The 257,661-nt window shown below is 44.4% G+C and overlaps 8 protein-coding genes, 2 non-coding genes and 2 pseudogenes across 47 annotated transcripts in view; 6 read left to right on the plus strand and 6 right to left on the minus strand.

The window, feature by feature from the left end:
- The first annotated feature begins 4,584 nt into the window (after positions 1-4,584).
- On the plus strand, positions 4,585-25,759 carry KHDC4 (KH domain containing 4, pre-mRNA splicing factor). 3 transcript variants are annotated; one of them, XR_655443.3, is made up of 14 exons: positions 4,585-4,692; positions 5,177-5,393; positions 9,427-9,555; positions 9,892-9,971; positions 12,037-12,089; positions 12,355-12,518; positions 13,350-13,561; positions 15,509-15,569; positions 16,996-17,053; positions 17,286-17,539; positions 21,399-21,572; positions 22,361-22,445; positions 23,109-23,200; positions 24,476-24,563. XR_655443.3 is itself a non-coding variant. In XM_002810049.3 (14 exons), the coding sequence occupies exons 1-14, from the start codon at positions 4,655-4,657 to the stop codon at positions 24,673-24,675; spliced, it is 1,845 nt and encodes a 614-aa protein (XP_002810095.3). In that variant the 5' UTR covers positions 4,585-4,654; the 3' UTR covers positions 24,676-25,759. The 3 variants fall into 3 exon arrangements, 2 of the variants coding, with proteins under 2 accessions (XP_002810095.3, XP_063583514.1); XM_002810049.3 differs by having other exon boundaries at positions 22,333-22,445; positions 24,476-25,759; XM_063727444.1 differs by having other exon boundaries at positions 23,109-25,759.
- Positions 13,105-13,233, plus strand: LOC112131396 (small Cajal body-specific RNA 4). Its single transcript, XR_002913478.1, has one exon. It is a non-coding gene; the product is annotated as a small Cajal body-specific RNA 4 (non-coding RNA).
- Positions 18,874-19,010, plus strand: LOC112131384 (small nucleolar RNA SNORA42/SNORA80 family). The gene has a single exon (XR_002913466.1). It is a non-coding gene; the product is annotated as a small nucleolar RNA SNORA42/SNORA80 family (small nucleolar RNA).
- Positions 25,760-27,387: 1,628 nt separating the features above from the next.
- Positions 27,388-40,171, plus strand: RIT1 (Ras like without CAAX 1). 4 transcript variants are annotated; one of them, XM_009243176.4, is made up of 6 exons: positions 27,388-27,547; positions 27,994-28,142; positions 28,292-28,348; positions 33,652-33,725; positions 33,954-34,145; positions 37,378-40,171. In XM_009243176.4, the coding sequence occupies exons 2-6, from the start codon at positions 28,037-28,039 to the stop codon at positions 37,606-37,608; spliced, it is 660 nt and encodes a 219-aa protein (XP_009241451.1). In that variant the 5' UTR covers positions 27,388-27,547; positions 27,994-28,036; the 3' UTR covers positions 37,609-40,171. The 4 variants fall into 4 exon arrangements, with proteins under 4 accessions (XP_009241451.1, XP_003775600.2, XP_009241456.1 ...); XM_003775552.5 differs by having other exon boundaries at positions 27,436-27,920; XM_009243181.4 differs by having other exon boundaries at positions 27,500-27,584.
- A 3,837-nt stretch (positions 40,172-44,008) lies between these two features.
- Positions 44,009-44,114, minus strand: LOC112130887 (U4 spliceosomal RNA; annotated as a pseudogene).
- Positions 44,115-53,231: 9,117 nt separating this feature from the next.
- On the minus strand, positions 53,232-77,178 carry SYT11 (synaptotagmin 11). Of its 2 annotated transcripts, none has more exons than XM_024241403.2 (4): positions 76,848-77,173; positions 67,915-68,741; positions 57,781-57,904; positions 53,232-57,207 (listed from the first exon to the last, which is right to left on the minus strand). In XM_024241403.2, exons 1-4 carry the CDS (start codon positions 76,879-76,881, stop codon positions 56,897-56,899), a joined length of 1,296 nt encoding a protein of 431 aa, XP_024097171.1. In that variant the 5' UTR covers positions 76,882-77,173; the 3' UTR covers positions 53,232-56,896.
- A 103-nt stretch (positions 77,179-77,281) lies between these two features.
- On the plus strand, positions 77,282-188,519 carry GON4L (gon-4 like). Of its 19 annotated transcripts, XM_063717170.1 has the most exons (33): positions 83,087-83,327; positions 102,394-102,516; positions 103,840-103,958; positions 109,064-109,166; positions 109,715-109,906; positions 114,391-114,581; positions 115,319-115,393; positions 116,244-116,294; positions 120,644-120,694; positions 121,004-121,099; positions 122,468-122,587; positions 123,112-123,282; positions 131,468-131,660; positions 143,116-143,217; positions 152,748-152,788; positions 154,274-154,377; positions 160,527-160,725; positions 161,868-161,954; positions 163,174-163,345; positions 165,152-165,296; positions 167,158-167,308; positions 170,789-170,905; positions 171,616-173,325; positions 174,729-174,984; positions 175,921-176,105; positions 177,647-177,844; positions 180,221-180,364; positions 180,931-181,074; positions 181,177-181,296; positions 183,753-183,866; positions 184,830-185,040; positions 185,657-186,284; positions 187,510-188,519. In XM_063717170.1, exons 5-33 carry the CDS (start codon positions 109,726-109,728, stop codon positions 187,859-187,861), a joined length of 6,309 nt encoding a protein of 2,102 aa, XP_063573240.1. In that variant the 5' UTR covers positions 83,087-83,327; positions 102,394-102,516; positions 103,840-103,958; positions 109,064-109,166; positions 109,715-109,725; the 3' UTR covers positions 187,862-188,519. The 19 variants fall into 19 exon arrangements, with proteins under 19 accessions (XP_054407521.1, XP_054407535.1, XP_009241465.1 ...); XM_009243190.3 differs by lacking the exons at positions 102,394-102,516; positions 103,840-103,958; positions 109,064-109,166 and adding exons at positions 79,362-79,490; positions 186,375-186,477 and having other exon boundaries at positions 82,797-83,327; XM_063717163.1 differs by lacking the exons at positions 102,394-102,516; positions 103,840-103,958; positions 109,064-109,166 and adding exons at positions 79,379-79,478; positions 186,375-186,477 and having other exon boundaries at positions 82,797-83,327.
- On the minus strand, positions 90,835-92,091 carry LOC103891207 (26S proteasome non-ATPase regulatory subunit 7-like; annotated as a pseudogene).
- LOC112132718 (protein misato homolog 1) lies at positions 186,659-192,094 on the minus strand. Of its 3 annotated transcripts, XM_063717184.1 has the most exons (12): positions 191,899-192,094; positions 191,554-191,623; positions 191,371-191,446; positions 191,059-191,113; positions 190,835-190,973; positions 190,346-190,679; positions 190,113-190,265; positions 189,707-189,838; positions 189,449-189,633; positions 188,807-188,911; positions 188,607-188,716; positions 186,659-188,314 (listed from the first exon to the last, which is right to left on the minus strand). In XM_063717184.1, exons 5-12 carry the CDS (start codon positions 190,858-190,860, stop codon positions 188,100-188,102), a joined length of 1,260 nt encoding a protein of 419 aa, XP_063573254.1. In that variant the 5' UTR covers positions 190,861-190,973; positions 191,059-191,113; positions 191,371-191,446; positions 191,554-191,623; positions 191,899-192,094; the 3' UTR covers positions 186,659-188,099. The 3 variants fall into 3 exon arrangements, with proteins under 3 accessions (XP_063573254.1, XP_024100866.2, XP_063573252.1); XM_024245098.2 differs by lacking the exons at positions 191,059-191,113; positions 191,371-191,446; positions 191,554-191,623; positions 191,899-192,094 and having other exon boundaries at positions 190,346-190,480; positions 190,562-190,679; positions 190,810-190,962; XM_063717182.1 differs by lacking the exons at positions 191,059-191,113; positions 191,371-191,446; positions 191,554-191,623; positions 191,899-192,094 and having other exon boundaries at positions 190,810-190,962.
- Positions 186,659-192,417, minus strand: MSTO2P (misato homolog 2). Its single transcript, NM_001131071.1, is given in 14 exon segments — positions 186,659-188,314; positions 188,607-188,716; positions 188,807-188,911; positions 189,449-189,633; positions 189,707-189,838; positions 190,113-190,265; positions 190,439-190,480; positions 190,562-190,679; positions 190,835-190,973; positions 191,059-191,113; positions 191,371-191,446; positions 191,554-191,623; positions 192,102-192,237; positions 192,330-192,417. Coding segments are annotated over 2 exon segments (216 nt in total). The 5' UTR covers positions 192,413-192,417; the 3' UTR covers positions 186,659-188,314; positions 188,607-188,716; positions 188,807-188,911; positions 189,449-189,633; positions 189,707-189,838; positions 190,113-190,265; positions 190,439-190,480; positions 190,562-190,679; positions 190,835-190,973; positions 191,059-191,113; positions 191,371-191,446; positions 191,554-191,623; positions 192,102-192,104.
- Positions 192,418-199,705: 7,288 nt separating this feature from the next.
- On the minus strand, positions 199,706-240,948 carry DAP3 (death associated protein 3). Of its 12 annotated transcripts, none has more exons than XM_054546798.2 (14): positions 240,823-240,948; positions 229,341-229,458; positions 228,171-228,222; positions 221,184-221,306; positions 216,719-216,820; positions 212,816-212,924; positions 212,286-212,378; positions 210,579-210,709; positions 209,187-209,267; positions 208,943-209,101; positions 206,802-206,861; positions 206,185-206,274; positions 201,175-201,292; positions 199,706-200,078 (listed from the first exon to the last, which is right to left on the minus strand). In XM_054546798.2, exons 3-14 carry the CDS (start codon positions 228,213-228,215, stop codon positions 199,993-199,995), a joined length of 1,197 nt encoding a protein of 398 aa, XP_054402773.1. In that variant the 5' UTR covers positions 228,216-228,222; positions 229,341-229,458; positions 240,823-240,948; the 3' UTR covers positions 199,706-199,992.
- Positions 240,949-249,495: 8,547 nt separating this feature from the next.
- The window catches only part of YY1AP1 (YY1 associated protein 1), a gene marked incomplete at its 5' end in the record, with an annotated part of 18,697 nt that continues 10,531 nt past the window's right edge, over positions 249,496-257,661 (plus strand). The window contains 4 exon segments of the mRNA NM_001133623.1: positions 249,496-249,536; positions 250,430-250,527; positions 253,175-253,373; positions 254,835-254,921. Coding sequence (NP_001127095.1) covers positions 249,516-249,536; positions 250,430-250,527; positions 253,175-253,373; positions 254,835-254,921 — 405 coding nt within the window.

Here is a 257,661-nt window from a genome sequence, read left to right on the forward strand (position 1 = left end):
AACAAAAAATTAGCCAGGCATGGTGGTGCATGCCTGTGGTTCCAGCTACTTGGGAGGCTGATGTGGGAGGATCACCTGAGACTCGGAGGTCAAAGCTGGAGTGAGCTGTGATCATGTCACTGCACTCCAGCCTGGGTGACAGAGTGAGACCCTGTCTCAAAAAAAAAAAAAAAAAAAAAAAACCCACAAAAGTCAAATCAAAGAACACTGGGTAATCTCATGGCAATCCAAGCACATGGCACAAAGTATAGCCAGGCCTCATAGGGGCTAGAAAGGGGGCTAGAAATGGGGCTATATACTCTAATTCTTTTTGAGTAGCTGCTCCATTTTATTCTTTTTGAATAGCTGCTCCATTAGTCTTTTTGATAGATTTCCCCTTGTAAGAAAGTGGAAAAATATTTCTAAAACTATTTTTAGAGGTGATATCAGAATCCCTCACAGGAAATCTCCTTGTTTGGAAAAATTATTCAATAAATGCTTGAGGTAGTACCCCTGCGGTGATGTGGTGAATACTGGAGACATTGAGAAAGCCCACCCTTCATCTTTTCTCTTTTTCCCATCACAACTCCTACTGCTGTGGGAAAGAATATTAGGCCAAAAGAGCATGACCCAGTTTGGCATTTTCCAAGGTTGGCTGATCTAGATGAGTCTGAGGGAGATACTCTGGAGACAGGTATGGGAATGCAGCACCACCATCTGGAGAAAAGGGGACAGAACCTTAGCTAGAAAGTGCCACTGAAACACAGGGGGAGTAGCAAGGAGAGGAGACTGACAGAGAGGTTATGGGGCCTAGCTCTATGGATTTCATGTGCTCTCCAAGGTGTCACTGCCTTACAGTTGGTAGTAAATGACCTAATAATACCTAAATGACCACTAAGAAAGAATAATTGATTCATATGTCAATTTTTTGACCATGAACCCAACAGAAAGGAAAAATGACCTCAGCCTAACGTATCTCACTTTAGAGAGACTTTTTCAATTAACAGTAGAACAAAGTGCTATTGAATTGAGTTTAGAAAATCAGATTCGGTTGTATCAATAGAGAAATGTTTTATTATTTTATGTTTCTTTGCTCTGTCACCAAGGCTGGAGTGCAGTGTTGTGATCATGTCTCACTGTAGCCTCAACCTTCTCGATTCAAGTGATTCTCCTACCTCAGCCTCCTGAGTAGCTGAGACTACAGATGTGCCACCACACTGGCTAATTTTTATTTTTTGTGGAGATGGGGTCTCACTCTGTTGCCCTGGCTTCAAGTGATCCACTAGCCTTGGAATCCCAAAGTGCTGGGATTATAGGCATGAGTCACCTCACTTGGCCATCAAAAAGGAAATGTTATTGGTGAAATTAAGACTTTTATAAGTATTATAAGGCTGGGCACGGGGCTCACACCTGGAATCCCAACACTTTGGGAGGCCGAGGCAGGAGGATCACTTGAGGTCAGAAGTTCAAGACCACCCTGGTCAACATGGTGAAACTCCGTCTCTACTAACAATACAGAAATTAGCCGGGCATGGTGGCAGGCACCTGTAATCCCAGCTACTCAGGAAGCTGAGGCAGGAGAATCACTTGAACCTGGGAGGTGAAGGTTGCAGAGAGCTGAGATAGCACCATTGTACTCAAGCCTGGGCAACAAGAGTGAAACTCCATCTCAAAAAAAAAAAAAAAATTATTATAAATAAATGAACTAAACATTTAACTTAAGAAAATAAGGGGGGCCGGGCGCAGTGGCTCATGCCTGTATTCCCAGCACTTTGGGAGGCTGAGGCAGGCGGATCACGAAGTCAGGAGATCGAGACCATCCTGGCTAACACAGTGAAACCCCGTCTCTACTAAAAATACAAAAAATTAGCCAGGCGTGGTGGTGGGCACCTGTAGTCCCAGCTACTTGGGAGGCTGAGGCAGGAGAATGGCATGAACCCAGGAGGCGGAGCTTGCAGTGTGCCGAGATCGCGCCACTGCACTCCAGCCTGGGCGACAGAGTGAGACTCAGTCTCAAAAAAAAAAAAAAAAGTAAGGGGGGAAAACAATATAAATCTTCCCAAAAGGAAGTCTGGGCGTGGTGGCTCATGCCTGTAATCCCAGAACTTTGGGAGGCCAAGGCCTACAAATCATCTGAAGTCAGGAGTTCGAGACCAGCCTGGCCAACATGGTGAAACCCCGTCTCTACTAAAAATACAAATAATTAGTTGGGTGTGGTGGCACGTGCCTGTAATCCCAGCTACTCAGGAGGCTGAGGCAGGAGAATCACTTGAACCCGGGAGGTGGAGGTTGCAGTGAGACAAGATCATGCCACTGCACTCCAGCCTGGGCAACAAGAGTGAAACTTGGTCTCAAAAAAAAAAATTAATATGGAATTGATGAATAAAACTAAAAGCTAGGTTCTTTAAAAAGGCAAAAAAAAAAAAAAAAGATACGACACTGGCAAGACTAAGGAAAGTAAAAAGAAAAAAGATTTTAAAAAAATTGAAAATATCAAGGGTTGGGGATGATGTGGAGTAATAGGAACCCTGGTACATTGCTGGTGGGCATGTAAAATAGTGTAGCCAGTTGGTTTGGCAGGTCCACAAAAGTTAAACAAGATGTCCATATGACCTAGCAATTCTGCTTCTACATGTAAACCCTGAAGAACTAAAAACAGATACTTAAATACTTGTGAATGTTCACAGCAGCACTACTTACAATAGCCAAGAGGTGGAAACAACTCAAATGTTAATCAATGGATGAATGGATAAATTGTGGTCTATACATCCAATGGAAAAAAAATTCAGTGATAAAAAAGAATGAAGTTTATTCAGTGATTAAAAAATGAAGTTCTGATATATGCTACAACATGAATAAACTTTGAAAACACTGTAAGTGAAAGAAGCCAGATACAAAAGGTCACACATTGTATAATTCCATTTATATAAAATGTGTAAAATAGGTAAATCCAGAGAAACAGTAGATTAGTGGTAGCCCATGTCTTGCGGGGCGAGAGAAATGTGAAGTGCCTGTTAACAGGTGAGGGGTTTCTTTTCGGGGTGATGAAAATAATCTGGAATTAGATAATGATTGTGGCACAATCTTGTGGACACACTAAAAAACACTGAATTGTGCACTTAAATTTACTCTTTTTAAAAAGGGTAAATTTATGGCATAGGAGTTACATCACAAATTTTTTTAAATGACAAATATAATAATATAATTTCAATCAGAATCCCAACAGCATTGTGTTTTAGGGAGAAGAGGAAAAGGGGCACTTTGGGGAGGCCGAGGTGGTACGATCGGTTGAGCCCAGGAGTTTTAGACCAGCCTAGGCAAAATAGTAAGACACCCCCCACCCCCGCACCCCCTGCCACCCCGGTCTCTTAAAAAAAAAAAAAAAAAAAAAAAAGCCAGGTGTGGTGTCCTGTGCTTGTAGTCCCAGCTACTTCAGAGGCTGAGGTGGGAGGATCAGGAGACTCACTGAAGCCCCAAGACATCCTAAAGGTTAGAAACCTTTAGCCTCGGCAGGGCGCGGTGGCTCACGCCTGTAATCTTACCACTTTGGGAGGCCGAGGCGGGTGGATCACCTGAGGTCAGGAGTTTGAGACCAGGCTGGCCAACATGGCCAAACTCTGTCTCTACTAAAAATACAAAACAACAACAAAAAATTAGCTGGGCGTGGTGGCGGGCGTGGTGGCGGGCACCTGTAATCCCAGCTACTTGGGAGGCTAAGGCAGGAGAATCGCTTGAACCCGGGAGGCGGAGAGTGCAGTTAGCCGAGATCGCGTCATTGCACTCCAGCCTGGGTGACCGAGCGAAACTCTCAAAAACAAACGAACAGACAAACAAACAAAAACCTTTAGCCTACAGAATCAACTCAAACTCCTCAGCATAGCATTCAAGGCCTTTCATCTTCTGGCCTCCCACTCCAGCCAGCTCAACCGTTAAGTACACAGATCCCAGAACAGGGTGCGCCATAACCTACGCTTGATCGCCTCTCCAGCACTCAACCGGCTTTTTTGCATCCCATTCTTAAACGCTCCAGCAAGATGAGCAGCTTATCTTCTTCGACCTTTGCTTAATATACAACTCTATCATACATATTTGCCTGCGTACCTGCCTTGCCACATTGAGAGTACTAGAATGGCAGGGCCTGCGGCTTATTCATCTTTTTATTTTTATATTCCCTGCTTGGTGCACAGAAATGAAGCAAACAGAAATTCTCCAAATTATCTTTGCAACGAATCCTTTTCCTTTTCCTAAGTAACAGAAACGTGAAACGGGCAAAAGCCGCGGGAAGGCTGTCTCCCCAGACAGAAACTAGGACTCAACACAAACGTAGCGGAATTTGAGGAGAAACCTGTTTAATCTCCTGACTCATGCATATTGCCTTCTAGTCTAACAACATGCCCACGATAAAGATGGATTCGGCTAGCCCCGATTCCGCATTTATAGTAGGCATAGCAGCCATCTTTCTTAAGGGTAAGGCGCAACCCGGAAGATCACACCCTACCTGCTTCAGAAACGCTAGATGCCTTTAAATCATCGAGAGTCCAATCGAAATCGACATTTTCACCGGAACCGCTCGGCCTCACGACCGGAAAAGGCTGTGCGTAAGAGCGTTGGGGGCGGAAGTGACGAGGAGGTGGTAGTCGGGTAGTTGGCGGGTGGTTGAGTAGAACCGGTCGCCATGTCCGCGGGGAGCGCGACACATCCTGGAGCTGGCGGGTACGGCTTCAGGGGCGAGGGCATCGGAGCGAGCACTGGGGCGCAGGAGAGGCGGAGGGACCCTGAGAAGCTGCGTATAGGGTGGAGGGGCCCTTAAGTGGGAAGTAAAGGGCTGGACGTTTGGGGAGAAGGATCTTGAGCAGGCCTGGGGCCCTTAAAGGGCCGGCGGGGATCCGAAGGAGGAGGCAAACGGGGACTTTTGGAAGGGCGAGCCAAGGGGAAGGCGTAAACGAGAGCGTGTAGGATAGCGTGGAATCTTTCGATATAGGTGACAGTAGAAACGAAAGGTTTTGGGGGAAGGGTTGAAAATGGGGGTTTGTTAAATATAGCAATAATTAAGTAGAGGGGAGTTTTAGATTTGGAAGGTGATTCGGAGGTGTAAATGGAATATAATAGAGGGAAAATGGGGTGCTAAGGCGTAGTAAGGAAAGAATAACATATATGAAAGCTTTGGGGCCTAATGTTTTCCTTTTCCTCCACGTAGGCGCCGCAGCAAATGGGACCAACCAGCTCCAGCCCCACTTCTCTTCCTCCCGCCAGCGGCCCCAGGTGGGGAGGTCACCAGCAGTGGGGGAAGTCCTGGGGGCACCACAGCTGCTCCTTCAGGAGCCTTGGATGCTGCTGCTGCTGTGGCTGCCAAGATCAATGCCATGCTCATGGCAAAAGGGAAGCTGAAACCAACTCAGAGTGCTTCTGAGAAGGTATTTGAAGTTGAAGAGTCTCCACTAATTGTGAATTTAATAGTTGTTTTGCCGGGCGCGGTGGCTTACGCCTGTAATCCCAGCACTTTGGAAGGCCGAGGCGGGTGGATCACGAGGTCAGGAGTTTGAGACCAGCCTGACCAACATGGTGAAACCCTGTCTCTACTGAAAATACAAAAATTAGTCGGGCATGGTGGTGCGCGCCTGTAATCAGCTACTCAGGAGGCTGAGGCAGGAGATCTGCTTGAACCCGGGAGGTGGAGGTTGCAGTGAGCCGAGATTGTGCCACTGCCCTCTAGCCTGGGCGACCCAATGAGACTCCATCTCAAAAAAAAAAAAAAAGTTGTTATCCTGTAATCACATAATAATTTGTGTTAGTAAAGGATAAATGGATGTAGTAGTTGAGAGATCATTTAGTTTTGGAATGTTCCAGAAGACATTTTGTTACAAATACATATTTACGAGGCATTTTTGATTGGGCTGATTACATTTATGGACCAAATACCTTGTCTTGTCCTTGTTCACTTAGGTGAACTTAAGCTCTATTTCCATAGTCATTTAAAGCAACATAACATGTTTTTAATATATGTGCTTTTTCCCTGAAGTCAAAAGAGTTCAGGTAATTCAAGTGAGCCCCATAGTGTCATCTCTAATTAGAACCTGTAGGGTTTATTTATTTATTTATTTTGACAGAGTCTCACTCTGTCACTCAGCCTGAAGTGCAGTAGTGGGGTGATCTCGGCTCACTACAACCTCTGTCTCCTGGGTTCAAGTGATTCTGCTGCCTCAGCCTCCCGAGTAGCTGGGATTACAGGTGCATGCCACAATGCCCGGCTAATTTTTTTTTGTATTTTTAGTAGACAGGGTTTCACCATGTTGACCAGGCTCATCTCTGCCTCCCAAAGTGCTGGGATTACAGGTATGAGCCACCATGCGCAGCCTATTGTTTGCAAAGATTGTGTGAGTCAGTCATCCATTTCTAAGGTTTATGAGGAAAAATTAAAAGCATCTTGACAAAGATGTAATGCTCCTTGTATATTAAGATTCTTAATACTGATTGAATCGTTTAAGCTCTTTTTTTTTCTTAAAATAATAATCTTTAGGTAGTTGATCTCAGCAGGATACATAAACACTGGATTTAGAATCATAAAACCTGAAAACCCAGAATCCACAGTTACTGGTTACATGGCTTTGGCATAATGAAACTCAGCTTTCTCGTTGGTAATATATACCTGCATTGTGTAGTGCAGTAGTCACTAGTCTCATGTGGCAATTTAAATTAAAATTAAGGGGCTGGGTGTGGTAGCTCACACCTGTAGTCCCAGCTCCTCTGTAATTCTTCTTGGATTCTTGGAAGGCTGAGGTGGAAAGATCACCTGAGCCTAGGAGCTTGAGGCTGCATTGAGCTGTCATTTTGCCATTGCACTCCAGCCTGAGCAACAGAGTGAGACCTTGTCTAAATAATAAAAATAATTAAATACTCTCAGGCTCCATAACTGTGAGCAATAAATTCCTGTTGTTTAAGCAAAAAGCAAAGCAAAACCAAAATACAATTTAAAATTTAGACCTTTAGTCACATTAGCCACCTGTCAAGTGCTCAAGAGACACATGTGGCTAATGGCTACCATATTGGACTGATAGACTAGAACCCCTGTCACCAAAAGTTCTCTTAGACAACATTGATAAGTACTGTTAGAGGCGGCCATAAGGATTCATTGAGATGATAATGTAAATGAATACTATAAGGGGTTAAATAAAGGTAAGGTGATATTGTTAAGTTTGTATTTAGTTTTGCCTCCACATTTTAAAAATGTATTTAATGCACAAAGTAAACGACAGTATCTTACCTTGAGCAGATTTTCTAGACATAGGTTGGGGAGATAGGCCCCTGTAGTCCCAGCTACTCAGGAGGTTAAGGCGGGTGGGTGGATCACTTGAGGCCAGGAGTTCAAGACCAGCCTGGGCAACATGGTGAAACCCTGTCTCTACAGAAAATACAAAAACAATTAGCTAGGTGTGGTGCATGCCTGTGGTTCCAGGGTCTGGCTTGGTTGCCCAGGCAGTGACTGTGCAGTGGCACAGTCTCTTCCTCCCAGGCTCAGCCTCCCAAGTAGCTGCGACTACAGACGCATGCCACCATGCCCGGCTAATTTTTTTTATTTTTTGAAGAGATGGGTTTGCCAGGTTGCCCACCCTGCTTCAGCCTCCCAAAGTGCTGGCATTACAGGCATGAGCCTGTTTGGTTCGTTTGTTCATTCGTTCTTTTTTTTTTTTTTTTTTTTGTGATAGAGTCTTGCTTTGTTGCCCAGGCTGGAGTTCAGTGGCGCAATCACTGCTTACTGCTGCCTCAGCCTCCTGAGTAGCTGGGACTACAGTCTCATGCCACCATGCCCAGCTAATGTTTTGTATTTTTTGTAGAGATGTGGTTTTGCCATGTTACCCAGACTGGTCTGAAACTCTTGGGCTCAAGCGATCCACCCTTCTCAGCCTCCTAAAGTGCTGGGATTACAGATGTGAGCCACCGGTCCCAGCCTTTTTTTGTAATTTATTTATTTATTTTTGAGACAGAGTTTTGCTCTTGTTTTCCCAGGCTGGAGTGTGATGGCGTGATCTCGGCTCATTGCACCCTCTGCCTCTCAGCTTCAAGCGATTCTCCTGCCTGAGCCTCCGGAGTAGCTGGGATTACAGGCATGAACCACCACACCTGGCTAATTTTGTGTTTACTAGAGATGGGGTTTCACCGTGTTGACCGGGCTGGTCACGAACTCCTTGTAGTTTAAATTGAAAGAAACCGGATCAGGTTTTACCATCTTACTGGCTTTTCATTCTTCTTTGTTCTTCTGTAATAGAGTGAGGAATGATTAGTTAGATACAATTTAAGGGTTTTTGAGAGCTTTACAAGGATGGAATTAGTTGGATTTTATGTTAGGATTATAGGAGTGGCACAAAGACAACTTCCTATTGTATGCATGAGGTATATGTGTTGTATGCATTGCTCCTCTACCTTCTATTATGTTTTACTCCATGTACAGCCAACTAACTGAGCTATAGAGTATCATAACTTGGCCCTTTAATTCTCTTTTTGAAGGTTGTAGCTTCTAGTCCCTAGAGCTTCTGTAATTAGGTGGTCATAAAAATGCACATAGGGCCAAGGTCACAGAGAAATCTTGATTGTGGCCTTCAAGCAGATTGACTTTATTATTGACTTTATTTAGTGTCATTTTAGTGAGGTTTTTGTTTGCTTGTTAATTCGTTTATGAAGAATGACCAACTGTGTTTACAGGCAAATGAAGGGAAGGGTAGGGAGGTGTAGGACTTGGGAAAGGATAGTTGTACATTGGATGACTAAAAGGCTTTATCTCAGCTGGGCACAGTGGCTCATGCCTGTAATCCCAGCACTTTAGGAGGCCGAGGTGGGTGGATCACCTGAGGTCAGGAGTTTGAGACCAGCCTGGCCAACACGGTGAAACCCCATCTCTACTAAAAATCCGAAAATTAGCTGGGCTTGGTGGCTCATGCCTGTAATCCCAGCTACTCAGGAGGCTGAGGCAGGAGAATCATTTGAAATTGGGAGGCGGAGATTGTGGTGAGCTGGGATTGCGCCACTGCATTCCAGCCTGGGTGACAGAGTGAGACTTCATCTGAAAAAAAAAATTAAAAAAAAATAGACCAGGCACAGTGGCTCACACCTGTAATACCAGCACTTTGGCAGCTAAGGCGGGCGGATCACGAGGTCGGGCTTTTGAGACCAGCCTGACCAATATGGCAAAACCCCATCTCTACTATAAGTACAAAAATTAGCCGGGCATGGTGGTGCGCACCTGTAATCCCAGCTACTCAGGAGGCTGAGGCAGGAGAATTGCTTGAACCCAGGAGGCGGAGGTTGCAGTGAGCTGAGATCACACCACTGCACTCCATCCTGGGCGACAGACTCCATCTCAAAAAAACGAAAAAATAAAAAGTAAATAAATAAAAAAACAGAAGACTTCATCTCATCATAAAAACTTTTTAATCTAATTTGTCTTTTTTCTAGCTTCAGGCTCCTGGCAAAGGCCTAACTAACAATAAAAGCAAGGATGACCTGGTGGTAGCTGAAGTAGAAATTAATGATGTGCCTCTCACATGTAGGAATTTGCTGACTCGAGGACAGACTCAAGACGAGGTGAGGAGGCATTGAGACTCTTTGGGGAAGGTGGTGAGTGGATTAAGATAAAGAAGACCTCTAAATAGACAGGCGTCAGGTATTTATTAGTGGGTTTGGGTCATAGTCTCTAAAGTCAGGATTGGGTTTAATTTAACTTCAGAGGAAGATAATGAAATGGATATAAATGAATTCTCTGGGTTGGTTTGAGTAAGAAACCATGGAATCAAAATTTCAGATACAGGAGAGAATTTATTCCTTCTTTACTTTGTTGAATGAATGAATGGGAAGAAAATCTGTCTGCCATTGAAATCAACCAATTGCCACTTTTTTTTAATTGAACATTTCCTTTTTTAGATCAGCCGACTTAGTGGGGCTGCAGTATCAACTCGAGGGAGGTTCATGACAACTGAGGAAAAAGCCAAAGTGGGACCAGGGTGTGTATTCTCTTATTTTGTTTATGGAAGGGTTGGGTGTATGACTCACATTAGCCTCATGTTTTTCATCCTTAGGTAATACGTGTACACAATATTTGATTCGAGGTTTGAGGGGTATGTGTGTGCACACTCTATAGCAGAATTCTGGATATCAAACAGATACAAGATGTTGGGAGTTGTTTTTGGACTTTTATTTCACATTTAATGTTTTTATTGGAGGAAACAAATTATAGGAAAGTGTAAAAGAAGATACCACTAACATTTAATGTATATACTTTTTTTCTTCTTTCTGTCACATATGATCTGCAGAAATAATGTATATACTTCTTTTTTTTTTTGAGATGGAGTCTTGCTCTGTTGCCCAGGCTGTAGTGCAGTGGCATGATCTCGGCTCGCTTTAAACTCTGCCTCCCGGGTTCATGCCATTCTCCTACCTCAGCCTCCCAAATTGCTGAGACTACAGGCGCCTGCCACCACACCCGGCTAATTTTTTGTATTTTTAGTAGAGATGGGGCTTCACTGTGTTAGCCAGGATGGTCTTGATCTCCTGACCTTGTGATCCGCCCGCCTCGGCCTCCCAAAGTGCTGGGATTACAGGCGTGAGCCACCACGCCCGGCCATGTATATACTTCTTAACTTTTTTCTGTGGAAATAGTTCCCCTCACAAATCGGCTCATTTTTTTTTTTTGTCTTTATGATGGTTATAGGTTGTGATTATTCAGGTAAAGACTTAATCTGTTTCATTTCATTCCTTCCATCATTCAGTGTTTGAGTTTCTCTTCACTGTCAGTTGATAGGTACTTAGGAAATGCAACATTTTTAACATTAGCTTAAACTACACAAAATAAGGTGGCAAAATTTAATTCCTACCCCAAGCCAAGAATTTATTTATTTATTTATTATTTATTTATTAGAGATGGAGTTTTTGCTCTTGTTGCCCAGGCTGGAGTGCAATGGCGCCATCTCGGCTCACTGCAACCTCTGCCTCCTGGGTTCAAGCAATTCTCTGGCCTCACCCTCCTGAGTAGCTGTGATTACAAGCATGCGCCACCACACCTGGCTAAATTTTGTATTTTTAGTAGAGATGGGGTTTCACGATGTTGGACAGGCTGGTCTTGAACTCCTGACCTCGGGTGGTCCCCCTGCCTTGGCCTCCCAAAGTGCTGGGATTACAGGCATGAGCCACCGTGCCCAGCCCCAAGAATGTATTTAAACTTTCTGTATGTATTGGTTGCTGTTTTGAACTTTGTCTTTAAAAAGTTATTTTTACCTGCTATTTTTTATTAACTGTGTATAGTTATTGATCACTTTATTATAATTTAAGTCCTCTTCACATTTAGAATCTAAATTATCAGTTGATGTGGGCCTTAAGAGGTTTCTCTATATGCATGATCAATCTTTCCCCCTTAATTTTTTGTGTGTGTGTGGGTTTTTTTTTTTTTTTTTTTTTTTTTGAGACAGAGTCTCGTTCTGTTGCCCCGGCTGGAGTGCAATGGCATGATCTTGGGTCATTGCAACCTCCACCTCCTGGGTTCAAGTGATTCTTGTGCCTCAGCCTCCTGAGTAGCTGAGACTACAGGCGTGCCACCATGCCCGGCTAATTTTTGTAATTTCAGTAGAGATGGGGTTTTGCCATGTTGGCCAGGCTGGTCTCAAACTCTTGGCCTCATGTGATCTGCCCACCTCAGCCTCCCAAAGTGCTGGGATTACAGACATGAGCCACAGCACCCAGCTTGCCCCATTGATTTGGATAGACGAGACCACATTTGTTTATAACCTATTAGACAACCAGCAAAAAGGAATTCTGTTCTTAAATATTGGGTTATCTCAATAGACTGGAAAATAATGGTAGTAAATCCATAAGAACAGATTCCAGTTGACTTTTAAGATCAAGAAGTTTATTTTTTCCCCAGCTGTTAAAGCATGTTCTGAGACATTAGCTAGCAAAAACCCTTCTAATGTATATAGTCTCTTTTGGTTATTTGGAAGCTTGAAACATTACAAATTGACTCCAAAAAATGGTTTTGACCACACTGAGATCATCCTTTTTTGTTTCTCTTTATAGGGATCGTCCATTATATCTTCATGTTCAGGGCCAGACACGGGAATTAGTGGACAGTAAGTAATGTTTTTGGCTTACGTAGCACTTTCTGTGAAGAGCAAAGTACAGGGCTCTGTATAGCAAGTTGGCAAAGTGTCCCTGATGGCTGTTCTAACCCTTGTTCATGAACTATACACGAATTTGTATGGGAGTTTAGAGGGATTGAGAGCCGCATATTTGGGTAACGTATAAAGCAGATTTACGTGTGAGTAATTGAAAACTGGCCTGCCTGGGCACTAGTCAGTTCATTCCATTCAGTTTTGCTGTCTGTGTTTTTCCAAGGAGCTGTAAACCGGATCAAAGAAATTATCACCAATGGAGTGGTAAAAGCTGCCACAGGAACAAGTCCAACTTTTAATGGTGCAACAGTAACTGTCTATCACCAGCCAGCACCCATCGCTCAGTTGTCTCCAGCTGTTAGCCAGAAGCCTCCCTTCCAGTCAGGGGTATGTTTTGGGGAGGGATCATTAATAGCGTTATCATTTCTATAAAAATGATACGTGCTGGCCAGGCACAGTGGCTCATTCCTGTAATCCCAGCACTTTGGGAGGCCGAGGTGGGTGGATCATTTGAGGTCAGGAATTTGAGACCAGCCTGACCAACATGGTGAAACCCCGTCACAAACATTACCCGGGCATGGTGGCAGGCGCCTGTAACCCCAGCTACGTGGGAGGCTGAGGCAGGAGAATTGCTTGAACCCGGGAGGTGGAGGTTGCAGTGTGCTGAGACCATGCTACTGCACTCCAGCCTGGGCCACAGAGCAAGACTCCATCTCAAAAAAAAAAAAAAAAAAGTGCCAAGTAATACATATAAAGAAAAAAAAATCGTGAAATTCCAAATTCCATTCCCAAAAGTTACCTGCCATAGGTATTCTGTTAGTGTGTTATCCAGCTCTCCATGGTATAATGAACACCTGATCACACATCTCTTCATATTGATATATTCTAGAAAGGAGATTGATAGAGCAGAAGGTATACATGTTGTACATATTGAAGTTAGTGGTTTTAATTTGTATTTGTAAACTTGATGACAACTGGAGGACTAAGAAGGCTGAGTCTGATGAAGCAAGACTTTGCTGATACATTCCTCCTAGAAAAAAGGGTTGGAGAGAGCAGCCTTCACTGAAGAGTATCACAGGGCTGACTGTACTACCCAACACTCTACCCCAGTTTTACAGGAGACTGTCTTTGCTATAATTTCTTATTGACTTATTTCAAAGATTGAGGATTTAATTATATATTCTCTGTTTAATCTGAAGTATTCTGTTCTTCCTACAGATGCATTATGTTCAAGATAAATTATTTGTGGGTCTAGAACATGCTGTACCCACTTTTAATGTCAAGGAGAAGGTGGAAGGTCCAGGCTGCTCCTATTTGCAGCACATTCAGATTGAAACAGGTGCCAAAGTCTTCCTACGGGGCAAAGGTTCAGGCTGCATTGAGCCAGCATCTGGCCGAGAAGCTTTTGAACCTATGTATATTTACATCAGGTATGGATGGATAGGGCAGGGGACATGTGAATTCTTGTCAACTTGTTGGTACAGTCAGGAGTGATTCAGAAGGAGCAAGAGAAAACTGGGTGTAATTAATAGTAACAAGGGATTTAGGTAAATGCTAGGAGTAATTACTTTATAATTAGTTAAAGAAATTGTAGAATTGGGGCACGGTGGCTCATGCCTGTAATCCCAACACTTCTGGAGGCCAAGGCGTAGGACCACTTGAGCCCAGGAGTTTGAGGCCAGCCTGGGCAACATAGCGAAACCCCATCTCTACAAAAAATTTTAAAAAATTGGGCAGGCACGGTGGCTCACACCTGTAATCCCAGCACTTTGGGAGGCCGAGGCGGGTGGATCACGAGGTCAGGAGATGGAGACCATCCTGGCTAACAAGGCGAAACCCCGTCTCTACTAAAAATAAAACAAAAAAAATCAGCCGGGTGTGGTGGCAGGCGCCTGTAATCCCAGCTACTCAGGAGGCTGAGGCAGGAGAATGGCGTGAACCCGGGGGGTGGAGCTTGCAGTGAGCCGAGATTGTGCCACTGCACTCCAGCCTGGACGACAGAGCGAGACTCCATCTCAAAAAAAAAAAAAAAATTAGCCAGGTGTGATGGTGTACACCTGTAATCCCGGCTGCTCAGTAGGCTGAGGCAGGATGGCTTGAGCCCAGGAGATTAAGGCTGCAGGTAGCTGTGTTTGCACCACTGCACTCCAGACTGGGTGACTGAGTGAGACCCTGTCTTAAAAAAAAAGCCAGGCGTGGTGGCTCACACCTGTAATCCCAGCACTTTGGGAGGCCATAGCAGGCGGATCACTTGAGGTCAGGAGTTCAAGACTACCCTGGCCAACATGGTGAAACCCTGTCTCTAAAAGTACAAAAATTAGCCAGGTGTGGTGGCAAGCATCTATAATCCCAGCTACTCAGCAGGCTGAGGTAGGAGAATTGCTTGAACCCCGGAGGCAGAGGTTGCAGTGAGCTGAGACTGCGCCATTGCACTCCAGCCTGGGCAACAGAGCAAGACTCCATCTCAAAAAAAAAAAAAAAAAAAAGAGAAATTATTGAATTAGGAGACGGAATTGTCTCTTTAGTATTCAAGTCCTTTGGTTTTGTACAAGTCTGTACAAAAGTGAATCTTTGCCTGTAATCCCAGCACTTTCAGGGCTGAGGCGGGCGGATCACAAGGTCAGGAGATTGAGACCATCCCGGCTAATATGGTGAAATTCCGTCTCTACTAAAAATAAAACAAAAAAAATTAGCCAGGCATGGTGGCGGGCACCTGTAGTGCCAGCAACTCGGGGGCTGAGGCAGGAGAATGGCATGAACCCGGGAGGCGGAGCTTGCAGTGAGCTGAGATGGCGCCACTGCACTCCAGCCTGGGCGACAGAGCAAGACTCTGTCGCCTCCTGCCTCAGCGTCCCAAGTAGCTGGGACTATAGGCACCCGCCAACATGCCTGGCTAATTTTTTGTATTTTTAGTAGAGACGGGGTTTCACCGTGTTAGCCAGGCTGGTCTCGATCTCCTGACCTCGTGATCTGCCTGTTTTGGCCTCCTAAAGTGCTGGGATTACAGGCGTGAACCACCACGTCCGGCCAAAAAAAAGCAAATCTTAAAGTGAGCTGTGATAAGTCTGAAATAATTTTCATTTAAACCTATGTCAATATTAATACATTTTATAGTAATTTTATGAACTTTAAACATTTTTATATCAAGAAGTACCATTACTCAGAGAAAGACTAATAAAATATTTGTGGTAATGATAGTAGTTGTATCTTGAAAGACTTACGTTTTGTGTTTCTGTTTTGTGATTTTCAGAGGCCTAGATTTGAGCTACAGTGAATGTATTAATGTAGATTTGTAAAATAGCATGAAAAATGAAAGCAGAATTCTGCATCTTTTATTTATTTTTCTCTCCTTTGAATTCCTGGTTATTTCTTTGCAGTCACCCCAAACCAGAAGGCCTGGCTGCCGCCAAGAAGCTTTGTGAGAATCTTTTGCAAACAGTGAGTTGTATTTGTCTGATACTCATTCAGAAGAGCAATTGCCATTTTGGAGTATGTCTTAGCCATTTCTTTCACCTGTTTAGTTTCCTAGTACTGCTATAACAAGTTATGGCAGTTGGGTGGCTTAAAATAACACAAATTTATTCTATCACAGTCCAGGAAGCAGAGTCCGAAATCAAGGTGCTGGAAGAATTGGTTCCTTCTGGAGTCTTTGAGAGAGAAATCATCCCATGCCTCTCCTCTCTCCTAGCACCTGGTCATTGTGTTGGTTTTCTTTGGCTTGTATTAGCATAACTCCAGTCTGAAGTAAGGGTAGAGCTATAATAATTTAAAACCAGTTAGACATGTTTGGGGGATGATTGCTCATTTGATTATGCATTCTTTTTATTCTATAAACAACCAAAAGTTAAACGTTAGGACTGTCTTTATAGCACTTAGAGGAAATCAGGTTTTGAACTGAATATGTTCAACTTTGTGTTCTCTGGTGCCTTATTGTATAGCTCATGGTTGGTTTTTTTGTTTGTTTGTTTTTTTACTTTTGTACGTATCACCTGATTTACCAACCCTTGTACTGGATAATTTTCTTGACTGTTTCCCATCTTTGTTGGTACTTGAGGTTATGGACTTAATAATATATAGGAAGGAAGTATGAGGAAAATACTAAACCCTCACTAAATGTGAGCTCCTTGAGGAAAAGTCACCCAGTAAATGTGAATGAATGAGGTCTCACCAGTTATACTAACAACTTGGAAATTTCCTAGTTACTTAATTTCTGTGGCTTTCTAAATGATTTTATACCCCAGAATTGAGTATGGTTTAGGGGATTTAGGATTATTTGTGCTCCTAATTCCCAAAATTGCCTTAATAATTTATAGATCTGCCTTATTAAAATGTTGAGGTGGGTTGGACGTGGTGGCTCATGCCTGTAATCCCAGCACTTTGAGAGGCCAAGGCGGGCGGATAACGAGGTCAGGAGTTCGAGACCAGCCTGGCCAACATAGTGAAACCCCCATCTCTACCAAAAATACAAAAACTAGCTGGGTGCGGTGGCACGCGCCTGTAGTCCCAGCTACTTGGGAGGCTGAAGCAGGAGAATCGCTTAAACCTTGAAGGTGGAGGTTGCAGTGAGCTGAGACAACGCCATTGCATTGTAGCCTGGGTGACAGAGTGAGACTGTCTCAAAAAAAAAAAAAAAAGGTTGCAGTGATATGAGATCGCGCCACTGCACTCCAGCCTGGGTGACAGAGCGAGACTCTGTCTCAAAAAAAAAAAAAAAAATGTAGGTTAAACAAGTTTAAATTTGATTGGAACATTGGTAGATATATTTTAATTCCTAATGGCTTTGGTCCTAGAATTATGTAATCAGACCCTTGTAAATGCACAGCTTCGGCTGTCCCATGTTAATTTGTTTCCCCCTCTCTTTCAGGTTCATGCTGAATACTCTAGATTTGTGAATCAGATTAATACTGCTGTACCTTTACCAGGTGTGTACATCTTGAAGTGTTTAAAAAATATTTTGCTAGTGATAGTTATGTGTAACTATGATACTTGAGGCTAGACTGTGCCAGGGCACTATTAATGTTCCCTTTAATTTAGGGTAATTTGGAAAGCCATTCATGCCTCAGTATTTTTCTTCCCTAGATATTAAGTTTAATATTCAGCTAAATTGTCTCATTCTGCTGCAGCTGATTAAACACTTTTTTTCTTCCCCCTCAGGCTATACACAACCCTCTGCTATAAGTAGTGTCCCTCCTCAACCACCATATTATCCATCCAATGGCTATCAGTCTGGTTACCCTGTTGTTCCCCCTCCTCAGCAGCCAGTTCAACCTCCCTACGGAGTACCAAGCATAGTGCCACCAGCTGTTTCATTAACACCTGGAGTCTTGCCGGCATTACCTACTGGAGTCCCACCTGTGCCAACACAATACCCGATAACACAAGTGCAGCCTCCAGCTAGCACTGGACAGGTAGGATGTCAGGATATGCAACAACATATTACTGAATTTAGGAAAAACTGGGGAAAGAGGGGAAGTAGTGGCATTCCAGAAATAAATCATGTGATGTGGAATGTCTTTTTCCTACTGTCTTCTGTGTTCCTACCAACAACCTACCTGAATATTTTGGATTAGTGTGTATGTGTGTATGTCATCCTAAAGTTTATATTTTCACAAGTCTTGCACACCAAATAGCTGTTTAAAGTGGGGATGGTGGGCACACTTGCTATAAAGGGTCAGATGGCAAATATTTTAGGCTTTAAGGGCCATACATTCTCTGTCACAACTATCACACTTGGTGGTTGTAGTGCAGAAGCAGCCCATGGATAATACCTCAATGAATAAGCATAGCTGTTGTACTCCAGTAGAACTTTATTTACAAAACAGGTGGCAGGCCACAGTCATAGTTTGCCATACTCTTGGCCATTGTTTGCCTAACCTTACCTTTGCAGTGTTAACAAAGTCTTCAAGGAGAATGGGGCTACCTTCACCACACCTTTCAGTGATTGGAACTGAGTTAGCATTTCAAATCTTAGAAGGAAACATAATCTCAGCATTTGGAGAGGCCGAGGCAGGAGGATTGCTTTAGCGCAGTTTGAGACCAGCCTAGGCAACATAGTGAGACTCCATCTCTACAAAAAAATTAGCTGGACATGGTGGCACATACCTGTATTTCAGCTACTTAAGAGGCTGAGATGGAAGGGTCCCTTGAGCCTAGGAGGTCATGGATGCAGTGAACCAAGATGGTGCCAGTGCACTCCAGCCTCAGTGACAGAGTGAGACTGTGTCTCAAAAAAAATTAAAAAAAGCAACAGTATGTAAGAGATATATAAACTTTTCAAACGTAAGGATTATAAATGCTGGTGTGTTTCTTTTATAACTTAAGAAATGTATACTTAAAAAAATTTTTTTTTTTGAGACGGAGTCTTGCTCTGTTGCCCAGGCTGGAGTGCAGTGGCGCATCTCGGCTCACTGCAAGCTCCGCCTCCCAGGTTCACGCCATTCTCCTGCCTCAGCCTCCCAAGTAGCTGGGACTACAGGCACCCACCACCACGCCTGGCTAATTCTTTTGTATTTTTAGTAGAGATGGGGTTTCACCTTGTTAGCCAGGATGGTCTTGATCTCCTGACCTCATGATCCAACTGCCTCTGCCTCCCCAAGTCCTGGGATTACGGGTGTGAGCCATCACGCCTGGCCACAATTTCTTAAATCATGAAAGTAGAATTTTAGGAAAAGAGTAGATGTCCGGATAATAATCTGGATGGATTATATAGTGGTCTTGGAGGCAGGGGAGAGACTTAATGAGAGCATGGTAATGGATTTATGGTGGGTCCTTCTCTGTGGGCCTCTCATAGTGTACCCATGCCAGAGTAAATGGCAGCCTCGAACCATTGCCCAGCCCCCTTACCTGTGGGCTGTGAGCACTGAAGGGGGTTGCACAGTGTATAACAAAAAAGCTATGAACTAAATTTTATTCGTGGTCCCTAGTCAAATTTATTTTATTTTATTTATTTTATTTTTACTTATTTTTTTTATTATTATTTTTTGAGATGGAATCTCGTTCTGTCGCCCAGGCTAGAGTGCAGTGGCGCCATCTTGGCTCACCGCAAGCTCCGCCTCCCAGGTTCATGCGATTCTCCTGCCTCAGCCTCCCGAGTAGCTGGGACGACAAGCGCCTGCCACCACGCCTGGCTAATTGTTTTGTATTTTTGGTGGAGATGGGGTTTCACCTTGTTAGCTAGGATGGTTTCGATCTCCTGACCTTGTGATCCGCCCACCTCAGACTCCCAAAGTGCTGGGATTATAGGCGTGAGCCACCATGCCTGGCCTTATTTATTTTATTTTGAGACAGAATCTCACTCTGACACCCAGGCAGGAGTGCAGTGGTGTGATCTTGGCTCACTGCAACCTCCACCTCCTGGGTTCAAGTGATCGTCCTGCCTCAGCCTCCCGAGTAGCTAGGATTACAGGCACATGCCACCACGCCCAGCTAATTTTTGTTATTTTTAGTAGAGATGGGGTTTCACCGTTTTGGCCAGGCTGGTCATGAACTCCTGACCTCAGGTGATCCGTGGCCTCGGACTTCCAAAATGCTAGGATTACGGTGCAAGGATTACAGGCATAAGCCACCGTGCCTGGCCAAAATTATTTTAATTTTTATATTTAGACAGCTCTGTAGGTCTCTACTTTTGAGGGTCAGTCCTTTGTAATTGGGAAGCAATACAGCAGAGTGGTTAAAAGCAGGGAGTTAAGGCGGCCGCAGTGGCTCATGTACCTGTAATCCCAGCACTTTGGGAGGTTGGGGCGGGTGGATCACTTGAGGTCAGGAGTTCAAGACCAGCCTGGTCAACATGGTGAAACCCTGTCTCTGCTAAAAATACAAAAATTAGCTGGGCGCGGTGGCGGGCACCTGTAATCCCATCTACTTGGGAGGCTGAGGCAGGAGAATTGCTTGAACCCAGGAGTCAGAGGTTGCAGTGAGCCGAGATCGCATCACTGCACTCCAGCCTGGGTGACAAGCAAAACTCAAAAAAAAAAACCAAACAAACTGGGAGTTAGAATTAGATTGACAGGGTTGATCTTGTTTTCCCATTTTTGAGCTGTGTGATATTGGGATGTAACTTGACCTGTCTAGGGTTTGGTTTTCCTTAGATGTAAAATGGGTACAGTGATAAAAATCTCAGAGGTTTGCAAGGATTAAGTAAGATGATCCAATCTGTCAATAAATGTTAGCTGTGTTATTAATAGTCAGCCACCTTACAACGTTTTAGTCAGTGATAGACTGCACATAGGATGCTTACCCTATAAAATTATAGTAGCATATTTTTACTGTACCTTTTCTACATTTAGATACACAAATACCATTGTGTTACAGCATTCCGTACAGTAATATGCTATACAGGATTGTAGCCTAGAAGAAGTAGGCCATATCATATAGCCTAGGTGTGTAGTAGGCTAATTTCATCTAAGTTTGTATAAGTACACATTTGTTCAATGACAAAATCGCCTTGCAGTGCGTTTCTCAAAACATATTCCCACTCGGCGTAGTGGCTCACACCTTTAATCCCGGCACTTTGGGAAGCTGAGACAGACGATCACAAGTACAAAAAAAATTAGTTGTGCATGGTGGCACGTGCCTATAGTCCCTCAGCAGGCTGAGGCAAGAGAATCGCTTGAACCTGGTAGGCAGAGGTTGTAGTGAGCCGAGTTGGCACCACTGCACTCCAGCCTGGGAGACAGAGCAAGACTGAGACTGTCTCAAAAACAAAACAAAACACGTATTACCATTGCTAAGCAACGCATGGCTGTTTAGAGTTTTCTCTTCAGACCTGCCTATTCTTCTGTAATACATACTGTCTTCTGATACCCCTTATTCCTTTTTGGAACAACATCTTCAAACATTAGACTTAATCTTGACATAGTAACTTAGTAATAACTAAGGGAGTGAAAGATGAAATTGCTTCTTCCACAAGCATTAGCAGCATTTATAAATAACAGAAAGCTTATTACAGAAAGCTAATCATGTTGACTGTCAGTGGTTGGAGTTCTGTTTGTTAATGGTCATGTTTGCTCCTAGTAGCCCAAATGCATAACAGAGTTTTCTTAAAAGTTCAAAGCACTGTATATAGGTTGTCAATTTCATGTTTCCCTAGGATGAAGGTGAGAAGGCTAGGTGATACTGTTACCAAATTATACATGAAGGAAACTAAGGACCTGAAGATGCAAAATTCATATGATACTTATTGATCCTTAAAGTATATTGTAATCATTGTTTACTTATTCCTTGGGCATTCTCACACTTTTTTTCTTCCTTGGTTTGTTTTGGTCCCAGAGTCCGATGGGTGGTCCTTTTATTCCTGCTGCTCCTGTCAAAACTGCCTTGCCTGCTGGCCCCCAGCCCCAGCCCCAGCCCCAGCCCCCACTCCCAAGTCAGCCCCAGGCACAGAAGAGACGATTCACAGAGGAGCTACCAGATGAACGGGAATCTGGACTGCTTGGATACCAGGTTAAATAAAATACCCTGTTTTCCTATCTTCATCTTATTCTTCTACTGTATTCTCCCCTTAAAAAAGATAAATTCACATCATTCTCCCAGTACTAGGATTTCTGCTTTCTGGAATTCATTTTGGTTAGGTTTTTTATCCTATTCAACAGACTCTTGAAAGCCTCTGAGAGTTCTTACTTTCTTATACATTTCACTCAAAGCTCTTGATCTGCCAGTATGTGGTTTGTATTTAAAACCTTGGCTTTCAATGGTGCTCTCTCTTTTACCCTCCACCTAAAAAAGAGAGTGATATCTCCCTTCAGTCTCCCCACCCCTCAAGACTGCTAGAAAAGGAGTGATTCTGTACATGTAATTGTAAAGTTAGCCACTAAAGTTAAAAAGATTCTTAATTTGTAGTTTTGGTGCAATTTTATCAGAAGTACCTTTCCATTTTGCCAGAATCCTTGAATCATTCTTTAAAACCAAAGCATTTTTTTATAATTTCTAGCTAGGTTTATAGAAACTAGTGGAGCTATGGGCAGTCAGTTAAAAACAGGCCATAGATAGCATAATGAATTATAACACCCCTGTCCAAGTCCTATAGAGAAAAAAAAATCCCTACTTTTGACTACAGTTACACAGCAAATCCCAAAGAGCTTTGTAGTAGTTTAACTTACTACAACTTATCAGAAAGATGAGGCACTTGACAGTTACATTAAGGAGCTAAAGTCAATACGGCAGTTGTAGATTTGCTAATGCCACTGTATTTTTCTGCTCATAGCATGGACCCATTCATATGACTAATTTAGGTACAGGCTTCTCCAGTCAGAATGAGATTGAAGGTGCAGGATCGAAGCCAGCAAGTTCCTCAGGCAAAGAGAGAGAGAGGGACAGGTAAGTTGGAATAATTAGGCAAATGTGTTCAGATGTTATTTGTTTGCACCATTAGTGAGAGTAATGATCATTGCTATGAGCTTAAGTATTCTGAAACTGAAATGAAATCTTTGAATCAAATATGCTTCTGTTTGTTGTAATTGATGCAATGAAGTAAAATATAATGATAGGACTTTTACAGACTTAGAAGCAGTTATACTCGGCTTTGAATAATTTATTACTTGTTCAGACATCTTTCTTGACTTCCATTGTCTGCATCTTAGCCATTTTCCTAAGGGTAGACAGTAACAGAAATGTTATATAATTCAGCTATTTTTGCTACTTTAGAGTCATTAGAATATCATGGATGGAAGTACATGAATGTGGGAGTTCAGCCTGCCACACAGTGCTTGAATTTTCTTTTCTTATGTTAGTATATTAACCTTCATAAGAAAGGAGCTGATATCTTTCTATAACAGTTCATTCGATTTTTGTCATAGCAGTTGCTGTGTAGACAGGCCTTATACTTTTATAAAGGGGCTGGGGGAAGGTGGAAGGGGTTGAAATTAATGGTTAAAATGAATTTGAAGGATTGTCTGCAGACGTAATTGCACTTCTAATCCACTGGATAAGTTAAGAAAATATAAATTGTCTGAAAGAAAGTTTCATTTTGTTTTTCAATAGGCAGTTGATGCCTCCACCAGCCTTTCCAGTGACTGGAATAAAAACAGAGTCCGATGAAAGGAATGGGTCTGGGACCTTAACAGGGAGCCATGGTGAGTGTGGTGTAGCTGGGGGAACAGGGGAGTGACTAACTAAGGCTGGTCTAAAACTATTAGTTTTCTCAGCCGGGCGCGGTGGCTCACGCCTGTAATCCCAGCACTTTGGGAGGCCAAGATGGGCGGATAACCTGAGGTCAGGAGTTTGAGACCAGCGTGGCTAACACGGTGAAACCTCGTCTCTACTAAAAATAGAAAAATTAAGCTGGGCATGGTGGTGCATGCCTGTAATTCCAGCGACTTGGAAGGCTGAGGCAGGAGAATCGCTTGAACTTGGGAGGTGGAGGTTGCAGTGAGCCGAGATCACACCACTGCATTCCAGCCTGGGCAATAGAGTGAGACTCTGTCTCAAAGAAAGAAAGAAAATAGTTTCTAAAAAATTGTATACAGACAACCTTTTATTTCCAACAAACGTGTGTCGAGAGAGAGAAAATAGTTTAAAAAAATTGTATACAGACAACCTTTCCTTTCCAACCAACGTGTGTGGAGAGAAAATAGTTTTAAAAAAAATTGTATACAGACAGCCTTTCATTTCCAACCAACGTGTGTCGAGACAGAGAAAATAGTTTTAAAAAAATTGTATATAGACAACCTTTTGTTTCCAACCAACGTATACCTAGAAAAGAGTTAATCGACTTATTTTATACATAGCACCAGTGAATACTAATGAGTGGTAGGTCATTTCAAAATCCTGTTGCCTATGTTGTGTGAATACCAGGAGGTCATCTGATACGGACTTAATAAAGGTTGATTTTGCTTTATATTGGGAGCTGAGCCACACCTCCCCTTATAGCTCTATTTGGTCAGTTTGTGGCTGTTAGGAAAATGTTGCTTTTTAGCATTCCAGAACTCTAAATCCTGTAGAGGTACATGGGATATTTTGTTCTTTGCCTGTACTCATAAAAATGAACAGAAGAAAATACGTTTTTTTCTTTTCTTAACTTCTTTTCTTTTAACTCTTTAAAAGGTGAAATATCAGCCCTCAAGAGACTCACTTGCTAACTTTCCTTTTTTTCTTTTTTTTCTTTTTTTTGTGTTTCTTTTTTCTTTCTCTGTTTTCTTACATGGTTCTGGTGGATTCACATTTGCTGATGCTGGTGCTGTTTTTCGTGTGATCTTCAACGTTTTTGGGTGACCATTGACCCTGTGACCTCAAAATGGTGTCCAACTAACCACTTAAAATTAACATCTTTTTTTTTAATTAACGAATTTATGGTATTTTTTTTTTTCCCTTGGTGGGGATGGGGTTGGGGTTGTTTTTCTCTATTCTAGATTATCCAGCCAAGAAGATGAAAACTACAGAGAAGGGATTTGGCTTGGTGGCTTATGCTGCAGATTCATCTGATGAAGAGGAGGAACATGGAGGTCATAAAAATGCAAGTAGTTTTCCACAGGGCTGGAGTTTGGGATACCAATATCCTTCATCACAACCACGAGCTAAACAACAGATGCCATTCTGGATGGCTCCCTAGGAAACAGTGGAACAGAGTTTTGACCCTCAGTGACTCTTCTTAGCAATAATGCATGCATTTGATTTAACAAGACTCTGGGGCCTGTGCTGGGAACCATCTTGGACCTTTGCAGAAGTTAGAGATTCAGTACCCCCCTTTCTTAAAGGGGTTCCTTAATAACAACAACAAAAATCCTTATTTCTGCGGTGGCATAGAATCTGTTAAAATTTAATTAGAATCACAAATTTATCTCAGAGGCTTTTTAACAGTTGGTGAAATGTGCTTGTCCAACAAAGCATCCTAACAGGGTTGTTCCCATACACATTTGACCTGGTCAGCCTTTTCCAAATGAATAGCCCCAATTCTGACATAAAGGAAGTTTTATTTGTATTTTACTACTGTTTGGTCAATTTTGATATATAACTGGTTACAAACAGGGCCTTACTATTTATTAGTGGGGAAATGATTTTAAGACCGTCCTTTTCAGTATTTAATTCTGATAGATCTGCATCCCTGTTTCGTTTTGGATTATTTCTGTTTTGGAAAATGCTGTCTCATTTAAAACTGTTGGATATAGCTGGATCCTGGATAGGAAAATGAAGTTATTTTTTCATTGTGTTTTTTAACTGGGGTGATCCAAAGCTGGCACCTTCAGGCACATTGGTCTCATAGCCATTACTGTTTTTATTGCCCTTCTAAGATCCTGTCTTCAGCTGGGTCAGAGAAAACTTCTTGACTAAAACTGGTCAGAACTCATCACAGAAATGAAATACAGTGGTCTCTCTCTCCCAGAACTGGTTGCAGCTAAAATAGAGAGATCTGACTGCTGGCTATAGGATTTTGGACTTAATGACTGAAATTGCAACTTGTCCTTTTTCTTGGCATTACAGGTTTTGCCAAAAGAACTTTTTTTGTATCAAATATTGATGTGTGAAAGTGAAGGAGCTAGTCTGCTGAACCAGGAATAGTTTGAGATATTGAACTGTCATTTTTGCACATTTGAATACTTTGCAGGCTGGCTTTGTATAAACTTATCCTCTGGTTTCCTATATGTTGTAAATATTTAGACCATAATTTCATTATAAATAAATCTATAAATACTCTGCTTGTGGTTTCTCTGTTTTCTTCCACAACCCATCCATACACTAAAATTCATAAACTTTTTTATTCATAGCACAATACAACTATAACATTACCAGAAAAATACATATACAGACCCCAAGGTTTGCATATAGTTCCAAGAGTTATGTAACTGCAAAATGTACCCTTAAAGTTCAAATGAAAATGTTAAGAATTATTATGCTGGATATTTTCCATTTTCATATTTTAACCCTCCTTTATTTAACAGGGTATTAAAAGGACTTTATGAATGAAGCAGGTTTTAAAGGAAATATGTTATTCTTGGAAAGCCATTTTTTTTTTTTTGAGATGGAGTCTCTCTCTGTCACCCAGGCTGGAGTGGAATGGTGCAGTCTTGGCTCACTGCAACCTCTTGGGTTCAAGTGATTCTCCAGCCTCAGCCTCCTGAGTAGCTGGGATTACAGGCACCTACCATCATGCCCAGCTAATTTTTGTATTTTTAGTAGAGACAGGGTTTCACCATTTTGGCCAGGCTGGTCTTGAACTCCTGATCCTCAAGTGATCCGCCCACTTCAGCCTCCCAAAGTGCTGGGATTACAGGCGTGAGCCAGCACGCCTGGCCAGAAAGACTTTTTTTTTTTATTTTGAGACGGAGTTTTGCTCTGTTGCCAGGCTGGAGTGCAGTGGCACTGTCTCAGCCAACTAACTGCAACCTCCACCTCCCGGGTTCAAGTGATTCTCCTGCCTCAGCCTCCCGAGTAGCTGGGAATTACAGGCGCATGCCACCACACCCAGCTAATTCTTTTGTATTTTTAGTAGAGACGGTTTTACATGTTGGCCAGGATGGTCTCTTATTTCTTGACCTCATGACTCACCCACCTCGGCCTCCCAAAGTGCTGGGATTACAGGCGTGAGCCACCGTGCCCGCCCAGCCCAGAAAGACATTTGAAAAGAACAGTGGTAGGCAGAGCTGCATGAAAACAATTTTCCAGTGTCAGTTTCTTCTAGCACCTGTGCTACCTAAATAGAGGGGAATATGGTTATAGTGGCTTCGCTTCAGTTCTGTATTTAACTCAAGGCCGCTGTTAACTCAAAGTTCTCTTTCCTGCCAGAGTGTGGTACATTTATTTAAAACAAGTTTTTGTGTGCCTTATACGTGTTCAAAATACATACAGAACTCTGATTAGGGAGTGTTGTGAACATCTGGTTTCTGAGAATGAATCTAGGTTTCAAAGCCAAAGTCATTGTGGCCGCTCCTTTAGGAAAGTCATCTTTCTCCTATGAAGCAGTCATCCCCGGTATACTTGACTGAAATCCTGTGTTTTAGGAGGATTTGGGGGGTGCCCCTGTCCTCCCTTCCTCTCATTACATTGGGTCAAATTAGTTTCGGGTTTTTTTTTTTTTTTTTTTCACCACAAGCAGCAAACAACCCTCGGTAAGTTGTTAATTTAAGTGTCCCTGCATGTCTCTTACCACGTACTCCCTTCCCTTTTGTATAAATAATTTACTTTCTACTCGTGATTAAATACCCTTGTCTGTGAGTGCATACACCCTACGTTGGGTAGGTGACCAGAGGGCCTTCAGCGGTGAGTCCCGGAACTGGGTTTTAGGGACCTGGGAGGGGAGGGAAGAGGGCGGGGTAGGCTGTGGGCGTCACTGAGTGGCCCCGCCCCTCCTTCCGCGACTTGGGCGCCGGTGGCGCCATCTTACCCGGGTGCGGGAGGGGTCACAGGTCAGTGCCGGAGCCTCCGCGAGTGAAGGAAGACGAAGTGCGTGACCTGACCGGCTGTGGTGTTCCAGTCCCCACTGACCAGTAGGAGCAGCAGGGCGTCGGCTTGTGAGGCAGAGGGGTGGGGAGTGGCGACGGAGGAGCAGCTGGGGGTGGGGAGGGGGTTCGGAGGAGAATGGGGAGGGGGCGGAACCTCGGGTACCGCAGACGTGAGAGGACTCCTGCGGCCTAAGGGACCGCATCCCTTTCTTCCCAAAACTTTCTCCTTGTCCCTACTGTGCCGGGACCTAAATTTATTTGTATCTTTTTATTTTTCTCTTTGGAAAAAGTAAAACCTGTGATGTGTCATGTGACTGAACTGTTTAGGAGGGAGGGTGAAGATGTGGGGGGTTTCTTAGGGCCACCAGAAAGGGTGCAGTGGTGAGCAAGAGGGACAGGCCAGAGTATGTATGGAAAGGTAAGGCACTGGCTTGAGGGCTGTCGCCATGGTGTCTCCATCCTGGATTAAGCATTTCCTCCTCCTTTTCTAGGTGGCTTTTCCTCGGGGCAGCCCAGGAAGGCCCCAAGAGGACAATGGATTCTGGAACTCGCCCAGTTGGTAGCTGCTGTAGCAGCCCCGCTGGGCTCTCACGGGAGTACAAACTAGTGATGCTGGGTGCTGGTGGTGTAGGGAAGAGTGGTAGGTAACATTTTCCATTTGACAGGAAGCATGGATGAAAAGTACTTAAATGACCAGATGGGATACTTGCTATCTTGCAATGTTAATACTTAAAATTCTCTCTGTGGGTCACCTTTGTGAGGATTTGACTTTTATTTCTTCTTTTGAAGCCATGACCATGCAGTTCATCAGCCACCGATTCCCAGAAGATCATGATCCCACCATTGGTAAGCCAGATCATCACTTATATTTCCAAATATACCCCATAAAAATATCTTAATGACTATCAGTGGTTTCTAACTATTTATATTCTGAGCTTTTTTTGGAGTCTAATTCAGATTTATTTAGAAACAAGGGTATCAGCAATTGGTAAGCAACTGAATATTTCTTTTTTTTCAGACTTTATGTCATAAGCCATATTTAGTCTTAGTCTCTTACTGAACATTAATGGGACAACTCTCTTTGTTGTATTTTTTTATGGTTGTATACAGGCCACTTAACGAAGCCTTTTCTTGCTGTCACTTCTCTAAGGGTATGACTTGAGACTCGCTCAGTAACTGTGAGTCAGCTGGTTTGAACTTCCACAAAAGGAAGCAGAAAAACGAGTAGAGCCAGGCTGCTGAACTCTTACAACCCAGACATGCCAAGCCTGGACATCTTGCACTTCGAGCTCTTCATTTACTTCCTTATATCTTCAGTTCATTACATAGTAATGTCTTCTCTCATGTCTTTCTTTTTTTTTTTTTTTTGACATGGAGTCCCACACTGTCTCCCAGGCTGGAGTGCAATGGCGCGATCTCCGGTCACTGCAACCTCCGCCTCCCGGGTTCAAGCAATTCTCCTGCCTTAGCCTCCTGAGTAGCTGGGATTACAGGTGTCTGCCACCACACCCAGCTAATTTTTGTATTTTTAGTAGAGATGGGATTTCACTATGTTGGCCAGGCTGATCTCAAACTCCTGACCTCAAGTAATCCATCCACCTCGGCCTCCCAAAGTACTGGGATTACAGGTGTGAGCCACCGCGCCCAGCCCTCCGATGTCTTTTATGGTCCTTAACTCTTGTTGCAGAACGCTAGTAGAGTAAAAAAGTCATTTTGTTTGCTTTGACTTTTTTTTTTTTAATTGCTAGTCTCTACAAAGACTAAGAACATTACTGTTATTCCTAAACCATAAGGAAGCAGGTTTGATTCTAAGGGTTTATATCCTAATATGAAAGGAAAATGGATGTGGGAATGGGAGAGGGCACAGAAAGTCAGCTGTACTGTTATTTTCTTTTTCTTTTTTTTTTTTTGGAGACGGTGTCTCACCCTGTTGCCCAGGCTGGAGTGCAGTGGCACGATCTCGGCTCACTACAAGCTCTACCTCCCAGGTTCATGCTGTTCTCCTGTCTTAGCCTCCCGAGTATCTGGGACTACAGGCGCCCGCCACCATGCCCTGCTAATTTTTTTTTGTATTTTTAGTAGAGATGGGATTTCACCGTGTTAGCCAGGATGGTCTCAATCTCCTGACCTCGTGATCCCCCCACCTCGGACTCCCAAAGTGCTGGGATTACAGGCGTGAGCCACTGCACCCGGCCTTGTTATTTTCAGTATGTGACACTCTTTGCTATGATCCTAGTTCTCTAGGAAGGATTTCCATTGGGTCAGGCCTCTGCTGCTCTGTTTCCCACAAAGCCAATAATGTTTCGTGGTGGCCCAGCTTTGGTATGGTCATTTCATACAGCAGATGATTCCAGGGATGGGAAAAATAGAAAAAGTCTTGACTTTTTCATGTACTATATCAAATTTAGAACATTGTTCAGAGATTCAGGCCGGGCGCGGTGGCTCATGCCTATAATCCCAGCACTTTGGGAGGTCGAGGTGGGTGGATCACCTGAGGTCAGGAGTTCGAGACCAGCCTGGCCAACATGGTGAAACCCCATCTCTACTAAAAATACCAAAACTAGCCGGGCGTGGTGGCGGGTGCCTGTAATCCCAGCTACTGCGGAGGCTGAGGCAGGAGAATTGCCTGAACCTGGGAGGCGGAGGTTGCAGTCAGCGGAGATAGCGCCATCACACTCCAGCCTGGGGGATAAGAGCGAGACTTTGTCTCAAAAAAATAAAAAAACATTGTTCAGAGATTCAAATTATGGCGGGAGTTCTAGGAATAAAATGAATTTAGGGCTTACGCATATTTACTTGAGAAGTCCAGAAGCATCTTTTCCTTTCTTTTTTTTTTTTTTTTTGAGATGAAGTCTGGCTCTGTCACCCAGGCTGCAGTGCAGTGGCGCGGTCTTGGCTCACTGCAAGCTCTGCCTCCCGGGTTCACGCCATTCTTCTGCCTCAGCCTCCTGAGTAGCTGGGACTACAGGCGCCCGCCACCACGCCCGGCTAATTTTTTGTAGCTTTAGCAGAGATGGGGTTTCACTGTGTTAGCCAGGATGGTCTCGATCTCCTGACCTCGTGATCCGCCTGCCTCAGCCTCCCAAAGTGCTGGAATTACAGGCGTGACCCACTGCGCCCGGCCGCATCTTTTCCTTTCTTTAAAGTAAAACTCAAATACTCGTCTCCTGTAAGAGTTATCTGTTTTAATCGATTTTCCTCCAGTTAACTACTCTCCTGGCAATATTAACTGATTCAACAGCAAATACTTATGTCTCCTGAGTTTCTATTATGTGCCAAGCACTGCTTACCCTCAGGGTACAGTGGTGATCAAAAAGATGAGGTTTCTGTTCTTGAGTTTATAATTTAGTGCATTTGATTTCCAGCTCTGGCTGTAAACTCAGAAAAACTTCACATTGTAACTGGTAGAGATACAAAAGCATACAAGGCCGGGCACGGAGGCTTACGCCTGTAATCCTAAGCCTGTAATCCTGTAATTGAAGCACTTTAGGAGGCCTAGGCACCTGAGGTCAGGAGTTCAAGACTAGCCTGGCCAACATGGTAAAACCCCGTCTCTACTGAAAATACAAAAATTAGCTGGGCGTGTTACTGCTGCATGCCTGTAATCCCAGCTACCCAGGAAGCTGAGGTGGGAGAATTCCTTGAACCCAGGAGGCAGAGGTTGCAGTGAGCCGAGATTGCACCACTGCACTCTGGCCTGAGCAACAGAGTGAGACTTTGCCTCAAAAAAAAAAAAAAAAAAAAAAAAAGCATATGAATGTGTGCATGTGTATATATAAATTATATACACAAGTGCATGTGTATGTGTAGCTAAAATATTATGAAACTTTACCTCACTGCATCTGGTGCACTCTGATATTTTCTTTTTTTTTTGAGACAGGGTCTCACTCTGTTGCCCAGGCTGGAGTGCGGTGTTGTGATCTTGGCTCACTGCAGCCTGGACCCCCTGGGTTCAAGTGATCCTCCCACCTCACCCTACCAAATACCTGGGACTGCAGGCATAGGCCACTAAGCCCAGCTAATATTTTTGGTTTTTTAGTAGAGATGAGGTCTTGCTCTGTTGCCCAGGCTGGTCTCAAACTCCTGAGCTCAAGTGATCCTCCCTCCTGGACCTCCCAAAGCACTGAGATTACAGGCGTGAGAGCCACCGTACCTCACCCACTCTGGTATTTTCTTTTTTTTTTTTTTTTTGAGATGGAGAATTTTGCTCCTGTTGCCCAGGCTAGAGTCCAGTGGCACAATCTTGGCTCACTGCAACCTCCGCCTCCCAGTTCAAGCGATTCTCCTGCCTCAGCCTCCCAAGTAGCTGGGATTACAGGCGCCTGTGACCACATCCAGATAATTTTTGTGTTTTTAGTAGAGATGGGGTTTCACCACATTGGCCAGGCTGGTCTTGAACTCCTGACCTCAGGTGATCCACCCACCTCAGCCTCCCAAAGTGCTGGGATTACAGGCGTGAACCACTGCGCCCGGCCTGGTATTTTCTATTTTTATTTACGTTTCTGCTTGTTTATTTTAATGCTGGTCCCGGCCCATTAAGTACATTTCACAACTCACTAATCCTAATGAATAATTGAGAAGCATTGATTTAATGAGCTCTTCATCTTTGAGGAAGAGTCAGAAGCAGGAATTCAAGAAAAAATGTTAAAAGGAAATACATTGAGATGTAAGCAGCAGTTGTTAAGTGAATGAAATATTGAGTGGTTTTTTTTCTCTTTTTAATTTTCTATATTTTCCAAGATTACTATAGTAATATGCATAAAGAAATTTGCTTTCAGAAAAGAGAAATTACGAAACTGTGGATTATTTAGAAAATAGTCAATTAGACCGGGTGCGGTGGCTCACGCCTGTAATCCCAACACTTTGGGAGGCTGAGGCAGGTGGATCATTTGAGGTCAGGCGTTCAAGACCAGCCTGGCCAACATGGTGAAACCCTGTCTATACTAAAACTACAGAAATTAGCCGGGCAGTAGTGGCATGTGCCTGTAATCCCAGCTACTCAGGAGGCTGAGGCAGGAGAATCCCTTGAGCCTGGGAGGCAGAAGTTGTGGTGAGCCGAGATCATGCCACTGCACTCCAGTCTGGGTGATAGAGTGAGACCCTGTCTCAAAAAAAAAAAAAAAAAAAGGGAATTATATATTTTTTTCCTTTTTTGTAGTAATGAGGAGGAAGTATAACACATGGTTAATAATGCTTTTCAGTTCAGCAGTCTTGGGTTTTAATCCTCATTCTGTCACTAATTAACTAATTTAGAGAAGACATTAATATTTTCAAGTTGAATTCTTTAGCTGTAAAATGGAGGTAATAATGCCTACTTCATTGAATTATTGTGATTATTGAAGAATTAATATATATAAGCTACTTAGTATAATATTTGGTAGATAATAACTATTTAATAAATGGTAAAGTTACTTTTCAGGCCTAATTTCTGTTTTTTTCCCCTAAGAGATGGGGTCTCCGCTGGGTGCAGTGGCCCACACCTGTAATACCAGCACTTTGGGAGGCCAAGACAGGAGGATTGTTTCAACCCAGGAGTTCGAGACTAGCCTGGACAATATTGCAAAACCCTATGTCTACCAAAAATACAAAAAATTAGCCAGACATGATGGTAGCACGCCTGTAGTTCCAGCTACTTGGGAGGCCGAGGTGGGAGAATCACTGGAGCCTGGGAAGTCAAGGCTACAGTGAACCGAGATTGCACCACTGCACTCCAGCCTGGGTGACAGTGAGACCCTGTCTCAAGAAAAAAAAAAGATGAGCTCTTGCTGTGTTGCCCAGGCTGGTCTTGAACTCCTGGGCTCAAACAATACTCCTGTCTCAGTCTCCCAAGTATCTGGGATTATAGGCAGTCACCACTGTACCCAGCTGGCCTAATTTTTTTAAGAAAGACATCTTCTCAGAATCCTTTTTTAGCTTAGAATTGTAGGCGAAATCTTCAGCTATGAATAAACTACATCATCACCTATGTGGAAAAAAAAACTTCAGCTGAAGACTCAGTTTATGTATCTCAGTGGATTTAGCATGCTTCCTGAGAAAATGCGGGCATTTAACGAATTTGGATACAATGTACTACTCTGTAAGATGAGTTTTAAATAGGCATTTCTTCCTGCATTTATGACTTTATAGTACACCTTTCTTCCCTCCTGTAGAAGATGCTTATAAGATCAGGATCCGTATTGATGATGAGCCTGCCAATCTGGACATTTTGGATACAGCTGGACAGGTATTAAATCCCAGAATGTTATGAGTAAAGGCTTTTTTACTCTAGCAAAGGGGAGGGGAAGTCCTACGCAGAGAAGATCACTAGTTTATCTCTCTTAATTTTTCATGCACTCTGACTCAGGATAGCAGGTAATTGACATGCATTTTCTTTAATCTGAAAGAAATAGCTAATTGTGTGTGTAGTTGCGCTAGATTGCGTCAATACATAATGACCCTTGTTTCCCTCTAGGCAGAGTTTACAGCCATGCGGGACCAGTATATGAGGGCAGGAGAAGGGTTTATCATCTGTTACTCTATCACGGATCGTCGAAGTTTCCATGAAGTTCGTGAGTTTAAACAGCTTATTTATCGAGTCCGACGTACAGATGATACACCTGTGGTTCTTGTGGGAAACAAGTCAGATCTCAAACAGCTAAGACAGGTGAGGATAGAGAAGAAAATACTGTCTATAATCTTGTACAATTAGTCATTTTTGTTTCTTGGCTTACAGATTCTTGGCTTGGCTTACAGATTTTTTTGCCTTAAAATAGAAAATCAGGCTGGGTGAGGTGGCTCACACCAGCACTTTGTGGGGCCAAGGTGGGCAGGTTACTTAAGGTCAGGAGTTTGAGACCAGCCTGAGCAACATGGTGAAACCCCATCTCTACAAAAAATACAAAAAAACATAGCTGGGCATAGTGGTGCATGCACATGTGGTCCCAGCTAGTTGGGAGGCTGAGGTGGGAGGATCCCTTGACCTGGGGAGGTGGAAGTTGCAGTGAGGTTGGGGCTACAGCTCACTGCAGTCTCTACCTCCCCAGCTCAAGCAATCATCCCAGTTCAGCTTTGAGGGTAGCTGGGACCACAGGCGTGTGACACGACTCCCAGCGAATTGTTTTTACTTTTTGTGGAGACAGGATCTCACTATGTTGCCCAGGCTGATCTTGAACACCTGGACTCAGGTGATCCTCCTGCCTTGGCCTCCCAAAGTGTTGGGATTACAAGTGTGAGCCACCTCACCTGGCTGGAAGTAGTTTGATATTAGTCAAATTCATAATGCTTCTCTGTTAATCTCCATTGGAAAAAATTTTTAGGGATTTATATATAACATGTTCATTGCAAGGCCATTTATGGTAGCAGAAAATGAGAAACAGTCTAACTGTCCAAAAGTAGAAATTATGGCATATCCATAATTAGATGTATCAATTATGGGCTCCTAATAGTTTTCAATATTTTAGTGTAAGCATATATCTCTTTCCCTTCCTTTGTGTTTCTTTTTTTTTTTTGAGACGGAGTCTCACTCTGTTGCCTAGGCTGGAGTGCAGTGGCACAATCTCGGCTCACTGCAACCTCCTCCTCCTGGGTTCAAGCGAGTCTCCTGCCTTAGCCTCCTGAGTAGCTGGGATTACAGGTGCGTGCCACCACGCCCGGCTAATTTTTTGTTTTGAGACAGAGTCTCGCTGTGTCACCCAGGCTGGAGTGCAGTGGCACGATCTCTGCTCACTGCAAGCTCCACCTCCCGGGTTCATGCCATTCTCCTGCCTCAGCCTCCCGAGTAGCTGGGACTACAGGCGCCCGCCACCATACCTGGCTAATTTTTTGTATTTTTAGTGAGATGGGGTTTCACTGTGTTAGCCAGGATGGTCTTGATCTCGTGACCTCGTGATCCGCCTGCCTCGGCCTCCCAAAGTGCTGGGATTACAGGCATGAGCCACTACGCCTGGCCTAATTTTTGTATTTTTAAGTAGAGATGGGGTTTCACCGTGTTGGTCAGGCTGGTCTCAAACTCCTGACCTCATGATCTGCCCACCTTGGCCTTCCAAAGTGCTGGAATTACAGGTGTAAGCCACCACGCCCAGCTTTCTTTTTTTTTTAATTTTTATTTTAATTTTGTTTTGAGACAGAGTCTCACCGTTGCCCAGGCTGGAGTGCAGTGGCGCAATCTAGGCTCACTGCAACCTCTCTGACTCCTGAGTTCAAGCGATTCTCCTGCCTCAGCTTCCTGAGTAGCTAGGATTACATGTGCCTGCCACCACATCCAGCTACTTTTTGTATTTTAGTAGAGATGGGGTTTCACCATGTTGGCCAGGCTGGTCTTGAAGTCCTGACATCAGGTGATCCACCCACCTTGGCCTCCCAAAGTGCTGGGATTATAGATGTGAGCCACTGCACCCAGCGTTTTTTTGTTTTGTTTTGTTTTTTAGACAGAGTTTCACTCTTATCACCCAGGCTGGAGTGCAGTGGCATGATGTTGGCTCACTGCAACCTCTGCCTCAGCCTCCCAAGTAGCTGGGACTACAGGCGCCTGCCACCATGCCCGGCTAATTTTTTTTTATTTTTAGTAGAGATGGAGTTTCACCGTGTTAGCCAGGATGGTCTCGATCGCCTGACCTCATGATCCCGCCCACCTCTGCCTCCAAAGTGCTGGGATTACAGGCGTGAGCCACCGCACCCAACTTTTTTTTTTCTTGAGACAGGGTCTTGCTCTGTCACTGAGGCTGGAGTGCAGTGGCGCAAACATGGCTTACTGCAGCCTTGACCTCCTGGGCTCAAGCGATCCTCTTACCTCAGCCTCCTGAGTAGCTGGGACCACAGGTGTATACCACCACATCCAACTAATTTTTTTTTTTTTTTTTTTTGAGACGGAGTCTGGCTCTGTTGCCCAGGCTGGAGTGCGACACCTGGAGTGCAGTGCCGCGATCTCGGCTCACTGTAACCTCCACCTCCCAGGTTTAAGCAATTCTCCTGCCTCAGCCTCACGAGTAACTGGGATTACAGGTGCCCAACACCATGCCCAGCTAGTTTTTTTTAGTGGAGGCACGGTTTTGCCATGTTGACCAGGCTGGTCTCGAACCCCAGACCTCAAGTGATCCACCTGCCTCGGCCTCCCAAAGTGTTGGGATTACAGGCGTGAGCCACCGCTCCCGGCCCCAGCTAAATTTTTTAAAATTTTGTAAAAATAGGGTCTCACCATATTGCCCAGGTTGGTCTCAAGTTCCTGGGCTCAAGCAGTCCTCCCACCTCAGCCTCCCAAAGTTCTGGAATTACAGGTGTGAGCCACCAAGCCCAGCCTATTTATCTTTCTTAAAATAAAAAGTATGGGGAAAATTAAGATTGTGTATTTGATATCTAAAACTATTCCCTGTTCCAAAAAGTATCTTAAAAATAGACTAGAGACCGGGCACGGTGGCCCACGCCTGTAATCCCAGTACTTTGGGAGGCCGAGGTGGGCAGATCACCTGAGGTCAGGAGTTCACAACCAACCTGACCAACATGGAGAAACCCCGTCTCTACTAAAAATACAAAATTAGCCAGGTGTGGTGGTGCATGCCTGTAATCTCAGCTACTCAGGAGGCTGAGGCAGGAGAATCACTTGAACCCGGGAGGCCGAGGTTGCGGTGAGCCATGATCACGCCATTGCACTCCAATCTGGGCAACAAGAACGAAACTGTCTCAAAAAAAAAAAAAAGTTGACTAGAAATAGAATCATCATTTGAAGGCAGAAGAAACCTTAGAAGTAATCTAGCCTCCTAAAATTACAAAAATTAGTGCTATATGCTTGAACACCTCCAGAGTTGAGAAGCTTTCTTTGTGTTAAGGTGGTGGTGCATTCAGGTTTTTGGACAATTTAATTGTTTTTCACCATTACTTTTTCTCACATTTTGCCTTTAAAGGTCACCAAGGAAGAAGGATTGGCCTTGGCCCGAGAATTCAGCTGTCCCTTTTTTGAGACATCTGCTGCATACCGCTACTATATTGATGACGTTTTCCATGCCCTTGTCCGGGAGATACGTAGGAAAGAAAAGGAGGCAGTACTGGCCATGGAGAAAAAATCTAAGCCCAAAAACAGTGTATGGAAGAGGCTAAAATCACCATTCCGGAAGAAGAAAGATTCAGTAACTTGAAGAGAAGATGTGAAGTGTTTATCTGTGAACTGCAGTGCTGTATCAAAGCAGTCCAGTAACCTGCAGTACTGAGTATGGTGCTTGCTCTTTCTCCTAACTGATAAGAGGGACATGCCTACTAGGAGTTTTTAATGATGTGGTATTTAAAGTATTGTCTCTTAGTTAAGTATGATTTATTAACCCAGTGGAGCACTGTCTGCTTTTAAATTGTCACATTAGAATTTGATCTACCAATGTTTTGGGTTCTGTTGCGCTATTAATTAATTAATGTAAATTTGTTTATACCCAGGAGAATATGTATACCATGTGTGTTCGACTAAGTTCACAAGGGAAGTTTTTGGCTCTGCACTCCACATTATCCTTCAATTTCAATTTCCTGGGACTATCCCAGAGAAAGACCTCAGTCTCTTCTATTCACACTATGCTTCCTAGAGACTGAACAAAAATCACGTAGGGAAATTGGGGCTAATGAGATCAGTGCCAAATTTCAGCAGATACCTGTGGGGCTGACACCTGTTGCAGACTGTGGAGTGGTGAGATTTGGGAAAGTTGGACTATATGTTTGCAGGGACTTAAAAAGGTAGGTTCAGAACAGTATTCTCAGTACAAGCTTCGCTTTTCTAAGAAGTACACATTTGGCCCAAATTCACCGGGATAAGTGAGAACAGCCAGAAGCACATAAAATGTGATGAAGGTTTCTCCTGGGAACCTTATTTTACGCTTCATTTCAGGGTTTTATTTTTTTTACCTTCAAAGGTAGACATTTTGGGAATCATAACTGTATTACTAAACGTGTTTAATCAAAATTCATAGTTGGATCAGCCATTGCCTTGTAAAGGTTTATTTTTTCCCCACAGATGCACACACCAACACATTTATATTAATTGCTTCCTCCCACTTTGTGCTCTGTAAAAGAGCTACAGCTGGCAAGATGTTTTTTTTGGCCCTTCATCACTGATTGCATTTTCCATACAGAAGAGACATCAGGGGTGTGGGTAAAATTGTGTGTGTGCCTCCTTGACGTGGACAATCACTAGACTCGGTGCTCTGAGAAAATCTGCTATTTCTGTTTAATGGGTCAGTCTTAAAGCTTTAAAATTCACATAGGTGGAGTTTCTCATCTGAAGATTTCTTTACAAGGACTTTGCTAAGTTCACCTCAGGGTTATCTGAGCCTTGACCAAGTTTATCCTAAGGGAATACCACTTTGCTCCCTGTGCATAGTTTAGGAACTGTAGTCCTAGGAAGAAACAGCTTTAAATATCGGTAGTGAGTTGTCTGTTTTAAGATCAGGACTGTTTTGATATCTGACCTTGTTATATGCGGAGAGTAGATGCAAAAATGCTAAGAGTAATGCATCCTGTATTGAATATTAAATGTCACTGAAGCAATGTTTGTGTCGACTAGAAACGTAAGATGACTTGTGTAGCACCTCTTTATAAGCACACAGCTCATCTTAATATTTTCCATTTTTATTAGAGGAAGTAGGACAGAGTTGTGTTTTTCTTTATAAAACTAATGATAAACTAGATTTTTAAAAAAGTGACTGTTAGAACTTTTTTAGCTCTGAGTAGTGGTCCCTTTTTAAACTCCTGGAAACATTTTTGTTACCAAATAAATCATGTTTTATGGTACTCAGCCATCCAAAAGTGAAAGACCTAGAATTTGATTCTGTGTAGGACAAAAATCTCACAGGAACTATAGCACTTTGGAAAAGCATCAAAGTAGAAAAAAAATACAGTGCAATTCTATTATGAGAATATTTTACATTTAAACTGGTTTAGCACCTTTTAAGTTTAAAGCGCATAGCTTCTTATTACTAGTGACCTAGGGAATTGTTATTAACATTAAGCCATATATATATATATATTTTTTTTTTTTAAATAGAGATGAGGTTTCACTATGTTGCCCAGGCTGATCTCGAACTCCTAGGCTCAAGCAGTCCTCCCAATATGCTGGGATTACAGGCATGAGCCCCCACCTGGTCCAAGCAAGAAATTGACACTATATAATGATTTAAGGTAGTCAGGCAGTAGAAACATTGCCAGAAGGATAGAAAGGAATTTGGATTATATATAAGGAAAATAACAAATTGGTGTTTTTAAGACTATCACTGTCATATATTAGATCCTTGTATTAGTCCATCCATTAATATTAGTTCTATTTGTGGTGCTAGGTAGTTTGACAGGTATGATATGCATAAGTCATAGTTCTATTCTTAGTGTCATAAAGTGTAGCTAATTTATAAGCTCTAAGTAATCAGCTTTATCTAATTTGAGGGCATTAAAATTACTGCCTAGAACTTTGAAAAGAGAAAAATTCAGGGATAAGTTGAAAGGCACTGGAACTGTTCATGCCCATACCAGACCAGTAAATTATAAGATCCAGATGTTAATGTCCAGAATTAGCTGTTTAGAATTCAGAGGGGACATACGTTTTAACTTTGTCATATATTAGCAAGAATTGGTCTACTGTGATGTTTGGGGAGGAGGAGGGGGAAAATTTTTTTAATGCACTTGTATGTGAAGACAGTTTGTATGACATAATACAAAACTTTTAAACAACTTGGGCTTTCCTTTGCTTCCCTATCAGTGGGTAGAGTTTTTGGAATCATTGCAAAAGAGTTGTTTTAAGAAAAACATAACCATGAGATGTGATATTCTTTGGAATCATTGCAAAAGAGTTGTTTTAAGAAAAACATAACCATGAGATGTGATATTCTGCAAAATATGAATTCAAAAAATTTGAGTGCCCACCATGAACAAAACACCCATGTCAAGTGCTAGGGAGCATGCCATGGAATCCCCCTTCATTTGAAGAGATTACCTCTTGGGAGGAGACAGGAAAAACACATATGGAGAATGACAGCACATTTGCTACCTGATCAAGGGTTACTTAAAGTTGTTGTAAGTAAATACACTAAATGAAAAGTGGAAGAATGATAATTTTTTTTTTTTTTTTTTGAGACAGAGTCTCTCTCTGTCGCCCAGGCTGGAGTACAGTGGCGCGATCTTGGCTCCCGGCAAGCTCCGCCTCCTGTGTTCACGCCATTCTCCTGCCTCAGCCTCCCGAGTAGCTGGGACTACAGGCGCCCGCCACCACGCCCAGCTAATTTTTTGTATTTTTTAGTAGAGACAGGGTTTCACCGTGTTAACCAGGATGGTCTCGATCTCCTGACCTTGTGATCCGCCCATCTCAGCCTCCCAAAGTGCTGGGATTACAGGCGTGAACCACCCCGCCCGGCCAAGAATGATAACTTTTTACCTGAAGGTCATTTAATCTCCATTACTGTAAATGGCCACCAGTGTTGGTAGAGAGGACCTAGTTTGGGCGTTAAACAAATGGATTGTTTTGTTTTGAGACAGAGTCTTACTCTATCACCCAGGCTGGAGTGCAGTGGTGTGATCTGGGCTCACTGCAGCCCCTGCCCCCTGGGTTCAAGTGATTCTCCCATCTCAGCCTCCTGAGTAGCTGGGATTACAGGTGCTCACTACTACGACCAGGTAATTTTTGTATTTTTATTAGAGACGGTTTCGCCATGTTGGCCAGGCTGGTCTCAAACTCCTGACCTCAAGTGATCCACCCACCTCAGCCTCCCAAAGTGCTGGGATTATAGGTGTGAGTCACTGTACCTGGCCTGTCTTTGGTTTAAAAAAGTCTCCCTCTGTCTGCTAGGCTGGAGTATGGTGATGTGATCATGGCTCACTGTAACCTTGAACTCCTGGGTTTAAGGTGATCCTCCTGCCTCAGCCTCTTCAGTAGCTGGGACTATGGGCACCTGCCACCATGCTGTGCCAAATTTTTACATATTTTGTAGAGGCGGGTCTCGAACTCCTGGCCTCAAGCGATCCTCCTGCCTCAGCCTTCCAAAGTGCTGGGATTACAGGCTTGAGCCTGGCCCAGAAGTGGATTTTTATGTCTTCATTATTATTTAAGTTTTTTTTTTTTTTGAAACAGAGTCTCACTCTGTCGCCCAGGCTGGAGTGCAGGGATACCATCTCAGCTCAGTGCAGCCTCCGCCTCCTGGGTTCAAGTGATCTTTGTGCCTCAGCCTCCCAAGTAGCTGGGATTACAAGCATGCACTACCACGCCTGGCTAATTTTTTGTATATTTAGTACAGACAGGGTTTCACCATGTTGGCCGAGCTGGTCTCAAACTCCTGGCCTCAAGTGATCCGCCCACCTCGGCCTCCCAAAGTGCTGGGATTGCAGGTGTGAGCACTGCACCCTGCCTGTTTAACATTTTTGAATGGTCAGTAACTGTCAGTGTCCACTAGAAACAGGTACTGGAGGAGTGGCATTCCATTTTTCTTTCCATCTCTTTTTTTTTTTTTTTCCACTTGATTTAAAAAATCATTCCCCTGGTCGGGCACAGTGGCTCACGCCTGTAATCCCAGCACTTTGAGAGGCCAAGACAGGTGGATCACGAGGTCAGGAGTTCAAGACCAGCCTGGCCAAGATGGTGAAACCGTCGCTCTACTAAAAATACAAAAATTAGCCGGACATGGTGGTGGGCGCCTGTAATCCCAGCTACTGGGGAGGCTGAGGCAGAGAATTGGAATTGCTTGAACCCGGGAGGCAGAGGTTGTGGTGAGCCGAGATTGTGCCATTGCACTCCAGCCTGGGCAACAGAGCAAGACTCCATCTCAAAAAAAAAAATTGTTCCCCTCTTTGATTAAATTACTCATACTTAATGGCATTCCATTTTCTAATGTAACCTCTGTTAGAATAAGTAATGGAATTTCAGGTGAAGTATTTATAAGCCTCTTCCATGTATTAAGCACTGTTTTAAAGAGCTGTGAGTGATTCAGAGGAATATAGAATATGGGCTGGCATAGTGGCTCATGCCTGTAATCCTAGCACTTTGGGAGGTGGAGGCGGGCAGTTTGCCTGAGCTTAGGAATTCGAGACCAGGCTGAGAAACATGGTGAGACCCCATCTCTACTGAAATACAAAACAAAAAAAAAATTAGCTGGGCGTGGTGGCCCACACCTGTAATCCCAGCTACTCTGGAGGCTGAGGCACAAGAATCACTTGAACCCAGGAGGCAGAGGTTACAGTGAGCCAGGATCGGGTCACTGCACTCCAGCCTGGGCAACAGTGAGACGATGTATTAAAAAAAAGTGTGTATATATATATATTTATTTATTTATTTATATATAAATATATAAATTATATATATAAATATATAAATTATATATATAAATATATAATATATATAATATATATTATATATAAATATATGATATATAATATATATATAATATATATTATATATAAATATATGATATATATTATATATAAATATATAATATATATTATATATAAATATATAATATATATTATATATAAATATATAATATATATCATATATTTATATATTATAAATTATATATAAATATATAATATATATTATATATAAATATATAATATATATTATATTTTATATAATATATAATATATAAAATATATATTTATATATGTATTAATGAATATATTTATTTATGCGTATATGTATATGTATATTGTATATATATACACACCAAAAAATATATATATATTATCCCTGCTCTGGAGCTTAGATAAAATTTGTATATATAGCCAGGTGCGGTGGCTCACGCCTGTAATCCCAGCACTTTGGGAGGCCGAGGTAGGTGGATCACGAGGTCAGGAGATCGAGACCATCCTGGTTAACACGGTGAAACCCATCTCTATTAAAAATACAAAAAAATTAGCCAGGTGCGGTGGCGGGCACCTGTAGTCCCAGCTACTCGGGAGCCTGAGGCAGGCCAGTGGCGTGAACCTGGGAGGCAGAGCTTGCTGTGAGCCGAGATCATGCCACTGCACTCCAGCCTGGGCAACAGACTGAGACTCCGTCTCAAAAAAATAAAATAAAATAAAATTTGTATATATAAAACAGCTAGAGGTCAGTCTTAAAGTAATAAGTCATATGCTTCAAACTGGAAATGTTATAGGAATTCAAAAAGGAAGGAATTAGTAAATTTAGTAGACTCCTAATAAGTCATTGGTAGTGTTATGCCTTTTCCAAACTCGTACAGAAATGTGAAATCTCGCCAGGCGAGGTGGCTCACGCCTGTAATCCCATCACTTTGGGAGGCTGAGGCAGATGGATCACTTATGGTCAGGAGTTCAAGACCAGCCTGGCCAACATGGCAAAACCCTGTCTCTACTAAAAATACAAAATTAGCCGGGTGGGGTGGCATGCGCCTGTAATCCCAGTTACTTGGGAGGCTGAGGCAGGAGAATCAGTTGAACCCAGGAGGCAGAGGTTGCAGTGAGCCAAGATCGTGCCACGGCACTCCAGCCTGGGCAACAGCAAGACTCCGTCTCAAAAAAAAAAAAAAAAAAATTTTTTTCAATCAACTTGTTTTTTAAGTTCAGTCTCCATAGAGATTTTCAAAAATTGCCAATGCCAGGGTATTGGGAAAAGTTTTCAATTAGCAATAATCATGCCTCATTGGCTATAATCCTGTCACTGTACAAAGCTGTCCAATCAACTTTTAAACATATGCTGGGCACAGGGCTCACGCCTGTAATCCCAGCACTTTGGGAGGCCAAGGTGGACAGATCACAAGGTCAGGAATTCAAGACCAGCCTGACCAACATGGTGAAACCCCGTCTCTACTAAAAATACAAAAAAAATTAGCCAGGCATGGTGGTACGCGCCTGTAATCCCAGCTACTCGGGAGGCTGAGGCAGGAGAATCACTTAAACCCAGGAGGTGGAGGTTGCAGTGAGCCAAGATTGCGCCACAGCACTCCAGCTTGTACGACAGAGCGTACAAACAAACAAACAAACAAAAACCATGAGTTGGCCTTGAGACAAAATTACTGAAATGTTTATCTTTATCTAATAATGTTTGCTTAAAAAAAACTCATGATGAGCAGCTTTTGGTTCAGTGCATACATTCCACAGCACACGTGATCATATCATGAAGTCACTCAGTTTTTTGAACATAAGCTGCTGCAGTGGGGCCATGTGTCATTTCCTGCCCTTCCTGGAGCTGGTTATTGCCAGAGTTTATTGCAGTTTGCTCTGAGCCAGAAGAAAAACTTTAGCTCCAAAACATCTCCCACAAAATGCTTTCCCTAGTTTACTGGCAGTGGAGTGTGCAGGTGAGGGGGCAGAGGCAGAGAAATGTGTGGCTTTTATGAGGATGGGTCCAAGTGCTCAATACACTGCAATCCAACATAAAATCTCTGCTGCCCAGGAAGGCATGCACATCAATCTAGTCAGCCAGAGAAGTAAATTGTGCATTCCCACCCAAAACATTCTGGACACTCTTACTTTCATGTCCTTAGACTCCTGAAGAGAAATACATGGGTCTAGTTGCAACTAACACACACCTACCACCATCATCAAAAAAGACAAATCCAAAACCGATCATTATACCAAACTTCTTTTGAAACTCCAACTCAGAATAAGTAGGAAGAAGAGACAGCCTTTTCATGTTTGCTTTAAGTCTGCTTCCCAGACAATATTTTGTTCCCTGCCTGCCTGCCTTTCTTGGGTACCCGCTGCACGCCGAGCAATGTGTTGGCATTGGGAATTCAACAGTGAATTTAAAAAAAGCTCACAGTTCTTAGAATCTCAGTTCTTTTCAGTGGGCACCTCTAATTCTAACGTGCAAAATCTGACACAGATTTGGATTGAATGGTGGGAGAATGAGAAGGAGTAAGGGACACCTAGCAATTTCAACTGCTTGGTAAACAATAACTAAATGTTAACTTGGAAAAAAGCGTGAGAAGAAGCTGATTTGATGTGAGTGAATGTAAATCATGAAAATGTCCTGTTTCATCCGGGTGTGGTGGCTCATGCCTGTAAACTCAGCACTTTGGAATGCTGAAGTGGTACAGTCACTTGAAGCCAGAAGTTCAAGACTAGCATGGGCAACATAGCAAGACCCCCATCTCTACAAAAATTTAAAAACTAGCTGGGTGTGCTGGCGTGTGCCTGTAGTCCCAGCTACTTGAGAGGCTGAGGTGGAAGGATTGCTTGAGCCCAGAAGGTGGATGCTGCAATGAGCTATGATTGTGCCGCTGCACACCTGCCTGGGTGACAGTGTGAGACCCTGTCTCAATAGATGATTGATAGATAGATAGATAGATAGATTGATAGATAGATAGATAGATAGACAGACAGATAGCTAGATAGGCTGGGCATGGTGGCTTACGCTTATAATCCCAGCACTTTGGGAGGCCGAGGCAAGAGGATTGCTTGAGCACAGGAGTTCCAACCAGCCTGTCTCCACAGAAAAAATTTTTAAGTTAGCCAGGTGTGGTAGCACGTGTGTCGTGGTGGTGCATGCCTGTGGTGCCAGCTACTCAGCTACTTGGGAGGCTGAGATGTGAGGATTAACCAAGCCCAGGAGGCTAAGGCTGCAGTGAGCCATATCACCGCACTCTGGACTGGGCAACAGAGCAAGACCCTGTCTCAAAATGTAAATAAGAATGAAGAAAATGAGTTTTTCTCCTTATGGCCCTGTCAGAGCCTTTCAATTAGATTGAGATTTAATGTACTGTCTGGGCATGGTGGCTCATGCCTGTAATCCCAACACTTTGGGAGGCTGAGGTGGGCGGATCACCTGAGGTCAGGAGTTCGAGACTAGCCTGGCCAACATGGTGAAACCCCGCCTCTACTAAAAATACAAAAATTAGCCGGGTGTGATGATGCGTGCCTGTAATCCCAGCTACTCAGGAGGCTGAGACAGGAGAATTGCTTGAACCTGGGAGGCGGCGGTTGCAGTGAGCTGAGATCAGGCCATTGCATTCTGGCCTGGGTGACAGAGCAGGACTCTGTCTCAAAAAAAAAGAAGTAGTATTTGAGGTGAATTACCAGCTCCCCAGGCTTAGACACAAGACTTGCTCATGAATTCCCATACTTTTATTCAAAATTTTGTTAGCGCATCTAATACTGGGCCTGTTGAGCCTTAGGACTTCCTTTAGGACCTTGTTTCCTGAAGGCCAAACAGAGTTTTGAGCATTTCTTAGAAGTGTCCAGAAGGTGGTATTGACCCTAGTATAGACAGTATTAGGCAATTGGGATGTTCACCAGTTTACCATCTCGTAAAAGTTATACTAGTTAAGAATCGATATTTTCTCAGCTTTCTGAAAAATGATGCCCTATGTCTAAACTTACATTGCTCTTGAAGTATTCAAAAAAAAGCCCAAGCACTAGGCTGTTTGCCTTTTCAGACCACAAGAGGGATGGATGAGAGCAGTACTGGAGGCCCTTACTAGGTGGGCAACTCTTTTTTTTTTTTTTTTTTTTGAAGCGGAGTCTCACTCTGTCACCCAGGCTGGAATGCAATGGTGTGATCTTGGCTCACTGCAACCTCCGCCTCCCGGGTTCAAGCGATTCTCCTGCCTCAGCCTCCTGAGTAGCTGGGATTACAGAGTATTTCACCACGCCCGGCTAATTTTTGTATTTTTAGTAGAGACGGGGTTTCACCATGTTGGTCAGGCTGGTCTCGAACTCCTGACCTCGTGATCCACCTGCTTCGGCCTTCCAGAGTGCTGGGATTACAGGCATGAACCACCATGCCCAGCTGATGGTGGGCAACTCTTTTCTGGGAGTTTGTTATAAGGAGATCACATGAAAAAGCACCTTGGAGTGAGAGGTCTATAGAAAACAAGGTACAGTGGCTGGGCGCGGTGGCTCACGCTTGTAATCCCAGCACTTTGGGAGGCCGAGGTGGGTGGATCACGAGGTCAGGAGTTCGAGACTAGCCTGACCCTGGTGAAACCCCTTCTCTACCAAAAATACAAAATTAGCTGGATGTGGTGGTGCATGCCTGTATTCCCAGCTACTTGGGAGGCTGAGGCAGTAGAATTGCTTAAACCTGGGAGTGAGCTAAGATCACGCCATTGCACTCCCGCCTGGGCAGCAAGAGCAAAACTCTATCTCAAAAAAACAAAAACAAAAACAAAAACAAACAAAAATACAAGGTACAGTAGCTCCCGGTTATCCACAAGGGATACGTTCATAGATCCCCAGAGGATGCCTGAAATCATGGATAGTATCGAACCCTACATATACTTTTTCCTATACACATGTATCTATAATAAAGTTAAATTTATAAATTAGATTCAGTAAGAGATTATCAACAATCTAATAAAATAGAACAATTGTAAAAATACACTGTAATAAAAGTTATATGACTGTGGTCTCTCTCAGAATAGGGTATTTTATTGTGTTGTACTGTGGGTAAGTGAAACTGCAGAAAGCAAAACCCAGGATTAGGGTAGGGTGGACTACTGCAGTGCTCTTGGTTGGCTGCCCGCCCAGCATCTATTCCTCCTTCCAGAAAAACTGACATTTCATTCAAGAATTCACCTTTTTCCCATGCCCAGCTCCAGGACAGTCCTAAGTGATCTAAAGAAAATTCCATCCTCCTTGTCAATGTTTGGTTCAGAAATGACCGTGTTACATTTTGGATCAGGAAAAACAGATGAGAGGATTGCTAGAGGCTTTTCAGAATTTATTCTGGAAATAAGGCTCTCTTATTTTTGTGGGAGAGGTCCTGAGCCATCTCCTCTTTCCACCTGGAGGTGAATGAGGAAGCAAGAAACCTTGGGAATGGTTCATCAGATGAAAGCCACAGGATGAAGCTGACATTGAATGTCAGGGGGGACCCACAGAAAGAATCTGAGTCCTTGACAGTATTAGTGACCTTTTGCAGAAGTCAACTCGGAAGGCTGCCCCACCTTTGGACTTCCAGTTAGGTGAGCTGATGCATTTTCTTAATGTTTAAGCCAACTTGAATTGGGTTTCCTGTTAATTGTAGCCAAAAGTATGCTGAGTGCCAAGATAATCTTACCATCATTGTGATATGATGATGTTGTTATTTTTAAGACAGTCATCTAGCAAAAAGTAATATACAAAATTATATACATACCATGATTGCAATCATAAGATAGTTAAAACAAATTGGAAGATGTGCCAAAATTAGCAATGCTTGCCTCTGAGTGGATTTCCCCCTATTTCTATGACTTGAACTTTATTTTACATATTTTCTACACTGATTCTGAGTGATGTATCAAGAAAAATATGCGCAGGAGATAAGCTCAGAAGACAAAATGGTCCCAGGCATGGTGGCTCATGCCTGTAATCCCAGTATTTTGGGAGGCTGAGGCAGGAGGATAGCTTGAGGCCAGGAGTTCAAGACCATGGTCAATAGAGCAACACCCTGTCTCTATTTATAAAAATAAGTAAATAAATATAAAATATAAAAAAATAAAGAGACAAAGTAATTAAGATTTTGGAATCTTGACTGTTTTTTTCCTTTTCTCTATTTTCCAATTTTCTTTTTCTTTTTTCTTGAGACAAGGTCTTACTCTGTCACCCAGGCTGGAGTGCAGTGGCACTATGATGGCTTACAGAAGCCTTGAAGTTTTGGGCTCAAGGGATGTCCCACCTCAGCCTCCCAAGTAGCCAGGACTTCAGGTACACGCCGCCATGCCTAGCTAAGTTTTTTACTTTTTGTAGAGACAAGGTCTCCCTGTTGCCCAGGCTGGTCTTGAACTCCTGGGCTCAAGCAATCCTCCTGCCCCAGCCTCCCAAGGTGCTGGGATGACAGGTGTGAGCTACCGCATCTGGTTCCAGTTTTCTTTTTTTTTTTTTTTAAACGGAGTCTCGCTCTGTTGCCCAGGCTGGAGTGCAGTGGCACAATCTCAGCTCGCTGCAACCTCCATCTCCCGGGTTCAAATGATTCTCCTGCCTCAGCCTCCCAAGTAGCTGGAACTACAGGTGCGTGCCACCATGCCTGGCTAATTTTTTTGTATTTTTAGTAGAGACAGTGTTTCACCATGTTAGCCACGATAGTCTCAATTTCCTGACCTTGTGATCCGCCTGCTTCGGCCTCCCGAAGTGCTGGGATTACAGGTGTGAGCCACTGTGCCCTGCTCCAGTTTTCTTATAATGTGCTTATATTAGTTTATAATTTGAAAATATTTTGTAGTTCCTTCACTGAAACTTTTAAAAGAGCAGGAATTGATTCTCCTTCCATTGTCTCTTCCTCTCACAGGGAGGATAAATTACACAGAACAGAAAATATGAAAAGTGAATCACTCTAGACTTTAAGGCATGTAGAGAGATCCACAAAGAGCAGTTGCAAGGGTCATATTACCCCCAGTATATTACCCTAGAGTGTTGCATTTTCCAGTGTTCAGTGTTTCTTTTCTTTCTTTCTTTCTTTCTTTTTTTTTTTTTTTGAGACGGAGTTTTGATCTTGTTGCCCAGGCTGGAGTGCAATGGCGCAATCTCAGCTCACCGCAACCTTTGCCTCCCAGGTCCAAGCGATTCTCCTGCCTCAGCCTCCCAAGTAGCTGGGATTACAGGCATGTGCCACCACGCCCGGCTAATTTTGTATTTCTAGTAGAGACGGTTTCTCCATGTTGGTCAGGCTGGTCTCGAACTCCCAACCTCAGGTGATCTGCCCACCTTGGCCTCCCAAAGTCCTGGGATTACAGGAGTGAGCCACCACACCTGGCCTGTGTTTCTTTTCTTTTAGAGCATTTCCTAATTTGTAATCATATATTTATTAGTGTAATTATTTGATTAATATTGTCCTCTGCTACACTCTACAAGAACAGCACTCTTGTTCATCAGTGTATTGTATCTGTAGTGCCTGGCACATAGTAGACACTCAATAAATAAATATTTGTTGACTAATAAATGAATGAGAGGCCATTATCCTAAGCACAGGAACAGAAAACCAAATACTGCATGTTCTTACTAGTAAGAGGGAGCTAAACATTGAGCACTTATGGACACAAAAACGGCAACAATAGAGACGGGACTACCAGAAGGGGGAGGGTTTAAAAACTATCGGCCTACACTTTGGGAGGCCAAGGTGGGTGGATCACCTGAGGTCAGAAGTTCAAGACCAGCCTGGCCAACATGGAGAAACCCCGTCTCTACTAAAAATACAAAAATTAGCCAGGCATGGTGGTGCGGGCCTGTAATCCCAGCTACTTGGGAGGCTGAGGCAGGGAGAATTGCTTGAACCTGGAGGCGGAGGTTGCGGTGAGCTGAGATCATGCCATTGCACTCCAGCCTGGCCAACAAGTGCAAAACTCCAACTCAAAAAAAAAAAAAAAAAAATTAGCAGGGTGTGGTGATGCATGCCTGCAATCCCAACTACTCAGGAGGCTGAGGCACAAGAATTACTTGAACCCAGGAGGCGGAGGTTGCTGTGAGCCAAGATCATGCCACTGCACTCCAGCCTGGGCAACAGAGCAAAACTCTGTCTCCCGGAAAAAAAAAAAAAAAAGACCAGCCTTCCCAAGATAGTGAGGGCCACATCTCTACAAAATAAAATTTAAAAATTAGCCAGGTGGCCGGGCACAGTGGCTCACGCCTGTAATCCCGGCACTTTGGGAGGCCGAGGCAGGCGTGTCACCTGAGGTCAGGAGTTCAAGACCAGCCTGGCCAACATGGTGAGACCCTCATCTCTACTAAAAATACAAAAATTAGCTGGGCGAGGTGGTGCGTGCATGTAATCCCAGCTACTCAGGAGGTTGAGGCACAAGAATTGCTTGAACCTGGGAGGCAGAGTTTGCAGTGAGCCGAGATCGTGCCACTGCACTCCAGCCTGGGTGACAGAGCGAGACTCTGTCTCAAGAAAAAAAAAAAATTAGCCAGGTATGGTGGCATGCACCATAGTCTCAGTTATGTGGGAGGCTGAGGTAGGAGGATCAATTTAACTCAGGAGGTCGAGACTGTAGTGAGCCATGGTTGCGCCACTCTATTCCAGCCTGGGCAATAGAGTGAGACTGTTTTAAAATGAACAAACGAACAACTGGGTACTATGCTAAGTATCTAGGTGACAGGATCATTCGGATCTCAAATCCCAGCATCACTCAATAAAGCCAGATAACAAAAACCTGTACGTGTCGCCCCGCCGAATCTAAAATGAAAGTTGAAAAAAAAATTATGGCCGGGTGTGGTGGCTCACGCCTATAATCCCAACACTTTGGGAGGCTGAGGTGGGTGGATCACGAAGTCAGGAGTTCCAGACCAGCCTGACCAACATGTTGAAACCCTGTCTCTACTAAAAATACAAAAATTAGCCGGGCATGGTGGCGCCCTCCTGTAGTCCCAGCTACTCAGGAGGCTGAGGCAGGAGAATCGCTTGAACCTGGAAGGTGGAGTTTGTGGTGAGCTGAGATCGCGCCACTGCACTCCAGCCTGGGCAACAGAGCAAGACTCTGTCTCAAAAAAAAAAAAAAAGAAAGAAAGAAAGAAAAAAAATTATTCAAGCCAAACATCAAACATTAACTTTTGCCATTTAATGTTTCACTCAGAAATTAAACTTTCATAACCCAGTACAAGCTGCAAAAAGAAAAAGATAATTTGGCTGGGCGCGGTGGCTCACGCCTATAATCCCAGCACTTTGGGAGGCCGAGGTGGGTGGATCACAGGGTCAGGAAATCAAGACCATCCTGGCTAACACAGTGAAACCCCGTCTCTACTAAAAATACAAAAAATTAGCCGGGCGCGGTGGCGGGAGTCTATAGTCCCAGCTACTCAGGAGGCTGAGGCAGGAGAATGGGGTGAACCCAGGAGGCAGAGCTTGCAGTGAGCCAAGATTGCACCACTGCACTCCAGCCTCGGCGACAAAGCCAGACACTGTCTCAAAAAAAAAAAAAAAAGAAAGAAAAAAAGAAAAAGAAAAAGATAATTTATTAAACCTTGGAACTGAGAAGGCTCAGATCTGTCTGAAGACACAGCTTCATCTGAGGTCAAAGATGTCATGGAGTCTGATTTCTCTCTCCCCCTGTTTTAGCTGTACTTCTGTGCAGGCTCCATTCTCAGGCTCTCTCCTCTCTGGGGCACAGTGACTACAGAAGCCTCAGCCCCACATCCTCCCATGTTCAGGTCTAGGGAGAGCCTTCATGGCTCCTGAAAGGCCTTGAGGCCAGGTGCAGTGGCTCACGCCTGTAATCCCAGCATTTTGGGAGGCGAAGGCAGAAGGATAACTTGAGGCCAGGAGTTTCAGGCCAGCCTGGCCAATATGGTGAGACCCCCATCTCTACCAAAAATACAAAAATTAGCCGAACTTGGTGGCACGCACCTGTAGTCCCAGCTGGTTGAGATTGCCAGAACCCAGGAGGCGGAGGTTACAGTGAGCTGAGATTGAGCCACTGCACTCCAGCCTGGACAACAGAGCGAGACTGTCTTAAAAAAAAAAAAAAAAAAAAAGTAAATGAATGAATGAGGGAACAGAATTGGCCTGTCTCAGGATTGCTTTTTGGGATAAATATTTCCAGTTAAAGGGGCAGATTGATTCTCAGCACTAAGAACCATCATCTCTCCCTCTGGTAGTGATGGTCTCAGAAATTACATTTCAAGAGGAAAACAGAAAGACCAGAACTAGGACTACAGCAAGCAGCAAACCAACTCACTTGTCAAATGAGAGTATCTAGGATGGGAGCCTGGAATCTGCATTTTTAAACAAGTGCCCTCAGATGATTCTGAATCAAGTGGTCTGGGGACCACAGTTTGGAAAACATACCCTAGAACATCCTTTTGGAGTCTGGGTGTTAACCTCACTGAGAGTCCTCCAGCTTTCCAGAGAATCAGGCTGACATCACTATGCCTATTTAATGTGAATCAGTCTTTATTTTGCACTTTTGTGGTGCATTAACAAATTCAACATACAAGATAGCATTACATATTGTAGGTTAGCATTACAGCATTATGCAATTTCACACAATTCATGTTAGCTTTTTCAGTTTTTCTTTTTTTTCAAAATTTGACACATTTATTTTATTTTTGAGTTTCATTTTTACAAGAGAAGACACAAGGTAAAGAAAGACAACCACTTTGGAGAGGGATCATGGTGAGGGCAATGTCACCGTCATGGCCATAGTACAAGCCTTCCAAGAAAAGGGACCTGCGTTATTCCCTCTCCTGAGCAAGCTGCCCCTGTCCCACAAACCAGTTCTATCTGTTTTCACATCTAGAGCACTGTCCATAAACATGTCCATCTTGGCTGTGCTCCAGTGAGATGAACTGAAAGAAGGAATAACTCATAAAGGGACCTTTATTATTAAGAAAAATTCTTGTCTTCCCAAAGGAATCAAGATGTCTTCAGAGAAGGAGCAACTGTTGGAAAATCAGAAGTGACCATTCCCTAACCTATTCCTGACAACAAATGCCTTGTGCAAAAGCTAAGATGTGACTCTCTTGTCTTTCTTTCAACTGACTCTTAGGAGAAGGCATTCCTCCTCCACTCTTATCAGTTAGCTCTGGAAAGAACAAATGTGAAAGCCAAAGTCAGCTAAGAAACTTTGAGACGGCAAAGTCAAGGGCACGATGGATCAGGCCTGAGGTAGGAGGGAGGAGCCCTGTACTGTCCGCCTCTTTGCCTTTTTCTGGCAAAGACACTGAGGCAGTTCCTAGGCTACAGAACAACTGGTTCCTCCCCTGCCACCTCAGCACCCACTGCTCAGTAGACCCAAAGAATGCGAGGAATAAAGCTACAAGGAAATGGGGAAGAGAGAGGAGAGTGGGGTGAGGCTGTTTTCCCAGACGTTTGTCAGGAGGAGCTACAGAGGCACACACAGCAGGGCAAAGACCAGACTATCTCCACCTGTTGTTTTGCATTGTTTCTGGGAAGGAAACAAAAGCGGGTTTGCTCAGCGATTTCTGATCTTTAGACATTAAGGCGATGAAGAGGAACCATTTAAATTTTTTCCTAATGGGGCTTCAGAATGCTCCTGTCAGATTTACATTAAACTATCTCAAAATGCATTTTTAGAAAACAAAAATTATTTTCTTCTACTTATGATACAGTATTTACATTTCTTGGGGTATAGGACAGAGACTAGTGGCATGACCCCAACTGATGGTGAAGTTGTGAGTCAGATTATGGGGGGTGGGGGTTGGCAGGGACAAGAACAGAGAGTAGGCTTTGTGACTGCTCAGAATTGCTCTGCATTGTCAAGAACATGGGCTGAAATCAAACAAAAGGTTTAGGGGGAGCAGAATGGTTTTAAATCCACAAAAGCTGAGGGAACACTGAAAGCAAGATCACCCCGCCGTCCATGGAGACTCAGCTTTCCGACTCCCTTCGCCAAAGCAAGGTTAAAAGTGATGTTCTTGTGTGGAAGTGAACACTTCAGTCTCAACTAACCTTTCACGCCCTGGATCAAGCTGTTAAGCAACAGCTTGACTGAGTTCCTTCTCAGGTGGGCAAAAATATCTACTGCCTATCCAAGTTTACCTAGTTTATTTTAATTAATTAATTAATTTTTGAGACAGGATCTCACTCTGTTACCCAGCTCAGAGTGCAGTGGCATGATCATGGCTCACTGCAGCCTCTATCTCTGGGCTCAAATGATCCTCCCACCTCAGCCTCCTGAATAGCTGGGACCACAGGCATTCAGCACCACACCTAGCTAATTTTTTGTATTTTTGATAGAGATGGGGTTTTGTCATGCAGCCCAGGCTGGTCTTGAACTCCTGGGCTCAAGCGATCCTTCTACCTCGGCCTCCCAAAATACTGGGATTACAGGCGTGAGCCACTGCGCCCGGCCCCAAGTTTACCTATCATCCATGGAGTCTGTGCCATCTGCAAAGTCTCAACATTGGAGACACAGCTGCTGTAGGAGTAAAGAGACTTGAATTCTAATCCCAGAAAGATGCTGAATCTCTCTCAACCTCTATTGCCCAGTGGTAGAAGAAGAATTGCATCCTGTAGTTCCTCCATTCCTCCACCATGTGGTAAGACATAAATTCCAAGAACTATGCAGCTTGTTTTGAGGAAAAGAATGCTCTGAAAGAATCCAACTTATCTTCATTCATTCAGTCACACTGTTATTTTTTTTAAGAGCTAAATTTTTATTGAAAAATTTAAGAACTTCTGAGGGCCCCTTTTTTATGAAGCAAAGCTAACCTCATTACAACATCTAAGTTATTTGAGAAGACTCTAAAGCATCTCCACGGTCGGCATTTCTGGAAAAACAAAGGCCAGTATAATTCTTCAAACCTCTGATGACTTCCAACCCATCAACCAAGAAATGGCTGTCACTAAGGTAGATAGCTGCAAAGGGGAATGGCTATCATCACTTGTCTCCTCTCCTTGTCCTTATACCTGAAAACAGCTTTTGGGATCAGCTGGATGTGTTCATTGGTACTATCCTATAGCTGAATTTGAAGTTTCCAAAGCTCCTTTTAGAGAAGTCATCAAGTTTGATAAAGTCCAGGTTCTGATGTATTGGATGCATAAGTCTGATGTATTCTCTGTGCTTCAGTTAGGTCTGTCAGTTAATTATAGACTGCCCTTTACTACTTCATAGCAGAAGATCTGATAGCAAAAATACCCCATTTCTCAATTCCTCTTTCTCCTGCAAACCTTGCCTCATCCACCCCACCTTTGTTTCTTGGCTTACTGCAGACCTCTAGACCTTGAGGTCAAAGAGCAGAGATATAAGAGGCAGTAAAAAGAAACGATGGGAATGATGAAAACATGAGGTTTTATAAGAGCAAAATTTTCTTCTGCAGAGGTGGGGAGTGGGAGAAATTCTCCAGAGAAGCCCAATAAAAAGAAGCCAATTTCAGGTAATCAGCAAATACAATTCAGCACAAAACACAATTTCCATGGATTAAAATCTGCAACTTGATATTGGCAGTTAGGCTAATTTCTTCAGTTTGTATTAGACATGCAAGTATACGGTTACATTGTTATATATAGATTTGTAGGGGTCTTTCCCTCTCTTTTGTCCCCCATTAAAAAAAAACGGAGGCTGGGCATGGTGGCTCGCACCTGTAATCCCAGCACTTTGGGAGGCCGAGGCAGGTGGATCACCTGAGGTCTGGAACTTGAAACCAGCCTGGCCAACATGGTGAAACCCATCTCTACTGAAAATACAAAAAATTAGCCAGGCATGGTGGTGGGCGCCTGTAATCCCAGCTACTTGGGAGGCTGAGGGAGGAGAATCGCTTGAACCTGGAGGGCAGAAGTTGCGGTGAGTTGAGATCTCACCATTGCACTCCAGCCTGGGCAACAAGAGCGAAACTCCGTCTCAAAAAAAAAATAAATAAATAAAAGATTCTAGCGCCTTGCAAAGAAGAAAAAAACCATCATTGCTAAGAACTGATCTGCAGCTGTGGTCATATAGGGTGTTCTTTGTGGAGTTTGTTTTGTAAGAAATTTTCTTCTACAACTAAAATGAGGTTTTGAGTCCACTTCTCTGTCATCTCTTTCCCCTCCACATCCCTCCCCAGCTTGGACCCCGGGGATTAGAGGAGAGAAGAACAGGATTAGTACTCGCTCAGACTGTGCCACTTGGCCACAGGCTTGCGGGGGCTCTCGCAGACCTCTCTCCAGTGTTCAGCACCACTGGCTGTGACACTGTGTGCCCCCAGGATCAGCCTCCCCACCACCTCGTTCTTGGTCATGCGATCGAAGTCGATAACGAGGAACTCGATGCTGATATCAGGCAGGAGGTCAGTGGGGATGTCGTAGATGAAAGATTCGTTGAAGATGGGGTTCAAAGTGCACTTCTTCACATGGGTTTTCTTCTTGGCAATGCGCTTTCTGCCGTAGTAGACGTTCACCTTGACATAAGGATCTGGGGCCCCCAAAGAGATAAGAAAAAGGGAGACAGGCCTATGACACAGTCCTCTCCTATGTAATGGTAATTTCATGTTGGGAAAGGCGGGCTCTGTTGTTTGTATCTTTGATGGCCACCCCATGTGTTCTTTAGTGATTGCACAATAAACACACACTGACTATATGTGAGTCTGCCTGCCTGGATGAGGGGCCAAGGAAACCAAGCAGGAATAGAACAGAACAACTTTCTCAAGTTAGGTCTGAAGAAATCCCGTGATACCAAGAAGTATATTAAAGGGCAGAGAGACAAATGCCTGCAGCCTTTTTGAGAAGTCTCTCTTAGCACCTGGCATGCATATTATTTAGGATACCTTGCCAAATGTAAAGACCCCATTTGTTCAACTGAAGAATCTTCCTAGCCAGGGAAATCTATTGGACGTAGATACTCATCGGGAAGAGAATGTCTACAGAAAGAGGAGCAGATTAAAAGTGAAAGAGGCAAGGATCTTGAAGTGTGGAGGTCTATCTGGGCCATTGGCAAGGAGTCGGGGGTGGTTCAGACAGTAAGAAATAGGTTGAAGTAAATAGCTGCTACCTGAGAGACCGGTGATATCCATCTTCGGCAAGTGTCTGGCTTTGAGGACCACCACTGTCATTCTCTGTGCCACAGGCTGATATGACAGAGACACCTGGAGCTCCCCTCTGCTGATGCACTTCTGTGAGGAAAAAATGGCAGGTGAGAATCCTGGCAGAGGGTGCAGGGCAGAGCACAAAAAGTGTGCAGAGCAGTGGGAAGAGTCTGGGGGAGGACAAGTGCAGGGATGATAAGTTTTTTGGAAAGATGCTCATCCCCTGGAAAGGTGTTATGATTTTATTTAACAAGGAGGGAGAAAGGAAACATTATAACCATAATTCTGATATTAAATAATTTGCATGGAGAGCCCGCATAGCCTTGGATTTATGAGCATGACCTCTGGAGCCAGATTAGCCTGGATTCAAATCCTGACTATTCTTCTTTTTTTTGAGACCGGGTCTCACACTGTTGCCCAGATTGGAATTCAGGGACGTGATCTTGGCTCACTGCAGCCTCCATCTCCTGGACTCTAGCAATCCTCCCACCTCAGCCTCCTGAGTAGCTAGGACTACAGGTGTGTGTCACCACACCTGGCTATTTTTTTTTTTTCTATATACAGAGTCTCACTATGTAGCCCAGGCTGGTCTTGAATTCCTGGTCTCAAGTGATCCTCCCGCCTCAGCCTCCCAAAATGCTGGGATTACAGGCATGAGCCACCATGCCCAGTTGCTATTTCTTATCTGTGACCTTGGACAAGTTACTCAACATCTCTGTCCTTCAGTTTCCTCACCTATAAAATGTGGGTGAAAGGTTGTACCTACCACATAGCATTATCAGAAGGATTAAATAAGTTAAAATTTGTAAACTGCAATGGTGCCCAGCACATAGTGTGCACTATAGAAGTGCATCCTCTCATTTGGTTCTTATCCTTTAAAAAGTTCTGAAGACTGTACGGTGGGAGGTAGGAGAACTGGGTTTGAATCTTAACCTTGCCACTTACATGGCCTTGGGCAAGTCCCTGAACCTGTCCCTGCATTTCACAAGGTGAATATCCACACCTGCTCTGCCCACCCCAATGTGCACTCCAGTGTATCTTCTCCAGCCAAGTCAGCTTCCTCCCCAGCACCCTGATCTTTGTTTCTCCATCTTTAAATGTGATGCTAGGCTCCATTTTGAGCTTGAAAAAAACCTCTAGTCCCCCAATAACTTTTTTTTTTTTTTTTTGAGACAGAGGCTCGCTCTTGTCTCCCAGGCTGGAGTGCAGTGGCGTGATCTTGGCACACTGCAACCTCTGCCTCCCGGGTTCAAGTGATTCTCCTGTCTCAGCCTCCAGAGTAGCTGGGATTACAGGTGCTCGCCACCATGCCGGGCTAATTTTTGTATTCTTAGTAAAGACAGGATTTCACCATGTTGGCCAGGATGGTCTCGATCTCCTGACCTTGTGATCCACCCACCTCGGCCTCCCAAAGTGCTGGGATTACAGGCGTGAGCCACCGTGCCTGGCGCCTCCAAGAACATTTTAAAGAACATTTGCATAGGCACTGCATGCCAAGTTTTGAGGATCCAGAGCTGATGGGACTCAGTTGTTGCTCCCAAGGAGCTTACCACTCAGTAGAAGAGTCAGAGAAGTAAATAAACCTGTACGGGACTTGTCAGAGAAATGAGAAGCCTGTCTAAGTGCTCTGGGCACCTAGACCTGGGAGATTCAGGGGAGGCTTTTTAAATTAATTAATTTATTTTTTATTTATTTTATTATTTTATTTTATTTTTTGAGACGGAGTCTCGCTCTGTCACCCAGGCTGGAGTGTAGTGGCGAGACCTCATCTCACTGCAGCCTCCGCCTCCAGGTTCACGCCATTCTCCTGCCTCATCCCCCCGAGTAGCTGGGACTACAGGCACCTACCACCACGCCCGGCTAGTTTTTTTTGTATTTTTAGTAGAGAGGGGGTTTCACCATGTTAGCCAGGATGGTCTTGATCTCCTGACCTAGTGATCCGCCCATCTCGGCCTCCCAAAGTGCTGAGATTACAGACGTGAGCCACCGCACCTGGCCATGGAGATTCAGGGAAGGCTTTACCAGCTGATGCCTGGACTGAGTTGATGGGGGTACAAAACCATGAAGCAACGGGCAGAGAGATGATCATGTCAGGCAGATTGACAGGAATGGCTGGTACAAGGGAGTTGGGCCTGAAAAGGTAAGCTGTGTTCAGAGAATGGTTGAGAGGTGAATATGCCTGAAGTGGGGGTGGCTGATAGGAGGGGTAGGTCAGGAACCTGGAAAGGTGGGCAAGGCTAGAGTAAAGGGCTGTTGGGACACTACCAAAGAGCAGAGTCAGCAGCACCCATACAAGAGGAGGTTGGTGAGTATAGGAGTGGCAAAGCTGTCATCATTTTGAGTCGGGGTCTCACTCTGTTGCCCAGGCTGAAGGACAGTGGTGAGATCTCGGCTTTCTGCAACCTCCACTTCCTGGGCTCAGGAGATCCTCCCACCTCAGCATCCCAGGTAGCTGGGACTACAGGTGTGCACCAACATGCCAGGCTACATTTTGTATTTTTTGTAAAGACAGGGTCTCACTATGTTGCCCAAGCTGGTCTCGAATTCCTGAGGTCAAGCAATCCGCCCACCTTGGCCTCCCAAACTGCTGGGATTGCAGGTGTAAGCCACCATGCCTGGCCAGTTGTCATCATTTTATTAAAATGATTATTATTTCAGAGAAAGGTGGAAAATGAACTAAAGTTGAGGAAGACCAACATCAGAAAGCTCAGTTAAGAGGCTGCTATAGCCGGCAGCAGTGGCTCATGCCTGTAATCCCAGCACTTTGGGAGGCCGAGGCGGGCGGATCACGAGGTCAGGAGACAGAGACCATCCTGGCTAACACGGTGAAACCTGGTCTCTACTAAAAAAATACAAAAAAATTAGCCGGGCATGGTGGCTGGCGCCTGTAGTCCCAGCTACTGGGGAGGCTGAGGCAGGAGAATGGCGTGAACCTGGGAGGCGGACCTTGCAGTGAGCCGAGATTGCACCACTGCACTCCGGCCTGGGCGACAGAGCGAGACTCTGTCTCAAAAAAAAAAAAAAAAAAAAAAATTAGCTGGGCGCAGTGGCGTGTGCCTATAGAGCCAGCTACTTGGGAGGACTGATTGAGCCCAGGAGATCGAAGCTGTAGTGAGCTGTGGTTGAGCCACTGCACTCCAGCCTTGGTGACAGAGTGAGACCCTGTCAAAAAGAGGCTGCTGTGGCTGGGCGCAGTGGCTCACGACTATATTCCCAGCACTTTGGGAGGTCAAGGCAGGTGGATCATCTGAGGTCAGGAGTTCGAGACCAGCCTGGCCAACATGGTGAAACCTCATCTCTACTAGAAATAGAAAAATTAGGCTGGGCGCAGTGGCTCACACCTGAAATCCCAGCACTTTGGGAGGCCGAGATGGGGGATCACGAGGTCAGGAGATTGAGACCATCCTGGCTAACAAGGTGAAACCCCGTCTCTACTAAAAATACAAAAAAATTAGCCAGGCATGGTGGTGGGTGCCTGTAGTCCCAGCTACTTGGGAGGCTGAGGCAGGAGAATGGTGTGAACCCAGGAGGCAGAGCTTGCAGTGAGCCGAGATCGCAGCCACTGCACTCCAGCTTGGGCAACAGAGCAAGACTCTGTCTCAAAAAAAAAAAAAAAAGAAATAGAAAAATTAGCTGGGTGTGGTGGCGGGTGCCTGTAATCCCAGCTACTCAGGAGGCTGAGGCAGGAGAATCGCTTGAACCAAGGAGGTGGAGATTGAAGTGAGCCTTGATCACGCCACTGCACTCCAGCCTGGGCGACAGAGTGAGATTCCACCTCAAAAAAGCAGACTCCGTTGTTCTGTAGCAACGTGCTACAGAAGAAATGATTGGGACTGGAACTAGGGCTATGGCAGAGGAGATGGACATGGAGGTAAAATATGTCTCAGGAAGAATTGTCAGGGGTTTTTAGGCTTGGGCAGTTAATTGGCTGTGAAGCGTAGGGAAGAGGGAGGAAAGGGTGGACTATTTCTTGTGCTTTTAGCTTTAGAAAGTGGGGATGAGGCTGGGATAAAGAAAACAAAAGCAGGTGAGTTTTGGCCGGGCGCGGTGGCTCACGCCTGTAATCACAGCACTTCGGGAGGCCGAGGCGGACGGATCACGAGGTCAGAAGATCGGGACCATCCTGGCTAACACGGTGAAACCCCGTCTCTACTAAAAATACAAAAAAATTAGCTGGGCATGGTGGCGGGCGCCTGTGGTCCCAGCTACTCGGGTGGCTGAGGCAGGAGAATGGCGTGAACCTGGAAGGCGGAGCTTGCACTGAGCCGAGATCGCGCCACTGCACTCCAGCCTGGGAGATGGAGCGAGCCACCGTGCCCGGCCTTATTTTTATTTTTGAGATAGGGTCTCACTCTCTTGCCCAGGCTGGAGTGCAGTGGTGTGCACTCACTGCAGCCTTGACCTCCAGGGCTCAAGTGATCCTCCCAACTCAGCATCCTGAGTAGCTGGGACTACAGGCATGTGCTACCAGGCTCAGCTAATTTTTGTATTTTTGGTAAAGATGGAGTTTTGCTATGTTGCCTAGGCTGGTCTCAAACTCCTGGGCTCAAGTGATCTGCCCATCTCAGCCTCCCAAAGTGCTGGGAATACAGGTGTGAGCCACCATGCTTGGTCCCTCAGCCAGTGTGTTTTTGTTTGTTTTGTTTGTTTTGTTTGTTTTTCCCCTTGAGACAGGGTCTTGCTCTGTCACCCAGGCTGGAGTGCAGTGGCACGATCTCAGCTCACGGTAACCCCCACCTCCTGGGTTCAAGCGATTCTGGTGTCTCAGCTTCCTGAGTAGCTGGGATTACCGGTGTGAATCACCACGTCTGGGGTTTCCGCCATGTTGGCCAGGCTGGTCTTGACCTCCTGAGTGGAAGCAATCCGCCCACCTCAGCCTCCTTAAGTGCTGGAATTATAGGCGTGAGCCACCATGCCCGGCCCTCAGCCAGTTTTGAATTACAGTCTGGTTGCCCTTGCCAACCAGTATACTTCTGGGCTTTTTCCTTTTGCCAGAAGTCAGAATGTAATCAGTGAATATAAACTCATTTTTACTATTAGCCACATCAAATGAAAAGTAATCCCATATGAGCTATCCGACACAGTAGCCACTAGCTACAGGTGCCTATTTACATTTTAATTTAAATTAAATAAAATTAAAATTATAGTTCCTCAGTTACACTAGCCACATTTCAAGTGCTCAATAGCGACATGTAGCTAGTAGCTACCACACTGCATGGTGTAAATATAGAACATTTCTATCATCATTAGACAGCACTGATCTAGAAAGGACTTTTGCATTGTTTTGGCTACTGCTCCCCTCTGTTTCCATGAATAATAATAAAATGTTAGCTAGGTTTGATATATCCATTTCTGGGGCCATCCTTCAATACTGAGTATCTAAATACTAAATATGCAGTCTTTAAATATGATTCTAACTTTATACACAGAGGAAGGATAGGTGAGGGGAAAAGCAACATTTGATTTTTTTTTTTGAGACAGAGTCTTGCTCTGTCGCCAGGCTGGAGTGCAGTGGTGTGATCTTGGCTCAACCTCTGTCTCCCGGGTTCAAGCAATTTTCCTGCCTCAGCCTCCCGAGTAGCTGGGACTACAGGCACGTGCCACCACACCCAGCTAATTTTTGTATTTTTAGTAGAAACGGGGTTTCACCATGTTGGCCAGGATGGTCTCAATCTTTTGACCTTGTGATCCGCCTGCCTCGGCCTCCCAAAGTGCTGAGATTACAGGCCTGAGACACCACACCTGGCCAACATTTGATTTTAAAAGCACAGTTTTATTTGCAAGAATAACACGAATGACAAGATTATAGCTTAGGTTTCCCGATTACTTATTTAAAATTCTGTATCCTAAATCATCCATTCTAGGAAAATCTTCCTAATCAAAATCCCCATGCCTCTTTCCTAGTTTTTTGGGAAAGTTGACAACTTCTGGTTACCCTTTTCATTTTTTTCTCCCTTAAAATCACTCCTCAGGCAACTGTCCTCCATCAGATCCCTCCTTCACCTTGGGCCATCTCACATGGGCAGCATGCCCATCCCCACTCAGCGCCGCTTTGTGATGCCCAAGTCTGTAGCCACAACACCATCTGAATGCCACTCCATTCTGCATTGAAGGCAGTTTAATGTCATTCCCTCAAGCCCCCTCCCTTTCTCTTTCTACCCAATTCCCATTCCAAGTAGCTATGTCAATGGCTCTTTCAAAAGAAAGAGCCATTGAAGGCTGTGAGCAAGCTCTGTTTCCCAGCCCCTTGGCCTAGTGAGGCAAAGGCCCTGTTGGGGGGCAGGCAAGCAGAAGGACAAGGGGGAGAAAGGATTTTCTCATGCCTGACAGAGCTGCGGGGCTCGGCTCTCCGAGGGCAATCTCCTTGCTCCTTCAGTGGAACAGAGGAACAGGAACAGTGGTCCTAAAGAATACACTCAGAAGAAATAATAGGCAAGGGATAGTCTGTTTTCCTATAATTAGCAGAACCTCTTTCAGAGTGATTTTCTAGCCAAGGAGCCCTTGTATTGGGTGGACCATCATAACCTCAATAAACCCTTCTTGGGGCCAGATGTCCTGAGGGCCACCTCTACCCTAAATCACCACCATGGGAAAACAGAACCTTAACATTCAATCCCATCACCCTTTTCCTCCCTGCAATACACATACATGATCTGTTGCCCAGTCTGGAGTGCGGTTTGTGGTAAGAACTCACTGCAACCTCAAACTCCTGGGCTCAAGCAATCTTCCCGCCTTGGCCTTCCAAAGTGCTAGTATTACAGGGGTGAGCCACTGTGCCTGGCCATATTTTCTTTTCTTTTTTTTTTTATTTAATTTTGAGACAGGGTCTCATTCTGTCATCCAGGCTAGAGTGCAGTAGCTTTTTCCTGGTCTATGTAATCCAGACCAGGAAAAAGCCCTTTAAAGCCAGTGTGGCATGCTCCAGGGCAGCTGTAGCTCACATTCACCAAGGGGAGATCCTACTTTGCTATGGTAGGGAGGATTTGGGATAGACATTTGCAGCCTGCACTTCTAGGGAACCTAGTGGATGAGTGACTAGGGAGATGACAGCCATGGCTCAGATGGAACATAGTCCTGCCTATGGGCGCTGGTTGGGAAAATGGGTTTAGGAAGACTGGGAGGCTGGAAGGCTCTGGGGTGGGGCTGCACAGGCTCTGGGTATCCTATCTCGGGCCTCCTCCAGGGCATGTGTTGCTCAGGATCCTAGCCCTGGCTTATCCCTCCTCAAGGGAGTTAATAAAGTGGAAAGAAATGTGGCTCTTGCCAAGAGCCCCTGGCAGTTTAGCAAGTGCCATTGTCTGTGCTGTGTCCAGTGCCCTTGATTTGAGGCTGTTTTGTTCCCAGCCCAAATCAGTCCCTTTCATTGCCAGTCTCTTCCCAGCTGCAGCTTGGCACAGAGCCATGTTCTACTCCCAGCCTTGGGCTGCAAGTGTATAGCTGTCTGGAGGAGTCCAGCTGGTTGGTGACTTTACCAAGGTTGAAGTCACAGGGAAGGGTGTATTGGAAAGGCTCCTGCTTCAAGGAGAGGTAGACAAGGGAAGGAGTGGAGGATGGGAGCTGCTGTGAAGGGAATACGGAAACAGCAGAATGGGTCGGCAGAGCCCTGAGGAAAAAAGATGGGAGGACAGGGGAGGGGAAAGAAGGGGATGAAACAGGCCACTGCTTCCGTTTCTGTCCACACCTTCTGATTCCAGCCTCAGAGGATGCAAAAACCCCTTCAGGGCTGGACTCTGGGATGTCTCATTGTATCCTGGCATTGAGAACCACAAGATGCTGTGGCAGTGTCTTGTTTATGCTCTGACGTTCACCAAGTTTTCCTATAATTAGCAGAACCACTTTCAGAGTGATTTTCTAGCCAAGGAGCCCTTGTATTAGGTGGACCAACATAACCTCAATAAACCCTTCTTGGGGCCAGATGTCCTGAGGGCCACCTCTACCCTAAATCACAATCACAAATGTGTCTAATATTCTTCAAGATTCTTGGACTTCCCTGGCCCCTGTGACGTGGATCTGAGTGTGCCAGGTGGCAGTAGCGGTTCCTTCAGGCAATGAAAGGCAGAACCGGGCTGGCTGCAGGGGGACAGGTGCCTACTACAGAGCAGAGAAGGCAAGAATACACACACACAGAGTGTGCTCCCTGCTGTCCCCCACCCAGACGTGGCATAGTACCCTTCTTCAGCAGGCAAACCTTGTTCCTGGGTACTCACTGCACACTCTGCACCTGCTAACTTAGGAGCCTCTTTTATCCAATCCTGAGCCTGCTGTCTCCCCACTGAGTCCAGTGAGGGCTTGCAGGTAAAAAAGGTATCGAGAAAGAAGTATGATCTGCCCACAGGCAGAGCTCTTTCTGGGAGATGTGCAGTTGTTTCTAGTGGCCTCGAAATTCTTTCCTAATCTCCTTCACCGATTCCTCCCTTGTCTTCCTTCACTGTGTCAAAACAAAATATAAATATTTACAAACCACATGCATCACCCAGGTATCAAACTTGACTAATAATAGAAATAACAATAATAGTAACGGTCACAATTTATTGAAGGCTCACTATGTCCTAGTAGCTATATAAAATCATCATCCTACTCTATTCCCATAAGAAACTGAGACTTAGCGAAAGTGAAGCAGCTTGCCCAAGGTCATTTAGCTGGTGGAATTTGGATTTAAACTCAGGTCTGACTTCAAAGTCCTTGCTATTTTAACCACTTATGTTATACCCTGAAAAAGACATGAAACTCTAAGTTTAAAATTTCAACAACTTCTTTCATAGCACCTACCATACTTACTATACAGTAATTGCAAAAAATATTTGTCTTTCTCCTTCAATAAAGTGAAACCTCTTCAAGGGCAATCATATGCCAGGCATATTATCTCATTTGATTCTCTGTAAGGAAGACAATATTATCAGCTCCATTTTACAAATGAGAAAATACAGGCTTAGAGGGGTCGAGTAACTCACCTGTGTCACACGGCTGGCAAGTGGTAAGCTGGAGAGTAAAGTCATGCAGTCCAATTCTGGAGCCCAAGTGTGTAACTGCAGCATTTCACTGCCTCCCCAGTTGTGGAAGAAATAAATGAACTAATGGGGTTGGGTGGGGCTACACTTACTGTGCTTCTGAAATTACAACTCAAGAGCCAATGTCGGTCCAGTGGGAAGCGGGAGAGAGAAGGCAGGATGGAGGGCCCTCGTCCCTCTTCTAATACAAAGAGGGAGGACAGGAGAAATGGAGAGAGGGGAAGTGTCTATGGCAAAGGTTTGGGCCTAGAAAGGTGAAGCAATTCATTGAATTGCATTGTAAAATAGTCATAAGAAGACATGTGCATGACGGCTGTGTGCAGTGGCTCATGCCTGTAATCCCAGTACTTTGGGAGTCCGAGGCAGGTGGATCACCTGAGGATAGAAGTTCATGACCAGCCAGGCTAACATGGTGAAACCCCGTTTCTACTAAAAATACAAAAAATTAGCCAGGCGTGGTGATGAATGCTTGTAATCCCAGCTACTCGTGAGGCTGAGGCAGGAGAATCGCTTGCACCCGGGTGGTGGGGGTTGCAATGAGCCGAGATTGCGCCATTGCACTCCAGCCTGGGCAACAAGAGTGAAACTCCGTCTCAAAAAAAAAAAAAAAACAAACAAACATGTACATGGTATCATTTACACCCCTAGGTTAGGGTTGGGAAAGGGAAGCTGAGGGAAAAATTACTGAATTATTGTCATAGCTTCTCAGCTGTGAAAAATAAATTCACTGGAGGAAGATCACATAATTTTGCAGAGGAAATTAGCCCCTATATCCCTGATATAATGAAGGATCTACAAATGGTAGGCCAGCCTGTTCCAAGTAAGCTGGACAGCATCAGGGTGCCAACCACTAAGTGAAATGGTGAAAGCTATCGGACCTTCTCTCCTCAGGAAGTTGCTTCTTAGAGGAGACCTAATCTGCCAGGCCCTCTGTCTTACTCTGACCACTGCTTATCCTTGACAGCCAAGAGCTTCCTCTCTATAGCCCTTCTTTGCCACCCTTCCCACTCCCCTCCCCCTTCCATTTATCCCCTGAGATATTTTCTCCCCCAACCTACCATTGCTCCCCAACACACACTTCCTACTCACCTGGATATTCCTTTTGATGATGTCCCTGGTCAGTTGTACCTTGCCTGTGCTGGGGTCCACCCCTGCCAGTGGCACCATGACCTCGCCAATGACATCATCCCGAGAGAAGCGGTCAAAGCTGAGGACAAGGAAGTGCAGCACCAGGTCCTGCAGCTGGCTGTAGGGGATGCCATAGAAGGTGAAGGTCTCGTCAAACACAGGGTCCAGGGTCTTCCGCAGCACTCTGGTCTTCACCCGATGCCGTTTGTCAGGAAGGATGGTCATTTTGATGTAGGGGTCAGATCCCTGGGTCTGGTCATCCATCACTGGAAGCCCATGGGCCTCCTGGATTGTCACCACCAGGGCTTTTTTCGGGAAGTTATAGTCCACTGAGAAGGTGAGGGATCCTAGCATGACATCCTCCTCTGGAGATGATGGAGAGGTGGTTTTGCTCTCCCCAGGGGTCAGGCTTGTAATAGGGCTCCTTAGTTCTTCCCCGTAGTCCATTTTGATGGGTAATTGGTCTATACAAGATCCAGAGCTAGGCCCCCTGGGATCTTTGTCTCGGCTTAGCAGGCCAGCCTCTGCTGCATCCACCAACAGGTTCCTACGTCCACCTTCCCTCCCAGGACCATCTTTGTCTCTCCGCACTTTGATGATTTTCTTCTTGTTGCTGAGGGTCTCTGGGTATATGCTGATGCCTTTGAGCATGTGAATAAACTTGTATGGTGGGTTCTTGTGCTTCTTCTCTGCCTGCTGATGGCAGCATGACCAGACAAAGACGGTCACCGAGACACACACCACCAGCACAGAGGCCCCGATGAGGCCGGCCACCACCGGTGACACATCTGAAGGCAGAGACCAGAGATGTGTCAGGGCGGGTGGACTTTACCTCCTGTCTAGATCTCCCCTGCTCATTGCCACTGCTGGAGCCAAGCTAATCTGCAGTCTAGCCTCTAGAGCAAAATGTGCTTATCTGGGCTTCAGAGTTTTTCCCTTCTATTAGAGGCACCCTCTCCCAACCTCTCCAACCACTCCACAGCTTTTCCTCCCAGCCTTCTCTAGAAAGCCTTCTCTGAAGCACCCCACTTGACTCTCTGTTCTTTTCTAGACCTTCTCTCAACACTTATAGACTTGGTTTGCTCATATTGATTTGTGCTTCACATAAAGCTGCTCTGTACGTGTTCTAAGATCACCTTTTTACATGAGCACCTGTTCACTTCAACTGTTACACAAGATGTTTGGTGTCAGGAGGATATTCCATAGCATCCAGAACAGGGCCTGCACTGACTGACTCACTGTCAGGGTAGGGTGGAAGGGTGTGGAGCTGAGTTTAGATGGTCCTGGTAGGGTGTTCAGGGTAGTAAAAATGGATGGGTGCCAAAAGGAAGAATTCTGGGTTTATGTACTGTTAAAATATGTTCCAAAACTTTAGCTCCCAGGTATATAAAATACAAGGCTGGGTTGCAGTGGCTCACACCTGTAATCCCGGCACTTTGGGAGGCTGAGGCGGGTGGATCATTTGAGGTCAGGAGTTCAAGACCAGCCTGACCAACATGGTGAAACCCCGTCTCTACTAAAAATATAAAAAATTAGCTGGGCATGGTGGCATGTGCCTGTAATCCCAGCTACTTGGGAGGCTGATGCAGGAGACTCACTTGAACCTGGGAGGCGGAGGTTGCAGTGAGCTGAGATTGTGCCACTGCATTCCAGCCTGGGTGACGGAGCGAGACTTCTCTCAAAAAAAAAAAAAAGTATTCCTCCAGGAGGAATACATCCATTGTAGGCAAAAAAATAGGTGTATGTATACATATATATATATATATATGTATGTGTGTGTGTGTGTATATATATGTATTTATGTATACATATATTGTTCTAAATAGGAAGAAATAGGGACTTTCTCTTTCATTATTATTACCTTAATAAATCCTTCGCTGGAAGAAATAGGGGTTTTCTTCCCTGTTAGTGGAAAATGTCAGATCTCTGCTCAAATGTCACCTTCTTAGGCCTTTCCTGACTCCCCTATTTAAAAGTGCAATCTTCTCCATCCTCACCACCCACTCTTCCTAGCCTTGCTTAATTTTTTTCAACATGCCTTGTCATTCTCTCTCTGATACACACACCCCTACACATGTAAGAAAAAAAATATAAAATACATACACAAATATGTAAGAATAAACACCCAAATGCACATTATTTTACAATTTATTATTTATCTTCACTAGAATATAAATCTCATGAGGACAAAAATTTATGTCTGTTTTGTTCACTGCTGTACCCTCAGCACTTAAAACACATAGCAGGCACTATGTGTTGGATGAACAAATAACTAAAGAGAAATAGGCCGGGTGTGGCGGCTCACGCTTGTTATCCCAGCACTTTGGGAGGCCGAGGCAGGCAGATTACCTGAGGTCAGGAGTTCAAAACCAGCCTGGCCAACATGGTGAAAACCTGTCTCTGCTAAAAAAAAAATACAAAAATTAGCCAGGTGTGATGACACACACCTGTAATCACAGCTACTCAGGAGGCTGAGGCAGGAGAATCACTTGAAGCCAGGAGGCGGAGGTTGTAGTGAGCAGAGATCGCACCACTGCACTCCAGCCTGGGCAAAAGACCGAGACCCCATCTCAAAAAAAAAAAAAAAAAGAAAGAGAGAGAGAGATAGATTTTTTTTTGTTTGTTTCCCTTACCCTAGTCTTATCTTTTCCCACAAAAATTGGACCCTCAAGTTTTTCGCTCCCTCAAGTTCACTGAGGCTAAGTTGGGTTTAGGCTTTAAAGGTCCAGATTAGGCCTATAGTTTTCCACTTTTTAGGGGACCACTTGGAAGAGAGGGAGAACTAAGGAAATAAATGTAGCCTGGGCAACATGACAAAACCCCATTTCTACAAAAAAAAATTACAAAAATTAGCAGGGCATGGTGGCACATGCCTGTAGTCCCAGCTATTTGGGAGGCCAAGGTAAGAGGATCACTTGAGCCCAGGAGGTGGAGGTTGCAGTGAGTTAAAATTGTGCCACTGCACTCCAGCCTGGGCAACAGAGCGAGGAAGAAAAAGAAAAGGAAATAGACATAATTCCAGCATTTCCCCGATTCTTTCTGGAACGTTCTTTTTTTTTTTTTTTTTTTTGAGACGGAGTTTTGCTCTTGTTGCCCAGGCTGAAGTACAATGGCGCAATCACGGCTCACCGCAACCTCCGCCTCCCGTGTTCAAGTGATTCTCCTGCCTCAGCCTCCCGATTAGCTGGGATTACAGGCATGCGCCACCATGTCCAGCTAATTTTTGTATTTTTAGTAGACGCAGGGTTTCTCCATGTTGGTCAGGCTGGTCTCGAATTCCCAACCACAAGTGATCCAATCGCCTCGGCCTCCCAAAGTGCTGGGATTACAGGCGTGAGCCACCGCACCCGGCCTGAAGCATTCTTGTTTCAGGCATCTGTGCAGCTCACTGTTTTAATTATTGTGAGCCTCAAACCTCACTGGATGAGAGAAATATTTCCTGTCTGCCCCAAGTAAGATAATGTCCCCATCACCCTTCCTTATTTTTCTTCATGGAGCTTATTATCCTGACATATATTTATTATCTGTCTTTGATCACTAGACAAGCTTAATAAAACAGCAACTTTGTCTGTTTTGTTCACTGCTATAGTCCCACGTCCCAGAACTATGCGGCACGTAGTAAGCATTCCGTGAACAAAAGAGTCAGTGAATTCAAAACAGCCTCCGCAGATTAGAAAGAGAGGATTGAGGCTGGGTTCGGTGGCTCATGCCTGTAATCCCAGCACTTTGGGAGGCCGAGGTAGGCAGATCACCTGAGGTCAGGAGTTCAAGACCAGCCTGGCCAACATGGTGAAACCCTGTCTCTACTAAAAATTCAAAAATTATCTTGGCATGGTGGCAGGTGCCTGTAATCCCAGTTACCTGGGAGGCTGAGGCAGGAGAATAGCTTGAACCTCGGAGGCGGAGGCTGCAGTGAGCTGAGATTGTGCTACTGCACTCCATTCTGGGTGACAGAGTGAGACTCCATCTCAAAAAAAAAAAGAAAAAAGGATTGAGTCAAGATGATTACATATATCAGGGATAAATGTAAATTTCTATTTGGACTCAAAAACCTATTTATAGTCAATAACCTCACTTGATGAGTCAAAAATGACTTAGGAATTTAGGCAACCACAATCTTGGACTATAATTAGTATAATGCCTACTGTTTTCCCTTCTATTAGAGGTATCCTCTCCTATCCTCTCCAACCAATCCATGGCTTTTTCTTCCCTCCAAACCTGGATGAAAGGTTTATCTTCTCTAGAAAGCCTATGAGCATCATGAGCACAATACTATGAGCATAATGTCCAGATTACGCAAGAGGCAGGTATAATTTCATCTGCACTGGTCGTAATATACATGTAATATTGTGTATAGCAGTGACAATGATAAAATTATTTTTTGTGTAAATTTATACGTCCCTGCCAGGCATTGTGGTAGAGCTTACTTTTTTTATTTCTTTTGAGACAGGGTCTCATTTTATTGCCTAGGCTGGAGTGCAGTGACACAAGTTTGGCCCACTGCAACCTCCACCACCTGGGCTCAAGTGATCCTCCTGCCTCAGCCTCCTGAGTAGCTGGGACTACAGGCACATGCCACCATACCTGACTAATTTTCGTATTTTTTGCAGAGATGGAATTTCACCATGTCACTCAGGCTGGAGTGCAGTGGCATGCATGATCACAGCTTACTGCAGCTTTGACCTCCCCAGTTCAAATGATCTTCTTGCCTCAGCCTCCTGAGTAACTGGGACTACAGGCATGTGCCATCATGCTTGGCTAATTTTTTTTTTTTTGAGACGGAGTCTTGCTTTGCCCAGACTTGAGTGCAATGGCGCAATCTCGGCTCACTGCACCCTCTGCCTCCCAGGTTCAAGTGATTCTCCTGACTCAGCCTCCTGAGTAGCTGGGATTACCAGCACGTGCCACCATACCTGGCCAGTTTTTGTATTTTTAGTAGAGACGGGGTTTCACCATATTGGCCAGGCTGGTCTCGAACTCCTGACCTCAAGTGATCTGCCAGCCTTGGCCCCCCAAAGTGCTAGGATTACAGGCATGAGCCACCATGCCCAGCTAATTTTTAAATTTTTTTTAGAGATGAGTCTTCACTATATTGCCCAGGTGGTCTTGAACTCCTGGGCTCAAGCAATTCTCCTGCTTTAGTCTCCACCAAATTGCTGAGATTACAGGTATAAGCCACCATGCCTAACCAAGGAAGAGTTACATTTTATTTAAAATATATATTTATTGTTATTATTTTTTTAGAGACATGGTCTCACTCTGTGGCCCAGGCTGGAGTGCAGTGGTGCAATCACAGCTCACTGCAGCCTTGAACTCCTGGGCTCAAGCAATCTTACTACCCTAGACTCCTGAATAGCTGGGACTACAGGACCATGCCACTATGCCTGGCTAATTAAAAAAAATTTTTTTTAGAGACAAGGTGCTATGTTGCCCAGTCTGGTTTTGAATTCCTGGCCTCAAGATCCTCTTGCCTCAGTCTCTTGAGTTGCTGGAATTATAAGCATGACCCACTGTACCCGGGTACATTTTAAAATAATATAGATAAGGAGCAAAACATTATTAACAAAATAAATCAAGGTGACCATGTCTATATCCATACCGAATAATAGTAGTGTTTAGTCTCAAAGTATTAAATGAAATAGCTTTTAGGGAAAGTTTTCACAAAATGGAGACAGCCTTGGTAGTAAGCTACTTGAAGGCAGGTGGGAAAAATAGCCTATGGATCTTTGAATCCCTCAAGAGTCTCTTGCTTCTAATAGGAGTTCAGCAAATATTTGGTTGAACAACTAATTGGATTCAGTTGCCATTAAGAATGGGCACAGCCTAAGGAAGTGGCTCTCCATTCATCAATCAGGTGCTTTCCTGTAAATTGTTTGCTACTCATTAGTGAAACTGAACATTGTCTCTATGAGAAGAGGAACACAGGAAACTACCAAGACAGGCATATTTTTTGGAATGATCTAAAGAGAGATCTGAAGGCTTAGATTAGGAGACACCTGGGCAATTCTTTTGGCTCTATCATAGATTTATTCTCTGCAGCAGTGGGGCTGGGGGGAACCCACTGCTGCTTACATGTTTACAATGCATCAACTTTTATTGTTAGAAAATGGAGATAGGGTAGAAAAGAGAGAAGATGAAGAATTCTCATATTCCAGGAGGATAGAGAAGGAAAAGAAGAGAAACAGATGAATGCATCTTTGAATTATCTAGTTGTTCCCCTGGCTTTGTTTCCTATTTTTGCTATTCTTTCTTCATTTTAGTATTTGTTAACTCTTGCCTCTCTCCCTGAAACCAAGACAATGAGCTAGAAACATCAAAGATATTAAAACCTAGAGCTCTCTGTCTTGCTTTAGTCCAAAGCTTGGTGGGAAATGGAAGTTGAAACTAATGGCTGAAGTGAGTGTTTTAAAGTAGCTATAAATTGCAGTGACCTGTGCTTCTCGCTCCTTTTGTCCTCCATGGTCATGGATAATTGAGTGTTGGCTTGGTGTATCACCCAAGTGCTGTGGCATTTGAAATGAAGTACTCTATGAGATGTGAAAAAGTTGGAAGTGGTAGTTCTCTATGTAGGAGATCCTCTGTAATGGTTTAAAGACCTGCAAGACACATCTGGGCTATTGGCCAGCTCCTTCAGCTTCTGACCAGAACTGCTCTTATTGATTCCCCCTTTCCTAAACATAGCCTTTCGCAGTCAAGTAGACAAATATAATACAATGGAATGAGAATAAATTTTGGCTTCAGCCAGACATTGGTTTAAATCCTAGCATTGGCCAGGTGCAGTGGCTCACACCTGTAATCCCAGCATTTTGGGAGGCCAAGGTGGGCAGATCACCTGAGGTCGGGAGTTCAAGACCAGCCTGACCAACATGGAGAAACCCCATCTCTACCAAAAATACAAAATTAGCCGGGTGTGGTGGCACATGTCTGTAATCCCAGCTACTTGGGAGGCTGAGGCAGGATAATCGCTTGAACCCAGGAGGCAGAGGTTGTGGTGGGCCAAGATCACGCCATTGCACTCCAATCTGGGCAACAAGATCGAAACTCCGTCTCAAAAACAAAAACAAAAACAAACTAGTGCTACCTTTAGTCATTCGTTTGGCTTTAGCCAAGTTATTTTATTTCTGAGCCTTGGTTTCCTTGTCTGGCAAGTATAAATAATAATATATACACTCAAGGGTATTTGTTAGGATTAAATAAAATGTAGTATGTAACAGGCTGATATAATTTATTTTCCCTTTTCCAATAATAGTCCCTCTGAGAGAAATCACTATATTATGTTCCACACCATCTCCTTTTTTCAAGGATTCTGGAACTGCAATTAGAGAAAGAAATCTGTTGGAAGGGAATATGTAGAAAAAGAACAGGAAGAAATCATGGATTGCTCATGTGATCATGAAAGGGACTTTTGTTTTGGAAACTTAGAACTCAAAGAATAAAGATGCGGAAGGTGAAGTGGAAGAAAAAATACAATCAAGATTTAGCCTTGGGGAATAAGTGAGAACAAGTAGTTAATGAGTGTGAAGATCTGTTATCTGAACACATCTGATTTGATTTCTTCTTCCTTATTCTGAGGGGATAGAGCACACTGGATTCTGCTCATTTCACTGTACCTCTTATTCAGGAATGAGAAAAGCCATTTCCTAGCTGGATTGTGTCTCCACCCTAAAAACTGGAGTTCCGATGCTCAAACCTTCTGGATTGTCTGAGGGATAGAATCCCTGAAGGAATAAGAAGGTTCTTTGGCAGCAACTCTCACTGGCTTCCCCCATCTAAACTGAATCAAGGAGAAGCAGGGCAATTATATTTTATTTATTTGATCAAGAAAGCATAACACAGGAAGTTTGCTCCTTTAGCATATTATACTGCAGGAGTCCCCAAAGAGGAAAAAACTTCCTTCTCAAGCTTGTCTTTGCCACCTTCTTCCCTATTTTCCACTCCACTTTCTGCTCCAGGGAGTGTAAAACTAATCTTGGAGCCCACAGGGCTGGGTCGGGGACCAGCCGCTCTGAAATGACGTAATGCTTTCTGCGGTACACAAAGCGGCCTCCCCCGGGCTGGGCCTCTTTCGCCCCTCCCCCTCTGGCCTGGATCGCGCCCCCGCCAGCATCAACGCGGGTCAGTCCCCCTTTTTGAAAAGGCGGCCCAGGGAAACAGGGAACAAAGGCCCCGGAAGGAGAGCCTCGGCGCTGCCAGGAGGCCCAGAAATAGACATCACGTCATCCCCCAGCCCAGCAGCGCCAAGCGCCATTTGGTGGCATCGGATGGACCCCACCATTACGATGCGGAATGGAGCTTGCAGGGCTCACGTTTCCTCCTAGCCCCAGCATCCAGCTGACCGGCTTAAGGAGTGGCTTCCTTTTTGCTCCCCACCCCCGCACCCCTCTTTCCCCAGAGGCCGCCGCCTCCCCTGGCTGCCAGCCACACGGCCCACAATCTCCAAGCTGCCATCTTGATGCCCCATCCCCCTTGTCACTTCCCTCCCCCGCAGCCCTTAGGAATGGGAGGGGGAGGAAGGGGCACCGCCCTGCGTGCCCCAAGGGGGAGGGCTTGGCCTACCCCACCTCTCCTCCCCCAGAAGGAGGGGTTCACATCCTCCGCACGCTTGCTGTTTCTCACCTCCAGCAGTGCTGACAGTGCACCATACAAGGTTTTAGCATCCTGGACTTCCCCACCCCCGGTGTGGCTCGGGCCCTGCCAGTCCCTGCAGCCCATAGCTCAAGTTCATGCACTGTCAACTGCCCACTACCCACTACCCACCACCACAGGCCCGATTTTAGCGGGGCTGGCATTTTGAAGGCTCTGGTCTGGGCTGCATTCTCTGCCCTGCTGTTGGGCCCCCTTGGCCTTGCAATCATTCTGACCACCTCAAGCTTAGTTTTCCCGAGTCTACTTACCAAAGCTAGGTCGGATATTGGTGATCTCAGCCATGTCGTAATCAGAGGCTGTTGCTATAACGTTTTTGCAATGGTGAGACAACTCTGGGAACCCTCGGTCAGTACCGAGGCAGCAGCTGTAGAGCTCTAGGTCAGGGAGGGGGGAAGGTATCCAGCGGACGCCTCCTGCGACGTCCGGCCCCTAGTTGTCAGCTGCGCTCAGCTCTTAAGATGCTCCGGGGATGCTCTGAGCTAAGGATGCAGGTGCAGTCAGACTGGTCCTGATGCGAGGTAGGCTCCGCCTTCTTCCGAATGGTCCTCGGAAGAAGACTCCGCCTCTGTCCGAAAGATTACGGAAGTCAGGCCACGCCCCCTTCAGGAAGCTCTCCCGGAGGGGACTCCTCCCACCGCCGAGTTTTCCCGAGAATGAGGCCCTGCCCACTGACGCGCTGTGGTTCCAAAACTAGAAAGTACTGAAGGGTAAGAAGCGTAGGTAGATTATTATATGAAATCCTCTGATTTCAGTTTTCTGGGCTTTAATACAGCAGCAAAATGTTCTCGGTCCTGAGTTCCAGAATTTTGGGAAAATAAAATTCTGTACTGCCTGGATTTCAGTATCGATTGCTATCATTATACATTTCTGAGACCGCTAAAGGTTTTTACGGAACTTTTTTTTTAGGCTTATATTTCACAGTGGATGGAAACTGTCTTAAACCTCAGAAACTCTGATGGAAGACCAAACCTGGGGATGGTTGCACAACTCTGAACATTTACTAATTTTAAAAAAACAGCTGGGCACGGTGGCTCATGCCTGTAATCCCAAACCTTTGGGAGGCCGAGGCGGGCAGATTACTTGAGGTCAGGAATTCGAGACCAGCCTGGCCAGCATGGTGAAACCCCCGTCTCTACTAAAAATACAAAGATTAGCCGGGCGTGGTGGCACACGCTACTTGGGAGGCTGAGACACGAGGATCGCTTGAGCCCAGGAGGTGGAGGTTGCAGTGAACCGAGATCGCGCCACTGCACTCCAGCTTGGGCAACAGAACAAGACTCCGTCTCAAAAAAAAAAAAAAAAATCATTTAATTGTACACGTAAAACAGATGGATATTGTGGTATGTGAAGCTGATTTAAAAAAAACAAAAACAAAAACAAAAAAACTAATGAAAAGTGCCAAAGTTAATCAGTGTTGAATTTTTTTCATGAACCTCAAGTGCCTAGGGTTTCGTATGAGAGAGAGAGGCCAAACCGAAAGATCTGTGTATTCTGTAGGTCAAAGAACAACACACATGAAACTCCGAGCTTCTGGAGTCTTCCTTGGTATTTGGGAGAGTTGGTGTGATTCAGGTTAGAGTCGGACTACTGCCATGTTTTCATAAATTTCAACCTTCATTTTGGCTGTGGATAATTTCATCCGTTGGATTCTGTTTACAGATAGGATTAGTTCAAATGTATAAATTTGTGTTGGTGGTTTACCTGTAAAATGAGGGGGTTGAAAGTATTTTTCCACCTTTTGACATTCTGTTTTTATTTTATTATTTGTTTAATCTCCGTGGATTCCAGACATTCTGTTTTTCTAGAAAAGTGGAAATAACATCACTTTAGGAGTCATTCATTCATTCGCTCATTCAAAAAGCATGTATTGAATTATTGAACATCTGTTACACCCCAGGCAGCCTCCTGGGCGCTGGGTCAATGCATTATTAGCTAGAGTTAGGAGACTTAATACCTGATTCTCCTTGATAGCTGTCTGTGTACCGTTGTGAAATCACCTACTCAGCTGAGTCAGAACTTTGTCTGGTGCAAACTGGAATATGATACAATAATCTTACAGTCTATTGTGGAGACCAAGTCACCTAAGAAAATGTGAGAGCATTTTGCAAAATGCAGAATATTGTACATATGTGAATAATTACTATAGCCTGAGTCCAAGACTGCCTTAGTTTTAATCAGGAGCCTGCACTATTTGTAATTTAGAGACTTCTTTTTCTGGCATTTTATGACTTCTTCAGTCCCTTGGTCCTGTTTTCCAGGTGACTTGTAGTGAGAAAAATTAGTTGTTAATCTTTTTTTTTTTTTTTTTTTTGATACAGAGTTTCACTGTCGCTCAGGTTGGAGTGCAGTGACACGATCCCGGCTCACTGCAACCTCCGTCTCCCGGGTTCAAGCGATTCTCCTGCCTCAGCCTCCGGAGTAGCTGGGATTACAGGCATGAGCCACCACGCCCAGCTAATTTTGTATATTTAGTAGAGACGGGGTTTCACCATGTTAGCCAGGCTGATCTGGAACTCCCGACCTCAGGTAATCCGCCCGCCTCCGTCTCCCAAAGTGCTGTGATTACAGGCGTGAGCCACCGCGCCTGGCCCCCAAATTAGCTGTTAATCTAAACCACTGAATCTTAACCTCAGTTTTGAGTAGGATAACTCCATGGGCAGAGAAAGCCAAGTAGTGCCTTTAAATTTTTTTGCCAATAACTGACGAACTAGCATTGTGGCTTCACTGTGCCCTAAAATGGGATGGCGCATAGTGTTAGGCGCATGCTCCTTGATGCCCTGCGGCGCGGCGCTCCGAGGCTCGGGGACGCGCACGCAATTCGCTGTTGTTGGCTGACTTCCGGTGGTGCCAAAGCCGTTTCCGCGGAATCAGGCCGGCTGGTGAGGGTACAGGTTTGTGTGTGGTGGGGTGGGAAGAGGCAGGTGGGAACTGGGACACCTGGGCCAACGATGTCCAGGATGAGAGGGTCGGGTCTGAGGGTGGGCGCTGGGTGCGTGGCGGAAGTTAAGGGCGTGAAGTCCAGTGTCTAGTTGGGAGTGGGGACTGGAGCCAGCCCTGGGCACCGAGGTGGAAGCGCGGTTAGGACCCCTTTTGAAAATGTTTTCCTAGGACAGGGCCGTGCCGGGGCTGCCTCCACATTGGCGTTCATTCACCCTGCTGGTCCGACTTGGGTTCCCAAAAAAGTGGATTCTGTCGAGCTACTGCTGTGTTTGAGGTGCCTGGAGCTGAAGTAGCTGTCTTTCTTTCCTTCTTTTTCTTTCTTTTTCTTTTTTTCCCCTTTTTTTGATCTCAGTAATTATCTGTGAAATAAAAGAGCTGCCCTGGCTACTCCCATTCTATTTCTTATCAGATCATCACCATCTCTCACAGGAATCAACGAAATCTTAATGTTTTATTGAGCTTTAATTACTGAGTTTTAATTACATCAGTTGATTGAGGGGATGGAGAATCTCCCCTAATGTCTTGGAGAAACAGAAGGGAGGTTTAAAACTAACTGAGGTCGGGCGTGGTGGCTCACGCCTATAATCCTAGCACTTTGGGAGGCTGGGGCAGGAGGATTGCTTGAGGCCAGGAGTTTGAGACCAGCTTGGGTAACAAATCGAGACCCCGTCTTTACAAAAAAAAAAAGAAAAGAAGTCGTTGAGGGTGGTGGCAAGTGCCTGTAGTCCCAGCTACTCGGGAGGCCGAGGCCAGAGGGTCATTGGAGCCCAGGAGTCTGAGGCTGCAGTGAACTAGGATCTTGCCACTGCACTCCGGTCTGGGCAACAGAGCGAGACCTTGTCTCTGGAAAGAAAGAGAGAGAAAGAGAGAGAGAGAAAGAAAGAAAAGAAAGAGAAATCTAACCTTAGACGCTTAGAGTTACAAAGAACTTTTATTTTTCAGTTTTCTAGTTCAAGCTTTCATCTAGTACTCGGATAAATGGACTTTCAGGCTTCGCTTGAACATTGCCAGTGATCTAACACAAGGTGGCTTATTCTATTATTGGATCTATTTATGACAGTAAAGTTTTCCTGGGTAATAAGATGCCCTTTTTTTTTTTTTTCGGACAGAGTCTCCCTCTGTTGCCCAGGGTGGAGTGCAGTGGCATGATCTTGGCTCACTGCAACCTCCACCTCCCAGGTTCAAGCGATTCTCCTGCCTCAGCCTCCCAAGAAGCTGGGACTACAGGTGTCCACCACCACGCCCGGCTAATTTTTGTATTTTTTAGTAGAGACAGCGTTTCACCATATTGACCAGGCTGGTCTCGAACTCCTGACCTTGTTATCCACCCGCCTTGGCCTCCCAAAGTGTTGGGATTACAGGCGTGAGCCACTGCACCAAGCCACCATCAGTTTTTATATAATGCTTAACATTTGGCCCAGATGCTGCACAAAATAAGTTGTTTAACCTCTGTTTCATTTATTATTCAGGGAGCATTCATTGAGTATCTACAATATTCAGTGACACATCGAGTATCAATACTCAGCGATACATTGAGTATCTACAATACCCAAATACTGAACTGGTGCAGTGGCTTGGATGGGACCGTAATCCCAATGACTTGGGAGGCTGAGGTGGGAGCATTGCTTGAGCAGGAGGTCGAGGCTGCAGCGAACTATGTTCGTGCCACTGCAGTGCAGCCTGGGTGACAGAGCAAGACCTTGTTTAAAAAAAAAACCCAGATACTGCTGGATATTAGGGATATGAGTTGAAATAATCCTGTTTCTCAAAAAGCTGATAGTTTTGGAGGAAGGAGATGAGAAAGAGAAAGATGAGAGACCATTACAAAACTGATAAGTACTGTAAAAGAGGTTTGCAAACAGATACTAAAAGAACATAGTGGATACCCTCTGGTTTAGGTCAGTAATGCCCTTAAAATGTGATAACTAGAATTGAAGCAAAAAGCCAAGAAGTAACATAGCACAGAGGATAGTAGGACTCTCATCTTCCTTGTTTCAACACAAAATTTGTTGATACAGCCTAACCTTTTTTTTTTTTTTGAGATGGAGTTTCGCTCTTGTTGCCCAGGCTGGAGTGCAATGGCGAGCGATCTCAGCTCACTGCAACCTCTGCCTCCAGGTTCAAGTGATTGTCCTGCCTCAGCCTCTGGAGTAGCTGAGATCACAGGCGTGTGCCACCACGCCTGGCTAATTTTGTATTTTTAGTAGAGATAGGGTTTCTCCATGTTTATCAGGCTGGTCTCGAACTCCTGACCTCAGGTGATCTGCCCACCTCGGCCTCCCAAAGTGTTGGGATTACAGACGTGAGCCATCGTGCCCAGCCAACATAGCCTAACCTTTTAAACAATCACACTTTGCTTTTGATTTGTTTCTATTAATGGAAATACCTGTTTATGAAAACAGCAATAGCAAACATGTATTCATCATTTGCCATCTAATGAAGTAGATGCTACTATATTCCATTTTATAGCTGAAGAAACAGATTCAGGTTGAGTAACTTCCACAAGGTCGTAAAGCTGGAGAGAAGGTGACTTGGGAAACATCCAGAGAGTCTGACTCCACAGTTTACTCTCAGCATCATGCTAGTCTACCACCCTGATGGTAATAATAACAATGTTTGCCGGGGGCGGTGGCTCACGCCTGTAATCCCAGCACTTTGGGAGGCCGAGGCAGGTGGATCTCAAGGTCAGGAGTTCGAGACCATCCTGGCTAACATGGTGAAACCCCATCTCTACTAAAAATACAAACAAAATTAGCCAGGCGTAGGTGGTGCACGCCTGTAGTCCCAGCTATTCAGGAGGCTGAGGCAGGAGAATGGTGTAAAACCCGAGAGGCAGAGGTTGCAGTGAGCGGAGATCGTGCCACTGCACTCCAGCCTGGGAGACAGAGCGAGACTCCGTCTCAAAAAAAAAAACAAAAAACAAAAAAAACTACAATGTTTATTAATCACTTACTCTTTAATTGTAACAATTCTATGAAGTAAGAGCAATTATTTTTTACTGTTGAGGGTACTGAAGACTTGCGAGGTTAAATCACTTGGCCTAGGTAACAGTAGTCCATCAGTAGTGATCAGTAGAGTTGAGATTTGAACTCAGTCACTTAACCACTGTCTCTCAACTTCCACCTAAAGGGAAATTGTGCATTTGGTATGAAGTATTGTGTTCATGATCGAACATGAATAAACGAAAAGATAATTGAGTAAATGTTATTACTTTTAATTAATATGAAGGCAGTAAGAACTTGTTTTTATTCTTTCAGAATGGAACAAAAGTGGGACTTTTAAAATGTTGCCCTGTAAGAAGAGAAGAACGACAGTGACAGAGTCCCTACAGCATAAAGGCAATCAGGAGGAAAACAACGTAGACCTAGAATCAGCTGTTAAACCAGAATCTGACCAGGTTAAGGACTTGAGTTCTGTGTCACTGTCCTGGGATCCAAGTCATGGCAGAGTAGCTGGCTTCGAAGTACAATCTGTGCAGGATGCAGGAAATCAGCTTGGTTTGGAGGATACATCTCTGAGCTCTGGGATGCTCACCCAGAACACAAATGTACCAATTCTAGAAGGTGTTGATGTGGCCATCTCTCAGGGAATCACCCTAACTTCCTTGGAGTCTTTTCACCCCCTTAATATACATATTGGTAAAGGAAAACTCCAGGCTACTGGCTCAAAGAGAGGGAAAAAAATTACACTCAGGCCTGGGCCAGTTACCCAAGAAGACAGACGTGATCATCTTATCCTAAAGGAGCCTTTTTCAGGAGAGCCTAGTGAAGAAGTCAAGGAAGAAGGAGGTAAGGTATAAAAGGTCTCTAGGTTACATTCTTGTCAATACCACTTTGCCATTGCTATTTCTGGGTACCTTTACAGAGTAGTATTTCTGAAAGGGGATATTGATTTGGTATGGAATTGGAACTGCTGTGTTTCTAAGGATCAGCAGTGAACTTTTTTTTTTTCTTGAGACGGAGTCTTGCCGTGTCACCAGGCTAGAGTGCAATGGTGGGATCTCGACTCACTGCAGCCTCCACCTCCTGGGTTCAAGCGATTCTCCTGCCTCAGCCTCCCAAGTATCTAGGATTACAGGCATGCGCCACCACGCCTGGCTAATTTTGTATTTTTACCAGAGACGGGGTTTCACCATGTTGGTCAAGCTGGTCTCGAACTCCTGACCTCAGGTGATCTGTTCGCCTTGGCCTCCCAAAGTGCTGGGATTACAGGTGTGAGCCACTGTGCCTGGCCAGCAGTGAACTTTATGAATGGATATAGACTTTCTTTTCCCCTCCCATTCCCTATATCCACTTCTGTATCCCTTTCTTCTTTCTTTTTTGAGACGGAGTCTCGCTCTGTCGCCCAGGCTGGAGTGCAGTGGCGCGGTCTCAGCTCACTGCAAGCTCCGCCTCCCAGGTTCACGCCATTCTCCTGCCTCAGCCTCCCAAGTAGCTGGGACTACAGGCGCCCACCACCATGCCCGGCCAATTTTTTTTGTATTTTTAGTAGAGATGGGGTTTTACCGTGTTAGCCAGGATGGTCTCAATGTCCTGACCTCGTGATCTGCCCGCCTTGGCCTCCTAAAGTGCTGGATTACAGGCGTGAGCCACTATGCCCAGCCACTGTATCCCTTTCATTCCATTCTCTCATCCTTTATTTGGTGTGTCTGGAGATGTGTATGGTCTTTTGTGATTGGGCAGCAGCTTAAAGGGGGAGACTACTGCCTGGGACACTGGGAAAGGCTCTACTGAGATGAATGACCCTTCCAATTTGAAAGATGAATTACCCTTCCAATTTGAAAGATGAATTGCGGTTTAACAGAAAGTGGTATGGGCACATAGGCAGAGAACAGTGCACAGAGATACACTGGCAGAAAAGGATGGTGACATGGTTGCTTGGAAGAGGGTGGTGGGAGATGACTTCTTTTTTTTTTGAGACAGAGTCTCGCTCTGTTGCCCAGGCTGGAGTGCAGTGGTGTGATCTTGGCTCACTGCAACCTCCGCCTCCCGTGTTCAAGAGATTCCCCTGCTTCAGCCTCGCGAGTAGCTAGGATTACAGGTGCCTGCCACCACGTCCAGCTAATTTTTTTATTTTTATTAGAGACGAGGTTTCCCCATGTTGGCCAGGCTGGTCTCAAACTCCTGACCTCAGGTGATCCACCTACCTTGGCCTCCCAAAGTGCTGGGATTACAGGCGTGAGCCACCACGCCCTGCCAAGATGACTTTAGAGTAGTAGATTGTACTAAGGTTGTGAAGGGTTTTGTTTTTCATACCAAGGCATTTGAGCTTTTCCTGTAGGTAGGTGATAGTCATTTAAACGTCTAAGCAGAACACATTTATGCTTTAGCAAAGATACCAACTTCTCTTATTCATTTTTTTTTTTGATACGGAGTCTCGCTTTGTCACCCAGGCTGGAGTACAGTGGCATGATCTCGGCTCACTGCAACCTCCACCTCCCCTGTTCAAGTGATTCTCCTGCCTCAGCCTCCTGAGTAGCTGGTATTACAGGCGCCCGCCACCACGCTCAGCTAATTTTTGTATTTTTAGTGGAGATGGGGTTTCACCAGGTTAGCCAGCCTGGTCCTGAACTCCTGACCTCAGGTGATCCACCCGCCTCAGCCTCCCAAAGTGCTGGGATTACAGGCGTGAGCCACTGCACCCAGCCTAGATTGTGAAGGTTTTCGTTTTTCATACTAAGGCATTTGAGCTTTTCCTGTAGGTAGGTAATAGTCATTTTATTTTTTGAGACGGAGTCTCACTCTGTCGCCCAGGCTGGAGTGCAGTGGCGCGGTCTTGGCTCACTGCAAGCTCCACCTCCTGGGTTCACGCCATTCTCCTGCCTCAGCCTCCCGAGTAGCTGGGACTACAGGCGCCTGCCACCATGTCCAGCTAATTTTTTGTATTTTTAGTAGAGATGGGGTTTCATTCACCGTGGTAGCCAGGATAGTCTCAATTTCATGACCTCGTGATCCGCCTGCTCGGCCTCCCAAAGTGCTGGGATTACAGGCATGTGCCACCGCACCCGGCCCTTTTTTTTTTTTTTGAGGTGGAGTCTCGCTCTGTTGCCAGGCTGGAGTGCAGTGGCACGATCTCGTCTCACTGCAACCTCCGCCTCCCAGGTTCAAGCAATTCTTCTGCCTCAGCCTCCCAAGTAGCTGGGACTACAGGCGCACGCTGCCATGCTCAGCTAATTTTTTTTTTTTGTAATTTAGTTGAGACAGGGTTTCACCATGCTGGCCACGCTGGTCTCGAACTCCTGACCTCGTGATTCATCGACCTCGGCCTCCCAAAGTGCTAGGATTACAGGTGTGAGCCACCGCACCAGGCCTATTCATTCATTTTGACTGTTAAGATGTTTTCTTTTTTGCCGCATTTTAAGTCCACTTGTTCTTATTTTGTCCTACTGGTACATTCTCAGTGTGTGGTTTTTTATTGTGTCTTGTGTGTGTTTATATTGAAGAATTTCATGTTTCTGACTCTGCTGTGTTTGAAAACTGATGGAGTGCCCAAGATGAGGGAGTTTAGCAATAATCTTGATGTTATACTGTGTTGGTCACGCCCTCTCTGGCATGAGCTGCCTGAAGCACGTTGTCAAAGATGAAAGCTCTTTTGGGGAAAAGTGCTCTCCTGTGGAATCATCCGTTGTCATAGCATGTGGCTTTATATTTACAACCTCATTCACAGTAGCTTGCATTGTTGTATTTCTTTTGGGACACCTGTGTTTTATCTGGAAATGTAGACAGGAATAGCAGTTTTTTAATATGTGTATTATATATCGTTTCACTGCTAATCTTCTACACAATTTTTTAGAATAAAAAAGGGTAAATAGCTTGTGCCATTTTGCTAATTACATGGATTTGACTTTTGATCACATAAATAAAAAATAGAACAAGGCAGGACATCGTCCTGCACATAGTTGATGTGGACAAATACTTTTTATTACTTTGAAATTCTTATTTTGATAGTTTTCCACTTAATGAGGCAAGTGCTTAAGCCTCAGTCTTTTTGAGTTCTCATTATTTAGACATAAGGAAAGGAGAAATGAAGGTTTTTCTTTATTCTCCCCGTGCCTTTCCTTTTTTTCTCTTTTATTCTTTTTTTTTAAAGTAAGAGCAAAATATACTAGATCAGGACAAATTAAGGTGATACTGGAATTTAGGTGTTTTTACTGGAAAAAAGGCATTTCCTTTGAGATGGTTTAAAGAAAATAGTAAGGAGATAAGAATCAGTTCAACAACTGATTCAGGAAGCCAGGAGAGATGTACGTACAAAACATAGGACAGAATCAAGTTTTCTTTCTTTTTTTTTTTTTTTTTTGAGACGGAATCTCGTTCTGTTGCCCAGGCTGGAGTGCAGTGGTGCGATCTTGATTCACTGCAACCTCCGCCTCGTGGGTTCAAGCAATTCTCCTGCCTCAGCCTCCCGAGTAGCTGGGATTACAGGCACCCATCACCATACCCGGCTAATTTTTGTATTTTTAGTAGAGACGGGGTTTCACCATGTTGGTCAGGCTGGTTTTGAACTACTTTTTTTTTTTTTTTTTGAGACGGAGTCTTTCTCTGTCACCCAGGCTGGAGTGCAGTGGCGCAATCTCGGCTCATTGCAAGCTTCACCTCCTGGGTTCATGCCATTCTCCTGCCTCAGCCTCCTGAGTAGCTGGGACTACAGGCGCCCGCCACTACGCTTGGCTAATTTTTTGTATTTTTAGTAGAGACGGGGTTTCACCGTGTTAGCCAGGATGATCTCGATCTCCTGACGTCGTGATCCACCTGCCTCAGCCTCCCAAGTGCTGGGATTACAGGTGTGAGCCACCGTGCCCAGCCCTGCTGGTTTCGAATTTCTGACCTTAAATGACCACCCGTCTCGGCCTCCCAAAGTGCTGGGATTACAGGCGTGAGCCACCGCACCCGGCCTCAAAACTTTTCAAGAGCCATGAAGGATCTCCCCAGACCTGAACATGGGAGGATGTGGGGCTGAGGCTTCTATAGTCACTGTGCCTTCCAGTAAGCTGGTGGTAGACTTTTAGTAGGTGCTTAATAAATCCTTTTGAGTGACTGAGACCAACTTTGGGGTGAGGATTTTGTTTTTTTTCTTTTGAGACAGAGTGTTACTCTGTTGCCCAGGCTGGAGGACGGTGGTGTGATCTTGGCTCATTCTAACCTCTGCCTCCCAGGTTCAAGTGATTCTCTTGCTTCAGCCTCCCGAGAGCTAGGATTACAGGTGGCCACCACCACATCCAGCTAATTTTTGTATTTTTAGGAGAGATGGGGTTTTACCGTGTTGGCCAGGCTGGTCTCGAACTCCTGACCTCAGGTGATCTGCCCGCCTCGGCTTCCCAAAGTGCTGGGATTACAGGCATGAGCCACCGCACCCAGCCCAGAAATACTATTAGTAGTAGTAGTATACAACTTCCTTGTATGATAAAAGACTCCACAAAAAGTATTCAATGTGAATTATGATAATTCTGTAGTTTTTTTTTTTTTTTTTTTTTTTGTTTTTGAGATGGAGTCTCACTTTGTCGCCCAGGCTGGAGTGCAGTGGCACGATCTCGGCTCACTGCAACCTCTGCCTCCTGGGTTCAAGCGATTCTTCTGTCTCAGCCTCCCAAGTAGCTGGGACTACAGGCAAGCGCCACCACGCCTGGCTAATTTTTGTGTTTTTAGTAGAGATGGGGTTTTACCATATTGGCCAGGCTGGTATCGAACTCCTAACCTCATGATCCGCCCACCTCAGCCTCCCAAAGTGCTGGGATTACAGGCGTGAGCCACAGCACCCAGCTCTTTTTTTTTTTTTTTGAGATGGAGTCTCTGTTGTTCAGGCTGGAAGGCAGTGGCATGATTTTGGCTCACTGCAACCTCTGCTTCCCGGGTTCAAGCGATTCTCCTGCCTCAGCCTCCCGAGTAGCTGGGATTACAGGTGTGCATCACCAGGCCCAGCTAATTTTTTGTATCTTAGTAGAGATGGGATCTCATCAGGTTGGCCAGCCTGGTCTCGAACTCCTGACTTCAGGTGATCCGCCTGCCTCGGCCTCCCAAAGTGCTGGGATTACAGGCGTGAGCCACCGTGCCCAACCTACAATTTCGTAGTTTTAGTAAACCATTGCAGTAACCTACAAAACACATTTTGATGTTTATCTCTCAGATTTTTTTTTTGTCTGAAAATGACAAAGAAATCCTTTGTTCTGAGTTTTGGTTTAAAACATAATCTCTATCTGTGTGACATTTAAAAGAAACAGAAGACATAGTTCTAACCTCAGGAAGTTTAGAATCTTAATTGGGAAGACAAGCATAAACATATACTTTTTGGAATTGGAGCTTGAAGGATTCCCAGGATTTGATAGATTGTGAGGGAAGAAGTGGAAGTAGAATAGCATATTCTGCAAACATGTAGAAATGCTGTGTTTGTGTGGGCAAGTACTAAGGCTTCAGGTAGAAAGAGTAGATCCAGATTATGGAGAGCCTTGAAGCTTTCCCCTTAAGACCTTAAGATTTAGAATAGGATGCTGGCAGTAAGGGTAGAGAAGAATGGGTACACCACAGACACATTACAAAGAAATGATTAACACTGCTCAGAGACTGACATGTGAGATATCTGGGGTAGGGGATGGTGATGCATGCCTTCATGGGGAAGGTATTTGAGAGTTTGAATATGAGTTCACATTTGGGTATGAGTTATGCAGGTGAACCCCAAAATTGGGGCTCAGCCCAGGGGGGGTTCTTGGCTTTGTGCAAAGTTCATTTGCAAGCCAATAGAGAAAAAGGAAAGCAAGTTTATTAGAGCAGCAGAGTACAGGAAATGGCTGCCCCATAGACACAGCAATAGCAGCAGCCCTTGTGAATAGATAGCTATTCCTTGATTATATACTAAATAAGGGCAGGTTATTCATCAATTTTCTAGAAAAGGGGCAGGGAGTTCCCAGAACCAAGAGGTCCTCCCATTTTAAACCATATAAGGTAACTTCTAGGGGTTGCCATGTCATTTGTAAACTGTCATGGCACTGGTGGGATTTTTCTTCTTTGTATGTATGTATGTATATATTTATTTATTGTTTATTTATTTTGAGACAGAGTCTCACTCTGTTGCCCAGGCTGGAGTGTAGTGGCACGATCTTGGCTCACCGCAACCCCCGCCTCCTGGGTTCAAGGGATTCTCCTACCCCAGCCTTTCGACTACCTGGGACTACAGGCATGCACCACCACACCCAGCTAATTTTTTTTGTTTTTTGTTTTTTTTTTTTGAGACGGAGTCTCGCTCTGTTGCCCAGGCTGGAGTGCAGTGGTGCGATCTCGGTTCACTGCAACCTCCACCTCCTGGGTTCATGCGATTCTCCTGCCTCAACCTCCTGAATAGCTGGGGTTATAGGTACCCGCCACCATGCCCGGCTAATTTTTGTATTTTTAGTAGAGACGGGGTTTCACCATGTTGGTCAGGCTGGTCTCAAACTCCTGACCTCATGATCTGCCCTCCTCAGCTTCTTAAAGTGCTGGGATTACAGGCTTGAGTCACTGCACCTGGATTTTTTTGTATTTTTAATTGAGATGCGTTTTCGCCATGTTGGCCAGGCTGGTCTTGAACTCCTGACCTCAGGTGATCATCTGCTTGCCTCAGCCTCCCAAAGTGCTGGGATTACAGGCATGAGCCACCATGCCCGGCCTGTTTTTATTTTTTAAAACCAATCCATTTAATTGTGTCTTTCAAGGTAAACAATATATGGAGCCTGGATCCCAAGCCTGAGAATGCTGGAGCTATGGGTCCAAAACTTGTGGTATTCTCAGAGTTCAGAAGGGTTCGAACTCACGGTGTTGTGAGTCAGAGAACATACGGAGTTTGTGTATTCCATTTAGCAATTTTGTAAATTACCAGAAACAGACTGAAAGAGTCTTTCAAGATGGGGAAAATTCAACTCCTGTGTTTTGTTTTGTTTTTTTTTTTTTTGCGACGGAGTTTCACTCGTTTCCCAGGCTGTAGTGCAATGGCGCAATCTCATGGCCCCTCCTCGGTTGAAGCAATTCTTCTGCCTCCTGAGTAGGTGGGACTACAGCCATGTGCCACCACGCCCAGCTAATTTTTGTATTTTTAGTAGAGACGTGGTTTTATCATGTTGGCCAGGCTGTCTCCAACCCCTGATCTCAAGTCATCCACCCACCTCGGCCTCCCAAAGTACTGGGATTACAGGCGTGAGCTACCGTGCCTGCCCCAGGACAGCTTTTTAACAAGCAGTTAAAGTGGAAAAGAACCCACTAGTAGCACATTGGTTTAGTTTATAAGATTTTAGTTTACAAATTAAAAAATCTATATATTTTACATTTTCTCCTTTTTCTCTTTATATGACTTTTTTCCTTTATCTTTCTCTTTGTCGTCTTTTCTATCCTTTTTTGCTCTCTTCTTTTTCCTATCTTTTTTTTTTTTTTTTTTTTGGAGACGGAGTCTTGCTCTGTCATCCAGGCTGGAGTGCAGTGGTGCAATCTCGGCTCACTGCAAGCTCCGCCTCCTGGGTTCACGCCATTCTCCTGCCTCAGCCTCCTGAGTAGCTAGGACTACAGGCGCCCACCACCACGCCCGGCTAATTTTTTTGTATTTTTAGTAGAGACAGGGTTTCACTCTGTTAGCCAGGCTGGTCTCGATCTCCCGACCTTGTGATCCTCCTGCCTCGGCCTCCCAAAGTGCTGGGATTACAGGCGTGAGCCACCACACCTGGCCGGCTTCTTTTTCCTGTCTGTCTTCTCTGCATCCCAGTTGGCACTCTTGTTGATGAGGTTGTGTAGGGTGATCACAGAATGGATCGGCGAGGCCAGGTATACTGCTACCATTTGGTTATTGGTCTTCAGGTAAAAGGCCTTGACAAACTCCTATAGGCCGATGACTGGCAGCAGCTTGAAGACCTGCAGCTGATAGATGAATTGGTGGTTGGTGGACAGTTTGCCTGTGGCAGCTTTTTCCAGGTAGCTTCTGGTACCCAGAAGCTTGGAGTTCAGTCCCTTCAAATCCAGGACCTGGTTTGTGATACATTGGGAAAGAGTGCCCACTGTAGTGTCTTTGATGTCATGTAACAAGTGTTTAACTCCAATTTCCTTAGCTTCCTCTGCTCCAGTTTCACTGGTCACATGCTCAAATGTTTTCAAGGCTGAAGTTCCATCATCGTAGACTTCTACTGAAATATATGCTTCTGTAGGCAGCCCTAAAGTCCTTTGGCTTCATGTCACTAGTGACCAATACTGAGTTATGGCAGTATCTTTTCATGATTTCATTGAAGGCAGTGTCATTCTTGTGTAGTTTAGGGCCTATGTGGTACCATTCAACTATTCTTTCCCTGGCATTCACCCTCTTAAACATTCTGTACATGTTTTCCAAATAATCGTGGCCTAAAAAACAATTATCTTTGTCATCTTCATTAAAAGGGACTGTAAAACTGCTGGATACATCAAGTACTTTCATTTGCCATGACCACAAAAGCACATGAAGAATGCATTTCTGGTTTCCAACCTTGCTGATTCTATTGAAATGATCCACCACATGGAGCAGTGCCTGGGGGTGGACCACCACCTTCTGCACCACCAGGTCCAGCCTCATGATACACTCTGGCCACCAGGCCTGGCTCCCCGTGACCCATTGGAGTTTCTTTTAGCATGCAAATGCATTATAATTAGTGTATAGTAAGCAGTGAGAGCAACCGAAGGTCACTTTTGTTGCCATCTTGGTTGTAACTGGTTTGGGCTGCTTTCTTTGCTGCATCCTGTTTTGATCAGGGTTTTGTTCTTGTTTTGTTCAGCAGGGTCTCTGGCCAGTGCTTGGAAAACAAATCCTGCTTCTCTCCTACCTCACTCCCCCCACAGAGATTATATACTCCCCTGCAATCTTACAGGGTTGTAGAAGGGTGGAAGTCCATCTTAAGTGACTGCTTCCTGTTGGTTTTATGGGCATTGGCCCTGCCTAGCACTGGAGGAGTAAAAATCTCTTGATGCCTCATCTAAGGGGTCAGAACAAGGATGTGTTGGAAGCCATGTGCTAGCATTATCTTCACATGGAAATTGTTGCAATCTAGAAGACACAAACTACAAGGAGGCTAAAAGAGGCAGGGCCAAAGATTCATAGTTACAAGATAGCCACTAGAGGTCCTAAAAAGAGTAGAAACCAGGTGAGACTTGGGAGGGTGTTTTTTTGTTGTTATTTTTTGGTTTTTTTGAGACAGGATCTCGCTCTGTCACAGGCTGGAGTGCAGTGGTGTGATCATGGCCCACTGCAGCTTCAACCTCCCAGGCTCAAGTGATCCTCCTGCCTTAGCCTCCTGAGTAGCTGGGACCACATATGTGTGCCAGCAACACCCAGCTGATTTTTAAATTTTTTTATGGAGACACAGTCTCACTATGTTGCCCGGGCTGGTCTTGACTCCTGAGCTCAAGTGATCCTCCCACTTTAGCTTCCCAAAGTACTGGTATTACAGGCGTGAGCCACTGTGCCTGGCCAGGAGGGTGATTTTATGGTCAACCAGATATAGTTGGGGTCAGTTCCCTGGTTGTATATATGTAACCAGGTGGCTTGCTCTTAGAACTTTTGAATGTTAACCTCAACCTGTCCAGAGTTGTTAATATATGTGCAGCCGGTCTTATTGATAACAGTGCAGACTCTACCTTTTTCTGTCAGTAAACAATCCAAGACTAGTCTCTTGTCAGGGCTACAATTGCCAAAGAGTCCGGAGATTCCTGAATTTTTCTTAATGTCTGACTTGTGTTGGTGGCCAGAGATTCTAGGGCCTGAGTTATGTTTCTTAGCATTGACTTGTGGTATGCAAAGCCCCCACCAAGGGGCCACCACCCCTATTGCTGCCCCAATTCCTGTAAAAATTAATCCTGTTGCTCTTTTACTTCTTGTTTTTCTAGGTTTTGTGGGGTTACAAATGGATATCCCCTGAAGGGATAATGGTGGCCAAAATACATTCACTGGTGTTTCAAGTTTTTGATAAGCAAAATAGAAAGCTATTCCTAGAAGAATAAATGGTTCCCTACAGGGTTGGAAGTGGGTATGGGGTAGGATTTCTTCCCCTAAAGGTGAGCCCAGATGGGTCACAAATTGAATCCTTGCAAGTTATGCTGTCCATTTTTTATTGCCAAACTGGGTCTATAGAGATACCTTTTCCAGGTTCCAATGGGGGTGATTGAGTAGCCCTCGTTTTCCACCAGAGGGTGGTACCTCCATCTTCCCAAATTAAGCAGTTGTTTCTCCCTTGCATGTATTGGTCCTGGAGGAGGCACCATGTATAGTCTCCTTGTTTACCAGTGGGATCCCATTTGCCCTCCCATGGCCTTGGGAATTTGGCTACTAGGGTTGGGTCAGAGCATCGTGGGGAATTTCTGTCTCTGTGTCATTGTCACAACAATTTGTGCAAAAGATAGTATCATTAGTACACTGGAGCCGTAGATACCCAACATCCTAGGTCCAGGTAATAGTAGGGGGTAGGAGGGTGGTTGGAGAGGAGTCAGGTGAATCTGTTAAGTGTGGGAGAGAGCTATGTTACAAGTAGGGGCCTAGATACCAAAGGAACACTGTGGCCAATTAGGAGGTTTGGGGAGATGGCTGTGAGGTTTGCAGGGTGCACCAGAAGGTGATGCTCTCTATCCTGAGGGTGCTAATGACAGATTCTGCAATCATGCAGGCTATTTCCTGATGCTGTAATTCTAGAAATGTTTACTATGGAGTTTTGTTCCCATTCCACAGCGAGTTAGATTGATTAGGAGCAGGGAGCAAGAAGAACAGGGACAACTGAGTATCACACTGGGCTTTAGGGTGGTCCCTGTACTCAATAAGGACAAGTAAGGTGTTTCTCAGGAGGAGGTGGTTGCTACTTATCTGTCTTGTGAAATAGCAACTTTAAGTCTTCCAGAGGTTTGCAGGTGTAGGTCATGGTGTCCTCCTCTTGTGCCTGTAGGGATTCACAAAAAACAGGTTTGTTTAATCCAGGACAGGTGTACCTAGCTAGTGATTCCCCGAAGTTTAACAGCAGTGGGAGTGTTTAACAATACCTAATGGGGAGTGGGTGCCCTTCCATATTGGTTATATTATAATTGATCTTCAAGGGATCCTTCTTTCCAAGTTTTTTTTTTTTTTTGAGATGGAGTCTTGCTCTGTTGCCTAGGCTGGAGTGCAGTGGTGCTATCTTGGCTCACTGCAACCTCCGCCTCCCGGGTTCAAGTGATTCCCCAGCCTCAGCCTCCCGAGTAGCTGGGACTACAGGCGCGTGCCACTATGTCCGGCTAAATTTTTTGTATTTTACTAGAAATAGGGTTTCACCATGTTGGCCAGGATGGTCTTGATCCCCTGACCTCGTGATCCACCCACCTCAGCCTCCCAAAGTGCTGGGATTACGGGTATGAGCCACTGGCCCGGCCCTTTCCAAGTTTTTAATTTTTTTTTGAAATGGAGTCTCGCTCTGTCGCCCAGGCTGGAGTGTAGTGGCACGATCTCGGCTCACTGCAACCTCTGCCTCCCGAGTTCACACCATTCCCCTGCCTCAGCCTCCTGAGTAGCTGGGACTACAGGCGCCCGCCACCACGCCCGGCTAATTTTTTTATTTTTAGTAGAGACGGGGTTTCACCATGTTAGCCAGTAAGGTCTCCATCTCCTGACCTCGTAATCCACTCGCCTGGGCCTCCCAAAGTGCTGGGATTACAGACGTGAGCCACCGCCCCGGCCCCAAGTTTTTAATAGGACTAAGTCTCCTGGTTAAACAGGGAGCAATCTTTTCTTTTGTGGGAAAGGGCAATACTTTATTTTCATATTCTTAGAGTGCCTTTTGAACCTGGCCTCTTAAGTTCCAAAGGGGAGGGGGGAAGGTATAGTGAGGCTTGTCCAACCCCTTGTTTCTTGTCATGGCCTGAATTAGTTTTTCAAGTTTCTTCTTTTTTTGAGACAGAGTCTTGCTCTGTCACTCAGGCTGTAGTGCAGTGGCACGATCTCAGCTCACTGCAATAGCGCCTCCCAGGTTCAAGTGATTCTCCCGCCTCAGGCTCCCAGGTAGTTGAGATTACAGGTGTTTGCCACCATGCCCAGCTAATTCTTGTATTTTTAGTAGAGATGGGGTTTCACCATGTTGGACAGGTTAGTCTCCAACTCCTGACCTCAGGTGATCTGTCTGCCTTGGCTTCCCAAAGTGCTGGGATTACAGGTGTGAGCCACTGCATCCAGCTGCCAGAGGCAATATTGCTGGCCAAGCTTTTATTTTGTTCCATACCAATGCTGAGGTGGTGTGCTACCTGCCCCAGGTCCATCGTGTCCCTTGGTGGGACCCTGATGGCCAAGGGACTTAGATTCAAATGACTTATAGCCAATTAAACATTGTAGGCCAGATGGAAGTGGAGGTAGGCAGGCACTCATTATTATCTCTTAAAATCCCTTTTAAGCAATATAAGAGCCAAAACCAGAAGCCAAAAAATAAGGTTATAAAACTGACTTATCTATAAATTCTGTGCATTGAGCTATTGTAATCTTGGCTTGCAGCAATTAGGTTTATAAAACACAAACATTTTGTTCAGCTATTTAGGTATGTGTGTGCCTGTCCTTGATTTGGAAGGTCTGAATTAATTATATCCCTGAAAACCCAGCCCCTGTAATCTCTCATGCCCACCTCTTCAGTAGTCCTTGGGCCTGGAGGAATTGAATAGTTTTAAATTCTGTAGATAAAACAACACATAAAGAAGTAGCAATGTTTCAAACAAAAAAGTCATAAGCCCTGCCCTAGTTTTGAGGATGACAGGAAAGGAATCTTACAGGTACCTAAACATTTAAATTATTTAGTATCAAGGCATAGAATAAGTTATATTAATTCATATAGAGGCAAAATTATTAAATGAATACAAGCTTGTCCCTGTGTCTCATTAAAAAAAGTAAAAAAAGTTTACTTTTTTTTTTTTTTTTTTTTTTTTTTTTGAGACTGAGTTTCACTCTCGTTGCCCAGGCCGGAGTGCCATGGCGTGATCTTGGCTCATCGCAACCTCCGCCTCCTGGGTTCAAGCGATTCCCCTGCCTCAGCCTCCCGAGTAGCTGGGATTACAGGCATGTACTACCACGCCCAGCTAATTTTTGTGTATTTTTGATAGGGACGGGGTTTCTCCATGTTGGTCAGGCTGGTCTTGAACTCCCGACCTCAGGTGATCCGCCCACCTCAGCCTCCGAGAGTGCTGGGATTACAGGCGTGATCCACCGCGCCCATCCTAAAGCAGTTTACTTTGCCCCTTTTGCCCAGGTCTAAAGACAAGGCTTTGGTTAACTTGAGTTTGGTGTTAGATACTGGCAAGAGTTGGTGCCTTCTCTAGATGAGCTGTCTGTACCCAGGAGTCAAAGCCCTGTAACTCAAAAGCACATGGATTAGTTAATAGCACTCGATAAGGAACTTTTTAAAGGGCTGTCAGTGGTGATGCTGGAGTCCACAACCTGTCAGGAGGCTATAAAAATATATCACAACCTTGCAGTGATTAGTTTTTATAGCTTTGATAAAGCCCAGCAACAAGCCAGACAATCAAGCTAGGATTCGATTCTGGGGGCATTTGTAAAAGATGTTAAAAAGCCCAAAATATTATATTGACACAGAACCACAGGTTACTGTAAGCAATAGTTACTTATTTACCCAAAGTGGTAATCCCTCTGCAGTGTAATTGTCTCTCCTTATGGGAAGCCCACTTAACTAATCTCGAAGTTAAATTTGAAGAGGAAAATAATACTTGAATTTAATCAGACAAAGTATGTTCAAGGTTTTGAATATAGCAGGTGAACATGAAAAGTTTTCTGGTTACACTGAAAATTTAGATACATCAAGAAAAACCAAGAGTATAGAATCAAGTTATACTGGAGGAAAACATTGCTTTTATAGACCTCTAAGCTAAAATATTTCAGCAACTGACTGTAAAAACAGAACTGGAAGAGAAAAAGTTACAGCAACTGATGAAAAGGTTGAAGGAGAGACTAATGTCTCAGGCTTTCTCAAGGGGAGAAAAAGCTGAAAGCAGTGAGATAGAACAATTGAACTTATGAGATATGAATCTGAGAAATTTTCAAAAGAAACAAGTTATAGAATTGAAAAGCAAATTTTCTTGTAATTTCATTAAGAGCAAATCAATACCTTGAAACCCTTACTTTAACATAGGAGACCATTCTTTAGAAAGATTCCACTTTTAATCATAGCTAATTTAATCACACAAACAATTTTTTTAATAAATTCTCTTTTATAAATCTTATGACCTGCACAGACCATGTATGATATGGTTGAATAAACTTTCTGACTTGTCCAATACTACCTTTTTTTTTTTTTTTTTTGAGACAGAGTCTCATTCTGTTGCCCAGACTGGTGTGCAGTGGTGCAATCTTGGCTCACTGCAACCTCCGCCTCCCGGGTTCAAGGAGTTCTCCTGCCTCAGCCTCAAAAGTAGCTGGAATTACAGTCGTGTGCCACCACACCCAGCTAATTTGTGTATTTTTAGTAGAGACAAGGTTTTACCATCTTGGCCAGGCTGGTCTCGAACTCCTAACCTCAAGTGATCCACCCACCTTGGCCTCCCAAAGTGCTGGGATTACAGGCATAAGCCACTGCGCCTGGCCTATACTACTTTTCCTAAATAATTAGTCATTCTACTATTCTAGAACAATAATTTACCATATAAGATCCTTTTTTTTTTCCCCACTGAGATCTGCAGGATTCTTTCTTATGTAGAATTATTCTCTTTTATTTATAACCTTCCTTACCAAAAATACCTCTGAACATCCATAACTTTCTTTACCTATCTCTCCCCTACTTACTGGTTCCTTTCTCCCTGGTTATGTAAATAACCTTTTCAAGTCCATAATTTGAATCAACCTTTAGATAACTTTTGAATTAGACACAATTATTGTTTTTCTCAATAAAAACACATCTTCTTTGGTAAGTTTTATATAAACCTAGGAAACAAGAAATCCTGAACTATCAGATACTAGCATTTTATAGATGAAAACCATTCCACAGTTTTAAAAATTTTTTATTTTATTGTAAAATGTTTCCCTATATAATATTCCTTTCTTAATTGGAAATGACCCAGGCATCCAATAAGCATCCAAAACGATTTTAAGATTTTAAATTATACAAAAAGTTCACTTACAAGCATTTATCTCATTATATTTACCTAATTTATTATTATTATTTATAATTTTTTTTTCTTTTTTTTTTTTGAGACAGAGTCTCACTCTGTCACTCAGGTTGGAGTGCAGTGGCATAATCTTAGCTTACTGTAACCTCTGCCTCCCGGATTCAAGAGCTTCTTGGGCCTCAGCCTCCCAAGTAGCTGGGATGCATGCACCACCACGCCGGGCTAATTTTTGTATTTTTAGTAGCCATGGGGTTTTGCCATGTTGGCCAGGCTGGTCTCAAACTCCTGACCTCAAGTGATCCACCTGCCTTGGCCACCCAAAGTGCTGGGATTACAGGTGAGAGCCACTGTGCCTAGTTGGAACTATATTAGACAAAATTGGTCATTATTCAAAGTTATTTCCTGGTTAACCATTTTTAAACTCTGAACATTAGGTGAACCCCTAAGTAAGAATCTGAAACACATGGGCATTTTGCCAGTAACTGAGAAGATTCAGCTATTTTCATTGAGCCAACAATCTTAAATTAGTCTTATTTATACAATTCTGAAGACATTTCTATTTCCACCAATTATTTAATTAATTAATTTTTTGAGACAAGGTTTTTGTTGCCCAGGCTGGAGTGCAGTGGCATGATCACAGCTCACTGCAGCTTCTACCTCTTGGGGTCAAGTGATCTTCCACCTCAGCCTCCTGAGTAGCTGGGACTATAAGTGTGTGCTATCACACCTGGCTAATTTTTTTTTTTTTTTAGAGATGGAGTCTCACTATGTTGCCCAGGCTGGTCCTGAACTCCTGGGCTCGAGCAGTCCTCCCACCTTAGCCTCCCAAAATGTTGGGAGGTGTGAGCGACAGCACCCAGTCTTTATTAATAATTTGAAAACGAGTTTTATTTACCAAAGGATTCATGTGAACTTGAAAAGCCTTTGGACTTTATTAAAGATAGCTGGATTTAAATATTTCTGACAATTTTGAAACCTGTTCACATGGCTAAACTTTGTTTTTTCTAATAGGTAATCCAAGGAAACTGTAGACTAGAATTTGGGTAAGGTAGTTTTCATAACAGTTTTGATTTTAAAACCCTCTTCTATCCTTTTTTTTCCCCCTTCAGCTTCAGAGGAGGAGGAGATTATTTAAAAGGGCAGGAAAGAAAAAGGAAAGGAGGGAGAGTAGGGGGATGAGGGGTACCTTTCCCTTTGTTTCTCTGGTGGGGGGGAGAGAGAGAGAGAGAGAGAGACAGCAAGCCAGAATACTCATTGACGGATGAAGGGGCACCTTACCATGACAATTTCAAGATCAGAGATCTTGGACCCAAGACCTTGGGACTGTCCCAGGGACCCACAATCCTAGAGAGACATGAACCAGTAGAAGTATAATAAAAGAAGACTGAAGAGGCGGAAAGGGAAAGGAAGCTAGGAAAAACGGGCTCCCGTAGCAGCAAATGTGAATTGGGGAAGAGAGGGGTTGTTGTTCAGGGCGTGTCCTTGGAGTCCCTGAGACAGTGGAGAACTCACCCATTAGTGGAGACACCAAAAAAAGTGTTCAGGCGGCTGCTTTTCTGCCATTGCAGGGAGTCATTATTAGGTCAGGGGTTCAGGGCCTCCAGAAAAATGGGCTTGAACAAGGCAGCTCATTTGGGACCCTCATTTTGAGCAGAAAGAAAGACAGGAAGAGACCTGTTGCAGAAAAGAAAATTTATGATTTTAGGAGGGACTAGAAGAAGTTGCTGAAGTGGGTGGAATGACAGAGTAAGGAAAAAAATGAAACGGCACCAAATGCTGAAAAACCTGGAGTATCTAGACATTGTCCAGTGAGGGTCCCCATACCAAATCCTGAAAACCTGGGGGTGGCCAACAGTGAGGCCCAAAGGCATGAGACCTAACACAGTTGGGGCCACAGAACAGTGTGACTCTGACATCCGAGAGTCAGCACAAAGGAATACCTCTCAAAATAACAAAAGCCTGCCTTACATGGAATAGAAACAACTGCCCAAATTGCGAAAACAGAGACTACAAACATGACAACTGGATAAACATAAGTGTGCATTTAGGCACTAAGAGCAGAAAAGTAAAGTGGTCATTAGAAGCTAAAGAGAAAAGGTCTGAGAGAGAAGGTGACAAAATAAATTACAAAGGACATGGATGTCCAGCTGTGCTTCTGTCTGGGGCACCCAGATGATGGGGGACAACGAACTGACTAACATCCCAGAGACACTATTCCCATTTCCTGATTGATTTGAAAAGGTAAAGGGAGACAGGAGAGTGAAAAAGAAAGTAAATCAGTTAAAGAATACCATATCGGCCAGGCATGGTGGCTCACACCTGTAATCCCAGCACTCTGGGAGGCCGAGGCAGGGGGATCATGAGGTCAGGAGTTCAAGACCAACCTGGCCAATGTGAAACCCTGTCTCTACTAAAAATACAAAAATTAGCTGGGCGTGGTGGCAGGCACCTGTCATCCCAGCTACTCGGGAGGCTGAAGCAGGAGAATCGCTTGAACCCGGGAGGCGAGGTTGCAGTGAGCCGAGATCGTGCCACTGCACTCCACCCTGGGTGACAGAGCAAGATGTCGTCTCAAAAAAAAAACAAAAAACACACATTGAGGGGGAACAAAGGGGACACTCATCTTTTCATGGAAGCCAAATGGTGCCAGTCAGTCTTTGGGTTCAAGCAATTCTCATGCCTCAGCCTCCCAAGTACCTAGGACTACAGGCGTGCACCACCATGGCTGGCTAATTTATTTGTATTTTTAGTAGAGCCGGGGGTTTTGCTCTGTTGCCCAGGCTAGTATTGAACTCCTGAGCTCAGGCAATCCACCTGCCTTGGCCTCCCAAAGTTCTAGGATTACAGGCGTGAGCCACGGTGCTCAACCCTATCAGTCTTAATTTAGGGTCTGGCTAAAGGTCTCCGTCAGTTCCTTTTGGCTTATTATTGGTCCCTTCGTGGTCACCAAGGAATGACGCAAGTGAACCCCAAATTGGGGCTCAGCCCAGGAGCGTTCTTGGCTTTGCACTGGAAGGAATCATGAATGAGCCAACAGAGTGAATTGAAAGTAAGTTTATTAGAGCAACAGAGGAAGGGAAATGGCTGCTCTGTAAGAGAAGCAGCAGCAGCAGCAGACCTGCGGATTGCTGGCTAGCTGTACGTATACAAAGACAACACAGAAAAAAAATGAAACGGTGCCAAATGCCAAAATACCCAGAGTATCCGGGCATCAGCCCGTGAGGGTCCCCATACCAAATGACGAAAATCCCAGAGCACCTAGGGGGTGGCCAACAGTGACCCTCAAAAGCTTGAGACCTATATAGCCATATATATATGGCTATACTTTGATTATATGCTAAAATAAGGGGCAGATTTTTAATGGATTTTCTGGAAAAGGGGTGAGGATTTCCCGGAACTGAGAGTCCCTCCCCTTTTAAACCATATAAGGTAACATCTGGGGGTTGCCATGGCATTTGTAAACTGTCATGGTGCTGGTGGGAGGTTCTTTTAGCATGCAGATACAAGGAGGGCAACAGGAGGTGGCTTTCATCACCATCTTGCTTTTAGCTGGTTTTGGCCAGTTTCTTTGATCAGCTCCTGTTTTGTTCAGCGGGGTCTTTTGAACAGTGCTTGGAAAACAAGTCCTGCTGATCTCCTACCTCAAATGGAATGTGAGGTGACAATAGGGCCAGCAAGCAAAAATAGAAATCTGAGATTGAAGTTTAACAAGAGGCGAGGACTAGAAATGTTCAGTGTTAGTCATGGTTCTTCTCCATGGAAACAGACATGGCGGGGGAAGAGCAGTGGATTGAAGACAACCTTGCCTTGAGGAAGAAGATAACAGAGAAGGAACAACTGGAGAAGTAATAGTAAAAGTGAAAAGAGGAAGGAGAGCTTTAAGAACAAGGTACTTTAAAATGTAAATTTAAAATTTAGTAGCAAAGGAGGGATAAGGATAATACCTGAGAAAAAGGTTACATTTGAAGATTGATGATCTTAGAGAGTAGACTCAGGAGTTTGTTGGGGAAAGGACATTATATGAAGCAGTTAAAGAGGAAGGAATGGGGCTGGGAACAGTGGCTCACACCTGTAATCCCAACACTTTGGAAGGCCAAGGTGTGAGGGTCTTGTGGCCAGGAGTTCAAGAACAGCCTGGGCAACATAGCTAGGTTCCATCTCTACAGAAAACTTTTAAAAATTAGCCAAGTGTGGTAGTGCATACCTGTAGTCCTAGCTACTCAGGAGTAGCTAGGAGGATAGCTTGAGCCCAGGAGTTCAAGGTTGCAGTGAGCTCTGATCGTACCACTGCATTGCAGCCTGGGTGACAGAGCAAGACCTTGTCTGTAAAAAAAAGAAAAAGGAGGAGGAATGAAACCCCAGAGATTTCTTTCTTTCTTTCCCCTCTCTCCCCCATCCCCCTCCTCCCCTCCTCCCTTCCTCCCCTCCTCCTCTCCTCCCCTCTACTCCCCACTCTCCTCTTCCCTCTTATCCCCTTCCTTCCCCTCCCCTCCCCTTCCTTCTCTTTTTTTATTTTTAGACGGAGTCTTGCTTTGTTGGCCAGGCTGGAGTGCAGTGGCGTGATCTCGGCTCACTGCAAGCTCCACCTCCCGGGTTCATGCCATTCTTCTGCCTCAGCCTCCCGAGTAGCTGGGACTACAGGCGCCTGCCACCATGCCCGGCTAATTTTTTGTATTTTTAGTAGAGATGGGGTTTCCCTGTAGCCAGGATGGTCTCGATCTCCTGACCTTGTGATCTGCCCGCCTCGGCCTCCCAAAGTGCTGGGATTATAGGCGTGAGCCACCATGCCCAGCTTTCCTTCCTTTTTTTGCAGTGGGAGAATGGGTGAGAAATAGCTAGAGAAGGCAGCAAGATTATTGCATATTTTTTCAAGATAAGTTGCAGAAGGAACTAGAGGAAATTATAAGATTAAAATGCTAGAGAAGGAATGGATAAATAACTATGGGTTCATAGTCATTCAGTTATTGATAAGTGTAATTAAGAGATTTTAAAAATCAGTTTACAGATATCCGGATTTAAATAAACATTTATTGTTTAGTGTTATTTGTGATATCACTCTCCTTCATTAATCTGGAGAATTGAAAATTGATTATACTACTTTGCACTTTAATTAGTTGTATATACAAGTAATAGCAATGAAAGTACACTATGAGTGTCTCTCCAGAATTTTTCTTCAAGTAACTTTTTTTTTTTTTTTTTTTTTGCCAATCAGATAATGTAACACAAAACAGAGAGGAAGAAAGAAAGATTGACAATTCACATATATCTACTTTGGAAAATATTGAAAACTTTAAAGGAGAAAATAAAAATCATCCGTAGCCCTGCTATTTAGTACGTGTTTTTGTTGTTTTACTTTAAGTAACATTTTAGTTTTCTGATTATGAAAGCAGCAGCATCATATACACTGTAGAAAAAATGAAAATACTACATAGAAAGATAGTTGGATTATTTTGAAGTATTGACATTTCGTTACAATTGATACCTTTTTGTTGTTGTTATTGTTTGTTTGTTTGTTTTTGAGACAGAGTCTCGCTCTGTCACCCAGGCTGGAGTGCAGTGGCATGATCTCGGCTCACCGCAACCTCCACTTCCTGGGTTCAAGCAATTCTCCTGCCTCAGCCTCCCGAGTAGCTGGGATTACAGGCGCCTGCCACCACGCCTGGCTAATTTTTGTATTTTCAGTAGAGGTGGGGTTTCCCCATGTTGGTCAGGCTGATCTCGAACTCCTGACCTTGTGATCCACCTGCCTCGGCCTCCCAAAGTGCTGGAATTACGGTGTGAGCCACTGCGCCGGGTGCACCTTGCCGGGCAATACATTGTTAAATCATGTTTCTTTTTTCTTTTTTTTTCTTTCTTTCTTTTTCTTTTTTTTTTTTTTTTTTTTGAGACGGAGTCTCGCTTTGTTGCCCAGGTTGGAGTGTAGTGGCGTGATCTTAGCTCACTGCAACCTCCACCTCCCGGGCTCAGGTGATTCTCTTGCCTCAGCCTCCCGAGTAGCTGGGATTACAGGCATGTGCCACTGCGCCTGGCTAATTTTTGTATTTTTAGTAGAGATAGGGTTTTGCCATGTTGGCCAGGCTGGTCTTGAACTCCTGATCTCAAGTGATCCACCCACCTCGGCCTTCCATAGTGTTGGGATTACAGGCTGGAGTGCAGTGGTGTGATTTCGGCTCACTGCAAGCTCCGCCTCCTGGGTTTGCATTGCCCAGCCTAAATCATGTTTCTTGACTGCAAGTGTTAGTGTTTAAACCTTTTTTTTTTTTTTTTTTTTTAAAGAGATGAGGTCTCACTCTGTCATCCAGGCTATAGTCCAGTGGTACGATCATAGCTCACTGCAGCTTCTGACTCCTGGGCTGAACTGATCCTACCAAGTAACTGGGACTATAGGCAGGAGCCACATTATCCAGCTAAAAAAAGCTGGGACTACAGACCTGCACCACCACACCCAGCTTTTTTTTTTTTTTTTTTTGACTTTTTGCAGACACAAGGTCTCTATAAGTTGCCCAGCATGGAAATGTTTTTTGTTTGTTTGTTTGTTTTTTTATCAGGTGAGGTCTCATAATTCACTGCAACCTATAATTCCTGGCCTTAAATGATCCTGCTGCCTCAGCCTCCTAAAGTGCTGGGCTTACAGGTATGAGCCACTGGGCTCAACTAGAAATAACTTTTTATTTATTTATTTATTTATTTTTAGAGAGACAGAGTCTTACTCTGTAGCCCAGGCTAGAGTGCAGCAGCACAATAATGGCTCACTACAACCTCTAACTCTTGGCTTCAAGTAATCCTTCTGCCTTGGCCTCCCAAAACGCTGGAATTACAGGCATGAAGCCACAAATGACTTTTTTTTTTTTAGACAGGGTCCCACTGTGTTACCTAGGCTGGAGTACAGCAGTGCAGTTACAGCTCACTGCTGCCTCGACCTCCTAGGCTTAAGTGATTCTCCCACCTTAGCCTCCCAAGTAGCTGGAACTACAGGTGTGCACCACCATGCCTGGCTAATTTTTGTATTTTTTGTGGAGACAGCGTTTCACCACATTAGCCAGGCTGGTATCAAACTCCTGAGCTCAAGTGACCTGTCCACCTCAGCCTCCCATGGTGCTGGGATTACAGCCATGAGCCACCATGCCCAGCCCACAAATCACTTTTTAAACAAGCATACCAGAACTTTTAAATCTAAGCAAGTATTGCCCTTCAAAACACAGAAGTTCACTTTGGTAGGCAGAGCCTCTTCCACTGACATTTTTACTACTTAAAAAATATTTGGGATCAGACATGGTGGCTCACAGCTATCCCTGTACATTGGGAGGCTGAGGTGGGAGGATTGCTTAAGGCCAGGAGTTCAAGACCAGACTTGGCAACATAGTGAGACCCCATCTCTACAAAAATAAAATAAAATTAGCTGGGCATGGTGGCAGGAACCTGTAGTCTTAGCTACTTGGGATGCTGAGGTGGAAGGATCACTTGAGCCCAGGAGGTTGAGGCCACAGTGAGCTGAGATCGCACCACTGCACTCCAGCCTAGGGGACAGAGCAAGACCCTGTCTCAGCAACAACAAAAAATTGGAACTACTTGGCCAGGTGCAGTGGCTTGTGCCTGTAATCCCAGCACTTTGGGAGGCGGAGGTGGGCGGGTCACGTGAGGTCAGGAGTTCGAGACCAGCCTGACCAACATGGAGAAACCCCATCTCTACTAAAAATACAAAATTAGCTGGGCGTGGTGGTGCATGCCTATAATCCCAGCCACTCAGGAGGCTAAGCCAGGAGAATTTCTTGAACTCGGGAGGTGGAGGTTGTGGTGAGCTGAGATCGTGCCATTGCACTCCAGCTTAGGCAACAAGAGTGGAACTCCGTCTCAAGAAAAAAAAAAAAAAATGGAACTACTTTTTAAAACTGTCCCTGCAGGGCTGAGTGCGGTGGCTCATGCCTGTAATCCCAGCACTTTGGGAGGCCTAGAGGGACAGATTACCTGAGGTCAGGAGTTCAAGACCAGCCTGGCCAACATGGTAAAACCATGGTAAAACCATCTCTACTAAAAATAAAAAATCAGCTGGGCGTGGTGACACACGCCTGTAATCCCAGCTACTTGGGAGGCTGAGGCAGGAGAATTGCTTGAGCCTGGGAGACGGAGGTTGCAGTGAGCCAAGATCTTGCCACCGTACTCCAGCCTGGCCCACAGAGCGAGACTCTGTCTGGAAAAAAAACAAAAAAACTGTCCCTGCAAACACATTATCAGCTGCACCACAAAATCATTTTTCATACTCTATCTGGAGGAAATGTTCCTTTTTTTCTCTCTGATTCTACAATGCTTTTCAATTTAATTCCCCTTCCCAGAGCTCTTTAGGACCCCACCTTCCTTTATAGATATGCTGGATGCTAAAAGACCTCAGAAAGAGAAGGTGAGCAGAATAAGAGAAATAGAGAAAGCAAAACCTTATTCAGAGCATATCTGTAAGTTATTTACTGCCAGCCTAAGAACTGTATGTTGATAACATCAAAATTATTATTTTCTAATTTATATTTATTTGTTTATTTTTTGGAGACAGTGCCTCGCTCTGTCGCCCAGGCTGGAATGCAGTGGTGCAACCTTGGCTCACTGCAACCTCTGCCTCACCGGTTCAGGTGATTCTCATGTCTGTTGAATAGCTGGGATTACAGGCACCTGCCACCATGCCTGGCTAATTTTTTGTATTTTAGTAGAGACGAGGTTTTACCATGTTACCCAGCATGGTCTCGAACTCCTGAGCTCAGGCAATCCGCCCACCTTGGCCTCCCAAAGTGCTAGGACTACAGGTGTGAACCACCATGCCTGGCTGATCATAACATCAAAATTAGCTGAGAACAGTACAAATCAACTAATTATAAGCTAAAATCATGCTACTCACTTTTAGGAGGCAAAGAAAGAAGCATAAGTGGAAATTAGGGTATGTAAGTCAAATTCAGAAGAACAAGTAAAATTCTATTAGAATAAACACCATTAAAGCAGAAGATTGAGCTGGATGGTGTGATGGAAGTAAGCTATAACAATGCCAGTGCACTCCAGGCTAGGCGACAGAGTGAGACCCAAGTATAAAGACTGGCTATGTGTTTTGAAAGAAAATGTTCAACTAAGTAATAAACTAGGGAAAAAAATTCAGAAATATAAAAAGTACACAGTGAAAATTTAGGCATCCTTTCACTCTGTACTCTTGCTCCCCAAGTCCTCTTCCCAGGTAACTGTTAAACAATTTTTTGTGTATAGTCCAGAGATTTTCTGTATATATGCAAGCTCTTTTCTTGATAGCCTGATTTCTGATGTTTACTTTTTTTTTTGAGACAGAGTCTCTCTCTGTTGCCCAGGCTGGAGTTCAGTGGTGCGATCTCCGCACACTGCAACCTCTGCCTCCTGGGTTCAAGCAATTCTCCTACCTCAGCATCCCAAGTAGCTGAGATTACAGGTGCCCGCCGCCATGCCTGGCTAATTTTTTGTATTTTTAGTAGAGACGGGGTTTTGCCATGTTGGGCAAGCTGGTCTCGAACTCCTGACCTCAAGTGATCCACCCATCTCAGCCTCCCAAAGTGCTGAGATTACAGGAGTGAGCCACTGCGCCCAGCATTCTTTTTTTGTTTGTTTGTTTTGTTTGAGATGGAGTTTCGCTCTGTTGCCCAGGCTGGAGTGGAGTGGCACTACTATCTTGGCTCACTGCAACGTCTGCCTCCCAGGTTCAAGTGATTCTCCTGCCTCAGCCTCCCAAGTAACTGGGATTACAGGTGCCTGCCACCATGCCTGGCTTATTTTTGTATTTTTTTTACAGCCGAGGTTTTATCATGTTGGCCAGGCTGGTCTCCCAACTCCTGACCTTAAGTGATCTGCCTGCCTCAGCCTTCCAAAGTGCTGAGATTACAGATGTGAGCCACTGCGCCCAGCCTACTTTTAATACTACATGAATATTTCTTTGCGTGTGTGTGTGTGTGTGTGTGTGACAGTGTGTGACAGTGTCTTGCTCTGACACCCAGGCTGGAGTGCAATGGCATGATCACAGCTCACAGCAGCCTTGAACTCCAGGGCCCAAATGATTCTCCCACCACACCCTCCTAAGTAGCTGGGACCACAGGTGTGTATCACCACACCCAGCTAATTTTAGAGCTCTACATTTTTGTAGAGACAAGGTATCTCCAAATGTTGCCCAGGCTGGTCCCGAACTTCTGGATCCTGGCTCAAGCGATCTTCTTGCCCTGGCCTCCCAAAGTAATGGGATTACAAGTGTGAGCCACCTGGCCTAGCCTAATTTTTTTATTTTTATTTTTAGTAGAGACAAAGCCTCGATATGTTGCTCAGACTGGTCTCAAACTCCTGGGTTCCAGTGATCCTACTGCCTCAGCCTCCCAAAGTGCTGGGATTATAGTCATGAGCCACCTCATGACTATAAGCACCTGGCTTTTTTTTTTTTTGCGCAACAGGGTCTTGCTGCATTGTCCAGTCTGGAGTGCAGTGGTGCAATCGTATCTCCCTGTAACCTCAAAATCCTGGCCTCAAGCCATCTTCCCAGCTCAGCCCCCCCAGGTAACTAGGACTACAAGCATGCACCATCACCCCTTTTTTCTCTGTCTTTTTAATGCTGTCCTCACCTACTCCCCCGACAAAGGGAGTGTTTATGAAGTGTTAAGGTGAGAAAGTTGCCTAATGAACTGTAGAACCATATATTTATAATTTTATGGTGACAATTACTCTTCTGCTCTGCCAAACTGATTTACAAAGTCAGGGCACTTTTATGATTATAGTTGATGAAATATGGTGTTAATGGTAATCTATATAAAATGTCATCAGGAATTTCCTCTACAATTACGAGTCTGATTTTTCATAGGAAAAAATGCAAAACTGAAAACATATTAGAAATAAAAAGACCTTAGCAATTACCTAGTTTAACTCCCTGAGTTTACAGATGAGTAAATTGGATCTGAGCTTTGATTTAAGAGAGGAAAATTCCTGTATAGTATATGCTTAATTCATGAAGTTGTCTACCTAAAAAGACTATAATAAGATGCTGAATTCTACAACAGAGTATGATTGAGAATGGTCAAAGTGTGGAGCAATATTTGTGATTCTTCCAGGGAAACCTCAAATGAATTCTGAAGGGGAGATACCTTCACTGCCATCAGGCAGCCAATCTGCAAAACCAGTAAGCCAGCCCAGGAAATCAACCCAGCCAGATGTTTGTGCCCCTCCTCAAGAAAAGCCACTCAGGACTCTGTTTCACCAACCTGAGGAAGAGATAGAAGATGGTGGACTCTTCATTCCAATGGGTAGGCTTTCTTTTTCTTTTTAATTAAATGAAACCTCTTTATTGAAGTATAATATGTAGAAAGCTGCACATGTCCTGAGATATCCTGAATTCACTATATTTTCACAAATTTAATACACCGTTGTAAGCAGGACCCAGATCAAGATAGAGAATGTTATCAATACCCAGAAGTCCATCTTGTCTTCCCTTTCAATTATCCTCTACCCATAGGTTAACCACTATCCTGATGTCTAGCATCATATATTGGTTCAGTTGTATTTTTTTTTTTTTTTTTTTTTTTTGAGACGGAGTTTTGTTCTTGTCACCCAGGCTGGAGTACAGGGGCGTGATCTCGGCTCATGGCAACTGCTGCCTCCTGGGTTCAAGCGATTCTTCTGCCTCAGCCTCTGGAGTAGCTGGGATTACAGGTGCCCGCCACCACACCTGGCTTAATTTTTGTATGTTTAGTAGAGACAGGGTTTTGCTATGTTGGCCAGGCTGGTCTGGAACTCCTGACTTCAGGTGATCCACCCACCTTGGCTTCACAAAGTGCTGGGATTACGGGTGTGAGCCACTGCTCCTAGCCAGTTGTTTTGTCTTTTTGTCTTTTATTTGAATGGAATCGTGTGTATATTTTATAACTGCCTTTTTTTTTTTGAAGACAGGGTCTCACTCTGTCACTCAGACTGGAGTGTAGTGGTGCCATCACGGCTCACTGTGGCCTTGACCTCCTGGGTTAAAGTGATCTTTTTGTCTCAGCCCTAAGTAGCTGGGAGTATAAGCGCGTGCCGTCACAGCCAGCTAATTTTTTTTTTCTTTTTTTTTTGAGACAGAGTCTCGCTTTGTTGCCCAGGCTGCTGGAATGCAATGGCTTGATCTCAGGTCACTGCAACCTCCGCCTCCCAGGTTCAAGCGATTCTCCCGCCTCGGCATCCCTAGTAGCTGGGATTACAGGCACCCATCATCATGCCCAGCTAATTTTTGTATTTTTTGTAGAGACGGGGTTTCACCATGTTGGCCAGGCTGGTCTTGAACTCCTGACCTCAGGTGATCTGCCTGCCTTGGCTTTCCAAAGTGCTGGGATTACAGGTGTGAGCCACCGCACCCGGCCCAGCCAGCTAATTTTTAAAATTTTTTTGTAGAGACGGAGCCCCACTGTATTGCCCAGGCTGGTCTCAAACTGCTGTGCTCAATTGATCCTCTTGCCTCAGTCTCCCAAAGTGTTGGGATGACAGGTGTGAACCACCGTGCCTGGCATTGTGACTGCGTTTATTCTCTCAATTTTTTTTTTTTTTTTTTTTGAGACAGAGTCTTGCTCTGTCACCCAGACTGGAGTGCAGTAGCGCTATCTCGGCTCACTGCAGTGTCCGCCTCCCGGGTTCCAGCAATTCTCCTGCCTCAGCCTCCTGGGTAGCTGAGATTACTGGCATGGCCACCATGCAGGGCTAGTTTTTTTATTTTTAGTAGAGACGGGCTTTCATCATGTTGGCCAGGCTGGTCTCTAACTCCTGACCTCAGGTGATCTGCCCGCCTCGGCCTCCCAACGTGCTAGGATTACAGGCATGAGCCACCGTGCCCGGCCTCAACATTGTTTTATGAAATTCATCCATATTCTTGGATGTACTTGTAGATTGTTCATTTTTATTGCTGTATATCATTCTGTTGTTTGAATATTTTATGTATGTTTTCTTTTCTTTAATTTTTTTTTTAGAGATAGGTACTGCTCTGTCACCCAGGCTGGAAGTTCAGTGCCACGGTCATAGCTCACTGCAACTTGAACTCTTAGGTTCAAGTGATCTTCCCACTTCAGCCTCCCCAGCAACTGGGACTCTAGGTGCACGCCACAATGCCTGGCTAATTTTCATTTTTATTTTATTATTATTATTTTTTTAGAGATGGTTTTCACTATGTTGCCCAGGCTGGTTTTGTATTTCTGGGCTCGAGCAGTCCCTCCTTGATCTTTCAAAGTGCTGGGATTACAAGCATGAGCCTCCTCACCTGGTCTGCTTTACGTTTTCTTTATCCATTCAACTCTTTGTTTTGTTTTTTCTTTTTGCTTCCTTCTGCCCATTGTTACCCATTCAATTCTTCTTTTTTTTTTTTTTGTTTGTTTGTTTGTTTGTTTGAGACAAACCTTTTTTTTTGAGCCAGAGTCTCACTCTGTCGCCCAGGCTGGAGTGCAATGGTGTGATCTCGGCTCACTGCAACCTCCACCTCCTGGGTTCAGGTGATTCTCCTGCCTCAGTCTCCTGAGTAGCTGGGATTACAGGTGTGCTCCACCACTCCCCCGCTAATTTTTGTATTTTTCGTAGAGATGGGGTTTCATCATGTTGGTCTGGCTGATCTCGAAGTCCTGACCTCATGATCCACCTGCCTCAGCCTCCCGAAGTGCTGGGATTACAGGCATGAGCCACCGTGCCTAGCCTTTTTTTTTTTTTTTTTTTGATGTGAAGTTTTGCTCTTGTCGCCCAGGCTGGAGTGCAATGGTGCAATCTCGGCTCACTGCAACCGCTCCCTCCTGGGTTCAAGCGATTCTCCTGCCTCAGCTTCCCAAGTAGCTGGGACTACAGGCTTGTGCCACCACGGCCGGCTAATTTTTTTTTTTTTTTTAGTAGAGACAGCGTTTCACCATGTTGGTCAGGCTGGTCTTAAACTCCTGACCTCAAATGATCTGCCCGCCTTGGCCTCCCAAAGTGCTGGGTCACAGGTGCAAACCACTGCACCTGGCCCCATTCAATTCTTGATGAGCATTTGGATACTTTTCAGTTGTGGGCTACTGTGAGTGGTGCTGCTGTGAACATTCTATAGATTTTTTGCTGAACATGTGTACTTCTTTTTGGTTGGGTGGAAATGCTAGCTTATAAGGTTAGGCATCCTTAAAATTCTTTTGAAATACTGAATTTTTTATTGTGAAACATAACACAGACACATGACTAAAGACTTCTTTATTTGATTTAGCAAATGGTTTTTGTGTGTGTGTGTGAATCTTGCTCCGTCGCCCAGGCTTGAGTGCAGTGGTGTGATCTCGGCTCACTGCACCCTCCGTCTCCTGGGTTCAAGTGATTCTCCTGTCTCAGCCTCCTGAGTAATTGGGATTACAGGGACAAACCACCATGCCCGGCTAATTTTGTATTTTCAGTAGAGACGAGGTTTCACCATGTTGGCCAGGCTGGTCTTGAACTTCTGACCTCAGGTGACCCACCTGCCTTGGGCTCCCAAGGGGCTGGGATTATAGGTGTGAGCCACTGCATCCAGCCTCACTTTGGCAAATGGTTTTAAAATGGACACCTAATTTTTCTTATTGCATATTCTAGAACTTCATTACTATGTAGATTATAAGTAGTAGTGATAGTCGACATCTGTGTCTTATTTCTGAACAAAATAGGAAAATGTTCAGTATTCCTTCATTATATATGAGGATAGTTATAGGCTTTTCATAGAAATATTTTTTAGGTTAAGGAAATAATTTTCCTAAGTTTTCTGAGTTTTTTCATATATTGAATTTCATCAAATGCTTTTTCCTATCTCTATTAAGATCAGGTTTTTTTCTCTTTCATTTTGTTAATGTAGTAAGTTTCATTAGGTTTAATGAGATATAAAATAAAATGTATCTGATGAGTTTTGAAAAATATGTACAGTTGGGCCAGGCATGGTGGCTCACGCCTGTAATCCCAGCGCTTTGGGAGGCTGATGTGAGTGGATCACCTGAGGTCGGGAGTTTGAGACCAGCATGAGCAACATGGAGAAACCCCGTCTCTACTAAAAATACAAAATTAGCCGGGCGTGGTGGCACGTGCCTGTAATCCCAGCACTTTGGGAGGCTGAGGCAGGCGGATCACCTGAGGTCGGGAGTTCAATACCAGCCTAACCAACATGGAGAAACCCTATCTCTACTAAAAATACAAAATTAGCCAGGCGTGGTGGCACATGCCTGTAATCCCAGCTACTCAGGAGGCTGAGGCAGGAGAATCACTTGAACCCAGGAGGCGGAGGTTGCGGTGAGCCGAGATTGCACCATTGCACTCCAGCCTGGGCAACAAAGAGCGAAAACTCTGTCTCAAAAAAACAAAAGAAAGAAAAATATATACAGTTGTGTTAACTGCTACCACAACCAATGTGGAACATTTCTGTCACCCCAAAAGTTGCCTAATTCCCCTTTGCTATCCCCCTTTCTCAAACATTGGCGACCACTGATTTCTATTTCCATAGTTTTGCATCTTCTATGCAAATGTTCTGTACTGGTTGTACCGTCATATAATATGTGTCCTTTTACATCTGGTTTCTTTCACTTGGCATAATGCTTTTGAGATTTATCCACTTTACTGTTGGCTTTCTGGGCTAACAATGTTCTATACTGGGTATACCGTCATATGTGTCCTCTTACATCTGGTTTCTTTCACTTGGCATAATGCTTTTGAGATTTATCCACTTTACTGTTGGCTTTCTGGGCTAAGTTCCTGGAGCAGCTATTTTGGAATTCTGGTGATGCTCTTGGTTTATTTGCAGAAGAACAAGACAATGAAGAAAGTGAGAAAAGGAGAAAAAAGAAAAAGGGTACCAAGAGGAAACGAGATGGAAGGGGTCAAGAAGGGACCTTGACATATGACGTGAAACTGGACGACATGCTTGACCGTACCTTAGAGGATGGTGCCAAGCAGCACAATCTAACAGCGGTCAATGTCCGAAACATCCTTCATGTGAGTAAGACTGGGGCAGCTATGTAAATGGAAGGGAACTTTTTCATGGAAAGCATATAAAAATGTTCAGCAAATTCTTGACTCTTGATATGTGAATTACCAATTTTGTGGGTTACCTGTGACAGAACATTTTATGTTTTTACATGGTTAAGATAGCTTTCTCCATGCACTCAGTACAAGTTTGAAATGTGAACACATGTTAAAGAAGAATTTAATTGGAAAGTTAAACTGTTCCTGTTTCCTTCCACTGATTTTCATATTTACTGTATTGTTTAGCAGATTCAATGTTGATAATGTTCATAGTGGGTTTACTCTTTGTGGGTCGATATGTCTAAAAAGATGCCTGGTTAATAGTTTATTGCACTTTGTACATATGTAAATACTTTTCTTGATATGTAGCAACACAGCTATTTGCAGAGCCTTTGCTCTTTGTTACTTTCTCTTAAGCATATAGTTACTTACCTCACGATCTCCATTTATGTGAGCCATTCCTGTTCCTAGTAGCAGCTAATGAGATTGGTTCATTTGCTGCTACATTGTTTGAAACTGTGTGGTTCTGGCCAAAATTTACTTCTGCCTTCTTTGCTTTCAGTTGCCTTGCTTTACCCCAGTCTGATGCTATTCGAGTATATGGTTCTCATTTGTCCTGTACATAGGTCTAACAGTTACATGGAGAGGTGAGTATTGTCTAGGTGACAAACCCTTGTTGCATAAAGTGAAATTTCATCTTTCTCCAGGAAGTAATCACAAATGAACACGTGGTAGCTATGATGAAAGCAGCCATCAGTGAGACGGAAGATATGCCAATGTTTGTGAGTAGTTGATTATCACTCTTTTAATGTCTTGGAACAGAGTTATCTGTAAACTGGCTAAGGGTAGGAGGTCACTTAGGAGTTTGTAAACAGTTTGGCAGCTGGGGTTAAAGTTAGCATCTCAAAACATAAGAATTACGTGGTAATTTTTACTTATTTTATTTGTTATTTTTTAATTATTATTATTATTTTATTATTTATTTTTTTTTTGAGACGGAGTCTCACTCTGTCGCCCAGGCTGGAGTGCAGTGGCGTGATCTCGGCTCGCTGCAAGCTCCGCCTCCCGGGTTCAGGCCATTGTCCTGCCTCAGCCTCCTGAGTAGCTGGGACTACAGGCGCCTGCAACCACGCCCGGCTAATTTTTTGTATTTTTAGTAGAGACGGGGTTTCACCACGTTAGCCAGGACAGTCTCGATCTCCTGACCTTGTGATCCGCCCACCTCGGCCTCCCAAAGTGCTGGGATTACAGGCGTGAGCCACCGCGCCTGGCCTTGTTATTTTATTATTATTATTTTTTTAGAGACAGGGTCTTGTTCTGTCACCAAGGCTGGACTCAAACTCCTAAGCTGGGCTCGGCGATCCTCCCAGTTCAGCCTCTTGAGTAGCTGGGACTACAGGAGCATGCGACTCTGCCCAGCTAATTTAAAACAATTTTTTTTGTAGGGGGGTGTCTCACTATGTTGCTCAGGCTGGTCTCAAACTCCTGGCCTTAAGCCATCCTCCCACCTTGGCCCTGGCCTTAAGCCATCCTCCCACCTTGGCCCCTAAAATGCTAGGATTATAGGCACGAGCCACCTCACTGAGCTGTGATTTTTATTGAGTATTTCCTTTCTGTTTTTTTTCTCCTTAGGAGCCTAAAATGACACGCTCTAAACTGAAGGAAGTAGTGGAAAAAGGAGTGGTAAGTATTCTGTTTTTTTGTTTGTTGGTTTTTTTTAGCTTGGTAAATAGGATCTAATTCACCCATAGGGAAAAATATAGGAAAGATTGTGGTCTGAATTTGCCTCTTTAAAGAAATGTTTATAAAAGACAGTAGAATTGTTTGTACATGATCATAAGCTATAATGATCATAGTTTATTTTAGTAGATATGAAGCGTTGCTTTTTGGAATTCCTAGATAGATAACCATTTGGAATGGTTGAAATCAATGGGTGAGACCAGTTTTTCTATTTATTTTACAACACATGTTGCAAAGTGTTTGGTATTTTTCATAGTGTGTTCCAGGGGCCAGTTGCATAAAAATCACTTTGGTGTGGGATCCCTCAGGCATGCTTATTAAAAATGCATACTTTTGGCTGGGTGTAGTGGCTCATGCCTGTAATCTCAGCACTTTGGTAGGCTGAGGCAGGTGGATCACTTGAAGTCAGGAGTTCGAGACCAGCCTGGCCAACATAGTGAAACTCTGTCTCTACTAAAAATAGAAAAATTAACTGGGCGTGGTGGTGTGTGCCTATAATCCCAGCTGCTTGGGAGGCTGAGGCACAAGAATCACTTGAACCTGGGAGGCGGAGGTTGCAATGAGTGGAGATTGCACCACTGCACTACAGCCTGGGCAACGGAGTGAGACTGTCTCAAAAAAACAAAAACAAACAAACAAACAAAATCTCCATACTTTTGGGCCCACCCCAGACCTGAGAATCAGGATCCATGTGCAGGGCCTTGGAATATGCATTGGCAAAAACACAACAGTTAATTTTTTTGAATACTAAAGTGTTGAGAACCACTTGAAGACATCTGAAGTATTCTGGTGCAGCAAGCTCTTTGGTGCTTGGAGCTATGCTATATCCTTCTTAATAAGCACTTGACTAGTTTATGCTTACAAGGCAGCTAATAGTCATGAGGGAGTTCATTTTATTTCTGATAGTAAGGAAGATTTGCCTTACAGACCGAAAATATGTATCATAGGTTTTATCTGTCCTGGTTTTATTCCTTGGAGACTGATAGAAGAAACAGGTCTAGGCTGGGCGTGGTGGCTCATGCCTATAATCCCAGCACTTTGGGAGGTGGAGGTAGGAAGATTGCTTGAAGCCAGGAGTTCAAGACCAGCCTGGGCAACATAATGAGACCTTGTCTAGAAAAAAAAGCAAGAAAAGAAATTGGTGTATTCTTCCACATTACTTTTCCTACAGTTGAAGAAAACTAGTATGTCATTTCATAACATTCTTTTCTTGGCTATACATCCCCCAATTTCTCCCCCGCTGTTTTTTTTGAGAGGGAATCTTGCTTCATCGTCCAGGCTGGAGTGCAGTGGCACAATTCTGGCTCACTGCAACCTCTGCCTCCCAAGTTCAAGTGATTCTCCTGCCTCAGCCTCCTGAGTAGCTGGGATTACAGGTGCGTGCCACCATGCCCGGCTAATTTTTTTGTATTTTTTTTAATTTTTATTAGAGATGGGGTTGCACCATGTTTGGCCAGTCAGGAGATAACTCCTGACCTCAAGTTATCTGCCCGCCTTGGCCTCCCAAAGTACTGGGATTATAGGCATGAGCCACTATGCCTGGCCTTTTTGTTTTGAGATGGAGTCTCACTCTGTCACCTAGGCTGGAGTGCAGTGGTGCGATCTCAGCTCACTGCAACCTCTGGCTCCCAGGTTCAAGCGATTCTCATGCCTCAGCCTGCTGAGTAGCTGGGATTATAGGCATGCACCACCACACCCATCTAATTTTTGTAGTTTTAGTAGAGATGGGGTTTCACCATGTTGGCCAGGCTGGTTTCGAATTGACCCATGTGATCACCTGCCTTGGCCTCCCAGTGTGCTAGGATTACAGGTGTGAGCCACTGTGCCCGTCCCATATCCTTTTAAAAGTATGCCAGAAGAAGACTCTATTGAACCAGGTGTGGTTTGACTAGTAGTTAGAATCTCCACAGTGTTCCAGATTACATATTTCTCCTAATGTAGCCTAAGGTCAAATTGACCTTTTTTTTGGGCAGTCACATCACTTTTTTTGGTCTGGTTGACTAACTCTTGTTGCATAAATTGAAATTTCATCTTTCTCTAGGATGTGTTCACAAATGAATAGGTGGTAGCTATGATGAAAGCAGCCATCAGTGAGGAAGTTCTATGAAGTCTACTTGACATATAGAATATAATTAACATGGCTGGGCATGGTGGCTCACGCCTGTAATCCCAGCACTTTGGGAGGCTGAGGCAGCTGGATCACCTGAGGTCAGGAGTTTGAGACCAGCCTGGCCAACATGGCGAAACCCCGTCTCTACTAAAAATACAACAATTAGCCGGGCATGTGGTGGGCTCCTGTAATCCCAGCTACAGAGACGAGAGGATCACTTGAACTCAGGAGGGAGAGGTTGCAGTGAGTGGAGATCATGCCACTGCACTCCAGCCTGGGTGATAGAGCAAGACTCTGTCTTTAAAAAAAAAAAAATATATATATATATATATATATATATAATTAACATTAATTCTTTATTTGATTTGGGGGAAAAAAATCCAAGGAGATCCAAATTAGGCTCTGGATTATGTTTACTGGCCATGAATATAGATGTGGAGAAGTTGGGCCATCCAAGACTGTATAGTTTATGTAGGAGAGCAAGTGTTAAAATGTAGGTCTCTTGCTTCTTAATTCTTTCTTTCTTTTTTTTTTTTTTAGTGACTTGCTCTGTTGCTCAGGCTAGAGTACAGTGGCCTAATCATAGCTCACTGCAGCCTTGAACTCCCGTGCTCAAGGGATCCTCCTGCCTCAGCCTCGCAGACAGCTAGGCCTACAGGCATGTGCCACCATGCCCAGCTAACTGGTTTTTTTGAAACATTCTTTTGTAGAAATAGGGTCTTGCTGTGTTGCCCAGGCTGAACTCAAACTCCTGGGCTCAAGTGATCCTTCTGCCTTGATCTCCCTACATGCGGGGATTACAGGCATGAGCCACTATACTTGGCCTTCTTAATTCTTACTAGTTGACTCCAACACACTTCTGAATGCTGGCTTGCCTTTCTAATAGATTTGGCAGTAGGTAGGAAAGGGAAATGGGCCTGAATCACTCATTCCCTTTACCCTATATTGGTCCCACCTACACAGCACTAGATAAATGGTCAGAACATAGCAGGGCTGATTTGATTTGAGAAGCTAAGACTCCTTTTAGAGACAGAACCTAATGGCCAGTTGGCTTTTGTTCATAAGGTGATTTTGGTTGGGTTACAATTAAATGGTCAAGAAATTATACATCCTCAATGGCATTTTATCAGCAGTATATAAGAACTTTAAAAAAGTTCTTTAGGCTAGATGTGGTGGCTCACACCTATAATCCCTGTGCTTTGAGAGGCTGAGGTGGGAGGATTGTTTGAGCCCAGGATTTTGAGACCAGCCTAGGAAGCCTAATGAGACTCCATCTCTACAAAAAATTTAAAAAATTAGTGAGGCCTGGTGAGAAGGCATGCCTGTAGTCCTAGCTAATCAGTAGGCTGAGGCAGGAGGATCGCTTGAGCTTAGGAATTTGAGGCTGCAGTGAGCTCTGATTGTGCTACTGCTCCAGCCTGGGCAACAGGGCAAGATCCTGTTTCAAAACAAAAACAAAAACGAGAAAAACTTTCCCCCTAGCTCTTATAAAAATTTTCAAACATTCAAAAAGTTGAAAGATTGTTACAATGAATCTAAATTCCAAGAGTAATATTTTGCCATATTTGCTTTATATCTCTCTGTGTTGTTTTTTCCTGTACTATTGGAAAAATAAGTGTGGACAACATGAAACTTTGCCCTAAATCCCCTGGTAAAAGCTTTTTTTTTAAAAATAAAAAAAAAGCCCATAGGCAGAGCAGGGCTACCCCATAGGCAGAATAGTACATAAAAGCTTTTCATGGCTGGCTTTTTGGAGTTGTACTTACGGTGGATTCATGTAACTGATTACAAAAATATATTGCTGTTAAAAGGCTACTGTAACCAAAATATCTTAGGTTTGTGTAGTTTAATAGTTTATAAATAGTTTTCACATCTGTTGTTCCATGTAAACCGCAGCTGTGATATGAACAAGGTAGACATTGTTTTCTTCATTTATAGAAAGAAGTGAGGCTTACCAGGTATAAGGCAGAAATGCTAATGACAGTAATAGATTCTTTCCTGGTTTCCTTCTTTCTAACTCTGACAAATAATTGAGAGTACACCCTCAGGGATAATCAACACCTCTAGATCACTGCAGTTACTTGTTAAGTATATGGCTGATAGTGATGGTACAGAGGAAGTAAACATGAAAAACAATTATTTCAGTTAAGATAACTTAATTATTTATATTCTTTGTTGGTAGGTAATTCCAACATGGAATATTTCACCAATTAAGAAGGCCAATGAAATTAAGGTAAACTTGGAAGAAATAATTGTTATTCTTTTCCAGAAAGACTTCATCGGTTTTGAAACTTAAGTACTTCCTCTTTAACTTTTCTTGATCAATCTTTGTTTTAATTCCAGCTTTGTTTTTTTCCATTCTATTACTCTTAGGTTTGCATCTCATGGAATTCACTTTAACCTCTGCCTCGTGTTATTTGCTTTAGCTGTACATTATGCTCTTAGGATTTTTTTTTTCTGCCCTGCTTCTTCCCCTTATTTTCCAAATACATATGATTTGTGTTTCCCATTACTTCATTTCTTTCTAATTGTACTAATGTAGCCTCCTCAGTTTGTGGATATCCACCTTGAAGAAGATGATTCCTCAGATGAAGAATACCAGCCGGATGATGAAGAAGAAGATGAAACTGCTGAAGAGGTCAGTGAATGTTAGTTGGTAATATTTGTCTTAATAGAGCAGGGTATACTTTGCTTCCTTAGTAATGTCACTTGTAGAGAGGATTGAGACATGGTTCTTTTTTCAGCTCATTTCTGTGCTTTAAGCTGTTTTTCTGCCCTTTATACTCCCTTAATTTTAAAATTTGTTGTATTATGAAATACAGCATAGAAACGTGCATAGAATAAAAATGTATAGCTTTGGTTATTATAATGCAAATCCTCATGAAACTCATAGCAAAGTCAAGAAATATAACATTACTAGGACACCCCCTGTATACCCTCACCAGTCACAATCACCTCCCTCCCCCTAAAAATAACCACCACCCTGCCTTTTAGTAATTATTTCTTTGCTTTTCTTTATAGTTGTATCACCTCAATATGTATCTCTACACACTGTAGTTCAATTGTTACTGTTTTGAACTTTATATAAATGGACCCATGTTTATATGTTTTGTTCCTAGCTTTTTAAAATTCAACATTATGCTTTTGAGATTCATTTATACTATTGGTTTTAGCTATACTTTGTTTACTTTCATTGCTGTGTTAATATGTTCTTTGACTTGTTTCTTAATGTGTTCTTTGAATTGTTTTGTAAAAGGATTTTAGACCAAGGCCTTACACTATGTAATGCAGATTAGGATAGTGATCTGATCCGTGTCCCCACCTTTAGGATTTTTTTTTTGAGTCTCCTCTGTTGCCCATGGAGTGCAGTGTGTGATGTTGGCTCACTGCCATCTCCACCTCCCAGGTTCAAGCGATTTTCCTGCCTCAGCCTCCTGAGTAGCTGGGATTACAGGCATGCGCTACCATGCCTGGCTAATTTTTGTATTTTTAGTAGAGACAGGGTTTCGCCATGTTGGCCAGGCTGGTCTCGAACTTCTGACCTCAAGTGATCCACCCGCCTCAGCCTTCCAAAGTGCTGGGATTACAGGCATAAGACACTGCACCCGGCCTTTAAGTTTCTATTTAAATGTTATTTTCTGTTACTGTAACTAGTTGAGTGATGGATTTTATTTTATTTATTTATTTATTTATTTATTTATTTATTTTTTGAGACAGAGTTTCGCTCTGCCACCCAGGCTGGAGTGCAGTGGCGTGATGTCGGCTCACTGCAACCTCCATCTCCTGGATTCAAGTGATACTCCTGCCTCAGCCTCCCGAGTAGCTGGGATTACAGGTGCACGCCACCACGCCTGGCTTATTTTTGTATTTTTAGTAGAGACAGGTGTTCACCATGTTGGCCAGGCTGAGTGATTGATATTTTATGATTCCTTCTCTTGAGATACTTAAGACTTTGTGGAATGAGGTAGGGGCATAAATATTAAGGTGAACTGGATTTATTTTGTAGAGCTTATTGGAAAGTGATGTTGAAAGCACTGCTTCATCTCCACGTGGGGCAAAGAAATCCAGATTGAGGCAGTCTTCTGAGATGACTGAAACAGATGAGGAGAGTGGCATATTATCAGAGGTAAATCGGCATCATACAAAAGAGATGTTAGACATAACTGTCTAAGTAGATTTTTTAACTGTATAAGTAGATTATTTATCCATGGTGATTCTGGGCTGTCACCCTTTTTCAAAGTTTCTTAAGTTAGTAAACAGTTCAGAGAAGGCTAGAACTCAGTGATAGCCAAAAAACTTTTCTGAGTTCTCATTAAGGGGCCAAAAACGTGCAACTAGCAGTTTCTTTTCTCCTACCCTTCTCTTCTTTCATATCTGTGCTTTTTAATATTGTCCTAAAGCCATTGTTATTAATTTCCTACATTTTGGTAAACTAAGTAGCAGTCTGTTAACTTCTCTAGAAATAGGATTTAAACTAATTAGATCAATACACTTGGTGTCTTTGTTTTTATGTACCTCTAACTAGAGAAGAGAAAGGACAATGGTGTATGGAAAGTCTGCCTTTTTTTCCCCTCTCTTTTTTTCCTTTTCTTGCTTTCTCTTTCTTTCTTACCTCCTTCCTTTTTTGATGCAGTCACCTCTTTTAATCAGGCTGAGAAAGTCACCACACCAGCCATCAGGCACATCAGTGCTGAGGTAGTGCCCATGGGGCCCCCGCCCCCTCCAAAGCCAAAACAGACCAGAGATAGTACTTTCATGGAGAAGTTACATGCGGTAGATGAGGAGCTGGCTTCCAGTCCAGTCTGCATGGATTCTTTCCAGGTAAATATTAAAACTGTACTTCACTGAGAAAGTCAAGTGGAGTAATGTAGTTGTTGCTCAGGCTGGGAAGGGAGAGGAAAAGATAACTACAATTTTATATAAGTAAGAGTTAGTCTTTGATACTTTATATTTGGCTAGTGCTATTTTCTGCTCAAAGTGACAATGGCAGTTTGGGTTTTTTTTTTTTGAGACGGTGTTACCCTGTCACCCAGGCTTGAGTGCAGTGGTGTGATCTTGGCCCACTGCAACCTCCACCTCCCAGACTCTAGTGATCTTCCCACCTCAGCCTCCTGAGTAGGTGGGACAGGTATATGCCACCACACCCGGCTAATTTTTTAGTTTTTTGTAGAGATGAGGTCTCCCTATATTTTTGCTCAGGCTGGTATCGAACTCCTGGGCTCAAGTGATCCTCCCACCTTAGCCTTTCAAAGTGCTGGGGCTACTGGTGTGAACCACCGTGCCTGACTGAGAATGGCAGTTTCTAAGGAAGAAATGAACTATGTAGCAGAGAGCATTTTAAAATGTAGAACATAGGAAAAAGCTTCACCCAAATTCCCCCAAATTAACCTTTTACCACAATTGCTTGATGGTTCTCTTCCTCTTTCTCTGTGTTTACACATATTGTTTTCTGAATCATTTTAGAGTGTGGTGCAGGCATGATGCCATTTTACCTCTACATGCTTTTGTGTATATTTTCTAAAAATGAGTTTATTATCTTGTATTAACACAGTATAATAGTGTGTTAATCAAAATCAGGATACAGGCTGTGCGCAGTGGCTCATGCCTGTAATCCTAGCACTTTGAGAGGCCAAAGTTGGTGGATCACTTGAGGTCAGGAGTTCGAGACCAGCCTGGCCAACATGGTGAAACCCCCATCTCGACTAAAAATACAAAAATTTGCCAGGTGTCGTGGCGCATGCCTGTAATCCCAGCTACTCGGGAATCTGAGGCAGGAGAATCGCTTGAACCCGAGAGGTAGAGGTTGCAGTGAGCTGAGATTGTGCCTCTGCACTCCAGCCTGGGCAATGGAGAGAGACTCTGTCTCAAAAAAAAAAAAATCAGGATACAGTAATATTACATAATATATTAAAGTGCTTATTCTGGTTTTATCTGTTGTCCTAATAATGCCCTTTATGTTGGAGGAAAAAATTTTTTTTTCACTGTTCAGCATTCAATCCTGGATTAAATATCTATTTAATTGTCTTGTTCTTTAGTCTCCTTTAATCTGGAACAGTTTCTCAGTCTTTGTCTTTTATAACCTTGACAGTTTTGAGGAGTATGCACCACTTATTTTGTAGAATGTTCTTCAATTTTTATTTTTCTAATATTTCCTCTTAATTAGATTCAGGTTTTGCACTTTTGTTACAAATACTGGAAGAGTGATGTGTGTTTCTTATTGCATCATATCAGAAGGCACATGATGCCTGTCATGTTAACTTTCATCACTTGGTTAAGGTGGTGTGTGCTTGGTTTTCCCATTGTAAAGTTATTATTTTCCATTTTTAATTAGTATATATCATGTGGGGATATACTTCAAAGCCAAATTCCTTTCTTTCTTTCTTTCTTTCTTTTTTTTTTCCTAGATGGAGTCTCACTCTCTTGCCCAGGCTGGAGTGCAGTGGCGCGACCTCAGCTCACTGCACCTCTGCTTCCCGGGTTCAAATGATTCTCCTACGTTAGCATCCTGAGTAGCTGGGATTACAGGTGCCTGCCACCACGCCTGGCTAATTTTTGTATTTTTTAGTAGAAATGAGGTTTCACTGTGTTAGCCAGGATGATCTCGATCTTCTGACCTCGTGATCCACCCGCCTTGGCCTCCCAAAGTGCTGAGATTACATGTGTCAGCCACCACGCCTCGCCTTCTTTTTTTTTTTTTGAAACAGAGTCTTGCCTGTCGCCCAGGCTGGAGTGCAGTGGTGCCATCTTGGATCACTGCAACCTCCACTTCCGGGGTTCAAGCGATTCTCCTGCCTCAGCCTCCTGAGTAGCTGGGATTACAGGTGCCTGACACCACACCCAGCTAATTTTTTGTATTTTTAGTAGAGATGGGGTTTCACCACATTGGCCAGGCTGGTCTCAAACTCCTGACCTCAAGTGATCTGCCCACCTTAGCCTCCCAGAGTGCTGGGATTACAGACGTGAGCCAATGCACCCAGCCCAATTAATCAAATTATTTTTCTCACACTAATATTAGCATCCATTGATTATTCTTTCTTTTTTTTTTTTGAGATGGAGTCTTGCTCTGTCCTCCAGGCTGGAGTGCAGTGGTGCGATCTCGGCTCACTGCAAGCTCCGCCTCCCGAGTTCATGTCATTCTACTGCCTCAGCCTCCCGAGTAGCTGGGACTACAGGCGACCACACCATGCCTGGCTAATTTTTTGTATTTTAGTAGAGATGGGGGTTTCACCGTGTTAGCCAGGGTGGTCTCGATCTCCTGACCTCGTGATCCGCCTGCCTTGGCCTCCCAAAGTGCTGGGATTACAAGCATGAGTCACCACGCTTGGCCTGCTTATTCTTTCTTGAAACAGTCATTACTATGGTCATTGTCAAATGATGACTTTGTAATTGTAACATTTAGCGAGTAATTTTTTTTTTTTTTTTTTGGATATGGAGTCACAGTCTGTCACACAGGCTGGAGTTCGGTGGTGTGATCTCAGCTGACCGCAATGTCTGCCTCTCAGGTTCAAGCGATTCTTGTGCCTCAGCCTCCTGAGTAGCTGGGACCAGAGGCACGCACCACTACGCCAGCTAATTTTTTGTATTTTTTAGTAGAGACAGGGTTTTATTGTTGGCCAGGCTGGTTTTGAACTGGCCCTAGGTGATCCACCCTTGTCAACCTCCTAAAGTGCTGGGATTACAGGCATGAGCCACTGCGCCTGGCCTTAGCCAGCAAATTTTTTTTTTTTTTTGAGACGGAGTCTCACTCTGTCGCCCAGGCTGGAGTGTGGTGGCGTGATCTCGGCTCACTGCAACCTCCACCTCCCGGGTTCACGTCATTCTACTGCCTCAGCCTCCCGAGTAGCTGGGACTACAGGCGCCCCCACCATTCCCGGCTAATTTTTTGTATTTTTTAGTAGAGACGGGGTTTCACTGTGTTAGCCAGGATGGTCTCGATCTCCTGACCTCGTGATCCGCCTGCCTCGGCCTCCCAAAGTGCTGGCCTTAGCCAGTAAATTTTAATGTTCCAAGTTTCCCCTATCATTCTTGCAGGTCAATGAAAAATGTCTGTCCTAAAATTTTAAAGTATGATATAATAATTTAAAAAGAAATCCTAAAATTAAAAAATATAATTAAGGCTGGGTGGGGCAGCTCATACCTGTAATCCCAGCACTTTGGGAGGCCCAGGTGGGTGGATCACCCGAGGTCAGGTTTGAGACCAGCCTGGTCAACATGGTGAAACCCCGTCTCCACTAAAAATACAAACATTAGCTGGGCATGGTGGCAAGCGCCTGTAATCCCAGCTACTCGGGAGGCTGAGGCACGAAAATCGCTTTAACCTGGGAAGTGGAGGTTGCAGTGAGCCGAGATGGCACCAATGCACTCCAGCCTGGGTGACAGAGGAAGACTCCATTTCAAATATATATATATATAAAATTATAATTATATATAATTTATAATATCTATATAATAATTATAAATAATTTATTATATATAATTATAATTATATATAATTTATATAATTATAAATAATTTATTATATATAATTATAATTATATAATTTATTATATAATTATAATTATATATAATTTATTATATAATTATAATTATATATATAATTAAAAATAGAATATTGAATGGAATAGCTCTGAGTCATTTAATCACCATGCTTTTGAGTATGTAGTAGTAGGAGCAGTAATAGTTTTTTATCTAACTATTTATTTACCAAACATACTGAATGGTTGAAGTTGAGAAACAACAGTGTAGAAGACAGAAAAAATTGTTCTTCATGGAACTTACAATCTATTGAGGAGAGATAGACTATAAACATATAAACAAGTAAATTCGGTTTTGGTTAAGTGCTATGAACTAAATTAAAATGAGGAAATATGAAACTTCCTGTCAGAGAACTTTAGATAGGCTGATCAAAAAAGACCTCCTTGGCTGTAATTCCATCACTTTGGGAGTCCTAGGCTAGAAGATTGCTTGAGGCTAGGAGTTTGAGACCAGCCTAGGCAATATAGTGAGACTCCGTCTCTCCAAAAACTCAGAAAAATTATATAGGTGTGGTGGCACATGCCTGTATTCTTAGCTGCTTGGTGGCTGAGGCAGGAGGATTGATTAAGCCTGGGAGTTTGAGACTACAGTGAGCCATGACTGCACCCCTATACTCCAGCATGGGCAATAGTATGAGAACTTTTTTTAAAAAATAAAAAAAACAGGGTCCGGTTTGGTGGCTTATGTCCATAATCCCAACACTTGAGGAGGCCAAGAAGAGCGGACCACTTGAGCCCAGGAGGTCAAGACAAGCCTGGGTAACATAGTGAGACCTTGTCCCTACCAAAAAAACACAAAACTTAGCTGGGCATCATGCTGGCATGCACCTGTAGCCTCAGCTACTTGGGAGGCTGAGCCTAGGAGGTCGAGGCTGCAGTGAGCTGTGATCACGCTACAGCACTCTAGCCTGGGCAACAGAGCAAGACTGTCAAAAAACAAAACAAAAAACAAAAAGAAAAAAGGCCTCTTTGAGGAGATGGCATTTAAACTGAGATCTGAATGAGAGGAAGCCAGGCATGTAAAAGATCTGGGGAGGAAAAAGTGCTCCATATGGAAGAAACAGCACATTCTAAGTTGCTAAGATAGAAACAACCTTGGCATGGTTAAGGAACAGAAACTACATGAAGGGTGTGATCGTGAAAAAGAGAGGTAGAAATGAGGTCAGAGAGCAAGGCAAGAGCTAGATCATGAAGGTCTTAGGAAGCCATGATAAGCAGTGTAGATTTTATTTTAAACATTAGAACAGATGCCTGGTGTGGTAGCTCATGCCTGTAATCCCAGCACTTTGGGAGGCTGAGGCGGGTGGATCACCTGAGGTCAGGAGTTCTAGATCAGCCTGGCCAACGTGGTAAAACACCGTCTCTAACAAAAAATACAAAAAATGTACTGGGTGTGGTGGCGCACACCTGTAATCCCAGTTACTTAGGAGGCTGAGGCAGGAGAATCGCTTGAACCTGGGGAGTGGAGGTTGCAGTGAGCTGAGATCATGCCACTGCACTCCAGCCTAGGAAAGAGTGAGACTCCATCTCAAAAAAATAAATAAATAAATAAAAGATTTTTGTGATATTTTTGGATTAATGTTAAAAATTCCTTGTGGTTAACGTGTGGGAAATGGACTAGAGTAAAGCAAGAGGGTGAACAGAAACCCATTAGGAGGTTGATGCAGTGTAGTCTAGGGAGAGCTTCCCAAATTGATCTACAGATTCAATGCAGTCCCTATCCAAATCCCAGCTACCATTTTTGCGGAAATTAACAACCTAATCCTAAAATTCATGTGGAATTGCACAGGCCCAGAATAGCCAAAGCAGTCTTTAAAAAGTACAAAGATGGAGGTCTCACACTTTCTGATTTTCTTTTTTTTTTTTTTTTTTTTTTGAGATGGAGTCTGGCTCTGTCACCCAGACTAGAGTGCAGTGGTGCGATCTTGGCTCACTGCAAGCTCTGCCTCCCGGGTTCACGCCATTCTCCTGCCTCAGCCTCCCGAGTAGCTGGGATTACAGGCACCCGCCACCATGCCCAGCTAATTTTTTGTATTTTTTGTAGAGATGGGGTTTCACTGTTAGCCAGGATGGTCTTGATCTTCTGACCTCGTGATCCGCCCACCTTGTCCTCCCAAAGTGCTGGGATTACAGGTGTGAGCCACTGCGCCCGGCCTCATTTTTTTAAAATAAATATTTTAAATGAGAGTCTTGCTCTGTTGCCCAGTCTGGAGTGCAGTGGTATGATCGCAGCTTACTGCAGCCTCAACCTCTTGTGTTCAAGTGATCCTCCCACGTTGGCCCTTGCATAGCTGGAACTACAGGCATATGCCACCACTCCCAGCTAACTTTTTATTTTTTGTAGAGATGGGGGCCTTGCTGTGTTGCCAGCTAGTCTTGAACTCCTAGACTCAACTGATCTTATCACCACAGCCTGTCAAGGTGCTGGGTTTACAGATGTACAGATGTGAGCCACTGTGCCTGGCCCTGTTTTTTTTTTTTCTTTTTTTGAGATGTCTCTGTTGCTTAGGTTGGAGTACAGTGGTGCAATCATGGCTCACTACAGCCTTGATTTCCTGGTCTCAAGAGAGCCTTCTCTTTCAGCCTCCTAAGTAGCTGGGACTATAATTGGTGCCACCACACCCAACTAATTTGTTTGTTTGTTTGTGGCAGAGATGAGGTCTCACTATGTTACCCAGGCTGGTCTCAAACTCCTAGCTTCAAGCGGTTCTTCCTCGGCCTCCCACAGTGTTGAGATTGCAGGTGTGGGCCAATGCATTCAGCCAGCGGTATTATTCTTAATTGCCCCACAGTGGAAACAACCTGAATTCCATCAGGAGATAATTGGATAAACAAAAGTGGTATATTTATACGATGGGATATTATTGGGTGATAAAAAGGAATTCGGGGCCAGGCATGGTGACTGGAGTGCAGTGGTACATGGCTCACCATCACCTCGAACTCCTAAACCCAAGCAATTCTGACTCAGCCTCTTGAGTAGCTGGTACCACAGGCACATACCACCATGCCTTTAATCCCAACAGTTAGGAAGGCCAAGGCAGGAGGATTACTTGAGCCCAGTCCAGGAGTTCGAAACTTGCCTGGGCAACATAGGGAGTCCCCGCCCATCTCTACAAAAAATGAAAAAAATTAGCTGAGTATGGATCCAGTGGCTCACACCTGTAATCCCAACACTTTGGGAGGCTGAGCAGGTAGATCACCTGAGGTCAGGAATCAAGACAAGCCTGGCCAACATGGTGAAACCCCATTTCTACTAAAAATACAAAAATTTGCCAGGTGTGGTGGCACACGCCTGTAGTCCCAGCTATTTGGGAGGCTGAGGCAGGAGAATCGCCCGAACCCGGGAGACGGAGGTTGCAGTGATCTGAGATCGTTGCAGTGATCCGAGATCGTACCACTGCACTCCAGAATGGGTGACAGAGCAAGACTCCATCTAAAAAAAAAAAAAAAAATTAGCCGAGCATGGTAAAGCGTGCCTATAGTCCCAGCTACTTGGGAGGCTGAGGCAGGAGAATTGCTTGAGCCCAGGAGTTCGAAGCTGCAATCAGCTGTGATTGTGCCAGTGCTGTAGCCTGGGTGACAGATTGAGACTCTATCTCTTAAAAAAAAAAAAAAAAAAAGAGGCCAGGCATGGTGGTTCACAACTGTAATCCGAACACTTTGGGAGGCTGAGGCGTGCAGATCACTAAAGTCAGGAGTTCAAGACCAGCTTGCCCAACATGGTGAAACTCCGTTTCTAGTAAAAATAAAAATTAGTCGGATGTTGTGGCTGGCGCCTGTAATCCCAGCTCCTTGGGAGGCTGAGGCAGGAGAATCACTTGAACCCAAGAGGCAGAGGTTGCAGTGAGACGAGATGGCACCACTGCATTCCAGCCTGGGCAACAAAGCAAGACTCCGTCTCAAAAAAAAAAAAAAAGTATTGATAGATATTACAACAGGGTGGGATTTGAATGCATTGTGCTAACTGAAAGTGGCCAGAGACAGGCCACACATTTTATGATTCCATCTAAGTGAAATGTCCAGCAGAAACAAATCCATAGAGACAGAAAATAGATTAATGCTTAACAGGGGCTGGGAAGAGGGGGAAAGGGAAGCGACTACTAATTGGGTATGGGATTTCTTTTTGGGGTAATGAAATATTCTGAAATTAGATAATGGTGATGGTTGTATAACTCTGTGAATATATGAAAAGCCTTTCAATTATACACTTTGAAAGAGTAAATTTTATGGGATGTGAATTATATATCAATAAAGCTGTTATAAATTTTCCTAAAATGTTGGTTTCAAACTGATGTCATTTATTTTATTTCTTTTTTATGTTGTGTTTCTTAAAGTTTCTCAAACAATAATAAATCCAAATTGTTTAGAGGAAAGATCCTGTTACTTAAGCTAAGATGAGAAGAAAAGGAGTGATGATGAGGTTTGGAAACATCACTCACTCAGTGACTTGTTTTTCTTTCTCCATTGTCCAGCCCATGGATGACAGTCTCATTGCATTTCGAACGCGTTCTAAGATGCCCCTGAAGGATGTTCCCCTGGGCCAACTAGAGGCAGAGCTCCAAGCTCCAGACATCACTCCAGATATGTATGACCCCAATACAGCAGATGATGAGGACTGGAAGATGTGGCTAGGGGGACTTATGAATGATGATGTGGGGAATGAAGGTAAGTTTTGGTTTGTGATTTATTATGTATACTGTCCATTATCTGCTGTAAAATTTTTAGTATTTGGAAGGGTATAGAATGGAATGGTTTGGGTTAATTGATTTAATTTGTATTTAACTGATAATTTATCTTAAATCAGTAGTTAATTTTTCTTTTCTTTTTTTTTTTCTGAGACAGGGTCTCACTCTGTCACCCAGGCTGAGTGCAGTGTTGCAGTCACGGTTCATTGCAGCCTTGACCTTCTGGGCTCAAGCAATCCCACCCCTTATCCCACTGAGTAGCTGGGACTACAGGCACATGCCACTGTGCCCGACTAATTTTTTATTTTTTGTAGAAACGAGATCTCACTATGTTGCCCAGGCTGTTCCCAAACTCCTGGCCTCAAACAATCCTCCTATCTTGGCCTCCTGAAAGCCAGAATTGTAGGCATAAGCCACCATGCCTGGGCCAATTCTTAACATTTCTTTTTCTGGGTAAGGAATCTTTTGAATCCTAAGATTGTTGAATGCTAAGATTTGAATCCCTTGAAACATGCATGCACACGTAGTTTTGTTGTTGTCTTTTGTTTCTGAGGCACTGTCCCAAAACAGGGTATTGCCCAGGGTGGATCACAGTGGGGTGATCATAGCTCACTGTAGCCTTAAACTCCTGGGCTCAAGAGATCCTCTTTAGGTCTCAGCCTCCCAAGTAGCTGAGATTACAGGCACGCACCACCTTGCCTGTCTAATTTTTAAAAAATTTCTGTAGAGAAATGTTGTTCAGGCTGGTCTTAAACTCCTGCCTCAGGTGTTCCTCCCACCTCGGCCTCCCAAAGAGCTAGGATTACAGGCATGAGCCACTGTGCCTGGCCCACTCAAAATTTTATATATGATTTCATTAGGGTTCAATGATTTACCAAAAGAACACTGTGTTAGTTAAGGGTCTTCATGATGCAAGTGAAAGAATCCTAACTCTATCTTGCTGGGGTGAAATGAAGCCAGACTTTGGGAAGTGTAGTAAATCAGCAGTGGAACTGAGGCACTGTTAGAATCCCCCTTTCCTCTCTATTTTACTTCCTTTTGTCACTCAGCTACATTTTCACATTTATTTTTCTACAAGGTTAGAACTCTGTTCATAAGCACTCCATGATTACTTTTTGCTTTGTCTACACTTCAGGACTCTCTCCTGCAAGCTCCAGTTATAAAATCCAGGGGAATAAGTCAGATCAACTTGGTTTGATCTCATGCCCAATCTCTTGGTACTGCATGGGATTGATAGGGAGACTGTTCAGCATGGAGTCCGGTGATTGATAGCACCTCATAGAACAGTGTGGTTGAAGTATGTGGTGACCCTAAAGAAGTAATGGTATTATCAGAAATGGGGAAGAAATATTGATCAAAGTTTGGATGGAAACAGACTAAGTAGGCTGGGCGTGGTGGCTCACACCTATTATCCCAGCTCTTTGGGAGGCCGAGGCGGGCGGATCACAAGGTCAAGAGATTGAGACCATCCTGGCCAACAGGGTTGTCTCTACTAAAAATACAAAAATTGGCTGGGCGTGGTGGTGCATGCCTGTAGTCCCAGCTACTCAGGAAGCTGAGGCAGGAGAATCACTTGAACCTGGCAGGCGGAGGTTGTAGCGAGCCGAGATCGCACCACCGCGCTCCAGCCTGACAACAGAGCAAGACTCCATCTCAAAAAAAGAAAAGAAATAGACTGAGTAAATGGTTGGGTAGGTAATGCTAGGAGTAAGTCAGGATAAGTGAATGAAAGAAAATAACAGGTCCTTGAAGGTACCTTATGATACTATTAATAGTTATATTGTATATCATTTGGCAAATGTTTGAGTACTTTCTTTATACAAGGCATTGTGCTAGAATCTGTGAGGGATAAAGGAGCATAATCATTTGGTCATGGAATAAAAGCTTTATGAATGACAGGGTGCCTGGCCCATTGTTAGGTTCACAATACATTGTATTTTTGTGTGTGTGTGTGAGACAGGGTCTCACTCTGTCACCCAGGTTGGAGTGCAGTGGTGAGATCTTAGCTCACTGCAGCCTTGACCTCCTTGGTGCAAGCAATTCTCCCACCTCAGCCTCCTGAATAGCTGGGAATACAGGCTTGTGCCATCATGCCTGGCCAATTTTTGTATTTTTTGTAGAGTTGGGGTTTTGCCATGTTGCCTAGGCTGGTCTCGAACTCCTGCGCTCAAGCGATCCTCCTGCCTCTGCTTCCCAAAGTGCTGAGATTACAGGAGTGAGCCATCGCGCTCAGTCAGTATATTGTAAATGAATGAAGTTGTTGAGTAAACTCAGATATGCCATCAAAGTGGCATAAATGCTGTTGTAAGATTTTAGAAGAGGGCAGGGTAACTTTTGTTTAGGATGATCAGAGACAGCTACATGAAAGAGCTGGTAATTGAAATGGACCTTGGAAAGATTTTTGAAAACAGTGACAGGGAGGAGAGGAGGCGTCTGAGTAGAAGTGACATGATATACTCTATATGCTGGGTTCTGTAGGATATATTCTTTCCAGAGTTTTCTCTTTTTTCCCTGTAAAACTGTAAGAGTAATATATGCTTGGTATAAAGAAATCAAATATTACAGAAATAAAACAATTAAAGCCTCCCCCCCCCAAGGAAAATGTACATATCTACGTACATGAAATTTTTAATATGATTTTTTTGGGGTTTATGTATCTCTTAGAGTTTATTTATTGGCACTTCATTTTCCTACCAGTCATTTCCAAAGCCTTTGACACCAAGGTTCAAGTTTCGTTCCCCAGAGGGACTACTGATAATAGTTTGATATGCATCTGTGAGAGTTTTCAGTGTGTAGTTACTTTTTAGTTTTCCACATGAATGTGGGGATAAGAATAATTAAATTTTAGTCCTAAATTTATTTATTTGTTTATTTTATTTTATTTTTTTTACCCAAATGTGTTTTTAATTATAGCATTAACAAAGATAAAGCAAAATCAGGGAAGTACAAAATAATTACATGCGAGTCTAACAAAATAAACATCATTTGTTCTTAGATTCTATGTACTTCCTCTAAACCTGCTGTTTTTCCAAATATTGGACCTTTTCCTCTTTACTAGTTTTCTTTTTTTTTTTTTTTTAAAGTATTTATTGATCATTCTTGGGTGTTTCTAGGAGAGGGGGATATGGCAGGGTCATAGGATAATAGTGGAGAGAAGGTCAGGAGATAAACACATGAACAAAGGTCTCTGGTTTTCCTAGGCAGAGGTCCCTGAGGCCTTCTGCAGTGTTTGTGTCCCTGGGTACTTGAGATTAGGGAGTGGTGATGACTCTTAAAGAGCATGCTGCCTTCAAGCATCTGTTTAACAAAGCACATCTTGCATCGCCCTTAATCCATTTAACTCTGAGTTGACACAGCACATGTTTCAGAGAGCACGGGGCTGGGGGAAAGGCCATAGATCAACAGCATCCCAAGGCAGAAGAATTTCTCCTAGTCAGAACAAACTGGAGTCTCCTATGCCCACCTCTTTCTACACAGACACAGCAACAATCTGATCTCTCCTTTCTTTTTCCCACACATCCCCCCCCGCTTCTTTTCAACAAAACCGCCATCGTCCTCATGGCCCACTCCCGATGGTCGCTGTCTCTTCGGAGCTGTTGGGTACACCTCCCAGACAGGGCGGCTGGGCAGAGGCGCTCCTCACCTCCCAGACAGGGCGGCCGGGCAGAGGCGCTCCTCACTTCCCAGACGGGGCGGCCGGGCAGAGGCGCTCCTCACATCCCAGACGATGGGCGGCCGGGCAGAGACGCTCCTCACTTCCTATACAGGATGGCGGCTGGGCAGAGGCGCTCCTCACTTCCCAGACAGGGCGGCCCGGCAGAGGGGCTCCTCACATCCCAGACGATGGGCGGCCAGGCAGAGACGCTCCTCACTTCCTAGACGGGGTGGCGGCGGGGCAGAGGCTGTAATCTTAGCACTTTAGGAGGCCAAGGCAGGCGGTTGGGAGGTGGAGGTTGTAGCGAGCCGAGATCACGCCACTGCACTCCAGCCTGAGCAACACTGAGCACTGAGTGAGCGAGACTCCGTCTGCAATCCCAGCACCTCGGGAGGCCGAGGCGGGCAGATCACTCGAAGCCAGGAGCTGGAGACCAGCCCAGTCAACAGGGCGAAACCCAGTCTCCATCAAAAACACAAAAACCAGTCAGGCGTGGCGGCGCGCTTGCCTGCAATTCCAGGCACTCAGCAGGCCGAGGCAGGGAGGTTGCAGCGAGCCAAGATCACCGCAGTACAGTCCACCTTCGGCAACAGAGGGAGACTGAAAAAAGAAGGAGAGGGAGACCGAAGAAGGGAGAGGGAGGGGGAGGGGAGAGAGGAGAGGGGAGAGGGAGTCCTAAATTTAAATTTAAGACTTTTCTCAAACATTTAGAAAAGATAGTCCAGGCGTGGTGGCTCATGCCTGTAATCTCAGTACTATGGGAAACCAAGGCATGAGGATTGCTTGAGGCCAGGAAGTCAAGACCAGCCTGGGAAACACAGTGAGACCTCATTTCTATTTTTTTTTTTTTTTTTCTTCAGACAGAGTCTTGCTCAGTCGCCCAGACTGGAGTGCAGTGGTGTGATCTCGGCTCACTGCAACATCTGCCTACTGGGTTCAAGCGATTCTCCTGTCTCAGCCTCCCCAGTAGTTGGGATTACATGCACTTGCCAGCTCGCCTGGCTAATTTTTGTATTTTTAGTAGAGACAGGGTTTCACCATATTGGTCAGACTGGTCTCGAACTCCTGACCTCAGGTGATCCACTCGCCTTGGCCTCCCAAAGTGCTGGGATTACAGGCATGAGCCACCGTGCCCGGCATTTCTATTTTTTTTTTTTTTTTTTTTTTTTTTTCTTTTATTATTATTATTATTATTATTATTATACTTTAGGTTTTATGGTACATGTGCGCAATGTGCAGGTAAGTTACATATGTATACATGTGCCATGCTGGTGCGCTGCACCCACCAACTCGTCATCTAGCATTAGGTATATCTCCCAATGCTATCCCTCCCCCCTCCCCCCACCCCTCTATTTTTAAAATAAAATAAAATTTTAAAAAAGAGAGAGAAAATAACAAGAAGCAAATTGTTTTAAATCTTAGCATATTTCTTTTTTTTACCTACCCTCTGAGTAGAGGGGCTAACAAGCCACAAAATGAAAAAAATTGTGTAAGGAGAAAAAGATGGAGTTTGAAGCTGAGTCATTAACATGCAAAGTATAGAATCAGTTCCTTAATAATTAGCAACTGATATATTATCCTGTTAGTCATTCTGATAGGAGTCTAAGCTTCTGAGTTTTCCATTACTCACCCATTTGACAATCTGATGAAAACTATGCAGCCTTCCCCCAGAAAAAAATGTACATATCCAAATACATGAAATTTTTATATGATTTTTGGGAGATAATATCTTTTAAAGTTTATTGACACTTCCTGTTTCTACCAGGTTCAGAAATCTCCACAAAAAGGAATGGACAGGACAGATAGTTCTTTTTTTTTTTTTTTTAAGCAGCAAGATTTATTGTGTAGAATCCGCAGCGTGGAAGGGGACCCGAGTGGGTTGCCCAAGGACAGATAGTTCTAACCACTTTGTAGACAGTGAAATCTCAGAGAAATTCATTGTCTTGCTCAAAGTTACAGAATCAATTTGTTATACTCCTAGGAGTAGAACCCAGTTTAATATTCTAGGAACATGTCTCAATCAGAGAGGTTTCATGGTAAGTTAAACTTTTTTTTTTTTTTTTTTTGAGACAGAGTCTGGCTCTGTTGCCCAAGCTGGAGTGCAGTGGCACAATCCCTGCTCACTGCAACCTCCGCCTGGGTTCAAGCAACTCTTCTGCCTCAGCCTCAAGAGTAGCTGGGACTACAGGTACGCGCTACCATGCCCGGCTAATTTTTGTGTTTTTAGTAGAGATGGGGTTTCACCATATTGGCCAGGCTTGTCTCGAACTCCTGACCTTGTGTTCCACTCGCCTCAGCCTCCCAAAGTGCTGGGATTACAGGCTTGAGCCACCACACCCGGCCTAAACCATTTTTTTTTTTTCTGAGACAGAGTTTCACTCTTGTCCGCCAGGCTGGAGTGCAATGGCGCGATCTCGGCTCACCACAACCTCCGCCTCTCAGGTTCAAGCTATTCTCTTGTCTCAGCCTCCCAAGTAGCTGGGATTACAGGCATGTGCCACCATGCCTGGCTAATTTTGTATTTTTAGTAGAGTCAGGGTTTCACCATGTTGGTCAGGCTGGTCTCGAGCTCCTGATCTCAAGTGCTCCACCCACCTTGGCCTCCCAAAGTGCTGGGATTACAGGTGTGAGCCACCACGCCCGGCCTAAACCATTTTTTAAAAGGATATGACTTTTCATAATGAGCTGTGTTTTTTGTTTTGTTTTGTTTTGTTTTGTTTTGTTTTGTTTGAGACGGAGTTTTGCTCTTGTTGCCCAGGCTGGAGTGCAATGGTGCGATCTCAGCTCACTGCAAACTCTGCCTCCCGGGTTCGAGCAATTTTCCTGCCTCAGTCTCCCAAGTAGCTGGATTACAGGCATGTGCCACCACGCCTGGCTAATTTTGTATTTTTAGTAGAGATGGGGGTTTCAGGTTTCTCCATGTTGGTCAGGCTGGTCTCGAACTCCCGACCTCAGGTGATCCACCCGCCTTGGCCTCCCAAAGTTCTGGGACTACAGGCATGAGCCACTGCTCCTGGCCTTCATAATAAGCTGTGCTTTTTATCTTTGGCCCAGGCTAAACAAAATAATTACAGTAAGAAAGTCAGGTTCTCCTAGCTTTATCGGTAGCAGCAGCTTTGGTGCTTATTTTCATCACTTTGGTTCAGAGGCCTGAGATGGTAGCTATTGGGAAGGAAAGGCCAGGCAGAACTGACTTTCAGGATTTTGTTTCTCATAATTTGGTTCTGAGAACTTGAATCAGAATTGAGGAGTGTATGGATATGTAGGGTGATGTTTATTAAAGATACAGATTTCAGGGCTTCACCCCTTACCTACTGAATCAGAATCTAATGAGTACGGTCTAGGGATCTAATTCTGATATATCTAAAGGATTGGAAACTACTGGTCTGGGAAAGGTAAGAGTGCATGATAAAGGTTGATTGGGGAATTGGACTAATGGTTAGGGGGAGGGTGAAAATCTTCTTTTCTTAAAATAAAACTTCAGTTTTTTTTGTTTTGTTTTGTTTTTTTTTTTGAGTCAGAGTCTCACTCTTGTCACCCAGGCTGGAGTATAATGGTGCAATCTTGGCTCACTGCCACCTCCACCTCTCAGGTTCAAGCAATTCTCCTGCCTCCACCTCCTTAGTAGCTGGGATTACAGGCACATGCCACCATACCCGGCTAATTTTGTATTTTTAGTAGAGATGGGGTTTCACCATATTGGTCAGGCTGGTCTTGAACTCCTAACCTCAGGTGATCTGCTGCCTTGGCCTCCTAAAGTGCTGGGATTACAGGCGTGAGCCACCACACCCAGCAACTTCAGTATTTTTGTATATGCCTATTCGGACAGATTTTTAAAAGAGCACACAAAGCCAATGGTTAGGATGGGTGTGGCCTCCAGATCTACCAGTTGAGTTAAAAGACAATACTGGAGGGGTATATCAGCTGGGTAAATACTGACATTGTTAATAAGTCAAAAAAGTCATTAAGCTCAGAGGACATATTCCACAATCAGGGTACTAAAAGCTAAGCAGAACTCAGAAGAATCCCCCCTAAACGATTTTTCAGCATCTTTGTTAAATGAGTGCTCTGAGAATAATATTGGCTGACCCATTTGTGTGGTATGGGCAGAAGCTATCTATTGCAGTTTTTGCATCCAAACAGATGGAGTCCAAACCTGTGCACACTACTCATTATTATGGGCTCTTCCAGAACTTTCATTATTCGGCAATGTTTGTTAAGAACTTGCTGGCCAGGCGCAGTGTCTCACACCTGTAATCCCAGCGCTTTGGGAGGCTGAGGCAGGCAGATCATGAGGTCAGGAGATCGAGACCATCCTGGCTAACACAGTGAAACCCCGTCTTTACTAAAAATACAAAAAAAAAAAAAATTAGCCCAGCATGGTGGTGGGTGCCTGTAGTCCCAGCTACTTGGGAGGCTGAGGCAGGAGAATGGCATGAACTCGGGAGGTGGAGCTTGCAGCGAGCCGAGATCGCCCCTCTACTCCAGCCTGGGTGACAGAGTGAGACTCCGTCTCAAAAAAAAAAAAAAAAAAACTTGCTGTGAAGAGACTTATATAGAAAGTACTGTAGAGATTATGAATTATGAAGACAGTATTCTGTTCCTAAAGAAATAAAGAATTTGTATTGATAAGTTAAACCCACAAATAGATGAAAAAGATTTGATAATAAATAGTTATGTATAAAGAATGCAAATTAATATATTATAAGCTGAATATAAATGTTGAGTAAAGAATTATCAAGTTAGATTAGGGTTTAATCAGCACAGATTTTTCAGTGATTGTGAATTTTAAATGTGTGTCTGTATAAGTATATATATATTTATATTTATATAAAAATATATATATTTGTTTTTGAGACAGGGTTTCACTCTGTCACCCTCACTGGAGTGCAGTGGCGTGATCATGGCTCACTGCAGCCTCAAACTCCTGGGCTCAAGCAGTCCTTCCAGCTCAGCCTTCTCAGTAGCTGGGACTATAGGCACACACCACGACACTTGGCTAATTTTAAAAAAGTCATTTGTAGAGATTGGTTCCCACCGTGTTGCCCAGGACATATATATATATATGTGTGTGTGTGTTTTTTTTCTTGTTAGACAGAGTCTCACTCTTGCCCAGGCTGGAGTGCAGTGGCACAATCCCAGCTCACTGCAACCTCTGTCTCCCAGGTTGAAGCAATTCTCCTGCCTCAGCCTCCCAAGTAGCTGGAATTACAGGCACGCACCACTACTCTTGGCTAATTTTTGTATTTTTGGTAGAGACGGCGGGGGGGTCTCACCATGTTGACCAGGCTGGTCTCGAACCCCTGAGCTCGAGTGATCTTCCCGCCTCGGCCTCCCAAAGTTCTGGGATTACAGACGTGAGCCACCGTGCTTGGCCCCAAGCTATGTATGTCTGTTTATAACAAAAGATGCTCATTTATGGCCAGGCGCGGTAACCAGTCTGGGCAACAAGAGCGAAACTCCCTCTCGAAAAAAAAAAAAGATGCTCATTTATTATGAAAAGTTAAAACATTATGGAAGGGGGGCCAGGCTCTGTGGCTCACGCCTGTAATCCCAGCACTTTTTGGGGGCCAAGGCAGGTGGATCACCTGAGGTCAGGAGTTTGAGACCAGCCTGACCAACGTGGTGAAACTCCGTCTCTACTAAAAATATAAAAATTAGCTGGGCATGGTGGCGCACATCTGTAGTCCCTGCTACTCGGGATGCTGAGGCAGGAGAATCACTTGAACCCAGCAGGTGGAGGTTGCAGAGAGCCGAGATTGAGCCACTGCACTCCAGCCTGGGCGACAGAGCGAGACTCCATCTTAAAAAAAGAAAAAAAAAACCATTGTGGGAGGGTACACAGAGAAATCTTTGTTAATAGTTTTATGTGTTTCTTTCTAGATACTTTGTGGTATTCAGTCAAGCATGTATTTATCTCAAACAAGAATTTTTTTCCACAAAAAGAATCATACTATACATATTGGTCTGCATCTGCAACTTGCTTCTTTCACTTAGCAGTATAACTTATATATTTTTCCATTATAATACATAGAGATCACCTCTTCTATTTAATGGATACATGATAGTAAGAAATTTAGGTATTCTCTTTTTGGTCTTTTTCTTTTTAAATCAGTTCCTCAGTCACACTAGCTGCATTTCTCAAGTCACATGTGGCTAATGGCTACTGTATGATACAATACATTTATAGATCATTTCCATCATCGCAGAAAGTTCTGTTAGACAACACTGATCTAAAATTATCTGGGGAAAAATATTACTTTAATATATAATAATTCCATAATTTAATGACTCCTTCATAATTTTTACTTGGTAATTGAAAAGACAGTTTAGCATTAACATTAAAGAAAATTAGGCTGGGGCCTGTGGTTCACGCCTGTAATCCTAGCACTTTCGGAGGCCAATGCAGGCGGATCACCTGAGGTCGGGAGTTCGAGAGCAACCTGGCCAACATGGTGAAACCTTGTTTCTATCAAAAATAGAAAAATTAGCCGGGCATGGTGGTGGGCATCTGTAATCCCAGTTACTTGGTAGGCTGAGGCAGGAGAATTGCTTGAACCTGGGAGGCAAAGTTTGCAGCGAGCCAAGATCATGCCACTGCACTCCAACCTGAATGACAGAGCGAGACTCCATGTCAAAAAAAAAAAAGAAAAAAGAAAATTAAAAGGGAGAAAAACATCCCTATTTCTATTATTCTAACCTAACAAATGTTTATTATTTTTGTATATTTTTAGTTATTTATGATTCTTATTGTAAGGATATAATTTTTCATGCTTATGATTATTATGTATGTATTATACTTTTGTCATACATGTATTGAACATTTATAGAATGGTTACATATTCACATTTTATATGTGTACATGTTGAGTATCCCCTTCATCCAAAATGCTCAGGACCAGAAGTATTTTGGATTTCAGATTTTTTCAGATATTAGAATATATGTGTTATTATACTTAACAGGTAAGCATACCAAATTTGAAAATTTGAAATCTGGGCAGGGTGCAATGGCTCACACTGTAATCTCAGCACTTTGGGAGGCCGAGGCATTCAGATCGCTTGAACCCAGGAGTTCAAGACCAGTCTGGGCGACATACCAAAACCCTGTCTCTACTAAAAATACAAAAATTAGTTGGGCATGGTGGCATGTGCCTAATCCCAATTACTTGGGAGGCTGAGGTGTGACAATCGCCTGATCCTGGGCAGTCAAGGCTGCAGTGAGCCATGATCATGCCACTGCACTCAGGCCTGGGTGACAGAGTGAGACCCTGTCTCAAAAAAAAGGAAAAAAGAAAATTTGAAATCTGAAGTGCTCCAATGGCTATTTCCCTTGAGAGTCATGTTTGCACTCAAAAAGTTTCAGATTTTGGAGTTTTGAATTTGGAATGCTCAACCTGTTCTATTTTATACTAAGAAATTATAATTATATAGTCATTCCCTAATTGTTGGAAATTTGGGCCATTCCTTTTTTCACTGTCAGCTTCATTGTACAAGTAGCTTTTACAGAAAGTATTATTTTCATGGAATATACTACACAAAATTAGCTGGGCGTGGTGGCGTATGCCTGTGGTCCCAGCTACTCAGGAGGCTGAGGTGGGAGGATCACTTGAGCCCGGGAGGCAGAGGTTGCAGTGAGCTGAGGTTGTACCACTGCACTCCAGCCTGGGCGACAGAATGAGACCCTGTCTCAAAAAAATAAAGAATAAATGTGCTTTATTGGAACAGATTCTTAGAAGTTTGAGAACAGAGTTAATGAGTATCTGAAACACTTTTTTCCTTAGATGAAGCAGACGATGATGATGATCCAGAATATAATTTCCTGGAAGACCTTGATGAACCAGACACAGAGGATTTCCGGACTGACCGGGCAGTGAGAATCACCAGTGAGTCTGTGTTTATTCTAAGTCCTGCTCTTGACTGCTTTGCAGCTGTCTTTGTTTACTTTGTAGATTTTTAGGGGTGAAGTTTGCAGCTCATCCATGTTAAGACATTTAGGTTTCCTTTACCCATTTATTGACCTGATTCTTTAAATTTAGGTATATATTCAGAAAGCCCATCAGTTATTCATTTGTATATCCCACAGTCATGTATTCGGTCCTTACTGTTTGGCAGGGATTGTGCAAGATGAATAAGACATGGCATCTGTGCTGTAGGAGTTCAGCCTAGGAGGGTGATAGAAACAGAAAAAGTTACAATACAAAGTGATAAATGCTGTAACAGGTTTTACATAAGGTATAATAATGACCTAAAAGAGAGTGTCATCTCCTAGTATATGATATGGACTAGGATAGGAGAACTTAGGAAAGAATTTGCAGAATGAAATGGCTTTTTATCTTAGTTTTGAAGGAGGAATAAGAAATTAGGTGAATAGGGACAGAGAGGAATATTGCAAATAGAAGAGCATCTGCAAACCACAGAATTGTAAAACATCAAAAAAGTATGTTTGGAAAATAGTAAGTACTTTGGTGGTGGTGTATGCATGAAAAGATAGAGAAGTGGTAGATAAGATTAGGTAGTGTTTACATCATGGAGGATCTTTAAGCTCTCAAAATGAGGTTTAAGGGCAGGCATGGTGGCTCACGCCTGTAATCCCAGCACTTTGGGAGGTAGAGGCGGGCAGATCACCTGAGGTCAGGAGTTCAAGACCAGCCTGGCCAACATGGCGAAACCCTGTCTCTACTAAAAATACAAAAATTAGCCAGGTGTGGTAGTAGGCACCTGTAATCCCAGCTACTCCGGAGGCTGAGGCAGAAAAATTGCTTGAACTCAGGCGGGAGAGGTTGCAGTGAGCCGAGATCACGCCAGTGCACTCCAGCCTGGGCGACAGAGCAAGACTCCGCCTGAAAAAAAAAAAACGAAAACGAGGTTTAAGCAGTAAATCAGTAGGAACTGATTTGGATTTTAGAAAGATCACTTTGATTTAATACCAATTTAATGTATTAATTTGTTAGGTAAAGTGAACAAGACTGGAGGTATGGAAAACAATTATGATAACTTGGCTTGAGTTATTTCTATAAAAAATTATATCATTGAGCTAGGAGTGGTGGCTTACACCTGTAATCCCAGCACTTTGGGAGGCTGGGGCAGGAAGATTGCTTGAGCTCAGGAGTTCAAGACCGGCATAGGCAACACAGAGAAACTTTGTACTAAAAATTTAAGAAATTAGCCAAATATGTTGGCATGTACCTGTAGTCCTAGCTACTGAGGAGGCTGAGGCAGGAAGATTGCTTCAGCCCAGGAGGTCAAGGATTCAGCAAACTATGATAGTGCCACTGCACTCCAGCCTTGGTGGCAGAGGGAGACCCTGACTCAAAAAAAAATTATGTCATTGGCTAGTGTGTCAAGCATAGAAAACATACATTTCATCCTGAAGAAATTCTACCTATGGGGAGAAAGAAAAATAAAAAATATATTTCATAAGCCATTGATTTTTATTGCATGTATGCATGACCCTGTACTGGAATAATATACACGACATGGAGAAGGTAAGATGCTGGCTCTTGACCAGGTTATGCAGAGAGCTTTATAAACCTCCAAGATATACCTAATTAATGCAGTTCTTTGTGTAAAGAGAATTATGTAAATACAATCCTTTAGAACTTACATTTTATTTTATTGCTTTATTGTGCCTTTCACCTTGCTTTTAAGATTAGAATACCATTTCCTTTGTGAAGATCTTTCATTTATTTTGATATATTATGACAGGGATAGTGGAAGCATTGAAAGGAAAGCACCAAGAATTAGAGAAAATGTAGAATGAAAAGATTTGAGGATTTAGGCTTTGAGAAAACTGAAAGGAGAATCTAGAAAAGTTCAAGAAAAAACTAGAAAATCTAGTGTCGTAGAAACCAAAGGAAGAGTCTTTTGGCTGGGGCACAGTGGCTCATGGCTATAATCCCAGCACTTGGGAGGCTGAGACGGAAGGATTGCATGAGCCCAGGAATTCAAGACCAGCCTGGGCAAGATAGTGAGACATTGTCTCTACAAAAACATTTAAAAAATAAAATAAAAATTAGTCAGTCGTCGTGGTGCATGCCCATAGTCCCAGCTACTTGGGAAGCTGAGGTGGGAGGATCACTTGAGCCCAGGAGGTGGAGGCTGTAGCGAGCAGAGATCACGACACTATACTCCAGCCTGGGTCAGAACAAGACCCTGTTTCAAAAAAAAGAGTCTTTCAAGAAGGACAGAATGGTCAACAGTGTTATATGCAAGTAAAGAAACATCTGCTTAAAGCACAAAAGCAGATCTTAAGTTCAGCTATCATCCTGGAATATATTTGCCTTCCCTTTTTGATTGTTACTTTTCAGTTTACATATAATTTCTCAAGGAGATTCTCTTTCATTAGGATTGATCTTCTTGCTTTGCATTCCCGTACCACTCTTTTTGTCCTTTTATATACTGATCACCTCATAATTGCTTATTTAATATCTGTCTTCTCCCCTAGACTGTGAGCTTCCCAAGAGCTTTGTGTTGTTTATTGCTGTAAAGCTGGTGGCAATATTTGCCAATCAAATAGAGATGGGTAAATGAAGGGCAGTCTTTCTAGTCATACAGTTCTGTGATGATCGTGAAAGCTGGAGTAGAATTTTTAATTTTTTTTTCTGCCTCTTGTCCTCTTGTGTCTCATTGTCATATTTGATTATAATCTCTTTAAAAGGACTTATCCTTATATGGATAACTAAAATAAAAAAATTAAAAAGCATAGAATCACAGAGTTTGAAAAGCTCCATGTGGTCACATGTTTTCCGCCCACTTGAGAATTTGTTTACACCTCCTCTGAGGTGGCCTTTTTAGTCTCTGTTTGTATACCTTCAGTGACAGGGAGCTCAACAATTCTGCAGATAGTATATTGTAAACTTGAACACCTCCTCAATTAATACTTTCCTTATTGAACCCAAATTTGAATGCAAAGCAAGAAGATCAATCCTTTTATATTCCTATTTGTCTTTATTTTATTTTATTTATTTTATTTTATTTTATTTTTTGAGATGGAGTTTCGCTGTTGTCGCCCAGGCTGGAGTGCAATGGTGTGATCTCAGCTCACTGCAGACTCCGCCTCCTGGGTTCAAGCGATTCTCCTGCCTCAGCCTCCAGAATAGCTGGGATTACAGGCGCCCGCCACCACGCCCAGCTAATTTTTGCATTTTTAGTAGAGACGGGGTTTCACCAGGTTGGCCAGGCTGGTCTTGAACTCCTGACCTCAGGTGATCCACCCGCCTCGGCTTCCCAAAGTGCTGGGGTTACAGTCATGAGCTGCACTGCGCCTGGCCTCCTATTTGTCTTTTGCTGTTAAAAAAAAAAGCAGTTTATCCCCAAGTGTACATATTAAAAGATGTTTCTGTTTTTTTTTTTTTCCTATGCAAAACATAGGAAAGTTTCAAGTTTCTTCTGCCAGGTTTCTTCTTCTCCAAAGCCTTGGTGTCCAGACCTCTCACCATGCACATTACTCTTCTCTGGATTCTAGCATTTATTTTCTTTAAACTTTTCCCCTGTTACATCTTATTATGAAATTTAAAAATATATATAGAAAAGTTGAAAAATTATACAGCTAACATTCATATACTCACCACCTACTTTTTTTTGAGATGAAGTCTCACTCTTGTTCCCCAGGCTAGAGTGCAATGGTGTGATCTTGGCCCACTGCAGCCTCCGCCTCCTGGGTTCAAGCGGTTCTCCTGCCTCAGCCTCCTGAGTAGCAGGGATTACAGGCGCCTGCCACCATGTCTGGGTACTTTTTGTATTTTTAGTAGAGAAGGGGTTTCACCATGTTGGCCAGGCTCGTCTCGAACTCCTGACCTCAGGTGATCTGCCCGCCTCAGCCTCCCAAAGTGCTGGGATTACAAGCGTGAGCCACTGCGCCCAGCCTCACCACCTACTTTTAGTTTTTTGGTTTTTTTTTTTGAGATGGAGTCGCACTCTGTCTCCAGGCTGGGGTGCCATGGCGCCATCTCGGCTCACTGCAACCTCCGACTCCCTGGTTCAAGCAAATCTCCTGCCTCAGCCTCCCGAGTAGCTGGGATTATAGTCACGCGCCACCATGCCCAGCTAATTTTTGTATTTTTAGTAGATACAGGGTTTCACCATGTTGGCCAGGATGGTCTCGATCTCCTGACCTTGTGATCCGCCCACCTCGGCCTCCCAAAGTGCTGGAATTACAGGCGTGAGCCACCGTGCCCGGCCAAACTTTCAATAGGTTTAATATAAACTGTGGGCCTTTCATATGTGCAGGTTTCACAGCTACAGATTCAACCAACCTCGAAAATATTCTGGAAAAAAAAAAATACAGCAAAAAATAATACTAGCTGGGCGTAGTGGCTAACATCTGTAATCCCAGCACTTTGGGAGGCTGAAGCAGGAGGATCGCTTGAGCACAGGAGTTTGAGATCAGCTGGGCAACATACTGAGACCCCATCTCTACAAAAAACTTAAAAATTATCTGGGTGCAGCTGGGCGCGGTGGCTCACGCCTGTAATCCCAGCACTTTGGGAGGCCAAGGTGGGCAGATCATGAGGTCAGGAGTTCGAGACCAGCCTGGCCAATATGGTGAAACCCCATCTCTACTATAAATACAAAAATTAGCCGGGTGTGGTGGCTCACGCCTGTAGTCCCAGCTACTAAGGAGGCTGAGGCAGGAGAATCGCTTGAACCCGGGAGGCGGAGGTTGCAGTGAGCCAAGATCGCACCACTGCACTCTAGCCAGGGCAACAGAGTGAGACGCTGTCTCAAAAAAAAAATTTATCTGGGTGCAGTGGTGTGTGCTTGTAGTCCCAGCTACTCTGGAGACAGAGTCAGAAGGATCCCTTGAGCCCAGAAGTTCAAGGTTGCAGTGAGCTGTGATCATACCACTGCCACTGTACTCCAGCCTGGGTGACAGAGTGAGAGCTTGTCTCAAATAAATAAATAAAAAATAATAAGGTATAACAAGCATTTATAAGATATAATAAGCATTTAAGGTGATAAGTAATCTAGAGATAAGGTATACAGGAGGATGTGTGTAGATTATATGCAAATATGACATCATTTCTGTATAAGGGACTTGAGCATCCTCAGATCTTGGTATCCATGGGCTCCTGGAACCAATCTCCACAGATACTGAGGGATGACTTTATTTGCCTTATCATGCAGCTGTCCATCTCCCTGTCTGTCTGTGGATGCATCTTAGTTTTCAAATGCATTTCAGAGTAAATTATACTTCACTTTTTTTTTTTTTTTTTTTTAAATTCAGACAAGGTCTATGTTGCATGGGTTGGTCTTCAACTCTTGCGGTCAAGCGATCTTCCCACCTCAGCCTCCTGACCAGCTGAGATTACAAGCGTGCGCAATGGCACCTGGCTATACGTCACTTTTTTTTTTGTATTTTTAGTAGAGACGGGGTTTCACCATCTTGGCCAGGCTGGTCTCGAATCCTGACCTCGTGATCCTCCCACCTCTGCCTCCCAAAGTGGTGGGTTTACAGGCATGAGCCTATACTTCACTTTTAACCACTTCAGCACACATATAATGAACTAGAATTCAATATTTGTTTATGATTTCTTTTTATAGGTAATTTTACACACAGTGTATCACACACATCTCAAGTGTACCATTTAATGAATTTTGACATGTGTGTACCTGTGTGACCCAAATCCCTATCAGGATATAGAATCCTCACCCCAGAAAGTTTCCTCATGCCCCTTCCAAGTCAATCCCCACACCATCCCCTCAGAGGCAACCAGTGTTCTGATTTTTTTTTTTTTCCAAGACGGAGTCTCGCTCTGTCACCCAGGCTGGAGTGCAGTGGCAGGGCTCACTGCAAGCTCCGCCTACCGGGTTCACGCCATTCTCCTGCCTCAGCCTCCCGAGTAGCTGGGACTACAGGCACCTGCCACCACACCCGGCTAATTTTTTGTATTTTTAGTAGAGACGGGGTTTCACTGTGTTAGCCAGGGTGATCTCGATCTCCTGACCTTGTGATCCACCTGTCTTGGCCTCCCAAAGTGCTGGGATTACAGGCGTGAGCCACTGCGCCCAGCTTTTTTTTCTTAATCACAGGTTAAGTTTGCCAGTTTTAGAACCTCACATAAATGGAATCATAAAGGATGTGCTTTGTGTGTAAGGCTTCTTTCACTCAGCATAAGATTTTTGAGATTCATTTATGTTGCATGTGTCATTAGTTTGTTCCCTTTTATTGTTGAGTATAATTTCATTGTGTATATGTACTACAGATTATCTATTTTTGTATTGATCACCTGGGCTATTTTTAATTTTGGGTAACGAATAAAGCTGCTCTGAACTTTTTTGTGCAAGTCTTTGTGGAAATGCTTCATTTCTCTTTCTCTTTCATTTGTCCCCACCTATGAGTTAGAAAAGCCATATTTCATTTATCTTGGGTCAGCTATATAGGAGACAAATCACTGGGTCACAGGGTATGTTTAGTTTTATAAGAAATTGCCAGACCATTTTCCACAGTGGCTTTCCATTTTACATTCTCATCAGAGTTCTGGTTGCTCTACATTCTCAGCAACGTTTGGATTTTAATTTTTTTTGTTGGCTGGGCATGGTGGCGCACACCTGTAATCCCAGCACTTTGGGATACTGAGGCAGGCAGATCACTTGAGGTCAGGAGTTCAAGACCAGCCTGGGCAACATGGTGAAACACTGTCGCTACTAAAACTACAAAAAATTAGCCAGGCGTGGTGGCGCATGCCTGTAATCCCAGCTACTTATGAGGCTGAGGCATGAGAATTGCTTGAAGCCGGAAGGTGGAGGTTGCAGTGAGCTGAGATCGCGCCACCGCACTCCAGCCTAGGCAACAGAGGGAGACTCAGTCTCAAAAAAATAAAATAAAAAATAATTAAATTACTTAATTGATTTTGTTTTTGTTTTTGTTTTGTGTTTGAGACAGTCTCACTCTGTCTCCCAGGCTGGAGTGCAGTGGTACTATCTCCGGTCAGCATAGCCTCCGCCTCCTGGGTTTAAGAGATTCTTGTGCCTCAGCCTCCCAAGTAGCTGGGATTACAGGCATGTGCTACCATGCCCGGCTAATTTATTTATTTATTTTTGAGATGGAGTCTCGCCCTGTTGCCCAGGCTGGAGTGCATTGGTGCTATATTGGCTCAGTGGGACCTCCACCTCCTGGGTTCAAGTGATTCTCCTGCTTCAGCCTCCTGAGTAGCTGGGATTCCAGGTGTGTGCCACCATGCCTGGCTAATTTTTGTATTTTTAGTAGAGACAGAGTTTCACCGTGTTGGTCAGACTGGTCTCGAACTCCTGACCTCAGGTGATCTGCCCGCCTTGGCCTCCTAAAGTGCTGGAATTACAGGCGTAAGCCACTGCCCCTGGCCTGGATCTTAATTTTTTTAATGTCTTCCTAAGAAGGGGCTTTATAGAATTGTTCACAGTCCTCCAGACATAGTGTTAGACTCTGCTCTAGTTCAGTGATATGTTTGCCTTGTTGGTTATGAGCCCCATTTTGGAGCAACTGTGTCTTATTGAACTTGATATCAACCAAAACTTTTTTTTTTCCTCAGATTCTTGTAACATCCAAAACTTTCAGGTCTTTTTCACATTATTTTTAAGCCACGTCACCTTTTCATGCAGTTAATAAACTGATCTTTAAAACTCTTGCTGGGCGCGGTGGCTCACGCCTGTAATCCCAGCACTTTGGGAGGCTGAGGCGGGCGGATCACGAGGTCAGGAGATCGAGACCATGGTGAAACCCCGTCTCTACTAAAAAATACAAAAAATTAGCCGGGCACGGTGGCAGGTGCCTGTAGTCCCAGCTATTCAGGAGGCTGAGGCAGGAGAATGGCGTGAACCTGGGAGGTGGAGCTTGCAGTGAGCTGAGATTGCGCCACTGCACTCCAGCCTGGGTGACAGAGCGAGACTCCATCTCAAAAAAAAAAACAGAAAAACTCTTAACTGTAGGACTGGGCACCGTGGCTCACACCTGTAATCCCAACACTTAGAGAGGCCAAGGTGGGAGGATCGCTGGAGCCCAGGAGTTTGAGACCAGCCTGGGCAACATAGCAACATGCTGTCTCTATTTAAAAAAAAAAATTCTTAAACATAGAACTTTAAATTTATCCGTATATGTTGCATCCAGTTGATTTGAGAAAATATAATTTTGAATTTTCCATCTGTTGGATTGGCAGTCCCTTTCAGCTTTACATCATCTACAGATTTGTTAAGTATGTTCTCTGGGTCTTCTAAGTCACTGATGGAGTTCTTGAATAGTTCAGATCCAAAGACAGCGTCCTATAAAACCCTGTTGGAAACTTGTCTTTCTCTCTCTCTTTTTTTTAGACAGTATCTTGCTCTGTCGCCCAGGCTGGAATGCAGTGGCATGGTCTCGGCACACTGCAGCCTCTGCCTCCTGGACTCAAGAGATTTCTCTCACCTCAGCCTCTTGAGTAGCTAGCTGGGACTGCAGGTGTGCGTCACCAAGCCCAGCTAAATTTTTTTGTAGAGATATGGTTTCAACATTTTGCCCAGGCTAGGAGACTCATGTCTTGATTTCATTCAGTACTGTGTGGATTTGGATAGGTCATCTAATTGTAAAATCATCCAGCTCACATTTTCTCCTGTCTTCTTCCTTTTAGAATTTAAGCTTCATGAGAATAGAACTCTCTCTCTCTCTCTCATTCTCTCATATAGCCCAAGCATCTAAAACATGGATTGAAGTATATTGTGGTTTTTTTTTTTTTTTTTTTGAGACGGAGTCTCACTCTGTTGCCCAGGCTGGAGTGCAGTGGCGCAGTCTAGGCTCACTGCAAGCTCCGCCTCCTGGGTTCATGCCATTCTCCTGCCTCAGCCTCCTGAGTAGCTGGGACTACAGGCGCCCACCAACACGGCTGGCTAATTTTTTGTATTTTTAGTAGAGACGGAGTTTCACCGTGTTAGCCAGGATGGTCTCAGTCTCCTGACTTCGTGATCCATCTGCCTCGGCTTCCCAAAGTGCTGAGATTACAGGCATGAGTGACCGCGCCCGACCTCAATAAATGTTTTTGAATAAATGAATGAAGGATAGCCAGTCATAGTGGCTCACACCTGTAATCCCACCATTTTGGGAGGCCGAGTTAGGCTGATTGCTTGAGCTCAGGAGTTGGAGACCAGCCTGGTGAAACCTCATCTCTACAAAATATACAAAAATTAGCCGGGCGTGGTGGCATGCGTCTGTGGTCCCAGCTACTTGGGGAGCTGAGGTGGGAGGATCAATTGGACCAGGGAGGGGATGTGGAGGTTGCAGTGAGCCGAGATCGCGCCACTGCGCTCCAGCCTGAGTGACATAGCGAGACCCATCTCAAAAAAAAGAAGGATAGATATGAAGAATTTGTCATGCCTTGTTGAAAACATTATACATTGTCTTCATGGAATTCCTCGTTATTGTAAAATCTAATTTATACCAACAACATACTCTCTGGCTTTCTTGCAGAAAAGGAAGTAAATGAGCTGATGGAAGAGCTGTTTGAAACTGTGAGTAATGATCCTCAAGTGAGAACATGGGATTGTAAGTCGGTTCTCCAGCAAGATGTGTCATTTTGTCTCTGTGATGCTCCCTCTAGGAGAGGGGGTCTGACTGAACCAATTCTCCTTTTAGTCCACCTGGGAAAGAATATAATGACAAGGGAATTTTGCTACCTACTAGACTCTTGATTATACACATGTATGTTGTTCTTATTAACATTTTCTTTGAAACTTCTTTTTTTTTGACAGGGGTCTTGCTCCGTCACCCAAGCTAGAGTGCAGTGGTGAAATTACAGCTCACAGCAGCTTTGACCTTCTAGGCTCAAGCAGTCCTCCGTATAAGCCTCCTGAGTAGCTGGGACACACCAACACACCCAGCTAATTATTTTATTTGTAGAGACAGGGTCTTACAACATTGCCCAGGTTGTTCTGGAACTTCTGGGCTCAAGCAATTTTCCTGCCTTGGGCCTCCCAGTGCTGGAATTATAGGTGTGAGCCAGCATGCCTGGCCCCTGGAAAACTTTTGATGACTTCCCCTACTGTCATTTGGTGTGTCCTTAAAGATTGTCAACTAGTTTTAAACTACTTTGTGCACAAATAATTAGCTTTTTCATAAATTTGTTTCAAAAGATTTTTCGTTTTAAAAGATTGATCATTTTGAAGCTGAGTGCGGTGGCTCACGCTTGTAATCCCAGCACTTTGGGAGGCCACAGCAGGTGGATCATCTGAGGTCAGGAGTTTGAGACCAGCCTGGCCAACATGATGAAACCCTGTCTCTATTAAAAATACAAAAATTAGGCATGGTGGCGGGCACCTGTAGTCACGGTTACTGCAGAGGCTGAGGCAGGAAAATCGCTTGAACCTGGGAGGCGGAGGTTGCCATAAATTTGTTTCAAAAGATTTTTCGTTTTAGAAGATTGATCATTTTGAAGCTGAGTGCGGTGGCTCACACTTGTAATCCCAGCACTTTGGGAGGCCACGGCAGGTGGATCATCTGAGGTCAGGAGTTTTGAGACCAGCCTGGCCAACATGATGAAACCCTGTCTCTATTAAAAATACAAAAATTAGGCATGGTGGCGGGCACCTGTAGTCACGGTTACTGCAGAGGCTGAGGCAGGAAAATCGCTTGAACCTGGGAGGCGGAGGCTGCAGTAAGCCCAGATCGGGCCACTGCACTCCAGCCTGGACAATAGAGCAAGACTGCAAGACTCTGTCTCAAAAAAAAAAAAAGAGAGATTGATAATTTTGAGTTATCCATGCTCTGTCCTTACTGTTACAAGTTGACTGGTTAAACGACTTCTTTCTTGGCATAATAGCCATCCCAAGTTTGGGTTTGTGGGAGTCCTGAAGTGAGAAAGTTCTGACATTGGCTCTTTCTGGGTGCCAGCATTATTAAAGTCTTGTAATCTATAGTTTTCACTCTTCCTTCCCAACACTGGAGCAACATTCAGAGGCCCATTCCCCAGGAAAACCCTCCCTTTCCTTTGCCCACAGTTCCAAGATGAGATGGGATTCTCCAACATGGAAGATGATGGCCCAGAAGAGGAGGAGCGTGTGGCTGAGCCTCGTCCTAACTTTAACACCCCTCAAGCTCTACGGTAGGCTAGTTGAAGACCTTGAGATTTGGAATAGAGGAAAAGTTTATTTTTGAAAAGTTTTCAGAAGTTGCAATTAATAATTTTTCATCCCAAACCAGCTTCTGTTACTGATGTAAGGATGCAGAGCCCTGTCATGAGTTAGGTGTCAAGTGAAGTCTTCTTGTTATGGGGCAGTGCAGCTGTAGGCCAAGCTGTATCTGTTTGGGAAGGGAGAAAAAACAGTAGCTGGCATCCATATCCACTTCTCCAGGTGAGTGGTGCTGGAGAGGTATTTAGGACTCAATGTGGCCAGCCACACAAACTACCCCATATTGTAATATCCAGTCTGTCCCTTTTGTTCTTTTTATGTGCCATTAATATCTGCTAAATGTGACTGAAAATTTGTTAGTCACCTAGGCATTAGTGGAGCAAACCCTGAAGCACCTGCAGTAAGGAGTCTGAAACATATGTGCTGACCTTTTTGCCTGAAGTTGGCACTTGTGTTACAGCATCCAGAAAGTAGAGGCTTTAATTTTTTACTCATTTTGTGGTGGATTTGCATCTGCACTTTATTCTATTGTTATCCATTGCGAGTAGCAGCATATAGTCATTAGATGGATGGCTAGATGTCAGGATGCAGTTTGTGCCATAAGTGGAACAAAGCAAAGAGAATAGACCCTGTAATTAGTCCTGGGTTTGAACCTAACAGCATTACTAAGCAGAGAGCTTGGGTTCCATCTGAAAGCTAGACCTTTAGGGATTTTCCAATTTAGTGAAAAAAGATAAGATATGCCAACCAATGTCTAAAAACTAGAAATACCAGTAATTCTCCATTATAACAAATATCACAATACAACTACATCAAAAACCTCAAGATTGCTAAGTCAGTATTTGACCCATTATTTTAAGTTACAGCTCATAGAACAAAATTCTGTTATAGCAGAATGGAACCATTCATCCTGGGAACATATAATGGGATTTGATCTATAAACGTGTTTTGGTTCTGCTGATCGACTCTTTGTAACTTCTTAAAATTTGGGAAGTATAGGCTGGGCGCGGTGGCTCATGCCTGTAATCCCTGCACTTTGGGAGGCTGAGGCAGGGGGATCACCTCAGGTCAGGAGTCGAGACCAGCCTGGCCAACATGGTGAAACCCCATCTCTACTAAAAATATAAAAATTAGCCAGGCATGGTGGCGGGTGTCTGTAATCCCAGCTACTCAGGAGGCTGAGGCAGGATAATCACTTGAACCCGGAAAGCGGAGGTTGCAGTGAGCTGACATGACAGCCTGCTTGACAGAGAGAGACTCTGTCTCAAAAAAATAAAATAAAATAAAATTTGTAAAGTATAGAAATCATTTAAAACTCTTGTTAGAATTCAGTTACCTTCTGGTATTCAGTAGAATACAGTCATATGTCATCTCATGGTGATACATTCTGTGATATGTTGTCATCAAACAATTTCATCATTGTGTAGTCCTAGAAAGCACTTGGATAAACCTAGATGGTTTAGCCTACTGCATACCTAGGCTGTAAGGTATAACATATTGCTCCCAGGCCACAAACCTGTATAGCATGTTATTCTGCTCAATACTGTAGGCAGTTGTAACACAACGGTAAGTACATATGTATGTAAACATAGAAAAGGTACAGTAATCTTATGGAGCCACCTCTGAATATGTGGTTCATTACTGACTGAAACATTATGTGGCACATAACTGTACTTGGGCAGCTGCTGCTTCTCTTTTAGTTGCAAATGCAAACCTGTTATAATCTTTGACTAAATAAAGCATCCTGGATTCTGTAAGTCCATAGATAGTAAAAACATCTTAAAACACAATAAAGCAGAGAGAGAGAAAAAAAGAACAAAACAAAAACCCTGGGAAAGTGAGTTATCCGTGCTTCCCTTGTCAGTTATCCAAGTAATACTTATTAAAACTAGGTGCAAGGCCGCGTGTGGTGACTCACACCTGTAATCCCAGCACTTTAGGAGGCCAAGGCGGGCAGATCACCTTAGGTCAGGAGTTCCAGAGCAGCCTGGCCAACGTGGTGAAACCCCATCTCTACTAAAAATACAAAAATTAGCTGGGTGTGGTGGCACGTGCCTGTAATCCCAGCTACTTGGGAGGCTGAGGCAGGAGAAACGCTTGAACTCGGGAGGCGGAGGTTGCACTGAGCTGAGATTGTGCCACTGTACTCCAGCCTGGGCGACAGAGTGAAACTGTCTCTCAAAAAATAATAATAGGCTGGGTGCAGTGGCTCACGCCAGTAATCCCAGCATTTTGGGAGGCCAAGGCAGGTGGATCACAAGGTCAGGAGTTTGAGACCAGCCTGACCAACACGGTGAAACCCCGTCTCTACTAAAAATAAAAAAATTAGCCAGGCATGGTAGCACTCGCCTGTAATCCCAGCTACTCAGGAGGCTGAGGCAGGAGAATCGTTTGAACCCAGGAGGCAGAAGTTGCAATGAGCCAAGATCATGCCACTGCACTCCGTCCTGGGAGAGAGAAAGAGACTCCATCTCAAAAAAAAAAAAAAAAAAATAATAATAATAATAATAATAGTAATTATAGGTCAGGCACGGTGGCTGGTGCGTGTAATCCCAGCACTTTGGGATGCCGAAGCGGGCATATCACCTGAGGTCAGGAGTTCGAGACCAGCTTGGCCAACATGGTGAAACCTTGTCTCTACTAAAAATGCAAAAAAAATTAGTTGGACGTGTTGGCAGGTGCCTGTAATCCCCGCTACTTGGGAGGCTGAGGCAGGAGAATCGCTTGAACCTGGGAGGCAGAGGTTGCAGTGAGCCGAGACCACTCCATTGCACTCCAGCCTGGGCAAAAGGAAGGAAACTCCATCTCAAAAAAATAATAATAATAAAAAATACAACTACGTGCAGGCTATGTTTCCATTATCTACTTTTTTATGCTTCTGGTCTTCTGTTCCTTCAGTGGTAGTAGTGCAGGTGATCAGGTTTTCAGTTCTCAGAAGATTGTATAAGACAGCCCCACGGGCTTTAGGTTTTTACCCTGTGCTGCCCAAACCCACAGTAAATACTATAAAAGAAAGAATGATTTTTATCCCCAATAGATAAATGATAACTTTTTAAAATTAACTATTGAAAACACTTATTTATCTATTGCTGTAATATTGGAGATTACTTGAAATATGATAACCTGCTTGTTGTAGCTACATCAGCAGGTCTTATCCTGATTGCATAGGGTATCAGCACGTGCTTAATCACTTAAGTATCTTTTTCTCCTTTTACTTCAGAACTGTCATGCTGGGTTTTTCAGTTTTTGCTTCAGCCCGGGAAACAGTCTCTCAGGAGGGTAGGGGTGGGAAGTTAGGATTAGGAACCTTAGAAGAGGAATTTATTTTATTTATTTATTTATTATTATTATTTTTTTTGAAATGGAGTCTTGCTCTGTCACCCAGGCTGGAGTGCAGTGGCGTGATCTCGGCTCACTGCAACCTCTGCTTCCCAGGTTCAAGTGATTCTCCTGCCTCAGCCTCCCAAGTAGCTGGGATTATAGGCAAGCATCACCACGGCCAGCTAATTTTTGTATTTTTTCGTAGAGACAGGGTTTCGCCGTGTTAGCCATGCTAGTCTCGAGCCACTGACCTCAAGTGATCCACCTGCCTTGGCCTCCCAAATTGCTGGGATTACTGGCGTGAGCCACCACGCTCGACTGTTTCTTGACCTTTTAATAATTGTCATTCTGACTGGCAAGGCTTGCTTTCTTAACAAGTCAAAAATCTTCTAGCATGAAGCAGGAAAAGGATATACTAAAATAACTAAAGTAATGGTAGTTCACGTGAACAGAACTGAGTGGTTGGTTCAAATATTACCCTACTGCTCTCCATGAAGGTATTTTCTTTTAGCCCTTTAAATTCCTCTTCCTGGCTGGGTGCAGTGGCTCACGCCTGTAATCCCAGCAATTTGGGAGGCCAAGGCAGGTGGATTACTTTAGGTCAGTGGTTCGAGACTAGCCTGGCTAACATGGTGAAACCCTATCTCTGCAAAAAAATACAAAAATTAGCTGGCCATGGTGATGTGTGCCTGCAATCCCAGCTACTCTGGAGGCTGAGGCAGGAGAATCACTTGAACCCAGGAGACAGAGGTTGCAGTGAGCCGAGATCATGCCACTGCAGTCCAGCCTGGGCAATAGAGCAAGACTCCGTTTCAGTCAATCAATCAATCAATCAATCAATCAATCAATTCCTCTTCTAAGGTTCCCAACCCTAACTTCCCACCCCTACCCTCCCTGAGAGACTTTTTCCAGGGCTGAAGCAAAAATTCAAAAACCTAGCATGTCAGTTCTGAAGTAAAAAGAAAGATAGCTAAGTGATTAAGCACGTGCTGATACCCTATACAGTCAGGGTAAGATCTGTTGGCCAGGCGCGGTGGCTCACGCCTGTAATCCCAGCACTTTGGGAGGCCAAGGCAGGTGGATCATGAGATCAAGAGATCGAGACCATCCTGGCCAACATGGTGAAACCCCGTCTCTACTAAAAATACAAAAATTAGCTGGGTGTGATGGCACATGTCTGTAGTCCCAGCTACTCAGGAGGATGAGGCAGGAGAATCACTTGAACCTGGGAGGCGGAGGTTGCAGTGAGCCGAGATCATGCCACTGCATTCCAGCTTGGCATCAGAGCGAGACTCCGTCTCAAAAGAAAAAGAAAATCTGTTTATGTAGCTACAACAAGCAGGTTATCTTTCTTTCTTTCTTTTTTTTGAGACGGAGTCTCGCTCTGTCACCCAGGCTGGAGTGCAGTGGCAGGATCTCGGCTCACTGCAAGCTCTGCCTTCCAGGTTCACGCCATTCTCCTGCCTCAGCCTCCCAAGTAGCTGGGACTACAGGCGCCCGCCACTGCGCCCAGCTAACTTTTTGTATTTTTAGTAGAGATGGGGTTTCACTGTGGTCTTGATCTCCTGACCTCGTGTTCCACCCACCTCTGCCTCCCAAAGCGCTGGGATTACAGGCATGAGCCACCGCATCCGGCCAACAAGCAAGTTATCATATTTCAAGGAATCCCCAATATTACAGCAATAGATAAATAAAAAAATGTAGTATTCCACCATGGAATACTATACAGCCATAAAAAGGTATGATATCATGTCCCTTTCAGGGACACGGATGGAGGTGAAGCCATCAGCAAACTAACATAAGAACAGGAAAACAACACCACATGTTCTCACTTATAAGTAGGAGGTGAACAATGAGAACACATGGGCACAGGGTAGGGAACAACACACACTGGGGCCTGTTGGGGGAGCGGGAGAAGGGAGAGGATCAGGATAAACTGCTAATGCAGCTGGACTTAATACCAAGGTGATGGGTTGATAGGTGCAGGAAACCACCAAGGTACACGTTTACCTGTGTAACAAACCTCCACATCCTGCACATGTATTCCGAAACTTAAAATTAAAATTTTGAGGGCCAGGCGTGGTGGCTTACGCCTGTAATCCCAGCACTTTGGGAAGCCTAGATGGGTGGATCATGAGGTCAGGAGATGGAGACCGTCCTGGCTAACACAGTGAAATCCCATTTCTACTAAAATACAAAAAATTAGCTGGGTGTGGTGGCACGTGCCTATAGTCCTAGCTACTTGGGAGGGTGAAGCAGGAGAATCGCTGAACCCGGGAGGCGGAGGTTGCAGTGAGCTAAGATTGTGCCACTGCACTCCAGCCTAGGCGACAGAGCGAGACTGTGTCTCAAAAAAAATTTAAATTTTGTAAAAAAAAGTGCAAGGCAGTGCAGCCTGAGTGGATAGGGAAATGGGACAAGCTGAACCTGGGATGGGAGTAACAAGTAAATGAGAGAAGAAATGAGAATGATGAGTTCCCACCAGCTCCTTGGCTGCTTTCTTATCCAGATATTTCTCTGTTCCTAGCATTTTGATTTTTTCTTTATTTGTATATTATTTAGAAGAGGAATTGTAGAGGAATGGGATGGAATGTAATATAGAATCATCATATTTGATGCATGCTAACTACTTTGGGAAAAGATTTGTAAAAGGCTGAGAGTTTGACTATTGGCTAAAGTGAGATGGGGGATTAGTAGGGAATGAAAATTGTTCAGGCTCTTTGCTCATCATTGGAACGAATTGGATGTGTTGTGGACCTATGGAAACACTCAAATTCAGTCATCTCCCTGTTGGGAATAGGTTTGAGGAACCACTGGCCAACCTGTTAAATGAACAACATCGGACAGTGAAGGAGCTATTTGAACAGCTGAAGATGAAGAAATCTTCAGCCAAACAGCTGCAGGAAGTAGAGAAGGTTAAACCCCAGAGTGAGAAAGTTCATCAGACTCTGATTCTGGACCCAGCACAGAGGAAGAGACTCCAGCAGCAGATGCAGCAGGTAAGACTTTTCTTGGTCATGTTAATATTGGATTTTTTTTTTTTTTTTGAGACAGTCTGGCTCTGTCTCCCAGCCTGGAGTGCAGTGGCCCGATCTCGGCTCACTTCAGCCTGCACCTCCTGGGTTCAAGCGATTCTCCTGCCTCAGCCTCCCGAGTAGCTGGGACTACAGGCGTCCGCCACCACGCCCAGCTAATTTTTGTATTTTTAGTAGAGACGGGGTTTCACCATATTGGCCAGGCTGGTCTCGAACTCCTGACCTTGTGATCCGCCCGCCTTGGCCTCCCAAAGTGCTGGGATTACAGGCGTGAGCCACTGTGCCTGGCCGTTAATACTGGATTATACCAAGGCCTAACTTTGAGGCCAGAAATTAACAGCTTTGTAAAAGTCAGAGAGAGTTACCTTACCACCTCCTAAAACCATAGTATCTTCACATCATTAGGAGCTCGAGAAGTCATCATGTTCATGCCTTATGGCTAAAGGAAGAGAGCACACAAGGACACTAATGGTATTCAGAAATATAGATTTCAAAGAGTCCTTAGTAATCTATTCTGAAATTTAACAACCTTCACTGTGAGAAGTAGGTTTGTTTTTCCTTTTTCTAACCTCAGTCCCTCTGGATTGAGGTTAAGCTTCTTCTGGTTCTGTCATTTTGTTCAAGGGAACATGTCTGAGAGATTTATGCCAAGATCCTATGTTGTTTTCATACTCCTTTCAGAAAGCAAAATATATGTGATAAAGTTGCAAACATCTTGGTTATTGTCTCTCTGGAGGCTGGGTGCAGTGGCTCACACCTGTAATCCCAGCACTTTGGGAGGCTGAGGTGGGAGGATTGCTTGAGCCAGGGAGTTCGAGAGCAACCTGAGCAACATAGTGAGACCCTGTCTCTACAAAAAATAAAAATAAATTAGCCAGGCATGGTGCCATGCACCTGTGGTCCCAGCTACTCAGGATGCTGAGGTGGGAGGATTGCTTGAGCACAGGAAGTTCAGAGGGCGTGGAGCCATGATTGCATCACTGCACATCAGCCTGAGTGACAGAAAGAGATCCTGTCTCCAAGAAGAAAAAAAAAAAAGATCTCTCTGGATTCCTGAAATGACAGTGTGGTAACATGTCACTTCATTATTTTCTTTCCATCCCCAGCACGTTCAGCTCTTGACCCAAATCCACCTTCTTGCCACCTGCAACCCCAATCTCAATCCGGAGGCCAGTACCACCAGGATATTTCTTGTAAGTTTCCAAATATCCATAACTCTAAAGACTAGAGTATGAAATTAGCTTGGCAGATTATTTCTCACAGTTATTCATTGATCATAATCTATATTTATTCTTCTCTCTTGGGTATTTTTTATTGCTTTGCCTGCTTTCTGTTAAGGCTTCCTGTGTTTGCTGAGAGAACATAAGCCACTGATTGCTATGAAAGGACAAGGAGTGTATTCAATTTTCTTAATACTGTCCTTCTGATATTTTTATTGAATCCTCCTCATCTTTAGATCCAACCTAACTTGTTTGGTTTTTGGTACTACTGTTCGTTTTATAGATGTTGAGACTGGGCACGGTGGCTATACCTGTAATCCCAGCACTTTGAGAGGCCAAAGCAGGCAGATTACGTGACCTTGGTAGTTCGAGACCAGCTGGGGCAACATGCCGAAAGCCCATATCTACAAAATACAAAAATTAACCAGATGTGGTGGTGCGTACCTGTAGTCTCAGCTACTTGGGAGGCAGAGGTGGAAGGATAGCTTGAGCCTGGGAGGTGAGGGTTACAGTGAGCTGAGATCGCGCCACTGCATTCAAGCCTGGGCGGCAGAGTGAGACCCGGTCTCAAAATAAATAAATAAAATAAAAGTAATAGTCCTAATTCTTGGCTGGGTGCAGTGACTTGTGCCTGTAATCTCAGCACTTTGGTAGGCTGAGGTGGCTGGATCACTTGAGGTCAGGAGTTCGAGAACAGCTTGACCAACATGGTGAAATCCGGTCTCTACTTAAAATACAAAAAATAGCCGGGCGTGGTAGCGGGCGCCTGTAATTAATCCCAGCTGCTCGGGAGGTGGATGGAGAAGAATCGCTTGAGCCCGGGAAGTGGAGACTTCAGTGAGTCAAGATCGCACCACTACACTCCAGCCTGGGCGACAGAGCGAAACTCCGTCTCAAAAAAAAAAAAAAAAATGAGTCCTCATTCTTCAAAATCTTACTTCTAGTTCGGGAGCTAGACCATATATTCCTTAGCGTTTCTCACTAAGTCTAAAAGTAAAACAAGAATATAATCCCTGAATATCTGGGAACTCAGGCGTAATCTTAACAGTAGTTTATTGTGAAAGACTTTATGATGATTTTTACCTGTTTTTATCCTGTAGTAGGAAGGTCAGCTTCTCATTTAGATTCTGAAGGCTACTGGTATTAATTGTCTGGAATTGTCTTAGATCTTCCTTGTGTCCTGTTTTCCCAGAAAGAGCTGGGAACCTTTGCTCAAAGCTCCATCGCCCTTCACCATCAGTACAACCCCAAGTTTCAGACCCTGTTCCAACCCTGTAACTTGATGGGAGCTATGCAGCTTGTTGAAGACTTCAGCACACATGTCAGCATTGACTGCAGCCCTCATAAAACTGTCAAGAAGACTGGTAGGAGACAGATGTGTCAGCTTTAAGTTTTTACTTGTGGTGAGAGGTGCTGGGAATCTTATCCCATAGATAACTTCCTAGGATACTTGCCTAGGAACGGAGGACACAGGACATTTGTAATTTCTTTCTTCTCTCTTTTATCCTCCCTTTGTACTCATTATCCAAGTTCTAGAATTACATGATAATCTCTGGGCCTGGGTAAGGCGTGGAGGCAGTGGACAGTATAGGAATATGGGAGGTAGAGATCTGAGGCTCAGTTCTAAGAACTGGACTACAGCAATATGAGGGGTAAGTATTAGGAGTCAGATCAAGATAAACTGGGGCCTGGTAAAGATGAAAGTCAGGTGGTAAAATTTGGTCATGTTTAGCTTTTTACTGTCTTCATTAAGATCAACTAAGGCCAGGCGCGGTGGCTCACGCCTGTAATCCCAGCACTTTGGGAGGCCGAGGCAGGGGGAACACAATGTCAGGAGATGGAGACCATCCTGGCAAACACAGTGAAACCCTGTCTCTACTAAAAATACAGAAATTAGCCAGGCATGGGGCCATGCGCCTGTAGTCCCAGCTACTCGGGAGGCTGAGGCAGGAGAATCGCTTGAACCCAGGAGGCAGAGTTTGCAGTGAGCCAAGATCGCATCATTGCACTCCAGCCTGGGCGACAGAGTGAGACTCAGTCTCAAAAAAGAAAAAAAAAACAAAAAACAAAATCAACTAACTTTATTTACCGAGTGACTGCAGCGTAGGTGATATCTCCATTCTGAATGAAATGTTGACTTGCAAGTTAGGCGTAAGTTAGAGATTGTACATTTGCCATGTTCAGTATTTTAAAGAAATTTGCCGGTTTAGATTCTACCTTGCATTGGTTTAGTATTTTTTGAGAAAATATTTGCTATTTACTTAAGCCAAATATTTGCTTCTGGTTTGTTTGCTGATTTAGCAAATTAGTTGTGGTTTGTTCTGGATTTGGGTTTGTCTTTGGATTCTATTTTAAATCCCTGAGTCTTATCATTAAGTTGAAAATAGTTGTATTTAAGTGTATTATATCGTAGACATGGATCCCAAACTACTTTAATAGCTATATTAAATGATATGAAATGGTAATGAAAACTTAACACCAAATTATGATAATATCTTACACATCTATTGACCTGTTGCTTTCTTCTGGGGATATAAAAATAACACTTATGGAAGGAGAAATATAGATATAGTAGTTTTGTCTCTAGAAATGCAGAGGTGCCTGAAAGTGAGAGGCTGAGAGAGGGAGAGAGAAATGAATGAGACTGAATTGTCTCATTCCTTTTATGGTTCTTTTGTTCCAGCCTCAGGAGGAATCTGGGAGAACTTAATGAAAGTTAAGTAAGAATCAAATGAAAGTAAAATTTGGAATACCAGATTTGTGAGGGAGATTAAAGAAGTTGGAATCTTATTCTGGAAGAAAGAAAGCATTGTTGAAGGTCTCTTATCCTTCAAGTATTTAAGGGGGGAAGGAGGTAAAACATTTTTGAGCATACACTATTGCCAGCACCTTATTTTACTAGGTGCTTTTTAAGTGTTTATTTTACTTAGTGAATAAAGTGTTCCACGTAAGAAAGAATAAGAGTCAACTTTTATTGCCATTGAATGGGACTCCCTTTAGATATAATGTTAGCTTAAGAAAGACTGTGGAAACTTTTGGGGGGATGGTGGGCAGATGGGAGGGAATCAAGTTAGATAAGGATAGCTCCTACCTAAATGCAAATTCACAGGCTTTTATGAAGCCCTCTTTTGTCCTAGAAGTTGTTTTATCTGAGATTTATTTTCTTATAGCCAATGAATTTCCCTGTTTGCCAAAGCAAGTGGCTTGGATCCTGGCCACAAGCAAGGTTTTCATGTATCCAGAGTTACTTCCAGTGTGTTCCCTGAAGGCAAAGAATCCCCAGGATAAGATCGTCTTCACCAAGGCTGAGGACAAGTAAGTGTTTACTCTGGGGGATCAAAACAGCACAATATCCCAAGGAGAAGATGTAGTTCCTTTGAGGAGTTTAGGGGAAGTAAGACTTGTATAATAAGACACGGACACAAAAGACAAAAGGAAAAGCAGTATAGATGAGCAGAGTCCTCTAGGACGTGCTTGTTCTAGCAGTGCCAAATACTGCTTTTTGGGAGATGTCACACACATTTTTAAAGCATTTTAGACCGGACATGGTGGCTCACACCTGTAATCCCAGCACTTTGAAAGGCCAAGGCAGGAGGTTCGCTTTTATTTTATGTTATGTTATTTATTTATTTATTTATTTAGAGGCAGAATCTTACTCTGTCACCCAGGCAGTCACAGCTCACTGCAGCCTTGAACTCCTGAAATCAAGCAATCCTTGCACCTCAGCCTCCATGGAGCAGCTGAGACCACAGGCGTGTGCCACCATACATGGCTAAATTTTTTTTTTTTTTTTTTGTACAGATGAGGGTCTCTCTGTGTTATCCAGGCATCTCTCAAACTCCTGGACTCAAGGCATCCTCCCACCTTGGCCTCCCAAAGTGCTGGGATTACAGGCATGAGCCACCACACCCACCAGATTATGAACATTTTTATGGCCCTTTGTGTGTATTGCCACACTGTTATCAGCACATATGTATATATGTAACCATGATTATATATGTTGTTAGAGGGTAGTATTGGTGCCAGTTTAAGTTGTCTGACAGGGTACCTATTCATTTTGTATTAGTTTTATTAGAATTATTCTCTTTCCTTTGTATTCTCTTTGAACTTCCTTTGTATTGTTAGTATACAGCTCATCATGATACACAGCTCATCATGATCTCACGTTTATTAATGATTTGTGCCTAGTTTCTTATGTTCCCATGTAATTGTGAAGTATTTGATTTTTTTTTTTTTAAATGGAGTTTCACTCTTGTCACCCAGGCTGGAGTGCAATGGTGCGATCTCGGCTCACTGCAACCTTCGCCCCCCAGGTTCAAGTGATTCTCCTGACCAAGTAGCTGGGATTACAGGCGCCTACCACTACACCTGGCTGTTTTTTGTATTTTTAGTAGAGACAAGGTTTCACCATGTTGGCCAGGCTGGTCTCGAACTCCTGACTCAAGTGATCTGCCTGCCTCGGCATCCCAAAATGCTGGGATTACAGGCGTGAGCCATTGTGCCTGGCCTTATTCATAATACTTAATCAGTACTCACTAAGTATCTGAAATTTTCTATTGAGTAGTCACCAACTTGTACAAGAATTAGATTTAGAAAAAGTAGATTGACCAGGCATGGTGGGCTTACAACTGTAATACCAGCACTTTGAGAGGCTGAGGCAGGAGGATCGCTTGAGGCCAGGAGTTTAAGATCAGTCCAGGCAACATAGTGAGAACTGGTCTCTACATATAATGGAAGAAAAAAATTAGCCCGGCATGGTGGTGAACGTCTGTGGTCACAGATACTTGGGAGGCTGAAGTGCGGGAATTGTTTGAGCCCAGGCATTCAAGGCTGCAGTGCGCTGTAATCATGCCACCTGCTCTCCAGCCCGGGCAACAGAGCAAGACCCTGTCTGAAAAAAATGAAAAGGTAGATTGGGCCACACACCACGGCTCATGCCTGTAATCCCAGCACTTTGGGAGGCTGAGACTGGAGAATTGCTTCAGCCTAGGAAGTAGAGGCTGCAGTGAGCTGCGATGGTACCACTGCACTCTAGCCTGGGTGACAGCGTGAGATCTTGTCTCAAGAAAAAAATAAAATAAAAAAGAAAGAGTAGATTGTAAAATGTGTTAGTCTGGGGAGGCCCCTTAGAAGGAAGGACTGTGAAGTGAGATTTAGTGTCATTCTCCTTTCTCAGTTTGTTAGCTTTAGGACTGAAGCATTTTGAAGGAACTGAGTTTCCTAATCCTCTAATCAGCAAGTACCTTCTAACCTGCAAAACTGCCCACCAACTGACAGTGAGAATCAAGAACCTCAACATGAACAGAGCTCCTGACAACATCATTAAAGTGAGTGTTTCCTGCATGCGCCATCCGGGCACCTCACCAATATGTACCCATTCTTTTCTCTTGTTATTCTCAAAGAAAAGAGGAACCTTCTTTTATCTAAAGCTGATTTCTCCCACTTATACACTAGATTAATTCCCCTATTGCCTTTTGGGCAATATTCCGCTGGCAGTATTCCACTTATTTGCTTTTTTTTGTTGTTGTTAGACTCTTGCTCTGTCACTCAGTGACAGTGGTGCAATCTTGGCTCACTGCAGTCTTTACCTCCCAGGTTCAAGTGATTCTCCTGCCTCGGTGTCTCCTGCCTCAGCGTCCCAAGTAGCTTGGATTACAGGCGTGCACCACCACACCTGGCTAATTTTTGTATTTTCAGTAGAGACGAGGTTTCACCATGTTGGCCAGGCTGGTCTTGAACCTCTGACCTCAAGTGATCCACCCGCCTTGGCCTCCCAAAGTGCTGGGATTACAGGCGGGAGCCACCACACCCGGTTTCTTCTTTTTTATTTAGATATTTATGTTGTGTTTTTAGAGACGGGTTCTTGCTCTATCATCCTGTCTGGAGTGCATTGGCACAGTCATAGGTCACTGTAGCCTCAAACTCCTGAGTTCAAGTGATCCTTCCACTTCAGCCTTCCAAGTATCCTGGACTACAGGTGTGTTCCACCAAGCCTAGGTCATTATTTTATTTTGTGTGGAGATGCTGTGTCACTTTGTTGCCCAGACTGGTCTTGAAGTTTTGACATCTGTGAGTCTGCCTGCCTCAGCTTGGCCTCCCAAAGTGTTGAGTTTACGAGCATGAGCCACTATGCCCAGCCTTTTGTTTTGTTTTGTTTTTGTTTTTTTCTTGAGAAAGGGTCTTACTCTGCTACCCAGGCTGGCGTACAGTGGTACAGTCATAGCTCACTGTAACCTCGAACTCCTGGGCTCAAGCATTCCTCCCACCTCAGCCTCCCAAGGAGCTGGGATTATATGCATGAGCCACCATGCTTGCCTATTAATTTTTTTTTTTTTAAGAAATGGAGTGTCCCTATATTGCCCAGGCTGGTCTTGAATTTTTGGCCTTAGACATTCTCCTGTCTCAGCCTCTAATTGGTACTTCCTGGTATATTGGATTTAGGCCTTATTTATTAACCATTAACCATAAGCCAGGGAAGCTGAAGATTTACCTGTCTCCTCACTCCCTTCCTCCCACCACAAACATGCACATTTTCTGCTCTCTAATCTCCTCGCTAGTCATTATGTCACAATTTTGGTTAGGTTGTATTCAGGGTTTACACTGTAAGATTTTAAGGACTGTATAAATGCTCTTCACAGCTATGTTATTGTGATACCTTGCCTTTCCTGCTGAACATTTTGTTTATCTTGGAGTAAATAATCGCATTTTTAGGGGGATGGGGCTGGACTTGATTTTATTATGTAATTATTCCCAGGTCAACAGTAAAGGTTACTTAAATTTTCTTAATCTCCTTTCAGTGTGTCTGGCCTTCTAGACATTCCGTCACTTTCATCTTGAAGGAATTGCTCCCTGAGCCCTCTGATACTATTCCACTCTAAGTGTGTTGCTCTCTGGGCTTGCTGCACTGATGTCTTGGGCTTTTTCTTCCCCGTCATCCTGGGGATTCTTTTTGCCTCTTACTGTGTTGGAGCTTATTATTTCCTGAATTCTACATCTGTGTTTTTGTTTTACTTCCTTCTTTTAGTGAAACACATCCTAGTAGCATTTTTTTTTAAATTTTTTTCTAAATTTTAAAAAATTGAGGCTGTACACGGTGGCTCAGTCCTGTAATCCCAGGGCTTTGGGAGGCTGAGGCAAGCAGATGACTTGAGGCCAGGAGTTCAAGACCAGGCAACATGGTGAAACCCCGTCTCTACTAAAAATACAAAAATTGACCGGGTATGGTGCCACTCACCTGTAATCCCAGCCACTCGGGAGGCTGAGGCACAAAACTCACTTGAACTAGGGAGACAGAGGTTCAGTGATCCATGGATCAGTGATCCATGGATCACTCCCCTGCACTCCAGCCTGGGCGACAGAGGAGTCTCTGTCTCAAAGACCAAGAAGCAGAGAAACAAACAAAAAGTACAAAGATGTGTGCAGAAAATGACACACAACTCAAACGTAAAGGAAAAAGATTTTTCTGCAGCAGAATACGGTTTATCAAGTGCCTTAGCACCATGGATGAAACTAGACAAATTCTAAGCCATATTATCATGAATTTTCAAAACATTGGAGGCAAAGGAAAAATCTTACATGCTATCAGAGGTTGGGAGAAACAGGTGTTACATGAATATTCAAGAGTTAAATGGGGCCGTGGCTCACGCCTATAATCCCAGCACTTTGGGAGGCCAAGGTGGGAGAATTACTTGAGCCCAGGAGTTCAAGACCAGCCTGGGCAAAAAAGTGAGACCTGTCTCAATTTTTTGTTTGTTTGTTTGAGATGGAGTCTTGCTGTGTTATCCAGGCTGGAGTGCAGTGGCGTGATCTCGGCTCACTGCAAGCTCCGCCTCCCGGGTTCATGCCATTCTCCTGCCTGAGCCTCCTGAGTAGCTGGGACTACAGGCACCAGCCACCACGCCTGGCTAATTTTTTGTATTTTTTAGTAGAGACAGGGTTTCACCGTGTTAGCCAGGATGGTCTCAATCTCCTGACCTCGTGATCTGCCCGCCTCAACCTCCCAAAGTGCTGGGATTACAGGCGTGAGCCAGCACGCCTGGCCTATTTTTTTTTTTTTTTTGAGACGGAGTCTCACTCTGTCACCCAGGCTGGAGTGCAGTGGCACGATCTCTGATCTCAGCTCACCACAACCTCCACCTCCCAGGTTCAAGCAATTCTCCTGCCTCAGCCCCCTGAGTAGCTGGGATTACAGGTGCGTGCCACCATGCCTGGCTAATTTTTGTATTTTTGTAGGGATAGGGGTTTTGCCATGTTGGCCAGTCTGGTCTTGAACTCCTGACATTAGGTAATCTGCCCACCTTCGAAAGTGCTGGGATTACAGGCGTGAACCACCGCGCCCAGCCTTCATTTACTCTTAAAATTGAACTTTCTCAGGCTCTTTTTTTTTCCCCTTCTCTTCTAATGCCCTTCACACTGTCATTTGCTTAAAAGGAAGCTTTCATGTGTCCAAGGTATAGATTACGATGTTGTCTTTGCAGCTGTTGATCAAGAACAAATCTTACTAAGATTGCTCTGAGCATCTGCTTCCTTTTCTCTCTGTGACCTAAACTCTCCCCTTCCTGGCAACCAGAATGGAGATCATCAGTTAGAAAATATTGAATAATTGTAAAATCTTTAAATAGAGATTAGTTTAATTTGAAATGTACAAGTGTTCAGCATATGCTATTTATATATGTGTGTTCATGGATGTTTGTGTATGTGGTCTTGTGTGTGTTTCTCTTGATCCACCACCCACCCCATTCACCAGCCTGACAGAGGACAGTGTTTCCAGAAGGAATGTAATTCATGCGCATTTTTTTCATGTTAAGTTTTATAAGAAGACCAAACAACTGCCAGTCCTAGTAAAATGCTGTGAAGAGATCCAGCCACATCAGTGGAAGCCACCTATAGAGAGAGAAGAACACCGGCTCCCATTCTGGTTAAAGGTACAGCCCTCTTCCTCGAAGTCTGTAGGAGGCAGAAGGTCACTGAAAGTTCTGAGAGAATATCAAGGGCTTCCTTAATCGTCTAATGCTTTAGTTGTAGAACTAGGACTTCAGAAATCTTCCTCATTCACCTTTCTTCCCTTACTTTTCTGCCCTTCTCTGGGTGATTCTACAGCATTTTCAAAATAATAGGTAAAATAATAATTTGCTAAAGGAAATTCACAGAAGTTTCTAAAGTGTATAAATAGAATGTGGTCTTTGTAGATTTGATATGCAGAGAGACCCTTCTTGGAAAGATGCCTTGAGACTGTCTAAGGTCTCTAAAACCTAGAAAGCCCTATTGTTTTTCCCAAATTCTTTTTTTGTTGTTGTTTTGTTTTTGAGACAGAGTCTTGCTCTGTCCACCCAGGCTAAGGTGCGATCTTGGCTCCTCGCAACCTCTGCCTCCCAGGTTCAAGTGATTCTCCTGCCTCCGCCTCCTGAGTAGCTGGGATTACAGGCACATGCCACCACACCCAGCTAATTTTTGTATTTTTAGTGGAGACTGGGTTTCACCATGTTGGTCAGGCTTATCCTGAACTCCTGACCTCAAGTGATCTGCCCACTTCAGCCTCCCAAAGTGCTGGGTTTACAGGCGTGAGCCACTGTGCCAAGCTTCTTTTTCCCAAATTCTGACATATGCTGGATCAGAGTGTTCTTGTTTCCAATAGGCCAGTCTGCCATCCATCCAGGAAGAACTGCGGCGCATGGCTGATGGTGCTAGAGAGGTAGGAAATGTGACTGGAACCACTGAGATCAACTCAGATCAAGGCCTAGAAAAAGACAATTTGGAGTTGGAGAGTGAAACTCGGTACCCACTGCTATTGCCTAAGGGTATAGTCCTAAAACTGAAGCCAGTTGCCACCCGTTTCCCCAGGAAGGCTTGGAGACAGAAGCGTTCATCAGTCCTGAAACCCCTCCTTATCCAACCCAGCCCCTCTCTCCAGCCCAGCTTCAACCCTGGGAAAACACCAGCCCGATCAACTCATTCAGAAGCCCCTCCGAGCAAAATGGTGCTCCAGATTCCTCACCCGATACAGCCAGCCACTGTTTTACAGACAGTTCCAGGTGTCCCTCCACTGGGGGTCAGTGGAGGTGAGAGTTTTGAGTCTCCTGCAGCACTGCCTGCTATGCCCCCTGAGGCCAGGACAAGCTTCCCTCTGTCTGAGTCCCAGACTTTGCTCTCTTCTGCCCCTGTGCCCAAGGTAATGCTGCCCTCCCTTGCCCCTTCTAAGTTTCGAAAGCCATATGTGAGACGCAGACCCTCAAAGAGAAGGGGAGTCAAGGCCTCTCCCTGTATGAAACCTGCCCCTGTTATCCACCACCCTGCATCTGTTATCTTCACTGTTCCTGCTACCACTGTGAAGATTGTGAGCCTTGGCGGTGGCTGTAACATGATCCAGCCTGTCAATGCGGCTGTGGCCCAGAGTCCCCAGACTATTCCCATCACCACCCTCTTGGTTAACCCTACTTCCTTCCCCTGTCCATTGAACCAGCCCCTTGTGGCCTCCTCTGTCTCGCCCTTAATTGTTTCTGGCAATTCTGTGAATCTTCCTGTACCATCCACCCCTGAAGATAAGGCCCACGTGAATGTGGACATTGCTTGTGCTGTGGCTAATGGGGAAAATGCCTTTCAGGGCCTAGAACCCAAATTAGAGCCCCAGGAACTATCTCCTCTGTGTGCTACTGTTTTCCCAAAAGTGGAACATAGCCCAGGGCCTCCACTAGCAGATGCAGAGTGCCAAGAAGGATTGTCAGAGAACAGTGCCTGTCGCTGGACTGTTGTGAAAACAGAGGAGGGAAGGCAAGCTCTGGAGCCGCTCCCTCAGGGCATCCAGGAATCTCTAAACAACCCTACCCCTGGCGATTTAGAGGAAATTGTCAAGATGGAACCTGAAGATGCTAGAGAGGAAATCAGTGGATCCCCTGAGTGTGATATTTGTGATGACATCAAAGTGGAACATGCTGTGGAATTGGACACTGGCACCCCAAGCGAGGAGTTGAGCAGTGCTAGAGAGGTAACGAAACAGACAGTCTTACAGAAGGAAGAGGAGAGGAGTCAGCCAACTAAAACCCCTTCATCTTCCCAAGAGCCCCCTGATGAAGGAACCTCAGGGACAGATGTGAACAAAGGATCATCAAAGAATGCTTTGTCCTCAATGGATCCTGAAGTGAGGCTTAGTAGCCCCCCAGGGAAGCCAGAAGATTCATCCAGTGTTGATGGTCAGTCAGTGGGGACTCCAGTTGGGCCAGAAACTGGAGGAGAGAAGAATGGGCCAGAAGAAGAGGAAGAAGAGGACTTTGATGACCTCACCCAAGATGAGGAAGATGAAATGTCATCAGCTTCTGAGGAATCGGTGCTTTCTGTCCCAGAACTCCAGGTGAGAGCTAGAGAATACTCTCAAGTATTTTGTGGACTCAGTAATATGTTTAACTTATTGATATGCCACCTGCTTGCTTGCTGCACTGTGGACAGTCCTAAAATCATTTTTATTTGATTTGTGAAGGCATTATGGGACATGATTGTGGAGTTGAGGTGAAATGAGACGGAAAGGATGAAGTTTTACTTATTATATTAAACTCGTTTACACATTAAATTGAATCACCTGACCATACTTTAAATGCCTTAAAAAATAGTAATAGGCTGGGCTTGGTGGCTCACTCCTGTAGTCCCAGCACTTTGGGAGGCTGAGGTGGGTGGATCAAGAGGCCAGGAGTTTCAGACTGGCCTGGCCAACGTGGTGAAACCCCATCTATACTAAAAATAACAAAAATTAGCCGAGTGTGGTGGTGGACACCTGTAATCCCTGCTGCTTGGGAGGCAGAGGCAGGAGAATCGCTTGAGCCCGAGTGACAGAGGTTGCAGTGAGCCGAGATCACGTCATTGCTCTCCAGCCTGGGCAACAGAGCAAGGCTCCGTCTCAAAAAAAAAAAAAAAAAAATTAGTAAATAGCCAGGTGCAGTGGCTCACGCCTATAAATCCCAGCACTTTGGGAGGCCAAGGCGGGCAGATCACCTGAGGTCGGGAGTTCAAAACCAGCATGACCAACATGGAGAAACTCCATCCCTACTAAAAATACAAAATTAGCTGGGCGTAGTGGCACATGCCTGTAATCCCAGCTACTCAGGAAGTTGAGGCAGGAGAATCGCTTGAACCGGGGAGGCAGAGGTTGCGGTGAGCCAAGATTGCACCATTGCACTCCAGCCTGAAAACTATCTTCAGGTTACAGAAGTTTGTAAAAGGGAACTTCTTCCCCTTTCCTGCTGTCAGGCCGAATGTCAGCTATCACTGGGATTTCTTTTTTTTGTCTTGTTTTGTGTTTTTGTGTTTTTTTTTTTTTTTTTTTGAGATGGATTCTCACTCTATCTCCCAGACTGGAGTGCAGTGGCATAATTTCAGCTCACTGCAACCTCCGCCTCCCGGGTTCAAGCAATTCTCATGCCTCAGCCTCCCAAGTAGCTAGGATTACAGGCATGTGCCACCATGCCTGACTAATTTCTATATTTTTAGTAGAGACGTGGTTTCATCATGTTGGCGAGGCTGGTCCTGAACTCCTGGCCTCAAGTGATCCGCCCACCTTGGCCTCCCAAAGTGTCAGGATTACAGGCGTGAGCCACTGTATCTGGCCCATTGCTGGGATTTCATAACTCAGGGAATTCCCCTCAGACAGCTGTAGTGGGCTCCCCATTGTTTAACTTCAGATTATCCTGATACAGCTTTGTGTTGTTTGCAATTCATGAGCCACTAAGAGCCATTATAAGTACTCTTTGGAGGGTTTTACAGGAAACAATGGAGAAACTGACTTGGCTGGCATCTGAAAGGCGCATGAGTCAGGAGGGTGAGTCTGAAGAAGAGAATTCTCAGGAGGAGAACTCTGAGCCGGAAGAAGAGGAGGAAGAAGAAGCAGAAGGAATGGAAAGCCTGCAGAAAGAGGATGAAATGACGGATGAAGCAGTTGGAGACTCTGCTGAGAAGCCTCCTTCTACTTTTGCCTTACCTGAGACTACTCCAGAAGTGGAGACCAGCAGAACTCCACCAGGTGAGCTAGGCAAACCTATACTGAAGGACCATTCTCACTTAACCTCATTGTCTAGAGGACAGTGTGCAGAGTGGGTAGCTTATAAACCAGGTGGAGGATTTCTAGAGGAAACCCTCCGGATCTCTTCTGCAGCACCCCTCCCCCAAAACATGTTTAATGTGGTATCTTTGTGGAGAACAGATACTCAGAAATTTTTAATTTGATTCTCATCTGTTGCTAGATTTATATGAGCTTCGTTCACTTTCTTTCTTTTTTTTTATTTTTTTAATTTTTTTGAGACGGAGTCTTGCTCTGTCGCCCAGGCTGGAGTGCAGTGGTGCGATCTCAGCTCACTGCAACCTCTGTCTCCCAGGTTCAAGCGATTCTCCTGCCTCACCCTCCTGAGTAGCTGGGATTACAGGCATCTGCCCCCACACCCAGCTAATTTTTGTATTTTTAGTAGAGACGGGGTTTTACCATGTTGGTCAGGCTGGTCTCGAGCTCCTAACCTTATGATCTGCCCGCCTTGGCCTCCCAGAGTGCTGGGATTACAGGCGTGAGCCACTGTGCCTGGCGGTTCACTTCGTTAAACTGATTGTTACCTTATCTGTCATATGTGGGGCTAAGACCTATGTTTATTTCAGAAAACACTGCTTGTTCCTCATCAAGACATAGTCTCTCAAAAGCGCTACAGAAGCCACCCTTGCTCTTTAGACTTCCTTTCTCAGTATGAAGTAGCTGATTATCTTATTGTCATCCCAATTAAGGCAGTTACACTGCAGACTCTGCGTAGAGCTGACTTGACGGATTTACTTCTCATACCATTTTCCCAACAACCTTTTCCTTGAATTGCTCCATAATATTGAATAGGATTTGGCTGGGGTGGTGCATGTGGTGGAATGGGAAGAGCAGGGGTTGCAGGGACAGGGAAACAATCTTTTTCATGTGTGCTACAAGGAGAGAGCATCAAAGCTGCTGGAAAAGGCCGGAACAATCATCGAGCTCGCAACAAGCGGGGAAGTCGGGCTCGGGCCAGCAAGGACACCTCCAAGCTGCTGTTGCTGTACGATGAGGACATTCTCGAGCGAGATCCACTCAGGGAGCAGAAGGACTTGGCCTTTGCCCAAGCTTATCTGACCAGGGTAGGCAAATGCTGCTTCCTGTTATTGCCAGTCTCTATGAATGTGGCTGCTTCTTCAAGGGAGATGTTTTAAAAAATAAAGTCTGTTTTTCAGCCTATGCAACAGGCTTCATATTCCTCTATCTTGGCTTTTCTGGCAAAAGATCTCTGTGACGGAACCACAAGGAGACATAGAATTCAATCATAAGTATGTTTATTGTTAGTACCCTGCCATCATCCTTCTGTTGACCAGAGATTGGCAGAAAGATGATACCACCATCATCAGTGGGAGGTTGTGACTTTACTGGGTGCGCTGATAAGGACTTTTATAGAACCTTTGGCTTGAGAAGAAAGATAGTGGGTACACTGGCCAGCAAGTGGATTTCAGGGAAATACATTGCTCTTAAGACATGAACCAGCTGGGTGTGGTGGCTCACACCTATAATCCCAGCACTTTGGGAGGCCGAGGCAGGTGGATCACCTGAGAGGTCAGGAGTTAGAGACCAGCCTGACCAACATGGTGAAACCCTGTGTCTACTAAAATACAAAAATTAGCCAGGTGTGGTGGTGGGCGCCTGTAATCCTAGCTACAGGGGAGGCTGAGGCACAAGAATTACTTGAACCTGGGAGACAGAGGTTGCAGTGAGCCGAGATCGCACCACTGCACTCCAGCCTTGGCAACAGGGCAAGACTCTGTCTCAAAAAAAAAAAAAAAAAAAAAAGACATGAACCAGGCTGGGTGTTGTGGCCCTTGCATATAATGCCAGCACTTTGGGAGGCTGGGGTAGGAGGATCCCTTGAGTCCAGGAGTTCAAGACAAGACAAGCCTGGGCAACATAGGAGACCTCCATCTCTACAAAAATAAAAAAAAAATGAGCTAAGCATGGTGGTACATGCCTGTGGTCCTAGGTACTTTGGGAGGCTGAGGTGGGAGGATCACTTGGGCCCAGGTGGTTGAGGCTGCAGTGAGCCATGATTGCATCAGTGCACTCCAGCGTGGGCAACAGAATGAGACCCTGTCTCAAAAAAAAACACATAAGCCAACCTCTTCTTGGTAGTGTCATGGAGAACTATGTCCTTCTGTTGGTAACCACCTGGTTCCTTTATCCCCCTGGAAAGCAGAATACTGGCAATGATAGTCATAGCTTTTTCTTACCTCTTAATATTTTACTGACATTCCTAACTTACGTATTATTTATTCTCCAATTACGCCCATGCTGAAATACATGTACAAACACATGTTACCTATTTCATTATGGGGCTGTAATCAGTAAGGAAAGGTTAGGGCTGTGACCTAGAGAAAAGCATTGCTTGGTTTTGTGGGTAGAGCTGTGGAACTTGGAAAATGGTTTTTCACTTGCTCACTCCCAGAAAAAGATCTTTACCTTGCCTGTTGCTCTGTGTCTTCCATTAACAGTCAGATGTTAAGATCTGTTGGAGGCACAGCCTCTGATGGATAATTCTTGGAGCTCTCTAACCATAACCCTGCCTTCTCCCTTGTACCCTTATTGCTTGTTGTGGCGCAAAGAAAGGGTGTTGATGATTGAAAGTCTTCCCGTGTAGGTGCGAGAAGCCCTACAACATATCCCTGGCAAGTATGAAGACTTCCTTCAAGTCATCTATGAATTTGAGTCAAGTACCCAGAGACAGACGGCTGTAGATCTCTACAAAAGCCTGCAAATTCTGCTCCAAGACTGGCCTCAGCTGTTGAAAGACTTTGCTGCTTTCCTGTTACCTGAGCAAGCTCTGGCCTGTGGATTAGTAAGTGAATGGGGAAAAGTACACTAGGACTTCTGGGTCAGAGTGAGACTGGGATTGAATGGGGTTGAATAAGACTGTTTCAGTCTCCCAACTCCTTCCAGACACACAGCTGTCCCCTAGCCCAGAGTGATAAGAGCCTCTGTCTTTTCAGGGGATTATCTTTCCAATCCCATTCTCCCATTTTCTTTACATGATAAATGAGAGGGTTTTACCTGTAGTTGCCAAAGGAGACCTTAGGTGAGTCATATGCTCTCTGCTTCTCACGGGTATCAAGCCAGACATTCATTTAACAAATATTTGTTAAGTGCCTCCTAACTGTCAGGAATTCCTAGCAATTCCTGACCTCAATTGCTAGGAATATAGCAATTACAAAAGACTAAAATCCCTGCCCTCATGGAGCTTACGTTATCATGAGGAAGTTCAGATAATACTCCAGAAAACATATATATATATAGCATATATAAAATATAAATTATAAAAATAAATATAAACAGTAAAATGTATAGTATACAATGTTTTATAGTCATCATGTTTTACAGAAAAATAAAGCAGGAAAGGAAACTAGAGGGGTGGTTTTATACACAGTGGTCTGGGAAGGCCACTGTGGTATGGTAACATGTGAAATGTTGCAGAATAGGAGGCTAAACATGAGGGATATCCCAGTAGTCCTGGACTTCTTGTCATAAAAATAGGAACAAAGGGAGGAACGGGATTATTCTAAGAGTTTTATTGGGGTTAAATGACAGTGGGGTAGTTCTGCATATAATGTGTGATGCCCATTTTCTCTTCTGGTATTATTATGAGGATCCAATCAGTGTATATGTGAACAAAAAAAAAAAATTTTTTTTTTTTTTGAGATGGAGTTTCACTCTTGTTGCCCAGACTGGAGTGCAGTGGCGTGATCTTGGCTCACCACAACCTCCGCCTCCTGGGTTCAAGCGATTCTCCTGCCTCAGCCTCCCGAGTAGCTGGGATTACAGGCATGCACCACCACGCCTGGCTAATTTTGTATTTTTAGTAAAGACGGGGTTTCTCCATGTTGGTCAGGCTGGTCTTGAACTCCAGACCTCAGGTGATCTGCCCACCTTGACCTCCCAAATTGCTGGGATTACAGTTGTGAGCCACCACGCTTGGCCAAAAAAATTTTTTAAAGAGATAATGTCAGCCAGGTATGGTGGCTCACACCTGTTATCCCAGCACTTTGGGAGGCAGCCTGGACAACATAGCAAGACCCCATCTTTACATAAAATAAAAAAATTAACTAACTGGGTGTGGTGGTGCACACCTTTGGTCCCAGCTATTTGGGTGGCTGAGGTGGGAGGACCACTTGAGCCTGAGAGGTTGAGGCTTCACTGAGCCATGATTGCTCCACTACACTCCAGTTTGGGTGACAAGAGCAAGACCTTGTCTCAAAAAAACAAAAGAGAGACAATGGCCAGGCACAGTGGCTGGCACCTGTAATCCCAGCACTTTGGGAGGCTAAGGTGGGAGGATCCCTTGTAGCCAGGAGTTTTGTTGTTGTTGTTTTATTGTTGTTGTTTTTTGAGGCAAAGTCTCTGTCACCCAGGCTGGAGTGCAGTGGTGCTATCTCTGCTCACTGCAACCTCTGCCTCCCAGGTTCAAGTGATTCTCCTGCCTCAGCCTTCCGTGTAGCAGGGATTACAGGCATGCACGACCGCACCTATCTAATTTTTATATTTTTAGTAGAGGTTTCACCATGTTGGTCAGGCTGGTCTCGAACTCTTGACCTCACGTGATTTGCCTACCTCGGCCTCCCGAAGTGCTGGGATTACAGGCGTCAGCCACTGTAGCTGGCCTGTAGACAGGAGTTTGAGATGAGCCTGGACAACACAGGTCCCTGGGATCCTCCTGCCTCAGCCTCCCAAGTAGCTTGAGCTACAGGTGTACACCACGACCCCTGCCTAATTTTTAAATTTTTTTATAGAGACATAGTCTCACTATGTTGCTGGTCGAACTCCTGGCCTTAAGTGATCCTCCTGCCTTGGCCTCCCAACATGGGATTACAGCTGTGAGCCACCTTGTGCAGCCTGAAAATTCTTTGTAATATAAACTCTAGAGTATCATATGAATTTTGGTGTCTGATTTCACAATCCATAAAACAGCAAACAACTTGAAATATGTACATCTCTTCAAGCTGTTGCTTGCATCTTAATTGCTTTGGGTGGCTACCCACCAGTGGTCCAAGGTAGGTGGAGGTTAGGGTTTTTAATTAGATCTCATAGTTGTAAACTAGAATTTTAAACCAGGATTCTGTCATCTCTTGTGTCCTAGTCCACTAGTTCTTATCCTAAGAACCCTCAAGTCCTGCTCTAGCTGTATCATGACTCCTCTTTTGCCCACTTTCCACTCTGGTAGTTTGAGGAGCAGCAGGCTTTTGAGAAGAGCCGCAAGTTCCTTCGGCAGCTGGAGATTTGCTTTGCAGAGAACCCCTCACACCACCAGAAGATTATCAAGGTCCTCCAAGGCTGTGCAGACTGCCTTCCCCAGGAGATCACCGAGGTATTCTTTCCTGTCCTGCTTTCTTACTGTTGTCTTCCAGGCCTTAGGCCTTTCCCTTGTCTCTTTCCCCAACCTACTCCATACCTTTTTGCCTCTGGAGTCTCATGGGCTTCCTGGAGGAGATGAAAAAGGCAAGGACTTTTTAGGCTCACCCGAAGCATAAAGCACTGGGATAGGGAGGGATTGCTACCTGAAACCGGAGCCTGTCTGATCTTCACAGGCTCAGGAATGCCATGGATGTGCTGGAAGGGATGTTCAGCGAAGGAGGTTCTGGGACCTGGGAGGGGCCTTGCCTCCTTGCTCTGCTTGGAATAGTGCCCTAGCTGGAGATCAGTAGGGTGGAGTGGAGAGTGGAATCATTAGGAATCAAATCTAGTATTAGTACCCTTCCGCTGTAGGCAGCTAAGGAGGAAGAGAAAGTTTTAGTATTCTTTGTTACCAGGCAGAATCTCTGTGTGTTTCCCAGTTGACTGGGAAAGCAGAACATGGAAGTATGGGGATTGATTGGGAAGGGCAGCCTAGAGAGGCTCTGGAGACTTCCTCTTTCCCTCTGTGACTCTCCTTAGCTCAAGACACAGATGTGGCAGCTCCTCAAGGGCCACGACCACCTGCAGGATGAGTTTTCTATCTTCTTTGACCACTTGCGCCCAGCAGCTAGCCGGATGGGTGACTTTGAAGAGATCAATTGGACTGAGGAAAAGGAGTATGAGGTATAGGACCTGAGGCTGCTGTAGCTTTATGAAGGGGGAAGGCCACACGTGGGAGGGATATTGGCCTGGTGTCTGTGCTTAGCAGCACCAACTCCTTCTCAGTTTGATGGCTTCGAAGAAGTGGCCCTGCCTGATGTGGAAGAAGAGGAGGAGCCTCCCAAGATACCCACAGCCTCAAAGAACAAGAGGAAAAAAGAGATTGGGGTCCAAAATCATGATAAGGTATTTTCTTTGTTTATTTGTTTGTTTTTGAGACAGAATCTCGCTCTGTCACCCAAACTAGAGTGCAGTGGCGTAATCTTGGCTCACTGCAACCTCCACCTCCCAGATTTAAGCGATTCTCCCACCTCAGCCTCTCAAGTAGCTGGAATTACAGACGGGTGCCAGCCGCCACACCCAGCAAATTTTTGTATTTTTAGTAGAGATGGGTTTTCACCATGTTGGCCAGGCTGGTCTCGAACTCCTTACCTCAAGTGATCCACCTGCCTCGGCCTCCCAAAGTGCTGGGATTACAAGGGTGAGCCACTACTCCTGGCCTAAAATCATGATAAGGTATGCCAAGTTATTGAAAAGTATCTATGTTTCATGAATCAAGCCTTGCATTTTCTCACTAAACATTTTTCTGGCTTACTATGGCCCAAGGTTTCTAGTTCAAAGGCTTTAGGATCTGAGACAATCACAGAGAACAAACCAAAGGTCAAGCTGATACAGACATGCAGAGCCTTTGGGAAAACTTCAGTTGTTGCAGGGGCCCCAGGATTCCCTAGTTAGAAGGATTTGTTTCTTCCCTTTTTCTGTCTAGCTCAGAGTTATTACCCTTAATTCAACTTTTTTCATTTTTGCTCATGTGAGAAATAGAGCCAATTGAGGATGAGCTTGTTGTTAAAAGAAGAAAGTAGAACCAAGATTCCCCATATTAATAATATTGTTAGCAGCTAATACTTAGTTGTATTACAAAGTGTCAGGCATTCTGGGAAGTATTTTAATGGATTATTGACACATTTAATTCTCACAGTAATCTTATGGAGAGATTGCTCTTGTTTGCATTTTACAGAAGACATAACTGAAGTGCAGAGAGGCTGTTGTCAGGGTCTCATATTTAGTAAGTGGCAGTGCTAGGATATGAACTCCTCAGGTAAGCCAGCTGCGGAGTCTACTGGTTGTCACTGCTCTTCAAGCAGTATTTTTTTTTTTTTTTTAATTCATGTTTCCTGACCAAGTGTTTTTTCTCTTTTCTGGGGAGAAACTGCTGCTTAGTAGCTGTACAACCTTGGGAAACGTATTTAACCTCTGTTTCAGTTTCTTCATCATAAATTGGGATGATAATGGTACTTACGTCTTGGGTTTATTAAACAGTGTCATTGAGTGGGCTTTCCATGGGTACAAATTTCTCTCTGAAGGGGATTGGAAGAGATGGGAGAGCTGAAGGCACAGAGAGACAGAAACAAAGACATTATATCTCATGATGGAGCTCTCCAGTGATTTTGCCTCAGATGTCTGACTTAAATATTTCTTGAAACATCTGGGGCAATTGGGATATGTCAGTCTTTAGGTCATTTAGGGATTGTTTCAAGGATTCATAATAGGCCTTAATCTAGTTTGGACTATTGATTTCCCTGGGCAATGTGAGGAGTTGATACATAAAAGAGGAAGGGGTCCGGGCGTGGTGGCTCACGCCTGTAATCCCAACATTTTGGGAGGTCGAGGTGGGTGGATCACTTGAGGACAGGAGTTCAAGACCAGCCAGAGTAACATCGCGAATTCCTATCTCTACTAAAAATACAAAAATTAGCCATAGGCTAGGTGCTGTGGCTTACACCTCTAATGCCAGCACTTTGCAAGGCCAAGGCAGGCGGATTACTTGAGGTCAGGAGTTCGAAACCAGCCTGGTCAACCCAGCGAAATCCCATCTCATTGAAAATACAAAAAAAATTAGACGGGCTTGGTGGCATGCACCTGTAATCCCAGCTACTTGGGAGGCTGAGACATGGGAATCGCTTGATCCCGGGGAGTGGAGGTTGTGCTAAGCTGAGATCACGCCACTGCACTCCAGCCTGGGAGAGAGAGCGAGACTCCATCTCAAAAAAAAAAAAAAAAAAAATTAGCTAGGCGTGGTGGTGCACAGTCCCAGCTACTTGGGAGGCTGAGGTGGGAAAATCACTTGAGCCCAGGAGGCAGAGGTTGCAGTGAGCCATGAATGTGACACTGCACTCCAGCCTGGGTGACAGAGCCAGACCCTATCTCCAAAAAAAAAAAAAAGCGTGGGGAGAGGGTGGGCTGTGTTGTGTTCATATGGCTCACAACTTTAGCTTCCTCTCTTGGTACCAAAAATACGGCCAGGCGCAGTGGCTCATGCCTGTAATCCTAGCACTTCGGGATGCTGAGGGAGGGCAGATCAAGAGGTCAGGAGTTTGAGACCAGCCTGACCAACATGGTGAAACCCTGTCTCTACTAAAAATACAAAAATTAGCCGGGCGTGCTGGCGCATACCTGTAATCCCAGTTACTCAGGAGGCTGAGGCAGGAGAATCCCTTGAAGCCGGGAGGCAGAGGTTGCGGTGAGCTGACATTGCGCCACTGCAACCCAGCCTGGGCCACAGAGCAAGACTCTGTCTCAAAAAAAAAAAAACAAAAAAAAAACAACAACTTGGCAGCTAATCAAGTCCAAGTATCTCCTAGGAGACTGAGTGGCCAGATGGGGCCAAGGACTGTGCCTGCTCTTGCCATGAAGGAGGTCCAGATTCCAAGCTGAAGAAGAGCAAAAGGCGGAGCTGTAGCCGCTGTAGCAGCAAGGTGAGGAAAGTTTCAAGGGCACTGGTCCCGAGGGTGTCAGAGCTGCTGGGGGATTGTTTGCTACCAAGAATTGTACCTTATTGAATTCCTAAAAAGGCACATATATAAATAACATTCAGTACACACATATGTATACATATGCAAAATAAATGGAATCTGCTAGAAATATGTGATTTTGTTTTTTAAAGAGAATTCTGTGAGTAAAGCTTTTGGAATTGGAAAAACAAAATACCAGTTAAAATATTTCCCTCAGATATTAGAAAATGAAATAAACCTCTGTCATGAAAATAGTCTCTACAAGTAATCCTGGTTCTCTAGAATGGAGTTGGTTGGCAGGAAAAACACAGTTCTTGGTGAGAGAAGGAGTTGTGGAATCCAATACTCTATTTGGGGCCATTCAAAATCCTTGGAGCAGGAAGGCAGAGGTGGCAGCGAGCCATGATGATACCATTGAGCTCCAGCCTGGGTGACAGAGTGAGACCGTGTTTAAAAAAAAAAAAAAAAAATCAAATCCTTGGAGGAGTAGCTGGGCAACAGGGCACTCAAGAGGCTCAGGTGGGAGGATCACTTGAGCCCAGGAGTCTGAGGCTATAGTGTAACCACCATGGTCATGCCTGTGTAAACAGCCACTGCACTCCAGCCTGGGCAAGATAATCTGTGTTATCTGAGACCCTGTCTCTATCTTTTCTTTTTGTTTGTCATTTGAGATGGAGTCTCACTATGTTGCCCAGGCTGATCTTGAACCCTTGGGCTCAAGTGATCCTCACACCTTAGCCTCCCAAGTAACTAGGTTTATAGGCATGTACCACTGCACGCAGTTGAAACTCTGTCAACAAAATTGTTGGAGCAGACATGCATGTGGGTTGACTTGGTGAGCATCAGGCAGGGCTTCTTCCTTTGGTGGGCCCCAACCAAAGACATAGGCAGTCAGAACACCTTTGACCCGGAAGACCATCCCTGCAGGTCTGTGACAGCAAATCCTACAAGAGCAAGGAGCCGCATGAGTTGGTGGGCAGCAGCCCCCACCGAGAGGCTAGTCCTATGCCTGGTGCTAAGGAAGCTGGGCAGGGCAAGGATGTGATGGAAGAGGAAGTCCCAGAGGAGCGGGAGAGCACTGAGGCCACCCAAAGCAGGACTGTCAGGACCACCAGAAAGGGAGAGATACCTGTTTCAGGTGAGTGATCTGCCAACCCAGCCCTTCTGTTCCTCAGTCTCGTTATCCTATACTCCAGACAGGAACCTCCATGAGCCTGGATAAATAGCCTTTTCAGGGATGGATATACCACCTCTTTCACTGATGGACCCATAGGAAGCCCTTCTGCTGTTCAGGCTTTTTCTATCATATGGCCTCACTCCTCTTGCAGAATTAAGAATGCCACAAATTTCACGCAATTCAACATTGTCTTGTGTTTTATTCGGAAAACCCTTCCCCCTATTTCCAAATCTACTGTTATCTACATCCTAAAGACTGGGCCATTCTCAGCTTTGGCAGTAGGACTTTATATCTTTGTATAAGTGACATTATGCCCCCCACCTCCACACAACTCTTTTATTATTTATATTTTCTTGTAGAGATGGGGTCTCACCATATTGCCCAGGCTAGTCTCAAACTCCCAGCAGTCCCACCACTTTGGCTTCCCAAAGTGCGGATATTATAGGTGTGAGCCACCATGCCTACCCCTCTTTTTTATTAGAATTTTTGCACAGTACCTGGCCACAGGTAATTTCTCGTGCTTAGGTGCATCTTGATCCTGACAGTACCCTGAGATCCTTATTTTCCTCCTAAGCAGGATCGGCAGTGGGGGGCACTTTGCCATCCCCTCGAGAAGTGACTCTTACAGAACGGCTCCTCCTGGATGGCCCACCACCTCATTCACCAGAGACTCCTCAATTTCCCCCCAAAACTGGAGCTGTACTGTACACTGTTAAGAGAAACCAGGTTGGGCCTGAGGTTCTCTCCTGCCCCAAGGCATCCCTCAGACTTCAGAAAGAGAGGGAGGGCCAAAAGGCAGTGAGTGAGTCAGAGGCTTTGATGCTGGTCTGGGATGCATCAGAAACTGAGAAATTGACTGGTACCGTGGAACCCCCTGCTTCCTTCCTGAGTCCTGTTTCCTCAAAGACCAGAGATGCAGGGAGAAGACATGTGTCTGGGAAACCAGACACTCAAGACAGATGGCTGCCCTCAAGCAGAGCTAGGGTGAAGACAAGAGACAGGACGTGCCCTGTCCGTGAATCTCCATCAGGAATTGACACCTCAGAGACCTCTCCCAAAGCCCCTAGAGGGGGTTTGGCTAAAGACAGTGGAACAGAGGGCAAGGGTCCAGAGGGGGAGCAGCAGCCAAAGGCCACAGAAGCTACAGTGTGTGCCAACAACAGCAAGGTCAGCTCCACTGGGGAAAAGGTTGTCCTGTGGACAAGGTAGGTAAGGGTGGATGACGTGTGTTTGGAAAGGAGCACAGACCACGTCCATGTGGCTCCCTAGGATTAATCATGATACCTGGGTTACAGGGAAGCTGACCGTGTGATCCTCACCATGTGCCAGGAGCAAGGGGCACAGCCACAGACCTTCAGCAGCATCTCCCAGCAGCTGGGAAATAAGACCCCTGCTGAGGTAGGTGCGGGTTGGGGTGAAGACCCAGCAAAAAGAGGTCAAGGTGGCCAACTAAGAGACAGAAAGGCCAAAGAAGGAGTTTTCACATCCAAGATAATAAGTGGTTATTGTAAAGGTCTGATCTAAGGAAGGGCTTGACTCATCAGGGTAGTAGTGGTTCTAGAAGAGAAAGGACACTCGATTTTGAGGATTTTTTAATTTTTATTTATTTATTTTAGACGCAGTTTCACTCTTGTCGCCTAGGCTGGAGTGTAGTGGCACAATCTCAGCTCGCTACAACCTCCACCTCCCAGGTTCAAGTGATTCTCCTGCTTCAGCCTCTCCCAAAGTAGCTGGGATTACAGGCACCCACCGCCATGCCAGGCTAATTTATTTATTTTTAGTAGACACGGGGTTTCACCATGTTGGCAAGGCTAGTCTTGAACTCCTGACTGCAGGTTATCCACCTGCCTCAGCCTCCCAAAGTGCTGGGAATAGGTGAGATACTGCGCCCGGCCAGGATTTTAAAGTGGAAGCTCCAGTTTCCATTCCAGTTTTGTTTTTAGGAGGCATATGACTTTGGGCAAAACATTTAGCCTCTTGAGTTTCCTTATCTATAATGACGTAGCTCTCCCAACCTTGCTGTGCGGAATAAACAAAAGATTTTTCAAATCAGTATATAGTGCATCATAAATGTTAACATTGTTACAAAGCATCAGTGAGGCTGAGCGCGGTGGTTCACTCCTGTAATCCTCAACACTTTGGGAGGCTGAGGTGGATGGATCACCTGAGGTCAGGAGTTTGAGACCAGCCTAGCCAACATGGTGAAACCCCATCTCTACTAAAAATATAAAAACTAGCCAGGCGTGGTGGTGAGCGCCTGTAATCCCAGCTACTCTGAAGGCTGAGGCAGGAGAATTGCTTGAACCCAGGAGACGGAGGTTGCAGGAAGCCGACACAGTGCCACAGCACTACAGCCTCGGCGACAGAGAGAGACTCCGTCTCAAAAACAACAAAAAAAGATCAGTGAATACAGCCCTCCTCCTTTCTCAGGTTTCCCACCGTTTTCGAGAACTCATGCAGCTCTTCCACACTGCCTGTGAAGCCAGCTCTGAGGATGAGGATGATGCAACCAGTACCAGCAATGCAGACCAGCTGTCTGACCATGGGGACCTTCTGTCTGAAGAGGAGCTGGATGAATGAGACTCTGGGAATCATCTACACAGGACCAAACCCAACAGGCGCCCTGGCACTGGGGAGGCGGGTAGTTGTACTCTGCTTGTACAGTCCTTGCGCCCAGTTTACAGACCTGGAGAGCAGGAGGCCAGGACGAGGACAAAGGCTGGAGGATGGAGTAGGACCCAGGGGCTCTGCCATCCTAGGCATCCTTCAAGGTCTTTTATGAAGACTTTACAGATCTCTGTAAATAGCATCGAGAGTGGAGTTCAGCTCCTTTCTCTACTTTTTTTTGGTCTGATGGCATATATTTATTGTTCTGTGGTCTAATCGCAGTGTTTCTAAATGTAAAAAGTACATATGTTGGTGTAGCTAGTCCCGTGACATTGGGACTGCATGAAGACACTGGGCTCCTGCATCCAGCTGTTTTTATGGCAAACTAGCTCCTTTCTCCCACACTGGGAACTTTAGTCCACGAGGCTGTCACCATCCTGGTAGCACTGGGCCAGGCTTTGTAGCTCCTGCAGCAGCTCTGCTACGTCATCGTGCTCCACTCCAGCATCCATGAAGCTGGCCCAGCGCCGCAAGTCGAGTTTGGTGAGGTCTCTGGCCAAGGCTTCCAGGGTCTGGTGCAGGGACGAAGAGGAACACAGTGCCCCAAACACTGGGATGCTCTCCACTGCTGTGGAGGGAGAGGAAACAGAGACCTGTAGATGGATGATTATTCTGCCCCGGGACTCTGCCAAACTGATAAGGAAGTCCAACCTTAGTAGACTTGATTGTAAACTCAACAAATTTGGTGTATTGTCCCCTTAGTACACCAGTACTCCAGAGAAGGAATGCTTTTCTTGGGAGCCATAGGGTGAATAAAGGAATGTTTAACTGTGGACTTTTTTAGCACTTTTAATCCAGGAATGGAGATAGTAAAAACTCTCCCATACTTGAAATCTCAGTTTTCTTCACCTCCTACATACCTGCTCCCTTGGGGGAACCATCCAGAACCATACCCGGTGGACCGCAGCTTGAGAAGAGGTGGGGGTAAGGAGGAGCCACCCTGCAGGGAGTCAGCAGCAGATGGGAAGAACTGTGGGGGCAGAGAACAGCCATTAAGTGCGTAAGAAGTCAAGGGAGGGTTGCGGTTGGCAAGAAGGGCAGGAGCAACCCTTACACTGACCTCATGACTCCAGGCTGCTGCTGTTGTAAATACTGAGCCAAGACTTCTTCCCCAGTGGTACATGCATGAAGGGCGGAGGGTGGAGGTGTCCCTGGGGTGAGCTGGCTGCCAGAACAAAGCCAAAACCACCATTAGTCTGTGGCAGCATGAATAAGAAACTAAGAATTCTTTTTCTTTTTGAGACAGAGTTTCGCTCATGTTGCCCAGACTGGAGTGCAATGGTGTGATCTTGGCTCACTGCAACCTCCACCTCCCAGGTTCAAACAATTCTCCTGCCTCATCCTCCCAAGTAGCTGGGATTACAGGCATGTGCCACCATGCCTGGCTAATTTTATGTTTTTAGTAGAGATGGGGTTCACCATGTTGGCCAGGCTGGTCTCGAATTCCTGGCCTCAGGTGATCTGCCCACCTCAGCCTCCCAAAGTGCTGGGATTACAGGTGTCAGCCACCATGCCTAGCCCAAGAAACTTAAGAATTTTTATGTTATCAGGCCATCAGCTGGATCGAGATATTCAGAGCCCTTTTTTTTATCCTTTTTAAGGGGTGGGGGGGAACAACATCATTAGAATGCCTGAGAAATTAGGGGGAAAAGGACATGAAACAAAAATCTGACAAGGACTCCTAAGGACCAACAGCTCTCACCTTGTGTGGCATGCTCTGTCTATACCCCTCAGCACCACTGACTGGGCAAAGCAACGTGTTCCAGAAGGCTCCCCACATGCAGACAGTGGGGTCCATGGGGTGGCTCCTCCAAACTGCATCAGGGAATCAGGAAGGGACTGGCCTGGAGCCAAGGGGAAAGGGATGATTGCTCCTGCTGTCACCACCTAAAGAGAAGGAAGAGAACACGTTATAGGACATTTTCTCAGCACTGACCCAACCCCTCACAAAGCTTCATACCTTTTTCCCACAGAAGCTCAGCATGTCAGCCAGATGAACCATGGAAACTGGAGAAGAACACAGGCGATAAGGAACAGTGACTGTGTCCAGGGCTGTAGCCAGGATGGCACTGCAGTGGAAGGGCAGAGTGGCCTGTAAGAAGACACCAAGAGGGGCACTTGGCGTCAGGCCTGGAAAAGAATGTGTGGAGGCAGAATATTAACACTAGAAGGATCCAGGGAACGAAGCAGGGGTATGTTTGACCCCGGGCTGGACAAGCATAGGACAGTGTGATCTGAGAGGCCACATCACAGCTGAGTTCAAGCTCGGTCCTCAGGAACAGAGCCAGTAACAAGACAGCGGCTGACTGAGAGTATGAGGAGGCCCTGTAGCCTGTTGCAGTCAGAACAAGAGCACCGAGACTTACATCATAATGCAGGTAAGGGAAGTTGACAGGTGGCTCAGGTTGCAGGCCCAGGCTCCCACCCAGGGACAAGAGGCAGACGAGAGAGCTGTGAGCAGTCAGGTGCACGAGACCAAAAGCTGTGTTTAATAGACGATAGATGTTTCTCTGGGCCTCCTGGTGAAGAAAAAGAGCAGTTTGCATTAAGCAGCTCTCCCACTGGGATTCGACTCTTTACTCCTCCAAGTTCCACTCACTCCACGATAGTAAGGACCAGGTAGCAGGCCCCACGTTATTATTCCCCGCCCTGAATATTCATCTTGTAGCAGCTCTGCCGCCTTTGCGCCTACCCCAGAGAAGCCATCGTGCAGGTCACACAGGATCTGGAAGCCCTGGGCAGAGGTGAGTGATGAAAGATAGTTAGCAGGATGAGAAGAGCTTCCACCCTGGAGTGCACATTGCCACGCCGCTACCTGCAAGTAGTCACATTCCTCCACGTAGAAGTGCAGCCTGTCCTCCAGCTCTTCCTGGTACTTGGGTTCCTTTAGGACACTTTCCCCTTGGCCAAAAGCCTCCAGCCGACCTGCTTCCCTGCCACAAGTAAACACGATCCAAGACTTACATCTCTTCCCTCAACTCCTCAGCCTCTTGTCCTGGGGAAGGGCAGGGAAGATGGCCTCAAGAGCCTCATCCTGCATTGGTGGGGACCCACGTTTCTTGCCTCAAAGCCTCTGGGGTCCCCATACCCATCGTGGTTGTACTTCTGAATCATACAGATGCTCCGGGGATGGAGATGGACTCTGAGGAAGTCTGACCAGACCCTGATGCTGGCCTCTGTAGGGATAAGTGGTTTTGGAGTTGTAGCAGTGGTGAGTGGTGGGGAACCTGAAGACAAGCAGAAGAAATGTACCTTTCTCCACGTTTCTGCTCTACCCAAACCCCCATCCATCAGTATCTGGAGAAGTCTCACCTTTGCCATTGGGAATGGATTTGACCCTCCAAACACCATCACTACTCAGCACTCCCTGGGAAGGGTGAGAAAAATCTACATTTAGTTCCAGGCAGTTTAGAGGCAAAGGTTGCTTCATCCTCCTTGAGTTGGCTGGCCACACCGCATAGCCTCCTTTCTGTTCACCGAGTCGCAGTCCTTAGGAAAAGGAGTGCTTTTTCCCAAAATATCATTCTAAAACATTTAAAATGATTAAAATCCCCTTTTACCTGCCCCTATGGAGACCCTTGGGTTGTAGCACTGGGTTAAAAAGTTCAGGACAGAGGCCCTCACCTCTGCACTCAGAAAGTCCTGGAGATAAGGGTTCTTGGGATAGAGTTCCTCTTTGTGTGTGGTGAGCTTCCCCTGCCTGAAAGAGATTGGAGATTGATCAAAGAAACTGCACTCTGATCAGAGTTATCCAGCATTCTGCGTACATACACGATCCCCACCCTTATCCATACATCAATTACACACCATGCTATTGCAGCATCCAACTGTTTGTCCCTATAGAGTCCACCTTCCTCTTTTAGGGAGCTCAAACTACCTGTACAGAAATAACAGAGACAATGTTAGGTCAAAGCCTGGGCACCCTCCCCCTCTAGCTAACCTTCCTCTGATCACTTGACAACCTGCTGTCACCAGCTTTCCAGCACTTGGCTCTTCCAAGCTTTCTGGCATATACACTAGTTGGGGGGAAAACCCTGGCCTAGGAGAATCTAGATTACATCTTTCCGTTTCCAGCTTAGTCATTAGCTGTGGGACCGGGGGGAAAAACCACATCCAGGGGTCCGACAGGAGTGCTGTAGTTCAAGTCCTCACTCTCCAGGGCCTAGCAGCCTATTCCCGAGATGGCTCCTGAGCAACTGTCGTGGGCCCCTCGAGTGTTGGCATGTTGTGCTCAGCTCCTCATTTCCGATCCTGGAGCTCGGTAAGGTGGGAGGGTCTTGAAGATAACGGCAGCGCAAGGACTAGGCACGCGGAAGGGAAACACGGGGCATCGGCTGACTCTGCCACCACCTCACCCTTCAGATCCATGAGGATGAGTCGCGGCGTGTAGGTCTCCTGGCCGCGCAGCGTTCGGCCCGTACGATACAGGACGTCGGGGCACAGCTCTCCCGGAGGCTCCTTGGCATCGGTCGCTCAGCCCAGCGCAGCATCCTGGGGAAGCAGAGAGGACCAGGCGGGCCGGCTGAACGTCGGGAGTGTAGATCCCGAAGGGCTCCTCGGGGGCAGTTGCCCGCCGACCTCACCTGCTGGTTCCAGCAGTGCGCGCCCACGAAACCGGCAAAATGTCCCAACTGCAGTGTGAGCACCTACCGGCCCCGCCCGCCATACTGCGCGGCTCCAGGGGGCCGCAGCGCCCCAGCCCCGCCGCTCGCTGCTCCTAGCCGATTGGCTTGTCAGGCGCGTGGGCGGGTGTCATTCTCGACCACCTATTGGGCCGAAACACATCCTTTCCCATTGGAGAAACGATGCGCCGATCCTTTCCTGCCTCTTCCTAGACGTGGCCCATTCCGGCTTCTCTGTGGTTGCCTGCGAGGGGCGGGGCTCCACGGGCCACGCCATTGCTCCTGCTCCACGTTGGAGCCGGATGGGCGCTGTCTCCGCAGCTGACTTGGGGCTGTCAGGGCGCGGGCCGCGGAAGGCTCTGCCTCGTACTTCCCTTGAGGTCTTATCTCTTCTTACATATCTCTCCGCTGGCTGATAGCTCCCCGGGCAAAAATAAAACCTTGCCAGAAAAGCAGAAGCTCTCCTAAAGCCTCCCATGCCCCTTCATCTCTTCAGAAGTCCCACGGATCACGACTCTTCAGAAGTCCACAGATCCCTGTGGACTGACCTAGCTATCATATCTCGATCATTTACATGTATTAATCTATCTCTGTGTATGTAACACCTTATGTAAATAGAGTATTGGCGTCTGTCTTTTGCTCAATATGGTTTATGCAATTTATATTTTTGCATATATATTTTTCATAGCTGTGGAATAGTCCATTGTATGAATACACCACCACTGATCTATTCTAAAGAATGAATATATTCTGCTGATAATAGCTTTTGGGATTGTTTCCATTGTTTCCAATTTTGGGCTATTAGGTGCTATGATTAACATCCTTGTGTATATTCAGAAAGATAAAGCAAATATTGGCCGGGCGCTAAGCCTCATGCCTGCATTCCCAGGTTTTGGGAGGCTGAGGCAGGAGGATAGCTTGAGTCCAGAAATTCCAGACTGGGCAACGTAGTGAGACACCCGCCCCCAACTCCCTATAAAATAATTTTTCAAAAAGTTAGCCAGGCAACTCACATCTGTAGTCCCAACTGGAGGCTGAGGTGGGAGGATTGCCTGGGCCCAAGAATTCGAGGCTACAGTGACCTATGATCGCACCACTGCACTCCTGTCTGGGCGACAGAGCAAGACCCTGTCTCAAAAAAATAAAAATAAAAAATAAAAAATAAAAGTGACCAGGCGCGGTGGCTCAAGCCTGTAATCCCAGCAGTCTGGGAGACTGAGGTCGGCCACCTGAGGTCAAGAGTTGTAGACCAACTTGGCCAACATAGTGAAATCCGTCTCTACTAAAAATACAAAAATTAGCTGGGCATGGTGTTGGGCGCCTGTAATCCCAGCTACTCCGGAGGCTGAGGTAGGAGAATCGCTTGAACCCTGGAGGTGGAGATTGCAGTGAGCTGAGATAGCACCACTGAACTCCAAACTGGGCGGCAGATCAAGACTCCGTCTGAAAATAAAAAATAAAATCTTAGACTCTCTTGTCTATTCTGAGCTCTTTGTAATTCCATATTTATTTAGTCTTATTTATTTATTTTGAGACAGGGTCTCACTCTCTTGCCCAGGCTGGTGTGCAGTGGTGCAATCTCGGCTGACCGCAGCCTCAACCTCTTGGGCTGAAGCGATCCTCCCACCTCAGCCTCCTGCATAGCTGCAATTACAGGCATGGACCACCACCACCCGGCTAATTTTTGTATTTTTTGTACAAATGGGGTTTCACCGTCTTGCCCAGGCTGGTCTCAAACTCCTGAGCTCCTGAGCTCAAGCGATCTGCCCACCTCGGCCTCCGAAAGTGTTGGGATTACAGGTGTGAGGCACTGTATGCAGCTACCATTTCACTTCTAAGTATGATGTGGGCTGAAAAGTTTCTGTAGGTACTCTGACAGCTTAAGGAAGTTCTGTATTCCTGTTTTGCTAAGAATTTTGGTAATGAATAGATTTGAATGTTTTTTACAGCTTTCTCCGCACTAAGATAATTACATTATCATTCCTTTGTTGCACTAATGAATACGTTACATCTTCTGATTTTCATGTAATACTATCTTGCATTCCTAAAATTATCCCAAACTCATTTATGTTGATTATCCTTTTAAAATATTGGATCTGGGTTTGGCGTAGTGGCTCATGCCTGTAATCCCAGCACTTTGGGATGCTGACGTGGGTGGATCACCTGAGGTCAGGAGTTCGAGACCGGCCTGGCCAACATGACAAAACCCCCTCTCTACTAAGAATACAAAAATTAGCCGGAGTCTCGTCCTGTCGCCCAGGCTGGAGTGCAATGGCACGATCTCAGCTCACTGCAACCTCCACTTCCCGGGTTCAAGCGATTCTCCTGCCTCAGACTCCTGAGTAGCTGGAATTACAGGCATGCGCCACCACACCTGGCTAATTTTTGTATTCTTAGTAGAGACAGGGTTTCACTATGTTGGCCAGGCTGGTCTCAAATTCGTGACCTCATGATCTGCCAGCCTCAGCCTCCCCAAAGTGCTGGGATTACAGGCGTGAGCCACCACACCTGGCCAATTTTAATATTTTAAAATATTTAATTTTTAATTTAATTTTTTATATTTTTTTTGAGATAGGATCTCACTTTATTACTCAAGCTGGAGTGCAGTGGTACAAACAGCTCACTGCAACTTCAACTTCTTGGGCTCAAGCCATCCTCCCACCTCAGCTCCCACAAGTAGCTGGGACTACAGGCATGCGCCATCACGAATCCAGCTAGTTTTGTTTTTTTTTTGAGACTGAGTCTCACTCTGTCACCCAGGCTGGAGTGCAGTGGCGTGATCTCAGCTCACTGCAACCTCTGCCTCCTGGGTTCAAGCAATTTCCCTGCCTCAGCCTCCTGAGTAGCTGGGATTACAGGCGCCTGCCACCACGCCCAACTAATTTTTGTATTTTTTAGCAGAGACAGGATTTTGCCATGTTGGTCAGGCTGGACTTGAACTCCTGACCTCAGGTGATCTGCCCGCTTTGGCCTCCCAAAGTGCTAGGATTACAGACGTGAGCCACTGTGCCCGGTCAATTTTTGCATTTTTGGTAGAGATGAGGTTTCACCATGGTGCCCAGGCTGATCTTGAAGTCCTGGGCTCAAGCAATCCTCCTGCCTCGGCCTCCCAAAGTGCTGAGATTACAGGCCTGAGTCACCGTGCCTGCCAGCCAGTATTTTCAACATACAAAATTTTTAAGTTTTGTGTTTAGTAATTTCACAATCATTTAATTTGAATTACTTTCTCATTTCCATTCTGATTTTTTTTCCTGACCAATGGGCACATCAGAAAAGTATGTTTTAATTTCCAGACACGTGAGGAGTTTCTACTTCTCTTTTTGTTACTGGTTTCTAGTTTAAACTGCATTAGAATCAGAGTACATGGCTGTATGATTTAAATTCTTTGAAATATATTGAGCTGGTTTGTCCATTCTCAGTCAATTTTGAACAGGTTCTTCATGTGCTTCAAAAGAAAGTACATTCAGAAGTTTTGGGATTTGATAGGTGGAAGGTGAGGCCAGAAAGGCAGGTCCACTCCGTATAACTTCTATTGAAAAAGATCTGTGAGGCCGGGCTCGGTGGCTCACACCTGTAATCCCAGCACTTTGGAAGGCCGAAGTGAGCGGATCACCTGAGGTCAGGAGTTTGAGAACAGCCTGGCCAGTATGGTGACACCCCGTCTCTGCTATAAATACAAAAATTAGCCGGGCGTGGTGGTGTGCACCTGTAAGCCCAGCTACTAGGGAGGCTGAGTCAGGAGGATAGCTTGAACCCAGGTTGCAGAGGTTACAGTGAGCCGAGATCATGCCACTGCACTCCCGCCTGGGCAACAGAGCAAGACCCTTTAAAAAAAATACATGTGAATAAGTGGACCCATGCAGTCCAAAAACGTTATTGTTTAAGGGTCAACAATAATGACCTGATGTATTTTCTACTTTGTAGAACAACAGATGCTTATTAAATTAATAATGTTTATTAAAGCATTATTTCATAATCTTCTGCCTTTCTAGAGGCTTGGTGATGTCCAAGTTCAGCTTTAGGCAACTTAAGTTGCTCTCTTTTCTCTCTGTCTTCCTGGGTTAAAGAAAAGGATAACTGTAGTTAGGCTATTAAAAATAAAGTATATTATGTGAATGTAAAAGAGCTTCTACCAAAAAAAGTTATTTGAGGATTCGATTTTTAAAAATACTTCCATTAGGACAAGTGTTAATCATGCTACTCAATCTTTTATATCCTTACTTTTTTTTTTTTGAGACAGAGTCTCACACTGTCACCGGGCTGGAGTGCAGTGGCGCGATCTCGGCTCACTGCAGCTTCCGCCTCCCAGGTTCAAGCAATTCTCCTGCCTCAGCCTCCCAAGTAGCTGGGATTACAGGTGCCCGCCACTATGCCCGCCTGATGTTTTTGTATTTGGTAGAGATGGGGTTTCACTATATTACTCAGGCTGGTCTCAAACTCCTGACCTCAGGTGATCCACCCGCCTCGGCCTCCCAAAGTGCTGGGATTACAGGCCTGCACCACCACACCCGGCCCTCTTTTGAATTTTTACTTGCAATTTTAGATTTATCTCTTGAAGGGTAGCATTGTGTTTGGGTGCATTAGGTCTTCCCAGAAACAGACGATGGGGTTATAGCCTGGCCAAAGTCATTCACGCCTATACGCCCAGCAATTTGGGAGACTGAGACAGGTGGATCACTTGAGTCCAGAAGTTTGAGACCAGCCTGGGCAACATAGTGAGATCCCATCTTTATTAAAAAAAAAAGAAAATCAAAATTAGCCACGTGTGATGGTGTGTGCCTGTAGTCCTAACCACTCGTGGAGCTGAGGTGGGAGGATTGAATCCAGAAGGTCGAGGCTGTAGTGTGGCCTTACACTCCAGCCTGGGTAACAGAGAGTGAGACCCTGTCTCAAAATAATATTAATAAAAACATAAACTTTAGGTCAGTTTTCCTTTTTTATTTCCTTTTTGTTTTTTGAGACAGGGTCTTATTCTGCAGCTGAGGATGAGCAGTGGCATGATCACGGCTCACTGAAACCTCAACCTCTGGGGTTCAAGTGATCCTCCTGCCTCAGCCTCCCAAGTAGCTGGAACTACAGGCGCACACCACCATACCTGGCTAATTTTTGTATTTGTTGTAGAGCCTAGGCTTCTCCATGTTGCCCAGGCTGGTCTCAAACTCCTAGGCTCAAGTGATCTGGCCAACTCAGCCTCCCAGGGTGCTGAGATTACAGGCATGGACCACCGTGCTTGGTCAGTTTTCCAGTTTTGCAAAAAACCTGCTGGAATTTTGATAATGACTGATTGCATTGAATCTATAGGTCAATATGGGAATAACTGCCATCTTATTATTGAGTATTCCAATCAATGAACATGGAGAATCTTTCCATTTAGTAAGATCTTTTAAATTATCATCAGGAATATGGTTTCTAGGCTGGGCGCGGTGGCTCACGCCTGAATCCCAGCACTTTGGGAGGCCGAGGCAGGTGGATCACAAGGTCAGGAGATCGAGACCATCCTGGCTAACACGGTGAAACCCCGTCTCTACTAAAAATTCAAAAAAGTAGCCGGGCGTGGTGGCAGGTGCCTGTAGTCCCAACTACTCGGGAGGCTGTGGCAGGAGAATGGTGTGAACCCAGGAGGCGGAGCTTGCAGTGAGCCGAGATCGCGCCACTGCACGCCAGCCTGGGTGACAGACCGAGACTCCGTCTCAAAAAAAAAAAAAAAAAGGAATATGGTTTCTAGTGTACATTTAGCAGTTATTTTGTTCAAGTTATTTATTTACTAGCGATTGGGTCTCACTCTGAGGTTTTGCCATATTGCCTAGCCTGGGAAACCAAGCTACATTCTGTCTCTACCGAACACTAAAAAATTAGCCAGGTGTGGCAGCACACACCTGTGGTCCCAAGTTACTTGGGAGGCTCAGGCAAAAGGACTGATTGAGCCCAGGAGTTGGGGCTACAGTGAGCTGTGATCATGCCACTGCACTCCAGCCTGGGAGACAGGGCAAGACTGTCTCTTAAAAATATATAAATATAAATTAAAAATATATTTTATATATATAACATATATATAAAATATATACAACATATATAATACATATACATAATATATAGGACCCAATATTATGAGTAATATACTATATATTGTCATATATAATATACACCCTATTAGTAATACAGTAATATTAGTAACATATTACTATCAAAGTAAACATATTTTTAATATATATCAAAGTAACAACATATTAATAGTAATACTAATATAAACATAATATATATGTAACAGACATAATATACATATTATATACATATGTATATATGTGTGTGTGTGTGTATATATATATACATATATATATATATACACACACACACACATATATATATATATTTTTTTTTTTGAGACAGAATCTCTATCACCCAGGCTGGAGTGCAATGGCATTATCTCGGCTCACTGCAACCTCTACCTCCTGGGTTCAAGCGACTCTCCTGCCTCAGCCTTCCGAGTAGATGGGATTAGAGGCATGCGCCACCACCCCCGGCTACTTTTTGTATTTTTAGTAGAGACGGGGTTTCACCATGTTGGCCAGGCTGGTCTTAAACTCCTGACCTCAAGTGATCTGCCCGCCTCGGCCTCCCAAAGTGTTGGGATTACATGCATGAGCCACCACGCCCGGCCATATATATATTTGTGTAGAATTGTATCTCTAGGATTTGGTAACTGAAATTCCTTTTAGAAAAGCACTGGAAGAAAGGGAAGATACCTGATTTTCCATTATTGTTATTCCTCATACCTATGTGGGATTCATTCCAGGACCCCACTTCCCCCAGGTAGCAACATCCTTAGATGCTGAAGTCTGTCATGTAAAACAGTACAGTATACTTTTATTTATTTATTTATTTATTTTTTTATCTTGAGACAGAGTCTTGCTCTGTTGCCCAGGCTGGAGTGCAGTGGTGCAATTTCGGCTCACTGCAACATCCACCTCCCAAGTTGAAGCAATTCTCCTGCCTCAGCCTCCTGAGTAGCTTGGATTACAGGCGCATGCCACCGTCCCCAGCTAATTTTTGTATTTTTAGTAGAGACAGGTTTTCAGCATGTTGCCCAGGCTGGTTGCAAACTCCTGAACTCAAGCAGTCTGCCCGCCTTGGGCTTCCAAAGTGCTGGGATTACAGGCATGAGCCACTGTGCCCAGCCAGCAGTGAATTTTGACATGCTAAATTCCATAAAGCCTCAACAGAACCACGGGAAATTTCTGTAGAATTGATCTCTTCTGACCTGCAACAAGAGGAATATCAGAGAAATACAATTTGGCCAATCTAAAGACTCCTTCCATATTATTAATCTAACACAACACTTTAGAAAGATATTTTATTTTTTAGGAAAAGAGCCATAATTATCTTAAATGTGAAAAACCACATCCAATAAACTGATATAAAGTTTTAGGAACAAGGGAGTATCTTATTGTCACGCATTCACAGTGAAACCCATTTTAATGCAGGTCCAGAGCCAACTGCAGTCCTGTCCAATCCCATAGGTACAAGGGCCTGGCTCCTCTTCCTGTGTACTGCCCGACTTCCTCATCTTACTGGGTCCAGCCTAAAGCAGATGTCCACTGTCTTCCTCACATGCTGTGATCTTGGCTTAGAGGTAGGCACAGTGCCGCTCCAGCAGCGAGGGGTTCGCGTTACTTAGGAACAGCAGCTCTTTTTTCCCTTCTTCTGTAGGAGCTAAAATGGAGACAAACACAGGTAAGTGGCAGTTTCCTCCTGCTACACTGTGTTCCCCAGAAAATCATGTAGTCAGAGGCTACCATATCCAAATTATGTTCTGAGGTAATTATCATCTCCCAAGAGATCTTACTTCTAGACCCTCACCCCAACAAGCTACTCTTCTTTTGTATGCATTATTTCCTTTTCTGTGTCTACTCCTCCAATCCAGCATGGAGCTCTCCCTCCACTCCAAGAGTGCCTTCTGGACTTCAGGATTTTGTGACATCTCCCAACTCTTAGAAATCTGTCTATTGTGCGTCCCAACTTAACATGCTACAGTTAGTCTTACACTCTTCACTGTACTCCTTTAATAAGCTACTCCAAATAGTATTTTTTTTTTTTTTTTTGCTTTTTTCAATAGAGATGGGGTCTCACTATATTGCCCAGCCTGGTCTCAAACTCCCAACATCAAGTGATCTTCCCACCTTGGCCTCCCAAAGTGCAGATTACAGGCGTGAGCCACTGCACCAGGCCTCCAGTTACTATTAACTCTATTACCTAGTGATAGAGCAGCCTTAGCTTTTCTTCTATATCTCCTCTCATACTCAAAGGTGAGGTCAAGGGCAAATAAATGAACAGTTGGAATGCTTTCAGTCAGAGTAGATGAAATATAGTGCTGAAAGTTAATTTCTGTACATATACTAGGACAGGTGTGGCAAAGATTTACTTAGGTGCTGGAGTAGCCCTCGCACAGTATGAATTATTCTGTGGGTGTCCCAGCATGAGTCTCTCCAGTGAAGTTTGTTGAATGAATAAATTCAATAAGCAGAATGTGGCAGGAACCCAATTACCTGGAAACTCTGCTCAGTGGATGGAGCTGGCTTTGTTCCCTTCTTTATCATGGAAAATTTAGGGACAAAATCTCTTTTGTAAATTAAACCTTAACCACCTCCCACCCACCTTTCTGTACCATTTATCAGCCAGAAAGAAGTCAAGATAAAGGATAAAGTACAGATTAGAGGCTGTTGTTAAGGGAAGAAGAGATCAAGGCTCTGACTGAGTGGGATTCTACTGTGATCACAAAGCCCTGATAGGAAAAAACTAAATGATGTACCTTTCTCATGTTGAAGCCAATTGTTTTCCAAATAATACTGAATACAACTTTCAAATTCCTTTGGGTTATAGTTGGAAACCAGGATGGGAATAAAGGGATCCAGGGCATCAAATCCTTCCTGGGGAAGAAAAAGGATCAGGAAACATATTAGTTAAGGGACAAAGCACCAGACAGACAAACTCTACTTAAGCACTTTGAAGGCAAGGTCTTTGTTTTTCTTCTATGTAACTCTACTTCTCATTCTCTGGCAACATTGCCTGATACAGGACTCCACATATGGTGGTTGGCTACTCGTGCTCTACGTGGCCACAAATACTATATATTAAAAAGAGGTGTCTGGGCACAGTGACTCACGCCTGTAATCCCAGCACCTTGGGAGGCTGAGATGGGCATATTGCTTGAGCCCAGGAGTTCCAGACGAGCCTGGGCCATGTGGTAAAACCCAGTCTCGACAGAAAATACAAAAATTAGCCAGAAGTGGTGCTGCATGCCTCTAGCCCCAGGTACTCAGGAGGCTGAGGATTGCTTGAGACCAGGAGGTTGAGATTGCAGTGAGCTGCGATTGCTCCACTACACATACTGTCACAGTATGGGTGACAGAGTAAGACCATGTCTACACACACACACAAAAAGGCAATGCTTGAGGAGGCGGATGCTACTTGTGTGAATACACACACATACGCACACACACACACACATTGTGTGTATGTAGTTTGGACAGTTATGGCTTTTGAAACAAAGTTAATGTTTCATATTTTCAAAGGAATATGGTGGCTCATGCTGGTAATCCCAGCACTTTGGGTGGCCAAGGAGGGCAGATCGCCTGAGGTCAGGAGTTTGAGACCAGCCTGGCCAACATGGTGAAAATACTAAAAATACAAAATTACTGTCTCTACTAAAAATACAAAAATTAGCCGAGCGCGGTGGCTCATGCCTGTAATCCCAGCACTTTGGGAGGCTGAGGTAGGCAGATCACAAGGTCAGGAGTTCAAGACCTGCCTGGCCAATATGGTGAAACCCCATCTCTATTAAATTACAAAAATTAGCCGGGCGTGGTGGCATGCACCTGTCGTCCCAGCTACTCCGGAGGCTGAGGCAGAAGAATTGCTTAAACTCGGGAGGTGGATGTTGCAGTGAGCCGAGATTAAGCCACTGCACTCCAGCCTGGTGACAAAGCAAGACTCCATCTCAAAAAAAAAAAAAATTAGCCAGGCGTGGTGATGTGTGCCTGTAATCCCAGCTACTTGGGAGGCTGAGGCAGGAGAATCACTTGAACCTGGGAGGTGGAGGTTGCAGTGAGCCGAGATTGCACCACTGCACTCCAGCCTGGGTGACAGAGCAAGACTTCATCTCAAATAAAATAAAATAAAAAATAAAAATAACGGGAAAAAATACTCTAGATGGAAAACAAACGGAAACAAATGAAGCAATCAAACTGTATTTCCTTTTTTTTTTAATTTCTTGAGACTGAGTTTTGCTCCTGTTGCCCAGGCAATGGTGCGATCTCGGCTCACTGCAACCTCCGCCTCCTGGGTTCAAGTGATTCTCCCGTCTCAGCCTCACGAGTAGCTGGCATTACATGCCTGCACCACCATGCCCAGCTAATTTTTTGTATTTTTAGTAGAGACAGGATTTCATCATGTTGGCCAGGCTGGTCTTGAGCTCCTGACCTCAGGTGATCCACCTGCCCTGGCCTCCCAAAGTGCAGGGATTATAGGCGTGAGCCACTGTGCCTGGCCCAAGGAACTTATTTTTTTCTTTCTTTTTCACTGTCTCCCAGGCTGGAGTGCGCACATCTCAGCTCACTGCAACCTCTGCCTCCCAGGGTCAAGTGATTCTCCCACCTCAGCCTCCGGAATAGCTGTGACTATAGGTGCCCCACCACGCCCAGTGAATTTTTTTTTTTTTTTTTTTTTTCATTTTTTGGTAGAGACGGGGTTTCACCATGTTGGCCAGGCCGGTCTAGATCTCCTGACCTCATGATCTGCCTGCCTCGGCCTCCCAAAGTGCTGGGATTATAAGTGTGAGCCACCACGCCCAGCCTGAGAGCTATCAAATCTGAAACTACTTTTCATATATTCTAGTATTGAGCTAATAAGTAAATATACTATGGCTACTGGCAGCAGATGTCTCATTATTTTAGATTAGAGTTACAGATATGGAAAGGGTATAATGGCTGCTGTGATGCTAGCATGGAATTGGCTACTAGTAGGAACTCATAGTTTTTTAATATGATTAGAGAAACAAACGCAGATGTGTGTGGATGTGTATAAACATGTATATGCATATGGTTCACACATATACATACATACATGTATGTACATACATCTATTTACGAACTTTGCTGTGAGGGCCTAGGAGAAAGGACACCTCAGTAGCATTGAGTATACCTAGGACTCAGGCCTTGGTTGCTAAATACCAGTCTCCTCTAAGATAAGCCAACGCTCTTTGGAGAAATGGAGATTCCAGGGCTGGGCATGGGACGTATAAGAGGGGTCTGGAACATATTCTCATGACAGAAAATAAAGAAGTGGTCAAAGAATGATAGGAGCTGGAGATGGTGGCTCACGCCAGTAATCCCAGCACTTTAGGAGGCCGAGGTGGGAGGACTGCTTGAGGCTAGCAGTTCAAGACCACCCTAGGCAACAACATAGTTAAGATCATGCCTCTAAAAAAAAAAGGAAAGAAAAGAAAAAGACAACATTCAGTGTTGGGTGTGGTGGAATGTGCTCAAGGCTACAGTGAGCTATGATGGTGCTACTGCACTACAACCTGGGTGACAGAGTGAGATCCTATCTCCAAAAAAATAATGATGGGGACATGTTAAAAGGATATAGAAATTAGCTTGAAGGAGCTTTTTTTCCTGTTGAGATAGGGCCGCACTCTACTGCCCAGGCTGGAGTACACTGGCAAAATCGGGGCCCACTACAGCCTTGACCTCCCAGGCTCAAGAGATCCTACCATCTCAGTCTCCAGAGTAGCTGTGACTACAGGTGAATGCCACCATGCCCAGCTAGTTTTAAAATTTTTTTTGTAGAGATGGGGTCTCACTTTGTTGCCCAGGCTGGTCTCAAACTCCTGAGCTCAAGGGATCCTTCTGCCTTGGCTTCCCAAAGTGCTGTGATTACAACTGTGAGCTACCACTCCTGGCCATGAAGGAATTGTTTTTTTTGTTTTTTGTTTTTCTTGAGACGGAGTCTTGCTTTGTGGCTCAGGCTGGAGTGTAATGGCGCAATCTTGGTTCACTGCAACCTCCGCCTCCTGGGTTCAACCGATTCTTCTGCCTCAGCCTCCAGAGTAACTGGAACTACAGGCACGCACCACCACACCCGGCTAATTTTTATATTTTTAGTAGAGACAGGATTTCACCATATTGGCCAGGCTGGTCTTGAACTCCTGACCTCGTGATCCACCCGCCTCGGCCTCCCAAAGTGCTGGGATTACAGGCGTGAGCCACCACACCCGGCCAATGAAGGAATTTTTAATGGCCAAATCTAAGATGATTTGAACACCAAAATAAAAAGTGATAGTAATGATTTAGATTCTATTAAATAAAAATCCACAAGTCCATACCAGGTGCGGAGGCTCCATGCCAGCTATAACTAAAGTAATGGATACTAAAACCAGTAGGTGGAAGTTTGAGAAGTAACAGGATCTTTACCTAGTCTCAAAGTATATCTCTACAACATACATATTAATTCCAAAGCAAAATAACTTTACTGAAGAGAAACCAGGTGGACAACACCTCAGCTAACAGTTCCAAAATCATTACCAGTAATGGGAGAAAGAGATTTCATGTGCCTCCTGATAGGATGCACTCACTCAGACATGTCATCACTTCTAACATCACTTCTATTCAGGAGGAAACCTCAGACAACCCCAAAAAGTGACCTACAAAATAGCTGGCATGCATATGCCAGAAACATAAAGATTAAGATTTCAAATGACAAAGACTGACGGACTGTCACAGATTAAAGGAGACCAAAGAGACATGACAACTTTTTCTTTTTTTTGAGGCGGAGTCTCGCTCTGTCACCCACGCTGTAGGGCAGTGGCGCAATCTCGGCTCACTGCAACCTCCACCTCCCGGGTTCAAGCGATTCTCCTACCTCGGCCTCCTGAGTAGCTGGGGTTACAGGCACGCACCACCACGCCCGGCTAATTTTTTGTATTTTTAGTAGAGATGGGGTTTCACTATGTTAGCCAGGATGGTCTCGATCTCCTCACCTCATGATCCGCCTGCCTCGGCCTCCCAAAGTGCTGGGATTACAGGCGTGAGCCACAGCACCCGGCCAGAGACATGACAACTTAATGTAACACATTATCTGGGATTTATTTTTCTATAAAAGATACTGGGATAACTGGCTACATCAGAATAAATTCCACCAATTAGGTAAAAGTATGATATCAATGTCAATTTTCTGACTTTGACAATTATGCTCAGGGTATATTAGAGTATCTTTGTTTTTAGGAATGAGACATTATTTGGAGACAAAGAAGCATCAAGGCCGGGCGCCTGGCTCACGCCTATAATCCTAGCACTTTGGGAGGCTGAGGTAGGTGGATCACTTGAGGTCAGGAGCTTGAAACCAGCCTGGCCAACATGGTGAAACCTTGTTTCTACTAAAAATACAAAAAATTAGCTGGGCATGGTGGTGGACGCCTGTAATCCCAGCTACTTAGGAGGCCTAGACAGGAGAATCACTTGAACCCGGGAGGCGGAGATTGTAGTGAGCCGAGATCGCGCCATTGCACTCCAGCCTAGGGGTGACAGAGCAAGACTCCGTCTCAAAAAAAAAAACAAAAAAAAAAACAAAAAAAAAAACTCTGGAGAAAGACGGATAAAGCAACGATGATCAAATTAATATTTTAGGAATCCAAGGGAAGGGCATACAAGAGTATGATTTTTCTCTAAGTCTGAAATTATGTCAAAATAAATAGATTAATAAAAATATTTTTCTTTAGACAGGATAACAATCTAAGTAGAAACAAATTTTCCTTTGACTTGACCTTTCCCAGCAACTCCTGGGGCAGATAGGCTTTCCGGGGCTTAAAGAGAGACCCAGTCTGGCTCAAAGCCGACACAATGGCGCCTCCATGCTGAAAGAAAAGAGAAAAGGCTGAACTGGAAAAAGTTAAAAAGGATGGAAAACTGCATTAATCATCTGTAGATGTTTTTTTTCTTTCTTGGGCATACAGTGTTACAGAAGTGTGGTCTAGCACAGTTAAATGCCAGCTAAATTGGTATTCCAGATTTGGCTCTGATAATAAACTGCTACCTGATTTTAAATTTACCATGACATATTTGTGGGTCTCAAACTCTTTTCCAAAGACGGTAAGGAGATACAAAAACACTTTAGATGTCTGCAAGCAAAATAAAATTAGGCCAATATTTAAATAAAATGGTTTTGAATAAACTTAATTTGGAAACATTATAAACCATATATATATAGATTTTAATTCAGACTTTATTTCTAACTTGGTACAGATACAGGAATTAAATAAGACATAATAACTTACTGTCCATAAAATTAGAGACTATAAAGTATTAGCAATGAAATAGTAGAACATGTTTAAAATGATAATGCATTTCTTTCTGAAATGTGTGAGGTATCATATGCACTTACCCAATCATTTTTCATCATTTTCCTCAAGTTGTGAACAAGTGCTAATTCCTCTGGGGCAATCTGCATATTGGACAGAAAGAGAGAAGAGATCATCACGTGCCTTTCTTAGATATTCTCCTGAAACAATTGACAACATTTTTTTTTTTTTTTTTTGACAGAGTCTTGCTCTGTTGCCCAGGCTGGAGTGCAGCGGTGCGATTTGGGCTCACTGCAACCTCCACCTCCTGGGTTCAAGCAATTCTCCTGCCTCAGCCTCCTGAGTAGCTGGGACTACTCAGCTACTCAGCTACTTAGGTGCCACCAGCACCTAATTTTTTGTATTTTTAGTAGAGACAGGGTTTCCCCGTGTTAGCCAGGACGGTCTCAAACTCCTAACCTTGTGATCCGCCCGCCTTGGCCTCCCAAAGTGCTGGGATTACAAGCATGAGCCACTGCGCCTGGCGACAACATTTTTTTTAAAACCCTCAACTAAGACATAATTGTATACCTGAAGGTACTCCCTCTAGGATAAGCCACATAGCCTCTGGCCCTAGAACTGCCATGCTTCTGGAGATTAATAGTCACTGAGAAAAACATCCACCTCCCCAAACCAGCCCCATTTTGATGCTTCTGATCTCCTCTGCTTAGACCATAGAGCCTCATTTTGAAAAAAGAATCAAAAGAAAAAAATTAAGAAAGAAAGAAAACATAGCTTCTGCTGTCATTCTCTTTCCACAACATATTCCCTTAGTTTTCAATGAATAGTGGAACTCTTGGCATTACCTCCTCCTCTGATTCCATTTTACTGTTTATCTTTTCTTTTTTTTTTTGAGACAGAGTCTCATTCTGTTGCCCAGCCTGGAATGCAGTGGCACGATCTCCACTCATTGCAGCCTCTGCCTCTTGGGCTCAAGCCATCCTCCCATCTCAGCCTTCCAAGTAGCTGGAGTTACATACAGGTGCAAACCACCACGCCCAGCTAGTTTTTTATATTTTTTGTAGAGACAGGGTTTCACTGTGCTGCCCAGGCTGATCTCAAACTCCAAACTCCTGGACTCAAGCAAACCACCCATCTTGGCCTCCTAAAAGTGCTGGGATTACAGGCATCAGCCAACACACCAGGCCTTGCTGTTTATCTTCACATATATATATATGAATATATATATGTGTGTGCATATACATATATGAATATGTATACATACATGTATATATGAATATGTATATATACATATATTAACATATATGTATATTCATATATATTATGAATACATATATGCATTCATTATACACATATATGAATATATGCATTCATTATACACATATATGAATATATGCATTCATTATACACATATATGAATATATGCATTCATTATACACATATATGAATATATGCATTCATTATACACATATATGAATATATGTATATATACATATATATGAATATATGTGTGTATATACACATATATACATATATATGAATATATATATTTGGCGACCTCGGCTCACTGCAACCTTCGCCTCCCGGGTTCAAGCGATTCTCCTCCCTCAGCCTCCCGAGTAGCTGGGATTACAGGCATGCGCCATCACACCCGGCTAATTTTGTATTTTTACTAGAGATGGGGTTTCTCCATGTTGGTCAGGCTGGTCTCGAACTCCAAGCTCAGGTGATCCACCCGCCTCAGCCTCCCCAAGTGCTGGGATTACAGGCATGAGCCACTGCGCCCAGCCATATATATATTTTTTAAGAGACAGGATTTCACTCTGTCACCCAGGTTGGTGTGCAGTGTTCCAATCATGCCACACTACAACCTTGAACTCCAGGGCTGAAGTGATCCTCTGGCCTCAGCCTTCCAGTAGCGGTGACTACAGGTGTGTGCCACCATGCCAGCTACCGGCTAATTTCCTATTTTTTTAGAGGCAGGGGCCTTGCTATACTGCCCATCCTAGTCTTGAACTCCTGGCCTCAAGCGATCCTCCCACCTCAGCCTCCTGAGCAACCGGGATTACAGGCGTGAGCCACTGCACCCAGCTCTTTACTGTTTATCTTCAAATATTCCTAGAGCAAGAAAACATATTGCATGGTCTACAAGACTAAGACCCAGCCTCCATACTGATGGAATCAGAAATCAGAGAAACAAGATAGAGACACTCAGTTTTCCTACCGGGCTTTTATCTTCTCTTTTCAGAGTGGTTCTTCCCCAAAGAGCATTGATTCCATCCACGGCCACTAGGAGGTGAAAAATACCCAAAGAACTTTGCCTCTTTAGCTCTTTCAGCACAATTCCAACTGCATCTGTGGCGTTCCTCACCCGTGTTATGCCCTATTGGGAGAGACAGTGGATTGTAGTGCTACCAGAGGCCTTCTCTTGTTTTTGCATGTTACACATTCAGTGTTTTTTCTTATACCTGTTCAACCACTTCTCCCAGAGGACTCCCTTTCTCAGTGCTTTCTCTCTTATTCCAGACATACTTCTCTTGAACTTTTATCTAAAAGCAAGCAAAGAAAATAAAAACCAAAAAAAAGGATACTTGGCCTAAGGGTGAAACCATCCCTTGAAAAGGTTGGAGGCTAAGGTTAACAGGAGTTCATTTTAATCTATTGTTCAGGTTCTATAAGAGACCTCAATGTAGAAGTGAATGCTTTCATTTCTTTTCTTTTTTTTTTTTTTGAGACAGCATCTCACTCTGTAACCCAGGCTGAAGTGCAGTGGCACGATCTCAGCTCACTGCAACATCCACCTCCCAGGTTCAAGTGATTCTCTTGCCTCAGCCTCCCAAGTAGCTGGGATTTCAGGCGTGTGCCACCACGCCTGGCTAATTTTTGCATTTTTAGTAGAGATGGGGTTTCGCCATGGTGGCCAGGCTGGTCTAGAATTCCTGACCTCAGGTGATCTGCCCACCTCGGCCTCCCAAAATGCTGGGATTACATGTCTGAGCCACCACGCCTGACCTCTTTTTTATTTTTTTTGAGACCATCTCCCGCTCTGTTACCCAGGCTGGAGTACAATGGCGCTATCCCGGCTCACTGCAACCTCTGATTCCCAGGTTCAAGAGATTCCCCCTGCCTCAGCCTCCTGAATAGATGGGCCTACAGGCGTGCACCATCATGCCCGGCTAATTTTTGTATTTTTAGTAGAGATGGGGTTTCACCATGTTGGCCAGGCTCATCTCGAACTCCTGACCTCAGGTGATCTGCCTGCCTTGGCCTCCCAAAGTGCTGACATTACAGATGTTAGCCCCTGTGCCTGACCAAAGTGAATGTTTTCTAATCCATTTCTGCTTGGAGCCTTGAAGAAACATACATAAGGGATTCTGATGAAAATGTCCAGAATGAGACTCTGGCATCTGCATTTTTAACAAGCTCTTAGGTGACTCTGCTTTATATCCAGAGTTGAAGGCCCCTGGTCTAGACAGGGTATCCAAGAATCACCAGGGTAAAGAAGAATTTTTCCAATACATTTCTGGTTCCCTAAAAAGATCTTGTCTGGAGAAAACCATGTAGTTGGAAATGTGCTTGCGAGGGATTGGAGGCTGTACCTTGAAAAGTCAATGAATCAACTGGATTTCACTTTGCTACCCACAAAATGGGAACAACTTACTGTTGCCTATTTATTTCACATGGATAAATGAGTTTCAAGTTATGAGTCCACTGTGAGCAAAACGTATGAAAGAAATTAAAAATGATACAGTTATTCCAACTCCAGTATCAGTTATCCACAGTCTATTGGTACTCAGGGCACAAAGAATCCATATAAGGACTACCTAGACCTAGCACTCAACTTCTGGGAGTCTAGTCACCTGGTTCAGGAAGCGCTCATTCGTAGTTTTGAAATTCTTCAGCCAGGTTGAAGCCTCTAAAGGTTGATCAAAGCGCTGTTTGTTGTAGCTGGACTGCAGAAGATCCCGACAATTTTTCACCCAAAGATGAGCTTTAAAAAAAAGAGGCAGAAGAAAACAAGCCAGGCAGAAAAACTGTATTCAACTCAAAATATTCTATGCCTCTTTTAAGTTATGGGAAATGACTTTAGTTTCTCATATATATTTCTTTTCTTTTCTTTTTTTTTTGAGACACGGTCTTGCTCTGTCACCCAGGCTAGAAGGCAGGATGTGATCACAGTTCACTGTAACCTTGAACTCCTAGGCTCAGGCAATCATCCTGCCTCAGCCTCTCAAAGTGCTGTTGAACCACTGTGCCTGGCCTTGTCAGGTCCATCTTGGACTAAACATTATCATTAGGATCAATATATAAAACATACCAAGTGTATTAAATATCACTTCTGCTTACTGGCAGGTTTGAAAGGTAAGTCAGAAAATGTGGATGTTACATAAGCAGGATTGTTTAAAAAAGAAAGAAAATGTGGATGCACACAACACTGAACAAAAAAGAGACAAATGCAAGTTTTGACAATCCATACTGATGACTCTAGAATGCTGATAAATAGTAAAAGGCTCTATGGGTACTCAGGACTGTTAACGGATGGCAAAAACAAAACAAAACAAAACAAAACTCCATGGCGACCTCTAAGGCAGAAGTTTATGCTCATGGGTATTAAATATCAAAAGAAGGACTGCTTAGCATCAAAAGGCTTCAGGAAGCTTTTAGCCGAATTTCCTTTTGTCACATTGACTTCACCTTGTAATCTGCTTGGCAGTAATATCATGAAGAAATCATGATGGATGAGCTCAGACTGCTCTACATCTGGAGCAAAGGCTTTTCTTCTTCTTCTTCTTTTTTTTTTTTGAGACAGGGTCTTGCTTTGTTGCCCACGCTAGAGTGTAGTGGTGTGATCACAGCTCACTGCAGCCTCCTCCTGGGCTCTAAGCAATATTCCAGCCTCAGCCTCCCAAAGTGCTGGAATTATAGGTTTGAGCCATCATGACTGGCAAAGGCTTTTCCTTTAGCTATCAGATCCCTGTTAGGAAATTAAAGCTGAGGCCGGGTGCAGTGGCTCACGCCTGTAATCCCAGCACTTTGGGAGGCCAAGGCAGGTGGATCACCTGAAGTCAGGAGTTCGAGACCAGCCTGGCCAACATGGTGAAACCCTGTCTCTACTAAAAATACAAAAAAAATTAGCCGGGCGTGGTGGCGGGCGCCTGTAGTCCCAGCTACTCGGGAAGCTGAGGCAGAAGAATGGTGTGAACCTGGGAGGCGGAGCTTGCAGTGAGCTGAGAGCGTGCCACTGCACTCCAGCCTGGGCGACAGAGCAAGACTCCGTCTCAAAAAAAAAAAAAAAAAAAAAATTAGCTGGGCGTGGTGGTGTGGTGGGCGCTTGTAATCCCAGCTACTTGGGAGGCTGAGGCAGGAGAATCTCTTGAGCCTGGAAGGCGGAGGTTGCAGTGACCTGAGATTGCGCCTCTGTACTCCAGACTGGCTGACAAGAACAAAACTCCATCTCAAAAAAAAAAAAAAAAAAAAAAAAAGAACAGAAAATTAAAGCTGCAAGGCTACCACGGTAACAGGATAACTAAACCTAAGAGACAGAAGAAACAAGAGGAAGTTCTTACCATCTGGAATATGTAGTATCAGCCAGTCCTGTTTTGCACAGAAATGAGTAACATGGCAAAGACTGAGGGTTTTTCCTGTTCCCTTCTCTCCATCTAAAGTATATGTTGTTAAAGAAAACATGACTAGAAGGATCACTTGTACTGTGAACAGTAGTTATGCTTTGTTTTGCTTTTTTGAGACGGGGTTGGAGTGCAGTGGCTTGATATCAGCTCACAGCAACCTCCGCTTCCCGGGTTCAAGCAATTCTCCTGCCTCAGCTTCCCAAGTAGCTGGGATTACAGATGCACGCTACCACACCCGGCTAATTTTTTGCATTTTTAGTAAATGCGGGGTTTTGCCATGTTGGCCAGGCAGGTCTTGAACTCCTGACTTCAGGTGATACGCCTGCCTCAGCTTCCCAAACTCCTGGGATTATAGGTGTGAGCTGCTGTGCCTGGCCTCAACAGTACTTTTTTTCATTTCTTCTTTTGCCTTATTTGAGGGGAGAAAGCATTGGTTCGTGAGAGTACAAGCAGGCAGGAAAGGATACACAGAAGATATCGTACAGCCGGGTAAGCAAAATTGGTGTTTTTCAGGTAATGCAGAAGTTCTAGGGCTGGTTTCCTTACCATCAGGCAAGCTTCACTGAATGTCTTCACCTGATAAAATAGGAAAGAAGGAAAGAGTGGGTGGCGTGTGGAAGGAGTGGGTGGGGTGTGGTATACATACTCCGCCTAAAGTGGCAACCAAGACCATCAGATTGCATGCCTCTAATTTATTCAGTTAGGAGAAGCTAGGTTGGTACTGAGTTTGAAAATCTATCCATATAACTTAGCTAAAAACTGAAATACATTATTCCGCACTAAGTAACATGATAGTCAGCTTTTGTTTATTCCTGTTACTGAATCATACATTCTGTCTCAGCTGAAATCTATAAATGATTGATATATCTTCATAACAAAATTATGTATACCACTTAGGGCCACTGTAAATATGGAAAGCATATAGAAAAATGCTTAAAATTTCTGACACAAGTTAATAATTCAATAAACATTAACTCTTTAAATTTTTTTTCTTTTTTTTTTTTTGAGACGGAGTTTCACTCTTGTTGCCCAGGCTGGAGTGCAATGGCACGATCTCAGCTCACCACAACCTCTGCCTCCCAGTTCAAGTGATTCTCCCGCCTCAGCCTCCCGAGTAGCTGGGATTACAGGCACCCACCACCATGCCTGGCTATTTTGTATTTTTAGTACAGAAGGAGTTTCTCCATGTTGGTCAGGCTGGTCTCAAACTCCCAACCTCAGGTGATACCCCCGCCTCGGCCTCCCAAAGTGCAGTGATTACAGGCGTGAGCCACTGCGCCTGGCCTAAAATTTATTTTTAGTTAATTTTTGTTGTTGTTGTTTTTGAGATGGAATCTCACTCTGTCACCCAGGCTGGAGTGCAGTGGCGCGATCTCAGCTCACTGCAACCTCCGCCTCCGGGGTTCAAGCAATTCTCCTGCCTCAGCCTCCTCAGTAGCTGGGATTACAGATGCCACCACCATGCCAGGCTGATTTTTGTAATTTTAGTAGAGACAGGCTTTCACCATGTTGGTCAAGCTGGTCTCGAACTCCTGACCTCATGATCCACCCGCCTCAGCCTCCCAAGGTGCTGGGATTATAGGCGTGAGCCACCGCACCTGGCCTAAAATTTATTTTTATTACTTTAACCATTTAGACTTTTTTCTCTAGAACTAAATACATGGCGGCTCAGGAGCAGGTGTGACCAGCTGCCTCACAACTCTAAGGCCATCCATACCTCATACCTCCAGCATACTAACCTTTCAGAGTTTGTGTGTTCATTCCCCTTTTGCTAACAGAATACTTTGGTGGGAAATTTGGGAAGCACTAATGTGTGTGAAACTGATTTGCAAAGAAAATATTAAAATATGTCTACTAATAAGAATATCTAACAAATACTGTTTGTAAGTATAACTACAATAGTGTTAATTTTTTATTTTTTTTGAGACAGAGTCTCGCTCTGTCGCACAGGCTGGAGTGCAGTGACACGATCTCAGCTCACTGCAACCTCCGCCTCCCGGGTTCAAGCGATTCTCCTGCTTCAGCCTCACAAGTAGCAGTGACTACAGGTGTGTGCCACCACGCCCAGCTAATTTTTGTATTTTTAGTAGAGATGGAGTTTCACCATGTTGGCCAGGCTCATCTTGAACTCCTGGCCTTAAGTAATCTGCCCATCTCGGCTTCCCAAAGTGCTGGAATTACAGGCGTGAGCCATTGTACCCAGCCAGTGTTGATATTTTTAAAAGAAATCCTAACAAAACAATTGAATTGGTGTAGGATCTGACAGGCAATTCCAAACTTAATGGAAGGTTCAATGTTTAAAAAAACATGATAAAGGTATTAAAACAAATGTTGGCTGGGCGTGGTGGCTCATGCCTGTAATCCCAGCACTTTGGGAGGCCAAGGCAGGTGGATCACCTGAGGTTAGGAGTTGGAGACCAGCCTGGCCAATATGGCAAATCCCCACGTCTACTAAAAATATAAAAATTAGCCAGGCATGGTGGCAAGCACCTGTAATCCCAGCTCCTAGGGAGGCTGAGGCAGGAGAATCACTTGAACCCAGGAGGCGGAGGTTGCAGTGAGCTGAGATCGCATCACTGCATTCCAGCCTGGGCGACAAAAGTGAAACTCCATTTCAAAAAAAAAAAAGTCACATCAGGGCTGGAAGCTGTGGCTCACACCTGTAATCCCAGCACTTTGAGATGCCAATACAGGAGGATCGCTTGAGCCCAGGAGGTCAGAGATGTAGAGTGTGCTGTGGTCACACCACTGTACTCCAGCCTGGTTGTCAGAGTGAGACCCTGTCTCTATAATTAAAATAATAATAATAAAATAGTCAGCTACCCTGGGCACACTGTCCGTGAGTTAGGTCTGCTCCAAAAGGAGCAGTATTTAAAAAAAAAAAAAGTCATATTAGGCAGTATGACAATGCTAATATCCACAAACAATGGTGAGGAAGTAGGCCTTCATGTAAATGAAAATTATGAAAAGAATGTGTAAGTTCTTCCAGAGCATTGTTGGTTAAGCTAGTCTGAAAACAACTTCAAATAGTTAATTAAAGATAGAACCTCACAACCCTGAAGCTAAATAAACATTGTACTGTGAATGTCTTGGAACAGCTTAAAGTGCCACTGCGGATGATTTCTTCTGGTTGTGTCTCATTTCCAATCTTAACAACAACAACAAAATTTTTTTTAATTAAAATTGTTTTTTGGAGACAGGGTCTCACTCTGTTGTCGGAGTTGGAGTGCCGTGGCACTATCGTAGCTCACTGCAGCCTGAACTCCTGGGCTCAAGTCATCCTCCTGCCTCAGCCTCCTAAGTAGCTACCACACAGGACTAAATGTTTTTCTTTTTTTTTGAGTGAGCAGCGCAAGATTTATTGCGAAGAGCAAAAGAACAAAGCTTCCACAGTGTGGAAGGGCGCCCGAGCGGGTTGCCCGTGTTTTTCTTTTCTAACTAAAGATACAGTCTCATTATATTGCCCAGCTGGTCTTGAACTCCTGCACTCAAACAATCCTCCCACCTTCACCTCCCAAAGTGCTGAGACTACAGGCATAAACTACCTTGCCGGCCTGTTATACCTTATTTTATTTTATGCTTGAGATAAGGTCTTGCTCTGTTGCCCAGGCTGGGGTACAGTGGTGCAATCATGGCTCACTGAAGCCCTCACCTCCTGAGCTCAAGCGATCCTCCAACCTCAGCCACCTGAGGAGCTGTGACTACAGGTGTGCATCATGCCCAGCTAATTTTTTATTTTTAATTTTTGTAGAGACAGGTCTCCCTATGTTGCCTAGACTGGTCTCGAACTCCTGGGCCCAAGTGATCCTTCCACCTTGGCCTCCCAAAGTGCAGCTGGGATTACAGGCATGAGCCATAGCGCCCAGCCTGTTATGCCCTTATTATTCATCTAATTTCCCGAAATAAACCACACTAAAGAAATGACATCCTCTGGCTCGCATGCTAAAACTCACCTGCACAGGCAAGTTTGATAACATTTTCACGAAATCCACAAGAGAATAAAAACCAATGCATCTAATCAAAATATCGCTTCTATTTAGCTCAGGAGTATATTATGATTTTGCTTTTGTGCAGCATATTAACTATTTTCATGATATTTTGCCAAGGCAAATTTTAAGTTCATTTAAAACAATTATTTGATGCTGAAATTACTGGAATCTTCTTGGGCTATACAAGGAGGAAAACATCAATATTGTTTAAACATAAGCTTAAAGTAATTGTACTAGTCACAAAAGGTAATCAACAGATGAATTTCTGTTTTTCAGATTAAATTTCATCTTTTTAAATTTTCTTCTCATTTAGCCCCACCCCTTTGCTAGCAGCAGCTTGTATTCTGGGCTCCCTCCAATTTCATTCCCTGTCTTGAGCACCTGCATCACAAAGCGAGGAGGAAGGCCATGGGGAAATACAGTCTTCAAATCCTGGGGGGAGATGTTGTAGTGCTGACCCTCGTGCTGATCCCCATGCTTGGCCTAGGAAATAAGAGTGCAAACAGGTATAATGGTGACAAAGTGACCAAGACTTTCTTTTTTGTCTTATCTATGTGTGTGTATATATGTATGCCTATGTGTATATATATATATAATATATATATATATATTTTATTTTTAAGATGGAGTTTTACTTTTGTCACCCAGGCAGGAGTGCAATGGCGCGATCTTAGCTCACTGCAACCTCCGCCTCCCGGGTACAAGCAATTCTCCTGCCTCAGCCTCCCAGTAGCTGGCATTACAATGTGCCACCGCACCCGGCTAATTTTTCTATTTTTAGTAGAGACGGGGTTTCACCATGTTGGCCAGGCTGGTCTTAAACTCCTGACCTCAGGTGATCTGCCTGCCTCAGCCTCCCAAAATGCTGCGATTACAGGGTGAGCCATCTTGCCTAGCCTTGTCTTCTTTTTTTTTGAGATGGAGTCTCGCTCTGTCACCCAGGCTGGAGTGCAATGGTGTAATCTCGGCTCACTGCAACCCCCACCTCCCGGGTTCAGGCAATTCTCCTGCCTCAGCCTCCCGAGCATCTGAGACTACAGGCACACGCCACCACGCCCAGCTAATTTTTGTATTTTTAGTAGAGACGGGATTTCACCATGTTGACCAGGATAGTCTTGACCTCTTGACCTCGTGATCCGCTCACCTCGACCTCCCAAAGTGCTGGGATTACAGGCCTGAGCCACAGTGCCTAGCCCAGCCTTGTCTTCTTATCTGTGACCAAGACTTTGAAAATTGGATAAGGCCTGCTATTCACTCATGTCTTTAGGTGTTTTTTTTGAGATGGAGTTTCACTCTTGTTGCCCAGGCTGAAGTGCAACGGCGCGATCTTGGCTGACCACAACCTCCACCTCCCGGGTTCAACCAATTCTCCTACCTCAGCCTCCCAAGTAGCTAGGATCACAGGCATGTGCCACCACGCCTGCCTAATTTTGTATTTTTAGTAGAGACAGGGTTTCTCCATGTTTAGTAGAGACAGGCTGGTCTTGAACTCCCGACCTCAAGTGATCCGCCTGCCTCAGCTTCCCAAAGTGCTGGGATTACAGGCGTGAGCCACCGCACCCGGCCTTTATGTCTTTTTTTTTTTTTTTTTTTTGAGACAAGGTCTTGCTCCGTTTACCAGGCTGGAATGCAGTGGTGCAATCACGGCTCACTGAGGCCTCCAATTCCCAGGCTCAAGAGATCCTCCCGCCTCAGCCTCACGAGTAGCTGGGACCACAGGTGTGCACCACTACACCTGGCTAATTTTTTTACTTTTTTGGTAGAGATGCGGTCTTGCTATGTTGCCCAGGTTGGTCTTGAACTCCTGAGCTCAAGTGATCCTCCCACTTTGGCCTCTCAGTGTTGGGATTACAGGCGTGAGCCACTGCGCCTGGACCACTCATCTCTTAAAGCTGGAAAAGATATCTCCCATTGTTTTGAGAAAGCCTGTTGCCCAGATGGGTGTGCAGTGGCCTGATCTCAGCTGACTATAGCCTTGACCTCCTGGGTTCAAGTGATCCTTGTACCTAAACCTCTCGAGTAGCTGGGACTACAGGTGCATGCCACTATGCACTGCTAATTGAAAAACTTTTGGCCAAGTGCAGTGGCTCATGCCTGTCATCCTAGCACTATGGGAGGCCAAGGTGGGTAGATTATGAGGTCAGGAGTTCAAGACCAGCCTGGCCAAGAGGGTGAAAGCCCGTCTCTACAAAAAATAAAAAAAATTAGCCAGGCACGGTGGCAGGCGCCTGTAATCCCAGCTATTCAGAAGGCTGAGGCAGAGAACTGCTTGAACCCGGGAGGCGGAGGATGCAGTGAGCCAAGATCACGCCACTGCACTCCAGCCTGGGTGACAGAGCAAGGCTCCATCTAAAAAAAAGAAAAAGAAAAAGAAAAAGAAAAAGAAAATTTTTTTGGCTTGGCGCAGTGGTTCATGCCTGTAATCCCAGCACTTTAGGAGGCCAAGGTGAGCGGATTACCTGAGGTCAGGAATTCAAGATCAGCCTGGCCAACATGTTAAAACCCCACCTGTACTAAAAATACAAAACTTAGCCAGGCATGGTGGCGGATGCCTGTAATCACAGCTACTTGGGAGGCTGAGATAGGAAAATCACTTAAACCCAGGAGGTGGAGGTTGCAGTGAGACGAGACCGTGCCATTGCACTCCAGCCTGGGCAAGAAGAGTGAAACTCTGTCTCAAAAAAAAAAAATTGTTTTAGAGTCAGTGTCTTGCTATGTTGCCTAGGCTAGTCTAGAACTCTTAAGCTCAAGTGATCCTCCCGCCTAGGCCTCCCAAAGTGCTGGGATTACAGGCATAAGCTACTGTGCCCAGCCTCATTTATCTTAGCCAAGAATGCTTGTTGCTGTCCCCAAACCCAGTATGTATATAAAAGTGGTGGCCCAAATAATGAAGCCAATTGCTCATCAAAGTAAACTGTAGATGTAGGGGTAGCAAAGACAATTCTTGCCATCTGGATTTTTCTGTGCTGTGTATAGAGATGCTCCAGTCATGTGACAAGACCATCTGCATGCTGCTGTTTCCCATAGAAACCCCAGAGGAATTGGCAGATAAAAGGACTGCAATTACACAGAAAGCTGAAAGACACTTCAGTGGTTTGATTCATTTATTCTATTTCATTTTGTGTTTGTGAAAATAGGTGAATGGTATATATATATATATATATATATATATATATATCTGTATCTATATCTCTATCTATCTATCTATCTATCTATCTATCTATCTTTTTTTTTGAGATCTATCTACCTATCTATCTATCTCTCTCTATATATATATATTTTTTTTGAGACGGAGTCTTGTACCATCGCCCAGGCTGGAGTGCAGTGGCACGATCTCAGCTCACTGCAAGCTCCACTTCCCAGGTTCATACCATTCTCCTGCCTCAGCCTCCCGAGTAGCTAGGACTACAGGCGACCGCCACCATGCTCAACTAATTTTTTTTTTTGTATTTTTAGTAGAGATGGGGTTTCACTGTGTTAGCCAGGATGGTCTCAGTCTCCTGACCTCGTGATCCGCCTGCCTTGGCCTCCCAAAATGCTGGGATTACAGGTGTGAGCCACCTCGCCCAGCCATATATATATACTTTTTAAGGCAGAGTCTTGCTCTCTTGCCCAGGCTGGAGTGCAGTGGCGCGATCTTGGCTCATTGCAACTTCTGCCTCCTGGGTTCAAGCAATTCTCCTGCCTCAGCCTCCTGAGTAGCTGGGATTACAGGTGCTCGCCACCACATCCAGCTAATTTTAGTATTTTTAGTAGAGACAGGCTTTCGCCATATTGGCTAGGCTGGTCTAGAACTCCTGACCTCAAGTGATCCTCCTGCCTCGGCCTCCCAAAGTGCTAGGATGACAGTCGTGAGCCACCCTGCATGGCCAAAGGCTAGAGATATATTTAAAACACACCCTGCTGAGATCATGTTTTGGGTAATGGGTGATTACTTTTTCTTTCCACACAGACTATAGTAAGATGGGAAGACTCAGAGGGTAGGGGCAGGGAAAGAAAGGTATTGGTTCCTCACATTACAGCACAGACCACAAATTAATTTCATTTATGAGAGGCAGCAACAAAAAGAAATCAATATCCAGTCTAATGGGGAACTGGACTAGAAAATGCAACACTAGATACTGCTGGAATCCTGGCTTCTGCAGACAAAATTCACTTTAAATGCTGCTCTTCTCATAACAAATCAAGTTAGTTCCCTCTCCAGACCCTAGGAAATCCACTTACAAAACTGCAAAATAGCACCAGATTGGTTATTAGAAAAATTGGGTTCTGAACCTGCCCTGGTAGAAAATTGTGGGCAAGTAGTTTAATTTCTTTAGTACTCTCCATACCAGAGGTTGTTAAGTTATGGCTGGGCACCTGTTTTGTAAATAGAGTTTTACTGGAACATGTTCACACCCATTTGTTTATGGCAGAGTTGAGTACTTGTGACAGATCATCCCAGTCCATCGGCCTGAAATATTCACTACATGGTCCTTTAAGAAAAAGTCTGTCACCCAACACATAATATAAGCAATAATAATTGGTAAACTTACCCTGTAAGAAATTAAACTTAGTAAGTATTGAGTATTCGACAACTCTATGCTCAGCAAAATCCGTGGAACTAGGTGAATTCACTAGTAGAGATTACATGGGAACTGATATAGACCGAGCTGGCCAGTGTATGTTACCATAGTATCAGACAGGGACAGGGATAATCTGGGTTGCAGAGTGCTATCTCAGGTGCACTATCTGAGTAAATGCAAATCTACTAAGCTTCTTTCAGTTTCAGTTTTCCTATGCAAAATGAGGATAGGAACACAAATCATAAGCCCTGAGAAACCCCATATACACATTAGTAACTCACCGGGTCATTCTCATTGGTGCGGGAAATAGCTCTCAGACTCTCAACTGGAACCTGGTTATCTAGGTGAGCAGCAATGCTTTGGCGAGCCTGGGTCCCCATGTGTAAAAAACGCCCAGGGTCCAACTATAAGAGAAACCATTTCAGTGTTACGGGGTTATCAAACTTTTTTTTTTTTTTTTGAGACGGAGTTTCGCTCTTGTTGCCCAAGCTGGAGTGCAATGGCGCCATCTCGGCTCACTACAACCTCCGCCTCCCAGGTTCAAGTGATTCTCCTGCCTCAGCCTCCTGAGTAACTGGGATTACAGGCGTGCGCCACCACACCTGGCTAATTTTTTTATATTTTTAGTAGAAACGAGATTTCACCATATTGGCCAGGCTGGTCTCGAACTCCTGAACTCAGGTGAGCCGCCCGCCTCTGCCTCCCAAAATGCTGGGATTACAGGCTTGAGCCACCACACCTGGCCAATCAAACTTTTTATGCTTGCCAAAACACTGAGAAGGTGAGCCATGTCTGCAACAGGGATGTCACTAACATACATTTTTCTTCTATGTAAAGAGGATCCCTGTTATTATTTAAAATTCACTAAGTCCAATGACATTATTCATATTCTATATCTGTTCCAGTCTGTGTATTGCCTTATCAGGGGTCTGTCCTATATGGAAACAAACAATTCTGTCAGAGATTATTCAGGAGCATACATAGAGTAGCCATTAGCAAACTTGAAGCAGGAAAGCTCTTTTAATGCGCTTGCACAGCAATGAATGGTTGTCAAAACTGTGTAATTCTCATTCTCTGTCAGTCACCTCAGTTATCAGGGGATCAGTGCAATGCTCCTCTCTATGTGACAGCTATAATTACATGCCCTGTAACAATTTTCCTGCTAATTGTGCCCTGGAATAAAGGATCTTTCATTAGAGACATGTAATAAGGGAGTATGTCAAATACACAACTAAGTGAAAGCAAACTGCTCTATAGATAACTCACTGAACTGTACACTGAAACCTCTGAACCAACAGGGAGGGGAAGGGGGGGATTTCAGTAGACAAATCTAACAAAAAGTGAAAAACCCCAAAACTGAGCTTAAGGATAACAAACCTTATGTAGAAAGTTAAAGGATGTGTTATGAGGAAAAGATTAGGGAATGCAGCCAGGAGAAGCGAGAGAATAGAAATATAATGGATAGTGTAATAAGGGAGTTGCTTAATAAATAGGTTATCATATGAAAGCTACTAGTATTTTATAGTCTCACCAAGCAGCTTCTCACTCTCTCTTTTTTTTAAGACAGGGTCTTGCTCTGTCACCCAGGCTGGAGTGCAGTGGCACGATTATGGCACACTGTAGTCTCAAATCCAGGCCCAAGCCATGCTCCCATCTCAGGTTCCCAAGTAGCTGGGACTACAGGTGCATGCCACTACGCCCAGCTAATTTTTTTAATTTTTTGTAGACAGGGTCTTGCTATGTTGCCCAGGTTGCTCTCCAACTCCTGCACTCAAGTGATCCTCCTGCCTGGGCCTCCCAAAGTGCTGGGATGATAGGTGTGAGCCACTGCACCTAGCTCACCAAGCAGCTTTTTGTGAGTTTTTTTTTTTTTTTTTTGAGATGGAGTCTTGCTCTGTTGCCCAGGCTGGGGTGCAGTGGCACAATCTTGGCTCTCTGCAACCTCCACCTCCTGGGTTCAAGTGATTCTCCTGCCACAGCCTCCTGAGCAGCTGGGATTATAGGAGTGTGCCACCACGCCCAGCTAATTTTTCTATTTTTAGTAGAGACAGGATTTTGCCATGTTGGCCAGGCTGGTCTCAAACTCCTGACCTCAGGTGGTCCTCCCACCACAGGCTCTCAAAGTGCTGGGATTACAGGCGTGAACCACCATGCCCAGCCTACCAAGCAGCTTTTTGAGTGCAGAAAATATATGTTATCTCTGTACCATCCCTCCTCACACTTACACCCATTTTATGACATGATCCTAAACTCCATATATAAATTATGTGTCTAACATTCCCACTACACAGGTTGAGAGAGAGTATTGTGCCCATCACTTTTGTTTGTTTTTTTTTTGGGACGGAATCTCACTCTTGTCGCCCAGGCTGGGGTGCAATGGCATGATCTCAGCTCACTACAACCTCTGCCCCCAGGTTCAAGTGGTTCTCCTGTCTCAGTAGCTGGGATTACAGGCGCCTGCCACCACACCTGACTAATTTTTGTATCTTTAGTGGAGACTGGGTTTCACCATGTTGGTCACGCTGGTCTGGAACTCCTGACCTCAGGTGATCTGCCCGCCTTAGTCTCCCAAAGTGCTGGGATTATGGGCGTGAGCCACCATGCCCAGCCAACACATAACATTTTAACTTGTATCTTTATCTCTAAATCTTTTATTTTTTCATCTTTCATAGTCCTTAACCTTCCTGAAAATAGGTTTAACCTTCGACTAATCTAAAAGCTTGGATGGAGCCAGGGGGTGGTGGTCCACTCCTGTAGTCCCAGCTACTTGGGAGCTAAAGTGGAAGGACTGCTTGAGGGCAGGAGTTCCACATCAGCCAGGGAAGCACAGTGAGACCCCGACAATAAAAAAATTTTAAAAAGCTTAGAAGGTTCCAGAACGATGTCAAAATTAATCTCAAATTCCTTAGCATAACAATCTAGACCACTGTGATGACTTCAGCCTACCTTTGTAATTTCATTTATAACCATATGACCATGCTAAAACATGTCATTTTTATGCCTCTATACTTCTGCTCATTCTACTTCAACTTCCCTCTCTCCCCATTTAAATCTTTCCCATTCATCAAGCCTCAACTCGAATGTCACATCCTCAGTGAAAATTTGCCAGACACCTCCAGTCAAAAGTAATTCTCTTTCCTTTCTGCTAACAGCACTCTGTGTATTGCACAGCAATTTTATTACACTGCCTTGAGTTGTACTCATGCCTACTGTTAACTGAGTATCTATTAGATGTTAGGCAATACAGCATTGTACATGTACTAGTTTTAAACCTAGAAATCCTAGAAGATAGGCAGAATATTATCAACCCTGTGTTATGATGGGGAAGACAAGGTTCAGGGAAGCTGAGTAATTTTGATTAAGGTCACAGAGTTTTAGGTGGTGAACTAGAATAGACATCCAAGTTTGTCTCTATTTTAAAAAACTGTATCATGTTATCTTATACATGCTTGTCTCCTAGGCTACACGCTTGGAAGAAAAGGGGTCAGATTTTATTCATTTTTGTATCTCCCTCTCTGAGTACTTAACACACTACAAGTACTTAGTTTGCCCTGGAATAAAGAATCTGAAAATGAAAACATGCAATGAGAGAGTACGTAAAGCATCCACGAAGGAAAGTAAATGCTCTATAGGAAACTTAGTGAAGTATACACAGAAACTTCTGAACCATTACTTGTAGATTTTAATATAAAGTAACTGTCAAGTACTAGAGTTGCTCCAGCTTAGTCTGAGAATGTATGACTATAAATTACAGCAGAAGCAGCAATGCTTAGGAAATATCCAAATATCCAAATCATTCTCTACACTTCTCAGCCTCCCTTGCAGAAACGGGAGGGGTCATGTGATTCCTTTGGCTAAAGACCTATGAATGGAAATAATTTGTGTCATTGTGTCCTTTCTAGTCAGAGCCAATTAAGTGTGAGGTATAAATATCTCTCCCTCCCCACCTTAAAAGCTACATGTTGTGATGTATCCCAAGAAGGTAAACTTTTGTCCCTCCATCCAGACTTCAATCTTGCTTGCAAAGCCTTTTTGAAAGACAGGAACAGCAAAAACAAAGCAAAACACATGCACACAACACAAACAATATCCTTTGTGTTAGGCCACTGAGAATACAAGGCTTGTTACTTCAGCATAGCAATCTGAATAATACACCCTCGTACTACTTAAACGCTACTCAATTCTATCTACCAGAGAGAAAGCACCATGCCTCTTTACAAAGCAGAGTGGAAAACAAACTATTCAAGGGCCACAAGGTGGTGCTATTTCTACAGTAATGTGATGACATTTTTGTTATACTTTTTTTTTTTTTGACATAGGGTGGGGTCTTGCTATATTGCCCCGGACAGTCTCAAATTCCTGGGCCCACATGATCCTCCTGCCTCAGCCTCCCGAGTAGCTGAAACTACAGGTACTTTTTGAAGCAAATTAAAAGCTAGCAAAATTGAATCTTTTTTTTTTTTTTTTTTTTTTTGAGACGGAGTTTTGCTCTTGTTGCCCAGGCTGGAGTGCAATGGTGTGATCTTGGCTCACTGCAACCTCTGCCTCCCGGGTTCAAGTGATTCTCCTGCCTCAGCCTCCCTAGTAGCTGGGATTACAGGCATGCGCCACCGCGCCTGGCTAATTTTGTATTTTTAGTAGTGACGGGGTTTCTCCATGTTGGTCAGGCTGGTCTCGAACTCCCGACATCAGGCGATCTGCCTGCCTTGGCCTCCCAAAGTGCTGGGATTACAGGTGTGATCCACCGCGCCTGGCCTACAGCAAAATGGAATCTTTAATTCTTAAAGTTTTACGTATGATATCACTCAAGTAGACTGTTGTTTCCAGAGAAAACAACCATCTGTACAATTGCCTCTGTACAGTTCCAGAATGAACATCCTGCAGTTTCTGAAAAAGCATTTGTGGGCCAATCTAGAAGATCACCGTGATGGTTAATATTAAGCGTCAACTTGATTGGATTAAAGGCTGTAAAGTATTGTTCCTGGGTGTGTCTGTGAGGGTGTTGCCAAAGGAGATTAACATTTGAGTCAGTGGACTGGGAGAGGCAGACCCATCCTCAGTGTGGGTGGACACCATCTAATCACCTGCCAGGGCAGCTAGAATAAAGCAGGCAGAAGAAGGTGGGATGAGCCGACTTGCTGAGTCTTCCAGCCTTCATCTTTCTCCTGAGCTAGATGCTTCCCGCCCTGGAACACTGGACCCCAAGTTCTTCAGTTTTTGGACTCTTGGACTTACAACAGTGATTTGCCAGGGGCTCTCAGGCCTTTAGCCACAGACTGAAGGCTGCACTGTCAGCTTCCCTACTTTTGAAGTTTTGGGACTTGGACTGGCTTACTTGCACCTCAGCTTGCTCACAGCCTACTGTGGGACTTTGCCAGATGGTGTGACTCAATACTCCTTAACAAACTCTCCTTCATATATACTTCTATCCTATTAGTGCTGTCCCTGTAGAGAACTCTGACTAATACAGTCACCCTGAACCAAACTAATAAAAAAAAAAAACACCAAAACTTTCTCTCACTAACAGCGCTCTACAGTCTAGCCTCAGGTCTTTCTCGTCTGTTATTAAGAAAGAGGAAATTTTTTTTTTCTTTTGAGATGTAGTCTTACTCTGTTGCCCAGGGTAGAGTGCAGTGGCGTGATCTCGGCTCACTGCAACCTCCACCTCTTGGTTCAAGCGATTCTCTTACCTCAGCCTCCCAAGTAGCTGGGATTACAGGCGTGTGCCACCACACGCAGCTAATTTTTGTATTTTTAGTAGAGACGGGGTTTCACTATGTTGGCCAGGCTGGTCTCAAACTCCCGACCTCAGGTGATCTGCCCACCTCAGCCTCCCAAAGTGCTGGGATTACAGGCATGAGCCACCGCGCCCGGCCGAGAGAGGAAATTTATTTTAGCCTTGTAATATGATCAGTTGAGTCCAGAATCCATCCCTCTGCTGATCCTTGCTTTCGTTTCATTTTATAATAATGGGTTATTTTATGTATTAATATATAGGCCTGAGGGAAGGGGGCACATGCAGGGAGAGCCATACAGGAGGAAGGGCTCCTTTTCTAGGAAATCTAATCTGTAATTAAATAATCAGCTGAAAATAACCAAGTCTTTCTGGCTCAGTTCTGAGCCTTTCAGGATCTCCTACTGACTCGACTAATCCAGCTCAGGTGCTCCTCTTTGGTGCTGTAAGAGCACCATACTGAAATAGTCATTTTTTCATGATTCTACTGGACTGTAAGCTTCTGGAGAACATGGACCATAAAATGCAATAGAGCACAGTGGTTAGGCCACAGGCTTTGAAGTCAGACAGACCTGGCATCTTGTGTGGGCTTTGCAACCTCACAGGCTATTTCCTCAGGTAAGTCACCTAGCCAATCTCATCTTTAGTTTCTCCATCTGTAAAACAAGGATATTATCTCGTTCATGGGTTGATCATGAGGATTAAAAAAATAAAACACTTAGTGTAGTACCTGGCACATAATAATACCCAACAAATAATAACTATTATTAGTGAAACGAGGCATCTTAGAATTCTGAGTACCTGCCATATAGAAGGTACCGAAGGCCGGGCACAGTGGCTCACGCCTGTAATCCCAGCACTTTGGGAGGTCTAGGTGGGCAGATCACGAAGTCAGGAGTTCAAGACCAGCCTAGCTAATATGATGAAACACCGTTTCTACTAAAAATACAAAAATTAGCCGGGCATGGTGGCAAGCGCCTGTAGTCCCAGCTACTCGGGAGGCTGAGGCAGAAGAATAGCTTGAACTCGGGAGGTGGAGGTTGCAGTGAGCCGAGATTGCGCCACTGCACACTCCAGCCTGGGCAACAGAGTGAGACTCTGTCTCAAAAAAAAAAAAAAAAGAAAAAAAGTACTGAAAAACTATTTGGTAAATAAGTGAAAAAATGAAGTAAACCAGCAGAATGGTCTTTTTCATGTACAATTTTATTTTTTATTCTATTTTAGATGCTAAAGCTGTAAATTGGCAACTTGTTTTTCTTTTAAATACTTCATTAAGGGATGATAACCATTCTCTAGTTGGCTAGAGAAATAAAGTTAATAAAGATAATTACAGTCAAACTTACTTATGTTTTCTGGAAAAATATTAATTCTCCTATCCCATGGTAAATTCTCAAGCACAATTATTCTACTGAAACCTGTTACATATGAAGTTTTCCAGAGCATTTCACTCTAGATACAATGAATCCATCTAAAAACAAGAATCCGGGAACCTAAAGGCAGTATGCACAGAGTGTTCAGGTCAGTCAGGACTCACCTTATGGATCCTAGAGATAAGCCTTGTTATTCCTTTCAGCATCATCCTTGCACTGTTAAAAAAAAAAAAAAAAGTGAAAAGGTAAACCACAAATGGGAAAAGATATTTGCAACATGGAAAACTGAGAATAGATTAATAGGGATTAATATTCTATATTAATATCTAGAATATATAAAAAATGCCTACAGCTTCATAAAGAAAAATGAGCAAAAGGCATGAACAGGCATTTCACAGAAAACAAAACACAAAAGGCTAGTGAACCCATGAAAAGATTTTTGAACCTCATTACAAATCAGGGAAATGCTAATTAAAATGATGAAAACCAGATACCATTCACAATCATCATACTGGGAAAATAAAAAAGTCAGGCGGGACACAGTGGCTCACACGTACAATCCCAACACTTTGGGAGGAACACTTTTCGGGGCTGAGGTGGGTGGATTGCTTGAGCCCAGGAGTTCAAGACTGGCCTCAGCAACAAAGTGAGACCCTGTCTTTACAAAAAATATAAAAATTAGTAGGGCATGGTAGTGCATGCCTGTAGTCCCAGCTCCTCAGGAGGCTGAGGCAGGAGGATCACTTGAGCTTGGGAGGAGGTGGAGGTCACAGTGAGCTGAGATGCACTACATTCCAGCATGGATGACAGAGTGAGACCACCTCAAAAAAAAAAAAAAAAAGAAAGAAAAAAAAAAGAAAATAGGCCAGGTGTAATGGCTCATACCTGTAATCCCAGCACTTTGGGAGGTCAAGGTGGGCAGATCACTTGAGGTCAGGAGTTCGAGACCAGCCTGGCCAACATGGTAAAACTTTGTCTCTACCAAAAAATATTTTAAAAAATTAGTCGGAGGCCACGCGCAGTGGCTCACGCCTGTAATCCCAGCACTTTGGGAGGCCGAGGCGGGCAGATCACGAGGTCAGGAGATCTAGACAGTCCTGGCTGACACAGTGAAACCCCGTCTCTACTAAAAATGCAAAAAATTAGCCGGGCGTGGTGGTGGGCACCTGTAGTCCCAGCTACTTGGGAGGCTGAGGCAGGAGAATGGCATGAAACTGGGAGGCAGAGCTTGCAGTGAGCTGAGCTCATGCCACTGCACTCCAGCCTGGGTGACAGAGCGAGACTCTGTCTCAAAAAAAAAAAAAAAAAAAAAAATTAGGAGTGGTGATACGCACCTGTAGTCCCAGCTACTCTGGAGGCTAAGGCAGGAGGATTGCTTGCATCCAGGAGGCAGAGGTTGCAGTGAGCTGATATCACACCACTGTACTCTAGCCCAGGTGACAGAGTGAGACTCTGTCTCAAAAAAAAAAAAAAAAAAAAGAAAAAGACAATTAAAAAGTCAGACAATAGCAAATGTTAAACAGGCTGTGAAACATTACATTGTATTTAACTTTCATACATGTCAATGAAAGCATAAATACACTATCTTTGCAAAGTTGAAAATGCACAAAACAAAGTTGAAAATACACTATCTTTGCAAAGTTGAAAATGCACTAACAAAAAGTTGAAAGTGCGGTGGCTCGAGCCTGTAATCCCAGTAATTTGGGAGGCCAAGCCAGGTGGATCACCTGAGGTCAGGAGTTCAAGACTAGCCTGGCCAACATGGTAAAACCCAATCTCTACTAAAAATACAAAAAATTAGCTGGGCGTGGTGGTGTACACCCGTAATCCCAGCTACTCGGGAGGCAGAGGCAGGAGGATTCCTTGAACCTGGGAGGCAGAGGGTTGCAGTGAGCCGAGATCGCGCCATTGCATTCCAGACTGGGCAACAAGAGTGAAACTCTGTCTCAAAACAAAAACAAAAACCAAAAACACTTCTACGTGTACACTGGGAAATATATATAAGGAGGTTCATACTAGCAGAGTATGAATTATAAAAAAACTGTAGAAAAAACAAATGTCCCTTAGTAGAACAGTAGATAGAGACAGTCATAAAATGGAATATTAGAAAGCAATTAAATGAAAAAATTACCATTGCATTCATCAACATGGATCTCAAAAATGAATACTGAGTGAACACTATTACATCTGGCATGATATAACATATAAAATTCAAAACCAAAAAGCTTCCTTAATTATTTGGGGGATATAAATAGGAAAACTGAAACAAAAAGGCAAGATAATGATAAAAACAACATTTAGAATAATGGTTACTTCTGGGGAGAAGAAAAGGGAAGAAGATTGGGGCAGGGCACACAAGGAAACTGATAATGAACTATTACTAACACTGGATAATGGATACATGAGAATTTATTATTTTCATATCATACGTATTATATTCATTTTTTTGTATACAGGAAATATTTAATTTAAAAGCCCGAATCTTTTGGAGCTAAGAGGTTTAAAATACTTAAATGTAACTCTCAATATCCAGTAGTTATAGAATAACTGAATTAAATGTCTATGTAATTAATTAGTTCATTTTGGCTATAAATTTTTTTTTTTTTGAGACAGAGTCTCACTCTGTCGCCCAGGCTGGAGTGCAGTGGAGCGATCTCGACTCACTGCAAGCCCACCTCCCGGGTTCATGCCATTCTCCTGCCTCAGCCTCCCGAGTAGCTGGGACTACAGGCGCCCGCCACCACGCCTGGCTAATTTTTTGTATTTTTAGTAGAGACGGGGTTTCACCATGTTAGCCAGGGTGTTCTCGATCTCCTGACCTTGTGATCCTCCCGCCTTGCCCTCCCAAAGTGTTGGGATTACAGGCGTGAGCCACCGCACCCAGCCTATTATACATTTTTGTTTGTTTGTTTTGTTTTGGTTTTTTTGAGATGGAGTTTCGCTCTTGTTGCCCAGGCTGGAGTGCAATGGCATGATCCTGGCTCACTGCAACCTCCACCTCCCGGGTTAAAGCGATTCTCCTGTCTCAGCCTCCTGAGTAACTGAAGTTAGAGATGCCAGCTACCATGCCCAGCTAATTTTTGTATTTTTAGTAGAGACAGGGTTTCACCATGTTGGCCAGGCTGGTCTCGAACTCCTGACCTCAGGTGATCTACCTGCCTCGGCCTCTCAAAGTGCTGGGATTACAGGCGTGAGTTACCAAACCCGTTCCCCTTGGCTATCATTTTCACCTTTCTTTATTTTATTTATTTATTTATTTATTTTGAGACGAAGTCTTGCTCTGTCGCCCAAGCTGGAGTTCACTGGAACCTTGCCTCCCGGGCTCAAGCGATTCTCCTGCCTCAGCCTCCTAAATAGCTGGGACTACAGGCACACACCACCATGTCCAGCTAATTTTTGTACTTTTAGTAGAGACAGGGTTTCACCATGTTGGCCAGGCTGGTCTCGAACTCCTGACCTCAGGTGATCTTCCCACCTCAGCCTCCCAAAGGGATTACAGGCGTGAGCCACTGCACCCAGAAACACCTTTCACAACCCAAATCTTTAAAGCAACAATAACAACAACCATAGAGTTGCAACCAATTAACCCAACAGTTACTGAGCACCTACTGTGTGTCAGGCTCTGTGAATGGAATGGTGAACAAACTATTATAGTCCCTGATCTTATATCTAAGGAATTTATAGTACAGTCAAGAGAATCACATAGGCTGGGCATGGTGACTCATGCCTGTAATATCAGCCCTTTGGGAGGCTGGGATGAGAAGACTGCTTGAGCCCAGGAGTTTGAGACCAGCTTGGGTACATAGGAAGACTGCCAATTCCACAAACAAAAGAAAAAAATTAATCAGTTGGCCATGGTGGTGCAGGACTGTAGTCGTAGCTACTTAGGAGGCTGAGGCAAAAGGATCACTTGAGGCCAGGTGTTAAAGAGCTATGATCATGCCCTGTACTCCAGCCTGCATGATACACTCAGATTTGGTCTAAATAAATAGATAAAGAAATGAAAACAGGCCAGGTGCAGTGTTTCATACCTGTGATCCTAGTACTTTGAGAGGCTGAGATGGATGGACTGCCTGAGCTCAGGAGTTCGAGACCAGCCTGGACAATATGGTGAAACCCCATCTCTACTAAAATATAAAAAATTAGCCTGGCATGGTGGTGCATGCCTGTTGTCCCAGCTACTCAGGAGGCTGAGGCGGGAGAATCACTTGAACCCAGGAGGCAGAGGTTGCAGTGAGTGGAGATTGCGCCATTGCACTCCAGCCTGGGTGACAGAGCAAGACTCCGTCTCAAAAAACCAAATAAATAAATAAATGACATTTAAAAATAAATAAAAAGAGAGAGAGAGAATAACATAAATTCCTTTAATTTTATTTCCTTTCCGTTATTTTTTTTCTTTTTTCTTTTTTTTTTTTTTTTTTGAGACAGGGTCTCGCTCCATCACCCAGGATGGAGTGCAATGGCAAGATCACAGCACACGGTAGCTCAAACTCTTGGGTTCAAGTGATCCGCCTGCTTCAGCCTTTCAAGTAGCTGGGAATATAGGTGCCGTTGCCTGGCATATTTAAAAAAAAAAAATTTTTTTTTTTTTTGGGTAGACATAACCCTTGCTATGGTGCCCAGGATGGTCTTGAACTCCTGGGCTCAAGTGATCCTCCTGCCTCAGCCTCTCAAAGTGCTGGGATTACAGGTGTGAGCCACCATGCTCTGCTTCAACTTTATCACATTTGTTATTTTTCTTGAGACAGGGTCTTGCTCTGTCATCCAGGCTGGAGTACAGTGGCACAATCACAGCTCACTGCAGCCTTGAACTCCCCTGCTTAAGCGATCTTCCAACCTCAGCCTCCCAAGTAGCTGGGATTACAGGCAGGTGCCACTGTGCCTGGCTTTTTTATTTTGTAGAGACAGGGTCTCACTATGTTGCCAGGGATGGTCTTGAACTCCTGGACTCAAGTGATCCTCCCTCCTCAGCCTCTCGAAGTGCTGGCATTACAGGTATGAGCCATCGCACTTGGCCTTTTAAATATACTGGATTCGTTTGTTTATTTCTGAGATGGAATATTGCTCTGTCACCCAGGCTGGAGCGCAGTGGCATGATCTCGGCTCACTGCAATATCCACTTCCCGAGTTCAAGCAATTCTCCTGCCTCAGCCTCCCAAGTACCTGGGACTATAGGCGCCCGCCACCACGCCAGCTAATTTTTGTATTTTTAGTAGATACAGGGTTTCGCCATGTTGGCTAGGCTGTTCTCGAAATCTTGACCTTAAGTGATCCTCCCGCCTCAGCCTCCCAAAGTATTGGGATTACAAGCGTGAGCCACCTGCCCAGCCATACTATTTAATGAAGACGCCAAAGCACTCCTAAACTCAGTCATTCAAGAAGCATATGACATGCTTCCACACGCCCACACTACACAGAGTCTATAGTGGTGAATAAGACTGGGATGGTCTCTACTGGCCTGCCTGCCTTTTTACTTGTGGGATTTCAGGGCTCCTTTTCTAGAGTGCAATGTCACTCCAATACTATTTGACCTGCCCCACTGTGCTCCCCAGATCTTCTCAATGCTCCCCGGCACAACCACTACTGGAAGAGCTGTGGACTAGGAAGCAGGCTGGGTACTGGAGAGGAAGGAGTGTGTGACATGGTCCAGATGCACTTCTTTCCATAGGTGTGCCTGTGGACACTGGAGCTATTATTTTGCCTACGTTATAGACACTATGAGAAATGACGGTCAGAACGTGTAATCAGCTTCCATTCTAGGACACTATCATCTTGAACCCAAATTAAAATAAATGATCTACCAGCATCTAGACTTAAACATTTTCTCCACTGAAGCCTTGCTTAAAATTCTTCAGTATTTCCTCACTACTTTATTATTTTGTGAGATCGGGTCTCAGTCTGTTGCCCAGGCTGGAGTTCAGTGGCGCAACCTAGGCTCACTGCAGCCCCTAACTCCTAGGCTCAAGTAATCCTCCTTCCTCAGCCTCCTAAGTAACTGGGACTACAGGCACATGCAACCACCTGGTGGCTAATTTTTTATTTTTATAGAGATGGGGTCTGGCTATGTTGCCTGGGCTGGTCTCTTAACTCCTGGCCTCAAGTGATCTTCCTGCCCTGGCCTCGCAAAGTGCTGGGATTGGAGGCGCGAGCCACTACGCCTGGCCCTCAGTAGTTTTCAAGTTAAAGAAGTCTAGGTCGGGCGCAGTGGCTCACGCCTGTAATCCCAGCACTCTGGGATGCCAAGGTGGGCGGATCACGAGGTCAGAAGATCAAGACCATCCTGGCTAACACGGTGAAATCCCATCTCTACTAAAAATACAAAAAATTAGCTGGGTGTGGTGGCGGGCACCTGTAGTCCCAGATACTCAGGAGGCTGAGGCAGGAGAATTGCTTGAACCGGGGAGGCAGAGGTTGCTGTGAGCCAAGATCATGCCACTGCACTCCAGTCTGGGCAACAGAGCAAGACCCTGTCTTAAGAAAAAACTTGTCAAGCTGATTTGGTTTGGCTGTGTCCTCACCCAAATCTCATCTTGAATTGTAGCTCCCATAATTCCCATGTGTTGTAGGAGGGACCCCATGGTAGATAATTGAATCATGGGGGTGGTTTCCCCATACTGTTCATGTGATAGTGAATACATCTCACAAGATCTAATGATTTAATAAGGTGTTCCCCCTTTCGCTTGGCTCTCATGCTCTCTTGCCTGCCACCATGTAAGATGTGACTTGCTCCTTGTTGCCTTCTGCCATGATTGTAAGACCTCCCCAGCCACGTGGAATTGTGAGTCCATTAAACCTCTTTTTCTTAATAAATTACGCAGTCTTGGGTATGTCTTTATCAGCAGCGTGAAAACAGACTAATATACAGGCTAATCTCAAAATTCATATGGAAATGCAATAGACCTAGAATAGCCCAAGTATTCTTGAAAAAGAACAAATTTGGAGGCCTCATACATCCTGATTCCAACACTTACTACAAAGCTACAGTAATCAAGATAGCGTGGTATTGGCATACATTTACATCATGGTCAGCTGATTTTTCTTTTTCTTTTTTTTTTTTTTTTTTTTCTGAAACGGAGTCTTGCTCTGTCACCCAGGCTGGAATGCAGTGGCACCATCTCAGCTCACTGCAACCTCTGCCTCCCAGGTTCAAGCAATTCTCTGCCTCAGCCTCCTGAGTAGCTGGGATTACAGTTGCCCACCACCACACCTGGCTAATTTTTTGTATTTTTAGTAAAGACAGAGTTTCACCATCTTGGCCAGGCTGGTCTTCAACTCCTGACCTCGTGATCCACCAGCCTCAGCCTCCCAAAATGTTGGGATTACAGGCATGAGCCATTGCGCCCGGCCTGGTCAACTGATTTTCAACATGGATGCCAAGAAAATTCAATGAGGAAAGAATAGTGTCTTCAACAAATGCTGTTGGGACAACCTGAAATTCACCCACAAAAGAATGAAAATGGACCCCTACCTCACATTATACACAAAAATGAACTCAAAATAGATCACAGACCTACTCATAAGAGCTCCAAGGATAAAACTTGCAGGGGCAAGTTTTCTAATTTCCTTTTTTTTTTTTTTTTGAGCCAGAGTCTTGCTCTGTCCCCCAAGCTGCAGTGCAGTGGTGTGATCTCGGCTCATTGGCTCACAGCAACCTCTGCCTCCCGGGTTCACGCCACTCTCCTGCCTCAGCCTCCCGAGTAGCTGGGACTACAGGCACCTGCCACCATGCCCAGCTAATTTTTTGTATTTTTTTTTAGTAGAGATGGAGTTTCCCTGTGTTAGCCAGGATGGTCTTGATCTCCTGACCTCATGATCCACCTGCCTCGGCCTCCCAAAGTGCTGGGATTACAAGCGTGAGCCACGGGGCCCGGACCAAGTTTTCTAATTTTCTACAGAAGAAAGTAAATCTTTATTATCATGTGTTATGCAATGGTTTCTTAACTATAACATCAAAAGCACAAGCAAAAAAACTAAAAATGGAGAATTGAATTTTATCCAAATCAGACACTTGTACTTCAAAGGATACCATCGAGTAAGTGAAAGACAGCCTACAGAATGGGAGAAAATATTTGCAAATCACATAGAACTTAACTCATATCCATAATATATAAAGAACTCTTACAACTTAACAATAAAAAGTCAACTCAAGGCCGGGGACAGTGGCTCATGCCTGTAATCCCAGCACTTTGGGAGGCCAAGGCAGGCAGATCATGAGGTCAAGAGATTGAGACCATCCTGGCCAACATGGTGAAACCCTGTCTCTACCAAAAATACCAAAATTAACTGGGCATGGTGGTGCGCGCCTACAGTCCCAGCTAGAGGGGAGGCTGAGGCAGGAGAATCACTTGAACCCAGGAGGTGGAGGCTGCAGTGAGCCAAGATCATGCCACTGCACTCCAGCCTGGCGACAGAGCGAGACTCCGTCTCAAAAAAAAAAAAGGCAACTCAATTTAAAAATAGGCAAAAGGGTCAGGTGCAGTGGCTCACGCCTGTAATTCTCATATTTTGGGAGGCTGAGACGGGAGGACTGCTTAAGTCCAGGAGTTTGAGACCAGCCTGGGCAACATAATGAGACCTTGTCCTCTACCAAAAATTTAAAAAATTAGCCAGGTGTGGTGGTGTGAGCCTGTGGTCCTAGCTACTTGGGAGGCTAAGATGGGAGGATCACCTGGGCCTGGGAGCTTGAGGCTGCAGTGAGCTATGATCGCACCACTGCATTCCAGCCCAGGTAACAGAGTAAGACCCTGCCTCGAATTAAAAAAATGAAAAGGAAAAATATTTGAGTAGGCATTTCTCCAGAGTAGTTATAGAAATGGCCCATAAGAACCTGAAAAGATGTTTAACATTACTAGTCATTAAGTGTTGGGAAAAAGGCTCATGGGGTGCCTGCATAAACTGGCCATAAAAATATGGGACAATAAGTTGTGGAAAGCCACAAGAGGCCTCTGAGGAGGAAAGTCTTCTGATCACCATTATGTTCCCATGCTCTGAGCACAACCTGCTCTCTTATCTATAAACACTGTGCTCAAGAAGAAAGACGCTCCTCTGAAGCATTGGAATGTGGCTAGATATGCAGGCTCCTAGTTAAGCCTGCTCCCACCAGCTAACTAAAGATATGCTGTTTCAGCACAAAGGAGATTCACTTAAACCGCCACTGCTACAGGTTATGTGTATGATGTACTGCTTCCCTTTGACTGTTTCGCCCTGAACATCTGCTTCTTAGATCTAAGTGACTGTACTCAATAAATAGTGTGGAGACCAGAACTCTGGGCCTTTTGCAGTCTCCATTTTGCAGCTGGCCCCCTGGCTCCCACCTTTATGAACACTTAACCTGTCTCTTCTCATTCCTTTGTTGCCACCGGACTTCGGATACTCTACGGGTGGTGTTGAGGCTGGTCCCCCAAAATTAAGAAAATGCAAATAAAAACCACAATGAGATAACACTTCACACCCACTAGAATGATGAAATTCAAAAGAACTGATAATAACATGTGTTGGACAGAATCTGGAAAAACTAGGATTCTTATATGTTGGTGTTGGGATTTTTTAAGAGGTGAGGCCACTTTGGAAAAGTTTGGCAGTTCCTCAAAAGGTAAAACATGGAGTTACCATATGAACCTGCAATTCCACTCTCAGGTATAAAAGAGAAATAAAAACAAGTGTATACAAAACTTGTACACAAATGTTCATAGCAGTATTATGCATAAGAGCCAAAAAGTGGAAAATACCTCACATGTCCATCAATTGATGAATAAACATAACGTGGTATAGCCATATAATGGAATATTATTTGGTAATACAAAACAAAGTTCTGATGCATGACACAACTGGATGGACCTTGAAAACAAAGTAAAAGAAGACAGTTGCAAAAGACCACATATAGTATGATTTCAATTGCATGAAATGTCCATAATTTGCTTATTAATTACATAAGTGATTTAGTGGTTGTGAGAGGCAATGGGAGGGAGAAATGGAAAGCAACTTACTGATAAGATTCTTTTGGGGGTGATAAAAAATGATCTAAAGTTCGATAGCGGAGGCTGGGCATGGTGGCTCAGGCCTGTCATCGCAGAACTTTGGGAAACCAGGAGTTCAAGACCAGCTTGGGTAACATAGGAAGATCTCATCTCTACTAATAATCAAAAAAATTGGCCAGGCATGGTGGCTCACGCCTGTAATCCCAACACTTTGGGGGACTGAGGCAAGCGGATCACTTGAGGTCAGGAGTTCAAGATCAGCCTGGCCAACATGGTGAAACCTCATCTTTACTAAAAATACAAAAATTAGCCAGGCATGGTGGTGGGCACCTGTGATCCCAACTACTCGGAAGGCAGAGGCACGAGAATCGCTGGAACCCAGGAGACAGAGGTTGCAGTGAGCTGAGACTGTGCCACTGCACTCCAGCCTGGATGACAAAGCAAGACTCAAGTCTAAAAACAAAACAAAACAAAACAAAAAAAGGCGGGCGCGGTGGCTCACGCCTGTAATCCCAGCACTTTGGGAGGCCGAGGCAGTCAGATCACAAGGTCAAGAGATCGAGACTATCCTGGCTAATACAGTGAAACCCCGTCTCTACTAAAAAAACAAAAAATTAGCCAGGCGTGGAGGCAGGCACCTGCAGTCCCAGCTACTCGGGAAGCTGAGGCAGGAGAATGGCGTGAACCCGATAGGCAGAGCTCGCAGTGAGCAGAGATCGTACCACTGCACTCCAGCCTAGGCAACAGAGCAAGACTCTGTCTCAAAAAAAAAAAAAAAAAAAAAAAAGGCTGGGTATGGTGGCTCACGCCTGTAATCCCAGCACTTTGGGAGGCCGAGGCAGGAGGATCACGAGGTCAGGAGATCGAGACCAGCCTGGCTAACACAGTGAAACCCCGTCTCTTCTAAAAATACAAAAAATTAGCCGGACGTGGTGGTGGGTGCCTGTAGTCCCAGCTACTCAGGAGGCTGAGGTAGGAGAATGGCGTGAACCCGGGAGGCAGAGCTTGCAGTGACCCGAGATCGTGCCACTGCACTCCAGCCTGGGTGACAGAACGAGACTCCGTCTCAAAAAAAATAATAAAAAAAAATTAGCTGGATGTGGTGGCATGTGCCTGTAGTCCTAGTTGCTCAGATGGCTGAGGTGGGAGGATCCCTTGAGCCAAGGAGCTTGAGGTTGCAGTGCGCCAGGACTGCACTACTGCCTTCCAGCTTTGGCGACATAGTGAGATCCTATCTCAAAGCAAGCAAAAAAACAAAAAAAAGTGTAAATTTACAGAAGAGTTGCAAAGGTAGTACAAAGTGCTTTCTTACAATTTTCATTAGACTTTCCTTAATGTTATATACATATGACCATAGTACAATTTTCAAAATTAAGAAATTAAAGCTGGTACAATACTATTTACTAAATTGCAGACTTTATTTGGATTTCCTCAGCTTTTCTGCTAAAGTCTTCTTTCTTTTTTTGAGACAGGGTCTCGCTCTGTCACCTAGGCTGCAGTGTGATGGCATGATCTTGGCTCACTTTGCAACCTCTTCCTCGATCCTCCTGCTTCAGCCTCCCAAGTAGCTCAGACTACAAGCGTGTGCCACCACACCTGTCTAATTTTTGTGTCTTTTTGTAGAGATGGGGTTTCACCATGTTGCCCAGGCTGGTCTCGAACTTCTGGGCTCAAGCAATGCGCCCTCCTCCGCCTCCCAAAGTGCTGAGATTACAGGTGTGAGCCACTGCGCCCAGCCTAATGTCTTCTTTCTGTTACAGGATCCAGTAGAAGATTCCACATCTGGAGATCTTTTCCTTTCTTTATATCTATCACTGACATTACCTATTCTTTAAAAATTTTGTAAAAGGCATAAATTTGAAAAATACATCCTCATTAATCTAATTCAAGTCATTGATACAACTATTTAACAGGACGCCCGGCCTGCTTTGTTTTATTAACGACTTGGAGGGACAGAACACTACCAATTACACCCACAAAGGTTATCGACATCAACAGAACTGTAAATGACAACACGGCAACACTCTGCACCTTCCCTATGCCTAGGAGCTAATTCCACTTTACATATATTATTATTTCGTGTGTGTGTGTGTGTGTGTGTGTGTGTGACGGAGTGTCGCTTTGTCGCCAGGCTGGAGTGCAGTGGCACGATCTCGGCTCACTGCAACTTCCACCGCCCAGGTTCAAGCAATTCTCCTGCCTCAGCCTCCCGAGTAGCTGGGGCTACAGGCTCCCGCCACCACGGCCGACTAATATTTGTATTTTTAGTAGAGACTGGGTTTCACCATGTTGGCCAGGATTGTCTCGATCTCTTCACCTTGTGATCCACCCACCTCGGCCTCCCAAAGTGCTGGGATTACAGGCGTGAGCCACCGCGCCCAGCCCTATCTTATTATTTCACACACCAACCCTGGAGGCATGTTTTGAGTTGCTTAATTTTTATGTACACTTTTTGATAAGGAACTACGAAAAATAACTTGCTTAAGACAAGGGAAACTAAGTCCAGAACTGAATGAGACGCACATGGTTTCTTCATCCTCCATCACCAGGCTGTCTAACGAGGCTGAAGTACCATCCATGAGTAGTGCGTCAAGGGCAAACAAACGTCATCGCATATGGACAGTGGTGTGAAATTCGAGAAATCCGAGGAGGGTTAACAACAACAAAAAGCACACCACCACGCCGATCTTCCTCGGGTCCCAGGTTGGCAACTCAACGCCCGGGAGGAATCTCCCCGGAGACGCGCCGGTCTACCGGCCTCACTCCCTACCTCCTGGAGGTCCGGAGTCCCGCTCCTTTCCCTCAGCGATACAACCCCCGTGCCGGTCCATTCCCTCACCGTGAGTCGAGGAGTAGTTCTCCAGACGAGGCGACCGACACACACTACCTGGGACCGGCTCCAAAGCGCCCGTCCTGCGACTGCGAGAAAGGGTCGGGTCATACGGCAGGAAACGACTCAACGCGCAGCCGCCGCGGCCTCCAACCACCGGCCGGCAGAGGGGCGCTAGGCCGCCCTCGATCCGCTCGCCGCGGTCCCATGGAGGAGGAGGCGAGCCGCAGCGCCGCGGCGACGAACCCAGGGAGGTAGGTTATCGTGGGACTCGGCCCGCCACCCTGGCAATTCCAGTCAAACGGCAAGCCAGACTCGCTTTGCCAGTCCCTTCCTCTCCTGCCCCTGCAGCCGCCAGGAATGGAATAGTCCCGCAGTGGGGACTGTCGGAGGCGCACGCGCGAGGGGTGGAGGGTTGGGGGCTGGCGGCGGCTGCTTTGGCGGCGGTTGGTGGCAGTGAGGGCGGGGAAGGAGGGGGAGGAGAGAAGAGGAGGTGGAAAAGGCTTGGGCTCGCGCCGCTGAAGGTACGCGTGAGGGCCGGAGCCGGCTTGACAGGGCTTGAGGGGGAGTGGGGGACTGGGCGAGGGGGTTCCCGTGGGTGAGCGCGTACGGGCTGGCTGGCGCGCGGGGCGGCCGAAGGTGGTGGTTGGTGGGAGCAGCCAGCAACGAGCCCGCAGACACTCGTACGCTTGCGGGCTGACGTGCGCGCTACATGGCCGGAGTCGGGCGGAGAGGGGGACCGTGGGGAAGAACGCGAGGAGGGAGGAGTGGGAGGTTGTGGGGGGTCGCTAGGCGCCCTTCGCTCCCTCCCTCTGGAGGAGCTGCCGCCGCCGCCGCCGCTCCCGCCGCCATTTTGGGTTCGCTTTGAGGAGGGGAGACGATCCCAGTCTCGGTTGCGGGATCCGCCTCCCCTCAGTTTGCCCCCTTTAGCCCTCCACCTTTCCCTTCTCCTCTCTCGCATTACCGCCAGTCAGCTTACCCGCTGGCCGCCTCCTGACAAGCGGGAGGGATCCGCCGTGGACCCAGGGAAGCGGAGGAGCCTGGCGGCCACCCCCTCTTCCCCACTTCCCTGCACTCTCATCGCTCTCGGCCTCGGCCTCGGCCTCCGACACGGTGAGTAGAACGATTTGGGCTGGCATTCGGGCCTAAGCACTCTCTCAGTGATTGAATCCTGGGCTTTCTGGGAGCCACTGTCATCTCCCGGACCTGGACCTCCGGGAGAGCAGTGGTGAAGATGGGGGAGGGGAGAGCAGGGAGGGGGATCCTGAGCCTACCGGGAAGTCCCTCCAGGCGGGGTGAAGGGGTGTCCCTGACAGGCGGACTCCCGGAGGGGGCTGGAAAGTAAGCGAGTGGAGGCGGAGTCGGCTGTGCCCCTGACAGGTTAGTCTGTGTTTGTAGGCTTGATCGGAGCCTCCCCCATAGTCCAGTTTGTGTGTGTTTAATTAAGGGATTAGAGTGGTCGAGGACACGATCTTGAGAGGGGAGTTTCCCTGTGTGACAAGGTCTGTGGTGTCCCTGCCGCGTTGAACGGTATGTGGGAACGACAGGATGATCTCAGTGTTGTAAGTTTAATAAATGTCACTGGTTAGTTTGTACATGGAAGGAGATGTTTTTGGTCTAGAAGACAGATGGTCTGTTGGTGTGTAGCGGCTGTGTTGGTGTGTGTATGCGAGGATGGCAAGTGTTTCCGGAAGAGTTTGCCTTTATTTGTGTAAGTGTAATGGAGTTCCCCTTATAAGTTAGCTTATTTCTTGAATAAATGTTGGAAGGTTCCTCGCAGGTTGATATGTGTGTGTATTTTAGGGATTGGGAGCCCCTAGTTACTTGTTGGGAAAGAGCGGCAATGGTAGTGTTCTATACAGCATGTGTCTGTGAGGTCAGGGAGGGGAGAAACTTGGCATAGCCAGTTGTGGTCTTAAGAATAGTTTGTGCCTTTGATTAGAGTGAGTTGTGTAAATGTGAAGGGCCAAAATATCTTTTAACAGAATCATTGCTACAAAGCTGTAAAGAATGGGTGGCCTTATTTGTTGTCGCGGGTTTATAGTAATAATTTACAATACAATAAAGCTCTTTCAGTTTCTCTGTGATACTAAATCTCTGTGAAAATGATAGGATGCTTTCTTCCATTTTACAAAATAGGAAATTTAGGCATAAGGAGAGAACTTCTCCAAGGCCACATGTTAAATCGGTGACAAAGTTGGGACTGTAACTCCCATGTTTTCACTACTACTGCAGCAGTATATTCAGCATACCATGGTGCCTCAGGAAGTCTTTGTCGGCAAATCTGAGTATGCTGGAAAGATAGGAGCACATAAGACTGGTTGGATTGTATTTGGAGGAGACCGATTGTGTCAGATATGTATGTGGAACGTAGCTGTCCTTGCCGAGTCTGACCTGTATGAAATGCATATCCATGACTATATTATTTTGGATTTATGGAGGAAGCAGAGCATTTCTGACACTTGAGGTTGTATGTATGAGGGAGAAGGCTTTCACAGCTTAACTTGTACCAGAGCAGCTGCATGGGTGCTGACAGCTTAACTTGAAATCTGTGGGAGGAAGGATCCTTTTTCACTCAAACAAATACTACCATTCAATGAATGGTCCATGCCTTGGGGTGAGGATAATCAAGGTGTCTCTGTAAATAGCCTGGATGCAATATGAGGGGAGTTGTTTTGACAGTGGTAGGTATAAATTGAGGGAGGCAGTGTAGAATTAAAACCAGAGAACTGTTTTTGGGTTCTGGTAATTGTTAATATATGTGCCTGTGGATGTTGGAACTTCTTGGCTGGGCTGAAGGAATCCTTTGAAAGACTGATTTCGGCAGGTCGCGGTGGCTCACGCCTGTAATCCCAGCACTTTGGGAGGCCGAGGTGGGCGGATCACGAGGTCAGGAGATCGAGACCATCCTGGCTAACATGGTGAAACTCCGTCTCTACTAAAAATACAAAAAATTAGCCGGGCGTGGTGGCGGGCGCCAGTAGTCCCAGCTACTCCGGGAGGCTGAGGCAGGAGAATGGCGTGAACCCGGGAGGCAGAGCTTGCAGTGAGCCGAGATTGTGCCACTGCACTCCAGCCTGGGCGACAGAGGGAGACTCCATCTTCAAAAAAAAAAAAGACTGATTTCGTGTAGTAAGGATCCCCTCTATGAACTCTCTGTGAATATGAGGTAAGAATGCACGAACTAAGCCAAGTTAGCTGTATTCTTCTGGAAAATGGGATGTTTCTTGATAGGCTAAATTGGTGGTTCTTAAAAGTTTTTTGGGGTCGCTTATCCTTCTGAGAATCTGATGAAAGACACTGGGCCCTCAAGTTAGAAGATGAGCGTAAGCACAATCACATGATTTATATATATGATTTTAGGAACTTAAACTGTAATGAAATAGAGCCAATTTATATTTAGGTCTCATTTGAAAACCTTTCATTTTCATTGTTCGGGTGTGTGGATGTTAGTATGAGTTTAAGGTGAAGGAGTCTATGATAGTATTTGAACATGTTGACAGGATCCATGTTTTTTATTTGTTCTTTTTATCATCTGCAAACTTATTTTTGCAGTGTTAGTAAATGACTCTGTATTTGGTAAAAAGGGAAGCTAATGTCGCACAAGTATCTATGGCTTTGTTCTTTATCAGTATCTTTTTGTTCTCAAACTCTGAGAAGCGTCTTTTTTTCAGTTTTGGATTGGGCCTGAGGTGATTTGAAGCTCCTATCTTGGAGTTTAACTTAGTTATAACAAACACTGAGTTAATCCTATGCAGGAGACACCAAGATAAATAATATATGGTCTCTGTGCTTGAGGAGACGCTAATTTTCTGTGGTTGAAGAGATGCTGTGAATTGTATGATGGTGGCAGCTCTCAAAAGGACAAGGAAGAGGGAAGCATGTTCCTAGAAGTTGAAATTTTATTACCCAATTGCAAAGACTTTTTGTCACTACTTATTCTTAGGAATAACCATAAAGTGTTTATTTTATTTTGTATGGAACTTTGTACTTTAAAAAAATATGTTTTGTATCATTTGGTGTTTTTGTATAAAGGAACTGTTGGTTTGAAAAGAAGGTAAACATCATTTATATTCCTCACCTTGTTTTGGGATATATTTCTACAGTGAGTTTATGTAAAAAGGTCTTAATGTCATTTTTGGGTATACATACATGTAGAAAGGCCTCCTGATATAAAATCCAGTAGCTATTTGACAGACTACCCATTAATTTAGTACTAGAACTTAAAAATAATTACTGTACTTTTAAAAGAACAAGAAATTGGTCAGGTGGGGTGACTCACACCTGTAATCCTAGCACTTTGGGAGGACGAGGTGGACGGATTGTCAGAATGTCAGAGCTCAGAAGTTCGAGACCAGCCTGGGCAACACGGTGAAACCCCGTCTCTACTAAAATACAAAAAATTAGCCGCATGTGTTGGAGTGCACCTGTAGTCCCAGCTACTCGGGAAGCTGAGGCACGAGAATTGCTTGGACTGGGAGGGGGAAGTTGCAGTGAGCTGAGATAACGCCACTGCACTCCAGCCTGGGCATCAGAGCAACACTCTGTCTCACAAAAAAAAAAAAAAAAGAGCAAGAAATTTTAAAAGGTGTTTTAATAGGACAGATTATAGGATTCAGTGAGATAATGGAGAAGTTTTAGGAAAAATGGTCTGATAGTCCTTTCTCTCTATTGACATGGCCCCTGTATAAGAATGCTATGTAAATTTGTGAAAAGTTTAATGTTTTCTCTAATTTTTAATGGGTAATAGGTTCATGGTGTTATTTTTCTCAAAACGTACATGTGATATGTGTGTAGTGTGCATATATGTGTATACAATTTCTTTATTTTTTTAATTGAGATTAGGTCTCGCTATGGTTTTTTGTTTTTGTTTTTGTTTTTGTTCTTGAGAGAGAGTTTAACTGTTGTCGCCCAGGCTGGAGTACAATGGCACAATCTTGCCTCACTGCAACCTCTGCCTCCCAGGTTCAAGTGATTCTCCTTCCTCAGCTTCCCAAATAGCTGGGATTACAGGCGCGTGCCAACACGCCCTGCTGATTTTTGTATTTTTAGTTGAGACAGGGTTTCCCCACGTTGGCCAGGCTGGTCACGAACTCCTAACCTCAAGTTCTCCACCCGTCTCAGCCTTCCAAAGTGCTGGGATTACAGGAGTGAGGCACTGCACCTGGCCCAGGTCTTGCTATGTAGATCAATCTGGTCTCGAACTCCTGGCCTCAAGCCATCCTCCTGTCTTGGCCTCCCAGTTTGCTGGGATTACAGATGTGAGCCAGCATGCCCAGCCCTTTTTACCTGCTTACCAAATCCAAGACTTTCTCCAAAATGAACTGGAATAGCCCTCTTACTGTGTTAATTTTGCCTTGGTGGGGAAGCCTAAGTCTTGGAACTACATTGGGGTGGTTATGACAGTTCTCTTTTTAAAGCTGATCAGTATTTCAGTATTTCACTTGGTTTTTTGTTTTGTTTTGTTTTGTTTTGAGACGGAGTCTTGCTCTGTAGCCTGGTTTGGAATGCAGTGGCAGGATTTCGACTCACTGTAGCCTCTGCCACCCGGATTCAAGTGATTCTCCTGCCTCAGTCTCCTGAGCAGCTGGGTTTACAGGCACGCACCACTACACCTGGCTAATTTTTGTATTGTTAGCAGAGACAGGGTTTCACCATGTTAGCCAGTAGCCAGGCTGTTCTCGTACTCCTGACCTCAAGTGATCCACCTGCCTCGGCCTCCCAAAGTGCTGGGATTACAGGTGTGAGCCACCGCGCCTGGCCAAACCTATCTCTTTCATTAAACCACCTCATTTTGGTTCAGAAACAAGACTGCCATGTATGTATTTAATGCTTATTATGTGCCAAGCACTATTCCAGGTACTAAGATACAGTGATGGACAAAACAAGTCCCTTCTCCTCTATCTCAGGACTTAATAATTTGGGCATTTTCATTTTCCAATATAGGATCTTTCAGTACTGGTATAGGATTCCTGAAGGAATTCCTGAAATATAATTATTTTTCTGCTAGAGCAAATCAATTTTGTTTTTGTTTTTGTTTTGAAATGGAGTTTCGCTCTTGTCGCCCAGGCTGGAGTGCAATGGCTCAATCTCGGCTCACTGCAACCTCCGACTCCCAGGTTCAAGCGATTCTCCTGCCTCAGCCTCCCAAGTAGCTGGGATTACAGGCATTAGCCACCACGCTAGGCTAATTTTTGTATTTTTAGTAGAGACGGGGTTTCACCAGGTTGGCCAGGCTGGTCTTGAGCTCCTGAACTCAGGTGATCCGCCAGGCTTGGCCTCCCAAAGTGCTAGGATTACAGGCAGGAGCCACCAAGCCCAGAAGAGCAAAATTCTTCTGTTGACAAAAATTTCTTTCCTCTGAGGAAGAGACACTGTGTGCCTGTGTTTTATCCACGAATTCCATTGGATAGTTTGTCTTTTGGGATATCAGTGGATTAAATCCTCCATTAAGAATCAAAGTACGTGGCTGGGCACGGTGGCTCATGCCTGTAATCCCTGCACTTTGGGAGGCCGAGGCGGGTGGATCACCTGAGGTCAGGAGTTGGAGACCAACCTGGCCAACATGATGAAACCCCATCTCTACTAAAAATACAAAAAATTATCCAGGTGTTGTGGCAGGTGCCTGTAATCCCAGCTACTCTCGAAAAAACAGAAACAAAAACTCTAACATGTAGAGTATGTAGATGTAGAGACAAAAGTAAAATGATTGTTGAAAAAATGTCTATTTTTTATCTTCTACATAGCTTTGTGTGTCAGAGATCAGAACACTCATTTTACATGATATCAAGAACCAGAATGCTAGATAGCTAGAATGGTCGTTAACTTCCTAGATATCCATTGTAGAGGAACACATAAGGTAAAACAAATGAATAAAAGTTAAAAAAAAATGAGATATCCAAAGATTTGAAGCTCTTTACCCGTTAACATGATTATCATTTTGACTTTGAAAATTTGTAGAGCAAGAGTCAGAACTCAGAACAAAGATCTCTGAGGAAATAAAAGATCAAGCTGCCTCCTAATTTCTCATTTAGTCTGTCATTGGGCATTGTCAAACTGTCAAACTATATTTAGAGATTCTGGTTTTCATCTGGAGACTTAATGAGTTGTGTAATATCTTGAATACACATATAAGATCTTGCCAGGTGGGGTGGCTCACGTCTGTAATCCCAGCACTTTGGGAAGATGAGGTGGGAGGATCGCTGGAGCCCAGGAATTCGAGACCAGCCTGGGCAACATATCACATAGCAAGTCCCTGGCTCTATTAAAAAAAAAAAAAAAAAAATCCTCAATGTAGAACTTTAAATTTATCCTTACGTGTTACATCCAGTTGATTTGAGAAAATATGATTTTGAATTTTCCATCAATTGGATTAGCAGTCCCTTTCAGCTTTACAGCTTTACGTCATCTACAGATTTGTTAAGTATGTTCTCTTGGTCTTCTGATTCACTGATGGAGTTTTTGAATAGGTCGGGTCCAAAGATAGGGTCCTATGAAACACTGTTGGAAACTTGTCTCTGTCTTTCTGTCTCTTTTTTTTTTTTTTTTTTTTTGGAGACAGTGTCTTGCTCTGTCGCCCAGGCTGGAATGCAGTGGTACAATCTCAGCTCACTACAACCTCTGCTTCTTGGACTCAAGAGATTCTCTCACCTCAGCCTCTCAAGTAACTGGGACTATAGGCATGCGCGACCAAGCCCAGATAAATTTTTTTTTTAGAGATATGTTGACATTTTGCCCAGGCTGGGAGACTTGTCTCTTGATTCCATTCAGTATTGTGTGGGTTCGGATAGGCCATCTAATTGTAAAATCAAAGGGCCGGGCGTGGTGGCTCATGCCTGTAATCCCAGCACTTTGGGAGGTCGAGGTGGGCCGATCACCTGAGGTCAGGAGTTTGAGACCAGCCTGACCAATATGGAGAAACCCCATCTCTACTAAAAACACAAAATTAGCTGGGCGTGGTGGTGCATGCCTGTAATCCCAGCTACTTGGGAGGCTGAGGCAGGAGAATGGCTTGAACCTGGGAGGCGGAGGTTGCAGTGAGCTGAAATCGTGCCATTGCACTCCAGCCTGGGCAACAAGAGCGAAACTCCGTCTCAAAAAAAAAATCATCTAACTCACATTTTCTCTTTGTCATCTTCCTGTTGGAATTTAAGCTTCATGAGATTACAACTCTCTCTCTCATTCTCTCATATATCCCAAGCATCTAAAACAGGGATTGAAACATAGTAAGTACTCAATAAATGTTTTTGAATAAATGAATGAAGGATAGCTGGGCGTGGTGGCTCATGCCTGTAACCCCAGCACTTTGGGAAGCCAAGGTGGGTGGATCACTGGAGCTCAGGAGTTCAAGACCAGCTTGGGCAACATGGGGAAAACCCATCTCTACAAAATATGGAAGAATTAGCCGGGCATGACAGCACACTCCTGTTGCCCCAGCTACTTGGACGGCTGAAGTGGGAGGATCACTTGAGCCTGGGAAGCAGAGATTGCAGTGAGCCGAGATCAAGCCACTGCCCTCCAGCCCGGGTGACAGAGTGAGACCCTGTCTCAAGAATAAGAATAGATATGAAGAATTCGTCAGATGCCTTGTTGAAAACATCATACATTGTCTACATGGAATTCCTCCTTATTGTAAAATGAATCTAATTTATACCAACAACATAATGTTTGGCTTTTTTGCAGAAAAGGAACCAAATGAGCTGATGGAAGATCTGTTTGAAACTGTGAGTAATGATCCTCAAGTGAGAACATGGGATTGTAAGTTGGTTCTCCAACAAAATGTGTCCTTTGGTCTCTGTGATGCTCCCTCTGGAAGAGGGACTGAACCAATTCTCCTTTTAGTCTACCTGGGAAGGAATATAATGACAAGGGAAATTTGCTGACTGCTAGACTCTTGATTATCCACATGTAGGTTATTCTTACTAAAATTTTCCTTGAAGCTTTTTTTTTTTTTGAGGCGAAGTCTTGCTGTGTCACCCAGGCTCTGGAGAATACAGTGGTGAAATCTCAGCTCACAGCAGCCTCGACCTCCTGGGCTCAAACAATTCTCTCATCTAAGCCTCCTGAGTAGCTGGGACTACAGGCACACACCTACAGGCCTGGCTAATTATTTTATTTTTTTGTAGAGACAAGGTCTTGCCATGGACTCATAGGCTCAAGTAATCTTCCTGCCTCAGCCTCCCAAAGTGCTGGAATTGTAGGTGTGAGCCAGCACATCTTGCCCCTTGAAAACTTTTGGTGGCTTCCCCTACTGTCATTTGGTGTGTCCTTAAAGATTGCCAACTAGTTTTAAAGTATTTTGCACACAAATAATTAACCTTTTCCATAAATTTGTCTGAAAAGATATTTCTGTTTAAGAAATTGATCATTTTGAGTTACCCTAGCTCTGTGCTTACTGATACAAGTTGACTGGTTGAGTGACTTCTTTCCTGGCATAATAGTCATTCCAAATGTGGGTTTGTGGGAGTCCTGAAGTGAGAAAGGTTCTGATGTAGGCTCTTTCTGGGTGCCAGCATTATTAAAGTCTTGTTTATAGTTTTCACTTTTCCTTCCCAACACTGGAGCAACATTCAAAAGCCCATTCCCCAGGAAAACCCTCCCTTTCCTTTGCCCGCAGTTCCAAGATGAGATGGGATTCTCCAACATGGAAGATGATGGCCCAGAAGAGGAGGAGCGTGTGGCTGAGCCTCAACCTAACACCCCTCAAGCTCTACGGTAGGCTAGTTGAAGACTTTGAGATTTGGAATAGAGGAAAAGTTTATTTCTGAAAAGGTTTTCAGAAGTTGCAGTTAACAATTTTTCATCCCCAGCCAGCTTCTGTTACTGATGTAAGGATGCAGAACCCTGTCAGGAGTTAGGTGTCAAGTGAAGTCTCCTTGTTATGGGGCAGTGCAGCTGTAAGCCAAGCTGTATCTGTTTGGGAAGGGAGAAAAAACAGTAGCTGGCATCCATATCCACTTCTCCAGGTGAGTGGTGCTGGAGAGGTATGTAGGACTCTATGTGGCCAGCCACACAAACTACCCCATATTGTAATATCCAGTCTGTCCCTTTTGTTCTTTTTATGTGCCATTAATATCTGCTAAATGTGACTGAAAATTTGTTAGTCACCTAGGCATTAGTGGAGCAAACCCTGAAGCACCTGCAGTAAGGAGTCTGAAACATGTGTGCTGACCTTTTTGCCTGAAGTTGGCACTTGTGTTACATCATCCAGAAAGTAGAGGCTTTAACTTTTTCCTCATTTTGTGGTGGATTTGCGTCTGCACTTTATTCTGTTGTAGCAGCATATAATCATTAGTTGGATGGCGAGAGGTCAGGATGCATTTTGTGCCATAAGTGGAACAAAGCAAAGAGAATAGACCCTGTAATTAGTCCTGGGTTTGAACTTAACAGCATTACTAAGCAGAGAGCTTGGGTTCCATCTGAAAGCTGGACCTTTAAGGATTTTCCAGTTTAGTGAAAAAAAGATAAGATATGCCAACCAGCGTCTTAAAAACTAGAGCTACTAGTCATTCTCCAACAAATATCACAATACAACTACATCAAAAATCTCAAGATCGCTAAGTCAGTATTTGACCCATTATTTTAATTTATAGTTCATAGAACAAAATTCTGGTATAGCAGAATGGAACCATTCATCCTGGGAACGTATAATGGGATTTGATTAATAAACATTTTGGTTTTGCTGATCAACTCTTTATAACTTCTTAAAATTTGGAAAATATAGAACTAATTTAAAATTCCTGTTAGAATCCAGTTACCTTCTGGTATTCAATGGAATATAGTCATATATCATCTCATGGTCATACCCTCTGTGAAATCTATCATTAAACGATTCATCATTGTGTAAACATTGTAAAATGTACTTACATAAACCTAAATGGTTTAGCCTGCTGCATACCTATTGCTCCCAGGCTACAAACCTGTACAGTGTGTTACTGTACTGTACTGAATACTGTAGGCAGTTGTAACACAATGGTAAGTACATATGTATGTAAACATAGAAAAGGTACAGTAATCTTATGGAGCCACCTCTGAATATGTGGTTCATTATTGACTGAAACATTATGTGGCACATGACTGTACTTGGGCAGCTGCTGCTTCTCTTTCGATTGCAAATACAAACCTGTTTTAATCTTTGACTAAATAAAAATCCCTCTGTAAGTCCATAGAGAGTAAAAACATCTTAAAACACAATAAGGAAGAGAGAGGAGAAAAAGCCAAAACAAAAACTCTGGGGCTTCCCTTATCAGTTATCTAAATAATACTTGTTAAAACTAAGTTCAGGCTATGTTTCCATTTTCTCCTTTTTTATGCTTCTTCTCTTCTGTTCCTTCAGTGGTGGTAGAGTGGATGTTAAAATTTTCAGTTCTCAGTAAAGATCGTATAGACAGTCCCACAGTCTTCAGGTTTTTACTCTGTGCTACCCAAACCCACAGTAAATACTATAAAAGAAAACTTATTCAAACATAATCTTTATCTGCAAAAACTATTGAAAAATGTTACCATTTAACTATTGCTGTAATATAGGGGGTTCCTTGAAATATGATAACCTGCTTGGTATAGCTACTTCAGCAGATCTTATCCTGTTGCGTAGGGTATCAACATAAGCTTAATCACTTAGGTATATTATTCTCCCTTTATTTCTTTCTATGTAAACGTAGAAAAAGTATAGTAATCATACAAAGAACTGACATGCTAGGTATTGGAATTTTTGCCTCAGCCCTGCAAACAATCTTTCAGGAGGGTATGGGTGGGAAGTTAGGGTTAGGAACCTTGGAAGAGGAATTTAAAGGGCTAAAAGAAGATAGCCTTCATGGATAATATTTGAACTAACTTCTCGGTTCTGTCATTTGAACTACCGTGTGCTTCAGTTATTTTGGTATATCCTTTTCCTGCTTCATGCTAGAAAGTCTTTGACTTGTTAAGAAAGCAAGGCAGTGCAGCCTGAGTAGATAGGATAATGGGACAAGCTGGACCTGGGATGGGAGTAACATCCCAGGGAGTAACAAGTAATGAGAGAAGAAATGAGAATGATGAGTTCCCACCAGCTCCTTGGCTGCTTTCTTACCCATATATTTCTCTGTCCCTAGATTTTTGTTTAATTTTTTCTTCATTTGTATATTATTTGGAAGAGGAAGTGTAGAGGAAGGGGATGGGGTGTAATACAGAATCATATTTGATGCATGCTAACTACTTTGGGAAGAGATTTGTGTAAGGCTGGGAGTTTGAATGTTGGCTAAAGTGAAAAGGGATTAGTAGGGAATGAAAATTGTTCAGGCTCTTTGCTCATCATTGGAAAGAATTGGATGTGTTGTGGACCTAGGAAAACACTCAAATTCAGTCATCCCCCTGTTTGGGATAGGTTTGAGGAACTACTGGCCAACCTACTAAATGAACAACATCAGATAGCGAAGGAACTATTTGAACAGCTGAAGATGAAGAAATCTTCAGCCAAACAGCAGAAGGAGGTAGAGAAGGTTAAACCCCAGTGTAAGGAAGTTCATCAGACCCTGATTCTGGACCCAGCACAGAGGAAGAGACTCCAGCAGCAGATGCAGCAGGTAACACTTTCCTTGGTCATATTAATATTGAATTATACCAAGGCCTAACTCTGAGGCTTTGGTATAATCTAAAATTAACAGTTTTGTAAATGTCAGAGATAGTTACCTTACTATGTATTAAAACCGTAGTATCTTCACATCAGTTAGGAGCTTGAGAAGTCATCATGTTCGTGTCCTGTGGCTCAGGGAAGAGAGCACATAAGGACCCTAATAGTATTTGGAATTACAGATTTCAAAGGGTCCTCAGTAATCTATTCTGAAATTTAACCTTCACTGTGACAAGTAGTTTTTTTTCCCTTTTCCCTTTTCTTTTTTCTTTTTTTTTTTTTTTGAGACGGAGTCTTGCTCTGTCACCCAGACTGGAGTACAGTGGCTCAATCTCAGCTCACTGCAAGCTCTGCCTCCTGGGTTCACGCCATTTTCGTGCCTCAGCCTCCTGAGCAGCTGTGACTACAGGGACCCGCCACCACACCCAGCTAATTTTTTGTATTTTTAGTAAAGACAGGGTTTCACTGTGTTAGCCAGGATGGTCTCGATCTCCTGACCTCGTGATCCACCCACCTCGGCCTCCCAGAGTGCTGGGATTACACGCGTGAGTCACTGCGCCCTGCCTTTTCCTTTTCTAATCTCAGTTCCTCCTCTGTTTTGAGGTTAAACTTCCTCTGGTTCTGTCATTTTGTTCAAGGGAACATGTCTGAGAAATTTATGCCAGGATCCCATGTTGTTCTCATACTCTTTCCAGAAAGCAAAATTTGTGTGATAAAGTTGCAAACATCTTAGTTAATGTCTCTCTGGGGGCTGGGTGCAGTGGCTCACACCTGTAATCCCAGCACTTTGGGAGGCTGAGGTGGGAGGATTGCTTGAGCCGGGGAGTTCAAAAGCAGCCTGGACAACATAGTGAGACTCTGTCTCTACAAAAAATAAAAATAAGGCCGGGCACAGTGGCTCACACCTGTAATCCCGGCACTTTGGGAGGCCGAGGCAGGTGAATCATGAGGTCAGGAGTTCAAGGCAAGCCTGGCCAACATGGTGAAACCCCGTCTCTACTAAGACAAAAAATTAGATGGGTGTGGCGGCGGGCGCCTGTAATTCCAGCTACTCGGGAGGCTGAGGCAAGAGAATCACTTGAACCTGGGAGGCAGAGGTTACAGTGAACCGAGATCACGCCGTTGCAATCCAGCCCAAAGGTCAGTGCGAGACTCTGTCTAAAAATAATAATAATAATAATAATAATAATAAAAAATTAGCCAGGCATTGTGGTCACAGCTACTTGGGAGGCTGAGGTGGGAAGATTGCTTGAGCACAGGAGGTTGAGAGGGCATTGAGTCATGGTTGCACCACTGCGCTCCAAGCTGTGTGACAGAGCAAGACCCTGTCTCCAGGGGAAAAAAAAAATATCTCTGGGCTCCTGAAATGGCAGTGTCATAACATATCACTGCATTATTTTCTTTCTCTCCCCAGCATGTTCAGCTCTTGACGCAAATCCACCTTCTTGCCACCTGCAACCCCAATCTCAATCCGGAGGCCAGTAGCACCAGGATATGTCTTGTAAGTTTCCAAATTGCCGTAATTCTATAGACTAGAATATAAAATTAGCTTGGCAGGTTATTTCTCACAGTTATTCTCTCGGGTATTTTTGATTGCTGTGGCTTCCTATGTTTGCTGAGTGAACATAAGCCACTGATTCACATGAAAGGACAAAGAGTGTATTCAATTTTTTTCTTTTCTTTTTTGAGACAGGGTCTTGCTCTTTCACCCAGGATGGAGTGTGGTGGCACAATTTCAGTTCACTGCAACCCCTGCCTCCTGGGTTCAAGTGATTCTCCTGCCTCAGCCTTCCAAGTAGCTGGGACTACAGGCGGGCACCACCACGGGTAATTTTTTTTGTATTTTTAGTAGAGACAGGGTTTTGCCATGTTGGCCAGGCTGGTCTCGAACTCCTGACTTCAAGTGATCTGCCCACCTCTGCCTCCCAAAGTACTGGGATTACAGCCATGAGCCACTGCACCTGGCCTGTCCTTCTGATATTTTTATTGGGTCCTCCTCCTCATCTTTAGATTCACCTGACTTCTTAGGTTTTTGGTACGGCTATTCATTTCATAGATGTTGAGGCTGGGCGTAGTGGCTCACACCTGTAATTCCAGCACTTTGGGAGGCTGAGGTGATAGGATCACTTGAGCCCAGTGGTTCAAGAACAGCCTGGGCAATATAGTAAGACCCGGTCTGTGGGTTTTTTTTTTGTTTTTTGTTTTTTGTTTTTTAATTTAAATAATAAAGTAAATATACATATAGATGTTGAATTCATTATCCATTCATGAAGCTCAATATTAGTGTTTTATGTGTAGAGCTAGTTTTGCTCATGATGTTTTGAGGTATTTTGAGCTTTTAAATTTGAAATTTGGCCAGGTATGGTGGCTCATGCCTGTAGTCCCAGCACTTTGGTAGGTCAAGGTTGGAGGATTGCTTGAGCCCAGGAGTTTGAGACCAGCCTGGGCAACATAGTAAGACCCCATCCCTACCAAAAAATAAAAAATAAAAAAATTAGCTGGGGATGGTGCCGAGTGCCTGTAGTCCCAGCAACTTGGGAGACTGAGGTAGGAGGATCACTTGAGCCTGGGATGTTGAGACTGTAGGGAGCTATGCTTATATATCACTCCAGCCTGGGTGACAGAGTGAGAACCTGTCTCACAAAAACAAAACCAAATTTTACCTCATAAAAATTGCCTCAAACTTTTGGACAGGTAATGATAATACTCTCAGCTTCTTCAGTAAGTCTTCTTTGGAGTTTGAAGAGTACATTTGCTAGTATTCTAAAACTTGCTTGGTAATCAACAGGATGTCTTCATCTCTTACTGTATTCAGAGGAGGATGAGGAGTACTTGGTTGTAGGCATTATTCTGAGACCAAAAGATAAAACAATTTTAAAAGTAATGGTCCTGGCCGGGTGAGGTGGCTCATCCCTGTAATCCCAGCACTATGAGAGGCTGAGGCAGGCGGATTGCGAGCCCAGGAATTCGAGATCAGCCTGGCCAAGATGGCAAAACCCTGCCTCTACAAAAAATACAAATATTAGCTAGGTTTGGAGGTGTATGCCTATAGTCCCAGCTTCTCAGGAGGCAGCAGTGGGAAGATGGCTTGAGCCTGGGAGGAGGAGTTTGCAGTGAGCTGAGATCATGCCACTGCACTCCAGCTTGAGCGGCAGAGTGAGACCATGTCTCAAAATAAATAAATTAATTAAAGTAATAGTCCCCATTCTTGAGACTCTTAATTCCAGCTTGGGAGCTAGACCATGTATTCCTTAGTGAGAAACAGTTTAAAAATAAAACAAGAATATAATCCCTGAATATCTGGGAACTCAGGCGTAATCTTAACAGTAGTTTATTGTGAAAGACTTGATGATGATTTTTACCTGTTTTTATCCTGTAGTAGGAAGGTCAGCTTCTCATTTAGATTCTGAAGGCTACTGGTATTAATTGTCTGGAATTGTCTTAGATCTTCCTTGTGTCCTGTTTTCCCAGAAAGAGCTGGGAACCTTTGCACAAAGCTCCATCGCCCTTCACCATCAGTACAACCCCAAGTTTCAGACCCTGTTCCAACCCTGTAACTTGATGGGAGCTATGCAGCTTATTGAAGACTTCAGCACACATGTCAGCATTGACTGCAGCCCTCATAAAACTGTCAAGAAGACTGGTAGGAGACAGATGTGTCAGCTTTAAGTTTTTACTTGTGGTGAGAGGTGCTGGGAATCTTATCCCATAGATAACTTCCTAGGATACTTGCCTAGGAACGGAGGACACAGGACATTTGTAATTTCTTTCTTCTCTCTTTTATCCTCCCTTTGTACTCATTATCCAAGTTCTAGAATTACATGATAATCTCTGGGCCTGGGTAAGGCGTGGAGGCAGTGGACAGTATAGGAATATGGGAGGTAGAGATCTGAGGCTCAGTGCTAAGAACTGGACTACAGCAATATGAGGGGTAAGTATTAGGAGTCAGATCAAGATAAACTGGGGCCTGGTAAAGATGAAAGTCAGGTGGTAAAGTTTGGTCATGTTTAGCTTTTTACTGTCTTCATTAAGGTCAACTAACTTTATTTACCGAGTGACTGCAGCGTAGGTGATATCTCCATTCTGAATGAAATGTTGACTTGCAAGTTAGGCGTAAGTTAGAGATTGTACATTTGCCATGTTCAGTATTTTAAAGAAATTTGCCGGTTTAGATTCTACCTTGCATTGGTTTAGTATTTTTTGAGAAAATATTTGCTATTTACTTAAGCCAGATATTTGCT

Source organism: Pongo abelii, chromosome 1 (genome assembly GCF_028885655.2).
Source record: "Pongo abelii isolate AG06213 chromosome 1, NHGRI_mPonAbe1-v2.0_pri, whole genome shotgun sequence".
NCBI lineage: Eukaryota > Metazoa > Chordata > Mammalia > Primates > Hominidae > Pongo > Pongo abelii.

Excerpts from the sequence above, each read along its gene's own strand:
- KHDC4 (XM_002810049.3), top strand. The coding sequence starts at position 4,655 with ATGTCCGCGGGGAGCGCGACACATCCTGGAGCTGGCGG. Across the intron at positions 17,540-21,398 it reads CTCCAGCTAGCACTGGACAG|AGTCCGATGGGTGGTCCTTT; the intron begins GTAGGATGTCAG and ends TTTTGGTCCCAG. Across the intron at positions 21,573-22,332 it reads CTGGACTGCTTGGATACCAG|CATGGACCCATTCATATGAC; the intron begins GTTAAATAAAAT and ends TTCTGCTCATAG.
- RIT1 (XM_003775552.5), top strand. Across the intron at positions 28,143-28,291 it reads TGGTGGTGTAGGGAAGAGTG|CCATGACCATGCAGTTCATC; the intron begins GTAGGTAACATT and ends CTTCTTTTGAAG. Across the intron at positions 33,726-33,953 it reads TTTTGGATACAGCTGGACAG|GCAGAGTTTACAGCCATGCG; the intron begins GTATTAAATCCC and ends GTTTCCCTCTAG.
- SYT11 (XM_024241403.2), bottom strand. The coding sequence starts at position 76,881 with ATGGCTGAGATCACCAATATCCGACCTAGCTTTG. Across the intron at positions 68,742-76,847 it reads CAATATCCGACCTAGCTTTG|ATGTGTCACCGGTGGTGGCC; the intron begins GTAAGTAGACTC and ends CTCTGCCTTCAG. Across the intron at positions 57,905-67,914 it reads TCATCAAAAGGAATATCCAG|AAGTGCATCAGCAGAGGGGA; the intron begins GTGAGTAGGAAG and ends TTTTCCTCACAG.
- GON4L (XM_054551546.2), top strand. The coding sequence starts at position 82,823 with ATGTTGCCCTGTAAGAAGAGAAGAACGACAGTGACAGAGTCCCTACAG. Across the intron at positions 83,328-109,714 it reads AGAAGTCAAGGAAGAAGGAG|GGAAACCTCAAATGAATTCT; the intron begins GTAAGGTATAAA and ends TGATTCTTCCAG. Across the intron at positions 165,297-167,157 it reads TTCACCAAGGCTGAGGACAA|TTTGTTAGCTTTAGGACTGA; the intron begins GTAAGTGTTTAC and ends CTCCTTTCTCAG.
- LOC112132718 (XM_063717182.1), bottom strand. The coding sequence starts at position 190,838 with ATGGGTATGGGGACCCCAGAGGCTTTGAG. Across the intron at positions 188,912-189,448 it reads GACAGAGCATGCCACACAAG|CCAGCTCACCCCAGGGACAC; the intron begins GTGAGAGCTGTT and ends TTGTTCTGGCAG. Across the intron at positions 188,717-188,806 it reads CAGCAGCCTGGAGTCATGAG|TTCTTCCCATCTGCTGCTGA; the intron begins GTCAGTGTAAGG and ends CTGCCCCCACAG.
- DAP3 (XM_054546707.2), bottom strand. The coding sequence starts at position 240,814 with ATGGACCGGCACGGGGGTTGTATCGCTGAGGGAAAGGAGCGGGACTCC. Across the intron at positions 221,307-228,170 it reads TTATCTCTAGGATCCATAAG|TTGGACCCTGGGCGTTTTTT; the intron begins GTGAGTCCTGAC and ends TTTCTCTTATAG. Across the intron at positions 216,821-221,183 it reads GCACCAATGAGAATGACCCG|GCCAAGCATGGGGATCAGCA; the intron begins GTGAGTTACTAA and ends CTTATTTCCTAG.